At 41.2% G+C, this 288,358-nt stretch overlaps 5 protein-coding genes across 16 annotated transcripts in view; 4 read left to right on the top strand and 1 right to left on the bottom strand.

Annotated features, from left to right (window-relative positions):
- Lgr5 (leucine rich repeat containing G protein-coupled receptor 5) overlaps positions 1–100,740 on the top strand; it is a 148,788-nt gene extending 48,048 nt beyond the window's left edge. The window contains exons 2-18 of one of the 3 annotated variants that reach the window (XM_038314710.1): positions 21,521–21,592; positions 37,256–37,327; positions 46,326–46,397; positions 72,476–72,691; positions 75,404–75,475; positions 78,811–78,879; positions 79,840–79,911; positions 83,939–84,010; positions 84,172–84,240; positions 84,380–84,451; positions 88,923–88,988; positions 90,199–90,270; positions 92,128–92,199; positions 93,209–93,334; positions 94,290–94,435; positions 96,738–96,821; positions 98,199–100,740. In XM_038314710.1, the coding sequence (XP_038170638.1) occupies positions 21,521–21,592; positions 37,256–37,327; positions 46,326–46,397; positions 72,476–72,691; positions 75,404–75,475; positions 78,811–78,879; positions 79,840–79,911; positions 83,939–84,010; positions 84,172–84,240; positions 84,380–84,451; positions 88,923–88,988; positions 90,199–90,270; positions 92,128–92,199; positions 93,209–93,334; positions 94,290–94,435; positions 96,738–96,821; positions 98,199–99,286 (2,512 nt within the window). In that variant the 3' untranslated portion in view covers positions 99,287–100,740. The remainder of the gene's footprint in view (positions 1–21,520; positions 21,593–37,255; positions 37,328–46,325; positions 46,398–72,475; positions 72,692–75,403; positions 75,476–78,810; positions 78,880–79,839; positions 79,912–83,938; positions 84,011–84,171; positions 84,241–84,379; positions 84,452–88,922; positions 88,989–90,198; positions 90,271–92,127; positions 92,200–93,208; positions 93,335–94,289; positions 94,436–96,737; positions 96,822–98,198) is intronic. The other 2 variants (XM_038314711.1, XM_038314712.1) reach the window with 2 other exon arrangements.
- A 22,057-nt stretch (positions 100,741–122,797) lies between these two features.
- On the bottom strand, positions 122,798–178,683 carry Zfc3h1 (zinc finger C3H1-type containing). Of its 2 annotated transcripts, none has more exons than XM_038314406.1 (35): positions 177,809–178,683; positions 171,781–172,197; positions 165,665–165,729; positions 162,666–162,864; positions 161,416–161,639; positions 158,878–158,998; positions 156,933–157,033; positions 154,881–155,090; positions 154,575–154,739; positions 152,131–152,268; positions 151,434–151,555; positions 150,957–151,106; positions 149,266–149,440; positions 148,675–148,806; positions 147,754–148,296; positions 147,545–147,654; positions 146,343–146,474; positions 146,126–146,247; positions 145,548–145,649; positions 145,230–145,349; positions 144,015–144,198; positions 138,603–138,789; positions 136,578–136,766; positions 135,607–135,844; positions 133,482–133,587; positions 133,208–133,406; positions 132,164–132,258; positions 128,011–128,121; positions 127,646–127,750; positions 127,356–127,521; positions 126,328–126,428; positions 124,793–124,894; positions 124,113–124,152; positions 123,800–123,862; positions 122,798–123,671 (listed from the first exon to the last, which is right to left on the bottom strand). In XM_038314406.1, the coding sequence occupies exons 1-35, from the start codon at positions 178,407–178,409 to the stop codon at positions 123,534–123,536; spliced, it is 5,973 nt and encodes a 1,990-aa protein (XP_038170334.1). In that variant the 5' UTR covers positions 178,410–178,683; the 3' UTR covers positions 122,798–123,533. The 2 variants fall into 2 exon arrangements, with proteins under 2 accessions (XP_038170334.1, XP_038170335.1); XM_038314407.1 differs by having other exon boundaries at positions 156,933–157,030.
- A 409-nt stretch (positions 178,684–179,092) lies between these two features.
- On the top strand, positions 179,093–190,507 carry Thap2 (THAP domain containing 2). The gene is made up of 3 exons (XM_038315154.1): positions 179,093–179,357; positions 186,331–186,526; positions 189,707–190,507. Exons 1-3 carry the CDS (start codon positions 179,287–179,289, stop codon positions 190,088–190,090), a joined length of 651 nt encoding a protein of 216 aa, XP_038171082.1. The 5' UTR covers positions 179,093–179,286; the 3' UTR covers positions 190,091–190,507.
- A 9,799-nt stretch (positions 190,508–200,306) lies between these two features.
- Positions 200,307–251,674, top strand: Tmem19 (transmembrane protein 19). 9 transcript variants are annotated; one of them, XR_005283698.1, is made up of 9 exons: positions 200,463–200,788; positions 200,898–201,048; positions 204,944–205,057; positions 214,367–214,504; positions 214,852–215,106; positions 217,162–217,371; positions 218,970–219,164; positions 250,000–250,101; positions 251,481–251,674. XR_005283698.1 is itself a non-coding variant. In XM_038315153.1 (8 exons), exons 2-7 carry the CDS (start codon positions 200,919–200,921, stop codon positions 219,131–219,133), a joined length of 1,011 nt encoding a protein of 336 aa, XP_038171081.1. In that variant the 5' UTR covers positions 200,307–200,456; positions 200,898–200,918; the 3' UTR covers positions 219,134–219,164; positions 219,272–220,417. The 9 variants fall into 9 exon arrangements, 8 of the variants coding, with proteins under 8 accessions (XP_038171081.1, XP_038171080.1, XP_038171079.1 ...); XM_038315153.1 differs by lacking the exons at positions 200,463–200,788; positions 250,000–250,101; positions 251,481–251,674 and adding exons at positions 200,307–200,456; positions 219,272–220,417; XM_038315152.1 differs by lacking the exon at positions 251,481–251,674 and having other exon boundaries at positions 250,000–250,136.
- Positions 251,675–256,296: 4,622 nt separating this feature from the next.
- Positions 256,297–286,274, top strand: Rab21 (RAB21, member RAS oncogene family). Its single transcript, XM_038314901.2, has 7 exons — positions 256,297–256,680; positions 271,523–271,582; positions 272,330–272,437; positions 273,575–273,638; positions 279,737–279,791; positions 280,290–280,378; positions 284,119–286,274. Exons 1-7 carry the CDS (start codon positions 256,534–256,536, stop codon positions 284,259–284,261), a joined length of 666 nt encoding a protein of 221 aa, XP_038170829.1. The 5' UTR covers positions 256,297–256,533; the 3' UTR covers positions 284,262–286,274.
- Positions 286,275–288,358: the final 2,084 nt, after the last annotated feature.

Raw genomic sequence — 288,358 nt, 5'->3', positions numbered from 1 at the left:
GACAAAGAAACCAGATCATCCAGCCATGCCCCAAGTCAGGAACAGATTCAGAAATTAGAGAGAGACGTTTCCCAAAGCCTCCCCTACTTTCACAGAGCTTCTTAGAGTGATGGCAATCAGGCATATATGAAGATCTAAGTTTGAGTTACGGCAAGAAGTAGAAATGAATTCCAGTGCAGAGGGCCAGTTAGCTTAGAAAGCTACTCAAGCTGTACATGTCTGTTTGTTCACCTGTGTAAAGAATCCTTGTCCAGAAAGTGTGTGTGTGTGTGTGTGTGTGTGTGTGTGTGTGTGTGTGTGTGTGTACATGTGTTCATGTGTGTATGTGAAGTGCTTGGCTGTTATTAAATGTTGAATATTATCATTCTGAAAGCATATCAGATACATTCAGTAGAGCTGATGACCATTTAAATGAGAGTGAACGAAGCCTGAAAATACAAGCCTGAGGCTTCTAGATTGGTTGATTGAGAGAATATGGATACATCAGTCGTGCCAAGGAAGCAAAGAGAAACTGGTTTGAAGGAAAAAAGGAAACACTGAGTTCTACTTAAAACTGTTGAGTTTTGGTGGCTGGTTTGTTAACCACACAGAGAGAAATTTAAAAAAAAAGCTACTGGAAGAAAAATCTGCGCATCAGGCAAAAGGCCAAGGCTAACAATTTCTCCCAGTGTTAGTTCCATGTAGCTAGACATGGTGGTTTGAATATGAATGGCTTCCTCGGGCTCATATATTTGAATGCTTAGTCACCGAGAAGTGGAATCATTTGAAAGTCTTAGAAGAATTAGGAGGTGTGGCATTATTGGAGTAGGTGAGATCTTGTGGGAAGAAAGTGTATCACTGTGGATAGGCTATGAGTTTTCAAAAGCCCAAGTCAGGTCCAGTCTCCCTTCTTCTCGGCTTGAAGATCAGGATGTAGCTCTCGGCTGTTGCTCTTGCATAATCTTCCTATGACGATAATGGACTAAGCATCTGGAATTGTAAGCAAGTCCCCAATTATGAGAGTTGCCTTGGTCATGATGTCTCGTCATACCAACAGAACAGTGGCTAAAACACAGGATGAGATTGCTGAAGAAAACTGTAGATGATGAGGAAGGCAAGGAAACGGAGCATCTCTATTCTAGACCAATGGTTCTTAGTCAATGGGTCGTGACCCCCTTGGTGATTCACAGGAATCACCTAAGACCATCATAAAATATCAGATATTTATATTATGGTTCATAATAGTAGAAAAATTACAGTTATAAAGTAGCAGTAAAAATAATTTTCTGGTTGGGAGTCACCACAAAACTGTATTAGAGGTCACGGCATTGGGCAATTGAGAACTGCCCCAGAAGCTTTCATCTTTGTGATATGCTCAGTGGCACAGTAGTTACAGAATTTATCAACACTACACTTGCTTCGGGGAATACACATACACCCTTGAGAAATTTGATTCTCAAAACTTAAGGACACGTGTTCTACAGAACAAACAAGTTGACCATTTGGTAATTACTATGCCAAATGGTCTCCATGTCTATGGAGAATCTCACTACCTGGTCCACAGCGTCCTCAAACTCATGGTGTTCCTGCCTTACCTCAACCTCCTGAGTGCTAGAATGACCACTCAGCTTCATGTTTAATATCATTGCTGTTTTATTGTTTCAGCAATAAAACATTTATTGTTTTGTATGGATTTGTTAGTGCTGCAGAATGTGACCACCACTGGTAATTTGCTGGCATGGATTTGGAGAAACAAAAACGCACGTCACAATTGCCCAAGCAAATATTACCCTTCTAGCTAAGGCCTTCCTCTGTGGAAAGTGTATTTACGCCTGACGGTGGCCTTCTGGTTCTGGATTGAGAAAGGGCTTGTTTTGCTGTTGTTTGTTTGTTTGTATTTTATTTGGTTTGGTCTTATTTTCTGCTTGCTTACTTCCATATTTTGTAGATTCAATCTGAATACATGAGATTTCTAGAAAAAAATTATCTCCCACATGTAATTAGCAGTACCTAATCCTTCTCTCATTATGCATGAGTAAGGCAGATTAGTAATCAGTCACATTAACTATCTCTACCCCTTTTCATTAGAATGATGATATAAAATTTTTCAAGTGTTCTTTGGCTTCAAACTCAGTCTTTTTGAAGTTCCCACTAAAAATAATGTCAAGATCGCCAATTAATAAGATACCAGTAAAGTACAAGGCAAGTGACTCTAAATCTTTGAAAATTACCTCATAATTGTAAAGATACCTCAAGAGAAGTATAAATATTAATGAACTCTTACTGTTTTACCCTTGTTGTATCAGTACAGGCAAAAGACATAATTTTAAAGATCTCTAAGAGATTCCTCTATAAGGGTTGAAGGGATAGCTCACTGGTGAAGACCAAGTATTGCTACAGAGAAGAACCTGAGTCCAGTTCCCAGCCCCTACATCAGGCAATTCACAACCACCTAGAACTCAATCTCTGAAGATCTAATACCTTTGGCCTCCACAGGCAACTTCTCCAGTGCATATACCCACACAAAGACACAAAATACAAAACAAAAAAATGAATCTTACCAAAGAGATCCTGTTTGACAATATGTACAAAATACGTGATGCTCACAATGTGCCAAGCCGTGCTTGAGGTAATTTACATAGGGTGGTACGATCATTTCTCACGACAACTCTGAAATAGCCACTATCATGTTCCTCACTGGTGACCAAGAGGAGAGAACTGGAGTGTGAAGACAGCAAATGCCTTGCTTAGGATTGTTCAGGTCTTCAATAGCCAATGAAGACTCCTCAGCAGCACACTGTCAACTTGAAAACCAAGAGATGGGGCATTGGACAAGAGAGGAGCACTCCCCTCTTTCACAACCCCTTGTGTTCTTACTTGTAACAAGTGTGTTTCGCCTCCAGCTCGAAAGTCGTCAAGTAAGATAAACTATTTCGCTGGAACTTTGAAAACCTAGGATGTTGACAGTCAAATCAAGAAGGACTAAGTCTCCTAGGGAAATGGGAATTAAAATTGCTGTGAGATATTATAGACCTATCTAAATGACAAAAGCAGAAAAGAGAAAGCATATCGATTTTGTGACAGCAGATGGGTGCCATTAGCAGTGAAATACTTGGTGTGGTATGGTGTGTGTGTGTGTGTGTGTGTGTGTGTGTGTGTGTGTGTGTGTGTGCGTGTGTGTGTTTGGTTTCTCAATACTGGGTTTTTCTGTATATCCCTGGCTGTCCTGGAATTCCCTCTGTATTCCAGGGTGGCCTTAAACTCAGAGATCCACCCACTTCTGCTGCTCTAGTGCTGGGACTAAAAGCATGTGCCATCACCACCTGGTTCATAAATATATACATATTAAAAGACAAGTTCAAAATGTTTATAGTATTACTGTTCACAATATCATGGACTAAAAGCAACTCCTGTCTTCAACGGCTGAATAGACAACTATATTGTGGTATAATAACAAAGTGAAATATTACATTGTGTTGAAAATGAATAAGTTATTGCTACATGTAACACAAAGATAAATTTTATTTAAAAAAATATGAGCGGAAAAACTCATGCGCACAAAACTGTGCACTGCAGAATTCCAGAATGGTGAGTGAAGTTGAATGGGGTGGCTCCTGGGACTCTGACCGTGGTCTTTCTTCCTGGTGTGTGTGTACTGTTTATGAGGCTTTGCTAACACTGTGAAAACCCATCCCACTGACTCTTAGGAACTTCTGTGTTTTACTCTATGTGCCACACTTCAATAAGAATACTTTAGGATGCATTCTTTTATAGTTAAAAAATAAACTGTAGGGGCTAGAGAGATGGCTCAGTGGTTAAGAGCATTGCTTGCTCTTCCAAAGGTCCTGAGTTCAATTCCCGGCAACCACATGGTGGCCCACAACCATCTGTAAAGAGGTCTGGTGCCCTCTTCTGGCCTGCAGACATGTACACAGACAGAATATTGTATACATGATAAATAAATAAATATTTTATATATATATATATATATATACACACTGTAGGAAAAGTATCCATAAGTATCACTACTTGGGCTGTTATAAAATGCTATGAAAGCCTACACCTTTATTTTTAATTTCATTGGACAGCGTTTCCCTGGAAGCTTATCTGAAAAAAAGATCCATTAAAAAAGTGCTGGATCAACCCCAGCCTGAATTCATTGTCAACAAAGGTATCTGGCAGACAGCTAAATGATACTGAATCTACAAAGCCAAAATCAAAGTCCATAAGCCAAAGTCATGGAAATCATACTGTATTGCCAAGGAAGAAAACACAAAGATTTAAAAAAAAAAAAAATCCCATCTGTCATTGTTATCCTTGTTGTTTTCTTCATGTGTTTAGCAGTTACGCCGCTAAGACAACTAATGTTGCCAATCAATTGTAAATCTTGAAGGGGAATGAAAATCAATAGCCAAGTTGTTAAAGGACGGAGATGTCTCATATGAGCTCATATGCAATACTAAGAAGTGCAGGTGTTGTTCGTAAAATTTGAAAAGGCCCAGTGAAGAGGTTTAAGCAGAGTGATAATTTGGGTGATTCTGTGCTCACAGATCTGTCCAGGTGTCACGTGGAGGCTGGCCTAAAATGAAGTGACTGACAGCAGACAGTATATACCAGGGAGGGCCAGGCAGAGGGCATATAAATAGAAGAAGGGTTAGATTATAGCTGCATTGGGGGTGTTGTTGACAGGAAGATGCTAAGGACTTGAGTTCAGATCTTCCAGAATCAACTGGAAAGCTGAGTGTATAGAGGCACACACTTTATAATCCAGCACTCAGTGGCAGGGGTGGGGGGGGGGGGGACACAGGAGGACTGGTGGTGCAGTCAATTGTAGCAGGCTTTCTCTTTTATTTGGCGGGGGGAGGTAACAACCAGCTCCCAAATCATGACCCAGAAACTTGTTATTAGTTATGAATGCTCAGCCTAACTTAGGCTCAATTTCTGACTAGCTCTTACAAGTTAACCTGTTCCTCTTCCTCTGCATTTTGCCCTGCGCGGTTTACCTTTCTTTCTTTCTATATATCTTACTTCCACTGCTTTCCATGGTCTGGCTGGCTGGCTGCTGCCTGACTTCTGGCCCCTGGCGTGTTCCTGCCTTTCTCCCTTGTTCTCTCCTCTTCTCTCTTGAGCCTAGAAGAGAGATAGGCAGGGCTAGCAGGCAGACAGAATAAATAATTTCTCCTCCTATTTATTCTATCTGCCTGCTAGCCCTGCCTGTCTTTCTTCTGTGTAGCTATTGGCTGTTCAACTTTTTATTAGACCTCAGGTACCTTAGACAGGCAAGGTGAAATAGAAACACATCTTTACATAATTACACAAATACAATATAAACAAATGCAGCACATCTTTGCATCATTAACAAAGGCAGCATAAAAAAAAGTTAACACATCTTTACACGTTAAATATTCCAGTATAGCCAAATTTGTGAGCTTCTGGTTCAATGAGAGACCTTGTCTCAAAAAAATAATGTGGGAAACAACTGATCTCAGTCTCTGACCTCCATATGCATACACACACACACACACACACACACACACACACACACACACACACACGAACATACACATTCACAGAATGAAAGAGAGGGAGAGGATACTGGGTAGAGTATTCGCTAAGGGTAAAAACTCCAGAGAATAGCGACATTTACACAGTAGGTAGAAGAAAATTTCACAAACGAATTCACAGACACACGGGGAAAATACTAAGAGAATGCTGGCTTCAAAAATAACAGTGCTTCCATTAAGGGCATACCTCGTGCAAGAGATCCAATGAGTCACGTGCTTATGAAATTTGATATGGAGATGGCCAGTCGTTGGCAAGAACAGTTTCACTCACTCCGTGGGAGGGATGGGTGCCTGCAGCCTCTGGACTAGAGATGGAATGAGAAAGTCAGGCTGCAAACACAAACCAGAAACCAAGAGTGGGCCCAAGAGATGACAGGACCCCATTGCTCTTCCATTGTAACAGTGGAAGAGACCTGCCCAGGCCCTCGAGAAAAGATGATGATGCAGACACAAAACTGAAGTGTTCCTGGAGGGTCTTAGCTCCAGCTGCTACACCAATTCATGATAGAAGAGATGGCTTTATTTCTCCCAACTCTAGACGGTAGAAAATCCAAGATCCGGGACTTGTTGATTCAGATTTCCTCAGTTCCGAGATGGTCACCATGTCCTCACATGGTCAGCAACAGAGACCCCTGAGGGATGTTCTCATCGGGACATCAGCCCCATAAGGAGGACACCACCTTCATGCCCTGATTACCTCCAAAATGCCCCATCTATAAGTACTATCCTTGAAGATTAGGGGTTTAACTGCCTTGGGGTGCAGGTTGCAAACCTTCCATTTATAGTGTAGAGTAATGTGCTGCTGTGTGTAGCACACTAAGTATGTGAGACTCCTAAGGAGAGCTAAGCAAGGAGGAAATATGGCGACAGTAAGCAGGAGACAAAGGAGAACTGTAGTGTGAAGCGGCGGGCTGTGTCCCGCCACCCAGCTAGCTTTACCCAAAATAATTACACGGAAACTGTATTCTTTTAAACACTGCCTGGCCCATTATCTGTAGCCTCTTATTGGCTAATTCTCACATCTTTCTTTAACCCATATTTAGTAATCTGTGTAGCACCACGAGGTGTGGCTTACCAGGAGAGACCTTAACCTGCGTCCATCTCGGAGAGGAGCAGCATGGAGACTCACTATCGCGACTGCCTGAAGCGTCTCCCCCACTCTACTTCCTTGTTCCCACAATTCTGTTCTGTCTACTCCACCTACCTAATTTTCTGTTCTTAAAGGGCCAAGGCAGTTTTCTTTATTAATTAACCAATGAAAGAAACATAGATAACTCTCCTCCATCATTTCCCCTTTTTCTGTTTAAACAAAAAAGAAAGGCTTCAACTTTAACATAGCAAAATTACATATAACAAAACAGTTATCAAGCAAGTATTACAGTTACAATATTTAAATCTATTTTATCTTTTATCATAACTAAGGAAATCTATAACTACCTATTTATTCTTCAACTCCATCAAAGACTCCAGAAGGATATAATATTACCTAAGTAAACAAGTCATATGCAACTTTCAAACTGTAGAAATGACAGAGACAACTCGCTGCCTGGACAGTCACCCAAAGTTCCTCTGTACCGTTGGGGCATCTATCTTCGGCCTTCAGGCCCATAGTGTCCAGCAGACTTTTTCATGAAGCAGGAAATTCCAAAGACAGTTCAGTCACTTTCTGCTGTGAGAAGCGGCGGCGGGGCTGTGTCCCACCACCCGCCAGCCGCCGGCTAGCTTTACACCCGAAATAATTACACGGAAACTGTATTCATTTAAACGCTGCCTGGCCCATAGTTTCAGCCTCTTATTGGTTAATTCTCACATCTTCCTTTAACCCATATTTAGTAATCTGGGTAGCACCACGAGGTGTGGCTTACCAGGAGAGATCTTAACCTGCGTCCATCTCGGAGAGGAGCAGCATGGAGACTCACTATGGCGACTGCCTGAAGCGTCTCTCCAACTCTACTTCCTTGTTCCCACAATTCTGTTCTGTCTACTCCACCTACCTAATTTTCTGTTCTCTTAAAGGGCCAAGGCAGTTTTCTTTATTAATTAACCAATGAAAGAAACATAGACAGATAACTCTCCTCCATCATTTCCCCTTTTTCTGTTTAAACAAAAAAGAAAGGCTTCAACTTTAACATAGCAAAATTACATATAACAAAACAGTTATCAAGCAAGTATTACAGTTACAATATTTAAATCTATTTTATCTTTTATCATAACTAAGGAAATCTATAACTATCTATTTATTCTTCAACTCCATCAAAGACTCCAGAAGGATATAATATTACCTAAGTAAACAAGTCATTTGTAACTTTTAACTCTAGAAATGACAGAGACAACTCGCTGCCTAGACAGTCACCCAAAGTTCCTCTGTACCGTTGGGGCATCCATCTTCAGCCTTCAGGCCCATAGTGTCCAGCAGACTTTTTCATGAAGCAGGAAATTCCAAAGACCGTTCAGTCACTTTCTACTGTGTCCTGCAGAACATCTCGCAGACTCTTTCATGAATCAGGAACCCCGAAAGACCATCTCACCTTTAGGCAAGTTCAGCAGTCCTCTCTCTGTGGGTTCTTTGTGTCCAGTTTATGGAACAGTCCAGCCAAGAGCAGTTTCTTGCCCAAATGGCTAACAAACTCCATAAGTAGCCTCTTCGATGCCCATCTTCCTCTTGAAATAGATTGGTGCTGCCAGGAGCAGACGTGTCTCATTGTCATGAAAAACCCTAAGTTATTAAAACATTAAATGCCATATTCTGCAGTCTTTGAAAGATATGAAGAATGTCTATCTAACTGAAATATATCTCTACATATCTAGAAAATCTAATAACATGACTACAAGCTTAACTATTATCAATGATTATCCATTAACAACCTATATTTCCTAATTATACATTACAGTTTTTAAAATGAACTACAATCACAATAGCTTAATCAAGATCAGAAATACATATACATATAACAAAACTGACCTTAAAATCTATACCAATGCAAATTCATATCTATATCATCTCCCCCTTTAAATGTAAAAGAACATTTATAAGCAATATTTGGGAAAATGGGCACAGTTTTTTCTCTCCAAACTGCTTCCTGCTGAATGGGGGCGCTGTTATTTAGGTCTTTCATGGTGTAACCTGTGTGCTAGGTTCCTCTCAGTTGGCAGTTGAGTGAAGTAATTTTTTGAAGATGTTCACAGCAACCTTTCAGGAGGGCGTGGTCTATCATACCATATTGGGATAGAAGCAATCCACAGAGTCTCATCCTCTGTGAAAACAAAAGAAGAAACTCTTTTCCAAAGCATCATGTTCTTAGATCCAAATCCTAAAGTCATACCGTTAAGATGTCCATTCTGGTCTAGCCTGGCAGCCCATATAATGAAATGTCTCTCTGTACTTAGCTCCTTTACAGTCAAAAAAATCAAAGAAAACACAACAAAATACATAATCCAGACTCTCTGTGAATTTTCCATTTTTACGTGGCTTATTTTTACTCTATCACTTTACTTCTTTTAATCTATAACTATCTGTACTCTGTCTCTTTAAAGACTTTACCCTTTTTTAAGACATTAACTTTATTCTCTATATATTTATTTTTTTCTCTCTCTCAAGCCTACGTATATTTATCCAACATTGTGAGCCATTTAAAGGCCTTCTATGTCTGAATCTTTTTTATTGTGAATCTGTAATTTTTTTACTATCTAGGAGCATTTTTTAAAAGGTTAAGCACTTTTTAAAAACTTAAGTTGCGCCAGGTAGAGGTAATACGGTATCACCTGTTTACAGCCAAGTCTAAACCTTAACTGCGCTGTTATTATGGCAATTACGATAGACCTGCCTGAGGTCAGCACAGTTTAGCATGGCGAAGCAGAGCCAGAGCTGCTACTGCCTCAGTCATGGAGGCAGAGCATCAGGAAGCCGCGTTTTAAAATGCCGTGGCGCAATGAAGGTGAAGGGCCCCGTCCGGGGGCCCGAGGTGGGATCCCGAGGCCTCTCCCAGTCCGCCAAGGGTGCACCACCGGCCCGTCTCGCCCGCCGCGCCGGGGAGGTGGAGCACGAGCGCACGCGTTTTAAAATGACTCAGCTTTTTCTCTGCCGCTATTGCCAAAACAGAAAATCTCTCTACGGCACGTCCAGGCAAACAGCAGAAAGCTGTGTTAAACTCTCTCTCCTTTATTTAAAGCCCTCTCAGGTTAAAAACCTGAGTGGATTTAGTCACCACGTTGGAGCGCCAAACTGTAGTGAGGAACGGCGGGGCTGCGTCCCGCCACCCGGCTAGCTTTACCCAAAATAATTAATTACACGGAAACTGTATTCTTTTAAAGCACTGCCTGGCCCATAGTTTCAGCCTCTTATTGGTTAATTCTCACATCTTCCTTTAACCCATATTTAGTAATCTGGGTAGCACCACGAGGTGTGGCTTACCAGGAGAGATCTTAACCTGCGTCCATCTCGGAGAGGAGCAGCATGGAGACTCACTATCGCGACTGCCTGAAGCGTCTCCCCCACTCTACTTCCTTGTTCCCACAATTCTGTTCTGTCTACTCCACCTACCTAATTTTCTGTTCTTAAAGGACCAAGGCAGTTTTCTTTATTAATTAACCAATGAAAGAAACATAGATAACTCTCCTCCATCAGAGAACTGGAATTCGGCCTATTTCATCTTTGGTGGTCCGAAGAATTCTAGTTATTTCCATGAAGTAAGAGGGAAGGTATCCCCAGGGCATGACGCAAGAGGTTGTTGATTAAGAGGTGTGCAGCAACTCGTAAAGTGAGAAACAGTTCCCAGAGGAGCGAGCTGGGCAATAACAAAACACAGGGTTGTGTAGCGCAGTTGGGAACTCCCAAAGACCTGTAGTTTATACACACTGCTCTGTATATTTGTGGGTTTATCTTTCCTCGTAGGGCTCAGTACCTTGGAGTAATCACTGAGAAAACAAATTCTGGTGTTTTTCCAGAGATGGGGTTTTGCTAGGAGACTGAAGAAAAGGATGAGAGATAAGGAATTCAGAGCATCCAGTAGACAGTGAACCAGGTGATGGGAGCCACACGGTTCAGCATGAGCATGGATTTGACCCTTCAAGCATCCAAGAACTGGCCGAGAAATAGAGAATTAACTTGGAAAGATGGAAGTTGGTGTCTGAAATGTGAGGGTCTGTTGAATGGTTTCTCGAGTGGTGAAGAACCGTGTAAGAGAAAACTAATTCAGAAATGGAGACAAGAACATAGGTTAAAGCTGGTCTAAAGAGTCTGAAGCACTTAACCCTCAAAGAGTTCACAAGTTCCCAGAAGCTCTGAGTCGGGAGTCAGCCATCCCACGCATCCTATTTTGCTGTTGATGCAGGCTGGGTCCTGCAAAGAAAGGTTCCTCCTCAGGCCCTCGGCTCTGGGCCAAACCACATTTGCCAAGCCATTCATCCTTCTCCACAGTGACCACAGGGGAAGAGCTCTTGTTTTTTAAGTTAGAATGCAAGGTAACATATTCATTCTGGCGCATTTATACATGCGTGCCATTTTGAATTGCTCCTATTGCTTCCCTCCCCCATCCTCTGCAACCCTCTCTTGAGGACCACCTGCCTCCCCCACATCTGCTTTCAGGTTCCATGTATTCCACTACCCCCACACACCTTAAAATCTCCTCCTCCCCTCTCATGATGACCTTTCTACTTCCATGGCCTATGCTGCATATGTGTGCGCGCACACACATGCATATATGCCTATTTATAAACTTACATCCAATACACATATGAGAGAAACTTGTGGTATTTTTTTTCCTAAACTGGCTATTTTGTTGAACATAACGTTCTCCAGTTGAACGTCTTGATTTCTCTCTTCTCTTCCGCTGAGTAAAATCTCACTGCGTGCATGTGCCACATTTCCCCGGTTCACTCATCTGAGGGGCATCTAAGCTGATTCCGTTTCTTACCGCAAACAGATCTTCAGGGGTCTCTGTGGTTTGTTGATGTGAAGTCCTTTGTGTATATACTTAGAAGTGCCAATGCTGGGTCTTATGGCGAAGAACTTACGTGCTAACTTCCATAATGTCTGCGCCTGTTGACACTGCCATCCACAATACCTAAAGGCCCCTCTTTCTTCATGTGGGCATTTGTTTTCTTGATGCCCATTTTGGCTAGGTGAGGTGGAGTCTTTGATCTGTGTTCTTAATAGGTTATCTTTGATTTACTCATTGACAGTATCATGCATGTGAGCCACACATCTTGAGTCAATCCTCCCCCACCGCCTCGTTCCCATTCTCCAAGGTGCAACCCCTGAAACAGATCCTCCCTCCTCCGTGTTTCGTGTCCTCTCCAGTTTTTTCTTTGAGTTAGTGCTTCCTGCTGGATGTTGCTGATACGGTTGGCCAGATAGTGCTTGAGTCTTGTGTCAATTAGCATCGTTGCAGTGAGTTTATGAGCACAGTGGCCATGTCATGTCCAAAAGACAGCATTTTGTAGCACTCCCCTCTGCCCTCCAGCTCTTGGTTTTCTCTTTTCTCTTCTGCGTTAACATAGTATTAATTTGATTTTCTTTGATAACTAAGGATATTGAACACTTTTTCAAATATTCGTTACTTGCATTTCTTCTTTTGGGAACTGTCCTTTTCAGCTCATTTCCCCAGTTGTCAGTTGATTCAAATTAGTGTTTTAACTTTCACAATTCTTTGTATGCTTTAGACATTAACTTGCACACATGTGCATGCGTGCATGCACACACACAGACACACACACACACAGCAAAGAATTTTTCTCACTCTGTAGGTTCTCTCTTCAACTCTGTTGACTGTTTCCTTCGCTAGACAAGAGCTTTTTAATTTCATGTAATCCCATTGTCAAGTTTTGCTATTAATTCCTGCACCGTTAAGAGTTACTTTAGGGAAAGCCCTTGCCTACGCCTATGTTTTGAAGTGTGTTCTGTGTTTTCCTTCGTCGGTTTCAGAGTTTCGGGTTCTACATTTAAACCTTGAAGACATTCTGAATTGACTTTTATACAGGGCAAGAGACAGAGATCTAGTTTCATTCTTTTCCCAGTGAGGATCTAGTTTTCCCAGCCCATTTGTTCCCAAAACTGTCCCTTTTTCCTCCAAATTTATATTTCCACCTTAGTCAAAATTTAGACGGCTGTCACTGACTGAATTTATTTCTGTGGGCCTTTTTTGTTGTTCTTTGTTTATTGTTTGGCATTATTATAAGTACAGTTGTTTCTTTTCTTCTTTCTTAATAACTTCATTAGTGCTGTGTAAAAGGGCTCTTGGTTTCTGTATGTTGGTTTTGTATCTTATTACACTGTAAAAATTGTTGATAAGATATGAAAGATTTCTGGTGGATTCATGAAGGTCTTTTAGGAACAAGATTATATTATCTGCAAATGGCAATACGTTGATTTCTTTTCCTACTTTTCATGCTTTCCTTTCTTGCTCCTGTGTTGATCTAGACGAGACTTTTAAGCACTGTTGAATATGAGCAGCGAGAGTGAGCACCCTTGTGAATTTGGAGAAATGTTTTCAGGTTCTTCCCACTTAATGTAACACTGCTTTAGGTTAATTGTACATAGACCTTTACAATGCTCAGCTACGTTCCCTCTATTCCGAGATGCTTCAAGGCTTATCAGGAAGAGATGTTGAACATTGTTAAAGATCTTTTTGGCCATGAAATGATCATTTGATTTTGTCCTCAGCCTATGTGCTGAACTAACTTATTGGTTTATATATGGTAAACGAACTTTGTCATAGTGTGGAACCTTATTATATTCTTGAAAACAATTTCATGGTTTTTATTGCTATGTGACACATTTTGAGTCCCCGGTTACTGAATGTCCATTAATCAATAATAAGTCAATCAAACCAAATTAATAAATCCAGGTTTAATGAACAGGGCCAGCACTCCTGGGTAACCCTCAGGAGGGCGGGAGAGGAGTCACACAGCAATATGGCGGCCAGGTCTTAGGTAGCCTATAGGCATGGTCTTGAGCAGCCCCCAGGGGAGGAGCTAACCCTTGGTGGACTTTCTGAGGGGAGGGGCTGCTGCTTGGTGGACATTTTGAGAGGGCAGGGCTTGAAATGGGAGGAGTGAGAGAGACCTGAGCACAGAATGGGGCCCCAAGCTGCAGATCCCCAACATCCCAACATTTGGGGGTATATATGGATGCCGGTAGGGGTTCCACTTAAACACTATACTTTAAATGTATATTCATCAGGGAAATTGGTCTATGGTTTTCTTTTTGTTTCATCCTTATCTGATTTGAGGTCAGGGTAACACAAACTGTCTAGAAAAAGTATTCCACCCATTCCTATTTTATGGAACAGCAGGAGAAGTATTTGATACAATTCAACAGTGAATACATCTCGTCCTAAGTTTTTCTTTGTGAGGATGATTTTTATTATTGACTCAATTCCACTGATTGTTGTAGATCTATTTAAATTATTAATATCTTCTTAATTTGATAAGTCAGATATATCTAGGAATTTACCCATTTTTTTCTAGGTTTCCCAGTTCTTGGGAATATGTTTTCAAAGCATTCCCTAGTGATTCTCTGAATTTCATTGGAATTTTTTTTTTTTTTGCAGTATCCACTCTGATTAGAGTGCTAATTTGTTTCTTCTCTGATTTTCTTTTATTTAGTTTAGCTGAGAATTTGTCACTGATTTGGAAAAAAAACACTTTGATTAATTGGATTGTTCTTTTCATCTCCATTTATTAGTTTCCATTCCAATCTTTACTGTTTCTTGCTACTTATGCATTTGGGTTTAGCTTGTTCTTATTTTTGTAAAAAATCATGAATTTTGCATCATTAGGTTATTTACCTGAGCTCTCACTCTCTCTGTATCTCTGTCTCTGTTTCTTTCTCTGAATTTTATGCTCAGCGGTATATCAAGAAGATATAAAAATTTTAATTATATATGCACCAAATCTTGGAGTTCCCAGTTCCGTTAACAAACACTAATGGATGTAAAGTTGCAATAGTTCTGATATGCTCTTTGAACTGGCCCATCATACTGGCATCTCTGAAACTGCTGGGGCCTCTGCTACAACTGGGCTACACTTTCACCAATAGTCTATCTGAGGCTCTCTTCTTGGTGCCAAGCCTCAACTTCTCCTCATGATCCCTTCATTCCTGGGCCTTCAGCTGCTTCTGACACTGTACCTTCACTAGTGTTCTTTCCTGGACTCTCCCAGTTCCAAGCCTCAGCTGCACCCCATAACCGTTCATGCCTTCAAAATCAGGACCACCTGAGTGACTCTTAACACCTGACCAAGTCCAGCTGCCAGCACAAGGCACAACCTTGGCCACCTCTGGAATCCAGCTTCTAGGTACTGACTCTCAGGAGATGTATCCCAGTAGATTTTATATCTGTGGTACTAATTCTCTTTTTTGTTGTTGTTGTTTTGATTTTTTTGTTTTGTTTAGAAACAAGGTTTCTCAGCATACCATCCTGCTGTCCTAGAACTTGCTATGTAGACCAGGCTGACCTCGAACTCACAGAGATTCACCTACCTGCTTCCCATGTGCTGGGATTAAAGGCATGCCCAGCTTACTGATCCCTCCTTCATCACCTCTAAATTCTCAGCTCCAGATGGCCAGCATCAATTGGCCCAGTAAAGCAAAGGTTGTGCTTTAATAGCTCTGGGATCTTGTTAATCATGGCTGACTCTTCAGCCCCAGCTAGCCAGAACCACAGAAGCTTAAATCAAAATAGAAAATGGTGCTGACAGAGTCTTTAATCTTCCCTCTGAAATTTCACAAGCCAGGCCCCCATCTTCTCTACTGCACTCGACATTCCTATCTTCTAAGCTCCCACAGAACATCCTACTCAATACTCCAATGGCTTTTCTAGCCTAAGGTTCCAAAGTTATTCCACAATCCTTCCAAAACTATGGTCAGGCCTGTCACCACAATACCTCACTCCTGATTTGTCTTAGTAAGGGTTTCTATTGCTGCAACCAAACACCATGACCAAAAAGCTAGTTGAGGAGGAAAGGGTTTATTCAGCTTATACTTCGATGTTGCTGTTCATCACTGAAGGAAATCAGGACAGGACCTCAAACAGGGCAGGTATAAATGGAAGCTTCTTGGCCCGATCACCTGTTTCCTGCCCTGATAGCTGCTTCCAAATTACCATACAGAGTCTTAATATTATTTATAAATTCTTGGCCAATTAGCTCAGGCTTACTACTAAATAGATCTTATATTTTAGCTTAATACATATTCCTTATTTATGCTCTGCTATGTAGGAGTACCTTTATTAGCGTGGCACATTCATCTCCTCCTCCCTCTGCGTCTGGCTGGTGATTCCTGACCCCACCCTTCTCCTTCCCATCATCTTTAGTTTGGTTGCCCCACCTACACTTCCTGCCTGCCTACGGGCCAGTCAGCATTTTATTAAACCAATTCGAGTGGCAAATCTTTATGGTGTACAAGAGAATTATTCCACAGCAGACAGGAGGGTGGAGGCGGGAGCAGATGCAGGGACCATAGAGGGGCACTGCTTACCGGCTTACTTCCCCTGGCTTGCTCAACCTAATTTCTTATAGAACTCAGAGCCACCAGCCCAGGGATGGCACCACCCACAATGGACTGGGCTCTCCCGTACTGATCACTAATTGAGAAAGTGACTTACAGCTAGATCTCATGGAGACATTTCCTCAACTGAGGCTCCTTCCTCTCTGATGACTCTAGCTTGTGTCACAAAGCCAGTCAGTACAGGTACTAAATGCTGCTTAAATTTGGATGTTCACTTCTTTCTTTAGACTTGGAAAATTTATGAAACAATTTTAGGTTTTGTGCCTTAAAATGCAGTCTATTTTTAGGCATAGTTCCCTGTACTTCTGAAAAGAACCTGTATTCAAATTCTTGATGGCATATTAACCACTTCATTATCTACAAGGTCTGTTTGATCTATGGTATAGCCTAAAACTGGCATTTCCTTATTGATTTTTCCATTGGAATTGCCTATCTAGATAAGTGCTGTGGTGTTTGAATGAGAATGGCCCCCTCAGGCTCATGTATTTAAATACTTGGTCTACAGTTGGTAGACGTGTTTGGCAAGGATTAGGAGGTATGGACTTGTTGGGAGAGGTGTGTCACTGGGGGGTGGCCTCTGAGATTTCAAAAGCCCATACTCTTGCCAGTTAGCTCTCTTAAACACATGAACTGCCTGGGGGAGGGGGGGGGGCCGGGTATCACAACATTATAAGAGCAAGTGTTTCTTTATTCTTTCCCTCAGCTCCTTCTATCTTGTGGGTTCTTAGGCTTGGTCTCTGGATTATATTCCAGAGTTTGGAGATATTTGATTTTCTTTCTCTCACTGGTATTTTCATGTCATATTTTTCCTAACCTTTTCCCCATCCCTGATATTGTCTCGCCTGCCGTGTCCAGTCTATTGGTGATATATTCCTTTGTGTGTTTAATTTGGCCTATTGAGTTTTCCATTTCTAACATCTGTGCTTTGTGCTTGAGTTTTTGTCCAAAAAAAAAAAAAAATTCTCAATTTCTGTGATAAATTTTCCTTCCACATCAGTAACTTCATTTTTGTGTTGATGATTTTCTCATCTATTTCCATAGCTTTTTTTTTCCCCCTCTGTGTTTCTGGCTTTACGCTAAAGATCATGAATTGAATTTATCTGCTCGCTCGTATCCTCTTTAAAGCCATTGATCATTTTTACTCGTAAATTTTTAGTCTTCAACGGGAATTCTGCTATTCCAGTGTCCTTTGGAAGAGTCATGCATAGCAGTTGTATTGATTATCAAATTGACAAAATCCAAAATTGCCTAGGAGATAGGCCTCTGATCCTGTTTGTGAGGGATTTTCTTAATTGGGTTCATTGATGCGAGAAACCCTACATGCGACAACAGAATGTGAGTGGCATCATTTTGTGGGCTGGACTGCATGCTGAATGAAATGACATGAATTTCATGACTGAATGAAAAGGACAGAGGTAACTGAGCCACATGTACATCCATGTTCATCTGTCACTCTCTGCTACTTTACTATGGCTATAGTTTGACTAGTTGCCTCAAGCTCCTCCCACGGTGACCTCTGGTGTGGTGGTATGCTATCCCCTCAAACTGTGAAGTAAAACAAACCCTTTCCCGCCTTTTCTAGGTTGCCCTTCTGTTGCTAGGATAAACACTATGGCCAAAAGCAACTTAGGCGAGAAAAACCTTACAGTTGCAGGTTATAGTCTGTCTTTGAGGGAAGTCAGGACAGGAACTAAAACAGAAACCATGAAGGAATTCTGCTTTCTGGTTTTGCTCTCTCACTGGCTTGTGCTCAGCTAGCTTCACTATGCAATAGAAAAACACCAGGCTAGGGGATGTGCTGCCGATGGTAGACTGGGCCCTTATGAATCAATTAACAGTCTAGAAATATGCCTCCACAGACATGTCCAATACAGATCTGTCTGGTAGAGGGGATTGATTCTTAAGTTGAGATTTCCCTTTCCCAGGTGACTTTAGGTTGTGTTAGGTTGTCAAAAAAAAAGTCAATCAATACTTGATACATCCCTCAAATTATTTCTGTCAGAGTACTTTATCACAGTAGGAAAATAAACTAAGATATCTGTTTTTCATATTTCTTGTGTTTCTGTGATTCCATTTGTGTGTCTATTGATCTGGACATTTCTTCTAATTTAGTGTGAGGAACTTGTTGTTATACATTCTATTTTTAAGGGCTCAATCCATAAGTACCACTTGTGGGGAGTCTTCTGCCTCCACTCACCCCACCAGAGTGTAGTGATATTTTGTTTGTGTTTTAACAAATAAAGCTTGCCTGAAGATCAGAGTGCAGAGCTTAGCCACTAGAGGCCAAGGAGTGGTGGTGGCTCACACTTTTAGTCCCAATACTTGGAAGTCCCAGGCCTTTGATCCCAGCACTAGGGAGATGGAGACAGGCAGGGATATGGCTGGATGGAGAGAGGAATATAAGGCGGGAGGAGACCAGAGCTCAGTGAGGTCTGAGGACAGGATCACCCTTGTGGTCTGAGGACTCAGTGGAGGTAAAAGATCTCTCTAGTGGCTGCCTGCACTGCTTCTCTGCTCTCTCAGCTTTCAGTCCCTAGTATCTGACTCCAGGCATTTTATGAGGAACAATTAGAATTCGTGCTACACCATGCTCCTAAATACCTGGAGCTGTGTTCAGCTTGGATTGTCCCCCCATTGTCCGTCATGGTTTTCTCTGAACTTTTTAGGTATCCTATCAAATTTGTGACTTTCTAAAGATCTTTCTTCCTCTTCTTGGAACCAGGATCTACTTTTTCTTACTCTGTTTACCTTCATTGGCTCACACAAAGGCAACTCCCTCTCCTCCATCTTACCTGGAAATGCAGAAAATATTTTTCTGTAGTTCTTCTCCGCCATCAGGAGGGAGTCTCTCTGCTAAGCCATCCATTAGGGAGAAGGATTGTTTTGTAGCCTAGCAGGGTCTGTGGGTGGAGTGGACTGCTGAGCTGCTGAGGCCATAGTATCGAGGATAGCCTAGAACGGGAAGACTAGAAGCATACACAGATAGACGGTGATCAGTATGAAAAGGACCTGACCCACAGAAGCCGAGAACAAGGAAAGCCAGATGCAGACATGAGTTTTAGAATATAATGAACACTAGATGGATCGTAGAAATGGGGGTGATGGGACGGGGAAGAGCAGTTTATTTTTCAATGTATTCTTTGAATAAAGCCTCACCATCTTAATGGCCAATTGTGATTTGTCAAGTGAGAAAAAAAAAGAACAGAGCTATAAGAGAAAAATGAATTTTCTAGGGTAAGACATAGAAGTTATAGAAACTCTTAGAAAAAAATTCTATTTCATTAGTGTGTTATTTGCTTTTCTTGTTGTTGTGAGAAAATGACTAATAAAAGCAATTTAAGGAAGGAAGGAATTATTTTGGTCCACGGTTTGAGGATGCAATTCATGATGGCAGGGATGTTGTTTCCATGGTAGCAAAGGTATAAAGCGGTTAATCACACACCAAGGTATGGCTATCTCTGGGACTGTCGAGTCTTTTTAGAGATTACAGGTTCACTGTGAGGTATCTAGAAACCACAATGATCTGTTTAACACATTACTATTTGGTAAACACACACACACCCAAAAATGAGACTCATTAATTTGGGCTATCGAGACAATTGCAGAAAAAAACTAATTTAAAAAAGAACAGACAAGCCGGGCGGTGGTGACGCACGCCTTTAATCCCAGCACTTGGGAGGCAGAGGCAGGCGGATCTCTGAGTTCGAGGCCAGCCTGGTCTACAAGAGCTAGTTCCAGTTCAGGCTCTAGAAACTACAGGGAAACCCTGTCTCGAAAAACCAAAAAAAAAAAAAAAGAAAGAAAGAAAAAGAAAAAAGGACAGACATAGTTTACTATACATTTTTGTCATTGTTTAGTTTTAAAGTGAAAATGTAGCATGTATTTGGCTATATTGTTGTTCACTAGTAGATATCAGAATTAACAGTAGTTCCAAAGTTTCCACACTCACAGATTTAGCAAAACATTGTATCTCCCTCGAACATATTTGTTACTCCTTTTTTGCATGTATTAGTGTGTGTGCTATACATGCATGTGTATGCATATTTACATGTGGGGCATACGTGTGTGTGTGTACACAAGCAAGTGTGTATACATGTGCACATGTGTGCTCATATGTGTAGAGACCTGATGGATGGCATTGGGCATCTATCTTCCTTGATCACTCTTCCTTCTGCTGAGGCAGGGTATATTGGCAAACCCTGAGATCCCTGATTCCAACTTATCTAGCTAGCCAGTCTACCCCGGGTATCCCTTGTCTCGAAGCCTCCAGAGTTCTAGAAGTGACCGCCATACCTGCCTGGCTTCTACATTTGGGTACCGGGGATTTGAACTCTCGTCCTCATGTTTGCGTGACAAATACTTTGTCCACTGAGCTGTCTCCCCAACCCCATGTAGGCTAATTTAAAAATAACTCTTCACTTTATAACATCGCTGAGTTACTGCTAGCATCTGATGAAACAGCTTCATGATCAATATCTACTCCACCGAGTAATTGCAATGGGTGTGTGCATTTTCACAACAGGAACAATTCAGATTGTAAAGAAATTTAGAGTCTTAAGATGAGCTTTAAGTAGGGAATCCAGATCTGATGTTAAGACAGCATTCGTTCTTAGGATAGGGCAAAGAGTCACTTCCTACCCAAACCTGCAACAACTGTAACAACTATACGAAGTCTAAGGTGGCCTTAGTGAAAGTCTGCCCGCTGTCAGTCTTTGGGTTTCTGCGATACAGATAGATTAAACTAGTGATGCTGTACAACATGCGAGAATCAGTAAAGAAACAGAGAGATAAAAAAAAAACAGAATAAAATCTAATTACACGCACTTTCACTTAACATGAAAATTGATTGAGTTCTGCCCAAAGTGGGGTGTTGTTTCCTGTACCAGGAACTACTGTGCAGCCCAGCAGGAAGTGCGCGACAGAACAGGATCACCTTACACCCTCGTTTTATGGTTCATTTCACTTACTTAATGCAGTCTGAGAAGTTGCAAAAGGAGCAAGTTCGAAGAGGGACTAAGCTTTTTGTCTTGCTTTGTTTTAAGTTCCTTTCAATCCAAACATGTGTTTTTGCAAGGTGCCTAAAATCCCAAGGAAACGGGGCTTCTAGAGTTGCCAGGTGAGGACATTGCTCTTTGTCACACAGCGGAAAGCAAGACGCAAAGTTGAGTTGCGTCTGCTTCCTTTTCTGTCCTACTCGACAGCATTTTAAACGGGAAGAATGACAGCTATGCCCATGAATGGGCTAAGTACTCTTGCGTTCCATGAAAGCACCTCCTAGAGTATTTAATTCGAAACGGAGGCCCTGACGTGGGCGGGTTATAGATTTAAGATGGAAAATGACCATTCATTTGTCAAACAGAGGAACGAGTTCATTTTACTGTCTCGCTTTTAAATGTGTGAACCGAACGGCTGGATCTCCTTGCAGTGGCGTACCCTGCTCCTCACACGCTGTCTGTCTTCCCCCCTCCTCCAGGGACCTCAGTATGAACAACATCAGTCAGCTGCCCCCAAGTCTCCTCCACAGCCTCCGCTTCTTAGAAGAGCTGTAAGTACCACTGCTGTCTGGCTGCATTCTGTCACTGCTGAACGCATTCCCGCATTTGTCTCTCATACTTGCTGTGGGAACCAGATGAAACAAGTTGGGGAAGCTGTCAGCACCAACAAGTGCGGCACATGAGGAAACACTTAGGAGGTGGGGCTGGGGGAAGAACGGCTGTGATTCTGGAAATCAAGTTATAAAAGAGTTTACCATGAGGCTACAACTTTCTAAGGTGAGACTGAGCCAAACAAATTAAAATTTTTAAAGCGAAGGCTTTTATAAAAAAAAAAAAAAAAAAAGAGCTGGATGGCTCTCTGGAAACAGTTAAACAGCAGGGTATTAAAAGTTTGAATACTGGCTCATGTTTATTAAAATAGTGAGTAAAGTTATAATGAAAACCAAAAATTGCTGCTTGGTTCGGCTTGGGACTGGGAGAATTGAGTCCGCATTGCACCGACACTTCTTGTCCTAATCACTTTTAATTACTATTTCCCTCCTTTTAAATTTAGCTGCCCTCAAGGCTTCAGCAGAGAAAACACAAAAGACAGAAAACTTAAGAATGGAGTCCCCTAAACTCGCTATTTAAAAAAAAATCTTTAAGGAGAAAGATAAAATTAGTTAATGATACCCAGAGGAACTTGATTAAGTCCAGCAATCACTTTCCAGAAGATGAAAAAGAGTTGTATAAACCAAAAATCTGCATTTACAAACTCATTTGATCCTCTTTCCCTGTTGAGTGATGGGAGTTCTGTGCCATCGTGTTCCCTGCGAAGGACGCTTGGCACCATCAGTTGGGTAAATCCTCTGACTGTTGATTAAAGGGATTGTTTCGGCAGTGACCCCTTTTGAAAATACGTCCTTTATAAACCCTGAAGTCGGGGTCCAATTTGAGGAGTAATTTGAATCTTTGGTGCCGCACATGATCCACCATGGGAGGTGGAGTGTTCTGTCATAACCAAGTTGCATGACATTGATCATTTCTTCAAGAGGATAGCGTTCATGAATTTTCCATCCTAGAGCTTTATCTACTTCTTTTTGATGGTGCTGTAGTTTAAAGAACAATTGTGTTCTTATTGCTAGAAAGAGTTGAATGTAACCAATTGGTTGTCAAGTGGTGTCAAATATTAATTTATATAGCAAGACTTTTGTCATTTAGAGAATCTATTCAGTCTGTATACAGACTCCTCTTTCGGCCTCTCTGTGCTCTATCAAGTTCACTTCATGGTTGCAGCTTAGCCTTCAAAAAAAAAAAGCTAAGAACATGGCTGTCTTAGTCATGACCTGTACATAATTAATGATAAAGTTTTGAAAAATAACCAAGTGAAACACTTAAGTGGAGCTTCTTATACATAATAGCATTATCTGTTATGGTAGATATACATACCTGTAATGATTACTTTTAGTAAATTTCAAACATCGGAACTGTTTGCTTGACTACAACTGTCTTATTCTCCTTCCTCTGTACAATTAAGTTGCAAAATTTAGCTCTCTGTGTCATCATATTTCTAAGATAAGAATTATGTGTCGTTTCCTCTTTTTAATATCACAAGGCACAGTGCTTCCTTTCTTCCCCAACACATACCTCAATTTTAGAACACAAACTGAATCAATAAATAATTCACCTCCCCGAGGACTTTAATAGAGCTTCCCCACGGGTGACTTAGCTCATTCAAAAGAGCTCCTCTTTCTTCTTGAGGTAAATGTTAATTCTGTTTCAAGGGCAGTTTGTCAAAAGATAATTGATAGGGAGAAAAATCAAACTAAGAAAAGAGGGAGAGAAAAGAACCATTCTAAAATGCTGCTTTTTGTGGATATTTATCTCTCTGCAAGCTCAGTCAAATACCTTGGTCATAGAACCACAGAATTCCACAATTAAAGGTGACTCTTTAAAAAAACTATTCCACCCTCTTTGTCTCTTCTGGAATGTCATCTTCTGAGCTGACTGAATGACAGAATTTAAGGTTAAGATTTGAACCCCATGAGATGGTTCATTGGGGGAAAACATTTGCCACCAATCCAATCCCCAGCCCCCACATGGTGGAAAAACAGAACCAACTCCACCAAAATGTCCTCTGACCTTCACACACAAGCATATGAGTACACACACACACACACACACACACACAAGCATATGAGTACACACACACAAGCATATAAGTACACACACACAAGCATATGAGTACACACACAAGCATATGAGTACACACACAAGCATATGAGTACACACACACAAGCATATGAGTACACACACACAAGCATATGAGTACACACACACAAGCATATGAGTACACACACACGCACACACACACACACAAGCATATGAGTACACACACACAAGCATATAAGTACACACACACAAGCATATGAGTACACACACAAGCATATGAGTACACACACAAACATATGAGTACACACACACAAGCATATGAGTACACACACACAAGCATATGAGTACACACACACAAGCATATGAGTACACACATACACAAGCATATGAGTACACACATACACAAGCATATGCGTACACACACAGAAGCATATAAGTACACAAATACACAAGTGTATGAATACACACACAAGCATATGAGTGCACACGCACACACACATACTCACACACACAAGGACGGGGTATACAAAGATGAGTGGGTAGATGAGAAGAATCTGGGAAAAGTTGGGGGAGGGTTAAACATGATCAAAATATATTGTATGAAACAAATTTCGTTAAATTTTTTAAGATAAAAGAAAGACGCAACAAAGGCTGCAGATAACTCAGGGGTTGAGAACTTATTCTGCTGTTGCTGAAGCCACAAGTTTAGCTCCCAACACCTACATCCGTATCCACCTATAACTCCAGGTCCAGGGGACCCAGTACCTTCCTCTGGCCTCCACAGGCACCTGCATTTACATGCACACGTCCTGACACAGACACATACACACCCATAATTAAAGTAAAAAGTAAAGCCTTTTTAATAATGAAAACTTTTAATAAAAATGTTTAATAGTAAAACATTTAATAAGAAGAATTTTTAATAATAAAATTAAGAATAGAAAAAACAAAAAGGGGAAGGAATGCCACAGCAAATGCTGGTGGGATGCAGACAGAAAGAAACCTTACACACCACTAATGGGCAGGTGGACTGGTCCACTCCATGAACACCAATAAGGATGTTTCTTAAAAAGCAGAACTAGATTTGGCATATGACCCAGTTCTACCATGTCTGGGTATCCGTCCACAGATTCTAGGTCAGTGTAACACAGGGATAGTTGCACATGTGTGTTATTTTGTAATAGACTTTTCACGATTGTCATATAACAGAAGCAATGCAGGTGCCAACAACTGAGAGAGGTGGCTAAAAAAGATGTGGCAAATAGACACAAGGGCATGGTTTTTAGCCACCAAGAAGAAGGAAGTTCTACATTTTGTTTACATTATGGCATTTACAAGAAAATGGATACAACTTTAGATAATCATATTCGGCAAATTAAGCCAGTCTCAGAGAGAGACAAGTATGTTCTCTCATTTGGGGGTCCTAGATTTTAGATAGTCACAAACAACCATGTATGTATACATCGTATGTGTATATAAAATGATGGCAGAAGTAAAATTGTCCACAGGAACAAAAGGGACAAAAGGGAGTGGGGAGGCATGATCAGAGAGAGGGTTTGAGGTGGGAGTATGCGTAACATAAAATGTATGCCTGTATGAAAATAGTAAATTAAATTTAAATTTAAGAATAATAGTCTTAAAGCAAAAACAGTAGCTTTCAACCAGTCAATGCTCTTGTTATAAATGCTCCTACTCCATCCTCTTAACTCGTAAAGGTAGAAAGTATCAATCCTGGCTAGCAGAAGAGAGAAGTTGGTCGATGTCAGAGCTAAGAGCTTGGTTCAGGTCCCAGCTGAGATTTGCAGTGACTTTTCCGAGCTGTGCTTGGAAGGGAAGAGGAGACTCGGGAGCTATGTGCACGGTTCACCTGGGCTCTTCTCATCACGTGAAGTCACCAAGTGCAGGCAGGACTTTGCACGATTGAACACCTTTAACTCAGTGAAGGGGAACGGAGACTATCTATGCTGGGTATGCATCTGTGGGCCATGCCTGTGTCTCTCTGCGTGGGGGAATGAGAAGGAATGCACAAGAAGGCAAGAACTGTAGATCCAGGAGCCGGGTTCCAATAAATGGACTGTTAATCCCCTGTGCATTGCCTCTGAGAAAGGCACCACCACAGCCTGGAAGAGTGACCTCTGACATAGTCCAACAGGCCCAGAACTTTCGCCAATCCTATTATATATGAAAGTACATACTAAACACCATGTTACTAAACTGCCATCCACGCAGGCTGAGGCGGGTGTTCAGAAGTCAGTGTGTACGTAGTTTTATGACAGAGAAGATATCACTGATGAGACAGCTGTCTTCCAGCCAGCTTGCTTAGCTCAGTGTTGTCTCTTTGTAGCCAGACGGATTGCTGTAGATGCATCAACAAGAAAACCCCATCACAAACATCTTTAAAAATCATGCTAATGAAGCTGCGTCGCCATCCTTCCCCTTTACTCTAACCACCCAGCACATCACTTCCCTAGTTGATGTCACTTAAGAGTTATAGACAGTTAGCTATTCAAACAGCTGGGCTTTGCCCCTCATCCATCGCTGAAGCTTAACAAAGCTGCCAAAGTTGACAATGTAGAGATACTTACTTGTGGTGTTAATTTTTTCTTAAGTGTACCTCTAGGTAAAGCGTTTCTTTGGGGCAAATATTTCAGAAAAAATAACAACATGCTACCATGGGAAATGGTATCCTTCTCTCATTCTTTTTTTTTGGGGGGGGGGGGTTCGAGACAGGGTTTCTCTGCAGCTTTAGAGCCTGTCCTGGAGCTAGCTCTTGTAGTCCAGGCTGGTCTTGAACTCACAGAGATCTGCCTGCCTCTGCCTCCCGAGTGCTGGGATTAAAGGCATGCGCCACCACCGCCCGGCTTCCTCTCTCATTCTTGACATGCAGGGACATTGATGATGCCACATGCATTGGCACATCCAGCCTTTCGTTTGTTGATTTATGCTAGTGACTTGGTATGCGCCAGGCCAGTCATACACTCAGAGTGCTGTGCTAAAACTAAAAAGAGTCGGAGGAAATAAAGAGCCTTTTCCTGGATGTACGGAGTCTGTTTCCTGGAGAGAGGTGCACAGTGCCTACGTCCAGAAGCCCAGGACACCCTTGACCTGGCTGTGCTAGTGGCTGGGCCTTAGGTGACAAATGCTGAAACCACTCTACCCATCTTCCAGGATGTTCCTGAGAACCAGAAGACATGATTGAAAGGATTCGGGCAATCCACAGCTTACATTTTGAGTTGTCATGAATGCAAACACCATTTTAGCCCTTTCTTGTTTTATGAGCCCGATTTTGCAGGAAACCCGGGAACCTGGGATCGGTGGAGAAAGGGCTTTGGCTGTTTCCTGCTTTAATAGATAAAGGCAGTGATGGCCGATTGCTCTTGACCGAATTCTAAGAGCCTGAGCCATCGCTGCATTTGGCACCAACACGCCTTCCTCCAGCTCTGCTCCTTCCGTCCTGCTGAGGACTTCATGTTCTTCCTTTGTGGGCAAACAAAAGATTCTGCTGCATTTGGCTCTCAAAGCAGGGCTCAGACCTCAGGAGCTAATGGCAGATGGTGTCTGTCCCTGGCATCCACACGTTAGCGTAAACTTAGATTGGAATTCTGATTATACCGGGCAGTTGTTTCCATTTGAAATATTCTGAACTTAAGTCTTTATTTCCAGCTTGCATCTTAAAATCTTCCCAGATTTTAGTGCTATTGGAATCAAATAGTCGACTCGCAGAGAAACATGAGCGGCTCTGGGGAGGTCTGCTTTTAAGTAACCATTGTTCCTTGGAACCATTTGCTTGTATTATGGTTGGCTTTGAAGACCTCTACATAAATAGTAGATATCTATTATTACAGATGAAATTTGGAATGAGCGATACCACCAAGAATCCTGAAGTGTGATCCATGCTTGCTATTTTTACTCGCTCACCACATAACTGAAAACAGTGAGAACTGTTCTGCCTGTCTTTTGAGATTTTTTTTTAAAGGAAGAACCGTAGTAAACTATGATACTCACAAAGTTTTGCTTGTCAAGTGAAAACGCCACCATAAACAATCATCATGTTCTTCAGCCTTATCCCAGTCCCTTGTACACATGGAGCTGACAATTGTTTTTAAATCCCACATCTAGAACCCAAACCCATCTAGCTGGATATATACAGTTAGATATTTTACATTGTGTGTATATTATTGGCAATTAGAACACTGACTAAAAAGTTTTCCCTCTGCCTCTTCTTCCGTATTGCTGTAACATTCCTTTATCCTCCATCCTCAAATCCCATGATATATATAAATGTCCAAATTTCACTACTTAATTTTATCATTTCTTTTCTTTTTCTTTTTTGTTCCTCTCTCTCTCTCTCTCTCTCTCTCTCTCTCTCTCTCTCTCTCTCTCTCTCTCTCTCTTTCTTGCTTTTGTTTTTGTTTTTGTATTTTCGAGACAGGGTATCTCTGTGTAACAGTCCTAGCTGTACTGGAACTAGCTCTTATAGACCAGGCTGGCCTTGAACTCAGAGAATTCCACCTGCCTTTGCCTCCCGAGTGCTGGGATTAAAGGTGTGCACCACCGCTTCCCAGTTATCTTTTTTTCTTAGTGTTTTTCACATCCACCACTCAACATGTGGAGTATGTGTGTATTGGGGGGAGGTAGCTACTGGGAGCCACAGAAGGAGACATTAGACTTGCTATGAGCTATTCAAGTCTCTACCTTTGAGGAATTTCAGTTAAACAGGGAGGCTGATACCTCACAAATTGTGTCAAGGACAGTGAAGACCACATACATAATTTAGATAAAAAGTAACAAAGGGTGGTAAGGAAAGTCTCTGTAAGGAGATGACCTTTAGAACAGGCAAATGTTCCAGCTATCAAGAGCATTGGCTGCTCTTGCAGGGGACTTGGTTTGATTGACAGCACCCACATGAAGGTTCACATCCACCTGTAACTCCAGTTCCAGGGGATCTGGCACCCTCTTCTGGCCTCCATGGGCTCTGCATACACATGGTACACTTACATACATGCAGGCAAAACACTCACATACAGAAAATAAAAAAAATACATGGAAAGGGAGATCTCATAGGGTCCGACCGCTCGAGAAAACACGCCAGGCAGCTAAAGAATTCTGAGAACAGGAGAATCAGCAACAGGGATGAGCCCATTAGTCATCATCTAATACCAAGTGATAATCCCTGAAGTCATAGACCTACAAACAACACCAAATGGACTCAGCAGGGTATTTATTTATCTCTGTAACTATATGCAGAATAATAACAAAGAAAAACAATCTGAGAGAGAGATGGGGAAATTTGAGAGGGACTGGAAGGAGAAAAGGGACTAGGGGAAACAATGCAATTACAATTTAATTTTAAAAATAAGTAAGTAAATTTAAAACATAAAGGTGGCATCCAAACTAATATCAGACGTTGGGGAGAATTGATCCTACAGCTGAGATAGAGAATTTCAAATTGCGGAGCAGTGACAGCCGAGACGCTGAGAAGTCAAAGGGTGCACCGTGTTTGTGGAAGCAGGACAGAGAGCAGCAATGAGGTGTGGAACAAGAGGAACAAGGGCCAGATCCTGCAGGACCCGTCAGGCCATATGTGGATTCAGTATGAGTAGTGTGAAGCCGTTGGAAGGGGAGATACATGCATGTAGCTAGTGAAGCAATATTATTTTTATTTTAAAAGATGTATCTGATTTCTGCATAGAGACCGGACTGAAGAATTATGGAAGCAGAGAGACTCATTAGGAGACCAATAAAATTGGGGGCAGGAAGGTTCGAGAATAGTTCCTGTGTGTACAGTTATCACCCAAATTACTTGGCCAGATTTTTGTGGTGGTGTTTTTTGATTGACAGATTCTCTGTATGGTTCTCAGAATGCACTCCCTGGACAGCAGCATCTGAGCCATCTTACTCCTCATTTGAATTTATCCTTTGTGCTTTGAGAAATGCAAAATCATGTGCCCTCCCCAACCAGTAACTCAGAAACCCTCGAGACTGAGCTCAGGAAATTGCCTATAATACGCTCTCTCATTGATTCTGATGTCCGGCAAGTTTGAAGACTTCTACTGTATAGGTCAGGGTTTCAGAATTACCCAGAGTTCATCATACACTCTGGGCCCCATCACAGAAGGCCTTCAGATAGACGGTGGGTAGGAGGAGAAAAATCAAGAATGTGTGTATAGGAAATTTTCAGGTAATGAGTATCCTGCTTAATTTAGGTCGCACTGTGATAACCCCAACTAGCACGTGTTTACTGTCCTCCCAATGCAGTGATATGTTCAGAACCAGAAAAATCCACAACCGCATTTCTGGCAAGTTTTCTTCTGCCTTATGTTCTTTTGCCCAGCAGTGGCATTATCTAAACTTCTCTTAGGCTCAGTATACCTTCTCTAAAGGTAGATAAATGGTGTCTTTTGTCTAATTATAACAATTAAATTGCTCCATAAATGTCTACCCTTTGTGAATTGCTTAGTAAAAAAAAAAAATGATAGTATATGTTCACAATGCATTGTATGTAGCTTACTGGAAGGATTCATGATTTTTGAATTTCAATTTGTAATACAAAGGGAATATCCTTCTATTGTTTCTAATCTAGCTACATAATAGCTAACTGTCTCGGAATCATTGTGCCAGATATGAGGTATCTGTAGCCAGCTATCAGTTGTCTTGATTGGTTATTAATAATAAATACCTTTGAGTTCCCAGTTCTGTGTGGGCAATAAGATTCTTGACCTTAAGAGTCTGTCATCTAATCAGATAGACTACACATCAAAGGGCAGAAGATAAAGCTTTCCAGGTAGTGCTGTGTAGAACCTATCTGTGGACCGAAGTGGTTACAGCAGATTTCACAGAGGAGTTGAAACTGAACTTCATGAGTCTGTGGTTGAGAAACCACAGTCCTGTGCATTAAAGATCTCCTAGTCGCCCTGGGAGAGTTTCACCTATCCAGTCCAGAGGTCTTATTAGCCTTCAACAATTCTTTTTGCCGGGGCTGGAGAGATGGCTCAGAGGTTAAGAGCATTGCCTGCTCTTCCAAAGGTCCTGAGTTCAATTCCCAGCAACCACGTGGTGGCTCACAACCATCTGTAATGGAGTCTGGTGCCCTCTTCTGGCCTGCGGACATACACACAGACAGAATATTGTATACATAATAAATAAATAAATAAATAAATAAATAAATAAATAAATATTTTAAAATTCTTTTTGTCCTTGAACCCTGAAATATGAATATTCTTTATCCTTCATAATAATGAAAGTAAGTCCACATTTTGTGAATACATGGTCCTTAGACCTTTAGGGCTGGTTTTGGGAGCCTTTTTGCTGCTTTTGACCAATTGAATGTGCTTAGCTCTCTGAGTTGGGGAAGTGGTAGAGTGGCTATCACAGCTTTTAGGCATCATGATTGTTAAGGCATACTTGGAATACATTTTATTCTTCACTGGCAAGAAAATTGACTGAGACGGTGTTGTCATCTTTATAAGTAATATGACTGAGTTGTCTGCAGCAAATGTGACCAAAGATGCACCCAGAGGCATTGATAGAAACTTCACACCATAATGATACTTTGACAGTGATTATTCAGGTAAGTTACAACCCAGAAGAATAAAAATAAAATCAGAAGTAGTAGGGAACTACTCCCACCAGCTTAGAAAAATCCCAAAGAAGGAAATGGTGGCAGACAACTGGAGGTCATTACAAGTCATCCAGACATTGAGGGTAGGAAATACTTAATCCTGATCACAGCACTCATCAAATTTCTAGAGCAAAGTCACGTTTATCAGATTGTCAGCCCTCTAGGTCTCATATGCTTTTAAAAGTGGAAAATTAATTTCTATGAGCCAGCACAACCTTTCTTAGTTGAAATGTCTTCCTTTTACGTCAGAAGGATTATCATAGCATCCATTCTGCTCTAACTGTGTATGTTGCCTTGCTGGCGTGCATCAGAAAACACCAGAATATAATATGTACGTGAAATGTGAGACAGTCTTTTCTACTTTACATAAAACCCCTCTGGGGTTTAGTTTCCTCATATACAAAATGTGAATTGTAGAACCCTTGCTTACCTGAATTAAAGTATAAGAAAGTGCTGTCTAAAATGTTAAATAGCTAGACGTAATTAAAATACCTTACAATAAACAAGAAGAAGGGAGAAATTAAGTAGGACAAAACCCGCACACGTACTCAAAAACAAATCAAAGGTAGATAAAGCCACTTATCTCCAAGTGTGGTGGCATACACACGTCCTCCCAGCTCTAGGGAGGCAGAGGCAGGAAGGTGATAGCAAGTCTGAGGCCAGCATGGTCTACATGGAAAGTTCCAAGGCAGGAAGGGTTACCAGGGGAGAGCCTCATAGAAGAATCCTATTTTCTTTTCCTCACCCCCTCCCCTTAATGAAGGAAGGGAAGCCAAAGAAGTGAGTGATTCTCAAAGAAAAGTGTTTTCACAGCAAGTTAGTGGGAGGAAAAACAACCAAGTAGGGAAAGGAGAAGAAGCCGAGTAACCCAGAAGTCAGAAGTTCATGTAAGAGCCCGCCAGCCACCTTCCTTGCTTAGCTCTCGAAACACTGTGTGTGGTTCAAAGGGCCCAGCCCTAGCAGTGGTTCCCAGCACAGACATTTCCAGAGGGACCAGGCAGAGAGCAGAGTCAGATGCCCCGTCTACCCTCAGATCTCAGCCTGTGCACTATTCACAACTGTTCCTGTCTCTCGAGGCCAGTGTGCAGGGCAGGGAAAAAAAATCAAACCTCAAAATAAAAACATCCCCTATTACAAAGATCCCAGTTACTTTAAATTTTCAAGCTACAAATATACATTCTCAAAGATGTTTCAGGTTGTTGTTACAATAGCAAATCATCTTTATTTGGCAGAAGAGTAGGGAACCAATAGTCTTTTGCAATTTAATGTTCTTTTTATCTTTCTGTGGAAGTTAAAGAAAACAATGTTGTGATGATGAATTTACACATGGTGCAGCTTCATTCAGGATAATTTGGGGGGGTTGGGATTTTTTTGGCTTTTGGTTTCATTTTGTTTTGTTTTTTGAGACAGGGTTTCTCTCTGTAGCTTTGGCGCCTGTCCTGGAACTCACTCTGTAGACCAGGCTGGCCTCAAACTCACAGAGATTTTCCTGCTTCTGTCTCCCAAGTGTTGGGATTAAAAGCATGTGCCACCACCGCCCGACTTGGGATAATTTTTATATAATATTAAAAAATAAGAAATTTTTCTCTTTAAGTTCTGTCTTATTTTAGAATCTAACCAGGAATGAAGAAAGAGATTTTTTTTTCACAAAATCCTAATCCCAGAGACAGAGTTTTAAAGACCAACTTTCAGCCAAATGGCTTGTGGGTCTCTAGGATTGGAATATTAGTCCAGTCATCACAGGAAAGGAAAGATTTACATTGCGTTAAGACTTTCACTATTCATAGACTGGGTACACACAGTCTGGAGGGGGGTTCCCCTATAGTTTTTAAAGATTTTTTTAAAAGATTTTAAAGTAACTGAAATTATCCCCCCCACACACATACATATACGATAAAAAACAAAAAAAGACATTCCCTTAAATTGTTACATTTTTTGTCAATAGGACAAACCCACCTTCAAGCTAGCCCAAAAAACAGTCGATGGCATGTCATAAATTCTTTTGTTGTAGGGCAAACTGCCCTGAAAACATAGGTCAGCTGCTCACAGATTAGTACCCAATACAGACTCAGAGGTATCTGAAACCTCTATACAGAGGAGAAGAAAAAAAATATGTGATGTTTCAGGAAACACAACCAAAAGAAAATTTACCCTGATAAATGAAGCTGACTAAAATATATCTTTAAATTTTTTTATATGTTATAATCTGATCACAGTTTCCCCTACCTCATCTCTTCCTGTCCTATCCACCAAAATGCTCTCTTTCTCTTTCTCTCTCTCTCCATATATGTATAGATAGATATAAATAAATAGATAGATAGATAGATGATAGATAGATAGATAGATAGATAGATAGATAGATAGATAGATGATAGATAGATAGATAGATAGCCAAAAGAGGGCAAAAAATAAAATGAAGCAAACAAAAAAAGCACCAAGAAACATATGCATACACACACACACATACACACACACACACACACACATACACACACACACACACACACACACACAATTGTCAATTGGAGATAGATTCTGGGTTGGAGGAACTGAGATTCACGTTTGGTTCTCTTCTCAGTTCTGGGACCCCACCTGACTTGGAGCTGCTGTGCAGGCCCTGTGCCTGCTGCCTCAGTGTTCAGACTCAGGTTCATATGTAGCCCCATTCTGCTGTGTTTAGAAGACCTTCTTTCTTTAGTGTCTCCTCCATCCCCTCTGGCTCTTGCAGTCTTTCCACCTCCTCTTCCTCATAGACCTGAGGGGAGAGATTTGTTTGATGAAGACATCTCCTCTGGGACTGCGTGTTGTTCCAGGTCTCTCACTCTCTGCACATGGTCCAATTGTGGGTCTTTGTGTTAGTTCCCATCTACAACAGGAGGAAGCTTCTCTGATGAGTGAGACACTGACCCATGGGTATAGCAGAATGCCATTGGGAGTCATTTTATCGTTGTATTTTGTTTTCCCCTAGGTTCATGGGCTATGCTGTATCAGGTTCCTGGCCACCTGAATGCTGTGAGGCATGAGTTCTATCTCATGGAGTGGGCCTTCAGTACAACCAGATAGTGGTTGGTTACGCCCACAACTTTTGCACCACTATTGCAGAAGCATATCGTGCAGGCAGGTCACCACTGTTGATTAAAGGGTTTGTGGCTAGGTTAGAATACCGCGCTTTACACTTTCTTTTTCATTTCCAAAGTCAATGTCTCAAAAGTCATCAGCCTACCTAACAATACCATAGCACCAGAATTCATAAGCACACAACTGAAAACTGTATTCTAAATTTGTAACTGTACTGAACATGGCTGTGAAGAGAGAGAAGTGCATTCTGACTGAAGGGACAGTTGCTGATCAGTTCAGTCTGGTCCATGAAGTCATCGGTAGTGGCCAACCAGCTCTGGGCACCTTGATTCAATAAACAACTCCTTAGTGCCATATACAACTCATTCTGTATCTGCATACTCTTCCTCAGAATTAATTATACACAGTACTCTGGGTCACTAATCAAGGTCAGGTGGGCAGTGCATAATAACCTCATCACTACACAATGTTGCTTTTCCTGTTTTAACCACATATGTTACACCTTGACTCTACTGGTGAATTCATGGTAACAGTTTAGAGTTTTTTTTTTTCTTCTACACCAAGTCGTGCCTCTTCCACAGTGCCTTGCTCCATTATCCACTACACCACCTCTCCTGTTGGAATAGCCTAATCGCCCCTGTGCTTTCACTCCCTGCCCTTTAAGATAGTCCGCCATCAGAAGGATCCATTCAAAATACAGGCTTGTTCACACCACTCTTCGACTCAGGCCAACCATATGAGGTCCTCTGAAGCCCTGGGCAGCTTCTGGCCCCACTGCATGGCATTCTCTTCGTTGACCATTCTGCAGACTCATCTTTTAGAAGAATCTAGACCACAGCAGGTATACACCATTCTAATCTCCACTTCAAGTATGGCTCAGAGCTCGGTTGAAATGCCCTCCTAAGAAAAAGGCTCTCTGTGCCATTGTATCTAAAATAAGCGCCCTGCACAACCACAGCCTTCAGTTCTCTTTACTGTTGTTATTCTTTCCTCAGAGAATTTTCATGTTTATACTGTTGGTTATTGGGCCCAATGGCTACCCTTTACATTAGAATGTAAACTTGGTGAGTTTGGTCCCTTCTGAGTCTCGTATTCACTATTGCATCCCCAAAGCAGCCCCCGGACGGGACAAACCCTCAGCAAAAAGCTCGTCTGAAGGAGATGATAAAGTGCGTGTTCTTTCCCAACTCCGGATGACTGTTAGGAGCACAGAAGCCCACGGCTCTGTGCTAGCTCAGGTGTGCCAACCGCAAGTTAACAGTGCCGAGATGAAAGGGAGACAAAGCAAAGACAGTGCGTGTTGACGATTGGAACAGCTTTGTAAACACGATTCCCTGAGGCCCGTACTCAGGCAGGTGTGATACTTCCTTGCCAGCTAAATAAGCCTTCAGTCATCTGCTTGTTTGCAGAAGATAACCCAGGTCCATACTGATCCAGTTATTCATCCAAGAGAGACTGCAAGGCTGTGGGACAGTTTGGATTCACAAAGACACAAAGTCATCCAGGGACCAGGTCACCTCCCTCTTTGGGGGGAGAGGGTGCTTTTGAGTGTGTGTGTGTGTGTGTGAGAGAGAGAGAGAGAGAGAGAGAGAGAGAGAGAGAGAGGGAGAGAGAAAGTGGTAAGTACCAGAGGACACCAGGAGAGTGTGTTCATCTCCTGCAGCTATCCGCACTCCACATGGGTGCTGGGTACTGAACTCAGGTCCTAATGATACTTGTAATCCTCATACTATTTATTCTATTCATAAGATAATTGCGTTATTTATTTAAATATGTATGGCCTAATGTCAGCAGTATGGACTAGCAAGTGGATGCATATTTAAAGTCGTATGGTGACTGGCTTATTTCAGTCGGGTCATTAGCTCTCCGTGACTGAATTGTCTCCCTTTGAACACAATATCAAGAGGATGTATTTGAGGTCATCAGACCCTTCAGGAAAAGGGTTCTAGTCAGGTGAACTAACTCTACCCTTGCCCCTAACCTCCATCTTCATCACTGAAGGATGACTCTGTCTTAGCTTAGAGGTGTTCTGGCCCAAGGATGTGATGAAGTCCTCAGGAGATTCAGTGGTCCTCTGACTCACTCTTGTTCTAGGTTCTTCTGCTTGATAGATAGCACCACCATACACCTCAGGCTACGGCTTTGATGTAGCTGCTAAGTTAGTACAGAACCAAATGCTGGGGCTCCATACCTTGTTAACCTATTCGCATATAAAAAATATTGTAAAGATAGAATGTTTCAAATGTTACTAGGAAAAGATGTCAAAAGTTGCGACAAAATCATTTATGTTAACATATTCAACCCTAAGTTCTGTGCTTCAATTTAAGATATTAGTCAATTAGGGTGTGTTAAATTAAGCTTCTCTATCTTTTCTTATGGCTTAGAGGAAAAGTGACTGTGATAATATACATTCTTATTTTACACTAATAAGAAATGAGTATATTCTCGTTTAATTACACTGAAAATATTCTTACCTGATTATTTCATTTTGTAATGATAGTGGTAAAACTTTTGTCACATTTTGACTTCACAAGTCTGTTTCAAATTATTATGTGGTGGTAGTTTTCATTTAAAAAATTAAAGGGCAGGAATAAATACATACGTAGTGGCATCTAGTAAATAATTTATTGTAAAGTAATTTATTTCATTTTTATCTTAAGCACCTCTTCTGCCAACATCTTTTTTGGAAATTTAAATATGTGTTTGCAACATATAAGACAACAAGGTTCCTTAAAGTTGCTCATGTGGTTTGAACATAGTTGTATTGCATGTTTTAACAATGAAATGAATTCCACTTGGAGAAAGTTATGCTGATTCTTTTTCTCTCTCTCTCCCTCTCTCCCCTCTCCACTGAAATCCACAGACGTCTCGCTGGAAATGCTTTGACACACATTCCCAAGGGAGCATTCGCAGGCCTTCACAGTCTTAAAGTCCTGTAAGTAAACCAAGTGCTGTTGGTCTGATTTTCATGCTAAATGACTGCTAATTAATGTGCAAATATCGTGTGCAATTTGGATCTTCGAGGTGACTCAATTTAAGTCCCTCTCTGCCTTCACTGGCATCATAAAACCATGTTATACTTGGCTATAACCTGTGTGTGACAATTCCTCTTTCCTTCTCTAACATTATATCCAAAATTGCCTCTAAATAACCCACTTACCTATTCACACTTGCAAGAATGTTTTCCCCCCTGTGTCATGCAGTTGGGGAGCCTGTCGCTAAAGATTTTGGTCACTGAGTGAATAATTCACTGTGACGCCAGCATAAAGAGATCACAGCTTCAAACTTGCTATAGATTGTGTTTCCTTATGATACACCGGTAAGGACTCTAGTTTGTGTATATGAGTAGGTATACAAAACCTGGTGTACAGCCTAGCAAAGTGGACAGCTGTTCTTTACAAAATGTTGGGTTAGAGATGGAGCTCAATTGTTACAAGGAGCCGCTTATTGGTCCCTGCTGCCCAGAACTGAAATAATCACACAGAAACTATATTAATTAAAACACTGCTTGGCCATTAGCTCTAGCTCCTTATTGGCTAACTCTTACATCTTAATTTAACCCATCTCCATTAATCTGTATATCACCATGAGGTCGTGGCCTACCAACAAAGTTTCAGCATGTCTATCTCTGGTGGTGGATCCATGGCATCCCCTGACTCCACCTTCTTCTTCCCAGCATTCTGTTTTGTTTTCCCCACTTACCTAAGCTCTACCCTATCAACAGGCCGAGGCAGTTTCTTTATTCATTAATAGTAATCACAGCACACAGAGGGGACTCCCACATCACTCAATGGCACATTTGCCAGCTATAACCAATGCCCTAGATTCTACACAGAGGAGAGAGTGGAGGATTTAAATGAGTTATTTATTTAAATAAATAAGTTTTTGAGCATCCATTGTCCAACTTCCATATCTGTTGTCATAAAATTCAGTTCTACTGAATACTGTCTTAGTTAGAGTTACTATTGCTGTACTAAAACACCATGACCAAAAGCAACTTGGAGAGGAAAGGGTTTATTTGCCTTTAATATCCTGAATCACACTTCACTGAGCGAAGCCAAAGGAGAAACTCAAGCAGGTCAGGAACCTGGAGGCAGGAGCTGATACTGAGACCATGGAAGGGTGCTGCTTACTGGCTTGCTCTTTTTTTTTTCTTTCTCTTTTTTTTTTTTTTTTTTTTTTTTTTTTGGTTTTTCGAGACAGGGTCTCTCTGCAGCTTTTTTAGAGCCTGTCCTGGAACTAGCTCTTGTAGACCAGGCTGGCCTCGAACTCACAGAGATCTGCCTGCCTCTGCCTCCCAAGTGCTGGGATTAAAGGCGTGCGCCACCACCGCCCGGCCTGGCTTGCTCTTTATGGCTTGCTCAGCCTGCTTTCTTTAGCACCCAGGACCACCATCCCAGAGTTGGCACCACCCACAATAAGCTAAGCCCTCCCACATCAATCACTGATTAGGAAAATTACTTACAGGCTTGTCTGAAGCCTGATCTTGTGGAGGAATTTTCTTAATTGAAATTTCCTTCTCTCAGTTGACAAAAAACTAGCCAGCACAAACACCTTCATCTTCTAGTACTCACCACCAAGTTTCATTCCTGTGTGTTCTGTCTTGGAGCATCTAGGTAGAGAAAATACTACAAGTTGCAAGCCATTCTAAATTTTATGTACAAAACTATATCTTGATTTTATTTTTTGTCCATTGAGATAAAGTTAACTCAAAAAAACTCAGTCACCTAAGATACATGTAGGTTTTTAAAAGTTTAATTAAATTTAATATTTTATTAAAAATTAAATTCTAGGGAAATGGGGGAGAAGGGTTAGGGGAGGCTGGTGCTGGGATGTAAGATAAATAGAAGAATAAAAATTTAAATTCTATAACAGAACCATTGTTTGGTCTTCTTAGATGACTGGTTTAGTTTGCCTCCTATTTTGGGCCATTTATGCTATTAGCAGAAATATTTTAGTTGGTATTGCCAACCCTAATGCTGACTTATATGCATCGGCACCAGGTACAATTAACTTATATCTCAGCGTACCCAGCAAGATATTTGAACCATTCAAAATGCACCATGAGATTCAAGTTTAAATAAGATGACTAAAATGATTTCCCATGTCGAGTTATGTATGGAAAACATTCAAAGGCTGTTAAGTAAATTATATTGTAGGGCCAAGAGAGATGATCCAGTGGTTAAGAGCACTAGCTGCTCTTAAAGAGAACCTAGAATTTAATCTCAGCACCCACATGGCAGCTCACAACCACCTACAACTCCAGCTGCAAGGGACCCATTGCCCCTTCTTTCATCCACAGTCACCTGTAGACTTAAACATATTGACAGGCATACATTCACATAGAATTAATTAAAAATAAATAAAATTTAAAATAACAAAAAATAAACTATACTATAATCAGCTTCTTCAATTCACTCAGCAAATTGTATATTGATTATATGAGATAAAGTACGTATATGTGTATATAAATATATCTCAAACCATCATGTTTATTTGAAATACAAGTATCTAATATGAATACAAATAAATTATATAATATGAAGTATATATGACTTATTATAATTATATGGGAATTTAATTTCAAATCCTTAAATTTGTAATTAAGTTGGAACTACTCAAGTTGTGTACATGTTTTTTTCCACCACTATCTTCCCATTGAGTGTTTCTCATAATGCACCCCATGTCCAGCAAATCAAAGACAAACTAAGTCTTGGTCATTGACATATCCCAGTCCTTTGAAAAGTACCTGACTATTCAGAGTATATTCTCAGTAAACATTTGTGGAATGATGCTTCTGATCTATGATGCAGAGAAAACCCAGACCCTTTAAACATCGATGTTCAGGTTTGTCCCCGAAGCATTCATGTGCTGGAAATTTGATCTAGCAGGGTAATGGCTGAAATGGTGGAACCTTTAAGAGGTGGGGCCTATCGGAAGGTCACTATGTCATCGGAAGAGCCATTCTCAGAGAATTTTGTTTTCACCTGGTTAATTCCGCAGAATACAAATTGTTATTTAAAAAAAAAAAGAACAAGCTTAGCCCCTGGATCCCTTCAGCTTCCTGTATCACCATATACTGCTTTTCTGCCTGTTCCTTCCATTTGTACCTTTTGGGGTCTAAGTTTTCTAAACCAATATTATAACATAAATAGTTAATAGAATCTCCTCTCTGTATTGTTTCAGGAACAAATTGTAATCCCTAACAAGGCAAAATTTTCTATACTTCTTCAAACATCCTTTCTAAAGTATCATATTTGAATCAGATAGTAAAATGTTGTCCATGTAATTGTAAACTATAAATTTAAGAAATTGCTTATGTATCATTTTCAATGACTAACTTATATAATAGTGGCACAAGGTGGGGCTATTTAACATTCTTGTAGGAGAATCTTCCATTGATATCTCTTAGCAGGCTAAGATTTATTATAAATAGGCACTGTGAAGGCAAACGTTTCTGTCTTTGTTTTTTATTGTCTCTGTCTTTTTCTTGTAAAAATATAGTGAAGAAACAATCTTTTGAATGAATAACTTTAAGAGATCATACTTAAGGCAATAGGGAAGGCAAAGAAATTCCAGATTGTAGAGAGTCCATTGGCTGAATCACCTTATTAACAGCTCTTATATCTGTTACCATTCCTCATTTTCCATATTTCTTTTTTTAATATTTATTTATTTATTATGTATACAATATTCTGTCTATGTATATGCCTGCAAGCCAGAAGAGGGTACCAGACCTCATTACAGATGGTTGTGAGCCACCATGTGGTTGCTGGGAATTGAACTCAGGAAGAGCAGGCAATGCTCTTAACCTCTGAGCCATCTCTCCAGCCCCTCCATATTTCTTTTTAACAACAAATACAGAATTATTCCAAGAGCTGGTTGATTCTTCAATATGCTGGGCATCTAGTTGCTCCTGTACCAGCTGTTTTAAAGCCTGCAGTTTCTCTATTGTTAAATAGAGAAATGGCTATTACTTAACCCATACAGGTTTGTCTGTCAACCATTTTAAAGGTAGGGATGTTGGTGCCTTTGAAATATCAGCAGCTGTTGTGCCCTGTTCTTGTACAACCTGAATGCTTAGTGGCTGTTCTTTATAATACCTTATAATATTTTTCTCAGAAGCATACATTAATTTATGGTTTGTTTCTAAGATTGGGGAAATGTTAATCTGAGTATTCCATTGCTGTAACAAATCACATCACCACAAACTCATTGCTATGTTAGCCACATGTGATTTTAATATTCCTCTCTGTTCTTCTGACCCTAATTATTCGACCCATCTCACACTCTGCTTTACCTGAGATAAAGTTTTGATTCCTAAAAACTGAACATTTACATCCCAAAGAGGCCAATTTGGATGCTAAGATTCTGATTAAATTATTGTTACATCTGTACCTATGTCTACCAGACCTTCAATGAAAACATCATTTATTGGTATTTTTAATTTTGATCTTTGTTCATTTATAGAATTTGCCAAAATATTCGCTTTATGGTTTCTCCTGAATTTTTTTTTTTTTTTTTTTTTTTTTTTTTTTTTTTCGAGACAGGGTTTCTCTGTAGCTTTTGGAGCCTGTCCTGGAACTAGCTCTTGTAGACCAGGCTGGTCTCGAACTCACAGAGATCCGCCTGCCTCTGCCTCCCGAGTGCTGGGATTAAAGGTGTGCGCCACCACCGCCCGGCTTCTCCTGAATTTTTTTGTTTTCTCTTCAATAGCTGTTCTATTATCCAGAGCAAGTATGGTTTCTTACAATAGGCACTAGGTTCTTTAATTGCTCTGGAAAAGTTCCTCTACGATGTCAGGAAACAACTGTACTGGGTTTGGCATAGGGGCCTGCAAGAGGCTCCTCAAGAATTTCCCAACAGCAAAGGGTTACCTTGAATATTCCTCATTGACCTACATTCATTAGTCAAATGCCTGTCTTTGCCACACTGTCTGCATAATCCCGAAGGGAGAGGCATTCTGAATGGATTATTCTTAGGAAAAAAACATTGTTTCTAGGAATGCCCTGTTTGTAGTCCCTTTAAGATGACCTTGTTTGCCACAATTATAACATATGACATTTTGATTTTTCATCAAATCTCTGGAAATCACCTCTCCTATCCATGCATCCTCATGGTCATGAGATTCAATATTAATGGTATCTTGAATCCATTCCTACAGTGGTGCTGACTTTGCCTTTAACATCCTAATTATACTTCTGCATAGATAATTGCATTTCCAAAAGTCAGATATTCAATTGATATTTGTCTAGCTCTGAATTCGATTTTATTCTGTTTACTACTGATGTCAATCTTTGTAAGATATCTGTGAAGATTTTTTGGGCCCTGTATCACTTTAGTAAATGATTCAGTCTTCTTTCCTACTTCTTCAGTTCTGTTCCAAGCATTCAAAACTGCTGTGCAGCATAAAGTCAGGATGTAACCATCATATGGAGATTGCTTTTCTATAGAAGCATAATTTTCTTCTCCAAGAATTTGATCTTGGGGAATTTCCATGCCTCTAGCTTTACTCTCTTGTTCGATAGTCTTGGCCTCTTCTCTGAACCAGGTATCCCATTGTAATTGTGGACCAGGCTTTAAAACAGCTTTAACCAAATCTGTCCAGTTGTTAGGGATAATTCTATTACAAACTGACCACGAGTTTAACATTTGCTTTACAAAAGTCGAATGCATGCCCTATGAGACTACCACTTCCTTGAATCTCCTTACATCTAACATTGGTGCAGGAGTCCATTCACGTCCTACTCTATCATTTGGCAAGTCCTGTATGGTTACTGGATATAGTAAGGTTGGTTATTTGAAAACCTTAGGCTGTTCCTCTTTATTCTTATAATACAATGCTGAAATTAGTTCTCCATTAAATTCCTCTGTCTGGATATGAATCTCTGTGATCTGTTTTATTAAGTTTTTCTAAGGCCTGTATCTTAGCACTCAGATTAACCATTTTTTTAGTGATACAACAAAAATGATAATTCTGATAATGTTTACAATTGAGTTACATAAATCCCATCTAAATTAGGTATTCTCTCATTTAATCATTCCATTTTCAAACTGTCCAATGTATTATCATACAGAGACACAAATCCCTCCTATGTAATGGTATTTCCCATTTTTTAATGTGGGAAAAACTCTTTCATTTAACTAATTCTTCCCTTTAAGAATTCCCAATTGTCTTACCAAATCTACTGCTGATGTTGATAAATATGTGAGGCTTGTTGCTGCTACATAAAACAGTAAAAGCCTGACTGGATTTCAAGGCAGCTACCTAGTTTGGCAGCAATCTGAGAAGGGGGTTCAGAAAGACCCTACAACTCATAGTGGAGGGGGGACTGTCTGAAATGCACAGGGGATTGTTTGGGAAAAGCACCTATGGTGGGGTGGGGGGGACTACCTGAAGGCAGCCAGTCTAGGGCCAGTGAGTCCTGAATCATTGGGAGCCCAAGTACTTCTGAAGTTTGGGTCGCAGTTGAAGACTGCTTCAGAGAGGCTACAGCAGGAAAATCCAAAACTTTCTCAGAGGCTTGGGGGAAAAAAGAAAAGAAAGCCTTGATGGGTGGGGTTGGAGCCCAATGTGCAGCTCCAGCCTGTGCTGGTAGCTAAAAAAGCCACAGGTAAATTACTTTTTTATGAATTTGTACTCCAAACATTGTGCACCAAATGTGGATGTAAAATAAATAATAAAAACCCAGAGACAGATATTGGGGTTCAACCTGAAGATCAGAAAAGCAAAGCTGCCAAGCCACTAGAGAGTTCTTAATTCTATGAAATCTTCAGACTGATAGAGACTGAGTTCATAAATAATTTTACTATAAGTTACTTTTCCATAGTTTTCCTTTATGATTCTATTAGGTAAATATTGATCCAATGAAGTTGAAAAGCCACAGCACAAGCAACAAAACCCTGAGCAGAATATCCTGATTCACTATTCTCATAGGAACTCTCAAATGTTTTATAAAGTTCAAATGTGGCCACAGATATAATATAAAGGTCATGTTTAAAGATAATATAAAAGTCATGATTTGCTTAGGGTGGATGAGTAGAGGTTATGGTAAAACAACAGAAAAGTACTAATGATCCATTTAACTAAGTTAAAGAACAAAGATGACATCAGCGTTTGTTGGCTAGTGCTCTTTTACATATGGAATCTCATTATGATCTCTTACCACTAACATTGAAGATTATTGTCCCTGAACACATTGATCCTAAGATAAATAGGCTGTGTGGTTCTGTACTACAAAATACTTAACCCAATGAAATGCTGCATGAGGCGATACTCAACCAAAATTCATTTTCTGGTATAAGCCCTTCAGTCAAGGAAAGAGGCCATCCTCCTCCCACCTGCCACCAAACCAAAACCGTAAGGTGGCAGGCAAAGGTAAGTATAGGAAAGCCACAGAGAGGCATCATTCCCCTGTCCAACACTGACCTATAATCCAGCATTGGTAGATGACGTAATGTCTATACCTAGGACACTTCAGCAGAAAGAACATCTGAGAATTAGGTCATTAGTTGTCACTTCAACAAATTGAGAGAGTTGTTCTCCTCCCTGCCCTGCCTTACTACGTCCTATCTGTTCTTACTTAGCCTTGCTAACCAAAAAAGTCAAAGAGAAAGAAAAAGAGAATATAAGCAAAGTTGTATACTTAGAGAAGCCTGAAGATGCTGTATGAAATAATGACTATTTTAAATATGCTCAGGAAAGAAACAAAAAATATAAAAACCACACCCTGTCTCTAATAAAAAGCAGTTCGTGTTCTTTGTGTTCCCTTGTGCAAATAATAAAATGCAGTTATGTGTCTACACCCTCTACTTGGGACATGTTCGACTCTATTCATATTCCAAGTATTCAGTAAGAAGGGTTTGCAAAATAAATCAATGGCCATGTGCGAGTTTTTCTTTTTTAGTTGCACTCTGTGGTACAAACCCTTTAGCTGTTTTGTCTCCCATTGAAATATCTCAAACAAAAACAGAAATTTCTAATTAACGACTTAGGAACATAAGATAACCTGCTCGTTCTCTCATTCAAAGGTAACTAAACTTAATTGGTAATTGGGTTTTTAGGATTCATTTTTTTTCTTCATGTTTTTATTTTAAAAATTACTTTTCATTTTACATATGAACCCCAGTTCCCCCTCCCTCCCCTCTTCCTGTCCCCCCCTCCACATCTCCCTTTCCCATCCTCAGAGGGAGTAAGGTCTGGGACACCAACTTGAGGCAGGGCCAAGCCCCTCCCCCAACATATCAAGGCTGAGCAAGGTATTCCACCATAGGGAATGGGTTTTAAAGAGCCGGTTCATGAACCTGGGATAGGTCCTGCAGTGACTGCCAGCCCCACGGCCTGCACTAGATCAAGCCACATTAACTGCCACCCACATTCAGTGAATGTAGTTCAGTCCCATGCAGGTTCCCCAGCTGTCAGTCCATTGTCCATGGACTCCCACTAACTCAAGTCAGCTGTCTCTGTGGTTTTCCCCATCATGCTCTTGATCTGCCTTGTTCATATGATCCCTCCTCCATCTCTTCACCTGATCTCCAGGAACTCAGCCCAGTGCTGGCAGTGGGTCACGAAGTTCTAGCTAGAACAATAAGACAGCTAAAGGAGATCAAGGGAATACAAATTAGAAAGGAAGAAGTCAAACTTTCTCTATTTGCAGATGATATGATAAGTGACCCCAAAAACTCTACCAGGGAACTCCTACAGCTGATAAATACCTTCAGTAATGTGGCAGGATACAAGATTAACTCAAAAACATCAGTAACCCTCCTTATTTATTTCTTATTAGCACTCCCTTGCGAATTTAACCTCCCTAAAACTTTGACTGACGTTCCAATGTTTTGAAGGCACCTGGAACAGTGTTTGATGCTGCTGTGTTCGAGTCGTCTCTTGTTAATTTTCTCTCATGTCTCTCTTCATTTGTTTCAATGGGCAGCATGCTGCAGAACAATCAGCTGAGACAGGTTCCTTCGGAAGCTCTGCAGAACTTGCGAAGTCTCCAATCCCTGTAAGTACAGTTGTAACTACAAACCACGAAATCTCAGTTTGCGAAGGAACACTGAGATGTCCTGTGGACCGCTTTGTTTGGTCCACCAATCGATGACTTGTGTGGGCTCGAGGTCCAAGCCCTAGAGTTAGAGGGTTACAGATAGATGCTTAGTCATACCCACAATCAAAAGTTTCCTATGTGTGTCTCAGGATCAGACATCTACCTCCATAATCTTCTCTACGTTCCCATTAATATTTTTGTTTCTAAGTTCAAGTTGGAAATGATGCCTAGTTTTTCACCTAGAAAACTGGATAAGACCATCAGATACTTTGGCATCCTTAATTTGTTTTATCTTTAAACTGTCAGGGCTTCTTTGTAATCTAATTTTTGCGGAGTCAAATAAAGATGAGTGTTTTGAACTCTGCACGTCTGTCAAGGACCGTCAGATTATCTAATCAAGACCTACCATGTGTACTGAAGCATGGGTACTGCACTAACCACGGGCTACCCACCACTGCCCACACGTAGATAATCACAAACAATCCCACAGTGTCCATATATATCAACTCATGGACCTCACACAGACACACTATCACACACCCACACACATACACACACACACACACACACCAATGCACTATGCAGGAGTGCTGATGTCTTTTGCTCTGAATACACACCTTTCCATCAGGAGTTTCCCCGCCAGCACCCACATAAACAAATAAGTAATTCCTCCCATGAGGCACATTCATGCCAGCTAGATGCTTGGGAACTTGGGTTGGAAGTAATTGTTCTCGATTGCACCTTGGCAAGGCTCTGCCTCAACTGTTGTGTTAGTGAATCACCTTCTCATCAGGACGTATGAGTGACTGCAATACGTTGCATGATTTCCGATATACGTGTGAGTCATGTACTCTAATTATACTTATCCTGGAGGTCCTCGTCTGTCAAACAAAGCACGGCTTTCTAGTCTTGACTGATGCGGGAGACAAATGCATGAGCACAGCAAGAGCATACGGCGGGCTCTAGCCGAAAATCTTCGTAAGGAATCCATCAGTTAATAATTACATACGGTTTGCTTAATTCTTTTGACTGCGGTGACATGAGAGGAGAGGATGTGAGAGCTGAGGATGAGACCTCCGTCCTTTGATCTTGCTTTCTAATGAAAGAAAATCTGTGCTCGAGATCATTCCCGGCTTTTTATTCTAGTCAAACAAAGTAACTTCCTAGGTTTTCAGCAGCCTATAGATAAACAAGCCCACAAGGGCCCCTTTGTGGCTGGGGACACTCCTTAATGACAGGACACTATCGCTCTGCTTTTGTCGAGCTGGCTTTACCTGAAGGGGACAAGCTGGGGGAAGCCAACTGCCTCCAGTGGGGCTGTCAGGGCATGGGGATCTCGTGGCTAAATTGAAACGGAGATAATGCAGTACCCAATAGGAACTTTAAACAGCTGCAAGGCAGGCTGTAGATAGAGGGATAAGGGGCTGTAACCAAAATCCCCTATTGGCTGAGAGATCACAAACAGAAGTGAACTCTTTGAGAAAGAGAAAACCATGAACCTTTTGTTCGCTTGAACTGGGTGGTGACTCTCTGATAAAGGTGTTCAGATTTTGTTTCTGACCGGCTAGGTATTTACTGTTCACCAGGTGTCTCCTGGCTTCTGGTTCACAAAGGAACTACTTTCTGAAGCCTTATACATATATAAAATACGTGCTCCTTGTGAAAAGGTCAAGGGTTAATTTGCCAGGATGACATCACATCCGAAATGAAGTATCTGGACAGGTTCTCAGCCCCTGGCTCACACTGCATTGTGTCAATTGGATTATGTTACGCTGGTCACAAGGTCCCTTTGCCCAGAGCACGGTCAGTGTGAGGTATGGGGCACGAGCAGTTTGTGCTAGTGTGCGTCTTTTTCTTACTGCTCTTGTTTGTTTTGCTTTGGTGCAACAAATAGAGATTGTTCACAAGAGACCCATAAGCACAGTCAACACAAACTCTACAGACCATGTTGGACCAGGTGCCCCCTGCCCTGGTTTGGAGGTCTGGGGAAGAGCGAACCCCATTCTAATTGTATTGTTATCTTATGCTTAAAGCACTAAATTGCCTTTCTCCTACTTGTATTAAGCAGCTCCAGAATGAAAATACTAGAGCAGGACTAGCAGCCGTCACCGTCCTTATCTGTTTCCATGCTGATTCCAGACAGTACATCTGGAACACAAGGTGCTGCTTTGGTATCAATAAGAGCAGAAACAGGGAGCGAGGGGGTCCCCCTCTCTTCCACTGTGCCAATACCAGGAAGTCTCTCTACCAAGTCAGTCTCCTCTTGGGCTTGAGTCAACACTTAGATCGTCGGTTAACCCCATTGATAGATGGTGATTCTTTCATCCTAGTCTTTTAAATCCACCCCATTTCCCCCAACACACACACACACACACCAGGGGTTGACTACACAGAGGGAAAAGGGGAGGGAGAGAGAGAGAGACACTACAGAAAAAGAAAGGGAGGGAGGGAATGAGAGAGAGGGAAAGAGAGATTTTCTTTGCATTGGCACACCGCTGGACCCTACATTGTACATGCCTTTCCACCCATTAGGCTCTTCAGTGTTGGTGATATATAATCATCCAGAGAGTTTCAACACCTTGGCTGCACCCCAAAACAATGCAAACCAAAATCCCTGAGTTTGTTAGTTGCTTTTTTTTTTTTTATTGCTGTGACTAATACCTGACAGGAAGCAACCTAGTGGGAAAAGCATTTATTTTGGGTGACAATTTGAGGGGCTCGAGATACCTACTGTCCATCATGACTAAGAGGGCGTAGTGACATGAATGAGAGGCATCTGGTTGCACTGCCTTCACAGTCAGGATGCAAAGAGCAAACAGGAAGTACTCAAGATTGTACATCCCCAGTCCCACCCCAGTGATCCACTTCCTCTAGCAAGGCTCCACCCCCTAAAGGTTCTGCAACCTTCCCAAGCAGTGCCATATCTAAAGACTCAGTGTTCACACACAAGAACTGGTACCCAACATTCCCCACTCAAACCTCAACCCAGAGGTTGAGAGCTGTTGTGGAATGTTACTTTGACTATGTAAAAGATGTGTTAAATTTGTTTATACGGCAATTTATTACTTAACTATTTAAAGGTACATTACATTCATTTACGCTTTATTTGTCTAATGATGTAATGATGTATTGCTGTTTTACCTTGCCTGTGTAAGGCACCTGATTGGTCTAATGAAAAGCTGAACGGCCAATAGCTAGGCAACAGAAGGCTAGGTGGAGCTGGCAGGCAGAAAGAATAAAGAGGAGGAGGAGGAGGAGGAGGAGGAGGAAGAGGAGGAGAAGGAGGAGGGATCTAGGCTCAAGAGGAGAGGAAGGAGGAGAAGGACAAGAGAATGATGGAGAAAGAGAGGAAGACTGGGGCCAGGCAGGCAGGCAGGCAGCTGCCAGACAGACAGACATGGAGTAGGACATACGGAATGAAAAAAAAAGGTTAAAAAGCCCTTAGGCAAAACATAAATTAAAAGAAATAGGTTAATTTAAGTTATAATAGCTAGTGGGACAAGCATAAGATACGGTCAAGCATTCATAACTCATAATAAATCTCTGTGTCATGATTTGTGAACTGGCTGGTGGCCCAAGAGAAAGCCTAATACAGGGACCCATGAATTGGTGTTTTCCAATAGCTTTCTTGAATATTTTATTTATTAAAATAAATGGAAAATTGCGTGTTCTGCAGGTGATATTTCCTTGGGAGATATGACAAACCATCCTGAATTCTTTTCAAACCTGAAAAAAAAATAAGTCTATACTTTGTATTCTAACTTGAACTAGTGATATAGATAGTCAATAAAAGTGAGGCATTGCTTTGTGTTTTATTGAAAACAGTTCACTTCTGTCTGTTAATTCTACTGGCTAGCTTGAATAGATAAAAGTTTAAAAGGCTACATGTTGCCTGTCCAGATATTCAATTGTGACGTCTGAGTCAGCCCTATTAACAGCACCTGAGCTGTGCAAAACCTTGGGGCCCAGCTCAGTCTGGCTTAATAAGAATCTTTATTTCAACAAAACTCTAGATGATCGGTATAACAAAATACACACGAGGAATGCAAGTGTTCTGTGTTCTACTACGCTACCAAGCGATCAACACATGCTAAGGTTGAGACGGAGCAAGCCAACAGCTCATCGGCTCTGCCCCGCCGTCTACACTTGGCTCCTTGGAGGGAATTTAAGAAACTTGATCTATTGCAACTGGTAACATTGCTGTGAGGACGAGACAAACTGTTCTCAAGTTTCAAGGGTTCGAGTTCTCCACTTGTTCCCCATAAACAAAAACGGCTTTGTTCCTCATGAAACGATATAGACATAGGTACGTTTGTGTTCTTTTAACTGTCTCCTGATGCTTACACATGGCTCAGCTGAAGCAAAGGGGCTAGAGGCCCGCAGCACGGAGCATACTCCTGCGTACCGTGTGCGTTGACTTCTGACATGACCGTGACTGCCCAGACACCGAATGGATTCTTGTAATGTAATCAAACGTAACTTAATTTCCTCTCTGTATTTTTGGAAGGGAATAGAAATGTAATCAGAATTCACAGCGAGTTGTATTCCAATCAGAAACTTTTGGCATTGTAGACATAAGAGGACTAGAGTCGGGTTACCGTCATCGGACGGTAACTCAAAACCTAACTCTCCCATGCCTCTCACCTTTATTAATTAAGAAGTCAGTCTATGAGCAATGACCGCCCCATTTGCGATGGCCAGTAATAGATTTCAAATATCTCAGAGATACACATGAAACTTAAGCTGACCAAGGAAAATCATACATTCATATTTGTCCAAGGAGTCAAAGGATTATTTGAAACGTTGATTTATTTTTCCGTTCCAAATCTTCACTAGCAACGCTAATTATATAAAATATGTATCACAGAAATGATGGGTTGCCAAGTAGAAAATGAAAAAAGAAATCAATTATATCTTTGTTATTGTCTCTATTTTCCAATTAGCTAATATTCATCTGCAAGGTACAGGAGCCTATTTAAAACCCAATCTGAATGTACAATTCCTGCCTGAAGACAACCTGCCTACACATATTATTTCCAGGGCTATAAATTCTACCCCAGGACCATGTGAAACACCTGTCAATAACTTCATCCAGACTCTTCCTTATTTCTGTTTGCAGTTGTTGCGGGGGAAAAAAGGCAGTGATCTAGAAGACCCAGAGAGAGGACAAAGAGGTGGGCCCAGCTATGAGCAGAGTTAGAGCAAGCCTGGGACAGCAGCATTTTCTCCTAGTCACGTCCATGAGCCTATTGGGTTTCAGACCGTGGATGTAGAATGGGAAGGAAGTAACAAAATAACAAAAGACAAGGAAGTGTAAGTCAACAAAGGAAAAGAAGATAAAACCAGTAGGGTAATATACAATGAAAGGAGCTAAAAATAAAGTGGTTTCAGAATTGGGTGTCCCCAATTCTGAAAATTCTATTAGCTAAAATGGGTAGAGAAATCACACGCTTACACAACAACAAAAATACTGTTTCTCCCACTCAAAGGTGCCAGTATCCTGGGATAGAGGTCGACATGGAATCCCTAAAGACAAGAGACTTTGTTGATCTGTTCAGGGAGTCATGAGCGAGCAAATCACCGGATTCTTACAGAAAAGGTGTTTCCCTTCTTTCCCCAGTATAAACATGAAAGGGAAGTCGTTTTTAGCAGAACGGGTCGTTCTACACAACGTTTACAAGAAGAAAAGCTACGATGGGTGGGTGATGAGTGGGTGGGCCCGGTGGGCCCTCGTGTGTGGGAAATAAGGAGAGTAGGCTATTCTTAAAAGGCCATGCATGAACGATACTCAGGCCTGATCATCTGCGATGCTTGGATACCTGCATTCGTGGCTGTCCCATCAGACAGGCAAGGGGAACGTGGGTGTTGGGAAATTAGAAGTCAATAAAACATTTTAAAGCTGGGGAGGGCTCTCTACAAAATCAAACGGGCTAACACTTTGGGGAGGTAACCCGGGAGTGGATCAAAATGTTTTAGGATAGGGGGGAATCTGTGAGGAATGAAAAGTAGCACCCAGGAAAGCAGGAGAAAATGGAGACAGGGAAGAGACAGAAATTAGAGTGCAGAACGCCCCACCGTGGTGGTAGAGGGCAATGTTTATGTAATTGCTTTTGTCCCCTCCCTGCTCATCCTCACCTCAGCCAAATGGGTGAGGTGCTGGGGTTATCCCTTTCTTACTGAGGAGAAAGCAAAACTGTCAGACTGTTGGCCTTCCCAGAGTCAGGATGGAGGTATGTTTGAGAGAAGTCTAGTCTGTCAGAACCCCCAAATCTGCCCATTTCACTACACCCTCGTTTTTTTTTCCTCCCTCTGAGAACAACCTCCCTCTGAGAACGGTGGACACTGGCAAGAGAAAGGGAGGGCTTGATAGAAACACACAGTCCGGCGATGTGGCTGTAAACTTTCACACAGAGAAAGGAAAGTTGTAAAGCTGCCCGGACAGGCATAAGTGAACTGCAGAAGAGGAGACAATATTAAAGTGTGACCTATCAGCCTTTATTAAATATTAAAGTATGACCTATCAGCCTTTATTAGGGTTTCTCTATGCAGTTGGTTATCTGACCCTTTGTGCTTGTGAGGCAGCAATATCTTCTACTCTCCAAAAGAGAAGACTCTGTGTGAGAATCTTGCCTTCATTGCCAGGGTAGGAGTCAAGTAGTCAGAGGCTAGACAAGGAAGTTCCAGATAGCATGAGCTACATAAGAAGCAGCTTATTGGGGGGTGAAGGAAACCTATAAGATCAACAGAACAAAGCAATGGCTGAAGCAAGATCCCTACGGAAGAGCTAAGGCTCAGGACAACCTGGAAAGGTGTGTTGGGGGGCTCAGAATCTATGAAAGTCATGTGGGGTACATGAAGGATAATATCAGGCTTATGGCAGGATGGAAGCCCACAGGTAGGTCTTAGCAGGAAGGAATCTGACAGATCTTCTTTGCTGATGGAGTCAGAGTAGACGAAGGAAACTTTTGTCAGAGTGGGGACTGGAGATTAAAAGAAGGAAGATGGATTTGAGGCACACAGAGGATGAAGTTTCCAGTGCTTGAAGTGTTCAACAAAGAATGAAAGGTGTGGTGGCACATGCCTTTAATCCCAGCACCTGGGAGCAGATCTCTGTGAGTTCAAGGACATCCTGATGTACATAATAAGTTCCAGGACTGCCAAGGACTCATAGTGAGACCCTGTTGAAGAAGGAAGGAGAAAGAGGAGAAGGAGCAGAAGGAGGAGGAGGAGAGGAGGAAGGAGAAGAAGACAGTATCATAAGTTTCTAGCTTGTCTGATGGTGTAGCTGATGAGGCAGTGGCTTGGAGAAGAACCACTGGTAGAGGACCGCATGAAGACAGGAGAGATGAGGATTTCGGTTTGTGCTTTAGGAGAAAGAACTCAATAGGTGTGTCTTGATATTTGAATTCTGTACTTTGAAGGAGTTGGTGCGACACCTAGGTTAGTTAGGACCCACTACCATGCATTTCTTCCCCTAACACTTGACGATAAGAATTTGTCTCACTACCGTTTCTGAAATGTTCCATGAATGTTAAAGCCATGCCTGCCTGGTTTCATGCTGTATTTCCAGCATGAGATACAAAGACAGCTGTCTGGCATTATTTATTGAAATGAACTGAAGATTCAGACTCTAATATGTATTGTAGACATACATATTATGTATGTCTGGGTTTTAGCTACTCTGGATTCCCTATTTTGGCCGTACCTGTATTTACTCGTCTCCTGGCTCCAAGTTCTCATCTGCATGGACCCTGTTTGGGATTCCCTACTTTGTCTGTAACCTGCATTCACTCATCACCCTGACTCCAGGTATAATCCGTGAATGGCTGTTTTCCACATGACTTACCTGGACTAAGTTGAATCCAGTGGTTTCCGCAGAGATATTGGAAGTGACCTATTTACCAGAATTAATTTTCCCATTCAGTTAGTTAAGGACTCCCCACTTTAAGAGAAGGCATGTGGGAAGAGCCTGCTGATCGGGAGCTTTGTAAAATGGGACAGGCATGGAGAAGTTTCTAAACACAAGAGATGGTCATAAACACAAAGCCTAGAATTACTGTGGGAAAGAGGAAGAAAAAATATTTGACTAGATCACAGAAATTGGAGAAAGGTTTGAACAGATACGGTGGATAGAAGGCCTTGAATGGGGGGTTTAGCTTTGAAAAGAATGGTAATTTGGAAGAATATAGATTCCTACCAAGGGAATGGCATAGCGGACGATTTCAGAGAGATTAATCTGGCAGCAGCCTGCAGGATTAATTGAAGAGATAAGAGATCAAAGGCAAAAGGGCCAGCTCAGAAGCTGGGGCAGTAATGCAGGTGTGAAGAGATAAGGGACTTAGCCAGGCAGTCATCTCAGAGATGGAGATAAATGGAGAGAACTCACTGAATAATTGGCTGGAATGGGAGATCCAAAAGTAGACTAGGTTTCAAGTCGCCGTGGTTAGTACCTAGGAGACCGACATGTCCCTGACAAAAAGAGTCTTTGTTTCTCTGTAGAGAAAAAAAAATGAAACAGAAGGTGTGACTGCCCTCGTTATTTTTGCTGTAGCCATCTTCTTGTGACAAAGTTCATTTAGTGACATTTGGTGATGTCTCTAACAATGATCGACATGGTGGACCTTGATCTGAAAAATCTATTCTTCTTTGGGGACAGGGCTCAGCTCAGCATGGAGTCGCAGCCGGTCACCAGGTGGGAGGCTTGAGCTCTGTCTGCGGCAAGGCTGGAAACAGTGCCAGAGAAGTAGAGGCTCAGACCTTCTGGCTACTTTCTATCCAGCTCCTGAGGCAGTTGACACAACACTGAATCATGGCATCTCAGTGAACTTACAGACTCTTTCCCAAGAAAGGCGGGGAAAAAAAGAGTCATCCCTGTTTCAGACAAATTCTAACGTGATGATTCTCTTCCTGGGGTCCACAGTAGTGTTACAAGGTTAGGTGGAGAAGGAAACAGAGCAGAAACTTCCCATCTAAGCGAATGCAGCCTTTCTGTGAACCAGCATGCTTGTCTTCGTAGGATGTAGGAAATGTCCCATCCTTGTGGGACGTAAATTAAAAGATGAAATCTGACATTATGGTCACCTCTTACAGATGTAAAATAGGAGCAACAACAGCAAAAGATAATTCTAATAATATGAAGAACTCGTTTAAATCCACATTGCTCTATTAAAAATCATATAGATAAACTTCTGTCCTGATAGCACTACCATGAGGACCTTGTGTCAGATCCAACAGCAGTCATCCATTGATTCCAGGACAAAAGGTTCAAAACAGTAAAATTTTACTGTAGCAGAGAATGTGTGTATTCTATTGAACTGTATTTTAAAATGAGTTTAGAGCCAGGTGGTTTTTGTTTTATTAGTAAAGTAATAATTGAGAATGCTTTCATTTCTCAGAATTTATCAGTGAATCAGGCAGAGCACTGGGTTCCCAAAATAGTCTCACAAAATGTAAACATGTGCCTACTAGACATATCTTTTAAATTTAAGGTGGGAAAGGGGCTATTCTGCAAAAGCCAATCATGAGAATGCCGTGCTCCATAATTCTGTTGTTATCGAGTCCCCACAAGCTGTATAATACAGCTGCAACTGTCTTCACACGTGGGCCCGTCTTTCCTCTCAGCCATGTTAATAATTGACACCATTATGGTCATCTTGGTGTGGAATTAGCCAAGATCAATGGCTTATCTTTTGACTAACGCTTTCTTCCTTGGAGTTAATGGCTCATCAAAGACATTCTCAAACAAAGATACAAGCTTATATGATATGTTGGCAAGGTGTCATGTGGAAGATAGATAAAGGACCATTTTCAAGAATAACAACAGCAACAGTGATCTCATGGCGTCTCTAATCCCTACCATAATGCTACTTATAAATCAAGGGCTCCTTTCAGAAGAATAGAACAGATTCACAAAATGTTTCTCTTAAAGAGAGGAAATTTGAGCAGTTAAGGCCATATGCATAAAAGCATGAAGATTAAAACTTCACACGGAAAGTTAAAGAGTGTTTTCGCCGTTGCTGGTAAGAAAAGACGAACATTTTGCTTGATACCTTGTAGCCTTGCTACCTAGAACACAAGCTATTCCAGAACTGCACTCACACCGAATTCTATTTTGTATTTATTTTACATAAAACAGAGTGGCATTCACCCATGCTGTCATGTGATGTCTGTCAGCCCAGTTGTCTTGATGAGAAAGCTGAAACGCCGTAACTTTCTTGCTTCCCTTCCTAGCTACACTGATGAATCACCAAGTCCTAGGGCTTAGTTAACAACCTGCTAGTGCTCCCTATTTCTCCTACACATTGCTGTCAGAGTGCACACTCGACAGTACATCCCCATCTAAGGACTGAAGATAGAGAGGATAAGATATTTCTCATAGGCAGATGGTCCAGAAGTCTTCTGAAAGTTAAGCTATCCAGACTCAAAGTGCTTGAAACCCACCAGGGTGAACTGGATGACCATGACCAAGTGGGAGTGAGGAAAAGTACCACAAATCCCACAAGAGGCAGTCACTCTGGCTACCAAGCCTGAGATGCTCAATCTCTTTGGCAACTGTGGAACTCCCCAACCTCCATTCCTTCCTCCAGAAACTGAGTTATTTCAACATATGCCCAAATGTCATGACAAGACCATTTATCTTCATTCAAAGTCACTTCGTTCCAAGTGACTTTGCAGAGAGTCATGTGCAAAAGGATTCTATTCTTGCACTACAAAATACTGTTTTCCTTAGTCAAATTCCATAGTTGCCGCTTAGCATCTCTTGCTCTCTGTGATGGAATAATATGCATGCAGTATAACTACCAAAGGTGTGTGATGAGTAAGAGAGTCTCCAGTTTTGTTCAATCACAGGACAAAAACATGGCGTTCGCCTACAGAGAAGTGTGAAATTACAGTGGATTAAGGAGTTGCAAGAAAAATAGGCTTCAATGGGGAGAAAAATGACACTATTCAAAATCTAAAGATTACCCTTAAATATTAAAGTTTATTGGCTTTTGAAACATTTCCACCTAATTCTCACAGTCATCCTGTGAGATATTGTAATTTTGTCTTATAAATGTGAAAACTTATCCAAAGAGATATTAATCAGTATGTTCCAACATTTCAGAATTGATGAGGGATGGGCTCTTGACTTAAATTTGTGGTTGCTAGCTTGTTTGGTTGACTGTTGGGTAGTTGATTGCTTGGTGGTTAGCGGGTTGACTGGTTAATTAGTTGGTTGGTTGGTGGTTATCTGGTTGATTGGGTGGTGGTTAGCTGGTTGGGTTGGTTTGTCGGTTGGTGGCCTGGTTGACAGGTTTGTTGGTTGGTATCCTGGTTGCTAGGCTGGTTGGTGGGTTGGTGGCCTAGTTGCCTGGTTGTTTGGTTTTTGTGATGCTAGCAATGGACCTCAGGGCCATGTGCAGGCAAGCGCCTTACCACCTTGGCTTTGCTTGTTCTTCTAACTCAGTATGCCTTCCAATTTTCCATATGGCCACTATATACATTGTTGCTGATGATAAAAGAAGTGAGAGTTAAGGAAAATGGAGAGATGAGTCGGCAGTTAAGAGCACTTGACTCTTCCAGTGGGCATGAGTTCAGTTCCAGACATCCACAACAGGCAGCCCCCAACTGCCCGTAACTTCAGCTCCATGAAATACAGCACCCCTTTCTGGCTGTCTTTTGCACTCACATCCATGTGACATTCACGAACACATACATACACACACGTTTTATTATTTTTAAGTAAAATCTACACTTTCATCATAAACAAGACATATAAGGAGCATAAAGTAGAATCCACTTCCTATATGATCACCTTTTAGAGTGTGTTTCAAGACCGTAATGAGGAGGCTTTGTCTGAGGTTGAAGCAAAAGCAAGGCCATTACTACTGCTTTTTTAAATATTTCACTCTGCTGTGCATAACTGCGTGTGAGTTCTGTGCTGCTTCTGATACATTTTGATGGATGCACAGTGCCAAGATCATTACTAAAACTTTCTCAAGAATTTGCCATCTATTACACATCATTTGTCCTATGCCTCTAAAATGAAGATGTTATATTCAGTGATATATCATAAACCCAATGACATAACTGTCTATGTATACACTCATATATATGTATATGTATATGTATATATATATGTGTGTGTATGTATATATGGGTTACATTAATAGAACGATAATGCTAAAGTCTGAAAAACAGGGTCCAACAAGGTGGCTCAGAGAGAAAAGATGCATGCTGCCAAGCGTGATGCCCTGAGTTTGATACCCAGGACCCACGGGGTGTAAAAAAAATAACTGACTCCTACAATATGTCCTCTAATCTATACACACATCATGTAACACATGCTGCACCAACACACATATACACACACAAACACATATACATACACATAAATAAACAAAAAAAATAAATACAGAAGACTGAGAAGTAAGGAAGACTTCCACCAATTATAATTGTGGACCCTCTAGTTATCTCAGATATGAGATGTGAAATTCAGCCTGTGCCTCTCAGGATGAAAATTTCCTGACAGTCTAGTACTCTTTTTAATTGACTTCTTTCGCCGAAACAGAATCTGAGTTTACCTCTTCTTGTCCCCTGAATGTTTTAGTAATGAAAAGACAAAGCCACACTATCCATGTTCAGATAATACGAGTGTTTTAACTTTATCAAGGTGCTCTGTATTTGCAAAGTCCTGTTGTGTTATGTACGTTATCATCACGCAACCCTATGAGAGAAGTTAGTTCCCATTTGACAGATGCTAACGGTGAGGTCTGCTAACTCATCCCTGGCCGCACAGTCACAATCATGGCTTGGATCTCAGCAGGAATTCATGGAGTTTAAGCTGCTCGCACACCATCCACTTCGTGGCTTATGTGAAATAGAAAAACAATGAAAAAAAAACAACGAAGTACTTTGAAGGTGGAGTATTTTTGTTATTCTTCATAGCAAATATATAATGGAGCATATATACATATACATACATACATATGTGTTTTTATAAGGTTTATTTTGTGTGTGAATGTCAGCATGAGTCCATGTGTACATGTCTGCAGGTATGTGTGCCTCTGTGACCACGGAGGGCGTCAGAAGGGGACTTTGGATACGTTGGCCCTGCAGTTATAGACCAGCTCTCTTTGCAGGATGAGCACATTATCAGGTGGATGCTGGGGTCTGGACTCTGGTCCTCATCATGACCTTCCAGCAAGAGTCTTCACCACTGACCTAGCCACCATCCCCCATTTTCTTTCTTGCACGGATCAGTGACATCTTCCTTACACGTCTCTGCTCTAATGTTGCACTTTTCCAGCATCTAGATTTAAAAAAAATATATATCCACTTGCCCCAAGAGACCAGCTTGGCACAGTATGGCCCCACTGCTGACTCACTGAGTAGGCATAACTTGTGCCCCGCCAGTCTTAAACTTGTTCTGTAAGGACCACCTGCGAAGTGAGTCGATAATTAATTCCATACTCTAGTTTAGCCTTGGGGGTAGTTTAAAATTAAATCAGGTAGATTAAAATTAATCAAGAAGGGAGCAAAATGATGGAGGTTCAAAATGGGGGAAAGGCTGGGTAAAAGACAAAGGTCCTTGGCACGAGTAAGTTATGGCGACCAAGTCTACTGCATTGTGACCACAATTAATAATATTAATAATGTATGCTAAGGAATTACATCCTAAATGTGCTTACCCCAAAAGAAAAGGAAGTATGGAAAGAAATACGTTAATAAGTTTTCTTAAATCACTTTACGTTATATACTTGTAATAAAACATTACAATGACCCCTGTAAATATATACAATTTTTATTTGTCTATTATACTTTAATAATGCAAGAGAGGGGAAACTAAGTCAAACAATACCCTGGAGTATAAAACAATAAACTCTTATCTGGATTAAGCTGGAATTACTGAGGCCAGGCAGATACGAATTCTGAAACACTACATTTAGGAACATTGTTTGGGGGTAAATTTCCTTTTCTATATATTTTATTTGTATATATTGATTTATAAAATAATGAGTTTATTGTGACACTTTCGTGAATGCAGAGAAAGTACCTCTGTCATCTCCATGCCACTACCCAATGACACTCTTTTATGGGGAGTTTCTTAGAGGATGGAACAGTTTCATAGAATGGCACCCCAGCACTGTGCTCGGGACACCTAAATTTGGTGTCAAGAGCTAATAGGTCTGGGGGTGTTCATTAATATTGAGAATGTGAAGACACTGAATATTCGGACTTGTTCATTTCAGACAGAAAACTGTGTAATGGTGTGGCCAGATTTTAATCTTCCTGGGAGGGGAAAAATGCTTCTCAGAAGATCTCTGCCCCCCAAGGAATGTATTCATATATACATATATGAATTTTATCCATATACAGTGGGTGTATTCACATAGAGAACTGATATCAGGCCACTCCTTGCTGGTCGCAACTTCAAATATCAAAGAAGAAAAGCCCATGATTCCATTGCTGAAAAATCCTTTCCTACGATTCCCCAACGTTACACTGAACTTTGAGGTTTGGTATTTTCAAGGCTCTTAGGAGCTACATGCAGTGTCAAGGATGATACACTTACCAAGACAGAGAAGCCTACGCTATATGGAGGGGTACAATTGAAAAGCTACAGTTAGGATATTAGTTATACCTGGTATAAACAAGGACTTTACTTCTAGCCAAATAGAGCTGATTACCTCCTCATCCTTGACAAGATCATACCGTACCCTATTGTGGAATATTAGTTTAAGATGTGTTACGCCGTTTATGCTGTGAGACATTTGTTTAACAATGCAAAGAGATGTTGCATTCTTTTATGTTGCATTTGTTTTACTCTGTGAAGCTGGGTTATTTTGCCTGTCTAAAACACCTGATTGGTCCAATAAAGAGCTGAATAGCCAATAGTGAGGTAGGAGAAAGGAGAGGCAGAACTGGTGGGCAGAGAGAATAAATAGAAGACAAAGAGAAAAAGAGAGAGATCAAGAAGCAAGAAGGATAAGGAGAACATGGGGGGGCAGTCATGGAGTAAGGGAAAAGGAAGATATACAGAACAGAGAAAGATAAAAGCCCAGAGGCAAAAGGTAGATGGGGTTTAAAAAAAAAAAAAAAAAGCTGGCTAGAGATAAGCCAAGCTAAGGCCAGGCATTCATGAGTAATAATAAAACTCTGTGTGTGATTTATTTGGGAGCTGGGTTAACCCCGCCGGCAGGGTCAGCTATTCAGGGTCCTCTGAAGGGGCGCTAACCTGCAAGACATGAGCTGTAAAAGAGGAAGGAGACCAAGCAAGATTCTATTGTCAAGGTCTCCGTTTATTGGGGTGAAAGTTACAGCTTATATACCCTTGAATGGGGTGGAGGTAGGTAGGCAGGAACTCTGCCAGGGTAACTGAAGGTCATCAGCCAGCACCTGGTGTAAGCCAAAGCATGTGATTCATTAACATTGGAGTAAGGGGTGGGTTCCGTTAACAGATGTGATCCATTAGCATTGGAGTAAGGGGTGGGTTCCGTTAAGGGATAGCTCTCAAGATAGTGGGATGAGGGGTGGGTTCTCTGTAAACATCCTTAGGACAATGACCTCTGCTATCCCTGTCAGGACGATGTTCCCTGACAAATCTATCCTTAGGAAAATGGTCCCTGACAAATCCCCCTTCCTTTTATTAAGGAAGGCAGCTAATAAGTGGAGAGCACTGGTCAGAATCTAACCACATAGTCAGACCTATAGGAGAAGGGACTGGGGCAAGGAGGACCCTTCTCTCGAGTGGAGTCTCCTATCCTCTCCTGGGAACAGAGGGGTGTCTTATGGGTAGTATTAATTATTTTTTTTTTTTGCCCTTAATGATGGCCTGTGATGAGGGCTCTTGTCTTAGGTCGAGTGGGGACCAGGTTTTTCTCCCCATTACCCGTCATAGGGTTCCCAGGGCCCTGTCTTAGGTTGGGGGCGGTCCCGCCATCAGATGCCCGTCCTTGAAGCTCCTCAAAAAGGTATCTAGCAAGACCAAAGTAAGCAGCTCTTTGACTGCAGGGTCCCTGTCTTAGGCTATGTGGAGGGCAATCCTCATCCCCTGACATCATGCCATGTTGAGCCGGCCTGTACGGCCTCTGTATGATGTGCTGTTCAGGGGAGGGCTCCACAATATTCCCGTCATTGGGCCTCTGCGTGGATATTAATGAAAAGACTGCGAGGAGCTTCTAAAACAAAAGGTATAAAAGATGTAATTTGGACACCAATGACTCCATCTCTGGACAAGAAGAAAGGGTACCTTCCAAACCCAGTATTCACCTTTTAGTCTGACCTATGGTATAAACTCCTTCCTAAGTGCCTACTCCAATATAAGATTACGAGTGCTGCTTGCCAAAAATTTTTTTCCAGGGATTCCAAGGTCTAACGGGTTTGGGGTCTGTAACAAGGGTAGAAAATTGAAGAGCAGCTGCAGGTCGTTCTGTCTCCGAAGTTCTGAGGTCCTCCGTGGAGCCACGAGTATTTAGGCGATGATAATGAACAGCAACGGAATCTTTTGTTATTTCGTCAACCTGGGTCTTAATAAAGCGGGTTAGTTTTGAAAAGGCCCATGGGCCAAAGGATAAAAGCAATAATAGTCCCAAAAGAGGGCCCAACAAACTGGGCAAGAGTGTGGATAACCAGGGGGAGGTAGAAAACCAGTTTTGATACCAAGATTCCTGTTTTTCTCTGTTTCTTTTTCTTTCTTCTAAACTGTTTTTTACCTTTTGTATGCTATCCTGTACTAGGCCTGTTTTATCTGAATAAAAGCAACATTCTTCTTTAAGGGCGACACAAAGTCCCCCTTCTTTAAGAAAAACAAGATCAAGGCCTCGTCTATTCTGCAGAACCACCTCTGACAGAGAGACAAATGAGTCCTTTAGGTTCTCCAGGCCCTTTTGTAATTCCTGGATGTCTCTGTCCACCGCCAAACTGAGTTGGGCATATTGCTGTTGGGAGGTGATAAGAGAGGCTATCCCTGTTCCTGCACCTGTGGCTCCTAATCCCAAAATAATAGCTAAAGTGATGGCTGTAATAGGTTCTCTCTTGTTTCGGGGCATAGTAGTGCCCTGTTCCCAAAAGTGGAGGAGATCCTCTGACTCATGTATCGTCAGACGAGGCACCAGCCGCACAAGCACACAATAATCTCTATTGATCAAAAAGTTATTGGTAATTATATAAGTGGTGAGGCCCGAGGCACAAGCAAAATAAAATTCTTCAGGTGCAGAAATATAAGAAAAAGAGATATTAACAATAAATGTCTGATTGCAGGTATACTGCAATGGTTGGGGAAAGCGTAAAGCTGGTCCCCTAAGGCATAGTCCTATGCCAGAGACCTGGCCTATCGTAATACCTTCACCGTCGACAGGATGCCACCTTAAATGCTTTGTATCATTAGTTAGATGGGGGGAGCCAAAGGCAGCCACACCTTCATAAAAGGGGGGCTTCGGTGAAAAGCAAACCCAGCATTCCTCATATAGGGAATTATTAATGGCATGTAAAGCAGTTATAGAAGCATTGACCATAGATAGAATAAGATCAGCAGAAGAGGGAAGTCCTTGGGGTAAGGTGGGTTGAAAAGGAGGGGCTGTTACAGAGGAACCATTGGTTGGGGGTTGTTTGTGAGATGGACGACTAGGTTGCCCACTAGCCAGAGAATGTAATGCCTTATTGGGGCCTACTGCGGTAACGGAGGATTGGGGGACTGTTCTTAGTAACTTTATTTTAAAAGTCACCCCAAAATCCCTTCCGGCCTTATAGAGACGGAGCCCCCATTCTACCCCTCTAGAGCTGGCCCAGTCAAATTTTTTTCCTGCTTCTGTAAAGGAAATTACCAAGGGGTTACACCAGCCCCTAGATTGGCTGTCAGATACACATTGAGCAGATAGTTTTTGGGCTGGATCTTTTCTCTTTACTTGAATATAATCCCAGGAAGAAGAGGGATTCCAATATGTATCCCCAGTAGTTTCACAGCCCCATGAGGCACAGAAATAATCAGAGCTATATCCACATTTGGAGGCCAGGGAGCGATTTCTGTGGGAGGCCCCAGGGCAAACATATATTGGTGTAAGGGCAAGGGAGGTCCTACTAAGTTTGTTGGCACAGCCAGGCTCCGTGGTATGACATGAATCTTCTGGAGCCTGAGTTAAAGGGAGAAACTTATCGGCCACTCCCCAATCTGTATGGCCTCCCAGAGCCAGTTTGCAGAGATCTACCTCTAGAGGGCCCCAATCAGGAGTTGCGGCTACGGTGGAGGAGGAGTTAGCAGTGTCACCTGCTTCATTTATGACCTGCCAGGTAAAATTGAAAAGTTGATACAGGGGTGTCGTCACTCCGATATGGTTGGTCCAAATTAGAAGGAGCCATAGCCAAGGTGGTTTCAAGATTTCTGCCAGCATCTGAAAGAAAAAACAAGAGGAAATTTTCTCAGGGTTTACTTTCCCTGGTTGGATTATACAATTTTATCAAACGCTCAGGGAGCCACCTGGCATTTTGAGCCTTGGTATCATAAATACATGCATGGCCTTTTCCCCAAATAAGCACAGGGTCAGGGCCAGCCCAGACTCCCAACAGGGGGTCCTTCCATAGGGCTTGTGCATAAGTAGATTGGGTAGAAGGGTGCCACAATCTGTCCGCAGCAGACTGCCCTTGATTGTCCAAAGTTAGAAAATTGAGCACAAAGAGAGCATGAGCCAATATTGTCTTGGCATTGCCTTTTATGGGGTAAAGAGTCTCTTGTGTCATTAACTTAGAGATGGTATGCTTAAGAGTCTGATTGGCACGTTCAACAATGCCCTGGCCTTGTGGATTGTAGGGAATACCAGTACGATGTTTTATATTTAACTGGGCACAGAACTGTTTAAATTTTTGGCTAGTATAGCCAGGTCCATTGTCAGTCTTAAGCATTTGGGGATGTCCCATAGCAGAAAATGCAAGAAATAAGTGAGCAATGACCTGTTTAGTTGCTTCCCCCGTCTGAGCAGATGCATACAGGAAGCCACTATAAGTATCAATAGTAACATGAACATATTTAAGTTTACCAAAGGAGGGGACATGAGTAACATCCATTTGCCATAGTTCCCCTGGGATCAGGCCCCGAGGGTTGACTCCCAGATGAGGTTCAGGTAAAAAGGTCACACAATTCTTGCAATTTTTAACAATTTGTCTGGCTTGTTCTCTAGTTATACCAAATCTAAGACGCAAGGTTGAGGCATTAAGATGATGGAGTAAGTGAGCAGCCTGAGCCTCCTGTACAGGATCCTGTACAGAGACCGAGGCAACTAAACGAGTGCTCTTGTCCGCCAATTCATTTCCTCGTGTCAAAGGTCCAGGCAAACCAGAATGTGCTCGAATATGGCCCACAAAAAACAAATATGAACGGTCTCTAATTAATCTTTGAATTTTGGAGAACAATTGAAACGTAGGTGTTGAAGGCTGAATGGTAGGAACCATTTCTAGAACCTGAATAGCCCTCACAACATATTGGCTATCAGAGAACAAATTAAATTCTTGGTGGCGGATCAATTGGAATATGGTTAAAGCTGCATATAATTCTACCATCTGGGCAGATCTGTATGGGGTATCAATAGAGTAGGCCTTATCATTAATAACATATGAAGCTTTCCCATTTTTTGAGCCATCTATAAACACAAGTAAGGCATTTGGAATGGGCTGCAAGCGTGTATTCTTTAAAAATGTAAAAGGTGTAATATTAAGAAATTGGATAAGCCTGTTTCCTGGCATGTGGGTATCAAACTTTCCCCGAAACCCAGCAAGTAGCACAGCCCATTCATCATGTCTTTGTTGTAGCCAGGCTATCTGATCTCCCGAATATGGGGTAACAATAACATCTGGGTCACGGCCAAAGTATCGAACCGCAGTCTTGATACCTGAGAACAGAACCTGATTCACTAAAAAAGGATAGGAGGGCAAAACCTTGGATGAGGTAGCAGGCGCATGTATCCAAAGAAGCGGCTGCTCCTCTTGCCACAGGAGCCCTGATGGCATATAATCAGTGGCAAATGTCAATAGATAAAGGATTTTTTCAGGATCAAAATATCCTGAGCCTTGCTGGGAGATAGCTTCTTCTACCCTTATAAGTGCGGCTTCTGCCTCTAATGTAAGGCTCCTAGGGGAACTAGGGTCAGGATCTCCTTGTAATATATTAAATAAAGGTTTTAAATCTCCTGTTGTGAGTCGCAAATAAGGGCGTAACCAATTAATATCACCTAAAAGTTTCTGAAAATCATTCAGGCAACGTAAACTCGTTTTTCTTATATGGATTTTTGAGGTGCGAATTAAGGTTGGTTCCAATTGAAACCCCAAAAACAAAAAGGGATAGCAAGTCTGAGTTTTTTCTGGGGATATAATAAAGCCCCTATATTGTAAAGCCAAGACTAAATCCTGAGCTATTTTTTGTGCCATATCAGCCTTGTCTGCAGCTATTAACAAGTCATCCATGTAGTGGATGAGGTACGCAGAGGGGTAAAGTAACCTTATGGGATCCACAGATTGTGTCACAAAACGCTGGCATAGGGTGGGCGAGTTGGCCATGCCCTGTGGTAAGACTCGCCACTGAAACCGAGGGTTTGGGCCAACATGATTAGTAATTGGGATGGAAAACGCAAATCGCTTACAATCTGCCGGGTGAAGGGGTATAGAAAAAAAGCAGTTTTTTATGTCAATAACAATCTTGTGAAAATCTTTGGGAATAGCAACTGGTGATGGCAGGCCAGGCTGTAAAGCTCCCATGGGTAGCATGGTCTTATTAACTTCCCTTAAGTCCTGTAACAGTCTCCAGTCCCCATTTTTCTTTTTAATGACAAATATAGGGGTGTTCCATGGGGATGTGGAGGGCTCAAGATGTCCCTGCTCTAATTGTTCCTGCACCAACTGCAGGGCAGCCTGAACCTTTTCCTGAGGCATGGACCACTGGTCTATCCAGACTGGGTCATTAGACCTCCAAGATATCTTATCAGCCTGGAGTGCAGGAGGATCAGTGGCCCTTAGGAAAAAAGGTCCACGCCTAAGCCTAACCTACCTTGGTGTTGGCCAGTAGCAATAGGGTCTGTAAATCCTTGTTCTTTCTTTCCTAATCCTTTACCAGGGAGGAATCCCATTTTAAGCATCTGTTTAGTGACAATTTCATTAGGACTAAGCATAATAACTCCCATTTGTTTTAAGATGTCCCTTCCCCAGAGGTTAACTGGGAGGCCTGGGACTATAAAAGGCTGAATGGTGCCTGAATTACCCTCTTTGTCTTTCCAGGTTAATAACTTAGAACTTTTTAAAGTATTCTGGGTTTGTCCTATACCTTGTAAGTGGGTGGCAGTGGAATCTACAGGCCATGCTTTAGGCCAGTACCTGGATGATAGTACAGTGGCATCCGCACCTGTGTCTAAAAGACCCTGGAATTGTTTATTATCTAGCCATAAAGTCATCATAGGTCGGGTATCAGAAAGCTGTTGTACCCAATATATGTCAGAAGAGCCGGGGCTCGAGGCACCACGTTTGTTTCCTTGGCAGGGGAATTGTCCCATCATAGGTAATGGCAGGGCTTGTGCTATGCGATGTCCAGCTCTAAGAGTTAAGGGGCCTTCAGTAGCAGTGGCAAGCAATTTAATTTCTCCTTCATAATCAGCATCAACCACAGAGGGAGTAACAGAAAGCCCCTTTAGGGAGCATGAAGCTCACCCTATAATAAGATAGAACATGCCAGGAGGAGGAGGGCCATACAGCCTAGTCTCTACAATCGTGGTCCCATCCTCAGGGGTTATAATCCGGGTGGAGGAGGGGCACAAGTCCAATCCTGCGCTCCCTGGGGTGGCCCTGTAAAGGGGTTTTGACGTTGGGTCGTTCCCCTTGCATGAGCTGGCTGGTACAGAATTGGTGAGTAAGGGCCCCCGATCGGGGCCCCTCTCCCATTTCCCTGAACCGCAGTAGCTGAGACAGGGGTTAGGGAGTTGCCCATATTATCAGTCTTGGATTTGCAATACCTTGCCCAATGTTTGCCCCGCCTACATCGGGGGCAGGGTCCTGGAGGGCCACCCCCTCTATCCTCAGGACAATTTTGGTTATTCTCAACTATTGATCGAGAGGGGCATTCTCTCGCAAAGTGTCCCAGTTGACCACAGGTGAAACATGTCTTCCCTCCGGGGCGAGAGTGTCCCCTTTGTCCCTGAAATACTGCGCCGATGGCCAGGCTGATTGACTTTGATAGCTGGTGACCAAAATTGTCTACCTCATTGCACACCTTAATCATACCAGAAACATCAATGTTCCTCATTTTTCCCCTTAATGCAGCTTTACATGCAGTATTGGCATTCTCAAAGGCCAGCTGTTTGACCAAGGTCCCTTCCATTTCCTCTGGCCCCAAGATTCTTTCTGCTGTTTCTTGGAGCCGACCCATAAACTGAGCATATGGTTCCTGAGGTCCCTGGATGATTTTAGTGAGCGGGGTGGTAGTGGCGCCAGTGGAGGGAACTGCCCTCCAAGCTGCCAAAGCAGCCTGTGCCGTCTGGGAAAGTATCCCAGTGGACAGTCCTTTTTGCTTGTCTTCATCTGCAAACTTGCCTTTACCAGCAATTTTATCAACTGTCCAGGAGGCAGTCTGACTTAATGGGTTCCTTCTATTTTCGTTTGCAAGGGCTTCAGCCCTATCGAGAAACTCAGACTTCCAAGTCAGGTATTGTCCTCTATTCAATACTGACTAGACCACCCTGCTCCATTCTATGGGCAGCATAAATCCTTCTCCTGCCAATCCCTCCAATATAGAAAAAGTAAAAGGTGCATTCATCCCATAATTTTTAACAGCAGAGTGAAGATCTTTAATATGTTTAATTTTTAATTTTTTATATATGGGCCAGAAAGTTTCATATTCATTTTGTTCAGGCTCTTCCTCCGAATCAGAGGCCATCTGATCTTGCTCATAATTGCCCTCTTGCCTTGGCTCTAGTCCTGGGGGGGTTTCTGTGGTATCAGGCTGAGACTCAGCAGCCTCTTCCACTTGTCTGGCTCGTGACCGGGTCAGGACTGGATAAGCCATTTTACGATTAAGTTTAGAGTTTGCCCGTTTGTCTAAAGTCGTGCCCTTTCCCATAGTAAACTGTAAATCCTGAATCTGAACAGAAAGGTCTGAGAGCTCATGTTGTAATGCAAGCACTTGTTTGAGACCTCCTATTTGCGCCTTAAGGGCAGCTTTTGTATTAAGTAATTCCTGAATCAAGGGAGTGGGCAAAGGCATGCTATCGGGGGCAGTCAGAACATAAGGCGGTGGCCGCGGAGTCCTTTTTGGATGACTAAGAAAGACGCGGGGGGCTTTATCCCCTCTACCATACCTTCCTTTCTCATAACTAGCCGCTTCTACCTCTAACTCATTTTCGGACCCTGAATCCAAAGGCTCCTCTGGACTTTGAATCCAGCGATCCGAGTCCTGCAGGCCGGGTTTGATTTCATTTTTAAAAGCGACCAGCGATGGATAAATGCTTTTAGGCGGCTTTTGGATCTCATCTTCAGCGGGCACGGTCTCTTTTTGGGGAGCTGTTATAGATTTAATAGGTCCTGGGGAGGGGTCCTCGGGGATACTAATAACAACCGAAGGACAGGGGGAAGAACACCCACCCTCTTCATTTTTACAAGATGACGGGCGGGATGCCTCTAAGAATTCAGTGACTATCGTTAGGAGATGGGAACCATCCCCTCCTTTTTCTGGACTATTTATGACGTCCCTGATCAGGGACCAGTAACTAAAAACAATTTCTGGCACAGAATCACCTCCTTTAATCATCTTACTAAGATCTTTGCCCACCTTGTCCCAAATTTTGGGATGTATCTCTGGGCCTGTTAAAACTAACCAAGGGCATTTTTCATCTATAAAACAAAAGAATTCAGCTAAATCTCTCTTTTTAACTCTTACTCCTCTTTCCCTAAGTGACTGTTGAAATTCCCATATGAATTTCTCTTCCTTTGAAAGCGATTGTCCCATGTCCTATAGACGACAACGAACCTGCGCCTACCTCCGTCCTGCAGACCTGTCCGAGTATCACAGCTGGTCAGGACCTTATTTTCCTTCGTCCCGGGACTGCGCCTCGTCGTCCGATTAGTTGGCCGTACTTCAGGGTCCCTGTTCAGGCGCCACTGTAACCCCGCCGGCAGGGTCAGCTATTCAGGGTCCTCTGAAGGGGCGCTAACCTGCAAGACATGAGCTGTAAAAGAGGAAGGAGACCAAGCAAGATTCTATTGTCAAGGTCTCCGTTTATTGGGGTGAAAGTTACAGCTTATATACCCTTGAATGGGGTGGAGGTAGGTAGGCAGGAACTCTGCCAGGGTAACTGAAGGTCATCAGCCAGCACCTGGTGTAAGCCAAAGCATGTGATTCATTAACATTGGAGTAAGGGGTGGGTTCCGTTAACAGATGTGATCCATTAGCATTGGAGTAAGGGGTGGGTTCCGTTAAGGGATAGCTCTCAAGATAGTGGGATGAGGGGTGGGTTCTCTGTAAACATCCTTAGGACAATGACCTCTGCTATCCCTGTCAGGACGATGTTCCCTGACAAATCTATCCTTAGGAAAATGGTCCCTGACACTGGGTGGCGGACCCCCAAGGAGTAAAAACGCCAAAACAGAACCCTATGATGGGCACATCGCCGAGGAAAGACGGTGATGACTTCTCAAGCATTTCCGGTTCATTTGTGGACAGAACCCTGCCGTGTTGGGAGACCTTGCTTCCTCCCTTACAATCATGGCTAGTCTACTAGAAAAGCAAGGGAGTGTTAGCACAGACAGCCAACTGGTACATTTGTTCCAAGTGACCTTACCTCAATTATTACTGCAACTTGGCTCGAGGCCCATCGGGGGTCACTTGCTCCCATTCATGGGATAGAAGTAGGAACTGGGGGATGACTGGAATGATAAATGTGGCCAAAGGTGAGGAAGCCGCCTTCCAGAGAGATTAGCTTTCTACCGCAGAGGGCTTTCTCTATTTCTGAACTCTTTAAATTTGGTTTGCAGGGAATTATTTTTTTTTCTTTTTTTACAATTCTCGTGTTCTTCCTGCATCTGTTTAGTCTTAAATGCTTCCAAAACATTTTTTAATCCTATCACGATTCTCTAATCCTTCCTAAAATGCTAGTCTTCAGGTTTTGTATTGTTTTGTTAATTCTAGTTTTGAAACTGCAAGCAAATGCAAGTCTTTGCAAAATGAGTGAAGGCTGTTTTGGAAGCATAACCGACTGATAGTAGTTCCACTGTTCATGGACCTCACCAAAAAAAAAAAAAAAAAAAAAAAAAAAAAAAAAAAAAAAGGAAAATACCTCAAAACACTAGGCCACTTTAATTACAGCTACCGTTTATCTTGAATTATGACAAAATAATTGTGCTGTGCTCCTGCTGGCTCAGAAGCGACAGCAGCTTATTAATCTGACCTATTTTTAGAACTGTTTCCCCATTAAAAAAAAAAAAGAAAGAAAGAAAAGAAAGTGGAAAAAGGAAACAAGAGTTAGGCAGCTGCTAATTTTATTATTCGTCTTAAAATGTCGGAAAAACAAGTATCTGCCCAAGGCAAGTGGTTAGGTTAAGCCAGCCAGCCGGCAGTTTTGACGCTCTTCCCAGCGGCATAGCTAACAGTCTTTCAAACTGAACTGATTCTCTTCAAACACTGAAGCAATCTTTTCCTAGCATTTAGGATCAAACTAGGCGATTACTGCATAGTATGTTCCAAACAGTCTGAGATCACAGAGTCCTTCATTTGGCTTGGGGTGGGAACGAGGTGAGAGAATGTCTGCTTCCGTAAGTGTCAACCGGATGAAATTTTACACCTCAGAGAGGCCCTTCCATGCGTGAAAGCAGGCTGCCCGCAGGCTGGATGAGGGTGAGAACACCTTAAGGAGGGCTTAAGGTTCTAACCAGAATGAAGAGGACTGATCAAAAGAGGGAACCGGTCCAGTTTGTCTGGGGTCTGGAGCTCCCCCAGTCGGCTTCGCTGTCGCTGAGTGCTCCCAAGGTCTTCCGGTGAAGGCCATTGCTCGGCCTGGCTTCGCTGTTTCCCATTCTGGCTTGCTTTCTTCCAGACGTCTGGATGCCAACCACATCAGCTACGTGCCACCCAACTGTTTCAGCGGCCTGCACTCCCTGAGGCACCTGTGGCTCGACGACAACGCTCTGACGGAAGTCCCCGTCCAGGCTTTCAGAAGTTTGTCGGCGCTGCAAGCCATGACCTTGGCCCTGAACAAAATACACCACATACCAGACCTGGCCTTTGGAAACCTCTCCAGTCTGGTAGTGCTGTGAGTTTTCATTGATTTTGCTCTCTGTTTTGACGGTTTCTAAATTCCCTCTGAGATCTTAAAGTATTGGACCTCAGAGTTTGAATGAAGGCGTTTTAAGGTGGGAAAAAAACTGAGACCCTCTCTTTGAGACCCTGTCTAAAATGACTTACGAATTTTCCGTGTGAATGACTTACAACATTTATCAAATACCCAACTAATGATAAACATTGCTGGGTGTGTAGAGATCAAATAGCTCCTCTGCCTTAGTGGAATTCATTGTACATTTTCAAAGAAATCATCACAAAGATAATGAAAACTTTATTGAAAGATAATTTGATTATTAACAATGTGTATTAATAAGATTTTCTTTTGCAACTCTAGGGGTGGAACTAGGCACCACAAATGCTACCTAAACAAGTATTCATACTTGATCAGTGAACAACACTTGCTGTCTTGACAAGTACTTTTTTTTTTCCTTTTTTAGTTAAAAAACGATCATTCTCCAACTGGGTATATTATCCCAGTGGCAGGGTGTCTAGCATCAACCAGTACCCGGGTTGAGGCCTAATACTGATGGAAAAAAGGCAGAAAAAGACAGGAGAAGAAAAGAAAGGGAGAGGAGAGAGAGAGAAACATTGCCTCTTGACAGCAAGGCTGCACTTCTGTAGCTTTTTTCTCTCTTTGAGATCTAGATTTCTTTGGGTTTGGTTTTGATTTTTGAAACCTGACTTCAGGAAGACTGGCCTTGAACTTCTTGTGCTGTGGAGGATGACGGAACAGTCCCGATCCTCCCGCCTTCACACACAGCCCGCCCCCACGTGTTAGGCTCCTAGGCGTGTACCACTGTGGCTGCCTCCCTCCCATCTCATCCTTTAGGCAAATCAAAGTGATTCTCACGGAGCGGTTTCTTTGACAGTAAAGCAGTATGCCCCCATGTGTGTCGTAGAATAACCAACGTTTATCCAAGGCTGACAGTCGAAGGCACTTGTTGCTTGAAGGATTGCAAGAGCATCTTGCTTGATGTGATCAGGGTTCTGTCCCCAGGACAGATGCTGGAGATAAAGTTGGGCCTGGGGACTCACCCCTGTATTCCTAGGGTTTAGAAAGCTGAGAGGCAAGAAGGAGGCAGTGAGTTTGAAAGCCAACCAAAGCTGTATAGTTCAAGCTGTGTGGCCTACTAAGTAAGATCCTGTTAAGGGAAGAAAGGACAGGAGGGAAGGGAGAACAGAGGGAGAGGAGGGAGGAAAGAAGAAAGGAAGAAAAAGATTAGCTACTTGAAGGAAAGGCACTTTGAACTTAGAGTTTCAGCGATTTCAGTCCCCAGTCCCCTTGCTTTGGGCCTGCAGTGAAGCAGATCATTGTGACTGTTTATACACGGTAGACCAAAGTTGCTCAGTTCATAGCAGCTAGGAAGCATACAATGAGACAGGAAGTGCTGGGGACCTAATAGCTCCTTCGAGGACAAGGTTCAGTGACCGAGCTTCCTTCCATTAGGCCCCACCTCTCATAGGTCCCACCACCATCCGCTGTAACACCACAGGATGGGCAGTCATTTATGACACAAACCTTACTGGGGAGCACAGAAAGGAGCTTCTTTTGCACGCGCACATGCACATGCACGCACACGCACACACGTGCGCGCATGCACGCACACACACACGCCACCCACTGACTCTCTTCTGCCTTCACCAGCCCACTTCATTACTGTGGTTGATTACCTGTCTCTTCTTTTATAGCATGTATTGCTATGAGGACTCTTATTTATCTTTTTATTTTTAAATTCTCCCCATCCCCTCTCTCGTCTGCTGTATATAAAAGACCCTGAAACGACGTCACAGATATCTCACCTGAAACCCAAATTGTATTTATTATAAGTAAGACCTTTGTCTGGGGAGAAAAGAAATTTAACAGGATATCAACAAATTTCCTACCTGAATTCCTTACATAAATATGATGTCGCTGATCCTGAAGAAGCTGGCTATGGACTTTCTTTTTTGTTTGCTTGGTTTTTTTTTTTTCCCCTCCACTATTTTTTTTAAACTTTGTCTCTCTTAAACCCATTTTCCAAAACCTCTTTGGGAGTTAGTCTGCTTTTCAGTGGCGTACACAGGTGCTCTCATTGACTCTGGCAGACCTGCTTCATCAATTGAGCCCAAGATGATCATTGCACACACTGATAGTTTGTCAAAATTACTAATCTTGGGCAGCAGTAAAAGTCCAGTCACTAGTCCCTTTCTTCACAAGCCTGTGGCCCAATCCTGGGAATGGAGTCATCACAGAACATGCTCAGTCCACGTGTGACCCCTCGCTCCACCCCATCACCTCCCTCAGTGATGCTCGGTAACTCTATTGAGCACGCCACATCCCCTAAGTCACAACGAGCAAACCACGCTGGAAAACAGAACAACAACAAAGCCAATCACACTTGCCATCTCACACACACACACACACGCACGCACGCACGCACACACGCACACACACACGTACACACACGCACACACACGCACACACACGGAAGTTAATCTTACACTCTATGCCATAGAAGCATTTACAGAATGAGTGAAGGCAGCAGAGGGGCTTTCTAAAAAAAAAAAAAATGTTCATTTCTTATCACTAGTGCATTTCTTCGCCTTTCTTAGGATTTAAACATCCTGAATGTTCTTCCTGGATTTTTCTCTGTGCAGTCCGCCTTCGGGACTGTTCCTGACTGCGGGTAATGCTCTCTTGCAGGCATCTCCATAACAATAGAATCCACTCCCTGGGAAAGAAATGCTTTGCCGGACTCCACAGCCTGGAGACTCTGTGAGTTGACCTTTCATTTGCTTCCCTTTTTCCAGCGTTTTCATGAATATTCTGAAGGAATCAAAACAGCCTTAAAGGCAAACTTGATGTTTGGTTTGGTTAATTGCCCGAGCTTTAAGCAGATATTTACAGAGGTTTTATTTTACACACACACACACACACACACACACACACACACACACACACACACCCCACAGAGCTAAACAATAAAACTGAGATTCTATTTTAGTCTCTTGAGAGAGGCAAATTAGTGAAAATAATTAAAGCTAAACGAGTTCTTCTTAGGAGCAGTGACTGTTTGCTTAGGAACGTGTTTTCTCCACCCATGGAGCAATCCCTCTTGTCAGACGCACTAATCATGACTTGTGTGTGAGTTTGGTCCTCTTCAGAAAGAGAAAACAAAGAAGCTGAGATCCAGGCCCTTCATAAGGAATGTGGTTCCTACTGAAGCAACGCAAGGGATGACATCACTTATAGACCTTGTTCAAATAATTTTTACAAATATCCTATTGAGCAGCTAACTTCTCTTAGGCTCCACTGGGTTACTTTACCAAGGCTATGTATTTAGCCTATTTGGGGATTCCTTCTTTCTCTAGTCTGATTCTGAAATCTATGATTATCTCCAGATACTGCTTTCCAGGAATGGGTCAGAGGTTCCCCTGGACACAGTGACAGGCACCTGTGGTCTCTCTATTTGTAAGAATGTGATAGAGCACCACTCCAGCCCAGGAGTCTGAGACTAACCTGGGACAGCATAGCAAGACTCCATCTCAAAAAAAAAAAAAAAAAAAAAAAAAAACAGCTCAGGTTTTTTTGTTGGTACTTTTGATAAAATGAGTCCAGTCAACTGACCGTGTCCTAGTGTCCTAGATCCCGGAGCCAAGACAGAGGATCTTACCATCCACCTAGGCACAAGCCTCCTCCTGGTGGAGAACAAACTCTTCAAAGCCCTGCTGAGTCACTGAAGTCCTATATGGATGGATAGCAGACAGCAAAAGTTCTGAGTGTCGGAAGTGGAGCAGGGGGACAACTGAGGGAATATCCTCAGGCCACGTGACATAGTTAGTACTGGAATCCAGTAAACTACACAAGGCTTGTGATGGCAAAAGCAAGTCTTCTAGGGCCTTAGGGAGCATTGTCCGTTTGCAAGCAGACCAACACTTTACCCATAGTCAATTTAGTTTCTAACCAGGTTCACTTCCTGAGAGACCATGTATTCTGGGTCTTCTCCTAACCAAAGAACACCCCTGACTCTCCTCGCAGAAGACTGTCACCCCACTTCTCCATGGATGTCAAAGAGGAACTCATTCAGGCAGATCCTTGACGCCGTGGGAAAACAGTTTCTATCAGCCACTAGGAGAAAGTTAGAACGTCTCTCTCATGAAGTGACACTCTCTCATCCCTTTTGACAGAACAATTGGAGAAAAAAAAATCAGCTTGACTGGGTGTTTCCATAAATGCTTTTCCTGTCGTTGTCCTGGGTAAGGAACCAGACTTACAGAAAAATACATACAAATACCACAAAGTAAAACATTTCAGGACAAAAATCTGTGAATCTTATTGTCTGGCCCCACTTTGCCCAGGGCTACAGAGGATCAGTAAATTGGTTGTTTCCAGCCTCTTCCTTTCCCTGACTAGAAAACCAAGTAATTTATAAGGGTCCAGTCCTCGTTTAATCAAAACAGAGCATCTGGAGAGATTTACACACAGGAAGAAAATCTATGTCCACAAAAGACATGAGTTTCCTGCCTGCAGAACAGCTTAAGGGTGGCTGTGCCAGACAAGTAGGAATCTTGATTCATGTCTAACTCGGTCAAATTATCTTTCTCTTAAAATTAAATGGCCATTCTTTTCTACTGAGGAGGATCTAACCACATCTGATTGCCTTACCAAAAGAGTTTTCTGTGTCATTTGGGAAATCTACCATTCCCGGGGACCAGACAGCAATTCTTTTTCATCTGAAGCTGTAGGTATAAGGAGTAAGCCTGTAAAACATCTGTGAGTAATGGCATTGAAAAGCCATTTGTGTCATTACAAATAGAGAAATTAATGATTTGAGTTTCTCTGACCCTTCCATCTCTCTGTATGAGGGATAACACAGAGCTTTGCCTCTCAGACCAAAACAAATGCAGGACTTGAGTTGATCATGTACGACCTTGGGGAAGCTCAAGACTACATGTCCTTGCTAAGAGAACTGTGTATCACATAAACCTTTCCAAACACATTTTGCCCTGGACTTCTGTAATAGGAGCGTGGGGCCCCTTTTGTTCCATCCCTCCTGGCTAGCTTACCCGAAATAATCACACAGAAATTGTATTAATTAAATTACTGCCTGGCCTATTAGCTCTAGCCTCTTATTGGCTAACTCTCACATCTTGATTAACCCATTTCTATTAAATCTGTGTATCACCACGTGATTGTGGCTTACCGGCAAGAGTCTAACCTATGTCCGTCTCAGGCAGGAGATTCATGGTGTCTGCCACACTTCCCTTCTTCCCAGAATTCTGTTCTGTCTACTCCGCCCACCTAAGGGCTGCCCTATCAAAAGGCCAAGACAGTCTATTCAACCAATGAAAGCAATACAAATACAGAAGGCCCTCCTACACCAGACTTCAGGCTGGGTGAGACACAGGCTCTCTGCAGGAGCCAGGAACAGGGCAGTTTTCATGTCCCACGTCCTAAATAGGACCGAGGAAACAAGAAAGGGGATGTGTCCCAGGACTGAAGAGTGGAAACTCCAGCTGGCAATTCTATGAACCAGGATCCAGGGAAGAACTCCATCAGGGAGTAGTCAGAACCCACCAAGCAAGCATCACCCCTCCTTGGAAGTTAAAGCGGATACAGGTCCCTCCCTGTTTTAAATGACCCGCCACCCTTGATCCTTAGCTTGAAATTTCTGTTAGTTGGTGTCATGATTATTGTAAATCAGACGTTTTCAGGCTATTGGTGGTCAAAGCTCTAGAGATGGTTCAGCAGGTTAAAGCACTTGTAGCTCAGCCTGGTTAGCTGAGTTTTATCGCTGGAACCTACCAATGAAAGGAGAAAACTAGGTCTCCAAAATTGTTCTCTTACTTCTGCAAGCCTGCTTGGTGCTCATACATACAAACACACATACATGCAAATGCATGTGTGCTCCACACATGCACACATGCTAAAATACAGTAAATTGTTTTTAAAGTATTAGCTGGCAGCCAGCCAATAAACCATGTCTTGAAAGAGAAAGCAAAGGAGCTTCCATCTATGACATGGGTGCATTGGAATACTTAACTTGTATGAACACTGAGGAAATAGAAGTTTTAGATGAAATGCTGAAAACACCATTTATTCATTTCTAGAGACTTAAATTATAATAACCTCGATGAATTCCCCACTGCAATCAAGACACTCTCCAACCTTAAAGAACTGTAAGTATTAAAGCAAGTTTAATGAATGAACTTTTACTCTTTGTAAATTTATTTTAAAATTGACATAATTATTCACATAATGGCTGAAATTTTTGTTTATACAAGTAATGGCTTGGCACACTTGAAGTATATTTTAATTGATTTCCAGAACCAAAAAAAAATCATACTTTTTAATTTATAAATTGCCTCTCTTGTTTATATATAAAAACGCATCATTTATATCTATATAACCCATATGCTTTCATTTTTCCTAAGTGATATATATTCTAGTACCACTTTTATTCTTTGTATAATTGTAATACAACTATAATAGAATTTAGCTATTTGTTAATTCTATGAATCTAGAAATTTCTGAGCTGCATAAATATAGAATCGTATGAATAAAATTTTGTCCCTTTATAGCAATAGATGTCATTCCTAACTTCCATACAGCCACAGTCATACAAAACCCAAAGATCCTTGACTCTGCCTCTCTGCCATTCAGATTTTATTGGTCCTGACAGGGGCAATCAATTTATTATCACGACCCACTAAACATTTCCCTTGTAAGGAGCTTCCTTAAATCTCTGCCTCATGGCAGCTTAACTCAGTTTTCCTCTCTCTGGCTTCAAACAGAGTCATCTTAATCTTCTCTCCAAAGATAGCTCGCACTCAAGCTGTTGTGCCACAATCCTCTACTGGATAGCAACAAAAGGATTTTCCTTTCATAATGTAACATCCTGTTTCCATAAAGCACCGTTAGGAGATGAGAGTGTGTGATTTTCTTTGCTCCTCTGTAGTAAATGAGGACACACACACACACACACACACACACACACATTCCACCATGCAGGGAGGTGTTAACATGTACTCTGGTTACTAGAGATGTTGATTATAGTTACTGGTAGGGCAAAGGGAGCTATTAAGTAATCCTCCCACACACACACGTGACTTTCTATAATTATTCTTCTCTTCTTCTAGAGGATTCCACAGCAACAACATCAGGTCAATACCTGAGAAAGCATTCGTAGGCAACCCTTCTCTTATCACAATGTAAGTGGCCATTGTACTCCTTTTCCTTCTTGCTGACATTTAACAGTTTTAAATGTGTTGCGTATTTAAATATAATGCAAATTAACGCTAATTTGCCTTGGTTTTGTCTCAGTCAGTGCAAAAATCTGTACAGAAGTGCTTTATTTCACCAGATTTTATTGATACAGTTCATCAGGTTTCAAGTAAACACTGAAATATGCTAAATATTCGTCTTTCACGATCTGAGGTGTCTGTTGGCTTGCAGTCTCCATCTTCAGCTGCCAAGACACACAGCTGGTCCTCTAAGTGTTTTTGATTACCCATATTTTGCAAGGAATAAACCTGATTTTAGAGCATCAATGGCAGGCCACTTAGTCATTCAGGAATTCAACCCCCGGATTCTAGAAAAAAAATAGCATATTATATACAAAAGGGGGGATCTTTGCAACCAATTTACCTCTAGTTTAAATTGCTGGATGTGAGCGTTTAATGGAAGGAATTTATGTTCTCTGTCTATTTGTGAACAAGCCCCAGTCTTGAGTCACATTTAGACTAAACTGGAATGTAATTCTAGAAAGGTGCATGTATTCTAGAATGGGAACTACAAGGACTTCATGTATTATAAAAAAATAAAACAGGGCTGGAGAGATGGCTCAGTGGTTAAGAGCATTGCCTGCTCTTCCAAAGGTCCTGAGTTCAATTCCCAGCAACCACATGGTGGCTCACAACCACCTGTAATGAGGTCTGGTGCCCTCTTCTGGCCTTCAGGTATACACAGAGACAGAATATTGAATACATAATAAATAAATATTTAAAAAAATAAAACAAATTTATAATCGCAAAGTACCAATAATTTTATTTCACACTTAATACAACATTAATAAAACTTTATTATGTGTCAACATTAAGAAAATGAAAATGTGTAATTACTAGGTTGGGGTTTTTTTTTAGGTAATAGATACCTGTCCAGGTAAGCTTAGAGAATTAAATTGACCTTAGTGATGGGTCTCAGATCTCTCATAGAGAGGGTGAGCAAAGGCAACCATTGAGTCTGGCCCTAAGGCGTTCCTCCTGTGCTAACTTAAAGAGAGACTTTCTGAAACCGTGTGGCAGTTTGTCGCAACTGAGCTAGAGCCCCAATTAGCCTGGACAGCTGGGGGTGGGGAGCAGCTAAAACTCGTACAAACAAAACCATTCATCACTTCTGAAATGTCCTGGCAATATTTTGGCAAACTAAAGGCTTTGAATTCTATTGCCGGATAAACATTAGTCCTCATTAGAGCGCATTTACATATTAAAAGATTAGTGAATTGCCTTGGCTTTGAGACTCTTGCAGCCCTCGGACTGGTTCTTAATCGCTCTTTTGGCATGTTAATGCACTTGAGTGACAGCCCGTGCGGTCTTTGGAGACCTCTCCTCTTTGCACGGTGCCGCCAACTTTCTCTTCACCCTCCTGCTTTCCCCACGCACGGGTTTCCGGGTTCCGTCTCTCATCACCACCAGCCTTTCCAACACAGTAATCTCTACGTACGTTTTGCTCCAAGCCCCATTAGCTGATGACCCAACCCTCATTTCTACCTCTGCAATCTCCAACCCCGTACCCTCTTTTGATCCCCACTTCCCCAGCTCCTCTGTTAGCCATTACTTCTCTTCTGTTAGCCATTAGTCATTTACTAGTGCAGATGAGGCAGGTCTCCCTGTCTCTCCATGGTGACAGGGATGGAAGCAGACATCAATTTGGGTTGAATACAAGCTCCTTACCTGACTTTCACAGTCTTCCACAGCCAACTTCCTATTTCCCAAAAACTCTTTGCAACAATGCCATAACCCAGCTACCTAAGCTGTGTTTGTAAAGCACAAAGATTCCATCCCTGCACTACAATGATTGGAATCCTTTCATATGTATTTCTAACGACACTTCATAGTTTTTTTTTTACCCTTCCCCCCAATAAATGAGAGGACTGCCCCCAGAGAACCCCAGAGTCTTGTGTTTGCAGTTGGGATATTTCTCCCTTCACATGCAAGCACATACATTCATCCCTGCCCAGTGTATGTATCTTTGCACATGTGTTTGAATGTCATCATGTGCCGATAAGTATATGATAGAGTCAAGGAAGGCGTGCCGTGAGGAAAGCTCCGTTTTAAGCCATGTATTTCTGTTGTCACTTTTTAAATTCTTTCACCGGGGGGCTGGAGAGATGGCTCAGTGGTTAAGAGCATTGCCTGCTCTTCCAAAGGTCCTGAGTTCAATTCCCAGCAACCACATGATGGCTCACAACCATCTGTGATGAGGTCTGGTGCCCTCCTCTGGCCTGCAGACATACACACAGACAGAATATTGTATACATAATAAATAAATATTAAAAATAAATAAATTCTTTCACCGATTCTTTCAAAAAAAAATCCATGCACATATGTAATGTATTTTGATCATGTTCAACCAAGATTTCCCCCACCCCCATTGCAGTTCTTTTAATGATTGTCTAATCCTAAGGGGAAAGAGGGGATAGGATCCCAAAGCATGGAGGTGTGCTAGGTCACCAACTATGTGAGATATTGCGCTGCATTAGCATTTACGGTTGTAGCCCAAGCCCTACAGCCAAACTCATTATTGTCTTAGCTTAAATGGAGGATCTGGGTGATAACAAGCTTTCCTGGGTATCTGAGCCTCCATTTTCTCACCTGAGCACGAAGAAAATAGTACCTCCACCCTAGATCCGAGTTGTGCAGGTCAGTTGCTTTGTCAAATAGAAGGCCATGTGCTGCCTCTTGCCTTATGCCCACCAGATTCTAAGCTCCTCTAGGCGGGAATACTTTGCCATTCCGTTCCTCTTTAACCTCAAGCATTTAGAATCATTTCCAGTGGCAGCTTCTCTAACGAGCAAATCTTTAAATTTCTGCAATATCTACTTCGCAGTTTTTTTAGCATAGTAGACACTGGTTAAGGATTTATTGTATTTACCTGAACTATCCCAATGCCTCAGCTAAGAAATATGCGTTGGGCTTCATTAATAAAGCAGTTCAAATACATTCTGATTGCATTAGAAGGTTTATAATACAAAATATTCTTTCAGTTTTAATAATGCCTCACATTTTAGAGCCATGATGAATTCAAGAAATTTCTTACATTAGATAAACTCCAGAGTATATCACTTCTTCTCAACAATGTGAAAAGTCCTTTGTAGATGTTATGGTTATTATATTCAACCAGCAGATAGAACCTTCCATAAACATAGATAGGTAGATAGATAGATAGATAGATAGATAGATAGATAGATAGATGATAGATAGATAGATAGATAGATAGATAGATAGATAGATAGATAGATGATAGATAAATGGATGGGTGGATGGACGGACGGACGGACGGACAGACAGACGGACAGATGGATGGACAGACAGATAGATGACTGAATTGCAACTTGAGTTATGCCTTGTTACTGAGTGAGTATTCAGTGATGCAGGCAAACAAAATCTGTAAGTACAGTTAGTCAGTTCATGTGCTTTCCTACTTAGTAACTATCATTCATACCAGCTCTGATGTCCAAACTTTAATTTTTTTTCTTTTTGATTAATCTTGTAGGTTAGCATACACAGGATGGGTTTTGCCACGGCATCTTCACACATTGTCGTTCTGTTTTATTCTCAATCCTCCTCTACCCCCCCCCAAGTCTCTTCCCTTTAAATTGTATGGATCCCTTACCCCAGATCTCCTAAAGCTAGTTAATGAGATGGTCCAGAGGGTTCAGGCTAACAACTTGAGTTTGATGTTGGGAATTCACACCCACAGCTTATCCTCTAACCCCCACGTAAGAACGCACTTCCAGGGGTTGTCCTCCTACCCCCACACAGACACCATAGCATGCACATCAAATAAGCAAAGAAACCAGTAAATATATCAACAATCTTAAAATGGGAGATGTTCACTTGAAACTGAGAGGGATGTTAAGTAATTAGTAAAAGCAATGGATGCACTTAGAATATTTGTTGAAACATATTCTCTTGGCCATCAGCTTTATTATAACACATTGGTGTTTGGATTTTTCAGACATTTCTATGACAATCCCATCCAATTTGTTGGAATATCTGCTTTTCAACATTTACCTGAACTAAGAACACTGTAAGTGTCTACTTCTCTTAAATGTCGCCACCACCCAACCTGTAGTATTGCTGCAAAGACCAAATGAATGGTAGAACTTAAGATACTTTGGGGAAAAAATGATAGTCAAAATAATCCCTTTCTAGAACCGTCTCCAAATAACACTCATGTATTTCTCCTAGGACTCTGAATGGAGCCTCGCAAATTACTGAATTTCCTGACTTAACCGGAACTGGCAACCTGGAGAGTCTGTAAGTATCTGAGCAGACCCTAACTTCGCCCGGAACACGCATTCACTTTGGGACTGATCAACCTCAACATCCGTGAATCAAAACATGTCACTGCATGATGTGGGAACGAAAGAATTGTGTCTGGCTTGTGTTTTAACAGGACTTTAACTGGAGCAAAGATCTCATCTCTTCCTCAGACCGTCTGTGATCAGTTACCGAATCTCCAAGTGCTGTGCGTATCAGTAAGACAATAATGTTGTATAAACAGGCAACTTTCATTTAGGGGGAAAATGGCAGACAGTATCTCAACAGTCTTTGGAAATGGGAGTTCTTTGCTTGCAGGTCTCCAGGAGGTCATAGCTCCTCCTTTGCCTCCTTTGGGCCAGGCTCTCAGCCATAACCCTGGTACTGTGATAGCGTATCTTTGTTTTCCAATGCTAACAGCTGCCTGTTAGTGTTGTAGCTGGCTTGCATTTCCCTTCAGAAAATGAATGTAAACACGCCAAAAGAAAAAAAAACTGCATTTCCTCTTCTAAAGGGTTTTGTAGGGTAGAACAAGATAGCATAATGGATCAACAGCCCAATATTAATGTAAACCCTGTCTCGAAAAACCAAAAAAAAATAAAAAAATAAAAAAAAAATAAAAAAATAAAATTATCAAACAGGCACTGACCCTGATAGGAAGACTAAACATTCTTTGGTGCAGCTATGGATAGTGTGTTCTAATGTTCCATCCGGTAGTCAATCAGCTTGAATGCTGTTTCTGTTGACTCAGATCTCATCTTGCTTCTGCCTTTCCCATGTTTCATAAAAATTAGTTTATAGAGATCTGAATAGCCTTGTGTTAGCATTCTGCTTTCGTGTTTCTGGTTACTCCACTCAACCCTCTAGTACTCTTTAGCATCGTTGGGACTGTTATTAAAAAGAGCCTCACTCCCTTATAAAACTGTTCTCCTCTTGTGGAATGGACACCCGTCACAGTCAGCTGCCTGCCGTTTCAGCATAGGCTCCTCTTAGCAGCAGAACCAGCATACAATGCCGATGCTGTGTAGTATGGGATTCTCTGCTGAATGACTCATCGTCCCCAGGCTACCCTGTCCTGGAAGATGCCCAGCGCCATGGTGTGCACACAGAAGGTTCTGTCACTCGCACATGTCTGAAGGAGGGCACACAAAACAAGCCTCGTCCTTATACCCACGTTTCCCTATAAAGTGTAGCTACAGACAAAGGAATTGGGAATCAAGGACATTTTATTTATTAAAGTCTCACTGCAAGAAAGCATCACAATTTTTTGTTTACTTTTATCTTTTATGAGCATATTCACATGAATAAGTGTTGGCAGACTAATGTCCTAGCACATGTATGATGGGGTCAGATGACAGCCTCAGGTATTGGTCCTCACCAAGAGCAGCAGGTACTCTTAACCCCTGAATCATCTCTCCAGGCCTATATTTCCATTTTTTAATGAAACTCGTAGAGGGTACACGAAAACATCTATTGTCTTCTGCTTACTGATTTTCATGGCTAACATGGATCAATACCGTGAGAGGGATTTCACATACTGTAGGGGGTCGGTAGGGGAGCCAGGGTTTAAATCAGGTCCATCTTTTCTGGGCTACATAGGGAACGGACAGTAAACAGCCAGGTCCAGAACTTCGTAGATGAATAAAAGCCGCTTGGAAAAACAGTTAGGAGCAAAGGCTCCAGAGCATGGTTTCCTGGTTCAACTCCAAGTTCCCAAGAAAGTAGTACATTATCTCCAGCTAGTTTTTTTTTCCTTTTGGGGTTCAGTTTCCCCGTCTATAAAACGAGTGAGCCACTTCCTTTGGACAGTAATCCTAAGGATTAAATGACTACATATCAAGCCCTTAGAACAGAGTTTAGGATGTGGTAGGTGCTTGCTTGGTCAGTATTAACTTTTCCATACTTTTCTCATTACTCTTTCTGAAAACTTTTGTTTCTTTGGGGGGTGTGGTGGTTGCAGGTGTACATGCGTGTACACACACACGAACATGCATAGAGATGCCAGAGGTCAACACCAGGTGCTCCCCCTCAGTCACTCCCCATCTTATATTTTTAAATTATTTATATTTATGTATGTGTGTAGGCTTGTGTGCACACACATGTGTGCCACCGAGTATGTATATATGAAGATGAAGGGACAACTTATGACAGGCAAGTCTCTCTAATGTGCATTCAGAGGACAACTACCTTTCCCCGCTGAGACACCTAGCCAACCCTTCCATCTTACTTTATTGAGACAAGGTCTCCTCACTAAACGAGACTCATTGGCTAGCAAAGCCCAGGAATTCTCCTGCTTTGCTTCTGTGTCACGATCACGTTAATGAACCATCTTTCTAGCCCCCAGATAAAACTTTTAAGCCAGCCATGGTAGCACATGCCTATAGCCCCAGTGTTAAGGAAAGACATTTAAAAAGACCACCAGTTGGAGGCGAATTGGGGCTGCAGAGAAGTTCCAAAGCAATCCTATGTAATAAGTTTGTCTCAAGCAAGTAAACAAGCAGAAAAGACACTATTCCTTCTTGTTGGGACTTGAATTGTGTGTGCATACATAAATGAATTAATTATAGTATCGTGCCATTTTCAATGATCCACCTATAATATTTATTTGTTCTTCATGACATTTTTGAAAAATAGATAAGGCAGGTAACTTCTAAGAAGAAAACCAAAAAGAAAAAGAAAATCAGTCAGTGCTCAGGCCACCATATTAACCAAGAGAAACTCATTAAGTTTGGTACTAGAACCCAGGACCTTGATCTCTACTGTGGGGTCTTTTGGAAGCATTGTTGTGAGAGCTACCATCCTGGGGTTTGTTCCATTAGCATATGAGATTTCATTGTGAATGTTTATTGCCACTACCTTACGTCACAGAAATAGCCTAGTCCACTATTTAGGCTAAATGTGTGGTCTCCACTTCCTAGCTGTAGGTCATTCCTTTCTGTATGAGGACACCCACAGTGTCACTGGTATAAGGTTGTCACAGGATAAAGTTTAAGTAAAGCTATAAACACGGGGCCGGGCGGTGGTGGCGCACGCCCTTAATCCCAGCACTCGGGAGGCAGAGGCAGGCGGATCTCTGTGAGTTCGAGACCAGCCTGGTCTACAAGAGCTAGTTCCAGGACAGGCTCCAAAGCTACAGGGAAACCCTGTCTCGAAAAACCAAAAAAAAAAAAAAGCTATAAACACAGTACCTCTGCACATGAAATGCTTGGTCCAGAGCCACCCTGAAATCGTTCAGTAAAAGTTGGATGAAATGTAATACTATGTTCTTGTGTAGAAGGTTTTATATACTCCGTACTCAAATGTATGTGAGAATGAGAAGCAGCTGGGGGATGCTGATAGTTCAGCCTGTAATCCCAGTGCCTAGGGAGGCTGAGGAAGGAAGAACCCAAGTTCAACGCCTGCCTGGGATGCACAATATAAACCTAAGAAATAACAAGTGCTGGGCGGTGGTGGCGCACACCTTTAATCCCAGCACCCAGGAAGCAGAGGCAGGCGGATTTTTGTGAGCTCAAAACCAGCCTGGTCTACAAGAGCTAGTTCCAGGATAGGCTCCAAAGCTTCAGAGAAACCCTGTCTTAAATTTAAAAAAAAAAAAAAAATTGACAGGCTCCCTGAGCAGCCTGGAGCAATGAATGGATCAAAGCATTATCATCTTTGATAATAATATATATGTCCGTTTTCATATAGTCACTACTTTTCAAAACTACATGGCATATTGTTAAACAGGCATATTTTGCATAAAGGTACAGGTTTTTCCATTGTTCACTTTAGTGAGTTTATTTCTTGTTTGTTTAGTGGAAAGGGTGTTTAGTCCTGGCACTCAGAGACAGCTTCATTTGAATCATTTATATGTCATAATGGAACACTTCCTATCTAAAACCCATTCATTCAAGAAATGAAGGATAAATTGGTCAATTATAAGGATAGAATAATTGAAAAGCCTCTTAGGAAATACTACCGGTTTTTTTCCCAGTTGTTTTGATGGTTTTAAGAATTAGAATCAAGCATGAAAATGGTTAGTTGATTAGTTGATAACTTTTAAAACATGAGACAAGATTTTTTTTACCTTTCTGTTACTCTATCTACCAGTTTTCTTTCTTTCTTTTTTTAAAAACTTTCTGCAAATTACCATGGCTTGTTTTAGATTAGTTATATTATAGTATAAATATGTCCAGATGTTTTTGTTATTCTGTAATTTGTTGAGTTTTGGCTGAAACCTCTCTTAGATTTCCCCCCTCGTGGTGATTGATTTCAAAGTTAGTGCTATGTTTTGAATGGTTTGGTTTGGTTTTTAAGTTGATTAGGAAAGAACCAGCAATGACTTGTGTTAGGCGTAGAGAAATAGCAGCTTCCAGAGACGGGGTACAGTTATTTAATTTAATCTGTACTCATTTCAGTAAAATAGGAGCTGGAACACTGCAGCTCGTCACTAACAAAATAAATAAATTCATTAAGTAAATTATTTAAATCAATTAAAGAAGTAGACCAGTTACATTTCAGTGAATATTTGAACCTTTTGCCTAATCCAATAATGCTTGTGTCTACCTGCCGCATGTCAGGGCTGTGGAGTTGTCCAGAGTCTACCTTTGAGGGGCATATCATCCTGAGGGGAAAGGAGAGGAAGATGTGTTTCCTTAAGATTGGTGCGTAACAGATTTTTCTCTTTCTCGCCTTTTCAGAGATTTGTCTTACAACCTGCTTGAAGACTTACCCAGTTTGTCCGGCTGCCAAAAACTTCAGAAAATGTACGTCTTTGAAAGTCTCTAAGTCACCCAACAAAATCAAAAGCCCAAACTCGCATTTTTCAGGGTCCTGGGTTACTCGCTGGCAACACGTTGGCATTTCTCCTTCTTACGCGCACACACAGTGTGAGGGGTGGAGAGTACCCAGAAAGGTGGGAAATAGTGCTTTGCTCATCCAAGGATGAACAAAGGGGTCGCTAGACATCTGCTCTTCTCCTTTGTTTTTCCCAGCTCAAGTGTAATGGGGAAATGGGTGAGTTTGAGCCCATGTTTCCTCTTTCGTGCAGACAAGGTCTCACGTAGCCCAGGCTGGCCTGATGGCCTCCAGTGCCTTTCTATCTCTGCCTCCCAAGGACTGGGGTTACAGGTGTGTGCCATACGGGTTAAATTCTCTTCCTTTACACACACCACAAAACTCATCCTTCCAATGAGCGGTGCTACTTTTGAATACGGCAGGACTTGGGTTTGTTTCATGATGACAGGTTTGTCACTTGAGGTGCCGTGGACACTTCTTATGCCCTTTGGAATCCCTCTTTTAAAACTACTTCCTCCACAAAACATTAGCCACATTGCTTTGTGGCCACACTTTGCTTATCAACCACCCTTCATTTCACACTTAGTTTTTCTCTCACTGCCTTTGGTTGATGAAGGAAGAAAACATACATCCCTTTCCTAACATGTAAAGTTTTGAGGGGCTGGAGAGATGACTCTGCAGGTAAGAGCACCTAGTACTCTTTCAGGGAAGCAGAGTTTGGTCTCCAGCACCCACATTGGGCAGCTCTCAACCACTTGCAATACCGGCCCGAGGAGTCAGCAACACTCAGATGCACATACCCATACACAGATACATAATTAAAAATAAATTTGACACTTCTCAAGACCTTTAGTGAACACAACAAGGGCTCCGGGAGAGAAAGTGTCCTCAAAAGTTTCTTTGTATTGTTGGTTTGGGGTTTTGTTTGGGGTGTGTGTGTGTGTGTGTGTGTGTGTGTGTGTAAGAGAGAGACAGAGAGAGACAGAGACAGAGAGACAGAGAGAATGTAAAATATTGCAGTGTTATTTAGTAAACAAAAAAAATGATGTTGTGTTTGAGAGCTAGACACACTTCCTCCGCTCCTTTGATTAAGGGCACGCAATCCTAGGGTAAAAAGTTCTCTGAAGTTTATTGGAAGCATTAACGCTGATGTCAGTCTTTGGAACGCTCTCTTTTCAGTGACCTGCGACATAACGAAATATATGAAGTTAAAGGTGGCACTTTTGAGCAGCTATTTAACCTTCGATCTCTGTGAGTACCCCCTCCCATACCCCACAGCGCTGAAGATTTCTCTCTGTTGAACCTCCATGATTTTTATTTCACTGGGTGCTCTTACTGTTGGGCCACTGTAGGTTTGTTTTCTATTTTTAAATAGTAAAAGGATTTTGCTTCTCATAATTTCCAGAAAAATAGTTAGAAGTAGTAAAGTTGTGTCCAGCCATAGTGTGAACATCTTTAATCAAAGTATGTGTAAGATGGGCAAGTAGATCTTTGTAAGTTTGAGACTAGTCTGGTCTGCAACCAGTTCCAGACTAGCCAGGGCTATGTAATAAGACCCTCTCAGAATATAAGTTTAAAACAATTAAAAGTCAAAGTAATAAATTTGTGATTATGCTCTCAACCAGTCCTCTACAATGTACTCTTGATGCAAAAGAAAAGAGGCTAACCTGCTCAAAGACTGGGTAATGCCCCTGTCTGCAGCCTGAGAGTTACACACACACACACACACACACACACACACGTTATCCCAGTGTGGAGGATAGGGCAGGTGGAGCCTGGGGCTCGCTCATCAGCAAACTTAGCCTAGTGAAATAAGGCCAATTAGAGACCCTGTCTCAAAAAATGTGGTGGACAGCGTTTGTGGAAAGATACCTGAGATCCTGCTCTGACCTCCACGTTCGTGTAAAAGGAGGAAGATTCCCTTTCAAAAACCTTTCCAACGAGAACGTAACTGTTCTATGAATTCAGTTCACTTGAATAGCTCAGGGCACATGTTGTACACTTATCTGAACCTGGGAAACATCGACTCGTATCAGTTTCAATTTTCTCAGATGCCCACTTCTTACTTACCTTAATGTCTTAGGCATTTTAAAAAAAAAATAAGATGTCAGGGCTGGAGAGATGGCTCAGCGGTTAAGAGCACTGGCTGCTCTTCTCAAGGACCCGGTTCAATTCCCAGCACCCACGTGGCAGCTCACAACTGTCTGAAAATCCAGTTCCAGGGGATCTGACACCTTCACACCAATGCACATAAAATAAAGTTAAATAAACCATAAAGAATTTTTAAAAAACATCAGTAGAAGAATCCTTTCAAACATTTACAAGGCTCTTGCTTTGGTCCCCAGTAGCAAGGAAGGAAGAAAGGGAGAGAGGAAGTGGCAGGGGGAGTCTTAAATTCATTGTTCATTTTTAAAAATGAACTTGTCTCAGATAATTCATCAGTTCTTGTCTCTGGTGAATTATCTGGAGAAGTTCCTGCTAGTGATTTTATTCCTTCTAAATTATTTTCACTTTGTCAGTTATGTATGGCAGTAGATTTCATTCTCTATAAAATATTTTCCCCTGCTTTTTTCTAACGTTTTCTCCTATTTTACTTAGATCCCAGTCAGCTGTTTACTTGTTGCCGTCTTATACTGGGAATTTTCTTGAAATCACCTCTGTCTATTCCAGGATTTGCCATATATAATAGGTGACATGCACAGATTGTCGGTTGAGTTGCACTGTGTGTCCGGGATCATTTCATAATTCACAATACTCTTTCCAGTCAGAGGAACAGACTCTGATGTCTGCCTCTTCCTGGTCCTCCATCTTCATTCGTTTTAGAAAATCCATAATAAATTTTTACATCCGTGATAAAGTCAACCTTGTTAGCAAGAAGAAAATGGAAACTAAAATATCTACCTGATTACTTCAAATAGGATCGATTGAAAGCTCTATCTTTTGTCGTTTTATGCCCACTACATCTTTATCTGAAGGAGAATTTGATGAGCTATCTATTCCTCATTGGAATAGAATGGTAATTAAATTTGTGTAGAGACTGGATACATACAATAAGATGTCATGTGTTCTTTTAAACATAATCTTCTCTTTTTTTAAAAAAAAAAACAGGAACTTGGCTTGGAATAAAATTGCCGTTATCCACCCCAGCGCATTCTCTACATTGCCGTCTCTAATAAAGCTGTGAGTACTGCATTTCTCGTCTACGCGATGTCTTTCAGTGATCAGTGACCGTCTATCTGTTAGTGAAGATGTCGGTTTTTTGAAGTCACTCCCAATGCACACGCAGCCAGCGCTGTGTTCTCCACTGCTAGACTTACGCCCTGGCCAGGGAAGATGCCTATCTTCTCCAGGGCCGTGTGAGCCCTTATGTGGATGACTGGAGACCCGAGTTATAGCCGGGGCTGCTTGTTCAAATGGAATTGTTCGTTTCTGCCGAGAAATCAGACAGAATGGAATAAGTTGACAAAGCATTTATTCTGACAGAAGAGGGGAGAAGGAAGGAAACCCCTAAACTTTTCACTGGTCATTCCTATCACTTTTCAAATAAATGCATTTTCCCCCTTGATTTTAGTTGTTCCCACTGGGCAAAATGAGGCAAAATATAGAACAATTTTTTTTTTCAGGACAAGATTTCTTTGTGTAGCCCTGGCTGTACTAGAACTCACCCCATAAACCAGGTTAGCCTCAAACACACAGAGATCTGTCTGCCTCTGCCTCACAAGTGCTAGGATTAAAGGTGTGAGCCACCACTGCCCAGCCGAATACAGAACAATTTTAATGCCTTTAAAATGTGTCATCTTGGGGCTGGAGAAATGGCTCAGGGGTTAAGAGCACTGACTGCTCTTCCAGAGGATCTGGGTTCAATTCCCAGCACCCACATGGCAGCTCACAACTGCCATGAAAATCCAGTTCCAGAGGATCTGACACCTTCACACCAGTGCACACAAAATAAAGATAAATAAATCATAAAAAATTTAAAATAAAATGTGTCATCTTCCAGCTGTGATTATAAATAGAAAAGCCATCCGAAGCTGAAATCCAAACGGCGAGTTTTACCATTAAGAGTAAGAACTCTGCTCAGAAGTTTTTGTTGAGAAGTTTCAGTTTAAGCATCCTTAGACTGCTTTTGTAAACAGAGACATTTTATGCTAATGTAGGCACTAAAAGCCGATTGTTTGATGTTTTCCAGGGACCTCTCCTCCAACCTCCTGACGTCTTTCCCTGTAACTGGGTTACATGGTTTAACTCACTTAAAATTAACAGGAAATCGTGCCTTACAGAGCCTGATACCATCTGCAAACTTCCCAGAGCTCAAGTGAGTTTGTCATTGAAACTAATGAGATACATTTGTGGTCATGCAGAATAATAGACATGTTATAGTGGTTGCTAAATTTATGAGGTCATGAGACCCTTTTGAATTGCATTTCATGCCCTGCGTCCCCACCCCTGGAACACTGTTAGGACAAGCCGGAAGTGGGAGCCTGTCTTCCTGCGCCCATTTCCTTTCAGAGATGCCTCCTGGAATCAGAGTTCATGGAAAGAACTTGAAAAGCATTGATCCACAGGATATACACTAGGCCGTGTAATTAAATAACCTTGTAACATTATTGCACTCCTGTTTACAATTTTTAATTCATCTAGCATGCATATGTTGCAATAAAATGTACTGAATTAATGCCCATTTGAGGAAACCTGCTATATGCTTACTAGCAATAAAGGAGTGCTTTAAAGATTCTGTGTATACATATATATGTCTTAAGCCACAATACTGTCTGCATGGTTTTAAAGCCAAAAAAGTAATAAAGCCCCAAAAGATAGTATGAAAGAGAGAAAAGTACATTTCAAAATGCCACCTTACATAGCATCTTCGTGTTGTTTGTTTCTAGACTATGTTTCACATCACCTAAGTTATTAGAATCTATATATGCATAAAAATTTACGATATATTTTGGTTACTTGACATAACGTTGCCTTCATTTCCCTCCCATTCATTTTAAAACCATTTCATTATGGAAATTTTCCATCATTTAAATCACATCACTCAACTTCCACAATTATAAACATCTCATGACGGTAAATTTTAATGACTGCGGTAACAAGTATCACTGGAATGAACACCTTTATTCAAATAGCACATATTTTGGATTATTTATTTAGGCTAAACTCCAAAAGGAGAATCACCGCATGAAAAGATAAACATTATATTTCATGACCCATCTTTTTTAAGTAGATGGTTGTTTTTTTTCTTGTTTTGCCTCCTTTCTTTAAAGGATTATTGAAATGCCTTACGCTTACCAGTGTTGTGCGTTTGGAGCGTGTGAGAATGTCTATAAAGGTTCTAATCAGTGGAGTAAAGGTGGTAACAGCAGTGTGGATGACCTTCCTAAGAAAGATGCTGGGCTGTTGCAAGTTCCAGGTAAGAGCTGCGGTGGTAAGGGAATTGCAAGCAGAAAGGTCTCGAAGTTATTAAACAGACCATCGAAAGTTCAGGAGTCTCCGTGTGAGCGCCCAGCAAATGCAGAGTTCGTGCTACTTTGTAAAGACTCAAAAAGACAGAAAGACTTGCCGTCTATTCTGTGGACGAATTCCTGGCCTTTTTATTTATAAGTAGATCTTCCTTAGCATACACAGCCCTCAAAGGTGATTACTATATCAGTATTTCCATACTTTTTTTTAGAGGATCTTATCCTTTTTCAAATATCCTTCTGCACTTCTTTCTCTAAAAGAGAAAAAATCCACGCTTATTTTCCTGACCTGGAGAGAGTAGGGGGCGGGGTGGGGTGGGTAGACAGACATTTTTAATTCCTCCATATTCGAACAGAAGGACCTAAGAATTCAGCTTCTCAACCAACTAATTCTAATTCGTGTTCTCCTAGTCCCCCACAGGGGTATCTGTCAGGAGGGTGAGGTGAGATCATGTCTGTAAAGCTTCGGCTTTCCTCGCAGGAAGACGTTACTTAAACAGAAAGCAATCTCTCTCCTCCACACCTGTGGGGATGAAGCGGCGCCTTGGGCAGCACCCCCTCCGTTCCCTGCCAACCTTGCGAGTTTGCACAAGGTCTAACAGAATAGCTTCTCGTTCTTAGGGCCTTAGTGATTTGTTGATTCCAACGTGTAATCCAACCTGTCTGCAAGTTCCCTTAACTTTTCCCCTTGCCTATCAGTTGAGGAGCTATAGCCTTGTTTGTTGGTTTGCTTTAGATCACCCAGCATGCATCTTGCTCTTCTTCTTCTTTTAGTTTTGGCTCTTCCTGACCCATCAACTCTAATCTCTCCTATGCTTCTTCATTAAAAATTAAACATTTAAAAATATAGAGTCCATTATGTTCCAGACACTACATCAGCCCCTGGGACTACATAATAGCGCTAATGTCCTTCGTGGAATTTGTTTTCAAGATCAGTGATTCTCAACCATGAGCCGTGTATTGGAATAACAGCAAAGGGTTTGAAAACATAGTGATGTTTTCAAACTGGGGGGGGGGGGGGGTTGCTGAGTGAGTAAAGGGTTCGGTGCACAAGTATGAGGATCTGAGTTCATATTCTCCAACGCCCACATTTTCAAGAGTGGGACGTGTCAGCAAGCACATGTAATCTTAATACTGTGAGGTGCAGGAAGCAATGAGAGCTTAACAATCAGCCAGCCCAGCCGAATGGGTGAGCGCCAGTCAGTGAGAGACCATGTCTCAGAAGGTAACAAAAGGAAGGTATTGAGCATCGCAACACCTACCAACAACATCCATATGTGTCCCTTTGAGTGATTACATGCTCACGCATGCACACACACACACACACACTCATGCCCAAGTCGCACACAAAACCAAGAAAATGTGCATCTTTAGGAAAAGCGTTTAAATCATAAAACTTTTTTAAAAGATAGTTTTCTAAACCAAGCATCTCATTATTACTTTGTCTCTTGTTATACAGAATTCCCCCAAAGAACACAGAAACTGGTTTTCCATCTTGTGGTCAGAGGAAGCAGCCTGGGACGTTTGTACTGTAGTTATATTAGTGTTAGAGATCTGCTCTCTCTTCTCTTCTGCCTTAAAGGAAGTTTCTGAGGGTGCTGGAGAGCGAACCTCCATCCTCGAGCATGCAAAGAAAACATTCTACCTCTGAGCAACATCCCCAATCCTTAGAAAACTGGATAAAATGTGGTTCCTATCCTGGATTTAGGTCTGGAAAACTTAGAACCATCACAGACTCCAGGGAACAGCGGACTCGGGGGACTTGGGTCTTTTACCCTGAGTATGGGTCCATTGTTCCTCACCCTCAGTTGTGCAGGAATACTGCCAGAGTAGGTGGAATAGAATGTCAACAAGGGACTTTCTAAGGGACCTCCAGCAAAGTCTTGCTCTCATTTCTCTGTGTGACAGTTCGTGCCTTGCGGGCAACCGAAGTCTCTCCTCATGAGAGAACCGAAGTCTCTCCTCATGAGAGAGAGAACCGAAGTCTCTCCTCATGAGAGAGAGAACCGAAGTCTCTCCTCATGAGAGAACCGAAGTCTCTCCTCGTGAGAGAACCGAAGTCTCTCCTCGTGAGAGAACCGAAGTCTCTCCTCGTGAGAGAACCGAAGTCTCTCCTCGTGAGAGAACCGAAGTCTCTCCTCGTGAGAGAACCGAAGTCTCTCCTCGTGAGAGAACCGAAGTCTCTCCTCATGAGAGAACCGAAGTCTCTCCTCGTGAGAGAACTAACCACTCCAGGTCTTCTCATCCCTGCAGATGAGCGGGACCTTGAAGATTTCCTCCTTGACTTCGAAGAAGACCTGAAAGCTCTTCCTTCCGTGCAGTGTTCCCCTTCTCCAGGTGAGAGAGACATCAACACTGCATTGGTATCAAGGGCCACGTGGACTCTGAGGCTTTAGACAACTATGGCTACACTTCAGAAGCCAAATCTCTGCCACGGGGGGGGGGGGGGGGGGGGGGTTTACACTGTCCCTGACAACCGGAACTTCATTCACTAGAGTCACGTTCCATTCACAAGTAGAACTTTGTGGGGAACGTGATTCAGGTTAATACAAACTAAAGCGTTGGCGCATACTCAAAAGCATATATGATTTAGAAGGCAATATGGCTGTTTAACAAGGAATAGTACCCCATAGTCTTGCTTTATATAATCTATAAATTATTTCTTTAATAATTTAGATCTTTTCTCTAAATAATCATGGGTCTGGGAATTTAGCCCAACAATAAAAGGTTTATTTAACATGTTCAAGCCTCTGGCCTTGCCGGGTATGGTGGCACACACTTTTAGTCCCTACCGGTAGTACACTTGGGAGGCAGAGGCAGGTGGGTATCATTGAGTTCAAGGTCAGCCTAGTCAACACAGTTCCCAGGCAGCCAGGGCTATGGGCAGGCGGATCTCTGTGAGTTCGAGGCCAGCCTGGTCTACAAGAGCTAGTTCCAGGACAGGCTCTAAAAAATCTGCAGAGAAACCCTGTCTCGAAAAACCAAAAAAAAAAAAAAAAAAAAAAAAAATGATAAAAGCCGGGCAGTGGTGGCTCATGCCTTAAATCCCAGCACTCGAGAGGCAGAGGCAGGAGGATCTCTGTGAGTTCAAGGCCAACCTGGTCTACAAGAGCTAGTTCCAGGACAGGCTCCAAAGGTGCAGAGAAACCCTGTCTCAAAAAACAAAACCCCAGAACAAGCAAAAAAATGATAACAAATAGTAAGATGAGTTTTAAAAATATTGAATTCATTAAATTGTCCTATTCCTTTTTTTTTTTTTTAAAAAAAAAAAGGTGGATAATTTAGTGGGGGAAAGGCAATGAATGATGTTTTATTTCCAGTCAACAAGCATTCCTCCCCACACTGTGTCTCACATGAACTATTTCCCTAGGAGTCTCTTTCTTGGACTCTGCAGCCCTAGAAACTCTGAAGGTCTTAGCGAGACATCCAGGTGGTCTGGCTTTTCACATTGTCCATACTGCCTTGCCTTAGGACTGAAGTTTTCCATTTTTATTTCTCTATATCTCCTCTGGGAACACAAAAACCTCAGGCATCAATGGGTCAGTGCTGTGGAAACTCCGGGGGGGAGGGGTCCCCTCACACTAGTCTGAGAAATAGGAGCAAGCCATGTGGGCACCATAGTTATAGCGGCTGTTACTGACCTCCGTTTCTTGGCAAGTTTGCTCCGTCTGTCGGCCCAGTCTGATACATTCTCTCTCTTCCTCCCACACTCAGGTCCCTTCAAGCCCTGTGACCATCTGTTTGGGAGCTGGCTGATCAGAATCGGAGTGTGGACCATAGCAGTGCTGGCGCTTTCCTGTAATGCCTTGGTGACGTCAGCAGTGTTCAGAACCACTCTGTACATCTCCTCCATAAAACTGTTAATCGGGGTGATTGCGGTGGTGAACATGCTCATGGGGGTCTCCAGTGCTGTACTGGCTGTGGTGGATACGTTCACTTTTGGTAGTTTTGCCCAACACGGCGCGTGGTGGGAAGATGGAATTGGTTGCCAAATCGTTGGCTTCTTATCCATTTTTGCTTCAGAATCGTCCGTTTTCCTGCTCACTCTGGCAGCCCTGGAACGTGGTTTTTCTGTCAAATGTGCTTCAAAGTTTGAAATGAAAACACCCCTGTCTAGCCTAAAGGTGATCATTTTACTGTGTGTCCTGTTGGCCCTGACCATCGCCACCGTCCCCTTGCTGGGTGGCAGTACGTACAATGCCTCGCCGCTCTGCCTGCCCTTGCCGTTCGGGGAGCCCAGCACCACGGGCTACATGGTGGCTCTCGTCTTGCTCAACTCCCTCTGTTTCCTCATAATGACCATTGCCTATACCAAGCTCTACTGCAATTTGGAGAAAGGAGACCTGGAGAATCTCTGGGACTGTTCTATGGTAAAACACATTGCCCTGCTGCTCTTCACCGACTGTGTCCTTTACTGCCCCGTGGCTTTCTTATCCTTCTCCTCTTTGCTAAACCTCACATTTATCAGTCCGGAGGTAATTAAGTTTATCCTTCTAGTGATCATCCCGCTTCCTGCCTGCCTCAATCCCCTTCTCTACATCGTCTTCAACCCCCATTTTAAGGAGGATATGGGCAGCCTAGGAAAGCAAACCCATTTCTGGACGAGATCAAAGCACCCAAGTCTGCTGTCCATTAACTCCGACGACGTTGAAAAACGGTCATGTGACTCAACCCAAGCCTTGGTAGCCTTTACGCATGCCAGCATAGCCTATGACTTGCCTTCCGATTCTGGGTCGTCGCCAGCTTACCCAATGACGGAAAGCTGTCATCTTTCCTCAGTAGCCTTTGTCCCGTGCCTCTAGGTAATATGGGAGAGGATTGTTTTCCAGAGTGGCAAAGCTGCAAGAAGATTTATATCAGAACACTAGCTAAGAAGAGTTGAGCTGAAACCCGGCTTACAACACAAGTAGACGTCTATAAGTTAGTATGGAAAAGCTAATCACCTTAACTGATACTGGAGAGTGAGGTATAAGTCTAAACACTGCTTGTATAATTTGTTCAGCTATTCGTCACGTTACTTAGATGAGCCTAGATCTGAAAAGCAGACGAAATGCTCTTCAAAGAAACAAAGTCTCTAGTTGCCATTGCATTCTCTCCACACCCACCAGCATAAACCACTGGGGGTGGGGCCACTGGTAGTGGGGGGATTCGTGGAGTGATGTAATGGGTATGTTTAAATTGACAAATTCCTTAGGAGAAGGTTAACATTATAAGGCAATATATGGATTTTTTTTTAAATGGGCTACATTGTCCACAGGGTTTTATTTTAATGACCACGTGAAGATGTGTTTGTCCTTTGGTCAGAAAAGGTCCTTCCTAGACACCAGTCTCCTGGATGAATAATGTGAGACATTTTTAATTCATTCATACATCAATTTAAGATACTGGGTTTTATAAGTAAGCACACAGTGCATCTTCCCCTGATAAAACTGGTGACAAGTATTTTGAAAGGAAAATTAAATTTTTCCTAAAGCAGTTATGTATAGGTAGAAATTTGACTTATCTGATTCATTTTTAAATCTCCAGTATCCAAAGCTCAGAAAGTTCATTGCCCACAGTGGGCCTACCTAGTAAGCGATTGTGGGATTTGTCTTTGTTTCTGAGTGGGAGCATGCTTTGGGGAAGATGTTTTATCATTGCCTCAGATAGTTGTGCATTGTAAGACACTCAGAGGCAGGCAGGACATATGTCCATAAGGCCACTGAGTAGTAGCTCAGGCAACAGTGCCTCCTGACTCTTGGGACTCAACAGAAACTGGGCAAGGTATTTCTCTTTCTACTTAGTTTGGTTTAATCTGTCCTTTTTGGATCAACCATCGGATATAAAGAACATGACTCCTCTGTTTCTTCCATATTAACATGGGTGTTAGATGTTTTAATCCAAATTATTAAATTCGAAAAGTGGAAGGGTTTATTCTTAACTTCTGTGATCCTACATTTCGCTTCATTGCACCCAAACCAAAAGGCTGTTAGGTAGATTTATTTTTATATAAGCATGTTTTATTTTGATCAGATGTTTTAATGTGGAATTTTTAAAAAAATACATTTATGAGATGTTTTATGAGATGTGTACATATAGAATTGTATTTATTACTACAGCAAAGATGCAGTGACATTGAAGAACATGATAATAAACCATGTACAGTGACATATTCTTCCAAATATATTGTTTCTCTGCCCATTTCCTTTAAAGGCATTAATTGTATATAATATGTGTAAATACATATTGCTTGTAAATAGACTCAAAATTTGCTTTTCTACTGGGCAAAAAATAAATTTTTAATAAAATTTGCAACTTGCAAAACAAAAATATCTTCAAGTCTGTTGATTGATAGTACAGACACATGCAAGATCTCCTAATGTTTTCCATTTTAGTGTATATTTTTTATATATTTGTGCTCTAATTCTTTAGCTATATTGGACTCATCTTAAATAAATCTTTCTTGAGAATAAATCAAAAGGTTTTTTTTAGCTTCTAAATTATCTTCCCTGTAGCTGATAGGTCATGGCTTTGATGTAATTTATTGTCTTGGGTTTTACAGCCTACACTAGTTCCAGATTTCTTAATAATATAAGAAAAAAATTGTATATCCAATTAGAAAAAAAGTGTGAAAACAAACCAATCTTAATTTTTTAAAAAAATCTTAAATTATTGAGGATGGACTTGAGTGTTCTATAAAATTAACTTATTAGCCGGGCGGTGGTGGCACACGCCTTTAATCCCAGCACTTGGGAGGCAGAGGCAGGTGGAACTTTGTGAGTTTAAGGCCAGCCTGGTCTACAAGGGCTAGTTCTAGGACAGGCTCCAAAGCCACAGAGAAACCCTGTCTCGAAAAACAAAAAAGAGAAAAAAAACTTATGCTTTTTGGGGGCTAGAGAGATGGCTCAGTGGTTAAGAGCACTGACTGCTCTTCCAGAGGACCCGGGTTCAATACCCAGCACTCACATGGCAGCTCACAACTGTCTAAAGATCCAGTTGCAGGGGATCTGACACCTTCATACCAATGGAGTCCCACATCATGTAGTGGCTTCAGCAGAAGCTTTGGACCCAGGGCAGGGATGGGATCTAATGACGGGAAAAGCCCACAGCTGTGTGCAGAGTTCCACAGCGAAAGGTGTAGATCCAGGAGGAGGCCCAAGCTAACACAGGACGGCACCCAACCCTCATAAGACATGAGCTAGAGCCCCCATCCTGAACTACCAGCCCCACAGATGGAAATAACATCCCAAGGCTACTATGACTTAGTCCTCCACTTCATTCCAAATGCCACCATAGAGAGAAAACCAAGGACTTGAATTTTAAAAATAAAAAAGTGCAAAAGAAAGAAAGAAAAGCTCTACCAACAAACTAACAACAGTTAGGACCATAAGCCCTATTGCAGAAACAGAAACAGAAGTTCCTAGAATTAAATGAGAATGAAAACACAGCTACCAAAACCTGCGGGCCATAATGAAAATGGTCTTAAAGAAAATTTACAGTGCTGGGTGGTGGTTTTGCACACTTTTAATCCCAGCACTCAGGAGGCAGAGGCAGGTGGATCTATGTGAGTTCGAGGCCAAGCTGGTCTACAAAGTGAGTTTCAGGACAGTCAGGGACTGTTATACACACACAAAAACCTGTCTTGAAAAAGAAAGAAAGGCCGGGCGGTGGTGGCGCACGCCTTTAATCCCAGCACTCGGGAGGCAGAGGCAGGTGGATCTCTGAGTTCGAGGCCAGCCTGGTCTACAAGAGCTAGTTCCAGGACAGGCTCTAGAAACTACAGGGAAACCCTGTCTCGAAAAACCAAAAAAAAAAAAAAGAAAAAGAAAAAGAAAGAAAGAAAGAAAGAAAGAAGAGAGAGAGAGAGAGAGAGAGAGAAAGGAGGAAGAAAGAAAAGTCTTGAACTGAGGCCAGCTGGACTGAAACTGAATGAGCATATGATCAGACCGGACTCTCTGAATGTGGCTGACAATGAGGGCTGACTGGGAAGCCAATGATAATGACACCGTTTTTTTACTCTACTGCATGTACTGGCTTTTTGAGAGCCTAGTCTGTTTGGATGCACACCTTCCTAGACCTGGATGGAAGGGGGAGGGCCTTGGACTTCCCACAGGGCAGGGCACCCTGACTTCTCTTAGGACTGGAGGGGGGGGGTGTAGGAGGGAAAGGGGAGGAGGGGAGGAGGTAGAAATTTTTAAGAAAGAAAGAAAGAAAGAAAAAAAGAAAGAAAGAAAGAAGAGGAGGAGGGAGGGAGGGAGGGAGGGAGAGAGGGAGGGAGGGAGGGAGGGAGGGAGGGAGGGAGGGAGGGAGGGAGGGAGGGAGGGAGGGAGGGAGGGAAGAATAAAGAAAAGAAAGAAAGAGAAAGAAAAAAAGAAAGTTTAAAATTAAAAAAAAACTGAAATATCTAAAATTGATAATGAATGTTTAATGATGCATGTGACAGCCTGGAAAAATAAGAACAAATAACACCCAACAAAGCAGATTGAAAGAAATAACCAAAATCGGGGAGGAAATTAAAAAATATTTTGCAAAGAATCAATGGAACAAAGAGCTGGTTCTTTGTAAAGATTTAAATGATTGACAAACATTAGCCAAATTAACCAAAAGAAAGAAAGAGAAGATCCAAATTAACAAAATTAGAGATGAAAAATGGATATATTACAAAAGACACTTGAAAAATTCAGAAAATCATAAGAGCATATTTTCACTAAACTGGAAAATCAAAAACAAATGGATGAATTCCTAGAGACATATGGACTAATAAAGTCAAATCAAGATGAAGTGAATAATTTAAACAAACCCATAACAACTAATAAGATACAAATAAGTAAAAATCTCCCAACTACAAAAATCCCAGGGCCAGATGGATTCAGCACAGAATTCTATCAGACCTTCAAAAGAGAATTAACACCAGTATTTCTCAAACTTTTCCATGAAATAGAAAAGGAACACTTTCAAATTACTTTTATGAAGTTAGTGTTACCTAGATATCAAAACCAAAGGCCCAACCAAAAAAATAAATGAATTCTAGGTTAATCTCTCTAAACATGGACAAAAAAATAGAATAGAATATTTGCAAACTGAATTCAAGAACACATCAAGAAGGTCATCCACTATAATGAGTTCATCCACCATGACAAGGTCAGCTTCATCCCAGAGTTGAAAGGGATGGTTCAAAAAAACATGCAAATCAGCAAATATGATATGATCATCTTATGTGTAGAAAGGTCTGAAAAATCCAACATCCTTTCATGATAAGAGGTCTAGTGAATCTAGGAATACAGGCAACATATCACAACATAATAAAGGCAATATACAACAAGTGGCAACCCAAATCAATGCTAAATGGAAGAAAGACCCAACATTTCCACTAAAATTGGGAACAAGATAAGGATGTCCATTTGCTCCTGTTCAATATAGTACTTGAAGTCTTAGCTAGAGCAACAATAGAAGGAAATAAAGAATACAAATAGGAAAAGAAGACATCAAAGTATTGTTATTTGCCAATGATATGACTATGTACATAAAAGAGCCTAGAGACTACACTAAAACATTATATAGCTGATAAACACTTTGAACTAAATAGTAGAATAAAAAAATTATCACACAAAAAAAACAGTAGATTCCTTTACCCAACAACAAACATTTAGAGAAAAAGGTCAGACAAACAATACCATTCATAATAACCTCAAAAAATAATAAATAGCTGGGCATGGTGGTGCACACCTTTAATCTCAGCACTAAGAAAGCAGAAGTGTCACATCTCTATGATTTGGGGCTAGCCTGGTCTACATAGTAGGCTCCAGAACAATCACGGTTAAACAGTGAGACCCTGACTCAGGATATAAACTGGAATAAATCTAATCAAGAAAGTGAAAGATTTGTACAATAACAACTTTAAGACACTGAAGAAATAAAATGAAGAAGATACCAGAAGATGGAAAGACCTCCATGCTCATGGATATTGTAAAAATGCTCATCCTACCAAAAAACAACCTATAAATTCAATGCAATCCCCATCAAAATCACAAGACAATTCTCATGTGAATTAAAAAAATCTTAAAATTTATATGGAAACATAAAAGATCTAGGGCAAACAAAACAGAAATAAAAAAAAAAAACACTGCTGGAAGTATCACCATCCCTAATTTCAAGTTACACTGTAGAGCTACAGTAACAAAAACACTATGGCACCCTCAGTGACCAATGGGATAGAACTGAGGACCCATATAAAAACCCATGCTCCTATAGCCACTTGATTTTCTTTTTAGAAAGAAGCTAAAAATACACATTGAAGAAAAGGCAACCTCCTCAATGAAGACTCTAGTCAAACTGGAGAGCTACATGTAGAAGGATGAAGCTAGATCTTTATCTTACACCCTGAACAAAACTCCAAATGAAGCAAGGACCTCAACATAAAACCTCGCACCTTGAATCTGATAGAACAGTGATTCTCAGCCTTCCTAACGCAGCCACATTTAATACAGTTCTTCATGTTATGAGGTCCAACCATACAATTATTTCTGTTGTTACTTCATAACTGTAATATTGCTGCTGTTATAAATTGCCATGTAAATACTCGTGTTTTCAGATGGTCTTAGGTAAACCCTGTGAAAGAGTCATTTGACCCTGAAGGGGTCATGACCCGCAGGTTGAGAACCATTGTGTTAGAAGGTAGGAAATAAATGCACTTCAATTTGTGAACACGGGAAAGGAATTTTGGAACAGGAACACAGTAGAACATATAGGCATTGAGACCAATGATTGACAAATAGACCCTCACCAACCAAAAAGGCTCCTGTATAGCAAGGAAGACATTATCTAAGTGAATGACAGCCTATAGGATAAGGAAAAAACTTCACCATCTCCACATCTGCCAGGATTAGCATCTATAATATACAATGAAGAAAAAACTAAACACCAAGAAAAGAAATAACTCAATTTTTTAAATCTATTAACTCTGATTTTATTTAGTTTTTTCCTTTTTTATTACTTAAAAAAATACCAATCCAGGGCTGGAGAGATGGCTCAGAGGTTAAGAGCATTGCCTGCTCTTCCAGAGGTCCTGAGTTCAATTCCCGGCAACCACATGGTGGCTCACAACCATCTGTAATGAGGTCTGGTGCCCTCTTCTGCCCTGCAGGCATACACGCAGAGAGAATATTGTATACATAATAAATAATTAAATAAATATTAAAAAAAAATACCAATCCAAATTCCCACTCTCTCCCCTCCTTCCAGTCCCCTCCTTCTCCCTCCACAGACTCTCCCCCACTCCTCCAACCCTAAGGAAGTGCCAAGGCCCTCCGTACTACGTCTAGGTTGAACAAGGTTTACATCCAAAGAGAATAGGATCCCATGAAGCTGGTATATGCAGTAGAGACAAATCCCAGTGTTACTATCAGTGTACCCTCAGTCTGCCCCAGCTGTAAACCACCTTCAGAGGGGCTTGGTTGTTCCCATGCTTGTTCACTCCCAGTTCAGTTGGAGTTGGTGAGCTACCATTAGCTCAAGCAAACTATCTCAGTGGGTGACCCCCTCGTGGTCTTGAATTCCTTGCTCATAGTCTCACTCCCTCCACTCTTCAACTGGATCTTGTGAGTTCAGTTCAGTGCTCCGATGTGGGTCATTTCCTCTGTTCCCATCTGTTGTTGGAGGAAGATTCTATGGTGATATTTAAGATAATCAGAAATAACCCAATTTTTAAGAGAGTTTTTAAAATTTATTAGTTTTTTAAAAAATACCAATCCAAATTCCCACTCCCTCCCCTCCTCCTATTCCCTCCACAAACCCTCCCACCCCACTTCCATCTAATCCTCATAGAGAGTAAGGCACATTGCCTTGTGGAAGGTCCAAGGCCCTCCCTACTATATCTAGGCTGAGCAAGGTATCCATCTAAAGAGAATAGATTCCTAAAAAAGTCAGTACAAGCAGTAGGGATAAGTCCTGGTGCCACTGCCATTGGCCCATCAGTCTGCCCCAGCCATACAACTGTCAACCACATTCAGAGGGACTAATTTGGTCCTATGCTTGTTCCTTCCCAGTCCAGTTGAAGTTGGTGAGCTAAAACCCTAAGCAATAGAGGAGAGGGGGCCTGATCTTGACTTGCACTGTAGTCAGACTGATGATTATCTTAAGTATCACCATAGAACCTTCATCCAGCAACTGATGGAAATAGAGGCAGAGACCCACATCAGAACACTGAACTGAGCTCCCAAGGTCCAGTTGAAAAGTGGGAGGAGTGAGAATATGAGCAGAGGTCAAGACCATGATGGGTTCACCCACTGAAACAGTCTACCTAAGAGAGTTTTTAAAAGAAGAAAGAAAATGGATTTAAAATGTTTTTTTTTTTAGAATGTTCAGTGTTCTTAGTTATCAATGCAAATTAAAACTACTTTGAGCTTTCATCTTCCCTGGTCAGAAAATTTAAAAAATGGCAATAATTGCTGGTATGGATATGGGGAAAGGAAACTACTTTGCATCTTCACTGCTGGGGGAGGTGTGACAGTGCAGCCACCGTGGAAGCCATGCGGGAGTTCCTCCCTAAGCTAGGAACAGATCTATTATAGACCTAGCTATACCACCTGGAACGTATTCCCAAAGGACTCAATAGCCTACCACACACACTTGCTCATTTACGTCCACTGCTGGCTTATTCACAACAGCAAGAAAACGCAACAGCCTGGATATCCATCAACAGCCGAGTAGATTTAAAACTATGTGAAACACGTACATCGTAAAATGCTATCCGGCTGAAGAAATCATAAACTTGTTAGGTACTAAATGGAGCTGGACACAGTCGTTCTGAGTGAGGTAACCAAGACCCGGAAAGACAAACACTGCGTGCCTTCTCTTGTGTGTGGATGCCAGATTTGAAGCCTTGGATGTCTGTATTTAGAGTACTCACAGAAATCAGGAAATTAGAGAGGGGCCATGTTGGGGAGGGGGAGATCCCAGGGGGGAGGAGTAGAGCACAAGCAGTACAAGTGGGGGAGGGAGAAAGACACTTGCTTCTCTTGCAGAGGACTAGCATTTGGAGGAAACCAGCTTATTTATTTAAAGAACAAGAAACCAGTCAGGTGGTGGCGGCGCACACCTTTAATCCCAGTATTTGGGAGGCAGAAGCAAGCAGATCTCTGCGAGTTCGAGGCCAGCCTGGTCTACAGAGTGAGCTCCAGGACAGGCTCCAAAGCTACACGGAGAAACCGTGTCTCGAAAACAAGCAAAGAATCCATCAGTGAATACCCCACATAAGCCAAAATAAGCTCCCTGGAACTTCCAATCACAAAACCCATGTCCTGCAGATGGAGGAGACAGTTCTGAGTGACAAGCAGTGAAAAGTCGGTCTACTCAGCGTGGAGAAGAATAAACTTAATTCAAGGTGTCCGGGACCTGCTATAGAGTTCAAGGTCTGTCCTGTAATCTCCCAGTCTTTGACAGACTCTGATCTTTCCCCTCAGACTCCTGATTGAAATAATGGGTCTCTTACTGCAGGACGCTGCGGAGTTAAAGTCTTTGTTCTCCACGTTGCTGTCTCTCTCCAGGAGTGAAAAGGGCAAATGAAAGTCAAGAAACCCCGAGTCATGGCTCAAAAAGCAGAAATAGCAGCAATAAAAGTAACATAGCAAAGCCAAGAGGCTACAAAATATTTCCTCTGCAGCTGCTTGAAGTCCTCGTCTCTTACCACTTTCTGCCCCCTTCTTCCAATTTTTTTTTTCTTATTTCTTTTTTTGGTTTTTCGAGACAGGGTTTCTCTGCAGCTTTTTTAGAGCCTGTCCTGGAACTAGCTCTTGTAGACCAGGCTGGCCTCGAACTCACAGAGATCCGCCTGCCTCTGCCTCCCGAGTGCTGGGATTAAAGGCGTGCGCCACCACCGCCCGGCTCCCTTCTTCCAATTTTTAAGGTGTTCTTTTGCTTTTATTTGGTACCTGGAGGGACAGCCGTGGGTGCTGGGAACCGAAGTCTTATATTTTTGGTTGTGAGCTTAGCCTTTAATGGCTGAGCCATCCCTACAGGCCTTTAAGTTTTGGTTTTTTTATGTGTGTGTGTGTGCACATGCCATACTGCACACATGAGGTATAAAGCCAGCTTTCCACAACAGCTCTCCCCACCGCCTTAAGACAGGACGTCTCTTATGGGAGATGCGCTGTGGACTCCAGGCTAGCTTTTCTGAGAGGCGCTTCCAGGCTTTTCTCCTATCTCTACATCTTGCCATCGGAATGTTGGGATTGCAGATGCACACCCTGCATTAGGTAGGTTCTTCATGTGGGGTCTCAGAACCGAACTTAGACTCACTTTTACCAACTGAACCATCTTACTGAGCCACTCCGCCCCCGCCATTCCTTGTGACTGGTGCGTACACGTGCTGTCCACTGTTTTCCAAGTTTTTATTTTATTTATTCATGTACTGCCACAGTGCACATGTCGAGGTGAGAGGACTTGTGTAAGTCACGTCTGTCTTTTCACCGTGTGGGTTCCCGGATGGAACTCTTTGATCAGGCTCTGGTACCCATGTGCCTTTACCGGCTGGAGCATCTCTAGGGCCTTTTGTTTTTCCGCTTAGTTGAGGTCTTTCACCAGTCCAGAACCTACGGTGCACACAGCGCTGAGTGGCCAGCGAGCCCCAGTGATCTGCTTGTCTCTCTCCTCCCAGCACAGGCCTTCCTTCCCCAGACAGCAAATCTTTGATTTCAAGTCGGTTTTCAACTTTCAGCCGAGGAAAGTACGTTCTCGTTCTGTTTTGTTTCTCGCCTCCTATCAATGGCATTGCTTTATCGGGTCAAACCCTCTAATCCAGGGGGTCTCACCCTTCCTAATGCTGCGACCTTTTTTTTTGTTTTGTTTGTTTGTTTGTTTGTTTTTCGAGACAGGGTTTCTCTGTAGCTTTGGAGCCTGCCCTGGAACTAGCTCTTGTAGACCAGGCTGGCCTCGAACTCACAAAGATCCACCTGCCCCTGCCTCCTGAGTGCTGGGATTAAAGGTGTGCGCCACCACCGCCCGGCCTGCGACCTTCTAATACAGCTCCTCATGCTGTGGTGACCTCCAAACATAGAATTACTTTCGTTGCTACTTCATAACTGTAATTTTGCTAGTTATGAATCATAATGTAAATATCTGGTATTTCCAGCAGTCTTAGGCGAACCCTGTAAAAGCGTTATTTGCCCACAGGTTAAGAACCCCTGCTCTCAGACCATTCTTTCTCCCAACTAAGGGAGGCAGCTTGGAAGCACTGTCTACCTCACGGCTCCATATTTTTTTTTATTTATTATGTATACAATATTCTGTCTGTGTGTATGCCTGTAGGCCAGAAGAGGGAACCGGACCCCATTACAGATGGTTGTGAGCCACCATGTGGTTGCTGGGAATTGAACTCAGGACCTTTGGAAGAGCAGGCAATGCTCTTAACCTCTGAGCCATCTCTCCAGCCCCACGGCTCCATATTTTGCAGGTATTTTTCTGTCACAGACCGTCCTGTCACCTGCGCACTTGACTTAACCAGAACTGTTAGATTCGTTTCCCCAAAATTCAAAATCAAAGAGACTCACCTAGAATGGACTTGATAGACTCACTAATATGATGAGGAGAGACTTGAAGTGAAAAGAGTCTAACTGAATTTTGACCATCCCTGACAGTGCAAGAAGCAAAAAAAAAAAAAAGTGTCTTACCAAGTTTTGGGGAAGGAACCAAAATGTGAGCTGCTAAGAAAAATGAAAGACTAACATGGCAGGAAAAAAAAGGCAGAAAGAAACATCTATAAAGTCAGTGCTGAGGAGGCTGAGGCAGGAGGATTGCTGAGTTAGAGGCCAGCTTGATCTTCACAGTGAGAACCTGTTGCAGACAAGTGAAATCAAAACCTAAGGTGTAGCTGAGGCTAAAAGGTTTTACGAACAAGAGAGTTTCTTACAGACCCATCCCCTCAATGTCTGGTTATTCTTTTCGGCTTGTATGATGTCTGAAGTAGTGTTTCTGAGGATGATACACAAGACTGTCCTCTGGCCTCCCCACGGATGCACATACCTTTAAATATACACACATATGCCTAAAAAATAAATTTAAATGCTCAAGAGAGGCGTATCTTAGCCAATACAGGCCAAAGGTCTGTCGCTGAGTGTCTGTCCATTTCACCCTGGAGAAGCTCCCCTAGGACAACCACCACGAGAAGCCAGGATTGTGACACAAACATAGCTCCATCTAATGAGAAGTGTGGAGAATGAAGAATAGCTTTCTATTGTGAACAGCTATTTAATTAAATAGACTTCAGGTGTGTTTGGCTAGGATCGGCAGCCCATCTTAATGATTATTATGAGTTTGATCTTGTGGGTTGGCTTCTTTATGCATATTGCGTCATTTAATTAAAACACCCCATGAGCTAGATCTCATTATCGTGTTTATTTTGGAGGAGACAAGAAAGAGAGGTTGAACTTGCGTGGGAACGGGTGGTGAGGAGTCCTGGACACATTTCTGCTAACTGCTACACCAGTACTTTTCAAAGAACAGTCTCTGAGAGTTGGCTGCCGGGCCTCACTTAGTCTGGCAAGTCTGAAGTTTAAGAAGTAGCTTCTGGCAATCTGGGTTTCGTTGTACTATGCAGGAGATTCTGATATAGGCTAACATTTGAGAGCCAGTGCAGCCCACCAGGTGCAGGACCTGGGCTGTCATTCTTAGGACAACAGAGAACAGGAAAAGAAAAGGGATCACTTAGTAAAGAAAAAAAAAGGAGTAATGGGAGAAACAGAAGAAACTGTGATTTACAAAAAGAAAGCCGGTAGGGAATGATGGCAGATGCACTGACTACAGGATTTCCAGAGCACACTAACTCTGCCCATGCTATACTTGACTACAAAGAATTGATGGCAGCACACATTTAGAGTAATGAACACTGAAGGGCAATATGACATAGTAAACATTCAGATTGTGAAGCCAGGGACCTAGGTTCAAATCCCACCTCCAGCCCTTGGCAGTTGTGTGCTTGGGCGATTCTTATTTACCTTTCTTTGGGGTGTAAAATAGGTCACAAGCTCTACAACATGGTACCGATGGACTATCCATTTTATACCACATGGACCAATGAAGCTATTTCTGCATGCTTGTGCTGCTTCAGAAATCATGTGTGCCAATAGTGTTAGGTGTTGGCAGTTTTGGGAGGCTCTGCACTCATGACTGGGATTAGTGCCCTGATAAACAGAGAACCCAGAAGGCTTGTCAGTTCTCCACAGCATGAGGGCACAGCGAGAAGGCACTGTCTGTGAAGAATGGGCTCACAGCAGACACCAATTTGCTGCTTTCTTTTCTTTTTTTAAAAAAAGATTTATTTATTTATTATTATGAATACAATACTCTGCCTGCATGTGTACCTGCACCCCTGAAGAGGGCACCAGATCTCATTATAGATGGTTGTGAGCCACCATGTGGTTGCTGGGAATTGAACTCAGGACCTCTGGAAGAAGAGTCAGTCCTCTTAACTGCTGAGCCATCTCTCCAGCCCCCAACTTGCTGCTTTCTTAACTGTAGCATTTCTTGCGATGCCATAGACTTCCTGGGCTGTAAGAGAGACTGTCTATAAGCCACCTGGTTTGCTTGATCTAGCAACCCCAAAAGGATTATCTGTATTTTAAAAAAAATATATCTAAAATAAGTAAAATATGTAATTGCAGAAGGTTACACTGGGAGGGGGAGGGGTAGCTGTTTATGTCTGATTTTTATGCAATGAACAGAAATTTCTACTTAACAAACTAACGTGAATGATATTTTACTCAAAACTTGTTTAGAAAGGTTTATCTGAAGCAAAAACAAGGAAATGGCCTGTAAAAAAGAAGAAATGAAAATCAAAAACTTGTACTTTCTCCTCAAGGCTTTTGTTTTAACGGGGTAGACATGGTCCTCTAGGACACGGAGAGGCCTTTGATCTAAACTAGAACAATTGTCGCTGTCTATTCGTGCATACTTTTAATTCACAAAGGAAAAATAAGAATTCACTTGTTGCTTTGTCCCACTAATTAGAAGAAGATTGTGTAGTTGATTTTTGCCCATTTAAATCTCTGGAATAGTCAGTTTCCCTTGAATTCACTGATAGTATAAAATAATTTAAGTTTTCTTCATATGTAACTAGAAGTATCTATGCCTGCCGAAATCCAATAGAGATGAACAACTCCACATAACTGTCATAAAAGGGTCATGATATGCACAGTTGATGATATGCTTAGTTTAGTGTGGCAGACTGCACAAGGTAGAGATAGACCAAGATGATTAAGAAATAAGTATCAACTAAGGCCAAAAGGTGCAGCCCCATTTCAAAGGGAAATGGTACCTAAGAACAGATGCCTTTTTCCCTATCTGCAGGCCTAATGTCAGCAGCCACAGAAGAGCTCTCCACATTTGGCTATACTCACTTATTTCTTTGGCTCTGGATTTCTTTCTGTCAAGCTTTGGTACAAGATCAGAATGTCCAGCAGATACAGCCTCTTTAGAAGAATGATCACCCAAGTACACAAGCTTTCCCATTTTCAGATACAGTCATGAATTACAGGAAAGCTGGGACAGAACACAAAGGCAGCCTTGACTAAATAGGTGTTCCCACACTCCATCACCCACACCCAGCTAAAATGAGAATCCACTCCTGCTTTCACCAATAGCTAATTTGAAGAGGGATGTGTGACCTGCACGTCTTTGTTAGTTCTCTGCTCTCCACACATGTAACGCTCCCTCCCCGTCCACTGTCATAGCCAGGGACCAAGATGGGCTCACTCTTCTCTACTTGCTGGTTTGCTCACATCTGGGTGATCTCTTTTCATATTGTACAAGGCCCCACGGCCAGTGAGGGATCGAATATATGATGGTAGGGCATTCCCAGGGCTAGATGCCATGGCATTCTCAACTTCAGGTGTTAAAAATTAAGCCTCCTCATTGGCTGCTTCCAGTCCACTCCTTTGGAGAGATGGGCTACCCTGTCACTAAGCCATTTAGCCTACAGGAAGAAAAACTGGGGCCTGGAGACGCCTAGACAAGCAAGCGGGAAGTAAATGGATTTTAAAAGAACACACTGCAAGCCCTGGCTAACTTCATGAAAACCTCAACCTCACCACCCAGAGAAGACACTCCAGAATTTCTGACCCACTGTCTGGAGTGTTTGTTGCTTTAAGCTTCAAATTTGGGGGGATAGTTACTGGTTGCACTGCCGGAAGCGAACTTTTCCTAAGAATGAACACATCGTGGCTTGAGTTTCAAGATCATCACTTGTTTAAAACTTGGGAAGCCACACTGGTGATGCATAATATTGGAGTTTATGTTCCTGATAATTGGCAGGGGCACAGCTCATATGGCTGTTCCTCGGTATCCACAAGGCATTAGTTGTTTCTATATAATGGAAATGATGACAAGAAACATAAAGTCTGTGCTTTACATTTTTGTTTTTGGCTTTTTACAGTAGGGAAATTCACGACATAGCCCAGGTTGGCCTTTAACTTACAGCAATCCTCCTGCCTCCACCTCCTGCTGGGACTACAGGTGTGTAGCACTATTCCCGGCTTGATGCATTTTCTAAAAGTATTCTCAGTCACTGGAATCCATAGGGGCTGAGAACATACAGCAGTGGTTAATGGGATAGTATGCCTAAAGGACTACGAGCTGTGCCTGCTTAAATTCAGGTTATCATTTTTATTTACTTCTAAGTGCAGGCGTGAGAATGCCGTGGTCGGGGGGGGGGGGACGACAGAACAACTTCCAAGCATCAGGCATCAGTTTATTCCTCCCATGTGGGTCCCAAGGATTGAATTTAGGTCTCCAGGCTTGGTGGCCGGAGGCTTTTCACCTGCTGAATCATCTTCAAGTCTGTATTTCTACCATCCTGATGTCGTAGGTCCAAACCACACGAGCAATGTTCTAATCATTAGCACATTCCATTCCCTATGCTGGAAAATGTCCAACAGAATCCTGTTTTCATGCCTTTGCGGGTTACCTCATTCATCACCATTTTGTTTTCAAGCCTTCATTAGCACTTCCTTTTGACAAATTAAAAGAAAAAATTTGAGACAGGATCTTACTATGTAGCCCTGGCTGGCCTACAACTCTCCATGTAGGCCAGTTTGCCTTGAACTTAAAAGCTCTGCTTGCCTAGGTCCTGGGATTAAGTGTGCACCATCATGCCAAGCCCAGCCTAGCCCAGCCCACTAAATCAATTCACTTTCTACTTGGTCTTTAGGTCTTCCTGGAGACTCCTGTAGAAGTTTGTTTTTGTTTTGTTGTTTGTTTGGGGTTTGGGCAATAGGTTTTGATTGTCTCTGCAACAACCATGGCTGTCCTCGAACTCACTCTGTAGACCAAAGTGGCCTCAAACTCAAGGAAATCCATTTGTCTCTGCCTCCCGAGTGCTGGGATTGAAGGCCACCAGCTGGCCGTCTGTAGAAGCAGGAAAAGCTCTGCGCCTTTTTTTTTTTTTTTTTGGTTTTTCGAGACAGGGTTTCTCTGTGGCTTTGGAGCCTGTCCTGGAACTAGCTCTTGTAGACCAGGCTGGTCTCGAACTCACAGAGATCTGCCTGCCTCTGCCTCCCGAGTGCTGGGATTAAAGGCAGCTCTGCGCCTTTTCAGTGCTGTCTCACACATCTGAGTATGCACTTCTGTTTCCCATCCTTGCACACTTCTCAAGCTCAAACACTTAGTGTGACTGTGACAATGACATCGTCTGTCCTCAGTCTGTTACATTCTTTAGGCAGCCCCATAATTGCTGAGCTACACGGAGTTAACCCACTGTGCTTGCAGAGGACAGAAGCAACATCGAATCTCAGAAACTCTGTGAAAGGAATGCTGTGTGAAGAGAAACATCAAACTCTAGGGGGTGTGTTTCAGGTTGAGAAGTCGTGTCACCACGACTTGTCTCCGTTCAGTTCTGCCTCTTCTCCCGAAGGCTCTAACAGTGTTGTGTTGAGGCAGCTACCAGAGTTCTAGATGGTCAACTAGCTTGCTAAGAATGCACAGGTCTGTTTCACTGATTCCTTCATGGGTCTCAGGACCACTTCCCAGTGCACCGAGGTCACTAAATCACCTTCTTACACTCCTTATTTACTACTTTTATAGTTTGAATTATTTACAATTTTTGTTACTCAATTTGCATGTGTAAAATGGAGATTACAATATTTATATGGTTATGAGATTTTTACCCTTAGCAAATAAAACAGGGTAAAACCACGTGTTCTTTTATTTATTTAGAGACAGGGTTTCTCTGTAGCTTTGGGGCCTGTTCTGGAACTAGCTCTTGTATGTCAGGCTGGCCTCGAACTCACTGAGATCTGCCTGCCTCTGCCTCCCAAGCGCTGGGATGAAAACCGCCTGATAACCACAAGTGTTTTGATTAAATGCCCTGTGACCATCTAAGTTTGAAACTCGTGTTTTTACCTTTCTTGTTCCAAACTAAAGAGTTCAGAAAACTGTAAAGGAAGGAATTCTATTGGCCCACTGTTTTTATTTTTTTATTTTATTTTATTATTTTTTTTTTTTTTTGGTTTTTCGAGACAGGGTTTCTCTGTAGCTTTGGAGCCTGTCCTGGAACTAGCTCTTGTAGACCAGGCTGGCCTCGAACTCACAGAGATCCGCCTGCCTCTGCCTCCCGAGTGCTGGGATTAAAGGCGTGCGCCACCACCGCCCGGCTTGGCCCACTGTTTTTAGAACTAGTGACACTAACTTCACTACAGTCTTAATGTTCATGGTGATATGGTGACGGTGGTATCGCAGAGGTGCTCCAAACATGTACTATTCATACTTGGGCTTTTGTCTTCAAAGCACCTAAAAAAAAATATGTGCAGCTCACACAGAGTGGCCAAGGGTTTTTCTGAATAACAGGGAAAAAAGCAGAAGTTGCGATGAACTTCTGTGTAATGCTCGAGACAGGGTTTGTCGTTTTTCTTACCTGCTAAACCAAATGTTAAGGAAAGGACGGCTTGGGGAAGCAGTTTAGAATCATCAGGATCAACAACTCCCAGTGATGTACAGTTCAGCAGAGCCACCTTGGTCAAAGGTTCTCTTCAAGACCTGGAAGGTCCCCAGCTTCCATGTTGACTGAACTAGTAGGGCCCCATGGTGCTTGAAAGGATGTTTAATCCCAGTCCCCATCTCAGCCTTCCTGCCATGTATCCACGTGTAAGACTATAGCAACCATATTTGGTAGCTCTTTGGGAACAGAATTTATACAGGATCAAACATATCAGAACTGTCTTGCTCTCTGATTACGACATCTTTCCTTGCCACATAGCCGTGTGTCAACCATATTTGGTGGGTCTTTGGGAATAGTTTCAGTCAGGCTTGGCATAATTCATACCTGGCCGGGGGGGGGGGGGGGGGGGGGCGTGGTATTGTTTTTTTTTTTTTTTAAAGGATATCCAGGTTTAATGGGATTCATGCGCAGTATTTATTATTTTTTAAAAGATTTATTTATTATGTATTCAACATTCTGCCTCGATGTATGCCCACATGCCGGAGGAGGGCGTCAGATCTCAGTACAGATGGCTGTGAGCCACCATGTTGTAGTTGCTGGGAATTGAACTCAGGACCTCTGGAAGAACAGCCAGTGCGCTTAACCTCTGAGCCATCTCTCCAGCCCCCCGTGGTATTGTTCTTAAATGTGTTCTTAAAAGTTTCTTGCCTGATGAGGTCATTTTTATGATTTCTACTTGTAAGCTTAAATTGAACAATCCTGCCATGCTTTTCAAAGGCAATGCCAATAAAAGTATAAAGTTTGACTGGCTACTCTTAATTCATTATTGGCTATTAAATTAAGATGTCTTAGTCCTCTATTATACCACAAAAACCAGTCTAGTCATCACACTGGTAATTTAGATGGTAAGAGAGGATTTTTTTTTTAAATCAACCCTCTTTGACTTAAAAACCCAAGGTCAAAAGCAACTTTAATAGAGGTTTGCATGTTAGAAAGAAGCCATGGAACACATACAGGTTTCTAGGTGCTCTTTTGCAATGCTGGAGGTAAAACCCAGGGCTTCAAGTAAGTTAGGCAAGTGTTCGGTACTGAGCTGTATCCCATACCCCAAGGCCTCCAATGTATTTATTTCTCAGAGCCACTAAATCACACCTAAGCCTTATGTTTGAGATTGAGAGAGTACTAAAATTAGGACCATGGAGTGCAAGCTGTTACTTTATGGTGTTCCTGCTCATTCAAAATGCTATTTGTGGCTTGGGGTTTTTTTTTTTTTAATTTATTGTGTATACAATATTCTGTCTGTGTGTATGCCTGAAGGCCAGAAGAGGGCACCAGATCTCATTACAGATGGTTGTGAGCCATCATGTGGTTGCTGGGAATTGAACTCAGGACCTTTGGAAGAGCAGGCAATGCTCTTAACCGCTGAGCCATCTCTCCAGCCCCATGGCTTGGGTTTTTTAAAGATAATTTCTATGATATGACCTTTTAACACTCCTAATGTACGTACACGAATTTTAAATTTATGCCCTGGCAATGCCGAAGCATGCATGAGTAGCCCGTATATTGGGTTGCATGGCCTAACTTGATGAGGATGACTGACCAGGTCTCTTCCTCAATGTAAGTACATGTTTTCCTATTCTACAGATATGGTGTGGAAAAAGAAACAAGAGCAATGAAGTAGGCTGTCATTACAGAGCTGGCCGAGGGCAGTTTTACTTACTACCTAGATCTTCCTAGACAGGTGCTTCCCCCATCTCATTGCTTTATACACACCCATTCTTTCCCTGGAGCTTTCTCTGAAGCTCCACCTAAGCCAGCATGACATGCCGACTCCATCCTCAGGCAGTCTCTTGACTGATTATTTGCCAAGTTGAGTGCTTTAGCCTTAGCAGAGATGCTCTGATTATCTCCACTAATACAAACAGACAACAGCCATCTATCACTCGGCATCTTCATAAGACTGACTCCACTAAGTAAGAATATGTACATGACTCAGCTTGTTTAATTGACCAAACAACAATGTAAAGCCACCTTTGTTCAGCTGACTTGATAATCAGCCTGAAGGGTTCAGATTACCAACTTAAAAGGGAGCCTGAAGTATAAACTCTTTAAAGTTGGCTTTTTAAATTTGGATTTAGGCTTTTACTTAACTCACTGAAGATGGGCCTTGCAGATATGTATTTTTATATACTTAGGATGTATAGCTTTTACTATTTACCAAGTGGTACACAAACTTTAAAATATAACCGACTCATATATTTTACTTGTTCTATTTAGTAAATTTTGTTTTTGAAAAGGAGGAAAATATCTGACCCACCAGCACTCATGACATTCACATAACTGAGGGCCAGTTACATCGACCTCAGACAGTCCAGAACCTGTTTTGCTGGTGAAACCATTATAGCACATAGTCCAAGCTTGTGCCATTTTGTTCAACAGAATTACTTTATTTCTGGACTTTAGTTTCCAATTGATTGAAGGCATTTCTGATACTAAGCTAAAATGTCATTTGGAAAACTCATTTAAAAGTAATGAAAACAAATCTGGGTAGTTCATTTATATAGATAATCATGGCTCTTAAGGCTTACTGGAAAACAACTATGTAGCTTCCAATGGACTGAAATAGTTCTTTGCATGTTGTATGTACTAAGAAATGCTGGCGGTAGCATTTATTCAGGCATTATGTAACAAACTGGGGGTGGGAGGAACAAAGCAAGTATGAGCGTTTTCGTTTTAACCATACTTTCCCTGCCAAGGTTCCAGTCAGTTTTGTGTGGACTTCCTAAGCGCAAGGTACCTACCACAAGAGGACACCTTTCTGTGGCATTCCCACACCCTCCTTCCATGTGATGTGTAACAAGTTGAAAAAGAACCTAAACAAAATCAAAGAAGCTCTTCTAAGATGCTGCTTCTTTTTTAGATAGGTCTACGTACCCCAGGAAGGCCAGGAGCTCACAACCCTCCTGCCTCGTCCTCCTGATTGTGGTGTGGCACTAGATGGTCCCCAGGTAATTTTTTCTTTTTCACTTGTTTAACGTACATGTTTCTAAAGACATGCAAAGCCTCATACAACTCAGGTTTTAATGGCACAGTATATCCCGAAGTAACAATGGCTTTCATTATTCCTCCTTCATGAGATGTAATAAATGACTTCCACCCAGAAAGCCTCTCCCAAGTAAAGTTCAGAGCTGCTCTGGGATGTTTCCTTGGTATATTCTTTTCTGCTTTTGTTCAACTCTAAGTACAGCAACATCTGTATTCACTTCTGAATTTAGCCCATAGCATAAACAGATTCTGGAAAGAAAATATGCCCAACTTTGTTCTGAAAAGACTCTGTGCCATCCTTCTTGTGCGGGTCATGAAATGAAAGTATAGACATATCTATTTTCCTATCCAAGAAAGACAGAGGCTGCACTTAAAAGCACTGCATCCAGCTCAAAGGGGTCATAAAGGCGAAAGTCTCTCCACACTCACCGCAGACCCCTTAGCGGAGCAGTGCACAAAGGCACTAACCATGGCTACGGAGAGTTGTGTGTGCGAGGGGAAAGAGGGCAAGGTGAGCTGCCAACCCTCGGCTGCTCAGGGCCCCTCTCCATAGTGAAATGCACAACTGAAGGCATGCAGAAAGGAGAGGGGAGGGAAGGAAAAAAGTTAGCAAAGGAAAGCGAGGGAGAGAGAGACAAAGAGAGAAAGAGAGGAAAGGGAATTTAGTTATTCATAGGCATAACTCTCAAACAGTAAAGGTGACTAAACGCATAGCTTGCCATTCCCCCCCCCCCACACTCCTGTTAACACAGAAATATGGCCCTGCTTTGTATTCCACCTACATGTTCCTACCTTTTCAAAGCCCTAAATAAATATTTGAACTCTAATCTCCATATTATAAAGCCCCTCTGTATGTGCTGTCAGTCTCAGTCACCTCTGCTTGTCTGCAGAGCCTCTAACTCTTAGATGTTGCACCTGGAGATTCTTGCTTACTTTATGATGTGGGTTTATATGCCCTTTCATTGAAAGCAAACCGCCCTAGATAATCCAGTGAGAAAAATGTTACAAGGTCCACTTTCCGTTAAAAGACAAATAAAAATATTAAGCTGTTCTCTAAAATGAGGAAAAACATAAAAATTCAAGGTAATCTACTACTGCCTTTCTTGGATCACAGATAAGTCCCACAACACAAAATGCCCCTTTGTGTCTTTCTCCAGACAACGCAGAGGATGCAGGAGAATGCAGTTCTTGCTGATTCTCCCTGTCTAATGATTTGATCACAGAACATGTTATCTATTTCAATCTTAACCTCAAATTTTATTTAGCTATTGCTGAAAGCATTTCATTTTTAAAAAAGTAACTGAATATTGAAAGAATAGGAATCTTATCCTTAAAGAGTGTTTGCTATTTTTGCTAAAGTGAGTCTGTAGATGGCAGGAAAAGGCCAACATAAGAGATGGTGTCATTAGTAGGGGAAGGGAGCACACATCTGCAACCACAGCACTTGGAAGCAGAGATGGGAAAACCGCCACAAGTGTGCGGCTAGCCTAGTTGTATATAGTGACTTCCAGGCCAGCCTGGGCCACACAGTGACACTATGTCTTTAAAAGCTGGGAGGAAAAGAAGCAATATTAGATACCTTTATGATTTAGCAATTTGGCAACTGATTTAAAAAAAAAAAACAACAAATATTCCTATATGGCATTTGAATGGTAAACCCTGGGAGGTTGCTACAATGTACATACATGTACATCCTAAATAGATGGTATCCAGAATTTCATGCATAGCATAAGTAGAGTTCTGCATGCAACAATTCAAAAAGACATGAATATGTGTGTATGCAGAAAATATGTATTGTGGACAGAACCACTAACACACATACAACCAAAATTAAAAACAAACAAACCACAAAAGCCACAAAAATATGGGAGCAGGAAAGACTGATTAGCAGTTAAAAGCCCTGGCTGCTCTTAACAGGTACCCGAATTTGGTTCCATTCATAACCATCCCTATCTCCAGTTCCATATCCTCTTCTAGACTCTGAGGGCACTGCATGCGCACTGTGCACAGACATATGTGTGGGCAAACACATAAAATAAAACTAAGAAAAAAATATAGCTTAAAACTTGGCCCTTCTAAAAACTTGAGATGGTTCAATTACAACCGTTAAATTATTAAGAAAACAGATGGGAAAAAACTGTGTATGACGGTGGAGAAAGGTGCACACTTCCTCATGTATGTACAACAAAACTGTGTATGATGGTGGAGAAAGGTGCACACTTCCTCATGTATGTACAACAAAACTGTGTATGATGGTGGAGAAAGGTGCACACTTCCTCATGTATGTACAACAAAAGACAATTCGTGTACTTGTGTGCTTGACTCTCTCCTTCCACCTTAACATGGCTTCTGGGGATTAAACTCAGGTTGTTAGCTTTGCTCAGGCTCCAATTTACATGAAGAAATTCTGATGAAAAATAATTTGTGCCGGGCGGTGGTGGCGCACGCCTTTAATCCCAGCACTCGGGAGGCAGAGGCAGGCGGATCTCTGTGAGTACGAGACCAGCCTGGTCTACAAGAGCTAGTTCCAGGATAGGCTTCAAAGCTACAGAGAAACCCTGTCTCGAAAAACCAAAAAAAAAAATAATAATAATAATAATAATAATAATAATTTGCTAAGCATGTAACTACAATTTTCAAATAACCAGGGCAATAAATATTTAAATACATACAGTAGAAGGGTACTCCTTTAGGATTTCTATCTTCCAACCAAATTTCTTCAGTTTTAGAAACAAAAACAAAAGCTGCTGTTTTGCTTTTTGGTTAAATGAAAGACACTAGACAAATGGGTTCCAGTCCTGACCTAGCCAAACAGCATTAGCTAGCAAATTATGTGTCATCTTGTAGGCACACAGTGATTCTTCAAAATACAGGTTTTATTCTGAGTAACCATGACACAAACATAAGGCTGTGTCACTCTGCCTGTCATGTAGGAAGTTCCACTGTCTCCCACAGTGGGCTGCACACAGCTGGCTCGGAGGCCACATTTAAAGTGCTGTGCTGGTCAGAGCTATTCTGGCAAAGCACAAACAACTCAGAAAGCCAAACCAAAAGTGAGTTCTCTTTACAATGGCATATTTAACAGAAGCAAGCAGCTTTCTAGGTAGCTAACACAAACTACAACTAAGTTTTTGAGAACACAGAGATTAATGGTAGTACAAACCTATCTGTTCCCTGCTCTCAAGACAGGAGAGGAAGAAAGTGATGTCATGGGAAACAACCCTATCTTCTACTTCAACCTTGTCCCACCAGAGTGAGAAGTGAATAAGACAGCGACAGGTTTAAAGAGTTAACTTATATTAAAATAGTTTGTATGTAAACAATTTAATACTACAGAGTAGTATTTCAATACAAAGCAGTTCAAATATTAACTTCTTTAAACTGTTAAACTTTATTATAAATTAATTTCTTTACAAAAAATTGCACATAATATTTGACCACTCTTAGGTTCTGATGCATGGCATTTGCAATCGTTTCTTTAAATCTTCAAGTTAAACAGTCTCGGCAAGGAGTCCAGAGCGTAGGAAGGGCAATGAACAACCCTGCTAGAACACTCAAGTGCAGCTAGCAGACTTGGGGCCATGGCAGTACACTTTCCTTAAGATAGACTGCTTACGTTTGAAACCCTGAAATGAAGAATCTCAGAGATTTTAAGAGGAGGAACTAAAAGGGACTGCCTGCTTCTTTACTGTAAACACGGCCCTGGAAACTAAATCCCAAACAAGAATCTCTCAGGCATCAGAGAGTGTCAAGTGGACCAGGAATAGCACAACACAAAGGTAGGGAAAGTAAAAAACAAAACCAAAAACAAAGTAAAATAAAAATAAACGTCAGTCGTTTTGAGGAGCTATACTTACGTACATGATGTTAGAGAATCTGGCAGGGCCCAGAAGCAGGCCAAACAGGAAGTTCATTTATCCATTCCAAGAGTGTCATTCATGTTCATTGCTTCCGGTTTTAAGGATATTGTAGGGAACTTGATATGATCAAGAATGCTTGTCTGCCTTACACAGACCTTAGCCAGGGATCAGCCTAATCTTGAAGAATCATTCGAATAATTTTGGCAATTATTATAAGGGCTTAGAACTGACTGCACCCAGTGTTCAGTGATTCTTGCTTTCTGTTTTGTTACTGTTTAAATTTAAGAGCTCATTTAGGCTGACTCCAATCTCTTGGCACTTGGAAACTAGTTTTCTCAGGTTATCAGTTTTACCTCCTTCTGATGCTTCAAACAAGAGTTGCTGTAAAAGACAGGGAAGCGGAGAAGTAAGAGACAGCTAGGGTTGAGCATTTACCACATCAATGGATATGGCACATGCAGAAAATTTATAGGAAAACGTCAAGATAAAATAAAAGATAAAAGCATTACATCTTTCCACAGTGACGCACAAAGAGGTAACTTCTGCAAGGCTCTCTGATATAAACGGTGGACCTGTAAGATAGAGACACACTGTCATCAGAAACACGTAGACAGCACCTTCACAATCCTGTCCACCTCACGGCAGAACTTTACAGCATACTAACACTCAGTCAAATTACTTGTCTTGGGCTTTAGAGATTCCAAGTAGAGGTCCTAGAATGCTAACTTCTATCCTTAATCCTAAAGCGAAAGGCCGAAAAGGGGCAGAATAGCTAAATGGAAAAACGTGGTCCGTCTGATAACTGAATAACAGATGGCTTACCTCTCTTTGTCCCTTTAGAACAATCTCAGCAGCAATGGCTCTAGGGGAAAAGGAATATAGAAAAGGGGAAAATTTATATATCTTCAAACAAAAGGAAACACCACCACTGGCAGAACGCTGACTGTGGTGACCTGAGCACAAAACCTCCTGAAAGGAACAGGCTAAACTGCCAAGGAGTGTAACCTATAGTGAAAAGAAAAATTCAACAGTTTTTATCAACTTTACAAGAATAAAACAGACCAGTGTTTTTGAACATGAATAAGATTCATGGGAGGGGGGGAAAGAAATAAACACAACTCAAACTAGTTAAGATTAAAACAAAACAAAAAAAAAACCTGGCACTAACACCTTTAAAATAAGAAAGGAACCAGACTATAACAGGGGAAACCCTACAATTTAAAGATGTTCTAAAGTGTAATAACAATACTGTATTATTAGATATCTAAATGTTCTCCCTCATTGAAATGATGTCCCTATTATTACTTCTTTTAAGATTGTAGAGGCAGCTATTAATAAGAATTTTACTCACTTAGGTAGAGTGAGTAAAGTGCCCCAAACAACTCTATATTAGGCCTGCCTACGGGATAGGGGAAAAGATGCTATTTCAGATTTACCTGTCTGGAGCAACCCTTACAAATAAAAACATAGCTATAAAAACATGTACATGATTGTTGCATTACATTTTCCAGGTGGCCAGGCATGTTGGGATATTATATGTAAACATCTTGGCTTGAAGTTTCAGAATCTGAACATTGCTTTCTTCCCATTCGTGCTGGAGTAGCCTGTAAAGTACATTCAGGAGAATGAACAAAGCATTCAAAGTACAGGGCACCCCAAATACGCTCTAGACAGAATATAAGACAGGTACAAACACTGATCAATGAAATCCTATTAGACATTCAGCAAATATTTATAGAATGTCTCTTATGACAACTGTCCCAGGATCAGAATGTGCTAACTATTGTTACGGTTATCTTCAATAACAAAAGGCTCATGTACTCCTGCAGAAAACAAAAGCAATCTCATTACATAACCTTCAACTCAATAACTAATGCAATTTTTAAAAATATTTTTCCTTCATAGAGCAAATAGCATATTTAATATTGAATATTTCTGGGACTAAAATGGAAATATAATGCCTAAGAGTTAAGTTCTTATTCTCATGGCGGGGGGAGTAACAGAGATAACCACAGGAAGAATGCACCAAAACAAAGACTGTGGTTTACCCGCAACTAAACTACCTATGTTCTAAAATGCTTATCACAATAGACACTAGATACAAACAGAAACAAAAATACAAACATATTTTCTACTTCACATGCTTATCAAAGATAATTTTCCTTATTTAAATTTCTACAATTGACTTCTGAAGATTAACATGGATGGCATGAAATTTAATTATTAGCCATGAACAATACGGCTAATTTTCTTAAAAACTTAATTCTTTGGATTATTTTTCAGAGTTCTAATATCTATATCTATATCTGTAGATAGATAGATAGATAGATAAATAGATATAGATGCGTGTGTATGTATATACATATACATATACATATACATATACATATACATATATATATATATATATGTATCACAGTATGGAGAACATACTTTAAAACACAAGAGAATACCCAAACAACACTTTAGGTATCTTAAAAAACTGTAGAAGCAGCTATATGGTAAGTCACAGTCAAGCAGAGATGACGGCATCAGTGGATGCCTACACATGGACAGGTTAAGTACTCCATAAAAATCACAAGCTTGTTTTTGAAAGTAAACTCAAGGTTTACCCTGACAGAGCAGAGCAACCACAAGGTGTTCTGAAATTCTCTGACTCTAACAGAGAGTAGGAAAACCCAGGGCTGTGCTTAAAGACACTTTGAAAGCTTAAGTTTAGGAATCTTGATTTTATGTCACCAATCTATGAGATTCCATTACCTGGTAAGTATTTGAATAACTGCCATGAAAATCTCTTCATATTCCTCTACCACGTAAAACAGGCCTACTGCTTTAAAAATGCATATTCTAATGCTATAGTTCTCTGAAATGACCAGATTTTCACATTGGGTTTTGTATGAATAACTAAATATGATTTAACAATTCTGAGATAAAGCAGTATATATCCACGAGGAAAGGGGAGAACCACATAGTCTTATCAAGAATAATTTCCTATGAAGGCCTATACTACTGAGCCGAGAACCAAAATTCTTCTTACCTCAGTGCAAGTTGAGAATTAGTTGGCATAACAGAGCAGAAGCGTTCCAAGGTTTTGGAATGCTGAGTCTTTGGAACACAGCTCAAATAAAAGAAAATAACCTGTGAAGGTTGAGGGAGGGCATGAGTATGCAACTGCAAAGCAGAATCTAGCTACTGTATGTATTTTAATGAAAAAGTCATTAAGACACAAATGTACAAATTATAATGTGTGATTAATTACCATAATTATGCTAGCCACTTTCTAACTACAAATTAGAGACTTTGGTCCTATGAGCGCAACAGACAAAGCACTGACAGGAAGCCAGGAGTTTTCTGTCCTGAGTCTACCTGTGCCTGCTGGACTGCTGGGCAAGTGAAGAGGGCTAATTGTACTTGCCACGTGTTGCTCCTGGAATCCCTGAGAGAAAGCATGTCTTAATGTCCATGTACTGCTTATAGTCTCTGGGATAAAGAACGGCAAAGAAGCACAACACAGTAACTGGTTATCCTGATTAGCGCAGAACCATCCTATGGGGTGAGAGTATCTAAGTCTACCATGACCCTCGGTAAGTGGGAGCTTTGGAGTGCATTATACTGACTGAGATGAGACTGAACGAGAAAAAAGCACTGCTTCATCACCTACACCATACCACTGTGAGTGCATCAGCAATCAGGTTCTACTATTATAAATGTAAACAACACCTCGTTCCTATAAAAGACGCTTTGTGAATATATCGTTAATCAGACTTTACTATTATAAATGTAAACAGCTCCTCGTTTTCAGCTTTGTTATGCCCTGTAGCTGCATTTGCTTGACAGAACTTAGCAAATAGATCAGCTACAATGGATACACTGATCTATGGGGCCTAACAGGGCACCTTTTCCTGGACTTGGAAGCATGAAGAACTGATGACAGGAATGACAGCGAATGTTAGGACAGTGGTCCCAGGAAAAGCTCTTGAAATAAAGCAGCAGTTCTGCTTTGCTGTTATTGCTCAGTTTTCTTTGTTATATACAAACATCTAAAAGAAAAAATTAAATTCTTACCCGATTATGAAATTCATAGTTGGACCAGTAATCAGCACTGCTAAAAGGGATGGGGTATCGGGCAGGGACAGTAACCAAACATCTATTCACTAAGTCAGTAAAAAATTTGAATTCTTGGACTTTGTTTCTGGATCCAGCAGCTCTATTATTGGCAAAGACAAGATAACTGCCAAAAGAAAAACATTTTACTTTAGAATAATTAAGCCAGTAACTCACCAAAAAGCTGATCACCCTTTTCCCCACCATAGGATTATTCTAAAAATCCCATCCATAAAAGGAAGTAAACTTACTCCATCCAAATCTTCTGCACTATATCAGACCTCATGGCCACCCCCAAAGCTGCCTCATATGCTTCTACTGTCTCTTTAAGACTTGACTGAAGAGGATGACACAGGCTGTTTAAGGAATGAAGAAAAATGTTTACAGTTTGATTTTGTTAGGTTACAGAATGACAATATACACTTAAACACCACAGATAATATTACAGTAAAGTCTACTTGCTTTTGTCTTGTAAATAACCAGCTTTGGCATCTCTTTAAATTTGCTTCAGTGAGGCTTTTTAATGCACAATAACTCAGTAATCAACATCAGCTACAAATACAAGATAGGCTTAACATGTAATGTTTGTTCCTCTCCACAGTGGGTAATGTCTCACCAGTAAATCAGCCACAAATAAGGAACTTGGTTGTTAAATATATCATCATCAAAATTCCCTTTACATAAACAGGCTGGAATGTCAAGTGGTCCTGGGATATTTAAGAGATATCTGAAAGAAGAAAATCCCAACACATGGGTTAAACTACTAACACAGATAATCTTTAATCTCAACTTAATTGAAATATTTCTACAAAATATGAACTTTTCTAAAATTATACTTACTGAAAATTTTACTTTTATACCAATATGAACTAACTTCCCCAAATAAATTTCTAATTCTATCCCCAAAATTTAAAAGAAATCATCTAATTAAACCAAATTAAAAATAAAGACCAAATCAGGTTACTAAGTATCTGAAATCTCCATAAAATCTGTACATTCTTCTAGGGGGAAAAAGTGCTTACAAAACCTGGTATCTCAATTTCCGTGCATGCATGCGCATGCGCGCACACACACACACACACACACACACACACACTCGTGCGCGCGCAAGCACACAACACGTAAGTTTAGTTCAGATATAACAAATAAAAGAAAAAGACTACTAAAAGGTTCTTAGACACTTGAATAAGAAGTCTATTTATTTGACTTCCACTACTTCAGTTTCCCTTCCGATGAATCTGAACCTCTTTATGTGTAACTCCGGAGTCTCAGAGTCATCTAATCTTGAAATGGCAATCTAGTATATCATTGACATTAGATTAGAAAAGGACTGCACAGGGAAGTATTAAAGGGCTAGCCCCCCCTGCGGGAAGGCAGCAACACAGGACATCTGAAGCGGGGGCATCCCAACTATCACAGCTAGCTGTATTACCCTGAGTTACCCACTAGATTTCCAAGATTTTTGGAATCCTCCATTGACTTCAAATCTAAAAGACATAAAACTGTATAATCTCTAGGGTAACTTCATCAAAGTGAATGAAAACACCAAGTTAACTTTCTAAATTTATTTGAAACAATGAAATACTTCTTACTGCTTGTCATCTTTATACTAAATGTTACAAAGAAAAAGTTGATCAGGGCTGGAGAGATGGCTCAGTGGTTAAGAGCACTGGCTGCTCTTCTAGAGGTCCTGAGTTCAATTCCCAGCAACCACATGGTGGCTCACAACCATCTGTAATGATGAGATCTGGCGCCCTCCTCTGGCGTGTGGGCATACATGGAGGGAGAATGTTGTATACATAATAAATAAATCTTTAAAAAAAAGAAAGAAAAAGTTGACCAAATTTACTTTCAGGTACATATTACAGCACATATTTTACTTTATAATTTCTGCCATAAAATTATATCTTGAAGCCAGGTGGTGGCACATGCCTTTATTCCTAGCACTTTGGAGGAAGAGGCCTGTGGATTTCTGTGAGTTCAAGGCCAGCCTGGTCTACAGACTGAGTTCCAGGACAGCCACGGATACACAGAGAAACCCTATCTCGAAAAACAACGGCAACAAAAAAAGGGGGCAGGAGATATCATGAACACTGATTTCTACTAATTAAATGATTATAATGTAAGCTTAAAATCATATATAAAAATAAAGTTTATATACATAAAAATAGCAGTGCCAAACATTACATCATTTATTGACATTCTTCTACTATTTAACTCAAAAAACATTTTCTTTTCTCACTATGTAGCCCAGGCTGGTTTTAAACTCACATCCTCCACCTCACAGAAGTGTGCCAACATGCCTGGCTAACAAGAACTTTGAAAAATGCAGGTGTCTTTTCTTAATTCTTGGTGATATACAATTATTACACAAAATAATTTAATAAAGCAAAATGTCTCAGTCAGAAACAGTAAGATGATTTAGAGGCAATCTAGTTCCAAATTTTCATTGCTACTGTTCTTTTATTGTGCTCAATTAAGCTAGCCTCAAGTAGATCTAAAGACCTTTGATTAGTTACCAAGGCAAAATCTGGCATCATCCCCTTTTAAGCTAAACTAATTAATTACCTCCATGCCCAAGGGAAAGCCAGAACACAAGTCTGTAAAGGATTTTGTTTGGCCTTGAATTAGTCTTGCCAAAGTTCAAAAACAAACCAATTTAATTAAAAAAAAAAAAAAAAAAACTGGGTATGGAGGAGGGAACCAACTGAATTCTTTATATTTTTCTTTTGTTAATTCACATTTAAAACTGTTTTGCTGTAACTATATTTAAAATATTAATGTGTATATAACAAAGAATTTATTTTGTTTTCATTGTTGCTTTTGTTTTTTGAGACAGGGTTTCTCAATGTAGTCTTGGCTGTTCTGGAACTCACTCACTCTGTAGACCAGTGTAGGCAGTTATAGTTCTTCCGAATCTCGATGCAAGGCATATTAGGTTCAAAACTTTAAACTCTTCAGGAGAGGACAGCTAATTGAGTAATCTCTATAAATTTGCTAATTATTTATGGACTTGACATTGAAAACAGATTTACTTGGTAATTGTTCTTGTATGTAGTTTCATTTTTGTTAAGGTTATTGCCTTTCCTTTCTATTTGGACAATACTTGATAATAATGCTACAGTTAGAACGTTTCCTTCTTAAAGAAAAAAGGGAATTCTGTTACCTGTCCACTATCCAATTAAAAAGAGCGCGTTAGTCTAAGAGGCAGGTTTTACACTGAGGACAGATGTGACAGAGAGAAAGGATATCTCTTTCGATTGAGGTGTGAGCGACCATGGGTGTTAGCAGTGGCTTGTGATTCAGCTCAGCTTCCCCTTTTGTTCTTTGGTATTTGTGTATGGATTTTGTTTGTTAACAAGCGGTAAAGAAACTCTTTATAGACCAGGCTGGCCTCAAACTCAGAGATCTACCTGCCTCTGCCTCTGAAGTGCTGGAATTAAAAAGTGTGTGCTATTACTACCCAGCAAAAGAATTTTTTAGAAGATGCCAAAATTAGGAAAATTAACTGACAAGATGTAAAGGTTCAAATTTACAAAGAAAAAAATCTGAGGTAAACAGACTAATTTTTTTTTTTTTTTTTTATCTGAGTCATTGGGAGATAGTTGGACAGAGAACTTAGGTTTTAAAATCACTGGCTGTTCTCCCAAAGAACTTGGGAGAACAATTCCCAATATCCAGTGCTCTGGATTTTATTAGCCAATTTGGCAACTCACAACCACCTGGAATTATAGTTCCAGAGCATCCAAAGCCCTCTTTCTGGCCTCCTCAAGTTCTAGGCACACACCTGGTATATATGCATATAAAGAGGCAAAACACAAAAAGCCTGGGTTAGTTAAGATCAAATGTGACTGATATTACAGGCTGTTTATTATAACTGGTAGACTGGGGAAGGAAGGTAACATCTAAAAAGGAATCTGCACATATTATTTGACTTACTAACACAAAAACAAGGTTTGATTTCTGCTCATCAGTATTTTCTATAAGGATTCTTGTAGGGGCTGGAGAGATGGCTCAGTGTTAAGAGTGAGTGCTGGCTGCTCTTACAGCTCTGGGGGGATCCAATACCTCCTTTTTGACACCTTGAGTATTGCATTTACACACACACACACACACACACACACACACACACACACACACACACACACACACAATTTATAACTTTTTAAATCTTAAAAGAAAAAAATTGAAGGCTATATTATATATAGGTCTTCCTTGCAGTCAAACGCAATAACAGAATATCATAAATAGTTTCTTTTTGATTATGTTTTTCCTCACAGTCAGCAAACTATATTTTTATAAATAAAGCTTTACTGGAACATGGCCACACCCACTCATTTACATATTGTTTGAGGGCTCTTTGTTTTTTCTTTTTTCTTTTTTACTACAACATTACAGATGCATTTGAAGTAATAAAATGTCCTGCAAACCTGAAGTATTTTCTGGCTCAAAGAAACAAAACACTACTGATCCCCTACAGAGAAATGAGGAGGAAGAAAAGCTTAAAATCTTCCACAAGATCATTTTTTATGACCTGATATATCTTTTAATGTTGGGACAGTGCTCTCAGCACAGCAAGGGTAGTAGATACAGAGCTACTGAGAAACCCACGGGTAAGAAAGAAAATCCTCTAAGGCTGTTCACAAAACATTTCAGAGGCTGGAGTAGGTAATGTGTTAAACTAAGAGTTTTGTTGTTTGTTTTTCGAGACAGGGTTTCTCATTGACCTATAGTCTCTCACTTAACAAATCAAAATTTACACAACTCACCGGAATAAGTCCACGTTATTATACTTCTCAAACCCAGGTTTAAAGAAGGATGCAATAAATTGTCGCAAAAATGGAAGAAGATTATCACCTTGGTTCTATTTTAAAAAAAAAAAAGAGTGACACATATCACACTTATAATAATCAATAAAAATGTTTGAAAGTCTTTTTTTTTCTAAAAAAAATCATGATGAGACTATATTTCTTGGGCAGATGGGGACAAAATGAGTAAGTTTAGCACACATCCTCACTTGAGATGATTGATTCTAAATGTCAGCTTGAGACAAGCTAAAACCCCCTGGGAAGAGAGTCTAAGTGGGACCGTCTAGATGGCTGATCTGAAGGGAGGAGTCTCTCAGGGGGACTGTCTAGATGGCTGACCTGTGGGGAAGAGTCTCTCAGGGGGACAATCTGTGGGGAAGAGAGTCTCACGGAAACCGTTTAGATTGGCTGACCTGTGGGAATTCACTGTGGATGGTACCATTCCCAAGCAGAGGACCAGAACTAGCAAGTGTGCACAACAAGTGAGTGCTAACAAGCACACATGCGCACACCCCTCTCTGCTCCTGACTGTGACTGGATGACTGTGTCTGGCTGCTTGACACTCCGGGTACTGAAGTAACCCCTGGAACCATGAGCTAAAGTAAGCCCTGTCTTCCCCTAAGCTGCTTGTCAGGTTGTTTTTTGTTTTTCTTTTTCTTTTCTTTTCTTTTCTTTTTTTTTTTTAACTCACAGCAACAGAAATGAACTTGAAACAACTGTGAATTAAAATCAACTAATCATTAAACAGTGTGTCTATAGTATTATCCCCAGGTCCCATTCACCTGCTAAGATCTTAAGCAGCTATCACATATCCCACTGGCACGGACACTTGGGTGTAAACATGAGTAACAGTTTGTACCAAACACAATGGTAAAACTGCAGCAAAACCAGGAAAATCTAGCTTAACCTACAGAGGGCAGAAGGACCAGAAGGATATACTTCCAAGAGAAGTCAGTGATAAAGGAATACAAATGAAGAAACATCACATTTAAGAATTATTTTTACCTGCAAAATGAAAAATTTGCACAGATGATAAAAAATTTCTGCATTCTGAGAATTACTTTCAAATGCGGTGAGCCATACCATCCTGGCTTTGTCACACTCATCTGTTTTCAAATACAAAGCAGCAAGGGTCTCCAGTAACTGGCAGTTTGTGGGACACAACTCCAGTAAGCTTTGGCACAGCTCTGCTGCCGCCTCATACCTTAAGAAAAGAAAGATGGCTGAACACCTGGGCAAAGATGACCTTCAATAGAGTTGTTTATTAATGCAGCCTTACCTCTCCAGGAGCTGGTGCAGAGCAATCATGTTTGTGTACAGTGGAAGGCAGACCTCTACTCTTTCCCCACTGGTAAGGCTCTCATCTGTACAAGCTTTCACCGCATCTACAACAAAACATCACAACGTGAACCAAACAACCAGTCATTGACTATGCTGTAATAACTCTAAGAGTTTAAGAAAAAGGAAAACCCTAGCCTTTACTAGCCCATCATCCTTTTCATCTTCACTTAACCCTGATATTTACCCAAATGAGGCGCTTCAGGTATCACCAAACTTCTAACCTTTTATATATCACCTTACTTTCTGTTAAGAGTAAAACTGTCTCATATGAGAGCCCTATTTTTACTTAAATTAGTGTCTGCAATTATCTTAAATTCCTCAAAACCTATTCCAAAAATAAAACCACAATATTCTCTCTCTCTCCTCCTCTCTCTTTCTCTGGTTTTCGGTTTTCTGAGACAGGGTTTCTCTGTAGCTTTGGAGCCTGTCCTGGAACTAGCTCTTGTAGACTCAGGCTGGCCTCAAACTCACAGAGATCCGTCTGCCTCTGCCTCCAATCTTTCTCTGATCACTTGACTGGCGACTTCCTTTGCTGTTTCATAGCTACTTCAATGTCTTCCCTAAATTAGATCTTTCCCTTACTTTTTAATGTTCCTTTGCATAACACAAGCACAGGGCAAAGCACTCCTGTGGAGGTCAGAGGACTAGCTGCAGGAATTCAGTCTCTCCTCCCATCATGTGTGCCCTGGGGATGGACTATCAGCATCAGTCTTAGACACAAGTGCCTTTATCCATAGCTATCTCACTGGCTTTTTCTTTTTTCTTTTTTTTTTTTTTAATTTATTTATTTAGTATACAATATTCTGTGTGTATGCCTGCTGGCCAGAAGAGGGCACCAGACCTCATTACAGATGGTTGTGAGCCACCATGTGGTTGCTGGGAATTGAACTCAGGACCTTTGGAAGAGCAGGCAATGCTCTTAACCTCTGAGCCATCTCTCCAGCCCCCTGGCTTTTTCTTATACCTCAGTCACAGAAATCTCATTCTGGTTTGTTTTCCTATATATAGTAAAACTTCAACCATTCTCTCCTTAAGGAGTCTCTTATCAGTCAATTCTATAACCCTTTAAAAGGTCTTAAAATCTTTTTGTTGTCCAGCAAAATTCTTTTATAAGGACTCTCTTTCAAATTTATCTTTAAATTCACTACACAAACTCTTATTAGCTTGCCTTTCATTTCCCTAGTTCCTCTAACAGGAATGACCTCGTCTTTCCTTTCTCCACTGGGTTATTCAACAAGGATTTACTAAGCACTTAGTAAATTATAAGAATCCATCCAAAGAGCTCAAGAAATACAGAGAAACAAGCACAGGTTGAGTTTCTGAGACGGACCCATCGGGCACATCACAGTCCTGCTTCAAAGCTCAGTTCCAAGTCTCAGATACTTTCCTTGAGCATGTGAGCCTACACTTTTGAGTGCAGGACTTGCACCAAATAATTCTTTCTTCTGTAGCATACAATTTACACTACAATGCTAACACATTACATATGGTCTTATATACTTAATAATTACATCAATGCATAGATATGACAAGGATTATATACACTTTATACTTATTTTTAGGGAGGAACAGGTTTTAAACTTTAATATATGTTCAATGGCAGATTCATGTTGAGAATATAATAGTCATAAGATTCATTGATGGAGAAAATATTAACTAGATTAAAAAAACAAAACATATTCTTTAAGCTTCCACCTTAAAGGACTGCCAAAACAAAAATGAAATAAACAAGAAAATCTAGTTCTCCAAACCAATTCTATAACTCCTCTATGCCAGTTATATTACCAGGAAGTGTCTACATTTAGATGCACTTGTATTTATTAACAACACATTTATCTGATATTCTTTGCCATAATTAAATAAAACCGTAACGTAACTTTTTATTTTCATAGAATAATGACTATCTTAATTTAGTAATATTAAAAATATTCAGATAATAAACTGTAACTACTATTTAAGTTATTCTGTTTTATGTAGAATCATAATGAATAAATGACAGATGTGCTAAACATTGGCTTTGTAACTTGTAATGGTTGGTGTTATAATTTATAAATATCACTTACCTTCAAAAACTGCTAATAATAAGTCAGGATTAGTCTTTACATCTTGAACCCCTTGCCATGGCATTACAAATGGCTCTGTGTTAACAATTCTTGAAGGATTGTCATTGGATGGATCATAAAGTTTTGAAGGGAGACTATTAAATTCAATAAGATGTATGTAGGCCAGCCACGCCAGACAGCGATCATCTGTCTTAAGGTACTCAGCTACAATTGCATCATTAGCCAATTTTAATGCATTCTAGGGAAAATAAAAATAATTTGAAAGTGATTTTAAAAATATATTCCTATCCACAATAAGCTTCAAATCTAAAGAATAAAACTGTTATATTTTAAGTGATTCTTAAATATATAAGTTAAAAAAAATTCTTTTTCTTTTTCTTGGTTACCTTTTGTCCCCCTGCAGCAGGGTTTCTCTGGGTAACTCTGGCTGTCCTAGAACTCTGTAGATCAGACTGGCTTCAAACTCACAGAGATCCCCCTGCCTCTGTCTCCTGAGCGCTGGGATTAAAGGTGTGTGCTAGCACCGCCCAGATTGTAAATGAAAATTCTTATAGAGATTAATACAGATTATACTTCCTTAGTTTATGAAGTACTAGTGAAATAAGATGAAAAGTATTGTTTCCTTACACTTAAAATCTAATAAGTAAAAGACAAAACAAACAAAACAAAACACAGTGAAAAAACACACACCCAAGTCCAAATCAATACAGGTGATTTTCTTTATCCCTTAAGATTGTATTTTAAGGTTTAGTTATTGAGTACCTAAAACAATCTTTCCATGTTTCCTTGTAAGAACTTTAAAAAAAGACAGTGTGCCAAACAAACAAAAGTAGAATGCCATTACAACTTACGTGCACCTAACAAAACAGGGATTCAAATCCGAAGCCTGGGCCTTACAATCCAAAAATGCTTCTCGTGTCTTAGACCAGTACACACTTTCCACACAGCTAAACACTAACATACATGTTTACCTGTAAGATTGCAAGTGCGCTTTGGCACCTCCCAGTGAATATGTGCAGCTGAACTCTAAACAAAAGAGCCTCTAAGAGCTGAAACGACAGAATATCTGATATTTCCTGCTTGGCCGCTCCCATCAGAAATTGCACCATCCTCTCACATACGTAATCCTTTTCTTCAAAGGTGCTTTCTAGGTGTAGAAACTGATTGAAAGAGTTTCAAATAATTAATCTTGCTATACAGAATAGACACGCTAATTTTTGTCTTTCAGTTAAGACACTGACTGCTTCAACAGATGTACAATTTATAAAAAGAGTATAAGAATGTATAAATCTACTTTCCAGTGTAATATCATAACCTGTCTGTCTTTCAAAAAAAATCGTACATATAAACTAAAACAATAAGATGCACTGTCCAGATCATCCCTGAGAGGAATCCACGTCATGTCTCTGAACCGACACACAGTGACAAGACCACGATACACATACAAAGCTGACATTATGACCACAGACAGTCTGTGTTACATAGGAACGTGACTATTTAAAATTAGAAGAATAGCATCTGTGGGCTGGAGAGATAGCTCAGCAGTTAAGAGCTGCTCCAGAGGTCTGAGGTTCAATTCCCACCACCCGCATAATGGCTCATGATGATTTGTAATAGACCCAGGGGTTCCACATCCTCTGGCACCCAAGTCAACAGATACACAAGTGGTACACAGACACACATGCAGACAAAACACTAATACACACAAAATATAAAAAAATTTCAAAAGAGCATCTGTATTAGAAATGCACAGCACATTAAAGATCAAGCAAATTTAAAGAAAATACATGTATCTTTTTAATATTCTTTCCTTGGAAAAACTTGTGATTATCAACAGCAACAACTTCAGTATAAGCCTCCAGATCCTAAACAAATAAAGCCTTTGCTATTTAAGTCTACTCAGCATCTCAACTCAAAAAGGACAAGTTATAGTAATCAGTTCATTTATTAAGAGGTATTATGCTATCCAAATTCATGTTCACAAAGTAAATGATAAACATGAGGCTTATTGGCACAGAATTGCCACAAAGCTGAGGAAGGAGCACTATTTTAACTCAAGAGTTTGAGCTAACCAACATAGGAAATCCAATTTCAAAGGAAAAAACAAAGTAACGTTGATAAATTTGTCTCCGGCACTGGAATGTGACTCGGGGGTGATATGGGTGCTTACCATTTACAAGGGTCTGGTCTAAGTCTCAGCTGACTTAGAAACAAAGAAGGACATCTGATAACACATTCATCTAGAAATTGATCAAATTTAATGGCTCCTGAGTTCAGTGGACAGAAGTTATTCCTGAGTTCAGATATTAACAAACATGAATCCTTTTCACAAATAGATCAATTATTATTTTAGGTTTAGATAAGAAAAAAATCTCTCAAAGAAAGATACAGTACTAGCAGAAATTACATGTAAGACTACATAAACAGTGAAGAAAAATAAAAAAAAATAATCTCAGGAATCATAATTTTATACAACAGAAGAAATTTTTTTTTTTTTTTTGGTTTTTCGAGACAGGGTTTCTCTGCAGCTTTAGAGCCTGTCCTGGAGCTAGCTCTTGTAGACCAGGCTGGTCTCGAACTCACAGAGATCTGCCTGCCTCTGCCTCCCGAGTGCTGGGATTAAAGGCGTGCGCCACTACCACCCGGCACAACAGAAGAAATTTTAAAAAATAAAATTTTTTCATGTTTTGTGAAACTCCCTTAACTTTGTCCAATGAAAACTACATAATAATTTATCTAATCATCTCATTATTTTTCTCTTTAACCAATAAATCTGTCTTCTTTAAATATTCCTCATGTTTCATTAAAAATAGAAGTGACTGGGAATCTGAGAATCTGGTAAGCAAATCCACATACTGATAAAGTATAATCTATTAAGATACATACCAACAATGAAGATGTTCCAAGGAATTATGAGCACAGCATACACATCAAACACAAGGAATTATGAGCACAGCATACATATCAAACACAAACCTGCTAGCTTTTCTACTTACAGTCCAAAAGGTTTGATAGTCAGGAGCATATTCCACAGCTGTCTCACACATTTCCTGCACCTCCTCCTTGGTCCCTCTTTTTGAGAACAATCTGAGGTAATGGCACCAAATTTCTGGATTGTCTTTATTGTTTTCCAGTGCTCGAGCCAGTACATTCAAAGCAGAATCCAAAGATTCTGAACACAGTCTGTACATTTAAAAAAAGGGCAAGTGTTCAATCATAAGAGCAGGTAAGGCTGAAGCTTGCACGTGCCTAGCAAGCACGTGGCACCAGGTTCAAGCACCAGCAGTGCAGAAACTAACTAAATAAAATATATCACAACATTTAACATCTAAGTAGAGTTAATCAAATGAACCAAACTAAAACTCTACTTTCTATTAAGAACCTACAAGAACCCAGGACCACAATGATAAAAAGTAATAAAAAGCAGAAACTCAGTAAGCATTTACCACAGATAAAACATAATGTAATAAATGCACTAAGATTATCAACTTCAAATGTAATCTATGTACACATTCAGTAATACTTTTTATGATTTATACTGTTTGAAAACAGGAAAAGTTAAACAACTCTCTCAAGACCAGCTACTGCTGGCACAAAATATCAAAGCTTTCAATATAATAGTTCTTTTCACCTCAAAGGCTTTCTATCTTCTTAAAGAAGATAATTCTCTCATGATCCTATTCATAGAGTAATGTACAGTTCTTTTGTCCTTTACTCAATAACGAGTAAGACAAGAAAGCACTGTAACTTACCCCATTCTTGTGGAAATCACACACAGGCAACTTATCTTATGTTCAGGTATGTGTGGTTTATCACAGCCTTCTTTAACAGTTTATACTAAGTTTTAAGATAAGTCTTTCCCAGTAGACTATTTCTCATTACACTTTAAAATTACACTGTAAACATTATTCCAGACTTGCTGTCCACTATTAAAAAGTCCAGTATAAAATTTGTAACAGAAACTACTAGCTGTTAAATATATTATTTATCATAACTTGAAAATAACCACATACAGAAAAAAAGACCAATTCCATCAGAATTTGAAGGTGTTTAAGTAAACTTTAATCTCCATTGCAAATTAACCAAACATTTAAATCTTTCCTATTCTCATCAAAATTTTACTAAAAGACTTTTGTTTTTGTTTTTCGAGACATGGTTCTCTGTAGCTTCAGAGCCCGTCTTAGAACTCACTCTTTAGACCTAGCTGGCCTCAACCTCACAGAGATCTGCCTGTCTCTGCCTCCTGACTGCTGGGATTAAAGACGCGTGTCACCACTGCCTGGTTCATTTTTGGTTTTTAAGACAAGCTATCACTATGTAGCCTTGGCTGGCCTGGAACTCACTATGTAGACTAGGCTGGCCTCAAACTTACATAGAGCCACCTGCTAAGATTAAAGATCCATGTGCAACAAACTTCAGTAGAACTTACCATCTAGTATCCATTAAATAATTAACAGTTTTACCCACTGAGCCATGAACACAAAATGAAGCTTTATTCTTAAACTTTTCTACTAGGTTTAGAGGAACAACAGAACAGTTTTGATGGAGGAGAGTTATCTGTCTATGTTACTTTCATTGGTTAATTAATAAAGAAAACTGCCTTGGCCCTTTAAGAGACAGAAAATTAGGTAGGCGGAGTAGACAGAACAGAATTGTGGGAAAAGGGGTAGCAGGCAGAGGGGAGACACTTCAGGCAGTCGCCATAGTGTGTCTCCATGCTTCTCCTCTCCGAGATGGATGCAGGTTAAGATCTCTCCTGGTAAGCCACACCTCGTGGTACTACACAGATTACTAAATATGGGTTAAAGGAAGATGTGAGAATTAGCCAATAAGAGGCTGAAACTATGGGCCAGGCAGTGTTTTAAAAGAATACAGTTTCCATGTAATTATTTCGGGTGTAAAGCTAGCCAGCGGCCGGGTGGCGGGACACAGCCCCGCCGCTTCCTTCTACAGATTGGCGCTCCAAAGTGGTGACTAAATCCACTTAAAAACCTGAGAGGGCTTTAAATAAAGGAGAGAGAGAGTTTAACACAGCTTTTTGCTGTTTGCCTGGACGTGCCATAGAGAGATTTCCTGTTTCGGCAATAGCGGCAGAGAAAAAGCTGAGTCGTTTTAAAACGTGGCTTCCTGGTGCTGTGCCGCCAGTGCAAACTCTGGCTATAAAGCATTTCAGTGGCTTTTATGGGCCTGGATATTTGTGTTCCCGCTTGGGATAGGAAGGAGAGTGCACTGAGACCGGGCCAATGGCTCCCTGCTCCCTGCCTGCACCTGGGCAGATGGCGGAATCAGGCTTAGGCAAGCGGGAGAACATGGCGGATTTCTGCCGTCACAGAGAGATATTTCCAGGCTGCGCGGTGTTCTGCGTGTCAGATTTGGCTGTAACTTGGATGAAAAGAGTTTCTGTGCTGCACGCTCAGTCTCAGAATTAAACTGCTGAGTGCGGCTCCAATGTGGACTGCTGTGTGCCTGGAACTGTGTGCAGCTCAGGGGCACCAAATGACTGAGGCAGGAGCAGCTCTGGCTCTGCTCTGCCATGCTGAACTGTGCTGATCTCAGGCAGGAACTATCTATTGTAATTACCATGATAACAGCGCAGTTAAGGTTTAGACTTGGCTGGAAACAGGCGGTACCGTATTACCTCTACGTGGCACAACTTAAGTTTTTAAGAAGTGCTTAACCTTTTAAGAAGTGCTCCTGGATAGCAAAAAAATTACAGATTCACAATAGGAAAGATTCAGACATAGAAGGCCTTTAAATGGCTCACAATGTTGGATAAATATATGTAGGCTTGAGAGAGGAAAAAATAAATAGAGAATAAAGTTAATGCCTTAAAAAAGGGGTAAAGTCTTTAAAGAGACAGAATAAAGTAAGTGATAGAGTAAAAATAAGCCACATAAAAATGGAAAATTCACAGAGAGTCTGGATGATGTATTTTATTGTGTTTTCTTTGAAATTTTTGACTGTAAAGGAGCTAAGTACAGAGAGACATTTCATAATATGGGCTGCCAGGCTAGACCAGAATGGACATCATAGTGGTATGACTTCAGAATTTGGATCTAAGAACATGAAGCTTTGGAAAAGAGTTTCTTCTTTTGTTTTCACAGAGGATGAGACTCTGTGGATTGCTTCTATTCCAATATGGTATGATAGACCACGCCCTCCTGAAAGGTTGCTGTGAACACCCTCAAAAAATTACTTCGCTCAACTGCCGACTGAGATGAACCTGGTAGACAGGTTATACCATGAAAGACCTAAATAACAACGCCCCCATTCAGCAAGAAGCAGTTTGGAGAGAAATAACTGCGCCCATTTTCCCAAATATTGTTTATAAATGTTCTTTTACATTTAAAGGGGGATATGATATAGATATGAATAAATTGCATTGGTATGGATTTTAAGGTCAATTTTGTTATATGTATATGTATTTCTGATCTTCATTAAGCTATTGTGATTGTGTAGTTCATTTTAAAATGTAATGTATAATTAGGAAATATAGGTTGTTAATGGATAATCATTGATAATAGTTAAGCTTGTAGTCATGTTATTAGATTTTCTAGATATGTAGAGATATATTTCAGTTAGATAGACATTCTTCATATCTTTCAAAGACTGCAGAATATGGCATTTAATGTTTTAATAACTTAGGGTTTTCATGACAATGAGACACATCTGCTCCTGGCAATACCAATCTACTTTGAGAGGAAGATGGGCATCGAAGAGGCTCCTTATGGAGTTTGTTAGCCATTTGGGCAAGAAACTGCTCTTGGCTGGACTGTTACATAAACTGGACACAAAGAACCCACAGAGAGAGGACTGCTGAACTTGCCTAAAGGTGAGATGGTCTTTTGGGGTTCCTGACTCATGAAAGAGTCTGCGAGACATTCTGCAGGACACAGCAGAAAGTGACTGAACTGTCTTTGGAATTTCCTGCTTCATGGAAATGTCTACTGGACACTATGGGCCTGAACAGTACAGAGGAACTTTGGGTGACTGTCCAGGCAGCGAGTTGTCTCTGTCATTTCTAGAGTTTGAAAGTTGCATATGACTTGTTTACTTTCTGGAGTCTTTGATGGAGTTGAAGAATAAATAGATAGTTATAGCTTTCCTTAGTTATGATAAAAGATAAAATAGATCTAAATATTGTAACTGTAATACTTGCTTGATAACTGTTTTGTTATATGTAATTTTGCTATGTTAAAGTTAAAGCCTTTCTTTTTTGTTTAAACAGAAAAAGGGGAAATGATGGAGGAGAGTTATCTGTCTATGTTACTTTCATTGGTTAATTAATAAAGAAAACTGCCTTGGCCCTTTAAGAGACAGAAAATTAGGTAGGCGGAATAGACAGAACAGAATTGTGGGAAAAGGGGTAGCAGGCAGAGAGGAGACACTTCAGGCAGTCGCCATGCTTCTCCTCTCCGAGATGGACGCAGGTGCAGGTTAAGATCTCTCCTGGTAAGCCACACCTCGTGGTGCTACATGGATTACTAAATATGGGTTAAAGGAAGATGTGAGAATTAGTCAATAAGAGGCTAAAACTATGGGCCAGGCAGTGTTTAAATGAATACAGTTTCCATGTAATTATTTTGGGTAAAGCTAGCCACATGGCGGGACACAGTCCCGCCGTTCCTTCTACACAGTTTTGGTTTTGTCAAAAAACAAAACAAAGATTCAAAGCCAGGAATGATGGAATGTCCCTGTAATTTCAGTACTTTGGAAAAAGAGGAAAGCGTTAATTCAAGGTCATCTTCACTTACACAGCAAATTCTAGACCAATCAAGGTTACATGAAAAGATCCTGTTTCAAAAACTAAAATACTCAAACCAGGTGCGATAGCTTACATTTGCAACGTCAGCACTCAGACTGCCTGGGCCATGAAGCAAACTGCAGACCAGTCACGGTCAGAGTGAAATCCTGTCTCAAACAAAAGACTCCACTGATAAGAAGGAAACCTGATGAGCACAGGTGAAATAAAATAAAAAAATAAAGGCGCTGTGGACAATGGTCTTATACACTCTGTCACTTATAATGTATTGTTTCATAAAATGCTGATTGGTCAGTAGCTATGCAGGAAGTAGAAGCGGGGCGACAAGAACAGGAGAATTCTGGGAAGAGAAAATGGTAAGTCTGCAGATGTTAGTTGCAAGGAAGGTGAGAATGCCTCGCTGATAAAAGGAACCAAGCCATGTGGCTAACACAGACAAGAATTATGGGCTAATTTAAGATGTAAGAAAGAGTTAATAAAAAGCCTGAGCAAATAGGCAGCCAGTTTATGATTAATGTAGACCTCTGTGTGTTTCTTTGGGACTGAACAGCTGTGGGATCGGGTTGGACAGAAACATCTGGCAATATATTTATATAATTATTATATAAAGGTATAAATATTTCAAAACAATGTGAAGTTGACTTACCCCTCATTTTGATTCAAACACTTGTATGCGAGTTTTAGCCAAAGCTGTACATGAGAAGGATTCTCGAGTACACTTGCTTCTAGATTAGCAATGTCGTCAGTGTCACTGGTAAAATACCTAACATCGTCTGGAGTGACAACAGCGTCCAAAGCTGGAACATTGATTTGGTTCTCTGGTCGGAAGGCTGTAAGAACAAGTTCATTAGCTTTATTTATATCTTCTTTAACAACCCAAGGGCGGGAAATTTTCTCATCGCTGAAGATTCTAGTGAAAGGTAGTTAAATGATTTCCAGGTGTAAAGTTGAACTATCAGAAAATTAACCATTCAAACCTCGACACTTCTGGAAGTACGAATGTTGCTGTTTCAAGCACCAGGGAAATAAGCCTATAAAACTAGAGGTATGGTCTGCTGGTAAATTATATTAAACATGTTAATTATTTTAAGGGTAAGTGATATCAATAATAATTGTGAATTATAACTTTAAAACTAAACTAAAAGTTAAAATGCAGCCATGATGGTGCACACCTATAAATCCAGCACTCCACAGGTGGAGGCAGGAGGATTAGGAGTTCAAGGCCAGCCTTGGCTACTTGAGACCTTGACCTGTGCATCTATGTGTGTGAGGGGGAGCTCTAAGTTAAAAGTTACAAAGGGTTTCTTCTACATCTCAACTACAGAATTACACATTACGTAAACACAAATAAGCACTTGAATGTACCTGGACCTCATTATTAATCCACAAATTATGCAAACTAAAAAGAATGCAGGATGTACTCTACAATGAGTTTCACATACACATATGCACGCACACACACTAGTTCACTGCCATGTCAGAAAACACAGGCTCCAAAATAAAGCAAAAAAGAACATGTCCTTTCAAGACTCTGACAAGGCAGTGCTTTTCAAATGAAGCTATGGTCACCCCACTAAAGCATGTTTGCAAATACATGAGACACCATATATATTAGAGTTTGTTCATCCTATTTCTTGAGCAGAGAGAATGAATAAAAACGTTCTGCAATGTTAGGATGAATTCTGCATAATGAGTAACTATATTGCAATTGCAGTTAAGCCAATGAAAAACACCAATTGTACAAGCTTAAGAAAATACATTTTATAGACTAGGTTAGTAGATACACTGAAAGAATTGTTACTATTTTGACAAAGGGAACACCACTTAATAATTCTAGAGCTCAAATGAAGTAACTTCTTACCATACTGAATTGGTCCTGCAGACTGCTCATCGTCACTACTAAAGTTATTCTCTGATACAGGTTTTCTACAAAACTTTGGCTTCCATTTTCTTTTATCTTTGTAAGTTGTAAATGGAGGTGCTAACACAGATAGGAGAAGATTGTTAACCAATGTAACTAAGTATTTTCTTTATTATATCAAAGACTTTAAAAAAAGCTACATTTATTTGATCATGGTAGTAAAGGACAACATTCACTTAAGAACGTAATGCCAGACAGTTTGCAATCACACAGAAATAAGAAACACACATGCATACATGCACACACATACATACTTACTATGACCTTTACTTTCATTAACATTGCTAACAAGGAGAACAGCCATCTGGTCCATTGACATTCGGTCTTTGTTTACTCCAAAAAGTTTTTCAACATACTTTTCTGAAAATAAAAATGATACTATATTTAATAGAAAAATGTGACTGCAATAACTATACTAATTAAAGATTATGAAGCAAATAACTTAAGATTTAAGCTATATATGGTACTAGTCAGTAAACACCTATGACTTACAAAAGGGCAAGGATTATGGTTAGTTTAATTACTATGACAAATCCTTCCCACCATACCACAATATTTATTAGGGTTAGCAGTCCATGAACTAAAATGAACTACATTATTAAATAAAAGTAGAAGGCCCAAATGAGGAATGATAAAGTTTGGTGACTTTACAATAACTCTGGATAATGATAATAAACATATCTATAAATATTGATTACTTTAAGCCAAAAGACATTATATGGCACCAAAATCTGGGGAGAAATTCGACAATACTATATCACAAGTGTTTGCTAGTAATCTATTATAACCATAAAGTACTTTCTACTTCACTATAAGATTTAGAAATCATTACAAACCTGTTGCAGAAGCAACTTCCTCATCAGTACTTGTCTCTGAACAGCCAATCAATGACAGGTTATATGATAGAATGTCCTGGAACAACTGTTTTCGGCTAAGTGTATAGTCTTGCACGTGCTGCCTAAAATAAAACAGCATAAGAGATAACCATGTACTTATCTGAGTCACGGAACCGTAGCTGTCTCTACACGTTTCTTCCAAATGAGAACTACTCACCACTGACAGTCATCGTCATTACATGTTCCCGTTAAATCAAAACGGCAGAAACACTGATCTGGCTCAATCATGTTACTGTATGATACTGAACTCAGGGGAAGCTTTTCCTTGGTTCGATAATAAGGACTAAATCTAGAAAGAAAATGAACAGACAACTTATAGGCCATACACACTTCTCTAAGAGCTAGACATTTTCTTAAGTTTTCCTTTCTCAGTTATTAAAATGCTAACCTAATCAAATCAACACTCAAAAGTAATACAAATAGCAAGAATATAAATAATAATAAGCTACTTATATAATGAGAACATGAGAGACATCAAGTAGAAAACTGAGGGAGGTGGTGCACAACTCTTTCTCAGCATTTGGAGGCTGAGTTCAAAGAAAGCCAAGCTGATAGAAAAAAAAAAGCCTGGGAAGCATTCAGTAACAGAGCATGTATGAGGCCCTAAGTTCGATTCCCAGCACAAATAAACAACAATCACTGAAAAAAATATAATAAAAAAATATTTATTTTAGAGAAAAAATATAAATAATGCTCTATTCTACAAGTATTTCTTGTATACATTAGCAGCCAATACAAATGCCAGGATCTGACCTGACACCACCTATTAAATGCTGTACCATTCTATCATAGCACCACACTCATTACCGGTCCAAACCTTCTAGCACTCCGAAAATGTGGGCCAACACTGGCCATCCAAGAATGTCTAAGTCAGTATTCTAACGGCTGGTCAATGACAACTGAAGAGTGTTAATATTATAAACTCAAAATTGAACATCTTCACTGTCCCAGAAAATGGTAACACACAGCTATAAGATGCTATAGCACTTGGGAGGCAAAGGCAAAAGGATTAGTTCAAGTGTGAGGCTATAAAGCAAGTTCCAGTACAGTCACAGCTATGTAGTGAGAGTCGATCTTTAAAAAGAAAAAAAAAAGTAGTATTAAATTAATAAATAAATGAATAAATTTTTCACAAGACTCTAGGTTCTAAAATACTTAACAGAATTTGAACCCAAATAACACGCTAAACTGTACTTTCTGAAATGATTTGAGAATAGCAATATACATTTTTGACTTCCATAAAAAGATTTGTTTTCCAGTTGACTGTAATTTAAATGCTTCTATTAGTAACATATATTTAACGTAAAGCATTAAGAGCCAGAGTAACGCTGAAACTCGAGCCATCAGCTCTCTTTATACCTGTAGGACTTAAAGACTAGAAGAGGGCTCTGGTAGGGTCTGAAAGGACACGGCTTCACTTCTGCTACTTTACTCTGTGCTGTGACAAAATCCACGTCCACAGAGATCTCCTGCAACAACAACAACACCCAACATCACAATAATTCTACATGACAAGTGAGGCACTGAGTAAACTCGAGATTTTATACAGAATATGAAATCCCACTTACCTGACCATGCAAAATCTTTTCTGTAATGCCTGTGGTAGTTTTTAAAATCAATTGTTTTAAGCTGTCGGCTTTTGAATATAATTTTTGTAATTCACCAATCTTTAACCCTAGAAAAAGTTCTGGCTTTTCTACAGTACTTTTACTGAGTTTGTTGATGCACTCTTTGTTAGGGGTATCAGTGTGCTTAAGGTTGGGCTTAGTAAAAGCATTAGACTCTAGGAAGGATCTTCTTCGCTCTCTATTTGAACCTGACAAAACTTCATCATCAACATCATTTTCTTCTGAGTCCAAGGTTAATTTATCTTGTGTCAGATCATGAAGTGAGGGTTGTGGTAGAGAAAACTCAGGTTCCTCTTCCACAACTGGAACAAGATTGTGCTGTTCCTTTGCTTTGAGGGCGCGGGCTTCTTTTAACTTTTGAATTTTCAAGGCATATTCATATTCTAGCTTTTGTAATCGTCTTTTTTCCATAGCAATTAATTCTGCTGAATGTTTTCTTGGACTTGATATTGGAGAATTATCCAATCTCATCATTTTGTTTGGCTGGGGGAGAGAAGTAAATATTTTACAGCACTTTATGCAATCACACACAATCCTCACCATATATATAATACCAGAATATAATACCAGCATAATAAAACTAAACAGAAAAGGAGCACCAAATAATTTAAAAGTCAATATACTTTTGCTAGTTAACCTGTGACCGACAAAAACTAAAGCCAATGCAAAATAAATTTTAAAAGTACTCAAACATGTATCATTTAAAAATATCCTCTTCTAGATCATATAGAGAATATTAATATAATCTGTTCTCTCTGAATTTGCAAAGTTGGAGTTACTCTATACATCTCTTAGTTTAGAAGTATTAAAAAAAGGAACAAAAAAACCTGCTTTCCAAAAATAGCCCTACAAGCAACTTACTCCAAGACGATCTTGTTCCAGTTTGCGTTTCCCCAGTTCTTTACTGGCCACTGCTTTTGCCCGAGCAAATTCTTCGCCATACTTCAGAGTCAAAGCTTTCTTAATGGTAATACGCTGCTGAACTCTGTGAATCTGAAAACAGAAAACATAAAAGAAAATCTTAGGAAATACCCTCACAATAGCTTTAGAGGTAATCAATGCAAAAATACTCAATTACTATGTCTCACTCAGTAAGAAACTGCAGGTTACATATATATTGATGGTGTATGTTCAATTTCTTCCCCTTTGCTTTAGAGAGAAAACACACACACAGAGGGAGTCTCTTAAAAATACGCAGTACTAGGACCGGAGAGATGGCTCAGCAGTTAACTGCTTCTCCAGAGGACTGGAGCTCAGCTCCTAGCACCCATGTCCAGCAGCTCACAACCTTCTTGTAACTCCAGTGCCAGGGAATACAGTGCCATCTGACTCCAGTGAACGCCAGCACATGTGGCAGACACCAGACACATACACATGAATAAAAATAAAATTCTTTTTAAAAATGCAGTAAACAAAAGACTATGACATTTAATGTTTTATAAAGAGCATTACTTGTTCTTGGAGCTTCTTCAAAAACATCCTGTTAACACTGAGGATTTTCTCAGCTGCTTGAAGTTGTTCTGTAAGTTTAGTAATTTTTGCTTCAGCATTTCGAACAGACTCTTTCTTCTTGGCTTCTTGTAGTACTAGATTCTTTAAAACTGATTCATCTTTTATCAAGAGAATCCTAAGTAGTGAATAACAAAACTCTTATTGTTTTCTAAACTAGCAGACTGATACCATCACAAAAGAGAAATTTCAAAGTAGTAATATAATAATGCATTTAAGGAATTTTTCTTATATATGCAAGTAAGAATTTGAAAGAAACAACTCTGTTCATAAAATGAAGATGAGACACAGTTTAGCACAAGACAAATACCAACACCAATACATTTAAACACGTTCAGAATAAATTAAGCTCAGAATACTTAAAATACCAGTAGTCTAAAATTTTAGAAATGAGGCCATGAACTCCTAACTCCTTTACCTGAATGACATACAGATAAACACTTAAAAGCTTGTCTTTAAGAAGTCATTGGGCAGAGACTGGAAATATGATTCACCAGTAAAGACCACTGACTATTCTCCCAATGGACCCAGGTTCAATTCCTAGAGCCCACATGACAGCTCACAACTGTCTGTAACTCTAAGATCTGACATCCTTACATAGACATACATGCTGCCAAAACACCAATGCCCTAAAAATAAATTATTAAATGGGTGGAGAGGCAAAAAGATGGCTCAGTGGTTAAGAGCACTGACTGTTCTTCTAAAGGCCCTGGGTTCAATTCACAGCACCACATGGCAGCTCACAACTGTCTGTAACTCCAGTTCCAGGGGACCTGACACCCATGCTAAAACACCAATGCACATAAAATTTTAAAAAATGAAATAAAAAAAATTTAAAAAGTCATTGGGCTATTTAAATATAAATTAATTATGAGTTAATTTAGGAGCCAGACACTACAAGCATTATTCCTTAGACGAGACAACTACTCCCAACAATCAGTTCACCTTTAATAATATAACACATGCCTCTAATCCCAGCATTCAGGAAGCGGAGGCACTGAAGACTGCCACAGATTTGAGGCCAGCCTTATCTACACACCAAATTCCAGACCAGCGAGAGCTACACTTCAAAAATACACACACACATACAGGCGTGCACGCACACATGTGCATCCCACAGTAAGTTATATGAATGTGTTTTCTCAAAAAAAAAAAAAAAAAAAAAGCATGTTTCCAATGAAGATGTTCTAAAAGATTCTAAAATGAGGATATTTACAAGTAATTTTAGCTATGTCTCAACCTTCTTTCAAGGTCTTGGTAACTCTAATCAAAATACTGATTAAATTATTTACATAAATGTATGAGCCAATACATGAGTACTGCTTTAGTTCTACCACGTGCCACGTGTTAAGAATTCATGACCCAGGGGTGGCCCAGCAAACTTCCCCTTGCACATCCAAGCTCCAGACAGGTACCCAAAGCATCCCTGAATGGAGTTTCCAGACCTTGGTGGAGAGGGAGTGTAACGTGTCATACCCTGAAAGGGGGGTGAGGGTGGGGGCGCCAAAGGTGGTCACAATCCTAGAGTAGCTAATAATGACATATACAGATATAAATATAGATAGATACAGATCCTCGAATTCAGGCACATCCAGATACATGACATATTTAATCAGGCACCGAGTGAAACTCACTTGTGTTTTTTAAGCTTTGCTTCTGCATCTGCAACTTGCTTAGTGACCATTGCTATTCTACCAATCCCATCCATTTCCACGTCTGAGTTCACTGGGGATGATGAGCTTGTCTTCAGCTGATCTGATTTAATCAAACGTTGTTTCTCACGGCTAAAATTGAGAGAGATGGATTAGTCCAAGAGTAAACGAAAACCATGTTCTTTGAAATATATTGTTTTATAGAATATAGATGACACTGACTGCTTAACCAGTATAGAGACTCAGGCTGGCATTCAGAGCTAACAGTGCAGTTCTGCGTTTTCCTCACTGTACTTATGTTGATAGATGGTAACCAACCTCTCCATGTGGTAATAATAGCACTGACTCCCTAACTAGGAAAAAAATCACCACCACTCATTTTCCTGAGTCATAGTTTATAGACAAAAGAGACTTCAGCAAACACATACCCTAAACTGAATCACATAAAATCTCACTTACTTGGCAATCTCTTCCTTTAGCAATCGATATTCAATCTTCTTTTCCTCAGGCAAAGCTTCAGGTGTGCGCAGAGGGTCATTTTCTTTTTCAGATTTTGGAGGTACTTTGGGTTTTGAAGCTTGCTAAAAAATATTTAAACCAGATCGCTTTTAAAAATTCTACACTGATGTCTGTTATTTTATGTCATACCCCAGTATATACTAATATATTTAAAAATATATTAATATCTTCATTCTTCTTTTGAAAAAATAAAGAGGTTAGCTGTCAACTACTCAATTATATAATTTACCTAGTCAAAACCTCCTTTGAAAACACTGAGCTGAATCATATCTGACCAACTACTGGGACAGAAAAAACCCTGAAATGGCTTAAACTATAGATTTTATTAGTTGAAAACTGGTGTTTTGGTTAATGTAATAATACTGGAGAACAGCACATTTCCCTTGTACACAGAAAAATGAACCCACTTCACTATTTTAAAAAGAGAGTAATTAGAAACAAGGGGGATTTTCAAACCCGTAAAATTTATATAATCAACAGATGCTTCATTATTTAAGTACTAAAAGCACAAATACCTTTTCCACAGATCATTGTACTAAAAATGCCTTAACTCTAAGATGTAATTTTTCAGGAACAAAATTAACTGTAATGATTGCTAATAAATCAACTCTCTTTCACCATTAATTACAGCACATACCTCAGCAGTTCGTCTTGCTTCTTTGATCATGGACTCTAATCCACCAAAAACACTATTGGTTGCCTTGGAAGCCTCCCCTTCGGACTCACTGTCATCTGAATCATTCAGTGTTACAACCACTGATTTATGTTTTGGAAGCTACAAAACAATGTTATTGTTACTCATAGTAGTAAAAGTTCTGCTTCTTTTTCATTTTTAAAAAAATAAGTGTCTGTTTGTCTATGTATCTGTATGTACGTCACATGTGTATGCAGGTGGCCTCAGAGGCCACAAAAAGGGCATTCAATTTCCTGGAGCTGGAGTTACAGGTGGTTTTGAGCCACATAACATGGGCCCTCAAATTAAACTCTAGTCTCATACAGAAGCTGCAAGTGCTCTTAACCACTGAGCAGTCTCTCCAATCCCCAGGAAAAGCATTTCTATTCTTTTCATTACTCTGTGACATTTAATTGTATAGCACTGGATAAGGTTTTTAAACTATTTGTATATCACCACACAAAAATAACTACATATAGTACATAGTGGCATCTTTTAGTTACATCCTATGATTATAGCCCAAGCACAAAAGGCAGTCTACATTTTTGTTTTTCCAGACATTACTATGATAACCTTCTTCAATAACTTTTTTATTTCTATAAAAAGATACTACCATTTAAATAACTCTTAAAAAGCAAAGAAATTATTCATAAAACTTTGTAGACTTTGTGTCTACAAATATAGGGTGACTGACCAAAGTTAGTTTACTTAACAGGCAAAATTCCAACTTGACTTTGTTCTATTTATTTTCTTTTAAAGCCATTAGGAAATAAGATTTTAAAAACTGTCATTGTAACTTTTACCTCTAGTACTGGGGTCTGTACCCAGAGCTTTGTACATACTAGGGAAATCACTCTACCAATGAACCACATGCCTAGCTCTTGCTTTTTGGGCCAGTCATACTATGCAAACTCAAGCTCCCAGCACCTGCAGGCTGGGACTACATGTTACCACTAGACTCAATTCAGTTTTCTTAATAAGAATCATAAACAAATTCTTCCATTATAGCATGATCTCTGGTTGAAAATGGGAACACGTTATAAAAAGATGCAGCAGCTTGAACTGGTGGCACAGGCCTGCAATTCTGACTCGTCTGGAGGCTAAGGCAGAATACTAAGTTCAAGGCCTGCCTGTGCAATTTAGTGAGATACTGTCTCCAAACTTAAAAAGTCTGAGGATAAAGTTCTGTGGAAGTATGCTTGCTTGCTTGCTATGGTTGAGGGTCTTGGTTCAACTTCCAATTGGGGCGTGGGCTTTTTAAAGTGCCCAATTTTTTTTTTAGGAGATCCTTATGTTAAAATAACAGCAGAAAAGACTCCAACGGGCCAATTTATAATCTCTAGGAAGAGCAGAGGAGAGCTATCTGTGACACTCTGAAAAGAATACACCCCAAACACACCGTCACCAAATCCTACCCATCTTATATCAAACCTCTTTAAATTTTAAAATCTGTATTTATACAAGAATTTTTTATATATAAATGAGCTAGACAAGTGGGGACAGAACACTAAAAAATATTTTTAAAAAAATTCTCATAAGCTGAATGGGAGAGTTGGGATGGAGGAGGAATGGATATGGGAGCAGGGAAGTAGATATCTTAATTAAGGGAGCCATTTGAGGGTTGGCAAGAGACCGGACTCTAGAGGGGTTCCCAGGTGTCCAAGGAGATGTCCCCAGCTTGCTCCTTGACCAGCTGAGGAGAGGGCATCTGAACTGGCCCTATACTATAGCCACTCTGATGAATATCTTGTATACCACCATAGAACCTTCATCTGGCGATGGATGGAGATAGAGACAGAGACCCACACTGGAGCACTGGACTGAGCTCCCAAAGTCCAAATGAGGAGCAGAAGGAGAGAGAACATGAGCAAGGAAGTCAGGACCACAAGGGGTGCGCCCACCCACTGTGACGGTGGGGCCAATCTAATGGGAATTCACCAAGGCCAGCTGGACTGGGTCTGATGGAGCATGTGATCAAACCGGACTCTCTGAACGTGGCTTACATGGAGGACTGACTGAGAAGCCAAGGACAATGGCACTGGGTTTTGATTCTACTCCATGTACTGGCTTTGTGGGAACCTAGTCTGTTTGGATGCTCCCCTTCCTAGACCTGGATGGAGGGGGGAGGACCTTGGACTTCCCACAGGGCAGGGAACCCTGACTGCTCTTTGGACTGGAGAGGGAGGGAAGAGTGGGGGAAAGGGGAGGGAAATGGGAGGAGGTGAAAATTTGTAAGAAGAGGAGGAGGAGGAGGAGGAAGAGAAGGAGGAGGAGAAGAAGGAGAAGGAGAAGGAGAAGAAGAAGAAGAAGAAGAAGAAGAAGAAGAAGAAGAAGAAGAAGAAGAAGAAGAAGAATTAAAAAAATTCTCATAAGCTGTTTGAATAGTGTTATCTTAAGTTTGTTTTTACCGAGATCACAGTTCGTGGAAGACGAGGTCCTCTGTGAAACTTTGGATTCTGTATCCTAGGCTGAGACACTGTATTAATACTGACTATTGAGAGATTGCTTCTTGCCAAAGGCTGAGAATTGTTCAGAACTGGAGGTGAAGGAGGATCACTATTACTGGATGCCTCCTAATAAGAAAAAGAGAAACATTTTCAAATAAAAGACGTGCCTTTGCTGAAAAACCTTCTAAACCCTCATTCAGGCAGACAAAAGTAGAACCATTCTAACAGGCCCGAGAGCTCCACCTAGAGGGTCAGACACTCAATTACCTCTGGTTTAAAAGCTCTCTTATTTGCTAGAGACTTAAGCAATTCTTCTCGAAGGAGCATTTCTTCTTCCTCCTCTTCATCTGCAAAAGGTGGTTTTGGAGGTTGTTCTGGATCTTCAGGTGGAAGAGGTGGCAAAGGTGGTGGAGGAGGTAGAGGTTCAAGAGAAACACACAAGCCTTCTCCATAAGGCTGGCTCAAAGATGGCACAGACTGTGTTTTTAAAGAATTAATTTAAATGCAAAATTTATTAACATCAAACATCTCTGAAGCAATATTAATTCAGAAAAAGCACATATTCTTATTTTTAATTTTTCTATGTATAATGATGTAAATATGCATATCTCAAAGCTAACCCAGAATTTAATCTTCAACCATGAAAATGTTTCTTTTGTAATTAATGATGGAAACATTTATGAACATCATAGTAATTATAAACACCTCTGTTCCTGTCCTTATCTACATTTAAAATTCTAGAAGGTATAAGAATCAAATTAGATAAGATCATTCACTTCATATCAAATCAAGCAAACAACAACACTAAAACTAAAATCATATATTTAAGTTAAAGCATTTATGTATTTGTGGACAGGATCTCATTATGCAGCCCTGACTGCCCTGGAACTCGCTATGTAGAACAGGCTGGCCTCCAACTCAGAGAGCTGTCTGCATGTTCCTCAAAAGCACTGGGATTAAAGGCATGTACTACCATGCCTAGTGCCAAATTAAGGAGATTAACAAATTAAAAAATGTAGTAACAAAAAAATTAAATAGTAAAATTCAATTACAAATCAAAGGGATTATAAGAATAAGAGCCCAGAGTACCTGTTCAGCATCCCTTAAAAACCTTGTAAATATGGCGTCTTAGAGATTATATAGGAATCTTATTTCCTATAAACCCTTTGGTCTTGATGCTTTTGCTTCAAAGACTTTCCAGTAGTTCTCCTCACATTTTAGCGCATTCATTCCTTCTTCTCAAAACAAAGCATTTCACCTCCCCTCCCCATAAACTCTACTGGAAGACACCACACATTCACAGAAAAATGTTCGATGGAAAGTTCTTACCTAGTAGGAGATACTGTTCAATATCTAGATGCTCTCAATCTAGGAATCACTACAGAACCTTTCTTTATTTTGTGGTTCTTCACATTTTCTTTATTTTCTTTTTTTTTTTTAAGCTGGGTAAAAACTGCCCAGAGTATGGCAGGCACCATAATCCCAGCCCAGTGCTCAGAGGTGGAGGCAGGCTGATCTCTCTGAGGCCAATCTTGCCTAAATATAGAATTACAGGCCAGCCAACGATATAGAGTGAGACCCTGCCTCAAACAGTGACTGATAGCTCTTTAAATGTCAGTGCTGGCAAGATGGATCAATAGGTTAAAGCAGGTACCCAGAACCCAAGTGGTGGAAGGAGCCAAACACAGTTGTACTCTGACATCCACATGTGTGGATGTGTGGATGCCACATGCACGCACACACACCACAACTAAATGGATTTTTAAAAGAAAATAAAAAAGGATTTAATTTCTATAAATATGTTTCTTTTGTCTGATTTTCAAGGTAAAAGTAACTATGGTTATCCAAAGAGGAATGAGCATCCTATTTAAATCTTCCTAGCACTTGGAAGACAGAAGCAGAGGCTCTGTGAGTCTGAGGACCGCCTTATCTATGCAGCAAGTCCTACAGCACCCAGGGCTACAGAGAACCTGCCTTAAAAACAAACAAACAAATGAACAAAAAGACTAATAAAATCCACAGAAGCAGACAGTTTTTATTCTGCTTTGGAATACATTTCCTGAGTAGCAATTATTTGAGAAGCAAAGAAAAGGAAAAACTGAATTCAGTATGAAATTAAAGAGCTATACTTAAAAAAAAAAAATCTAACAAGTGGATAGCTAAACAATCAACTGCTTAAATCTGCGTATTTCTAGCTTTTAATTCTAGTTAGTGATTATGATTTTTTAAGCACTCTTCAAAGTAAGCAATTCAATTTTTCAGAAAAAATTAGAAGATACACAGTAATTTTCTTTGAAATCACACTCAGTTTTTACTTACTGAAACCTGAGCTGGTGGAGGCAAAGAAACAGACGGTGCTGAAGAAAAATACCCCAACGAACATTCAGAGAAAAATGGTGGTTGTACTGGCGAAGGAGCTGCTTAGAAGAAAAAAAAATTCAACACAAGTTTTAATCAACTATTTCAGCAGGAACATATAAAAAGTATATATAAACTTGAGGAAACATATTACTGAGGCAGAGTGCAAATCAGACCTTCTAAGCTCCACTAAGTTCAGTGTTATCATTAAGATGGCATTTAATTCCTCAAAATTCATTTTTTGTTAGGGATTGTAACACACACACACATATCATATATATATATATGAAATTAAACAATATAATCCCAGGGCTCAGAAGGCCAAGGCAAGAGGATGCCTGGTCTGAGGCAGTTGGGCTACAGAGGGAAACAAACCAGAGACCCCTTCCCTCTATCTCACTATGAGGTGGAAAGCCTAATAGTATTAACAGAGGCTAGAGCACTTTTTTCTTAACATAATTTTTACAAAATGATGAAATAAATTCTCTTGATTCCTGCCAAAGGGTCCTAAGGAAGAAAAGAAAACAACATGACTTCATTCCTCCTTTTATATGGTGCTAAGGAAGACAAGGACATGATTTCAAGTTGAAATAGAACTAAGAGTGAGGACTATGTACTACTATATGTAACCAATAGAACTTTTCCCAGTTGTCTCACAAGTCAATACAGAGACATCATCTGCCTTTCAAACAGTTGATTCACAGCCTAAATCTGAGACTATGTTAATCTTCATTACACTACCCTTCTGAAAGATCTAAGTATCAGCCAGATGTGATGCATGTAGCTGCAGTCTCAGTGCTTAGGAAACAGAGGAGAATCAGATTCAAGGTCAGCCTAGGGTGCCCAAGAAATGTAAGAAAAACCTGAGCAATATAATAAGACCCTATCTCAGAAAACTAAGAGGACGGAGAAGAAAAGTAGGGAGAAAGGGGGATGGAGGAAGACAGAACAAGACATGATACATACCTAATTCTATAAGAAGTTAAAATCCTACCAAGTTGAAAGTATGTTTTCTCTGTAAGAAGTTATATAAAATTATTTAAACACATACATTGTTATTTTACAGACTGTGGTAAGTTAACAGTGTTGTTAGTATTTCAAATGGTGATGAATCACCTCCATGAACTTGAAAATAAAAGACCACCGTTTCCTTTGTCAAACTATAATGTAAGGTTACCAGGCTGAGCTATGGTGGAACACGCCTTTAATCACAGCATTCGGGAGGCAGAACCAGGCAGATCTCTGTGAGTTTGAGTCCAACCTGGTCTACAAGAGCCAGTTCTAGGACAGCTAGGGCCATTACACAGAGAAACCCTGTCTCAAAAAAGAACAAAAACAAAACAAAAAAAAGGATCATCAAACATCAGCTAAAACAATGTCCTTAAAATGAATACTTTTGGCAAAAATTCCACAAATCATGTATTTCTGTTTTTTCTTTAGTCTAGATATATGAACTGGTTCTAGTTTTGATTTGGTCTCAGAACATGACCATATGGGAGAGGGTATCAATCTTCTGAACATCCCAACTTCTCACTATGTTCCTGTCTCGGTTGTAGGTTTTGAGCACCAGTAAGAAAATAGTTTTCTCATGGTCAATCACATCTGAGTAGCAAGAAAAACTGTCTGAGCTGGGCATAGTGGTTCATGGCTTTAATTCCATTATTCATAAAATCATTCCACAATCTTCCTGTTTCAGATCAATTGCTCATCAGAGTGGGAACAAAACCTCTTAACTTAAAGCCTCTCTAGAAAAACAGACTTGAAAATAAAGATGAAAACTATCCATCCACAGCTTATCCCAAGTACTTACGGTTTCACAGAAAATCATCACTAAGTACACATGGCTTTCAAGGTTTTGAGTAGCTTAATCATGATTATCAAAATGTTTCAAAGTTTTTGCTCCTACCTGGAGAACTGGTTTCACTATCTGTATCCATAGCAACTTCTTCATAGTTATCATATTGATAAATGCCTCCTCCACTATCAGGTTGCTTATCTAAGGATCGCCTCAGGTCAGGATCTGAAGACTAAGTATACAATATTTTTCTTAGTTACAACACAGGCTATTATTGGGCTAGTTATCACAAAAGAGTTGATAATTATATTTTAGGGAGAAATACCCAAAATTATTATGACTCTATGAGACCTGCCTATGGCATCAATCTGGAAAGGGTCTATGACAGCCAAGTACAGGTCAATTTCCCCCATCATCTAAGCCACTACGTAAATGGGATCCCTCTTTTAAAAAAAAATTTACCAAGTTCTTCCAACAGTTATGCAGTCATGGTTTAGGCATGAAACTAGAAGGAAATGGTCATTTTTTGCATTACAATTATAACATCAGACTATTATTTTTAAAGTCAAGAATAGGAGCTAGAGAAATGGCTCAGCAGTTAAGAGACCAAGCCAATTCCCAGCACCCACAGGGTAGCTCACAATGGTCTGTAACTCCAGTTCTAGAGGATCCAATGTCCTCTTCTAACCTCCACAGGCGTCAGGCACGCAAGTGGTACAAGGCATGCACACAGGTAAACACTCATACGCAGACACAGACAAGTCAAGAACATTTCACTTACAAATGAATCAATAGTATCTGAAAATTAAACGTGGATTGGCATGTTTATGTGCTATGATTTTTAATTCTTGTTTTACTCAGTTTATGACAAAAAAACAGAAAAAAGAAAACACAAACCTATGCAGAGATACCACATAAATAATACTTATCTCTAGACAAAGATTCTATTTATAAAAGTCTTAACTATGAATAATTATAACCCTTGCATAAAGAAAACTTCCTCTTGACTCCTTAGCTCTTACTTTTAAATCTCTCTACATTTAGTATACTTTTTTTTTTTTTCTTTTTTCTTTTTCTGGTTTTTCGAGACAGGGTTTCTCTGCAGCTTTTTTAGAGCCTGTCCTGGAACTAGCTCTTGTAGACCAGGCTGGCCTCGAACTCACAGAGATCCGCCTGCCTCTGCCTCCCGAGTGCTGGGATTAAAGGCGTGCGCCACCATTGCCCGGCTCATTTAGTATACTTTTGAGTGTATTCTTAATTCAGAAGTCCAAAGCCATCGTCACTGGTAGTCCTTGTCATGTTAACCCTCCCATTCTCCTGACAGCGCCCATGAAGGTAACGGCTGACTCAGTTATCGTCAATACATATAATAATAATGCTCAACACATCCTAAGGACTAAAAACAAAATAGCTAGGCAATAGTTATTACTATAGGAAGAAGTAAACTTTAAATTAGTATATACTAATTATTCTCCTCATCTCTCACTCTACATAGTTAACAATAAACAACTAATCCAATACTGCCCCCGTAAGAAACAGGCATTTTGGGGCTGGAGAGATGGTTCAGTGGTTAAGAGCATTGCCTGCTCTTCCAAAGGTCCTGAGTTCAATTCCCAGCAACTATATGGTGGTTCACAACCATCTGTAATGAGGTCTGGTGCCCTCTTCAGGCATGCACGCAGACAGAATATTGTATACATAATAAATAAATGTTAAAAAAAAAAAAAGAAACAGGCATTTTCCTATCAGGACCTATAATTTAATAACCCTTTTTATAAATAGAAGATGAACAAAATGCTAAAAGCAGATTGGGGTTGCAGGCTTGTTTGTAACTTTTTAGACAGTGTCTCACTAAATTACTCAAGAAAGCCTGAATATGTGATCATCCTGCCTTAGCCTCCCAGGTAACTGAGATTATAGGAGTTTAGCACCAGGCCCAGCTGAAAGACAGGCTTTTGTTAATCAAAATTCCTACCTGTTCAATTCTTATAACTGTGAGATTTATCCTTAATTATACCTAACTTTCTCCCAAAAGATTATAGATAGGGCTGATGGAAGAACCTGGTGGTTATGTAAAAGGTGTCCTATGCAAGGATTCTGAGTTTAGATCCACAGAACCCAGGTACAAAGCCAGACATGGCAATACACGCTAGCCCACCGCGAGAGAACAGACAGATCCCAAGAGCTTGACAGCCAGCAAACTCTAGATTAAACAGTAAGCTCCAGGTTCAGTAAAACCCCGTCTCAAAAAAAGAAGGTAGAGAAGTGACTGAAGAAAACACACTAGCGTGTGGCTTCTACATGCACCTGCAAGGCAAGCATGTGTACACTCGTGCACACAATATACATTCTCTCACATTCAGAGAAAAAAAAAGATAAGCTCTATCAAACATAAAATATTTGCAATTTTCCTAAGCTGACTGGATCTTTGAAATGATATTAACCAAACACTTAAATATGAACATTCTGGGCCAACAAAATGGCTCAGTAGATAAAGGCACATGCTGCCTAGCACAAGACCAGAGTTCAAGCTCCAGGACCCACTGGTCTCCACATGCACTCTGTGGTACATGTGTACTAAACCTCAATGAATGACTGAGGACATTTTTAAGGTTCTGAAAATTTTGGTGATAGTTCTCTAATCCTTACTTTGCTTCTTGATCTCCTCTTGCCACCAACTAATTTCATGAAGCGATTATACTGCTCCTCCTGGTTGGAAAGGTCTCTAATTTTTCTAATTTCTTCTTCTCTTTTCCTCCTCTCTTCTTCCTCAGCTTGTTTCCGCTGCTCTTCTTCCTTCTGCCTCTCCTGTTCCTTTTGCTGCTGGAGTTTCTTCCATGCCTTGGTTTGCTGTTTCCTCAATGCTTGTTTAGCTACCCGGAAAAAAAAAAAAACAGAAATGTCAGTATAAATATATCTATATTTATATATTTATTATACACACATACACACACAGCTAAGTAACAGGATTATCATCCAATTTAGGACTCTATATTTTCCCAAACTCAAAACTCCCTAAATTATAGAGCTAGAGAGATGACTTGGTGATTAGGAACAAGAAGACCCAGACTCAATTCCCAGCTCACAACCATCCGTGACTCCAATTCCTGGGGATTTCATGTCTTTGTCTGCCTCTGCAGGCACCAAATATGCACGTAGTTCAGACACACATGGATAAAATACCCATACACATAAAATAAAATGTTTTTAATTAAACTTTTTCATACATTTTCATATTCTTTCCCTTCTTTGATCCTACTCATCTCCCTACACAACTTCAAGTCTTCAACCCCAACCCTCATTGCCCAGCTCTAGACCCAAGAGTCACTGGCCAGTACAGAACCGGACTCCATGTGGTGATGGAGGATTCTCATTGGCTAATAAACAAACTGCCTTGGCCAGCCCTTAGGTGGATGGAGTAGACAGAACAGAAAAAAGGAAGTGAGGTAGATGGCTCAGACAATTGCCCTGCCTCTTCTCTCTGAGCCAGTGCCATGAAGCCAGCCACCAGGACAGACATGCTGAATCTTTCCTGGTAAGACACCACTTTGTGGTGTTACACAGATTATTCGATATGGGTTAGTCAAGATGTGAGTAAGAGGCTGAAAATAATGGGCCAGGCAGAGTTTAAAAGAATACAGTTTCCATGTAATTATTTTGGGCATAAGCTAGCCGGTGGCCGGGAGCCGGGCGGCGGGAAGCTGGCCCACAGCTCCACACTACAATGTGGCTGTGTTCAATTTTTGTTTTAGGGGATGGGAGGAGGGGTTTAAAATTGTATCTTATTAATTCTCAATTTTTTTTGAGAAGTAAATTAATTTTTTAGAAATCTCTTAATTAAAAACTAGATACGATAAGATATATTAGTTCAACTGAAATAATTTACGAGAAATAATCACCTGTAGTGCTAACTTTTTTAGCTGAATGTACTTTTGTGCTGGTTTTAACCTTCTGTTGTACAGTTTTTGTCTTGGTCAGTTTTTCTTTGCTCTCTTTCATCACCTGTTGTTCTTTTTGTTGCCATTTCTTACTGGCTGACTGAAGAGCCAAAAGACGAAGCTGTAATTCAGATAATTCCTCTTCATCTTCACCAAGTTTCTTTAAAATAGAAAAAAAAGTTACAATTTTTAAATACTGTTACTTAACATTAAGCATTTTGCCAAGTTGAATCTTTCACCAAGTTAACTGAAATTTAAAGTCAGTATTAAAACAAGTATTTAATGGAAAATACAGATAAAATATAAACTCATTTACTATCTATAATCCAAGACTAATTTAATCCTTATAACACAAACAGAAGAAGATCACTTGGTAGAAATTATTGATTTGTGTAGAAGTATGCGAAGGTAAAGCAAAAGATGAAAGGTAAGAGCTGGGCATCATTTAAGGGCCACACAAACTTGAGAGTGTAGGCAACAATAAGAAGCCAGGTCCTGAAGAATGAAGTACTTAGCAGACTGCACCGCAAAAAAAGAATACTAAGGATCATGTTAGAATACCAAGGATAATGCTAATTTTTTAACATCATTACAGGTGGAAAAAGATGTACCCAATAATTTGCATTTGAATGCTTATGTTCTAAGTATGTTCCCTGAATTAAAATATTTGAATACTCATTTTTCATCTAAGAAACTAAAACAGGTTATCTTTAAAGCACAGGTTTAAAAGTCTTTTCCTGCTACAGTAACTTACAAATTAGTTTTCACTCTCCTTTCACAGTTTGACCTGCTGCATAAACACTGCACAGACTGACGGGCACTGGCGCTGTTTCAGTGTGTGCATACACTACAGCACTGAAGTCAGAGCCAAGCAACAGTTTCTTCTTTACGGGGAAAAGACTGAAAAGCTTGTCCCTCTGGTCATTCTAGAACAGCCACCAGAACTTATTACTAATTAAATCCTGAAATGGCTTCAGAAAATTAGCCTGCTCTACACACTTTCACTGAAATGTAACTGAGAATACCAAGCTACTCTAAGCAGAAGCTCTTAAGTATGCATGGATTAGAGAGGTCTGGAGAATCCTTTTAAAGATATGAAACAGTAGAAGAAATAAATATATCCCAATACATTAAGACCCACTTAACTTTTTCTAAATGGTATTATGTAATTATATTTTTTCTTAAACTCCAATTATTTTTATTTGTTAAGTATAAGGAGAACAGTGAATGCTGGTTAGAGACTTGGCCTTCCCACTGTGGAAAACTACAAGTCAATACCACATCTGCCTGTTTGTCTCAGTTTACTACGTAGAACAAATTAGCCACAACTGTTTGTTTGTCTGAGCTCACTATACAACTCTGGCTAGCCTTAAATTCACAATCCTTCCAGATTCAATGTCTTGAATGTACAAACTTACACTACCACAATGGATTCTAATAATATATACAGATGCCTCCAAGAGCCAGAAAGAGGGTTTCACATCCCCTGAAGCTGAAGTTACAGGTGGTTGTGAGGTGCCCATTATAGATGTTGGGAAACAAACTAGGGTCTTAGAAGAGCCCCAAGAACTTTTGATTGCTGAGCCACCTCTCTGGCCCCACATTTCAAATTAGGTTCTGAAAAATCATTTGTGCTGTTATTCATGGCTATCATACTGCCTAGTGCAACTATAAAATATTTCCATTTTTTATAGAAAATTCTACTGGAAAATACAGATTTAGATTTTACCAAAAAAGTTATCATCATTTTTCACTGAGATTACTTTATGCAACTACTTCCCTTGGAATGAAATAAAACTATCATTGATTCTGTCATATAACTCTATTTGGTATTTGAAGTAGAGACTCAAAAACCAAGATCACGGAAATGGGGCCAGAGGACCTCAGTCAGTTTCCTATGTAAGCAAGTCATTTAACCTGCCCAAACATATCTTACTTCATCTATGAAACATACATAATGTCAACTTACTTCATATGGTTACTGTGAGGATATTAAAAAACAAATATTTATGAGTGTCACATTATCCTTCCTAAATTCAGGACCATCTTTCCTAGACTCTGAATCATTTCAGTTTACTCATAACAACAAACTGAAATCAAATAGAAGAAACTGCAAATATTTCAGATCTATAATAAAGAAAAGGCTTGAGTTACTCAATGAGTATTATATTTTAAACAATGTTTGATACTTTTGTACTTTATTCTATTAAAGCCTCACAACAACCCAGAGAATGCAGGATATTAAACTCATTGTATAGAAAATAGAGGAACAGCCAGGCAGTGGTGGCATATGCCTTTAGTCCCAGCACTCGGAAGGCAGAGGCAGGCGGATCTCTGTGAGTTCTAGGCCAGCCTGGTCTACAAGATCTAGTTCCTAGTTCCAGGACAGGCACCAAAGCTACAGAGAAACCCTGTCTTAAAAAAGCAAAAGAAAAGAAAGAAAGAAAATAAAGGAGCCAAAAAAACCTCCCTCAGCTAGTATTTCTTTCATTTAGTAAGAAAAGGAGCTAAAATGTGATTCCAGGTCAAGATCTAAATAATTCCAAAACATCTCACAGAAGATGAAGCACACACGTGCACATGTGTTCTTGCACGTGCATGCAAACACACACACACACATATCTGGAAGATAAACTCAGAATCAAAATTAAATGTTTCAAAAATGATAAATATGAACTGCACATCAAGTTAATAGTTTACAGACTTTAGTGGAAAGAACCTCTAAGGCAATTCTCTAAAATGTCCAAATAATTTCATATAAATTCAAAATAGTAGACAAGTTGAGCGTGGTAGCACACACTAGCATTCCCAGCCAACAGGACATAAAGGTGCGTTAGAGACCAGCCAGAGCTACATAATGAGATCAAGTCTCTAAACAAATCAGAACAAAAGAACAGACTACAGCAATGCAAGCAAGAATAGGTCGTATGGATTTTCAGTCCCACAAAGTAGCATCTTACCTTTTCAGGTAGAATATCTGAGGTACTAATTCTTCGTGTTAAATTTTGTTCTTTATCTTCTAATCCTTTAAAATAAAATAACATCTTTTGAATACTCTAAAATATAGCCACAATTAGTAAAAATGGAAATAACACTATATAATAATCAGGAATTATTTTTGAAGGTTTCATTATTATGGTCTTACTTTTAGGACTCTCGAAAATAAGGAAAGAATGCTATCAAAGCAAATGAAGGACTGAAGATATATCTTAGTCCATAAAATGAGAGGCACATAAGTATGAGAAGCCAAGCTAGATTCCTGAAACCACAAGAAAAGTCAAGGGTGACTTGTGCATTTGTAATCTCAGCACTGAGAAGATGGAGACAGGATGCCAGCTGGTGCTCCCCAGTCAACCAGCCAGGAAATGTTTGAGCTCCAGGTCCCAGTGAAACCAGTTAGGTGATCATCCTAAGGAACACCCAAGATTGACCTCTTGGTCTCACACACACACACAATTGAAGGCACACAGAGAGAGAGAATGAGATTAAGAATCTGATTTAGCTTGTAACATCAATCTAACTCTGAAAGTTATAAGGCTAGTGACTCAAGTATTAAATAAGATATTTTGATAAAATAGAAATAAATAGGAACAGAACTTATGGAGTAGATAAAGCAATGCTTCATTACCGAACAGAAACCACAATGACAAACTATTATAATAAAAATAAAAAATGAACTCAATATTTAGACTATAGACTTATGTATTATAAAGCTGACCATTTATTTAGAAGCACACAAGCAAGACCCAGACTTCTAGAGTATTGTCCCAAACTGTCTACATTATTCAATCTGCAACCGTTTCAGAGCACACAGCAGCACACATAGCTACAGCAGTACTGAGATAAAGGCTTCAGTTAACAAAGTTAAAACCCGGAGTTGCAGGGTTAAGTTTCAAGTCTAGTATTTTATGGGTTTTTTTTTTTTGTTTTTCCCCCCATAATGCCAAACCTGTTAGTGTTCTACACATCCTACTTTGGTCGCTTAAGTGAAAACCTGATGAAAAAAATATGCAACTTATTCAATAAACAGAGAGTAATTAATCAAGCACCCTGGACAAAGCAAACAGGAGGTAATCACCAAATCTGAGGCAGAGTCCCTTTCCTCTAAGACTTAAATAAATAAAAATTCAGAAATAATAGAAAATTTATTCTAGTCAGGCCAGGTGGCCCAGACCTGAAATCAAGCCACTTAGAAAGTTGTGACAAGAAGGATCATATATGTAAAGCCTGCCTGGACTACAAAGAGAGTTCAAAGACAACCTGGATGACTCAGGGAGATTCTATTTCAAAATACACAGTATAAAGAGACTGGGAGTAGAGTGCAGTGACAGAGCTGACTCAGCATGTGTTAGGCCCTGAGCTCAATCCTGGTACAGAGAAGGGGAAAAGGAAAAAACCGTATTCATTACAAAATGAATGGTGTATTAGAATACTTTGAAAGTTGGGAGTTTTAAGTGTTTTACAATATTTGCCTAACTTGTGTGAGGTTCACGGTACTATTCTCAGTAGAGGAGGAGGAAGAGAAGGAAAAAGAGAAGAGGAAGAGAAAGAGAAAAGGAGGAGGAAGAGAAGAGGAGGAGGAGGAAGAGGAGGAGAAAGAGAAGAGGAGGAGGAGGAAGAGAAGAGGAGAAAAGAGTGGAGAGGGAAAGGAAGGGAAAGAAAAAGGGAAGAAAAATTTTAGTCCAACATAAATTTCATTTACCTGTGCATGATTTTCATCTAAAGATACAGTAAGAGAATATATAAAAACAGAAAATATATAAAACTGTGCCCAAATGATCTGAGTCATATAGGAATACAACCACACCCTCCTAACATACAACTGGTGCCATAGCTCACCACCATCTGATTTCAGTAACACTCCTTGCTCTCCTTCATAGTAAGCACACTTCCAGCCCTTTTCAAAGTTAAATGATATATTTATTACAGCAGGGCATCTTTAAAAATTCATTTAGTATATATAAAGAATGCATTACCATTTTCTGAGATCACTATCTTTTATTCATGTACCACTAATAAAAGTAGTTCTGTATGGTCACTGTTTTTCAAAAGGCATGTGTATTTAATCCCAGCACTTGGGAGCCAGAAGCTGGCAAACTGAGGTCAGCCTAGTATATATATAGCAAGTCCCCAGAGCTACTTGATGACACTCATGTACCATTCTAAGCAAACCAATCACATGTCAAAGAACAACTATTAGACAAAACTAAACAGGCTGAATAATGAAGACACAGCCTTCCAGTAAGTATAGAAAGCACCAAATTTTTCTCCTATGAGAATCCTGAGTTCCATGCGGCCAGGAAACACCTAAGAGTTATTACTATCATTACTATCTCATGCTTCTGTGGAGAGCTGGAGAACCTTTGCAGCATAGGAGCAAATATATATTAGAATGTACCCACTAAGCACAATGGTAAACAATTAACCAGGAGATCCAGACATAGTATTTTCCATCCCCATTTTAAATACAGATCATTTCTTGAACTGACCTTGTGATTAGTCGTGCACTATCCTGACATGTCGAGCCCCCATCACTATTCCAATTGTTTTGAGGGATGGGAAAATGTCTCACTATGTGACCAAAACTGTCCCTAAACTTTAAAGTCCTGCCTCCAACATCCAAGTGCTAGAATCATAGCTATGCACCATCATACCTGCTGTTATCTAGAACCTCCAATATGAAAACTGGTCTTACACAGTTACCAAGTAGTTAAACCTTACTCCTGGGATTCCATGTAAGCCGGAATCAACATACAGATGGTAGTTAAAAACCATAACAATGACAATATTTTCCCAGGAAAAAGGAAAATCAAGCACATAAAAATAAAGGTTTTTCAAGGGAAAAAGTTTTATTTGTTTGTTTGGTTTTGCTTTTCAAGACGGGCTTCTCTGTGCAGCCCTGGCTGTCCTGGAACTCACTCTGTAGGCCAGGCTGGCCTCAAACTCTGAGATCCCCTGCCTCTGTGTCCCTAGTGCTGGGACGAGAGCACTGGGATAAGAGGTGTGCGCTATGAACACTAAGGGAAAAAGGATTCTTTAAAAACCAAGAAAAAAAAGCCAGGTGTATATATGTATGTACTTTTTAATCCCAGAACTCTGAAGGCAGAGGATGAACGATCTGTCAGTTCAAGATCAGCCTGAGCTACACAGTGGCTTTCAAACCAGCCAGGGCTACTTGTTGAGATCCTATCTCAAACAACAACAACAAAGTGTGTGTGTGTTGGGGGGGGGGGGGAGTTAGAAATATATAGTATAGAAACCCCCAAATTATAAAAGAAACATCACCTAATGCAGTAGAGACTTGCCTTTACTACAGACTATTCTCAACAGTGCAGCCGGAGAGAGCTCTTGAGAAGTTCTGGTGGACTTTCACTCCCAACCATTTCACTAAGAACTTCAAAGCAAAGCTGCTGCAAGATTCTACAGGACGTGCCTCCACACACCATCTCTAATCTCTCCAATGCTCATAGACCTCATTCTTCTTTAGGTTATTCTCAAGAATGCCAGGAAACTATGTGCAGTAGGTCGTACATTCAGTGCAGAGATTCTCCATCTTTAGGACAGATAAGAAACCAAGAGAGGATAGAACTACATACAGGCCAAGGAGTCCTACTACCAGAGCTCACAAGGCACACCTGGAGTAAGGCCCAAGACTTTGCATTTCTGACAAGTTGACTATCTTTGAAAATCAATGTTCCTTCCACTGCCCAGAAATCTCTTCTTCCAATTATCAATTTGTCCTTTCTCTTAGTCTTCACATCTTTGTTTAAATCGCACCTTCAAACTGAACGATATCCTGAATAGCTTACAAACCTTCAGCTAGTTACCTTGCTCCCACACTACTTACCCTGCTAATACTTCTTCTATGACAGTTTACTGCTCATCATGTTTGCTGTTTCCTTCTAAGATGCAAGCTTATGATGTCATAGTGACCATTAAGGGTACAGAAGTGAACATCTGTAGATCCAGATTCTCAAGTGGGAAGACTGTTTGAGCCTAGGAATTAGAGATGAGCCTAGGCAGCACAATAAAACACTGCACTAAAAATATAAGTAAAAATAAATGTGAACCTGAGGCATAAGCAATTATTTTGTTCATTAATGCTTTCAAGAACCTGGAAGCCGGGTGGTGGTGGCGCACGCCTTTAATCCCAGCACTCGGGAGGCAGAGGCAGACGGATCTCTGTGAGTTTGAGGCCAGCCTGGTCTACAAGAGCTAGTTCCAGGGCAGGCTCCAAAGCCACAGAGAAACCCTGTCTCGAAAAACAAAAAACAAAAAACAAAAAAAAAACCAAAAACCAAAAAACAAACAAAAAAAAAAGAACCTGGAATAAAGTACTCAGCTAATTCAGCTAATTTATAATAAAAGAAAGGTGAAAAAAACCCAGACTTTTGCAACTGGGTTGTGTATAACCTATCCCAGTGTAGTTTTAACACTGCAATGTTTCTGTTCTGTGCTCAAAACTAAAAAAAATTGTATTGGGTTAATGAAGAAATTAAAATACAGAACAGATCCAACCTAGCCTTTTCTGATACCTCACTGAAGAAAAAAAAAAATGCTTGAGAGAAATTAATAGTAATGGTTAAAGACGAGATTAAATCTTAAGATTTAAAAAAAAAAAATCTCAAATATTTTCCAAGTAACTCCGTAAGTGAAAGGGGTTAAAAATAAAGCAAGATATAGTAAAGAAGAGGCAGGCATATAAAACATGGTCATAAACAAGAAGAGGGTTTTTGTATCCTCTGAGTAGAAGAATTTAAGTGAAAAATTAATATAGTATGTTTATGATACAGAAGTAAAAAGATGGAATTGAGTTCAATCATCTCAAAAAGAGCAAGTTCACATGTAATAAGAAAACTATGAAACTTTAAAAGAACCATTGAGAACAATGGGGGAAAGTGCTGGAGCAGGGTGTGCCTGCAGAAACATCTATGGATGTGCCTCATCGGCTAAGATGAGCGTTAGGTGGTTTTTGGGTTCCTTCAATTCTTCTTCCACAGATGTCAGCTTGTCATATTTAATTTTTCATCTGAATTACTGCAAGCATTCACATATAACTTTACAAAAGTCATTTGTATATATTTTCTCTATCCTGCTATGTTATACTTCACAGGAATTATATTTATAATATAATTCACTGAAACATCTAACTTATTAGAAGGGAAGAGAACAACTCTGAGAATATGTAATCAAACGCAGTCACCACTCTGATTTACAAATTTGTGTCAGTGAATGGTCTTGAAAATTTCAAATATAAAAACTGATCCTAGAAACTGGGTCTGGTATGGGGGATGTCTGTATGTACGGGAGACAGATACAGGAGGATCAACTGTCAATATCAGTCAAAATTTAGAGAAACTATATACTAAAAGTATATTTTGCTGCACATAAATTATGTTAGTCAAGAAAATACTAAGGAATTTTTTAAACAACATATATAAACTAATCCAGGTATAGAAAGGCACTGACACACTACAAAAATCAATTAATATAATTTTTTATACTAAGAAAAATTAAAAACTTATTAATAATGACAAAAAAGATGTCCCTTCTTCAAAATGTATTCACAATTTAAAGAATTTCACACTAGCAATTTTTCTTTACCCAGTAAACCTTAAAAATTTAGAAATCTACAAAGCACTGCAGCATCATGCTCAATGGTCAACTTCCCTTCAGGAGGAAGAAAGGTGCCCCACTATTTTCACCCATGCTTCCAACACATCAGCAGAGAACAGAGCAGACCAAAAAGAAAACAGAGATTAGCAGAAGTCATTCTGGCACATATTTGCAATCCCAACACTCAGGAAGCTGAGGCAGATTGATTACAAGTTTTAGGCAAGCACAGAACACTACAGGGCAAGTTTCAGGGCAGCCTGGACTACAGAGTAAAGCCCTGCCTCAACCAAAACATTTAGTAAACAAAACTTATGAAGTTATTACTTATAAGACCTATAACAAAAGAATTTATAGAAAATTGGGATCCTTTTAAGTACTGATGTACACTTAAAACTTTTCAAGGAAACACTCTTTAACAAAATGTATGTAGCAGAGCTAACTTCAATCTCTACTGAATTACCTTGGCTAGCATCTGTGGAGCTGGACTTCGCAGAAAGCTGCTTTGTTCCATCTTTCACTCTTTTCACCCGGTTCTTATCCCCTGGTAAAGTCAGTTTTTGCCTGAGTGGTTTTAATTCAAATGCCTGAAAAGTTTTGACCTGCGCCTTCTCCTCAGGAGCGACCTCTCTACTTGCATCCTCTGTAATACTGGCATTATCAGTGCTTGTTTGGTCCTCAGAATGCAGTGCTTTAGGATCGTCCTGCACAGGCTCGTCTTTGCTACTCAGAGCAAGTTTTTCATCCTTGTTGATGCACTCCAGTTCCAGCTGTATCTGCTTATACTTTAAAAGTAAATCTTCAAAAGTTTCTTCCCCACAGTTCTCACTTTTGGATGAATGATTCTGTTTTCTTGACGGGGATCTTCCAAAACTTTTGGCTGAACAGCATATTAAGGAAACCAGTTTCCAAAAATTTTTCCAGTTAAATTTAACAAAAATACTTAAGGTATAGATGAATTTTTCTCCCTTAATGTTTCAAGATGAACGGATATTTTTAATTTCTAAATTCCATTTAATATATGTGCTGCTAATGCCTGCATATGTGCCCATATTGCAATTTAACAAGCATCCATACAAACAGTCCACTTACAAAATCACTAGTGTCAGAAATTACCAGTTGACTCCACGGTAGTCCACCCAGTTAGGCTGTAGCATCCTTCTTTCTGTAAGGACGAGGAAAACCCAAAGCGAACGGATGCTAAAGATGCTTTCTGAAGGGAGGGGAGGAACTGTTTTGTCACAGATGACAATTTACACTTCTGATAATCAGGAGGGAATCTTCTCTCATTAGTTTCTTCTCATTTCAAATTAAAAAGTAAATAAGAGAATGAACACTGATGATTAGTAATTTATGAAAGAGACATTTCTTAAAAAACTAATACATAATAGAGGATGCATCATGTGCTACATCTGACTCATGCACAATTAACATGAAAGCCATGTAACAAAAAATAAAAATTTTAGATGTTACTCAAAATGTATTTTCTAATTTCAAACAATTCATAAATATGGTATGAATTTCATTGTGCAAGTTAAGAAATGAAAACCCAGGTAATAGGTGTAGTTCCAATAAACGAACTATATTTTCCTTTCTTTCTTTTCTTTCTTTCTTTTCTTTCTTTCTTTCTTTCTCTTTCTTTCTTTCTCTCTTTCTCTCTCTCTCTCTCTCTCTCTCTCTCTCTCTCTCTCTCTCTCTCTCTCTCTCTCTCTCTCTCTCTCTCTCTTTCTTTCTTTCGTGGCAGTGGGGGAGGGAATTCAAGACAGGGTTTCTCTGTAGCTTTTGAAGTCTGTCCTGGAACTCACTCTATAGATCAGGCTGGCCTTGAACTCACAGAGATCCACCTGCCTCTAAGGCCCAAGTGCTGGGAGTAATGGTGTTTGCCCCACTGCCCAGAAACCACTTGTGTTTTCATTGGTTGTAACCTAACACAGACCTTCTCTGCTTAATAACAGGGCAAACACCCAACAAAGATTTCAAGTTCCTGACCACCAATTCAAAGAGGAGAATTATGACCACATATTTGAGAAACTAAATAATCTTCAACTTCAAATCAATAGTTCTGCTGTTAAAATTGTTCTAATAAATCTCTACTTCTCTCATGTTGCCAATCAAATTTCTTAAAAGAAGTTTTTCTTCCCCGAGACAGGGTTTCTCTGTGTAATAGCCCTGGCTGTCCTGGAACTCACTTTCAGGACCAGGCTGGCCTTGAACTAACAGATCTAACAGCCTCTGCCTCCCAAGTGCAAGTGCAGAGATTAAAGGTGTGTGCCAAAAGTTTTTCCAATACATTTCTTTCTTACAATCCTGCCAAATGGAATCTAGCTGTTTTATTAGTTCAACAGAAACTGATCTAAGTTTATATTCTATTATTTTCAAACTTCATTTTACCCGATTTCTCTGCAGCCACTTTCCACCGTTGTCTCTGCTCCTGTGACTCTCGTGTCTCCTCATTTTTCTACATTTTTAAGTCCTTCCTAACTCCTTTTTTTCGAAGCTTGTAATGGTGTTCTGTATTGTCAGAACTCAGTCCCTGTTTTCATCTGAAAACATTCTAAAGCACTCCCACTGCTTTACCTACCACATAAGAGGAATATGAACTGATAAGGTATTTGGGATTCTCTACTGCCCACAACCCATGAATATACTGCTGTCAAAGCAATCTTCTGTTTGTTTTCTTCCAAGACAGGGTTTCTCTGTGTAACAGTCCTGGAACTCTCTTTGTAGATCAGGCTGGCCTCAAACTCACTGAGATCCATCTGCCTCTGTCTCCCAAGTACTGGGATTAAAGGTATACACTGCCACTGCCTTGCTGTCAAAGTAATCTTTACAGATTATAAAACTTCAGACATTCCCTTTCATTTTCATTAGAGCCCAAAGTCCTTCTTCCTAAGAATGCATGCATTTATTATCTGGCCTGTGCTTACCTTTCCAACCTTACCTTTTCTGGGCTTATCACAATTTACGAAGCTTTGTGTCCAGGCCTCTGTTCTTCAACTTGACACCAATTCAAGACACCTCCTAGATGAAGCCAGAATTATTTATTCTACCTGACTATGTATGCATTCTTTGTGCATAAAAACGACAATTATCTGTATTCCAGCTAAGCCATCTAAAAGTAAAACCACAGCAATAAAAAACCAAATAAATACTAAAGACACTGAAGACATTGGCAAAGGGAATAGATTCAATATACCAACAAAAAGTACCAACTGAAAAATGCGTAAAGGCAATTGAGTTAGAGCCATTAACTTACCTGAGACAAAATTCTTCCCACCTCTACAGCATAATAAGGATCAAATCAGTACTTGCTCTTTTGTCAAGATGTTATTTTTTACTTGTATTTTTATGAACTACTTGCTGAGTCTATACTTCAGTGGTAGGAGGAAAACTAAAAAGAACTACTTGGACTGGAGAGGATAGCACAGATGTTGTGTGTACTGCTCTTGCTAAGGACCTGAGTTCAGTTCCCAGCACCCACATCAGGGGGCTTACAACTGCCCAGTTCGGGGCAATATGACACCCCTGGGCTGCTGAGGCACTCATGTAGGAGGATGTACACACATATACATTTAAAATTGTAAAAATAAATTTTTTAAAAAGGGAAGAGCTGCTTACATGTGGAGTTTGGTGGCAAATGCTTATAATGCCAACTACCATGTAAGATGAAACAGGGCTGGGAGCTACTTCACAAGATCCTCTCTTCAAGCAAAATTGTAATAAGAACCAGTGATGTAGTTTCTATGGTAGAGCCTTAGGCTCAATCCTCAGTACCAAAAAAGAAAGAGGAAGCGAGAGACTTTAAAATGACTTTTAAACCTGCTGTTTTCATGGTAGAACCACTTTTCAATATTAGCTGAAATCAAAAGGGAAGATAGGATAACTTTACTGACCTAATTATGTTAACTCTCTCCTGATTTCCAAGTTTAAAATGGTAGTTATACAAGGGAGACTTAACACTGACAAAATGTCTATGCTAACTCTGAGGAGGTTAAGACAGATCAGGAATCCTGAGGTAGTCTATGGTACAAGAAACCCTATCTCACAAAACAAAGCAAACAACAAAAACAAAAAAATTTACAAGAAAAACGAACAGCAATGAAGAGCTGCAGAAAGACTGGTGCAAGCCAACTGCCATAACTCTGGGGGAAGCTGGGCAACACAGGGAATTCCAAAGACGCTATAATGTCTACATCTCCAAACAACAGCAATAAAAACAGACAGACAGACAGACAGCTGAAAGAGGTCGGAGAGTGGTTTCGATTGCCTTTAATCCCAGCACTTGGGAGGCAGAGGCAGGGGGATCTCTATGATTTTGAGGCCAGACTGGTCTGTAGGTCAGCCTCCAAAGAGAATTCCAGAACAGCCAGAGCTATGTTAAACAGCGAAAGCCTGTCTAGAAAAAAACCATTTTAAAAGAAGAAGAAAAAGGAGATGAACTGAAACAGATTCTGGTCTTTTCCGTTTTCTTTAAAGTTGCAAGTAATATATCCCTAATTATGTTTAAAAAATGACAGAAAAAAAATTATACTCAAGCTATTGCACTGCTAAACCACTTAAGCTGAGTCAGAATTGCCCTCATTCTTTTTTAGGTACTATTTGCAAAGTTACCATTTTTATAATCACAGTGGACACATGACAAGCTGAGTCTGATACTGACATTAAAGCAATATGGATAGGGCTTTGTACTGCAAGTTTTATTAGCTCACATTACATTTTTCCTTCTCAAATTTTTATTAAGAACACCTCTAGGGTGGTTTGCTGGTATTTCATGAGAACAATTATGCAGACAACCTGAGCATCTTGTTCTTAAAAGTATAGTATCTGAAAAGCAATCAGCAATCTGAAAAGAAATCCACGGCTGATTTCTGACAAGCTGTCAGAGAAATCAAGAATCACATAAGCACATTGGATATTTATTTATCTACAGTCTTTTTGCAGTAAGTACATAAAAATATTAGTATATAAGCATAACCCCAAACAGTAGCAAATCACCAGACGAAAAGGTGGAGGAAGGAGGCAGGCGAGCCTAGTCGTCACCACCACCACTGTAATGCAGAGGAAACTAAGGAAACCTTTAAACTGCCAACAGTACTCTTGTCCTCAATTTGATGTTTTACTAAACTATTTTCATTTCTCCAACACCAACTAGATGTTTCATCTACATAACCCTAAAAACATGTCTATGTATTTAAACATCCTTTGTTTTTTAATTCAGAAAGCAAAACAACAACAACAACAAAAAACCAGTCATGGCTCATGTGTGCATATAATCACGGACGAAGGTTTTCTAATCTTCATGGAAGAACATTCACTGTGTTTTAAAAGGTTACCTACCTGTGATTTTTCTCCAAAACAATCTTGAGATGCTTCTAAACCAATGTTAGGTGAGAGAAGTAACAGCTTTTTCAGGACACAGGAACCAAAACCTGTTGTTTCTTTATCCCTCACCCATTACCATCATGACATCTAGGAAAAGTCCATATAGCCTGAAGTGCTCCATAAAAATAACTCTGAGTATCTTCCAATTAAGTGTCGTATGTAAATTTTATAGAAAACATATTAAACAATCATTACAGCATGGAAATTATAGCTAGTAGTAAAAGTGCTTAGTAATCTATCTTAAACAATTAGTAAAAGTTGGGATATATAAACCCATCATAAAACACGAACGCTTTGGATTAATTTCTTAACATAAACCCCGAGTAAATTTGGTAAAGTTAAAGATAACCAATAATAAGGTTAGAGGGGGCAAAAATTAGGAAATTGGCCGTTTTTCTTCCTCACGTGTCCATACTCTACACACATTCCTCCCTAACACACTAAGTGTTGCTGAGTTTTTCTCTGACCTACGTGTAGGCAGCACACAGAGTTAAAAAGCCCAAAAGTGAATATAGGAAAGTGAGCTCAATGCATACAGCTTTCCAAACTATGTATGAATTCAAAAGATCTGAATTACTAAAAGTGGTAGAAGATGAAGATGAAGAAGTCTACACACACACACACACACGCAAACACACTTTAAAAGGAGAACTCTAGAAGAGTAAAAAAAATTCACAAGAACGGTAAAATTTAAAATTACTGAGGAAAGTTAACGAATTCTAAAGTCAGGATGTAATATAAGTAACTGGATTCTTCAAGTTGTGGGTATTTCTTTTCTCTAATAATCTAAGTGAATTTCCCATCAAATACGAAATTCCGGTGCTAGCAAAACAGCAAATACCAATGCAATCTGGGCTACTGGTGTACCGTTAAAAACCTGGACTGTATTTCATCTCCCTAGCTGACCCGAATCCATGACACATTCCTGTTCGAAAGCAGTCCAGTCCAATAAAACAATCAAAGAAAATAGCGGCGGAGTGTGGCACATGACAACGGCCGACGAACAGAAACAAGTAAGTGGCTCCGAAAAGTTAAACTCAGGGACCTAGTCGTGACGCTCAAGGGAGCTCCAGCGACACACCCAGGGCAGACCGCCACGTTAAGGATACAGCTCTTGCGAGGTGGAGAGGGTTCTCGCCAACTCTGACTGCTGCCGAATCCGGATCCCGCTCCTCCTCCCAGAGGAGGTCTGCACCCCGGCTTGCCTCCTCGCTCACCCACTCCTCGCCCCCGACTCCACCGACTCCCACCCCGGTACGGCCTGCCTCGAAAGCGGAAACGGTCCAGAGCGATGTGGCTCCGCTCCCAGAACGACGGTCGGGGGCTGCTTTCCGACAGGGAGCCCGAAGGCATCCGCACCGGGGGCGGGTGAGTCCGGAACGGTTCTTTGGGTCGGTAGCTGCTGTGTCCCCTGAGGTGGCCCCGCTCCGACGGGTGCCGCGAGCGTGAGAAATTCCTCAGCTGCTGCTGGGACGAGGACGACGACGACGACGAGCCGCCGCCTCCCCCGGATCCGCCGCCCCGGGGCGGGTGAGGAGGCCTCCGGCGCGGGTACGGTAACAGCCCGCCGCCGCTACTGCTGGTGCTGCTGCTCCGGCTCCGGATCTGGCTGTTGTTGTCGTCGTCGCTGATCTCCCCATCTTCAAGCTCCCCTTCTTCCTTCGGGGAGAGGCCGCTAGAGGCCGGGGTCGAAGTCTCAGCGGTCGCCATCCGGGGAGCAGCGCCGTTCACACCACCTTAGCCCTCCGTCCGGGGACCCGCCCGCCCGCTGCCTTCCCCTTCCTCCTATCCCCGCTGTCCTAACGGGCCCAGCAGGCGCGGCCTCCCTGAGCTCGGACGCCTCGCAGCTTCTGCTCCCCAACTTCCCCGCACCCCAGATCTCTCTCGCCGGACCGTCGCTTAACCAGTACCCTCTCCTAGCGCCCCCTTGCTGCTCTTCCGCCTCGCGAGAAAGGAGCCGTGGAGGAGGTGGTGGAGGAGTAGGAGGAGGAGGCCGTGTCCCGATCGTCATTTCCGGCGGCACTCCGGAAAGGGGCGCTGCCAAGTCTCGCGATAAGGAGACGCGTGACGGGCGCGGTGCTCTCTGGGATCTGTAGTCTCTTCTCTTGCGCAAGGCTTCGCCCTTGGTCCCTCGCGGACGCCTCTGTCCCTGGCATCCTGGCTGAAGTGGCGGGGTCTGAGCTGTCCGGGTAGCGGGCCTGCTCTTGAGTCGCAGACCTGAGTTTCAGAGTCACTCGTTGGTGGGGAAGACACCTGCCGTCTTCCCGTTGCTCGGGCGCCCCTCCCTGAGACACAGTCTACCCACTCTCTTTGGGACCCTGGGGGGCGGGGTGGGGGGGGGGGCGGGTGTGGCCGCCATGTTGGTGAAGGCGGCCGTCCGCGCCGGGAGCTCCAGGACCGTTGGCTCTGCGGGCCTGAACCGCCATATTAATAAAGAGAAAGGGGAGTGGGCCCTCCCTCCCTCCCAGCCCTGTAGTGTGCACGCCCCTCTTCCCGCCCGGCTGGCAGCGCCTGGTCGCCGGCCTCGTTCGCCTTTGCGCGGTGACAACGGCTTTTGCGGGCTGCGCCGAATGAGGGGCCGGGGGAAATGCCGACCAATTGCGCCGCGGCGGGCTGTGCTGCCACCTACAACAAGCACATTAACATCAGCTTCCACAGGTAAAACCCGGGCGAGGGAGTGGGGGTGACGGCCACGGGCGCTAGACGGGTCTGAGTGTCACAGGGCGCGTCAGAAGGACGCGGGGACTTGCGTTCCTCGCCTGGTGACTGCTAAGAATAGCCGGAGTGGGGGAATATCATTTTTGTCCTTTGTGTGCGGTTTCGCGCAGCCCGAGACCTTTTTCTCCGTTCCCGAGGAAAGTTTACCCAATTTGCGGATTCTTGTGAATGACACCCCCCCCCCTCACATTAAAAAGTATGCGCATACCTTTATTTTTCTCCTCTTTTATTTTGGTATCTTAGACCATGCCTTGAGACGAATGACGCCATAAGGGACCGATCCCCCCCCCCCCCTCAAGTCAACACATCCCTTTAAAAGCCTGCTGGGTTGGAGTTAAAATTAGGAAATTTTTCGCTAGCTGAGTTGACGTGGGAAACCTTTCTGATAGGCACACACAGTAACCGCCGAGGAACTGAGTCATCACCGACGGCCATGTAATTAAGCAGTGTGTACCAAAGCGCCAACAGAAGCTTTCTCTTGAACACGAGCATAAAATGAACCTAGGTTCCGTTTTCCTTTCGCTGAGAACGCAGTCATGGCCTTGGTAATGCTAAGACAAACTCTGCCAAGCATTTGGACATAATCGGTACTTGAATGTAATAGGTGCTCAGTAAATGTTCGCCTTTCTGTCAAGAACTGCCACCTGTCCGAAGGGGGGAAAAATACTAAAAACCTAAGTGAAAACAGTTCTGACTTTATATACCCCGCCATATACAGTGTGATCTTAGGATATAGAAAATAGCTTTGATCTATTTTCTACCTCACTAAGGGCATCCCCTGACTAAAAGCTGCTACTTAAAAAAAAAAGAAAGAAAGAAAGAAAACCCTTCTGCTGTTTGTTTTAAAACTACTTCCTGCAAACGTAAGGCTTTGTTCATTCTCACAGCTGCCGGTACACCAGGTCCCTAATTGCCTGACATTATGCTAATGATGGAGAAAGTTCTTACCCTCGGGGACTTTAGAATTCAATAGAGGAGGAAGGCATAATTACAGTTGAGTGCCGCAGAAAAGACATTCAAAGAGACCTAATTAGCCTTGGGAAGTCAAAGGACACCTCACAAAAGGCCAAGTGTCAACTGAGACCACAGGCTGAAGTCCGGTTTGGTCCTCTCTACTAAAGCCTTTTCCGTTTTGTTCCAAGAGTACTTGAGAAGCCCTGAAGAATGCAAAAAGAGTAGCATGATTAGATTTACATAATAAAAAGCCTTCTGGCTGCTGTGTGGAGTTAAGAGTGACAGGTAGCGTGTGAGGCCAGCGTCACCAGAGATGAGTTTGATAAGCAAGGAGCCTATTACAAAATGTTAACTTATCTGCTATTTCCTTTACAGGGAAAGCATGTTAGGTGTCAGCTGGACTGAATACTGCTGCTCAGTTGTGGGGACAGGAGCACAGAATTAGAGGAGGTGAGAGTTGAGTGAGAAGAAAATTAGGAAGCTGTGACAAAGGGGAGCCCAAGCCTGCTGTGGTAATACATCTCTGTAGTCTCGGGAATGAGAAGAAAGAGACCGGGTGTCATTAGTTCGAGGCCAGCTGAGCTACATAGACCCTGACTCAAAATAAAAAAGGAACATGGGGAATCCATTCAGTGGCCTCGAACAGGATGTTGTTGGCAGTAAGGGTGGAGAGAAGTAGACAGATTTTGAGAAGTGTTTTAGGAGAAATTACTGGACTTGGTAATCTGATGTGGAAGATGAATGGGAGGAGTCTAGCCACTACAAGCAGTGCTTAAGAGATGGACAGTGGAGAGCTGGGTGTGGTGGTCACAGTGACAACCTTAGAATGTAGGAGGCTGAGCCAGGAGGATCCACCCCAAGTCTTAGGCCTGTCTGGACTACAGAATAAAACTCTTGTCTCGAGGGGGTGGGAGGATGCGCACTGTGCAATACTATTCATCTAATGTGAAATTAGCACTTTTATGGTAGCCTTAGAAATTTAGGTCTTTATAATTGCTAGGCAGACATATTCCCATATTCCATTTACATGGTAGAAGGATCACCATAAATTCAAAGCCAGCCTGAGTTACAGAATGAACTTGAGGCCTAGCTACAAAATATGATCCTGTCTTCAAACACAACAAGCAAAACCAAACCAACAAGAAAAATGGGTTTTAAAATAGCATTATGGTAAAAATATATTCCTGTTTTTATAAATGCAAATAGTATTTAACTTTTCTTGTAGGAAATAGTCTGTGTGTGTGTGTGTGTGTGTGTCTGTCTGTGTGTGTGTGTGTGTGTCGGGGTTTCACTATGTAGCCCTGGCTACCTCATACTTGATATATAGACCAGATTGGCCTTAAACTCAGAGAGCTCTCTCTGCCCCTGCCTCCCAAGTGTTTCCATTAAAGACATCTACCACCATGCCTGGCCAGCCTAGACTTCATCCACCTGCACAAACTGTTGCCTAGGGGCTAGAGAGATGGCTCGTGGATTAATAGTACTCAGTGTTCTTACTGAGGCCCTGGATTTGGATCCGGGCACACACATGCATGGGAGCTCACAAACCAGACCAAGGGGATCCAACTCCTCTTGGGACTTCCTTGGGCTCTTGCACACATAGATATGTTCAGGTATGTACATGTACAAAATAAAAATCATTTTTAAAATTATGTTGCCTAAACTTATTTTCAGTTTTTTATCCTTCTAAACCTATTCCAGTCTACATCTCTGTAACATGTACATCATTCATAACCTCCTAAAATTGCCTCTGTGAACATGACCTGTGTGTCTCATTTCTAATGATATAGTCTTTTTTACTCAGTGAAATAATCTCCACTTTGTCACTATTTTATGAATTATGTCCTTTGGGTTTCTTTCCTTTGTTTTACTGTCTTCTACTAACCCTTCTTAAAGTCTTAGCGAAATGACTCACCTGTGCCCAACAGTGGGCGTCCTCATCTCCAAGGAATACAAGAGTGTTTGTGGGCAGAATGTGTGCTCTTTCCTGGTCCTCTGCCAGGCCCGTAGATTACCGGTAGTGAGATGCCATCCAGCAAATATACTGATTCTATTTTCTCCTTTTCAATAAGAGAAATGCCATCCCCTCAACAAGGTGGAAGCAATCCAACATAATGGACCACTATTCCCTTTTGACTGGCTATTTGACCAGCATCTTAACTGGTTTACTGGCTTACTCATGTGCTTTTAACCAGCCTTGTATAATCAATGCTCTAAAGCTCTGTGTTGTTAATAATTGTCTTTCCGGGGGAAAGCCCCAATTTACAGTGTTTGCCCAGTTTCTGAGATGCATTTACTCTCACCAAGCGTGGTTTCAAGCCACCAGTATGACATGACTGATTGTGGAGCTAAGAAGAGATGTACAATATCACACTAATCTATTGTGGTTCTGTCATATAGATGCAGTAATCATAAATAACTTTAAAAAGTAGAAATTGGGGCTGGAAAGATGGCTTAGCAGCTAAGAATAAGTACTGTTCTTCCAGAGAACCCAGGTTCAGTTCCCAGAACCCTAATCAGGCAGTTCAATCTGTAACTCTGGCTCTAAGAGATCTAACTTCGGGCCTCCTTGGTTCCCTGGGTTTGTGTGTATGTATCCACACAAACACATGATTAGAAATGAACCCCAAAAAAAAGTTATTAGTAAAATGTTACGAAGTTAGCCTTTAACAGTGGTTGAATTTATCAGCTCATTCGGTGATCCCTCAGTTCGGCCCTTTGGGCTTGTCAATGGCACGTTGAATGTATTTTGATATTTTTGACATAAAAGGCCCTCCATGTTTGTTTCCTGTCCTGCTCCTGAAATAGCCCTATGACATCACTCCTCCCACTTAAGGTCCTTTCTTAGGGCCTTCTGGATAAATCAGCAAGTCCTATTCCATGTAGATCCATACTTACTTCTTTACAAGAGACCCATAAGCTAGGTATTTCCATGGTCTAATCTTTTTTTTTAATATTTATTTATTTATTATGTATATAATATTCTGTATGTGTGTATGTGTGCAGGCCAGAAGAGGGCACCAGACCTCATTACAGATGGTTGTGAGCCACCATGTGGTTGCTGGGAATTGAACTCAGGACCTTTGGAAGAGCAGGCAATGCTCTTAACCACTGAGCCATCCCTCCAGCCCCCATGGTCTAATCTTTAAAAGGCATATATGTGTGCATGCGAATTTGCAGTCGTGCACATGGCGGCCAGGACAACCTCCACCGTTGTTCTTCAGGCACTGTGTTGTCCCTTCTCTCTGAGACGGGAAACTTGCCACACTTGGTCACTGACACAGGGATCCACTAGAGCTATCTTCTTAGCCCCTTAGAAGCATTTCTACCTTTCCTTATACATAATAGAAATAAAATCCCTGGGGCTGGGAAAGTACTTCAATAGTAAATAAGTAAATTTGCCTGTTGTGTCAAGATATTGTGCAAAGGAACTAGCTGGGTTGTCCAATAATATTCTCAGCCACTTTGCTAGTATGTTAGGATTACTTGATTCTTTACCTTCTCAGTTACTGTATATACTCAAAGGGAGGCATTTTTTTAATTACCACCATATCTACAGTGCTTAAAAATGTAAGAGGTATTCAGCCATTTATTTAAAATACAAGTAAAATAGCATTGCTCAAACACATAAGTGTATAAAACCTGGGGTGTGTTGTGTGGACAAGAATATTTCCATCCGTTGACACCATGTAAGTCTTTCAATATAAGATTTTTTTTTTTTAAATTTAGTCCGTGAGCTACATCTACCCCTAAAATGTACTGTAAAAATCCAAGAAACATATTCAAAGACCAGGCAGAGTTGCCTAGGCCATCACAAAAGGTCAAGGTTTTCCTCAGCTGCAATAGTAAGCCTGTTGTCGGCCTGAGTGACGTTAGAGTCTCAAAAACAAAACATAACACCTAATCAAAACATAATTAAAGATAATGTTTCAAAGCCCGCTGTGGTGGTAGAGGTCCACATTCCAACACTGAAGGTGGAAGCCAATGGACTGCAAATGATACTTACTGCTTATTTTACTGATTCCCTGGTAAAATTAAATACACTTAACTCCATTTGACACACCACTAGGTGAAATAAGAGTTCTTTGGCCGAGAACAGGTTAGGAGGTAAGTGCTAAGCCAAATGCAACTACTCGCTTGTGTAATCCACCACGTGAAAGTCTGAGCAGATGTAGTGCAGAGTTTAGCTTGGCCCTGGACTGCACAGCATGCTGCAGTCCAGCCTGGGTTAGATTGGTAGGCCCTGTCTCAGAACTCAGAGGGCAGTGGAGACTGAGTACTAAGCAAGGTGGGTCGATTTATCAGAAAATATCCTCTAATGAAATATTAAGTACTGTGGAGTGACAGCAAATCTTCAGGGCATGTCTGTTGTGAGAAAGGATATTAAGAGTAAACTTGGGCCTTCATTGCTATGCTTCTCATCACTGGCAATGTGGAAATTAATTCTGACCCACATGATCTCACATGGACTTTATGGTTCTTTTTTATACAAATGAGTACTGATTAGAGGATATAGTACACAAAGAAGTAATCTAAAGAAGACTTAGAAGCTGGCGGAATGGCTTATTGAACAAAGACACTTGCCATGAAAATCAGTCTGAATTTGACCCCCAGAACCCATGCAGAGGTTGAAGGAAAAAACCAACTCCACCAACTTGGCCTCAAACCTCCATTTGCAAACTGACACACATGCTCACACACACATGCTCACACACACATGCTCATACACATTTGGTACCAAAGGGATCTTTATTCACACACATAATTGTGCATCTTTGAGAGAGAAAGACTGTATGTGTGTGCCACAGCCTGTGAGGACAGGACCACTTGTGGGAGCTGGTTTTTTTCTCCTTCCTCCATGTGAGTCCAGGAAATCAAACTCAGGTTCTGAGGTTCAGCGGTAAGTGCTCTCCTTCCCTAATGAGTCATCTCACTGGCCCTAAATGAAAAAAAAAAAAAAAGAATTGTAATTGAAATTTAACTATATGTGAATGTTTATTGTTACATTTCCAAGTCACTTAACAAAGCTAGAATTATTAGAATTTTTTAAAAAATAGTCATTGGTATTTGTGTCCTTCTTAAACAGTATATGTTGGATGGATGTATCTTTTTATTTGAAATGAATATGAAAGGAAAGAGATAGCTCACGTATCATTTATCCTTTTATAATTATGTTTCCTGCTAAGCTCCATAGCTCCAGAATTTTTTAAATGCAGCTTAACTACATAGAATTTAGCGAATTGTTTGTATATTCTGTATTTGTATTATATCAAGTTGTGTTGTTATTGTTTATAAGGGCATGATCAAAGATAAGCAGATAAATAATAATAATCGCTTTCCTCAAGAAACTTTGGGACCAGCAAGATGGCTCAGCAGGCAAGCACTGTTATTGCCACACAAGTCTTAGAACCCATGGTGGAAGGAAAGAACCAAATCAGTTCCCAAAAGTTGTTTTCTGACCTCCACATGTTTGCTTGCACATGTGTGCACACACACGCACACACCACATAATGCACGCATGCACGCAATAAGTTTTCTCTGAAAATATGTAATTTGTACTGTTGGAAATTTGAATGGAGAAAGTATAAAATTGTGATGTACTGTAGGAAAGAGGGAAAGGAGTGTATTTGCCCAGACTTTCCTTGTAAAAATGTTGTCTTTAACATACCTGATGTATGTGCTGCAGCAGCAGATAAGAGCATTGTGAAATTACTCCTGCTTGTGATCATTCTACAGAAGAGTGTTATTTAAACTTTAGCTATTGCCGTTTCTAAGGCTTAGGTTAGGAGGAATATCTTTTTTTAAATGTCTTGAAAATTAAAGCTAATAAAATTAATTTTTCAATAAATTTTTATAAATAAAAGTTATAACTTGGCATCTGGAGATTTTTTTACATAAATTGAGTACAAAAAAATAGGACAGTTGGAATTTGAGTTGCTTTTTGTTTGCTTGTTTTAAGGTTTCCTTTGGATCCTAAAAGAAGAAAAGAATGGGTTCGCCTGGTTAGGCGCAAAAATTTTGTGCCAGGAAAACACACTTTTCTTTGTTCAAAGCACTTTGAAGCCTCCTGTTTTGATCTAACAGGACAAACTCGACGACTTAAAATGGATGCTGTTCCAACCATTTTTGATTTTTGTACCCATATAAAGTCTATGGTAGGTGATACCACTCTCCTTTCTTAAAACATGTCTTAGAGCCTGTTACTTCTTGTTTGTGCAAGTGAGCAATTCACATTGTGCTAAAATGAGTGTGTAATGACATGCCCCCAAAAAGCTGTAAAACATCCGCTTATGTAATAAAGGTACAGGCTAGAATTAGAATTTAGGTCTCCTGACTCCAGTTTCGTTTCCTCTGTGAAGTCCAAATGAATACCAGATTTTGGACTTCTGTATGTCCACAATTAAGGATGCTCAGCAGGTAAAAGTCTATGCAAATCCTCAAAGGATGAAACACTTGTGGTCCCAAGCATTTTGCATATAGGGTACTTGGCCAGAAATGCAGCCTTACATAACTAAAATTATTCACAATTATCAGTAAGTGTACAATTGGCATAAACAAAAAGATTAGCAATGACACCTTCAGAATCACTCTATTCTGATTCTAAGATAAACAAGTGATGTGCTAGCAAGTACTTTAAGAACACATTCAGTTATGCCAAGAGATGGTGGTTCCAGTTGAGGCTTTATAAGAAATAATGGAGTTATTCAGTTTAGGGATGAAACCTTGGGAGTTTGGGACACTAGAGGAGGTTTTTGGCCATGCATAGGGCAATTTAATTAGATAGTAAATTGAGAGATGAATGAGAAGTTATCAAATGTTGGTTTATTTGAAAGAAAAGAGAAAATCAGATACCGGGTGAATAAATTCAAATGAGTTTAAGCCAGGCTGGTGGTGCATACCCTTAATCCCAGCACTCAAAGGCAGGAACATTTGGAGCTCTAGGAGTTAGAGGCCAACCCAGTCTACTTATTGAGGTCTATTTATTGAGCTGCATATTATGACTGTCTCAAAAACAAAACAAACAAACAAAACCACTTGGCTTATGGCTGCAAGTACAGCCCTGTAGTGGAATGTGTCCAGAGATTGATGACCAGCACCAGAGGAGAAAGAAGGAAACGTTGATCCGACTAGGTCAGAGCTGATTAGAGAAGCAAAACTGAGAAAAAGCCTCCTAAAGAAAAGCTAGAACAATAGAGGGTTTTGGAAAAGGGCATCTTCATACTGAAAAAGAAAAGGCTATTGGTTAACTGTGGCATTTGAATTTGGAAGTGGACATGAGTTAATGTTTTAATTGGTGGGAAGGTTGTGGATTGCTGCTGCCGCTGCTGCTTAAGATGTTGGAAAAGCTATAGAACAACAAGGGCTTTCTTATTCCTAAATCTTTCAAATTTGAGCACCTTAAAGCATACCTGACTCCGAGTATGCACTCAAATATTGAAATTGAAATGTACCATCAGCCGGCACGGGGAATGCACATTTGTAATTCCGGTACTCAGGAGGTAGAGGCAGACGGAGCAGTTCATCTGCTCCATAGAAAGGGCAGCACTGACCAGGGCTATGTGAGCCATTATCTCAAAGAAAGGAAAGATGGAACTTTATTTCTGACATTTGATCATTTATTTACCCAATAACTATTTTTTTAATTTTTTACTTTATGTGCATTGGTATTTTGTCTGCATATATGTCTGTGTGAGGGTGTCAGATTCCCTGGAGGTAGAGTTATGAGCAGTTGTGAGCTGCCATGTGGGTGCTGAGTATTGAACCTAGGTCCTCTGGAAGAACCACCAGTGCTCTTATCCATTGAGCCATCTCTCCAGCCCCACCCAATAACTATTAAACTTTTATTATGACAAAATCTGTTACGTGCTGAGAAAGTGAAGAGCAAAGGGAGACAGTGCCATTTCTCTGTGAAGAAAGGCCAGCTGTAGTTTTTATGATCGTAGGAACTATAATTTATTCAGCATTGTTTCCCCAGGAAATAATTATTGAAAAGCGGTGTGGTTGGGTTTTTTATTTGTTTGTTTTTTGTTTTGTTTAGAGAGACAATCTTGTTATTAAGGTAACTCAAGCTATCTTCAAACTCTAGCCTGAGCTAGTTTTTTTTTTTTAAAAAAAAAAAAAGATTTATCTTATTTTATATGTATTGGTGTTTTTGCTTGAGTGCATGTCTGCACTACAAATATGCTGGTGCCTGTGGAGACCAGAAGAGGACATTGGATCTACTGGAAAAATGAAGTCACAAACAGTTAGCCACCATATAGGTGATGAAAATTGAATCTGGGTTCTTTGGAAGAGCAACCAGTGCTCTCAACTACTGAGCTATCCTCCAGCCTACAAGCTTCTCTTGAACTAGCTGTCCTCCTGCCTCTGCCTCCAAAAGGCAAAAATGTTTGTTTTTTTTTTTATTTTTATGTTTTGGCTTTTTTTGAGACAGTTTCACTGTGTAACTCTAGGCTAGCCTCAAGTTTATGGCACTCCTGCCTCAGCCTCCTGAATGCAGGGATCACAGTGTGTACCATCATATCTTGAAGGAATGTTTGTTTAATAAAGGAAAGACACAATTATAAGAAGATGTGATACCATAGGAAAACAAAACGTGGTTTAATATTTCTGGAGTATAGTGAACAAAAGAATCCTTAGCTTTCTGGTTCGGACAAAGCAATTCTTATCGAGATTTTAAATCTTTGAAGATTTAGTGCGAAGAATTAATAAGTAAACCTGTTTGGGAACTTGGTACCTGAGAACATACCTCTATAGACACGTGAGTTTTTGTTTATGTAGATTCCAGGTCTGAACTATTCATCAAATTGAGAGACTAACACTTAACAAAAAAGAGATCAGATCAATACCATAGATAAGGAAAATTTCTAAACAAATTCTAGTTTGGTCTTAGTAAAAAGAGTTGAAAAAGATTTTTTAAACCCCCAAAGAATAATATTGAATAATGTGGAAGAAACCTTGAAAGATCCACTGCTTATTTCTAAATCAAGGTTTGAACATCTCTATAGATAAAGACGAAAGTAACTAGTGAGGCCTGGCGGCACAGGCACACCTTCAATCCCAGCACTTGGGAGGTGAGAGCGAGCAGGTGGATCTCTGTGAGTTCAAGGCCACTCTGGTCTGTGTCCAGTTCCAGGACTCCAGTACAGGGTGGCTAGAGTTCATTCAGCCTGCTGAGACGCTCTAGCGATGATCACATGAGATGGTGTGCTGTTGTTGCCCATTATACTTAGCAGTTCTCAAAAGAGCAGTTTAAATAATGTGTGCTCAAAACTGGACACTGTTTACTTATTTGTGATATCCGTAATTTATATTAAACTCTCTGTTCGGCTCAGAAACTCAAGTCAAGGAGTCTTTTGAAGAAAAACGACAGTTTTCCTCCAACCGGACCGTGGAATTTACAGTCGAACAGTCAGCAAGTACTACTCGAACACAGTTATGCCTTTAGGAACCCCATGGAGGCGAAAAGAAGGATAATAAAACTAGAAAGAGAAATAGCAAGCTTAAGAAGAAAAATGAAAACTTGCCTACAAAGAGAACGCAGAGCAACTCAAAGATGGATCAAAGCCACGTGCTTCGTGAAGAATTTAGAAGCAAAAAACATGCTACCCAAGGGCCTCTCAGAACACATTTTACCAACGGCCTTAAACAATCTTCCTTTGGAAGACTTCAAACTTCTCGAGCAAGATCAACAAGGTAAACCATTACCAGTTCTCTAAATGTAAACTAGACAAGATCTGCACTCAAGCTTTCCTTCCACAGAACCCGATGCCCTTCTTCCACTCTTCCCATCATCGAAGAGACAGGGCAGTTGTACTAAAATCAAGTTCTTAAAGTTTTACTTGAAGTAACAATCACTGTATAACTTGCAGAGACTTGAGTCTAAGAAAAATGGGGAAATGTAATGACAGCTTTGAGAACGCATAGAAGTGCCTTACATGAGGACTATGTACTTAGACATTGTCTAGGAAACACTGTTTGTGGAGTGTTTCTGCTTGTGTTTTCTAAACTGCTGTCAAATAGGAATGACGAATGAGACGTTCCTATGAGGAAAAAATTCTACACCAAAGTTGGGATATTACATTCGAAAGAATATGCGAGGTGGGAGCTAATCATTAAATGTGAACTTAAAACTACTGGATTTTGTATTAATTAAATTATTGGGATTGTGGTCGAACATTTTTAGAATAAGACCTCTGGGGTACAGGGCAAGTTTTTTTTTTTTCTTTTTTAACTTTTGTATTTTTTTTAAACCAGTCAAAATAAGCTTATCATGGTTTCCTTATAGGAACATTGAACTTAAAAGTAGGTTGTAAAATAATTTGAAAATAATATTTTGAATGTGAAATGCCTTTGAAACTCCAAGCTAGGTGAGGCCTCAAGTACCTCAGACTGGGAAAAACTGGTGAGTTATACTCAGCTTCTAAGAAAATAATGCAGAATTCAAGATCTAGCTTTTCCTTTACCAAATTAATAGATAAGTGCAGATGATCCTTTTTATAATAAAAATACTGAATTTCCATCTTCATAACTGATAAATGAATAAACAAGTTAGACCTGTACCCATTTGTTCCTTGTAACAAAATTCTTAAGCTGTTACTTCTTTTTTTAAACTAGTTACTAATTGCCTTTTCTATGTCAAAAGTAGCTTTTGATCCCCACTTGGTATATCACAGTATAATTTAGTCACAAGAAAGTACTTTAACTATGTTGTGTTAACTTAAAACAAAATAACAAAATCAATTTATCCTTCCCATCAACCTTTTTTTCTTTTTTCTTTATTTCTAAGACAGAGTTTTTCTGTAGCTTTGAGACCTGTCCTGGAACTCGTTCTGTAGACCAGGCTGGCCTCAAACTTGCAGAGATCCACCTGCCTCTGGCGCCTCCCGAATGCTGGGATTAAAATCGTGTGCCACCACCTGGCTTTTTTTTTTTTTTTTTTTTTTTTTTTAGAAAATCAGCCTTAATTCATAATGGAAATAAAATGCAGTTCTCTAAAACAATGTGTATTTCTGTGATGAAGCTATGCAAATGCTGATTATTTATAAAATAGATGTATCGCGTTTGTTCCTCTGGCTGCCACTTGCACCTTGGAAGGCCTGCCTTATGTCACTAACTGCTCAACAAGAGCTCTTCCTTCAAAAGCTTTGGCTCAGTAATGTAAAGTGGGCTCAGAGAAGTGAGTTCATTTAGTTCTGCTTCAACTTGATGAGATTACCATATGACAGTAACATGCCCGATCTTAAAGCAGTATACATCTTTCCTACAAAGAAAATGGAAGTTTGATTTTTTTTTTTTTTTTTGCCAACTTTTGGGTCGTCTCTTTTTCTCCCCCAGTTGTCAAGCACTCTTGAGTAAATAATGTCCTCCCTGCAAATGCAATGGTAGGAAGTGTCTCTTTAAGATTTTTTTATGATACTTATAACAAATATGCTTTACAATCCTTTTGCAGATGTGATAAGCCTTGTTATCTTAAGTAGTAGGTGTAGTCCCTTGGCTCTGTCATTTGTGTGTTTTTAAATCATAAGTGCACAATATTATAAAAATCAACGAGCTTTTAGCAAAGTTACTCAGTCTTCATTCTTATATATGTTACATTTTAGTTTCTTTGGGGGTTTTGTGAACTGGGAGTTCACCCTAGGGCTTCGTGCATGCGTACGCTACCACTGAACCACATCCCCAGTCTTTTTCACTCACTGTTATTTGACACCGTTGAATAAACTGTCCTCGGCAATTGTAATTTTCTGTCTATCTTCTCCATGTTATTTTCCCAATGACGTGCTTCAAATGCTTCCTACGTGCATTTATTAATAATACATCTGTCTGTCTTTGAAACAGCTTTATGTCTGAACATGGTAACACACATCTGTAATCTTAGCCGCGAGAGAGAAGGAAGTGGAGGCAGGAGAAATGCAAGTTCCAGGTCGGGCTTTTAAAAACATACAAGGGAACTTAAAATCCTTAGTTGACATTATATCATAAAACCTAATGGAATGAGGCACAAGGAGGCATGGGGACAAATGTCTCTAATGCCTGTGCTTCGGAGGAGCGGGCAGGAGAATTGGAAACTCAGGGCAGCCTATGCTATCTGAGACCTTGTTTCAAAAATAAACTAATCAAGATTGCAACAGCTTTTTCTCAGTTTTATCTCACAGATCCGGTGTGTCTACAGGCTACCAGCCTCTACAAGAGGGAAGAAAACACAGCTGAAGGTTAGGAGCCTGATAGGAAGGTGAACACTGGGCTAGGAGACTGGGAGGTGTGGGTTACCTTTAGCGTGCCTGCAGCCCAGGGTTGAAACCCCAACACCAGAAAAGAGGGCAAATACAATATTGTCTGCCCTTAAGTTGCTGCCAACTTCCTAAAAGAAAACAGTATTTAAAACATAAGATAAATTCTATAAAAGAAATAGGTGTGAAATGCTTTGGTAGGAACTGTTGAGTTGAAACTCAGTAGAAAGCATAGGAACTTTAGACCTTTTTATAACCAAGTGCTTTTCTTTTTAAGTAAAACAGGTTTCTTCTTAGACTGACTTATCAAAGGAGGGCAGAACACTATAGAGTTTGATCTGAGCCCAGTGTTACTTAGGTTGTAAGACATTATGCCCCTTTTAAAAACTGAACAACATTGTAATGGTCATTTTGCTGAAAGAAAAACACAGTTGTAAGTAGGTCAAAGCTAAGTACTGGAGTATTTGAAATGATATTTTGGGGGAAAAATAACCCTATTGATGGGTTTCTGGGGAAAAAAAATCTTTTAAAAAGTTATTCATTCTTCCTCTTTTTCCTTACAAGCTGTATCCACACAAGAAGGTATCTTTGTTTACGCACTAAAACATTACTCCGTCCTGCTTGCACAGGAAAGGGCAATGCCTGTGGTCTACACAGTTCTAAAATGAATGCGTCTTTGGCCTCCCAGTTCACTCTACCCTTGTGTTTTGATCCTTCACTGTATGCTGTTAAAATAGGAAACATCATGTGTTTCCGAAAAGCAAAAGATAAACTTTAAATGTATTCAAGGTGTTTATGAGATCCTTGCTGATGGTGTCTAGATAGACTTTATTACGTTGTTATTTCTCAGTGTTAGATTACGGGTACATTTTAATTTTGATATAATAGAGAAATTAGTCTTCATATCAGGAGTGGGATTCTTTTGATATTTAGACAGTTGTATGCTTTATAAAGTTAAGGATTTTGTAGTGTATATTAAACAATAACATTGTACTCACAAAATGTATTTGGCATTTGTTAATATTAAAATTTTTCCCAAGGAATTACTGTCATTCCCTATTATTTCTAGAAGGTAAATATTTCTGGAAATAGTCCTACTCTACTTTGAAACCATAAAAATTCCACAGGCTTCCTTCTCTGCAAATTGAAGCAAATTGTACAACAGGTAAAAATAAGTGATATTTCAATGGCAAACTCGTTTCACATTGTTGCTAAATATACATTATTACACCACCTGAAATGTTTATGCATTCTCAGCTACATACATGAAGGACTGTAAAAAAAATCCCTGTGGTTTGGATACGACTGGGTGGCACCTGCTCTGTACAAGGCTCTGAGTTTGATCACCAGCTCGGAAACAAAAATAAATACATTATTGTCTTGATAGTTCTCTGACAATAGCTTGAGGCGTGCACAGAGACCTAGTGATAGTGGTAGATACAATAATCGAAGCATTGTTTTAATAGTATTCTTTAGTCCTTTAATTACAGAAATAGTATCTTAACGTTTGCTAAGAGATACTTAGCACGTAGGATGAACGAAGGAGATGCCTTGTCTCAAACCTATAGTAGGAAAATATTTCTCTCCACGTTTCTCACCCTCGCTGCTCTCCACTCTCAGGAATGAAATGGAATTCAACAAGTTCGTGTTCAGGCTGCCTATCTTCTTAAAATTTGTTCTCCCAAAGTTAAAAATAATGAAATTTCATGTCACTAAATGATATATGCATCTGAGATAAGCTTTCAGTTTACCAGATTCTGCAGCAAACCTTCTAAATCACCTTTATTGACTCCTCTTCATCCTGTTAGACTTCCTGCTTTAGCCTCTTCTTAACTCCCAAACTTTTACAGAGGTCCTTTCTCAGATAGTAGTCACTTGGCTTTTGGGGTTTTGCTTGTTTTGGCAGTCCTGCAGCCTGAACAGAGGCCTCCTACCTGTAAGACCAAGGCTTTCCCACTGAGGGCCTGCCACTACCAGATCTCCTTGCTACCACCTTCCAAGTTAGAGCTCAGTGTGCCTGTCTCTTCCTCTCTTCTCCCCGTTCCTCCTCCTCTCTCCCTGTCCCTCTTCCCTCCCCTAAACATGACGAGGTGATAGTGCTTTTCTCCTGAAGTCCTGCTTTATATATGTATGTATGCATGCATCCATGTGTAACTTACTCTTCCTGTGTTTCTGTGTTGCCTTCAATCCATGTGCCTTTAAGGCATAATGGTGGGGTTAATTTTGCTGTTGACTTTTGGTTCTTAAAGGTCCTATATGTGTTAGAGACACAAATATTAGCAGTTTTCAGAAAATCTAGGTCACTTTCATGACTCATATTCAAGGAATTGTACTTAGATGGAACGGTAGCGCCTTTAATCGCAGCCTGCGGGAGGCAGTGGCTGGTGGATCTCCCAGTCGGGTCACATGGAGCGTTAAAGAGTAAGCAGGTCTACATAGTGAGACCCTGTCTCAAATGATGGTGATGATGATGGTGATGACTGGTGGTGATAACTTGATATCCATTGTTATTTCCCAGCAATCAGTGCGTTTCACTCTGAGGATGACTTTTGTAATTGTTATGTTTGTCCTACAAAAATACCAGCTATGAAAACTTACATAGTCCTTTATATTGTGAAGCTTAAGGCAACAATGACCTTTCGGTATGTTCTATGGTTGTGAAGCCCAAATGTCATACTTCCTGTGGAAAAATGTAACCGTCAGGACAATTTGAATAACCATTCAATTTCTTAACTTCACAGAGCATTTAATAATGCCCTTTGCTACTGACATGTGGATTCCAAATTTCTCACCTTTAAATTTAATTGAAGGTGTGTGGGCAGGCTTGAGGAGGAAGCTTAACTAGAGATTCTGTTGCTTGGGAGGCTGCAGAGTTTTCCTCAGTAGCTGAGAGCCCTTACTGCTCTTGCAGAAGACCTGAGCTTAGTTCCCAGCACCCGTATAATAGCTCACAATTGGGTGCCTACTAACCCAGTTCCAAGAGATGCAATATCCTTTTCTGACCTCTGAGAGTTCCTGCACATACATCACACATTTACATATATTCAAACTCACATGCACACACAAAAAAAAAACATTTAAAGAAATTCTGCTGCTTGAAAATAGGTTTTTTTTTTGCTCTCCTCCCTACCTCTCTCCTCCCCCTTCAACCCTCCCCCAAGGTCCTCATGTTCCCAATTTACTCTTGGGAGTTCTTGTCTTTTTTTACTTTCTAATTCCCATGTAGATTAGATCTATATAAATCTCTCTTAGTGTCTGCATTGTTGTCTAGTTCTCTGGGATTGTGGTTTGTAGGCTGGCTTTCTTTACTTTATGTTTAAAAACCACCTATGAGTGAGTACATGTGATAATTGTCTTCGTGTGTCTGGGTTACCTCACTCAAAATAATGTTTTCTAGCTCCACCCATTTTCCTGCAAAATTAAAGCTGTCGTTTTGGGGTTTTTTTTCTGCTGTGTAGTACTCTATTGTGTAAATGTACCACATTTTCCTTATCCATTCTTCGATCGAGAAAAATAGGTTTTAAAGTAAACAGGCAAAAATTTTGTTGACATTTTTAAACTTTTATTATTGTATTTTTAGTCTTTTAGAATAAACTATCTTTTTTCATTATACATACCAATCCAAGTTCCCCCTCTCTCTCCTCCTCCCATTCCTTCCACATACCCTCCCACCCCATCCAATCCTCAGAGAGGGTAAGGCACATTGCTTTGAGGAAGGTCCAAGGCCCTCCCTACTATATATAGGCTGGGCAAGGTCTCTGCCTCTGTTTCTTGTTGACATTTTTAGATTGGTAAAGTCTGTAAAAACTTTTAATTAGGGTTAGAGAGAAAGCTCAGGGGTTAGATGATGGCTAGACTTGGTACAAACCTTTAATTCCAACACTTGAGAGACAGAGAAGGTGAATATGAATTCAAGGCAAGCTTGGACTCCATAGTTCTAGGCCAGCCAAGGTCATATAGTAGACCCTATCTTTTCAAAAAAAGGGACACTTTGCAGAGAACCAGTGTCCAAGTCCCAGCATTCACATGGTACAGCTCTCAACTAAAGATACAGGGAATCCAATGCCATCTTCTGACCTCTGAGGGTGCCTAAACACATATGCATATACACTCACACATATACAGAGACAAACATACATACACATAAATAAAAATAAATCTTAAAATTTTCCTGAGATTTTTTTTTTTGTTTTCTGTTGTTGTTTTATTTTTCAAGACAGGGTTTATCTGTGTAGCCTTGGAGCCTGTCCTGAATCTTGCTCTGCAGACCAGGTTGGTATTGAACTCACAGAGATCCTACCTGCCTCTGCCTCCCAAGTGCTGGAATTAAAGGCATGCACTACCATCGTCCATAAATCTTAAAATCTTAAAACACTTAGAATTAATACATAAGAGAAGGGCTGGAGTGATGGTTTAGCAGTTAAAAATACTTGCTGCTCTTGTAGAAGACCCAAGTGCAGTTCCCAGAAGCCACATGCTATATCACAATAGTGCATAAATCCAGATACAGGGAATCCAACACTCTCTTCTGACCCCCACATGCACCACACATGCACATGATGCACATACATACATGCAGGCAAAATACTCCTATACCTAAAATAAAAAATAAATTCTAAACATATTAAGAATACTTTCAGTATGTTTTGAGAAATAGCCTCAACAAGCAATCCAAACAGAAGTAGTTTCAAACTGAACTCCCCCATTTTCTTCCTTAGCCTTCATGTTGCTGCAATTCCAGCTACACAATACCTGCTAAGGATCTTTTTTCCCCCTACATTAGGGTGATTTGAATAAAAATTCCCCCCCCATAGGCTCATATATTTGCATACTTAATGCCCAGTTGATAAACTGTTTGGAAAGTCTAGGAGGTAGGTAGTTTTGTTGGAAGAGGTTTTGCTGGGGGTGCGCTTTGAAGTTTCAAAAGCCAGCCCAGCCCAGTATCTCTGCCTGCCAGCCTGCAGATCAATGCGTAGCTCCCAGCTACCTCTCCAGCACCATGTCTCCCATTTGTGCCATCATGCTCCCCACTGTAGTGCTAACAGACTAGCCCTCTGAAACTGGAGGCAAGCCGCCAGTTAAATGCTTTAAAAATAGATGATAGGGCCGGGCGGTGGTGGCGCACGCCTTTAATCCCAGCACTCGGGAGGCAGAGGCAGGCGGATCTCTGAGTTCGAGGCCAGCCTGGTCTACAAGAGCTAGCTCCAGGACAGGCTCTAGAAACTACAGGGAAACCCTGTCTTGAAAAACCAAAAAAAAAAAAAAACAAACAATAGATGATAGGTAGATGATAGATAGATAAGATAACAAATAAGGGTTGCTGTGGTGATGGTGTCTCTCCACAGCAAGAGAACTGTGACTAAGACAATTTCCCCAAATTCAGTCTCAAGAAAGGATAGTTTGTTTTATTGCCTATCAGGAAAAGGGCAGGGTCAGAGAGGAGAGAAGTTTGCTTGGTTTAACACAAACCACGAAAAGACAAAATGCAGGTACTTTTTCCGAAATGGGGGAGGGGAGTATTCATTTGAAGAGCTATTTCCGTGTGCCAGCTCTTCCCGGATTCTTTTACTACACAGAGACCCTGAACTGTAGGGCCCAGCCATGACAGGCACAACAGAGACCACCAAGTCCCCACCCAGGAATGGACCTTCCGAGGGAAAAGCATCAACTGTTCCAACCATTGTAGATAGGATCACCTGATGTCCCTTAGCCCAGCACACTCACTAGAACACCCCTAGACAAATGTCATCCTATCAGGGGTCCTGAACCTTGGAAATCCCTCACCCCAATCTCTGCTATGATAAAAACACCCCAACTGAACTCAGGACTCTCAGATCACACCAGCACACAGAGAGTCCGAGTTCAAACTTGAATAAAGATTCTTTGCTTTTACATACAGGACTCGGTCTCCTTGGTGATTTTTGCGGGGACTCTGCAATCTGGGCATAACAGTAACACCATGTACATGACACTTTAACATGGTTTGTGCTTGAACACAAAGGGGAGAGAAGGCCTTCTGATGAAGAAATCTTGAATGCACAGAAAGACAGGTTGATACAGGCCCACAGTCAGCTGCTGCACAGTGCCAGGATTTCTGCATACATATCTCTTTGCTGTCAGTCCAATCGTCTACTCATGTGCTCTGCACTTATTTGTGAAGTCCCTGAACGTTGATGGGTGTCAGCAACTCCAGAGTCTGAGTCATGGATGGGAGTATTATTTTAAAAAGCTGGTCAGGCAGGAAACTTGCTTGAGGGAACTGAGATCCTCCCTACTTTGCCTCCGTTGTGTGGGAAACACCCTTAATTGGATGTTGGGGTGGGGTGGGGGAGAAATACTCATTTGAAAGCACATTTCACTAGCACCATGATTTCAGGTGTAATTTTAGCTAGACCTATACTGAGAAATAACATCCCTGGCATCCATACTGACTTTAGCCTGGGGATACAGCGCTTTATATTGTAACTGTCGAGCAGTTACCTAGCAAGCATGAAGCCTGGGGTTGACACTCCAGTGCAAAAAAAGCAAGCAAAAGAACTGACTTGACACAGGCTTTAATGTCGTTAGACGACTCAAAAATGACAGTGAGGCCACTGTTTTCTTTTAGAACAACAAGTGACCAAAAAATGTCATCCTGTAGACTGATGAAGGAAAAATAAAAACAAGTCCAGTTTATAACTTTTCTAAGCAATGCAAAAAAAATTAATTAAAAAATGTCCCTGTTGTTAGTAACTTATAACTCAGTAGTCTAGCAATACAAATGGCAGTCGGGTAGCATGGTGGAGTAATACAAGTATTTTACCTTTGCAGAACAGGTAACAGAGGGTATGTAATGAATTTTGGTAGAAGCCACTATTTGTGTTCTACCAAACGAAAAACAGTATGTTGTATATTCTGGAATTTAAAATAGCATGATTTTAAAAAGAAAAAAAAATGCCCTCCGGCAGTGGAAATGTGCGCTTTCAAAGAATGACTGGGTAATGTCACCATTGTGTACCACACCTAAACAGTCCTGTCACCTCTCTGCCACTGTCAATAACGAACTGGAAACACCTCAGAACCATACGATTGCCATCTAGCTACTATTTCACTCAGACAAAATAACTCACAATCCTCTTCAGCCTCCCATGTTCTGGGATCACAAGCCCGGGCCACCACATCGAACGAGATCTTTGTTTAGAAACCGGGGCTGGGGAGATGACACTGTGGGTAAAGCACTTGAGCGGGCCCGAGTTCGAATCCCCAGAACCACAAGAGGCTGAAGCAATTAGTTCCTCTCTATAAAAGGTGCAACCGGCCACGAGACTCAGGTTGCTCATGAATAGGATGCTCTGCCGTGTAAATGAATTGGTAGGATAGGATACGCATACTTGATGCAGCGTATCGGGACAGCCAGACACATCCACAATGTGTTAGAACAATTACTACGCGAAAGCTCACCAGCAGGAGCCATGCTTGTATTTCCATATCCCGTCACGAGTTGACTGGCCCAAGCTATGGGCCAAGCTGTTGTTTTAAACTGCTCTAAGTAATTCTGCTCCTACGAGATAAATTCCTTGGTCTTTCACATGACAACGTATTACCCGGTATGAGCTCTTCATAAATTCACTCGCATCCCGTTATTCCATCAATGGGGTTTCTGTACCCCACGCCACACTTGCTGATGACATTTTTTTTTTCGGTCTAGGACGTCCACAAATCCTAAGATCTAGTTGTCCTGTCTATCACCGAGGAACATTACAAACGCGGCCCTAAAGTGCCCAAGACACTAGAGGGACTCTAGCCCGACTTCCGCCTTAAAGGGTCACGTGAACGGAGCCGGGTTGCTGCGCCTGCGCGCACGGAGCATGTCACGGTGAGGCTGGAGCTGCAGGGTCTTGGCCCCGGCCGGCTGGAACCGGACCCCAAGGCAGCAAGCACTGCACCGACTCAGGCGCTCGCCCGAGCTGCTGCGGGTCCAGACTCGGTTGCAGAAGCGGCGGACCGTGGAGGCGGAGCCGCCGCGGGCGGGGGGCGGAGCTCGGCGGGGCGAGCCGCCCATTGGCTGCCGGGCTTCCGGGTGCGAGCGGTCAGCCGCCCCGCTGGTCCCCGGTTCCCCGAGCGCTTTTTCCCAGGGAGGCGTTAACCTAGCCCGGACGAGCCGCAGTGTCTAGAAGTTTTGGATTGACGATTATACTCTGTCATTCGGTTGGTGGAAGATGTTGGCATTTCCTTTTGCCTCTAAAGGAGTATTGTTGCAAGAAAGTTAAATGACTTTGTTCATCTGAAATGCTATCTTTTTTATTTCTGTCCCCAGGTACCCGTAGCTTTATTTTCCATGACAGATCTTGACGACAGTACATGCAAAAAATATATAAAGATGATTACTAATATCGTAATATTGAGCCTGATCATTTGCATCTCCCTAGCATTCTGGATTATGTCAATGACCGCTAGCACCTATTATGGTAAGTAGACGCGTACTAAGTTTTTCTAGAAGTTTATGGGTGGAATTTAAAGGTACCACTTCAAAACCCAAGCAGTACCTCCTGCAAATGGTTAAGAATGAATTTGTGTGCCACCACAACCTGAATCCACTTTGCTACAGCGACGTGGTAATGACTTGAGTATTTTACAACCTTTCATGATCTCCGTTGTGATAATATTATTTGTACTTATCTCAAAATGCATGCATCTAGTTATTATTTTGTTTACCCTAGTGAAAAAAAAGACGTAAAATGTAGTTTTGTGGAAAAACTTTTGGTGATGCTTTTTTATCTTCGTTAGATTAGTAAATATGGCTAATTAGTGATATAGCAGTTTCATACTCCTGTGTAAATAAAGAGTGAAGACAGCAGGATATTTACATTTGGAGATTTGAAGAATTTGTCAATTCGAAAGAATAGACTTCTAGTGCTGCAACTGGGGCTGTCACGGTGCTTGTCCAAGTTTGAGCCTCAGTATACCTTACTTGGCAGAAATGAAGCACCTTGTTTTTGCTTTGGATCATTGGTGTGTCTTTGGTTTTATAAAGGTGAATCTTGCTTTGTAGCCCCCGTTGGTGTGGAACCTCAATCACTCTCTTGTCTCAGCCTCCTGAGTGCCAGAATTACAGGGGTAAACCACTGTGTTTGACTTTACACATGGTTCTTTAGCTTTGACCTTTCAGAACTTTTTTTCCTTAGCGTATAATTAATTATATAAGATAATGTATTTTATTTTGGCATTCATACATTTAGATCACATATCTTGGTACTATGATGTTTTCTTTTTAATCTCATAGCTTTTAAAGATGATTTATTTTTATTTTATGTGCGTTGGTGTTTTGCCGGCATATGTGTCTGTATGAGGGTGTTAGATCCCCTGTAACTGGAGTTACAGACAGTTGTAAGCTGCCATGTGGGTGCTGGGAATTGAACCTGGGTCCTCTGGATGATCAGTCAGTGAGCAGCCTTAATCACTGAGCTGTCTCTCCAGCCCCCTTTTTTGTGTTTTTTGTTTTGTTTTGTTGTTGAGACAAGGCCCCAGGTCTTGGCCTTGGTTGACCTCAAACTCAACTTCTACCCCATCTCTATTGTTCTGGAATTATTCGGGGCAGCCCTACAGTTTCAAAACAGGCACTGAGGGAATGACTGGGTAAAGCACTGGCCGTGCAAGCCTGAGGACCTGAGTTCAAATCCCCAGAACCCACATGAGGCTCGGCACAGCAGTATCCATCTGTAATTCCGTGTAATTCCAGGGTTCCCAGGAGGTGGGAGCCAGAGGAAAAGTCCCAGGAGCTTTTGGGCCAACTATCTTATACACACACACACACACACACACACACACACACACACACACACACACTCCACAGCACAAATAAACAAGAACTTTTTTTTTTTTTTGAGAAAGACTCTCTATTTAGACTAGGCAAGTCTGAACCTTAAAGAGATCCACCTGCCTCTGCCTCCCAGATGCTGGGTTTAAAAGCATGCACTATAATGCCTGACCCACACAGACAAAACTTGTTTTTAAGTTTTGAAGCTGGCTTAAAACACACCTGTACAAACTTACTTTTAAAAGGGGCTTAGTTATCTTAAGGCTTATTTATTTATTTATACGAGTGTTTGCCTGCGTGTTATATACATGCACCATATGCTTGCCTGATGCCCAAGGGGCTCAGAAAAGAGCATCGGATCCCCTGGAACTTGAGTTACAGATAGACTGAGAGCCAAACCTGGGTCCTCCATAAGAACAATAGCTCTTAACCATTGAGCCAGTTCTCCAGCCCACAAACTTTCTATTTATTCCTATAGAACCAGGATCCTGGTCAGTTCACAGCTCAGGAACCACTGGAAAGGAGGGTGAGAATGTGAGCCCATAGAAGTGGTTGTGTCACCTGGTGGCAGTGGCGCACACTTTAATCCGAGCACTCGGGAAGCAGAGGCAGACGGATCTCTGTGAGTTCGAGACCAGCCTGGTCTACAAGAGCTAGGTCCAGGACAGACTCCAAAGCTACAGAGAAACCCTGTCTCGAAAAAGAAAAGAAAAAAGTGGTAGTGTCTTAAGTAATTGCCAGTTCAGGACACGGTCCTGTTGCAGAGAGAGACTGTTCATTCATAAAGATGCACAGTGGAGCTGTTCATTCATAAAGATGCACAGTGGAGCTGTTCATTCATAAAGATGCACAGTGGAGCAGGCCTGGAGGGGAAGGGAACAAGAACATTCTACATTCTTATATAAATGAGTAGAAGAAGCTAGGGGCTGGAGAGATGGCGCAGCAGTTGAGATCACTGACTGCTCTTCCAGAGGACCAGGGTTCAATTCCCAGCACCCACATGACAGCTCACATCTGTCTGTAATTTCAATCCCAGGGGACTTGATACCCATGTCAAAACACCAATGTAGATAAAATACTTAAAAGAAAGAAAGAAAGTAAAACAAGCTACGATTCTAAACTGGATTCTTCACTAGGGCCAAACCCCTGATGCAAATGAATGAAGCTATATCTTCACTTCCTGTGATAAGATTTTTTCCTATGTTTTGTTGATCAGTTGGCCCTCTTGGTTTTTTACGTTCCTATTTCCTGGTTTTGGCATTTCTTATTTGACTTTTGAGATGGGGCTTCATTCGACATAGCCCTGGCTGGCCTGGAACTCATTATGAAGACCTGGCCTTGAATTTCTGAATCTCCTGTGTCTGCCTCCTAAGTTCTGGGTTTACAGGCCCCAGCCTGTACACTTAGCCCTTTCCTCATATTTTGCCAGAAATTTGACGGTAAGCAACAGTTCTATGTTTTTCCTTAGGATAAAAGTCCCTCAGCCATAGTGCCTATCAGAAGGTGATCAGGCATGGTGGGAATTCATGGCCTGTGTGACCACTGTTTCTTGGCCTTCAGTTAATTCTGCCGTGTAGGCCAGAGTATGTAGCTTGCACAAAATGAAGAATCAGAACTTTTATATCAAATCTTATAACTTTTAATATTAACTCAAAAGATTTAATGATACAGCGTTAGCCAAACAAAACAGCTTTGGGTTTTTCAGTTGTTGGGTAAATCGACTTCTAACTGTTGAATCAGATTTGTTGCCTGTCATAATATTAATTTTTGAGATAGTCTCTTTGAAGGAGAGAAATAATTAGATGCTGATAAACCTGTCTGAAATTTAATATATGACTCCTTTTTTAAAAGATTAAGGAACCAGTAATTAATTCCATATCTCCAAATGCTCATGTGTGCTATATTATCATAAGCAGCTGTAAATGATTTTCAACACTGGAACATAGCATAGTGGGAAGATTGTTCCTCTGACAGTATTCAAGTCTGAACGTGAATATTTTCCTTGGGCGACTTCATCTCTTTCTCTACTTAGAATAGTATTTTAATCCAGAACTCACTTTATTAGAGCTTAACATTAATAGTAACCCATGCAAGAGTCAAGCCACCCATTGTCCCAGCTCCGAGAAGAGGGGGTGAACACAGGATCCCATCACTAGCTAAGAATCTGCTAGCACTTTGGTACCAGCTAGCAAAGGGAAAACCAGTTTTCTCCAGTGGAGTTTTGCTGGTTCTGTCCTCCACACCCCAGGAGTTGCTGGCTAACAAAATGAATTCCATGGTATTCTTGTGGACCTTTTGTTTCATGTTGACATTCTTTTGTCTCATTTGCCTTTTGTTTTGATTTTCATTTGTGCGTTTTGTTTGTTTTTAGAGAGTGACTGAATATAATGAGAGATGGAAAGATCAGCGTCTATTGTATAAAATTTTCTTAAAGATTTAATTAGTAAGCTTTTTAGAAAACTAATTTGTGCAGATGTCACACTGCTTTCTGTGTTTATAATTCTTCAGGTAATTTAGAGCTCATTGTTCTGCCTCTATCTTTCTAGGTAACTTGCGCCCTGTTTCCCCTTGGCGTTGGCTGTTCTCCATTGTTGTTCCCGTTATGATTGCCTGTAATGGCTTTAAAAAGAAAAGTCTAGATCACAGTGGGGCTTTAGGAGGTAGGTTTTAATACTGAATGTTTAAAATAATTATATCACAAATATGTTCTTTTATTGAATCTCATGTTTTCTGAATTCTGATTATGACTGAATTGATATATTTATTTTTAAAAACTTTCCTAAAGATAGGGTCTCACTATGTCGTTCTGGCTGTCTTGGAACTATGTAGACCATACTGGCCTTGAACTCATAGAGATCTGCCTGCCTGTGCCTCTCTAGTACTGGGATTTTAGTCGTGCTGCATCACCAGGGCTGGCTGTGGACGGACTGACTGAATTTCAATATTGTGTGTCTTGGTGATTCAGCCTTTCCGCCCTATAGGAATGCAGAAGCAGATACCTTTAGAGGAGCATGCACCTCCCACTTGGTAATCGATGTGGTTGCCCTCTGTGGACCTTGACCTTGGCTCTTCTGCACTCGGTGTGGTCTCCTGCTGGTAGAATTGCTGGAACACTCCTTCTGGTGTAAAATGGAAGAGTAGGAAAAACAACTCTTGGAAATTGCTACCAGGGATCTCAAACAGCTCGGATCAAACCTATTGTTCTAGGGCGCTCTTTAGAACTGAATCAGGCACAGGCTTTTCTGTTACTTTTTATTGATTGAGCTCTGACTACTCTGCACCGCTGCTCCAGAACCAGGGAATGAAACTGTGGCCAAACACAAGGCCTCCGTTCTCGTGGGCTGTTCATTTTACTTTACTTTTTTATTTACTTCATTTTGGTTTTGAAACATGGTCTTCACCGAGCAGCCTGCATTGGTCTCAGACATGGAGTCTTTCTGCTTCCACCTCCCAGGAACTTTTGCTGTTTGGGGCTGAGGGCTAAGATAATGTGGAAGTTTATGAGGAAAGAAATGAAAATATAATAAAGCATGTATGTTAGAAGATACAGGGCAATTTCCCCCCCAGATATGGTCCTATGGCTTGCTCTAAGAAGGCAATTTGGAGCTATGACCCGGAGAAGCCAGCAGCGAGAATGGCTGAAAAGCAAGTTTGGGCTGACAGAATCACAAGTGCATAAGCCCTAACCTGTGGCTCCGTCTTGTTCAAGAGTAAGAAGATAGATTGGTCAGGCGTGTGGTAGTGGGGACAGGAAAGCGGTGAGAGAGAAAGTTGGAGAAATAGGTCAGGGCTCACCAGGCGCCTTCAGGCTGCTGTCCTCCAGGAGGGTTTTTATCTCAAAGCAGGGGGGATTGCTAGCCTCAGATCAGAAGACCAACATGATCTGCGTTGGCAAGAGAATGTTTATAACCAAGCGTTCCAGACATCAAGGCGTGTGGTCTCCCCTTAATACCTCCCGTAGGATGAAGATTATTCACACAAGCCTTTCTGGAAGTCACCTACCCAGCCTTCAGAATGCTGCTGATCACTAGCCCCTACGGCACTGTCTATGCTCTGGCCCATCTGTTTATACAGAAGTTAGTGTCTGTGAAGGTCTGTAAACTAGCTTAGACCCTCAGAGAGGTGAGGTAGTGTGGTTGGTAAAAGAACAACCTGTAAAAGCAGGCAAGGTCAACTTGAGTAAAAACCATGCCTTCTCCCTGTCTCCTATGAGGGTTTCTAGTGTCTATCCTGGAGGATATATCACAATATTAAAGAAACATAAACACCAGGCAGACTCACCGGCCTCATACCTTCCCAAGGCCATGGGAAGAGCCCTAGCATGTGCTATCATTGGGCTATAGTTTTGTAAAAGTAAAGGGGTTTTGTTTTTTGTTGTGGTTTTATCCACTACCACCCCCAGGTCCGACCTTGAACTTTGAATTTGCGGAGAAGCCTCAGCTTCTCCAGTACTGGGATTACTGGCGTGAGCTACCACACTTGGACTATTTTTAAGGTTTATTTTTATTATTTTTTAATTATGTGTAGGTGTGTTTGTGTCTCCATGTGGGTGCGTGTCCTTGCTGAGGCCAAGGATGTAGAGATATTGGATCCCTTGAATCTGCGGTTACAGATGGTTGGAAACTGCCTGATGTGGGTGCTAGGGACCGAACTCTGGTTCTCTGGAGAGCAGGACAGCAGCGGTTTACTTCTGAACCGTCTCTTCAGCCCCCTGAACGTTTTATTTTTATTTTTATTGAGGCAGGTCCTCACGTAGTTGATGCTGGTCTTAATAAACTCTGCAGAGCTGAGGATAACAAGATCCTCCTGAAAAAAAACAAAAAAACAAAAAAACAAAAACAAAAAAAACAACAACAACAACAAAAAAAAACAAGATCCTCCTGCTTCCACATCACAGCTGCTGGGATACAAGTGTATGCCATCACCAGTTTATGTGATGCTGGGACTCGAACCCAGGGCCTTGTCGGTTTGTTTATTTATCATTATGGTGGGAAGCGTAGAGGCATGAAGGCAGACATGGTGCTGGAGAGGTAGCTGAGAGCTTTCCATCTGGACCCACAGATAGCAGGACGTGACAGTGATGTACAATCCAGGCCTGACTTGTCAGACCTCAACGCCCACCCCCTAGTGATGCACTTTCTCCGACAAAGCCACACCTCCTAATAGTGCTATTCCGTATGGGCTTGCGGGCGCCATTTCTTCATCTCCACACTTTCTCATGGACCCTCGCTTTGGTGTTTATTATTCTTGACTGACAGCAATGCCTTGAAATCCTTTTCTCTCCCATCCTTTTGCTTGTTTATTTATTAGTGGAGAGGGTAGCGAGTACACAGACATGGAGTTCAGAGGACCACCGTTAGGAGACAGTTCTCTTCCCACCAAGCTTGCCAGCTCCCAGGGGTCGTGAGTGACTCCACCCACTGAACCATCTCACCAGTCCTCGAGTTCTAAAGTACTTAAAAGTCTTTTTGATTTGCTCCAGCAGAAGCCTCCCTGGGTCCAGTATGTCTTCCTCAGGGATCCCTCTGAGGGTCTGCCACCTGGTCTGGCACCCCACTGCTGGGCATCAAGGGGTGCTCACCTCACTCTGCAACTCTGGGAGAGGAGGCACCCACTGGGGCACAGGCTGGAGTGAATACTCTCCCCTCCTTGCCATGAGGGAATTTTGAAGCTCTGAACTGTTGTTCACCTAAGAATTGTTGTTCCCCTAAGAATTCTGATGAATCACTGATTGACTGGCACCATTCGAAAGGAGTTGCCAGCAATATCCGAGATGGAACACATGGATGAGATTCCAGCCTGATTACTTCTTCGAGACAACACATTCTGAGAAACATCCCAAAGTACCATCCTCCAGGAAAGAGAAAAGGAGGCAGGAGCCTCTAGAGGTTTAGTGGAGAGAAAGTAAAGAAAAAGAAACTGAAAACCAAAGGGAAAAATGACAGAGATGGAGAAAAAGACACCAGGGCTGGCCAACCAGGGCACCAAGTGGCCAAGTCCAGCACTGGAGACTTGGAAAAAAGCCAAGGTATTTGGGGAGCTTAACAAATGCTGGGAGGAGAATCCAAGAGATCTATACCTGTCCTGCTACTGCCCGTCAAGGAGCCATCTTAGCTAACAAAGTTTTCATATGGTATCAAATTGTAATACCTCCATCCGTTCATCCGTCTACCCTTCCCCCCCCACACCCCCCGCAGCCTAGCAGAGCTGGGCTATCTAATAAATCTTATGATGCAGATTTACTAGAAAATTCACGACCAGTTTACTTGATGAGGTGGCGGATACTTGATTTATGGCTAATAAACCGAGAGAAATGCCTTCGGTGACGTATCGGCTAGACCCTCCCCTTCCCTGCATTTTAATCATGTAATGACTGTAGGAAAGGACATAAAAAACCTGCTTAGACTCCATACACTCAGCAGTGGAGAGAACAACATCAAACAACTCTCTGAAACTGACGAATTATGTAACCTCGGTACAGATCTGGGTGTAGCTTACAATCAGTGTTAACACCTCCCACCGGAGATTGGAAACTGCACACAGATAAACAACCTTGACTCGCGGCACAGTGAGCCTCCCAGATGCAATAGGAAACCAGTCCAGTTTCAGTTTCCTTGGCCTGAGACTCCATAGGTTGTCAGCGATATCCCGATCTTCAGCGAATGCAGTGGCTTGGGGCATTAAATGGAGAAAATAGTCAAGTTTCTACTCTACCAGAGGAGAGAACTGGGAGAGTGTAATGACGCTTCCTGTGGTTTGCTGAAACTAGGTTGAGATCACTGGATAAAGACTCCATCATGATTATTCTAAATTATCACTACCACAGGACAAAACCCAGACATTCTGGCACTTGGGGCTGGATCTGATATCTGTGGGTTTGGGGGTATTGAGACCTTTCCTCGAATAAATAGATTTTCTTAACTTTGAGGAAACAGAAACATGGTGAAAGGGGTTTTTTTTGTTTTATTTTTTTTCTCATTTCTGAAAGTTATAGATCTATGAAAATTTAATAGAAACTATGGCAAATAAATTACACAAAAGACACACTCTATATATGCTATATGTATTCATTATATTGTTAACTACAATAATCTTAAAGACTTCTCCCTTGTGCAGTGAGATGCATGTCTCTCTGAGACTGCAGTATGTGTGTGTCTGAAGGTCTATGGTTCTATATCTTGTGCATCCTTCTCTTCTGGGGGACTGGGGTCTTCACACTGTGGTACATTGCTGCTGAACTAAACTCACTTGCCCCGTATATGGGTCAGTGGCCTCGAACAATTCAGTTCAGTGCCGTTACCTACCTACCAGCAAAGGAAGGGTGGGGTTAAAGGTAACGATTCTGGAGAACCGACACATTGGTAGACGCCATTGGTAGCTTGTAGAAGTTACGTAGGACGCGCATATACTATTGGATGATACTTTCTTTTGCTTTGCGGCCTTTACGAATAGCAGGATGGTGAGTGTGCACCTCTTCTGTACTCCTCTGAGTTTGGTAATGCTGCTCTAGGTCCATTCATTATTGAGACCTCCAGAGCAAGTACATCCTAGAAACCATCCCTAAACACATTTCCCGTATACTGAGTAACTGCCTATTACTGTGATGACATATTGCTGCTTGGTTTTTTGTTTTGCCATTGCCCTTACATAGTTTGTTAGGTAATTTGTTCTAAACAACATTCTTTTGAAAAGATTAAAACTGGAATATCAAGATAAAAATTTGGACTTTTGCTCTTCCTGGCACTCACTCAGACAGGTAAAAATCTGTGCTCATAACTGACAAATTTGTAAAGAGCAACTAAGGAATGAAGACAGGTGAAGATTAAAAAAAAAAAAAAGCCGGGCGGTGGTGGCGCACGCCTTTAATCCCAGCACTCGGGAAGCAGAGGCAGGCGGATCTCTGTGAGTTCGAGGCCAGCATGGTCTACAAGAGCTAGTTCCAGGACAGGCTCCAAAGCTACAGAGAAACCCTGTCTCGAAAAAACAATAACAAAAAAGAAAAACAAAAAACCAAAAAACCCCAGAATGCGTAGATGTGCTGAAGAACTGCTGGAGACCTCATTGCATTTTCACCAAGTACAAACCCGCTTCTTTTCCTTCTGTGTGTCTTTCAGCTACATTGTTTGTAAAAAGAATTGTTACAGTTCTACCTAGAACTTGCGTGTGAGTCTTTTTTTTTCTTTAGTAAATCTCATAGCCAAATATATTTCTATATTAAGATTGTAGAACTTAGCCGGGCGGTGGTGGCGCACGCCTTTAATCCCAGCACTCGGGAGGCAGAGGCAGGCGGATCTCTGTGAGTTCGAGACCAGCCTGGTCTACAAGAGCTAGTTCCAGGACAGGCTCCAAAGCTACAGAGAAACCCTGTCTCGAAAAACAAAAACAAAAACAAAAACAAAAAAAAAAAAAAAAAAGATTGTAGAACTTGAGAGGTAATAGCCTATTGCCTTTTCTTGAGAATATATAAAAGTTCTAAACAGCCGTGCGGTGATGGCGCACGCCTTTAATCCCAGCACTCGGGAGGCAGAGGCAGGCAAATCTCTGTGAGTTCGAGGCCAGCCTGCTCTACAGAATGAGTTCTAGGACGGCCAGGGCTGTTACATAGAGAAACCCTGTCCAAAACAAACAAACAGTCCTGGCTCTTTTCCTAATCATTTCACCCTGTGAGATGTTTCTGTTTGGAGCTTTCCTTTCTTAAAGGGTTAAATGTAACATTGATGTGGGGTGTAGAAGAATTGGGAAGACTTTTCTAGTGTATGACTGTCGGTCACTTAAACTTGCCGGTACAGTTTTCCTTTCTGTAGAATAATAACATCCATAGCACTTGGTCATGAGATGTTTAAATGCTTTGTATAGTGTCCGCCACATACTGTTTCCCTTCCGTTGTCACTATTTGCGGACCTGTGGAGGTTTATTAAGGTATGTCATATCATGTTTTAGTGCCCTTGTGATTAAGAAGTAAGGTACAGAAGACCCAGATATTTCGAGCCAGCCCTTCATGACACAAATACTTCAGCTTGTGGAGATGACACAGAGCATAAGGTGTACACTGAAAAAGAAGCCTCAGGATGGTGTTGGGGGAGGAATAGAACCCTGTACAGGGTTCTCACTCTGAGGTAGTACTGTCCAGTCATTGTTAGCATAGCTCTGTCTCGCTATGGGCAGCTTATCCAGCCTTTGACGTGGCAAGTTTTAATTTAATTTCATCCGCCTAGAAATTTAACTCAATAAGTGACTGTTTCTCCCTTCATGTTCAGTAAATACCCAGTGAGGGGACCAGGTAAAACAGGCACAGTTCTAGGCACTGGGGATGTTGTGATATTGTTAGAGGTAAAGGCAATGGACTCAAATGCTCTCTCAGAACGCCCACTTCTCAGCATGAAAGATAGATAGCAAAGATAGATGTCATCACATCAGAGCCCTGCTATCAGGAGATGCTGTGAGCAGAAGACGGGTAGAGGCAGGGTGAGGGGTCAGGAGCGGCCAGAGGCAGTCTAACCATCCCTGCGAGTGTGGTCTTACCCCTTCCACCACTGTGGTCAGCTCTGGCTCCTCTTCCTGAAGGAGAAGCCTCACTTGACAAAACAAAACAAAACCTAAAACAAGAAAACAAAGTATCTTTTTCTCATTTTACATACCAATCCTTATTCCCACTCCCCTCCTCCCATTTCCTCCACGTACCCCTCACCCCACCCCACCCTCCACTCCTCAAGAAACTTGGCATGAGAGAAATTCCTAGGGATCTATAAGGATGATCCCAGCTAAGACCCTAAGCAATAGAGGACAGGATACCTGAACAGACCTGGCTTATAGGGTGCCCTATAATCAGACTGATGATTATCTTAAATTTCACCATAGAACCTTCATCCAGCAACTAATGGAAACAGAGGCAGAGACCTGCTTCGGAGGACTGGACTAAAACTCCCAAAGTTCAGTTGAACAGTGGGAGGAGTAAGAATATAAGCAAAGAGGTCAGGACCATGGATGGGTTCACTCACTGAAACAGTCTACCTGAGCTAATGGGAGCTCAGCAACTCCAGCTGGACCAGGAAGGAAACAGCATAGGTCCAAACTAGTCCCTCTAAATGTGGGTGACGGTTGTATGGCTGGGGCAGACTGCAGGGCCAATAGCAGTGGCACCAGGATTTATCCCTACTGCTTGTACTGGCTTTTGGGAACTCAATCTCTTTGGATGGATACCTTGCTCAGCCTAGATATAGTAGGGAGGGCCTTGGACCTTCCCCAAAGCAATGAGGCCTCACTTTTTGAGTGGAAGAGAGCAGAGAAAAGAAGCTGCATGTTATCATTTGTCGTACAGATTAATTACTGCCTTGTTAGTCATCTAAGATGTAGAACTACCAGGTGGACAGGAATATAAAACATATGTCCAGGCATGCCCTGTTCTTGTAGTTAGTTATGTGAGAAGTCACGTTATCTTTAGAAGCTGTTTGGATGGACACAAGCCCCAAGGAACAATTTCTGTCAGAGGGTCTGCTCCTTTGGGCCAGGGCTCAGCAAGTGTGACAACCTCGCTAGCAAAACCATAGTAATATCGGTGTCACCAGTGAGGAGAGGGTGGCCATCAGACACTTTCAGATGTGACGCTGGAGGACACACATCACCCATATGGCATATGAACCAACAGGAGTATGCAATCCCAGAGTATGCATCCTGAAACATCAGGCTCCTCAAGGTGCTGGGAACCTCTCCAAACATGTTTGCTTGTTTGTTTACATGAGATCCTGTGTTGCACAGACTCCAGACATCCTCCTGCCTCAGTCCTCAAGACAGCTGGGAGTATGGGCACGGGTTTTGTATGCTCCATTGAAACCACCACCATCTGAAAACTGAAGAGCTGCCCGAAACCAGAGAAAAGTATAAAATCTAAAATCACGGTCATAAAAGTTCTTGTAAGGCTTGAAAAGTGTATCTACTTTTGACCTTTAATTTTAAAAGAAAATCCAGCCGGGCGGTGGTGGCACACACCTTTAACCCCAGCACTCGGGAGGCAGAGGCAGGCGGATCTCTGTGAGTTGGAGGCCAGCCTGGTCTACAAGAGCTAGTTCCAGGACAGGCTCGAAAGCTACAGAGAAACCCTGTCTCTAAAAACTAAAAAAACAAAAAAGAAAAAATCCAAAGATATAAGAGAGGAAATGTAAAAGATAGAAACTTATAAAATGAGAATCATGTCTCCTGAGAGAGCCACAGGCAGTGATTTATCTTCTGCTCTGACCGCTGTGTAATGTTTATGACCTAATAATTAAATCCTTCTCATCTTCAAATTGAGTATAAAAAGTTTGCTTTAAAATGATCTTATAGGGCTGGAGAGATGGCTCAGAGGTTAAGAGCATTGCCTGCTCTTCCAAAGGTCCTGAGTTCAATTCCCAGCAACCACATGGTGGCTCACAACCATCTGAAATAAGGTCTGGTGCCCTCTTCTGGCCTGCAGGCATACACACAGAATATTGTATACATAATAAATAAATAAAAAATAAATAAATGTTTAAAAAAATGATCTTATATAATTGTCTGAAAGCAGATCAAAATACAGTTGAAAATTATCCATTGAGATGGCCTTCAGTTTGCTGGTTGGTAGTAACTGAGTTGGAATCATGAGGATGTGTTAGAAATATATGACAGGGCTGGAGAGATGGCTCAGAGGTTAAGAGAACTGCCTTCTCTTCCAAAGGTCCTGAGTTCAATTCCCAGCAACCACATCAATTCCCAACAACCACATCAATTCCCAACAACACACATGGTGGCTCACAACCATCTGTAATGGGGTCTAGTGCCCTCTTCTGGCCTGAAGGCATACACACAGACAGAGTATTGTATACATAATAAATAATATTAAAAAAAAGAAATATATGTCAGATTTTGATTTGAAAATAAATGAAAAGATCCGTTTCTTTTCAAAACATCAGTTTCTGGAGTTAGTCTAACTCTGTGCTTCTGTGTGTTTCTCCCAGGGCTAGTGGTTGGATTTATCTTAACCATTGCAAATTTCAGCTTCTTTACGTCTTTGCTGATGTTTTTCCTGTCATCTTCAAAGCTCACTAAATGGAAAGGAGAAGTGAAGAAGCGTCTAGATTCAGAATATAAGGAAGGTAAGATTATTACCTCTGACATTACTGAAAACTGAGTGGCTGCTTCCCCCTAATAACCCTTTGACCAGAACATGTCAGGTTGTGAGGACAGATGAGTTTTATTTGAGGATTGCTTCTGTATCCTAAGTCCATTCATTATTTCTTTTGCCACAGTAACAAGTAACTGCAGAATTTTAATGCGAGTCTGCTGTTATTTATTCTGGGCAGTATAGAATTTAGAAAAAGACACCCTTCCACCTTTGTTTTTTTATGCTACTATACTTTTCTGAAACTCTAAAATATATATTCCTATAACTGAATGTTTTTTTTTTTCTTATCTGCTTTTTTTTTTTTTAATCTGTCTCCAGGAGGCCAGAGGAACTGGATTCAGGTATTCTGTAATGGAGCCGTGCCCACGGAGCTGGCCCTGCTATACATGATAGAAAATGGCCCCGGGGAAATACCCATAGATTTTGCCAAGCAGCCTACTGCTTCCTGGATGTGCTTGTCTCTCCTGGCTGCACTGGCCTGCTCCGCTGGAGATACCTGGGCTTCAGAGGTTGGCCCCGTTCTGAGCAAAAGCTCGCCTCGGCTGATAACCACCTGGGAGAAAGTTCCAGTTGGTGAGTGTGTGTGTGTGTGTGTGTGTGTGTGTGTGTGTGTGTGTGTGGCTGTGCCGGCCTGTATACACATTTGGGAGCCAAAGGCCAGGCTTGGGTGTAATTCTTAGGAAGCTATCCACTCTGTTTTTGAGACGACAGTGTCTCTCGTTGGCCTCGTCCTCTCCAAGTAGGCTGTGCTGGCTGGACAACAAACCAAAGGGACACAGTTGCCTCACAGGTGCTGGGTTACAAGCACATGTTATTACACCCAGCTTTTTACTGGGGTTCTGGGAATCGAACCCAGGTCACCACCTTCCTGACAGGGCCATCTCCCCAAACCGGACTGGTGAGTCTTGATTTGAGTTTGCTTAATACAAACGAAAAGCAAAACCTCTTGAGTTAATGTTTTCCTTAAGAGACTTTTAAAATTTATATTTGGTCTTCTTAATTATAAAGTGTTCTAGGGCCGGGCGGTGGTGGCGCACGCCTTTAATCCCAGCACTCGGGAGGCAGAGGCAGGTGGATCTCTGAGTTCGAGGCCAGCCTGGTCTACAAGAGCTAGTTCCAGGACAGGCTCTAGAAACTACAGGGAAACCCTGTCTCGAAAAACCAAAAAAAAAAAATAAATAAATAAATAAAGTGTTCTAGGCTATTGAATTGGTGATATCTGTAGAAAATGTCAATGAGACTTAGATACATAATAAAGGAACATAAGAGATTGACCCACACAGCAATGGAAAAGGAAAACAATAAAATATTGATGACAATTATATATGTATGTATGTATATATGTATGTATATACATACATATATATGTTGTTGTTTTGAGACAGGATTTCTTTGTATAGCCCTGGCTGTCCTCGAACCACAGAGATCCACCTGTCTCTGCCTCCCAAGTGCTGGGATTAAAGGCATGCGCCACCATGCCTGGTGAGTAAATGTATGTAGAGAGGAGGCTGTTAGTAGGTTATTTGCAAATAGAATTATCTTCTTATTTTATTCCTGTGATACTAGGCATGAAAATTTTGTATACGTTAGTGTCTCAGTTTCCCTTCCCGTCGCCATGATAAAATACCATGACAAAAGAAACATAAGAGACAAGGGTCGGTTTGTCTCACACTTCCAGGTTACAGTCCCTCATCACAGGGAAGCCAGGTGGTGACGTCACAGCCACAGTCCAGCACGGAGAACCACACGTTAATGCATGTCCTTGGTGTTCAGCTGGCTTCTTCTTCTCTTGTACAATCCAGGATCCCTGCCCAGGAATGATTCAGGTCCTCCTACCTCAATTACTGTAACAGAGATAATTCTGACAGGTGTGCCCGCAGGCCAGCCTGATCTAGACAGTCCTTCCCTGAGGACTCCCCAGGCGATTCTAAACTCAGTTGACACTTACAACCGATCTCCATGTTCGCCAAGTGCTTCACCACTGAACTAGCTCCCCAGCCTAGAGGACTCTTAACAAGTACAGCATGGGTTCCCTGTGTCTAACCTGGTAAAACAGTTGATTTCACAGAAGTCGGGGATAGAATGGTGGTTGCCAGAGGAAAGAGATGAGGATAGGTCGATGGGGGGGAACGACTCCATGGACAAGAGCGAGATTCTGGTGTTGTGGTCTAGAGTAAGTGACTAGAGACAGCTTAGGATAGTTCATCCTTTTTAAAAGCAGAAAATGGGATTTTTAATGTTTTCACCATAAAGAATGACGAGTATTTGAGGAGATAGCTGTGGGTCCCATGATCTAAATATTAAACAGTGTATGTATGTATTCAAATAGCAGTGTCTCGTAAGTGTGTGTAACTTTCACCTATCAGGTTTTTGATTTTTGTTTCTTCGGGGTGGAGGTGGGTTCTGGGGATTGAACCTGGGATCTCATGCCTCATAGGCAAGCACTGTATATATACCCAAGCCATATCTCCAGTCCCTAGGTATTAGTTTTGTTGTTTTAAGAGAGAGAGTGCACTTTTCTTTAAACTCATTAGGTGTGTGCCAGTGTGGGGTTTTTTGTTTTGCTTAGCTTTCCTTGGCGTCCCTCATTTGCTGATGACTAACCAGACGGTTTGGTGTGTTTCTCAGGAACCAATGGAGGAGTCACACCGGTGGGACTCGCCTCCAGTCTCCTCGGCGGGACCTTTGTGGGCCTGGTGTACTTCCTCACGCAGTTGGTGTTTGTCAATGACCTAGACATCTCCGCTCCCCAGTGGCCCATTATTGTATTTGGAGCTCTGGCTGGGTTACTAGGATCAGTTGTGGACTCATACTTAGGGGCAACAATGCAGTTTTCTGGTAAGACAGCACCCTACTGAAAGTTTCGTTTTGTTTTAAGAAATAGGAAAGAAATATGAAAAACTTTAACACTTGGGGGAAAAAATGTATCAATGAACCAATCCAAAGGCTAGAAGTGACAGGGAAAATCTCTACAATTTTGGTTTTCTTATTCTTTTGTGTTAAACTAGTTCAGAGGGATTTCTAGATTCCGTAGAATTTCTGAAACGGTGATGGCAGTGTAAGAAACAGGCTTTGATTTTGAGCTGTCACCTCATCCTAGGAACACAGGACACTTGGATCAGATCATTTTAATGTACCTCCTCCGATTGGTTTTAGCCAAGTGTGTCTGATGGTAATATTAGTCTGGCTACATGAGTGGCCTGCTTCCCCGTGGTGATTAGCCCCACCTTGACTTTCTGTCCTCACCCTTGGATTTTTTTTAGTCTTGGTTGACTCATTTTTAAAATAAGCCCTTGTCATATTGTTCAGAATGGCCTTGAACTCAACCTTTCTTCCTACCTCAGCCTTCCTAATGGCTGGAACTTCCCTTTGCGGTCACCGTGAAGTGTTTCTTCATGCTTTGTGCAAACTGGGGATTGGCTCAGTAGGTAAGAACGTTTGCTGCTCTGTCATGAGGACCAAAGTCCAGATCGCAGCATCCACATCCAGCTCTGGATAGCTCTAACTCTAGTTCCCAGGGACCTGACTTCCTCTTGTGGCCTCTGTGTGCACCCACACATGTGCTTATACAGACAGACAGACCCATGCACAAGCACAATTTTTTTTTGAGTTTTTCAAGATAGGGTTTCTCTGTTGTTTTGCAACCTGTCCTGGAACTAGCTCTTGTACATCAGGCTGGCCTTGAACTCACAGAGTTTTCCTGCTTTTGTCTCCCAAGTGCTGGGATTAAAGGCATGCACTACCTCTGCCCAGCTAAGCACACACAATCTTAAAAAGAAAACATATATGTAAGTTTTAATGTGCCTGTATTTTATTCTGTTTGTGCTATTTTTTAAAGTTCTGGGAGTAGGTGCTTTGTTAAGGGCAGAAACTGTGATCAAACCCTCAAGAGATGCAGGATCCAGTGATGGCTCATTGTTTGCATGCAAACTAGTTGTTGCTGTGCTGAGCCAAGGGCCCAGCAGCTCCCTCTTTTTTGAGGTCATCAACCCTATTCATGGACATACAACTCTCAGGCTTGATCACTTCCGCTGACTGCAGCTCTCTATACTGATACACTGAGTCTTCACAGCCTTCTTTGCAGTACCATACTGGTCCCTAAGGTCTAGCTCTGAAGCCAGATGTGTTTCCAGCTGTCAGATCTCCCAGGTTTGTCTCAGAGAGGCCACTGGGAAGCCAGCCCTTCCATTTCTAACAGAACTCCAGAAAGACCACTATTGAGGTGTCAAAAAGTCCCCCTGTGCATGAAGGTCTTTTATAATCAAATATTTTAAATATAACACCCTATCAGTTATCCCCCCACACACATCATTATTCAAGACACTGAGGATCTTGCAAAGATGTCCCTGTAGAGAAAAGTGCTCGTTTGTTCTTTCGGACCATCACTTGGATCTTTTGCTTCCTTTTGCTCATCATTTGCTTCCTTTCCGTTTCAGGTCTGGATGAAAGCACTGGCCTGGTGGTCAGCAGCCCATCTCAGGAGACCAAGCACATAGCAGGAAAGCCCATCCTAGATAACAATGCCGTGAACCTGTTCTCCTCGGTTTTGGTGGCGCTCTTGCTCCCTACAGCCGCTTCGGGGTTTTGGCCCAGAGAGTGAACTTTCTTTCCCTCCCAGCTGGTTGATACTGGTGAGTCCAGCCAAAGTCGCAATGTGAAGGGTTTTTTGTTTTGTTTTTTGGTTTTTTGTTTGTTTGTTTGTTTTTGTTTTTTGGGTTTTTTTTTTTTTTTTTACTAGTTAATAATAATTTTGCCGACCTTGGGAACATCGTCTCCTCCCGTGTTCCGCTGTGGTGGGATTCCACATCGCCCTCTCAGCTCCGTCTTGGCTGACGTCAGTTCCGTCACAGCTGACACCTTCCCCGTGAAAGGCGAAAGCAGATAATGTTGTATACATTCTTCTTCTGCCGCATGAAGCTTCTTGAACAATGGAGCTCTTACTGCCCTCTGTGGTTGTCTGTTGAGCCGCAAGTCTTTGATCTCTGTAAAATGTTATTTGTTCAGCTTCTAAAGACCAAGGAAGGTTGTTGACAATTTGAAATGGTTCCCACTTGAACTTGTGTCTCTCTAGTCCCAACTGTGAAAAATGCAGGTGTTGATACTCCACGCTTGCCTTCCTTTCTCCCAGCTAACAGTGTAACTGTGTGGGCAAATCGCTTTTTCATCACATTACAAAATGTGAAGAAAATTAATTTTTATGAAAAGAAATCACTTAAAGTTGCTCTTTTCGGATGAAGGTGTAGCTTGGTGGTAGCACTTGCCTCTGCACATAGAACCCTGGTTTAGATGCCCAGGGCAGAAAGAAAGTTACAACGTGCACATTCAGGTCTTTGAAATACACATAAGAATCTGGGTTCCAGGGCTAGAGAGATGGCTCAGTGGTTAAGAGCATTGCCTGTTCTTCCAAAGGTCCTGAGTTCAATTCCCAGCAACCACATGGTGGCTCACAACCATCTGTAATGAGGTCTGGTGCCCTCTTCTGGCCTGCAGGCATACACATAGATAGAATACTGTATACATAATAAATAAATAAATATTTTTTAAAAAGAATCTGGGTTCCATACTATCACGTGGAACACTTAATGAGTCACTGGGAAAATACTGTAATTTTTTAAAAATTTCCTTTCATTTGAACTCTGAAGTTCATGTTGTTAGTCCCTGGAAATGCCGTTAACTTGCCACCATGAACCTTCTCAGTCCTGCATCCCTGTTCTTTGTGACTGTGTTCCTCACTGTGTCTTCCCTTGTACAAAAGAGGTCTCGAAGGAGCAGTTCATTTTATTAAATATGAACTAGTCTGAGTTCCTTACCTTTCCTCCCCTCCTGTTTCCATTCTTGAAGAAATCAAGGGAGACCTCCCTAAATAAACTGCTACCAGAGTGAATACTGCTTACTGTTTCTAGTAGCGTCTTGTAGGTTATTGAATTAAAACTTGATTGAATCAGGAAAGAAAATGAAACCATTGGCACCCTTAGTCCTGAAATCCTCAACCCAGCCGGTCGCAAGCTCTGGTTTTTAGCTTTGGGTATACCTTGGAAGCGCCTGGAGATGGTGTGGAAAAGTGCTGATGCCTTGGGTGCTATTCTGGGACTGAATCTGAAAGCTTTGCACTGGAGCACAGTATTCAGATTTCAGACATCGCTGCTGAGGTCCCTTCTAGTCCGGGCAGGTCAGACAGCCCTGAGCTCTTCTCGTGTGTGGCCTACTCCATGTGAGTCTCTTTTGACGGCTCTGTCACACATGAAATGGCAACCCCACCTCAGTCACATTCCAGCCTACTAAAGTGAAGTCACGTGCAATGCGGTGGCTGAACCTTTGTCACGTGACTGCAATCGGAACAGCTGCTGCCTTCTCACCGCGCAGACTGTCCTCTGCCCTCCTTGTGCTTTAGCTGCTGTTCGGTGTCACCACAATGAGAATGACTCTTCCCAGCTACCACATCCCTGACACAATTCAGCAGGGCATAAAAACAAGACACAATGGGCAGCTTAGTCATTCAATCTGCTGCCAGGGCGTCTGTTGCCTTAACTCCAGGAGGTCCTGAATATTTTAATAATACAGAATAATTCACTAAGTGTCTGTTGAATTAATTTGATTAGCTTGGGATATACTCCTGGGATGGGCGTGAGGTAGATAAGAAATACCAGTTTGGCTCCCTGAAGTTTTTGAGGACTCCTACATGATTCCCCCCCCATTTCTCAATTGTGTGAAGCAATATTAATGAGCGTGAACTAATGAGTCAGGAACTTGCTGTAGGAGGAGAGACAGACGGGCAGGGCAGGGCTTCTGGGCCTGTTTTCCTGCCAACACAGAATGTCCATTCTCTTCTGCTGTTCATAGTTGCTCTCTAAAATTTTATAAATGTGGGCACTCTTAAAAAAAAGATTTGTTTTGTTTTTACTGTGTATCAGTGTGTCTTTCTGTACACCTGGGTACAAAGGACAAAAGAGGGTGTCTGAGCCCCCGGAGCTAGAGTTACAGGCAGGATGAGAAGCCCTCTGTGACTTCTGGGAACTGAACTCGAGTCCTCTGGAACACCAGCAGATGCTCTTAGCTGCTGAGCCATCTCTCAGCCCCCTGATGTATTCTTTGAAATGTTTTAAAAACATTGGTGATAAACCAAAAGGCTGGGTGGTGGTGCACACGTTTCCTCCAGCACGCTGGAGGCAGAGGCAGGCAGATCTCTAAGTGCTACATGTGTGGTGAGACCCTGATTCAACACAACAGCAACAAAACCCTGAAAGATTCTTTTTAAAGTGTCATATTGCTTTAGGGTGTTGTGCACACTGTGTGTGCAGTATATGTACTTAACTTGGAATTTTATATTCAAACACCTCGCTATATGTCAGCATTCTCAATTTATTGTCATGCCATTCTGGAACCCAGAATTTGAAGGAAGCTCATATGCCCATTGCCCAGGAATTAGCGAAAAATGTGCCATTCATGAATGAGTCTAATCTTTCCTCATGCGTTTGTGCTCCTTTTCCTTTGTGTGCTCTGCTCGTTATTCTGGAACTCTTCCTTTCTCTTTGTTATCGTAAAGAAATCATCTCAAAGATTCTTCTGTAAGAAGCATCCTCAGGTTCTCCCATGCAGAATTACTGTCTCACACATTCTGTGCTTTAACTGTAGAAGCTGAGACACACACTCAGCATCATCTCCCTGTGTCTGGGGTGGATGCAACAATGAGCCCCAGCTCATTCAAGGCTCAGCTGCCATGCCTTTCCCACCATGGTGGACTGTACCCTCAAACAACCAGGGTAGAAGGAGAGAACAGACCCCCTCATGAACTGACCTCCATGTTCACACGCACACACACACGCACACACTCACACACACATATCCACACAGAATAAATGTAAAAACAATATTTGGAAGACTACAGAAACAACTAAATGACAGTACTTCCCTACCAATTCTTGCCTTAAATGTAAATTATTAAAATTTACAATCAAAAGACCTGTTGACTTAATAGTTTATTTTTTAAGTTCTAACCATGTTTTCCTTGAGATACTTAGTTTTTCTATTACTCTCCCAGCACTGGAGTTACAGATGGTTGTGAGCTGCCATGTGGGTGCTGGGAATTGAACTCGCGTCCCCTGGAAGAGCAGCCAGTGCTCTTAACCTCTGGGCCACCTCTCCAGCCTCCAAGATGCTTAATGAGCTGAAAGCGAAAAGGCGGAAGGAGACAATCTATATAGTAACTAAAGAGAAAAGTAACTGCTAGACAAAATAGAATTTAACCACGTGTCTGTGTGTGAATTCCCCAGAAAAGGGACATCATGTATGTACAGTGAGCTTGAGAAATACATGAAGAAAATGCCCACAGAATTGCAGGTAGAAACAGATAACAAGTAGATCTCACACCCACTTTCAATACAACGGGAACTCAGGAAGTGGAACACCACTAGGGACTAGTAGAACCTAGCAGGCACGCTGAATACTCCACCCCAGCAAAGAGCAGAATATACCTTTCTCTAATGTTGTCCCAGTGAGGAGCCATGGTAGGCCACAAAACAAGTCTTGACAATTGTACAAAGTTGAAATAAAATGTTGGGAAATGCTGCAGACAAGCGAAAATGGAAAGAGCACAGCGGAATTCGTGAACTGCAACAAATGTTAACACTGAAGAACCACACGACTGCCAAATGGAAACTTTGAAACCAGAGACTACGGAAATCAAGTTAATAAGCTTTCTAGAAACTAGGAAAAACAAAAAACAAACCCAAAGTGAAAGAAAGCAACAGAAGGACTAGTCTTCGAAGATATCAGCAAAACTGACAAAGCCTCTAGCTAAAGAAAAAAGGAAGAAAATACAAAACTAAGAGCCGAGTGACAACCAGTGATAAAGAAATAGACAGAGGAAGGAGCTGGAGAGATGGCTCAGAGGTCAAGAGCTCCAGCCCACTTTCCAGAGGTCCTGAGTTCAATTCCCAGCCAACCCACATGGTGGCTCACAGCCATCTGAATGATTATGGTGCCTCTTCTGGCCTGCAGATGTACTTGCAAATAGAACACTGTATACATAATAAATATTTTTTTAAAGGGAAAATAGAGGGGTTGGAGAGATGGTTCAAGTGGTTACGGAAGGAAATACTGTTCTTTCAAAGGACCCATGTTCAGTTTTCCAGCATCCACACTGGGTGGCCCACAGCCATGTGTAACTCCAGCTTCAGGGGATTCGACACCCTCTGGTTTCCCACAGGCACGTACACCTCATGTTACACAGACTGCACAAATTAAAAATGAAATATCTAAATTCTATAACAATAAAATAAATAAAACAATTGAAAGATTGCTAGGAACAGACAACAGACCAAGATGGAATTTTTTTTTTTTGTTTTGTTTTGTTTTTCGAGACAGGGTTTCCCTGTAGTTTCTAGAGCCTGTCCTGGAACTAGCTCTTGTAGACCAGGCTGGCCTCGAACTCAGAGATCCGCCTGCCTCTGCCTCCCGAGTGCTGGGATTAAAGGCGTGCGCCACCACCGCCCGGCCCAAGATGGAATTATGAAGAAACAGAAAACCTAAACATCGATAGTAAGAAGATTGAATCACTAATCACTTCCCCAAAGCCCAAGATCAGATGACTTCACTAAAGTGTTCTGTCAGATGCCTAAAGAAAAGTTCTATCTGAAAACCAAGAGGCAGCAACTCTTCCAAGCTCAGTCTCTTAATGTCATCAACCTGACAGCAAATAAGAAAGATACTGCAAGAAAACAATATATCCATATTTCTGATGAATATTTTTAATTACATTTATTTATTTTGTGTACAGTGTTCTGTCTGCATGTTTGCCTGCATGCCAGAAGAGGGTACCAGCTCTCACTACAGAGTATATGTGAGCCTTCATGTGGTTGCTGGAAATTCAACTCAGGATATCTGGAAGAGCAGCCAGTGCTCTTAACCTCTGAGCCATCTCTCAAGCCCCCTGATGAATATTGATGCAAAAAGAAAGCTCTCAAAAATATTAGCAAACAAAATTTGACAGTACCTTAAAAGGAATATTCACCACCATGCTCAATTGGAATTTATTCTTGGAATGCAAAGATGAGTTAATACATGAAAATCTGTCAGTGTAGTACATCATGTTAATAATAAAGGGGAAACACCCACATGATGATCTCAAATGGTTCAGATAAAGCATTGGATATCTAGCCCTTTGATCATATGGCACTCAACAAATCAGAAATAGGATTAACCCAAGGCAGTGAGTGAGATGACTCAGTAGGTGAAGGACCTTGCCACCAAGCCTGATGACTTGAGCTTTGTCCCATGGACCCAGATGGTGGAAGGAGAAGAACAAGTCCTTCAGGTTGTCCTCTGACCTATGCATACGCACGCACACAAATGTAAATATATGTATATTTAATATATAAATATATATGTACATATAATATAATTTAAGGAAGATGAAACTTCTTATACTCATGGATTAAAAAATTAATATAGCTAAAAGATATCTTGCTTACATTTTTTGATGGGCAGTGAGCTGGCTCAACAGATAAACGTGCTTGCTTTATACACGGTTACTTGGGTTTGAGTCCTGCAACCACTGTAAAGGTGGGAGGAGAGAGCCAACTCCAAAAGTTGTTCTCTGACCTCACACGTGCTGTGGCAGAAGCTATCTCTCTCTCCCTGTCTCTCCCTCCCCCGCTCCACACACACACACACACACAAACACACACATGCACACACTCTCACAAATAGTGCACACACAGTAATAATGCCATTTAACAACTTTAAATCTCAACGGCAGGTTTTACCAGAACAGTAACATTGCATGGGATCTCTATGGACTTCAAACAGTCAGATTCTTTAAATGACCAAACTCAGAGAACTTTTGAAACATATTGCAAAGCTAAGTAATCGAGCCAGAGTTTCACTGGCATAAAGAGAAGTCAGTCACTCTGAGAACTAGAACAGTGCCCAGAAATAAACTCTCTCACATGTCAGATGCAGCCACAAGAAGACTGTCGAGAGTAGGCGATCCACAAGATAGTTTCTTCAGCAAACGGTGTTAGGAAAAAATGGGTGCCGGCCAAGAAAACAATGAAATTGGACCCTAAGACTTAACCTCGTTTACAAAAATTAAGAGAAATTAGTTTTAAAGTCTTAGTTTTAATGGAAATTAAAACAAACATAAAATGATAAATGTCTAGGATGAAACAATCGGGAGGGGGAGGGGGAAGAAGTCTCACAGTATGTGATCTTCAATGGTTCCTTGAATGACACTATAACCAAAGGCAACTTCCACAAACAGAAAGTTTTCTTTCTGTTTCTATGTCAACACCGTGACCAAAAAGCAACATGGGGGAGGAAAAGGTTTATTTGGTTTCCACTTCCACATCCCTGTCCATCACTGAGGGAAGCCAAAGCAGGAACCTGGAAGCAGGAACCGAAACAGAGGCTGTGGAAGGATGCTACTATGTAGCAAAAGCCTGTCTCATTTGTCTCAAAATAACTAAAATGGGGTCTGGGAATGTAATTCAGTCTGCAGAGTGCTTGCCTAGTGTGTGTGGAGCGCTAGAGTTGATCCCAGCACCATATAAGCCAGGCGTGGTGGCATGTGCCTGTAACCCTAGAACTCAGGAGACTAAAGCAAAGGAATCACAAGTTCAAAGTCATTGTAGGCTGCTTAGCAAGTTTGAAGCCAACTTGGGCTACATGAGATTCTATATTATTATAGAATTATTATACTACTACTAATAATAATAACTGAAATAAAGTTCACAGAAACAGGAAACAAATGGCAGATGGCAGAGAGCTACAGGGATGGGTCAGTTGTTAAAACTACTTACTGCCCTTGCAGAGGACCCGGTACCCATATGGAAGCTCACAACTGTAGCAGGCCTTCTTGAACCACCATCCTCAAATCATGCCATAGAGACTTACTAATTATGAATGCTCGGCTTTAGTTTAGGCTTGTTTCCAGCTAGCTTTTTTTATTTTAACTTAACCCATTCCTATTCATCTATGTGCTGCCCCAAGGCTGGTTTACCGCATCTACATGCTGTCCATCTGCTTCCGTGCTTCCTCCGTGGCAGGCTGGCCCCTGGCTGACTGTCTGGCTCCCCTTTTCTTTCTGCCCACCAGACCTGCCTATAAGCGGTGACTATGCTTTCATTTCCCGGCCACACAGACCCGAGTAATATGCAGAAACTATATTAATTACAACACTGTTTGGCTGATGGCTCAGGCGCTATGTCTAGCTAGCTCTTACATCTTAAATTTACCCATGTCTATTAGTCTATGTAATACCACAACATGGCTGTGGTATTACCTCATTTTCTGTCTTGTCTCCTCAGTGGCTGGCTGTTGTCTGCCTGACTCCACCTTCTTTTTCTCTGTATCTCTGCTCAGATTTCCTGCCTGGCTTTACTCTGCTAAGCCATTGGCTGAAACAGCTTTATTCATTAGCCAATAAAAGCAACCCATATAGAGAAGGACATCCCACATCACCCACCTATCTCTCCTCTCCCTAACTACTGGCCATTCAGCTTTTTATTAAACCAATCAGGAGCCTCTTAGGCAGGCAAGGTAAAACAGCAACCCATCTTTATATAGTAAAACAAATATTCTATTCCACAATACACAATTGCCTATAACTCCAGTTCCAGAAGATCTGACATCCTGTTTATGGTGCACATATGTGCAGGTAAAACACTCATACACATAAAATAAAAAATAGACAGCATCTGTTTGATAATGAAATAGTTGATACCAGTGGGGAGGACTTGTTTAATGGGTGTAGACTTCAGATCGCCAAGGTGACAAAAGTCCTACAGACTTGCCCCCTGAAAACTGTGAACATGTCAAACACTGAGAAAATATACATCCCAAAGAGGCTAAATGGTAAAAATCTATGTTTTTCTAACCAAAATTCAGATTAGGGAATGAATCAGTGAACTTAGCCCTTGGTATGGTCAAAGAAATGCAACAAAAAAAAAAAAAAAAAACAAAAAAAAGAAATGCAACAACGAAAGAGTCAGCAAGATGCTGACTTTGGAGCTGAAGGGGGAGGGTGGCCTCTAGAAGCTGGAGAGGCAAACAGACTCTTCTCTGTAGGCCCTAGAAATAGAGGAACATGGCCACACTGACACACTGATTTTAGGATTTTCATGGCTTATAGAATGGTACGAGACTCAGTTAGTTTTGCTCTGAGCCACTTGAGTTTGTGTTAATTTGTTACAGTGGCAGCTGAAAGCTAATACACCATGCCACTTTTGAGACGTGGTGTCTTCCTAGACAACAGCATTCCTAGCCCTGCCACTCTGGCTTCCTGACCCTGTTCACTTAGCCTTTCCATGGCTCAGGCTGTCCATCCATCAAGTAGGGCTTTGGATAACACCCATCCTTTGAGGGATCAAAGGTGTTGATAGTGTCATCTCTGGTTGAAGCAGCCAGTAAGTTAGCATTTGGTAGCAGATGGCAGCTAAGTCTATGGGAATGCAAGAACCTTCTACTTCTTTTGTATTTATTATTGTTGTTCTACGAAAGGAGGGCAACCTAGTCACTTTGGTCTTTGTTTGGCTTCCCCCTGATAGAGGAGGAAAGGCATCTGGCTCACTCTGCAAGGGAGCATTGTGAACGAGTGTGTGTGTGTGTGTGTGTGTGTGTGTGTGTGTGTGAAAGAGAGAGAGAGAGAGAAAGAGAGAGAGAGAGAGAGAGAGAGAGAGAGAGAGAGAGACGGCCAAACCTTCATTTCATAATAAGAACAAGACTGAGAACAGCGGAGGCAATGAAGTTGATTTAACAACCTTGCAAAGTCCGGCGTCAGCCTAGAATGGCAGGCATCCCGACTGAGGACAGTTTGTCAACCCTAACTCTAGCCCCTTGCTCGCTTGCTTTTCTCCTTGGCTGCGTTGTCAGGGGAGGACCATTTTACCTGTCTGCTGTCACTCACGCTTGCCTTCATCCACTGAGCCCCCACCTCTTATTTTCTTACCCCCAAGTCCAGTTAGTGCTGACCATATGTGCATGGGTATGAGGCCACACACTGGAACACGGGGATCCTCACCAAAGAACGACTCACCCTCCCCCAGCCACCGAGCCATCTCGATGGCCCCGTACACCCTGTTAATGGGTCGCTTATTCTGAGTCAGCTCTCCAGCCCACTGCCTGGAGGAGCAGTGTTAGGTCAATCCCAGCAGACAACAGTTAGACTCAGTGTTCCGAGTAAATGCCTGAGCTCAGGCGCGCGGAGATGAAAAGAAAGGCAGGAGGGACAACAGGAGGGGCACAGACGTGGCGACTCTGCGCCCTAGAGTGATTACCTGCCTTTGTTTCCCCTCCTTGCCTCGTGGCTGCAGGGTGACCAGCTTTCTCCGAACAGCACTCTTTAAAGAAAGTGTATCTTAGGGACTCTTTTCCTGCCTCTGCTCATATGAGCTGACAGACACTGTCAACCCCAGTGTTCCAGCTACAGTAATTCCAGAATCTCTACTGTACAGCCAGGTCTGACTAAATATCCTTGGTTTTCTATGGTTTGGGGTTTCGTTTGGGATTTGGGTGTAGTATATGTGGGTTGGGGGAGCACAGACCCTTGCCACATTGTCTACATTGCTACAGGTCCCCTACAGGCTGATCTGGACCTCTTCCATCATCCTGCCAAAACTTCCCAAGTCGCTAGGACTGCCAGTATTGCCACCATGCCAAACCGTCTCTAAGTCTTGTTTTGTTAATTTTTTTTTAAATCTCATCAGACTGGTTTTTTCCCTGGCAGCTGTTGTTGAAAGGCAGACTCCAAGTATCAGGTCACTGGGACCTGAGATAGATAAACCTTTATGCTTTATGCTTGTCTAACTAAGACTTAGTAAACTGTTTACTTCTTTGCTTTGTGGTTACATCAGAGGCTGAGATTCTCCCCGGGGTGCCTGCCTCTATCTTCCCAGCCACATTGCCTTTTGCTGCAGTAGGAACTCAAGAACTGGGCCCGAGAGCTGCGGTCTTTTGGGCCGTCGTCCTCTGTCGTTAGGCAGGTGCCTGGTGGTTACACACTATGGGAGAGGCGTTCTGTAAGTCTATAATTAGGTCTCAGTATCGGAGTAAAACTCAGTTGGGTATTTCCACACCGAACGGTCTAGAGCCTAGCCGCCACTAGGTATTTCCCTCCCCACCGGCCAGGTATGCTTTGGTAAAACCCCAAGTGCTTAGGCCTTAGGAAAATGATTCCTTTTGAGGGAAAAGCCATGTTGAGGAAAATCAAAGTTTCAGCGTCTGTTTCAAAGAAGTCCCGTAGAGGGACTTTTCTCTGACCTCGTGGGGAGTACCTGCTATGGCTCCTGGAGGTGAATTTTGGGGAAATGTAGGTGTTTCCCTAATCATCGGCCCCCTCAGGAGGCTGTAATTTGCAAGCTAGTCTACACTGAGCTTCTAATAATGCGTGAGTTACACTGGCTTCTGCTCCAGTATTTGTCCACGAAGACTGTGATTCTGTCTGTCACTTGTCAATTTGCTCCATGACAAATATAAAAAGTGGAGGGGGGAAGAAAGGGAAGAAGGGGGAACTGTGGTTGGTATGTAAAATGAAAAAACCAAAACTTTTAAATAAATAAAAAAAATTAAAAAGAGCTATCAACTCAAAAAGTTTTCACTTTGTTTGGTGGTGGTGGTCGGGGGGGTCGGTTATGAGACAGGACTTCATGTAAGGCAGCCTGATCTCAGACTACCTATATAGCAAATCATGACCTCGAACTTGGATCCAATTCCCAAGTTCTGGGATTACAGGCATGTGCCACAGGCTCAGAATTTTTAATTTTAAATTTTTAGTTTGCTTAGCTTTTTTTTTTTCTTGTTTCGAGGATGGAAGGAATGACTTCCAACTCATATGTCAGACAGGGAGTCACCAGGGCCGTTTCAGTCCTAGTGAACTTTGTGGTAATGAGCCTCGGGGTTTATGGGAGTCAGTCTTTTAGCATGATGCATTCCGGTGAGTGGAGGTGGCTGATGTTTTTGGTGAAGAGCTGGGCATGCTCCAAACTGTAGTGTAATCTAGAGCAAAGGTGAGTGACACTTGACAAAAGTTAGCCCACACCTGTCTCTTCACTTCGCCTGTCCCCTGGAAGCTAACTCACCTCAGTTTCTAATTCCTTCTGCACTCAGCCAGTGCCTGTTCCTGATAACACCACATCACGTGGCCTAAATTCTAAACCAGAGAGGCTTATTCGGGTCCTTCGTTCTGCAGGCTCATTGTTGAGCAATCACGCCTAGTGACAGCCTTCTTGCTGGCGGAGTCCTCAGGGAACCTCACTGACGTGGAGTCAGTCAGGGCACACCTGTGCGTGCGCGTCTCTTCCCGCCTCCTCTGTTTCCTCAGCAGCCAGGATCCATTTGTGCTTTCTCCACCTTCCTCACCTCCCAAAGGCCCATCTTTCTAAACAGTGGAGTCGGATTAAGTTTCCAGCCTCTCAGTACTTCACAGTGGGGATTAAGCTTTGACAGGTAAAGTCGGGGGGTGGGGGGGTGACAAACTCAAATTCTAGCCCCAGCTTACAGTTTCTTTCTTTCTTTTTTGTATTTATTTATTTTTTCTGTTTTGTTTTTACATCCCTCTTTTTCTCCCAACCCCCTCACCTCACTCCTCTTCATTTCTCTTCAGAAAACGGCAGGCCTCCCCTGGATATCAGGCAACCAAGGTGAGGTTAGGCATCTCCTCTTTTATTAAGGCTGGAAGAGGCAACCCACTATGGGGAATAAGGTCCCAAAAGCAAGTAACAGAGTCAGAGACAGCTCCTGCTCCCACTGTTAGGAGTTCCACGAGAAGACCAAGATACACAACTGTAACATATTTGCAAAATGTCTATGTCAGTCCCATGCAGGCACCTTGGTTGTGGGTTCAGTCTCTGTGAGCCCCTGTGAGCCCTGGATAGTTGAGTCTGTGAGTTTTCTTGTGGTTTTCTTGACCCCTCTGGCTCCTATAATTTTTCCTTTGTCCACAAGATTCCCCAAGTTCCACCCAAGGTTTGGCTGTGGGCATCTTCCCATCAGTTGAGTGAAGCCTCTCCAATGACAACTGGGCCAGGCTCCAGTCTATGAGTATAGCAGCATATCATTAGGAATCATTTTATTGACTTTTTTTCCTTTATGCCAGTCATATTTGGTTGTATCCTGGGTCTCTGGGCTAGCTTATAGCTTCTAGTATTCATCTTAGATTACTATGTAGTAAAGTCATTGGTCTCAGTGATAATTGTTTTAAACCTTTTTTACATATTTGTTACTTTTTGACCTTCTTGTTTTATGTCTGTAGTAGCAAACAATTTATTAATAGAAAGTTCACTGGGCTGAGAAATAGAGAACTTAGCTTAAGTGCTCTCATACGCTGTTATTAATTAGCAGAATAATCTCAACCTCCCGCGGCACTCAGCAACCATTTCCTCGTCAATACCACAAGCAATCTGGACCAGACATCAAAAACTCTTTTTAATGCTCAGTTTCTATGATGCTCAATTTAGCGCTCAGTTTCTCTATGCTGCCCAGGCTGTACTAGAACTCACAGAGATCCGCCTCCCTCTGCCTCCTGAGTGCTGGGGCTAAAGGTGTGTGCTGCCATGCCCAGCTACATTTTGATCTTTCAATCACTAATCAAAACTAATACTTTACAACTCTCATAAGCATGGGCATAAGAAGGCATTGAGAAAAGGAAGAGGAGAAAAATAAATGACATTTGTAGATTACTTTGAGTTATCCCACCATTAAATAGCTATGTATTGTGATAGAAACCACATGGTTGGTTGTGATGGTTACAGTGGGAATGCCCCCTCCATAGGCTTCAGTATTCGCACACCCTGTCCCCAGGTGGTGGTGCTGTTGGGGAGGTTTAGGAGGTACGGGCGTGACCTCCAGCAAGGTCAAGTATGTCACTGTAGGTGGGTGGGCTCTGAGAATGCTCTTTCTGCTTCATGTTCATGGTTCCAGATGTGAACCAGTTCTTGCAGAAATGCCTGCTGCTTGCTGCCATGCCCCTTCCCCCATGACTGATTCCTATCCCTCAGGAACCCTAAGCCCAATCAGCTCTTCCTTCCATGAGTTGCCTTGATCCCTGGTACAGTAGTATCACAGCAACAGAAAAGTTACCCTTTGGTGGGAGGTTATAGCAGAGCCACCAAGAGGGGCCTGGTTCTATTCGAAGGCTATGAATAGTTTTCTGGGAGAGTAAGCAATGGCCAAGTGGAGGTTTGGGAACAGAGAGAAACAGGCAACTGAAAAACTTCAAAGCCAAGTTCCCTGTCCTGTTCAGGAAACAGAGAGCCTAGGGAGCAGGAGGGAAGGTGGGGAACTGAGCCAGGAGTTCCAGGAGACAAGGGCTAGGTCCCCAACATCCTTGCTTGACTGTCAGAGCCCCCAGGTCTATCTACCAAGCAAGGGGGACTTTCAGGAAGCTTTTAACCATTTCCTAGGATCTGAGATGCAGCTCTCTGCTCTGAAGTATTCCGTTTAGAACCTGCTCTGGGGAGGAGCTGCTGGCCTGACGAAGTAAAAGAGTGGTGGCTAATACACTAGACCAACCTGCAAACACAAAATCATATTTGAATGGGATTGAAACAGTGAGGTCATCGGGGTTAGCTGCCAAGTGGGACTGCCAAGGGAGTTTTGAACTCCTAGCACCTTCTCTCTCCTTTAAGAGGTTTGATCTCGCCGGGCGGTGGTGGCGCACGCCTTTAATCCCAGCACTCGGGAGGCAGAGGCAGGCGGATCTCTGAGTTCGAGGCCAGCCTGGTCTACAAGAGCTAGTTCCAGGACAGGCTCTAGAAACTACAGGGAAACCCTGTCTCGAAAAACCAAAAAAAAAAAAAAAAAAAAAAAAAAAAGAGGTTTGATCTCAGCAGTCAAATATAAGGAGGCAGGAGGTCCTTGTGAAGACAGATTCAGATGGACAGCTGAGGTGGCCAATCACAGCTCAAGGTCTAACAGATGAGATCCTCCTACCTAGACTTCCATTTTTAAGAAGGAATTTTAAGAAGTGATGCCAGGCAGTGGTGGCACACACCCTTATATGCCAGCGCTCGGGAGGCAGAGGCAGGTGGATCTCTGTGAGTTCGAGGTCAACCTGGTCTACAGAGCGAGTCCAGGACAGCTCTGTTACACAGAGAAACCCTGTCTTGAAAACCCCAACCCCCCAACCCGCCCGCCACCATAAAAAGAAAAAAAAAGTATAAACAAAATACCCCTTCCCCAATGAGAATAACTTGAATATCTTTCATTAAAATTTTAATAAAATTCAAGCCCCACAAAGATAAATTACTAGAAATGTAAAAACACTAGGCCTCAGCGAAAAGTAGTAACAGCCAAATTGAGAACTGTTGCTCACTGTAGTGGCTTCTGAGGACCTTTCCAGAACAGCCTGTTATTGTTTCTCCTTTCTCTGAAAACATCATGTCCCTCAGAATGTTACCCAATGAGTCATGTTGCCCAGAGATGTGTACCACACAGCTGGCTTCTTTCCAGGGTTCCCTAGTGGTTACCCAGCTGAGATCCACAGAAGTCAGACTCTGCCCGCCCCAGGGCAACTTTCTGAGCAGCAGAGAATCTTTTCGCGGAACATCCTCGGTTTTCATCCCGGCCGCCCATCTGTAAACAGTAAATCTGCTTCCTTATAACTCATCACGTTAATGTGTTCCCTGCCTGGCTAAGGTCATTGATAAAGCTACAGCCAACGGTGCAGAGGTCAGAGGTTGTCTGAGTGCAGATGGAAGGGGTTATCTGATTGTTAGCTCTGTTACCCTCAGCCTGTGGGAGCCCCCCCGTTTGGATCAGTGGATTCACTAATCAGTGAATTCGCTTCATAAAACTTGTTCAAAAAGCAGGGTGTGATCTGAAAAAGCCCTGGCGCCTGAGTGAAGCAGAAAGGTAAGGTTATTGCAGGGTGGAGACCATCAGGACGCGAGGCCGGGGATTGTTTGATGGAGGAGGAGAGCGATGAGCGGACTCCAGTCACAACACCCATGCCTCTGCAGATTCACGTTTTCTGCTTACGTGAACTGGGCTGCAGCAAAGAAGGAAACCGCAGGGCAGGGGTGAACATCCTCTTTGCGGGGAATGTACACGGTCGACTCCTCTTCCATGGGTGAGAGCTCAAGAAGGGGGGCACTCACACGGAACATAAGGCATAGCTGAAAGAAGGTGAGACAGAAGCAGTGGCGTGACCTGAGCCTGCACGGAATGGGAGATCTAGGGACAGATCGGGGCAAATACCAGGAAAGAGAATCTTATCTTGGCCATCTCTGAAGTTCCTAATGAGGACAGAACATTTGGCTGTCCGGAAAGGAATGGTGCAAAAATAAGGGCTGGGGCCAATATCTAAATCTCCACAGAAAGCCACAGCTTCGTTCCTCTGGCAAGAGGAAGACAAATAAAACCAAAGGTCTTAGGAATTTTAGGAATTTTTGGAGAATTTTTGGAGAACATGATGACCCTTAGTGTTTATGAGGCTTACCAGCCTGTTGGTGGCGGGGGTGTGGCTTCGAGCCCTTTCTGCAGCTGCTGACTGTGGTTCCCACCACTAAGTGTATTATAGGCATTGAGCTCTTGGCTACCCTGCCACAACATCACTTTACCATATAATTTTTTTTTCTAAATTTATTATGTTAGATTTATTTTTATGTTTGTGCATATTTCGTACATACATATTTGCATGCCTGGCACCAGCAGAGGTTAGAACAGTGGTTCTCAATCTGTGGGTCACGACCCCTTTGGTGGGAGTCAAACGACCCTTAGGTGACTGGGGTCACCTAAGACCATAGGAAAACACAGAGATTTGCATTATAATTTATATAAAAGTAGCAAAATTATTTTTTTATGAAGTGGCAATGAAAATAATTTTGTAGTTGGGGCTCACCACAACATGAGGAACCCTGCTAAGAGGTCACAGCATCAGGAAGGTTGAGAACCACCGGATTAGAAAGTGTCAGATCCACGAGAATTGGATGATTGTGAGCCACCATGTTGGTGCTGGGAATCCAAATCCTCTGCAAGACCAATAAATGCTCTACCTCTCAGCCATCTCTCCAGCCCTAAATTTATTTCTGTTTTTATTATTTGCGAGTGTGGCGGGGGGTAGAGGGAGAGGGAGCAGGGAGAGACATATGCCACTGCATGTGTGTGGAGGTCAGAGACAACTTTCCTGAGTCAGTTCTTTCCACTGTGGGTCCCAGGGATAGAATTCAGGTCATCAGGCTTGTGTGGCATGTGCGTTTACACACGGAGTCATCTGGTGGTTTGAAAGAAAATGGACCCCAAAGGGAGTGGCACTATTAGGAGGTGTGGCGTTGTTGGAGTAGGTGTGGTCTTCTTGGAGGAAGTGTGTCACTGTGGGGGCGGGCTTTAAGCTCTCTTTTCTCAAGCTTCACTCCTGTGACTATCAGTCAACTTCCTGTTGCCTCTGAGTCAAGATGTAGGACTCTCAGCTCCAGCACTGTATCTACTTGCACACTACTGTGCTCCTTGCCTTGATGATGATGGACTGAACCTCTGAAACTGTAGCAAGCCACCCCCAATTAAATGTTTTCATTTATGAGTTGCCATGGTCACCAGGCGGTGGTGGCGCACACCTTTAATCCCAGCACTCGGGAGGCAGAGGCAGGCGGATCTCTGTGAGTTCGAGACCAGCCTGGTCTACAGGAGCTAGTTCCAGGACAGGCTCCAAAGCCACAGAGAAACCCTGTCTCTAAAAAAAAAAAAAAAAAAAAAAACAAAAAAAAAACGAGTTGTCGCGGTGTCTCTTCACAGCAATAAAACCCAAATTAAGATGAGCCATCTCTCCAGTTCCATTTCTGATCTTTTAAAGGGGTTTTGTGTTGACTCTTATTTCCGTGTGTCTGTATTCATGTGGCCATCAGAGGACAGCTATCAGGAGGTGGCTCCCTCCTTCCACTGTCATGGGGCATCAGAGTTTGTGGCAAGTACCTTTACCCACAGAGCCATCTCACTATCCCCAAAATAAATATTCTTCCTCTCCTTTTCCTCTTTTTATAAATCAGTATTGTTAAAGCTAGGCACAGTGGTACACACCATTAATCCCAGCACTTGGGAAGCAGAGGTAGGTAGGCAGATCTCTGAGTTCGAGGCCACCCTGGTCTACAGAGTGAGTTGCAGGACAGGCAGGGCTACACAGAGAAACCGTATCTTGGTAAAATAAACAAACAAATAAATGAAAAAAAACTGACAAGACCAAAGTCAGTATTGTTGAGTTTTTACTGTTTGGGTTGGCTTTGTTGTTAGAGGCAGGCTTTCACTCCGTATATCTGGCCCGTCGGGAACTGGCTATATAAACCAAGGTGGCCTCACACTCACAGAGGTCTGCCTGCCTCTGCCTCCTGAGTTCTGAGATTAACTTTTTTAAAATTACATTTATTTGGTGATGCTGGTGGTGGTATGTGAACTGCATTCATGCATGGAGTTCAGAGGAAAATTCATAAAAGATAAGCCATCTTGCTGGCCCTTAATTCTGATCTTGGAAAGAAAAAATATTTACTTATCCATGATTATGTTATCTTAAACTCCCCCCCCCTTTTCTTTATAAAATAATCAGATTTCACCATGTAGCTCTGGGATAGCCTGGAACATGGAATCCTTGATCCTCTTCCACCGAGTCTGACAAGTTGCTACCACGGCTGTACAACCACCACACCTGACCTACCTCGAGCTTGTCTTCCACAGGCTGAACAAGTCGCCTTTTGCTCATAGTTTGATTAGAATTTTAATCCTGAACGTGTGTTGAGTCTTAAGTTTGCCTTTCTTCTGAATCCACTGAAATTCTATTGATTTCCCCCATTATTAAAGTATAATAAATGTTTTTATAGCATACCTACTTTAGGGGTGGAAATGTAGCTTAGTGATAAGGTTCTTGCCAAGCAAAGGCCCTGGGTTGGATGGGCAGAAGTCCACTTTGCAGTAATGAAATAAAGTCCCCTTAGTTATGACATACCATCATTTTCATATATTACTTCATTTCATTTGCCAATGTGAAAATCATTTTTGTCTGCTATTCTGAGTGATGTGTACTTGACTTTCCTTGGTCCACCAACTCCCAAATGATGACACAGAGATTCTTATTATGACTACTTAGCCTTGTCTTAGCCTTGATCCCAACTAGCTCTTAAAACTTAAATTACCGGGGGCTGGAGAGATGGCTCAGAGGGTGAGAGCATTGCCTGTTCTTCCAAAGGTCCTGAGTTCAATTCCCAGCAACGACATGGTGGCTCACAACCATCTGTAATGAGGTCTGGTGCCCTCTTCTGGCCTGCGGGCACACACACAGACAGAATGTTGTATACATAATAAATAAATAAATATTTTAAAAAAAAACTTAAATTACCCCATTTAGGTTAGTCTGTATTCTGCAATGTAACTTGTTACCTCTCCTGCAACTTCCTCTGCATCTCGCTGGCAAATTCCCTTCTCTGATAACTGCAACCCCCAATTCCTCTTTCTCCCCAGAAATCCCACCTATCCTCTCCTGGCTAGCTTTTAACCATTCAGCTTTTTATTAAACCAATCAGAAGGTGCCTTTGGCTGGCAAGAAAGGACACAGACATATCTTCACAAGTGTATTGAATATTCTGCTATATTGTTGAACTGTATGTCTTGTCTCTCATATATCTGCTAGTGCAGGTATCACAGATATCATAGAGTGTAAGAAACGATTCCTTTTCCTTAATTTTCCTAAAAGACTGTGTGAAATTGGTATTACTTGTTCTTTAAATTTTTGATAAAATTTTACCAAATTTAAAATTTTTTTTAACAATCTATGCCTTAAAGTTTCTTTGCTTAAAGTTTACAAATTTAATTTGTAATTAATTTAAGTTAATTTCACTCATCTGCTCTAAGGCTATTCATACATATTTTCTTTCTGATTTAGTTCTAATTTGTACCAGAAATGGCTCAGCAGTTTGGAGTGTGTTCTGCTCGTGGGAATTCAGTTCTCAGCACCAGGTCAGGGGGCTCTCAACCATCTGTAACTCCAACTCCAGCATTTCTGATATCCTCATTTGTACCCAAACTCAGACTTATAATTAAAAATAAAATAAATCTCAGAAAAAAAAATTTTTAAAGTTTTCCATTTTTCCTGCCTGAAGCAACCCTCCTCATAGGGGCAACTCTGCTTGCCAGGAAACTTATCTGCTTTTGTGGCGTGAGAAGTGTGGACGTCTCCCTGTCAGTCAGTCAGTCTGTCTGTCTGTCTGTCCATCTCTCTGTGTGTCTCTCTCTCTCCTTTTTCCATTCTTCTATTTTCTCTTTTACAGTGGCTGAGTTTTGCTGTGCAGCCCAAGCTGGTCTGCATCCTAAGGACCGGGATTAGAGGCACACACCTAACTTGAATTTCTGAACGACATCTTTCCACAGTTGAGAACGGTCTTCTTGGTTTCTTTTCCTGTTTCCATGAGAAAATACTCTGGCAAACTCAACCGAAGAAAGGGCGTATTCTGGCTCACAGTTCAAGGTGCGACCTACAGGGTGGAGAAGCACCTGAGGCCGCTGGTCACTTGACACTCACAACTGGGAAACACAGAACATGCTAGTGCCTTGCTGGCTCCCGCTGTCTCAAGCACTTCCAGATCTCCAGTTCATGGAATGTTCCTGAGCAACATAATGATAGGCATGCTTTGAAGCCTGACTCCCTCATGATTTTAGATTCTATCAAGCCAATGGCACCGACTTTATCACAAGATCTACAAACCGAATAGCTTTGCTTTCAGCACTTTAAATATATGTCCTTCCGTTGTTTTATGGCCTGCGTGGTTTCTCATAAGAAAACTGTCACCAGGGGCTGGAGAGATGGCTCAGTGGTTAAGAGCACTGACTGCTCTTCCAGAGGTCATGAGTTCAGTTCCCAGCAACCACATGGTGGCTCACAACCATCTGTAATGAGATCTGGTGTCCTCTTCTGGCTTGCGGGCATACATGGAGGCAGAATGTTGTATACATAATAAATAAATAAAAATCTTTAAAAAAAAAAAAAGAAAACTGTCACCAAAACAAAAACAAATAAACAAAAAAAACTTAGGCCAGGAAGATGGCTTTGTGGGTAAAGTTGTCCTTCTCCAAACCTCATGACCTGAGTTAATGCCCCTAAACCCACGTGGTTAAAGGCAGACCTGACTCCCTCAAGCTGTTCTCTGACCGCCACGTGTCCACTGTGGCATGTGCACACATGGACTGGTGCACACATGGCCTGGTTCACGCACACAAGCACACACACAAATGCAGTTTTAACATTAAATAAAACGTTATTTCCTCTGGCTGCTTTCTCTTATCCTTTTGTTTTCAAACAGTCTGAAACCAGTCTTCATAGAGCTTTGTTCATGTAGCTTCGCCTTTCAGTTTGAGGGTTTTGTTTGTTTCGGTTTCATTTTTCAATTTCCTTCTTCCCCTCTCAATTTTTTTTTTATTACTCCTTTGGGAATTTTGTACAATATATTTTGAACATATTAAATCCCCCACATTAAACTTTGGATCGATAGACTGATCATTTTATGAACTGTAGAATAAGCTGAGCCATTTTTCTAACACTTTTATTCCTCTGCTGTCTGAGAGCCTGTTTGCTTATTGGTTTGCTTGTTAGGTTTTTTATGCTGGGTGTCTTGATGTAGCCCAGCCTGGATGAACCCGAGATCTGTCTGTATCCTTGGTCCTAGTAATATGTCTTAATATCTTCTTATTTTTCTCCTTTTATTCATATTTTTCTTTAATTCTGTGAGCACAATTTTTAAAAATCATAATATATGCTTTAACGCCTTTGCCCACCAATTCCATCTTCTTTATTATCTATTACCCACTTTTTTTCCCAGTTACAGTTTACGATTTTTTTGTTCTGGACATGGCTGGCTTCACGTTGGAGAGGACTGAATCTCTTAGAGAATGTTGAATCTTGTTCTGACACTCAGTTCAATACTCTTTTGGGTCAGCCCAGTCCACGTGAGCCTTGTTATAGTGGATACAGAAAAGGCTCGGGTCTGGGCTCTCGGTCTCCAGTTCCTCCCAGGGCTGTGGCCAGGTCCTGGTGCCTTGTGCATGAGAAGGCCTGACAAGTGGGAACACAAGCTGTTCCCTGTTAGGAATTGTTCCTGTTTACAGTGTGGATGTCCAAGATTCCAGGGCAAAGCACACTTATGTCATACGTTTGAAAGGGCCCCAATACAGGTCTCCAGAGGTCTCTATGCCATGCCCCGCTCTCCAGTTCTGCCTCACTATTTCTAGCAGCCTCTGCCTCCCCCAACTCTGATTTTTCTGCCTTTCCAGCACACACACACACTCGCACAAATTTTTGGTTATTTTATTTTATTTTATTTATTTTTGGTTTTTCGAGATAGGGTTTCTCTGTAGCTTTGGAGCCTGTCCTGGAACTAGCTCTTACAGACCAGGCTGGCCTCCAACTCACAGAGATCCGCCTGCCTCTGCCTCCCGAGTGCTGGGATTAAAGGCGTGCGCCACCACTGCCTGGCTGTTTTGTTTTATTAAGACACATTTTCTCTGTGTAGTCCTGGCTGCCCCGGAACTCACTCTGCAGATTAGTCTGGCTTCAAAATCAAAGATCTGCCTTCCTCTGCCTGCCTCAGCATCCCGAGTGAGGGGATTAAAGGCATGCATTACCACCACCACCCGGCTACACACATATTTTATCTGTTCATTTTTTTCTATCATATATATATATTAATATATATAATATATATTAATATATATATTAATATATAATATATATTAAGCAAATGCTTTATCACTGAGTTATACCCTCAACTCTAAAGTATATTTTTAATATTTTATTTTTGTGTGTGCACATATGCATGCAGACTGTGACATACTACATAGAGAAACAAGGACAATTTGCTGCAGCCATTTCTCTCCATCCACCATGTGAGGCCGGAAGGTCAGGCTTAGGCCACAAGGCTTGGCAGCAAATACTTCCACCTCCTGGTCCATTTCACAGGTCAAAAGCTTTTTGGCTTTGGTTTTTTTAAAGTGTTTCTAAAGAGTTACACTTTGTTCTTACAGGTAGTTAAGTACTAGGTGGATGCACTTCCTATTTTCAAAGTTTGGTTTTAAGTGTTGAAGGTGAAGTTAGGTGTTCTGCTCCAGAGCAGCAATCTAGTTAAAGCACGTTTTTAACTAGACTTTTACTGGCTGACCCTTTTACTCAGCGAGCTCTCTCCATGCTGTCTCGCGGGATTAAAGTGGTGCCGTAGCTTTCTGAGATAACTCCACTATGAACATTCCTGACTCAGCAAGGTGGTCTTTGCTTGGCTTTACAGAGTTTCACCCTCCTCAGAAACAGATTGGAATTTAGATAAGAAAGACAGGGAGAGAAAGAGAGAAAGAGAGAGACACTGTCTGCGACTCTGTTCCCCACAGATTGTTACACCCTTCACAGAAAGTTTGCCTTTATTGAACTTGATTTAAAGCCCTTCGGAGGCAGGGTTGTTTCCTAGTGTTTGTAGCTGGGGCTGAGGCTGGGGGGTGGTTAGAGAGTGGGAGCGGGGGTTTAATGTTCAGGTGTACTTTGTGTCCTTCATGCGTAGAAGCAGGAGCCCCAGTCTCATTTACAGAGGTCTGAGAACGGGTGGTGAAAGCGCCCTCCAGGAGAGCTTGGGAACACGAAGGCGGCCACATTCCTCCTAATGTTGTAGGGCCCACAGTTCTTTGAAAGATGCTTTTTAAATGAAAACCACACGGGGGATATTTTTATAGGACCGTAAAGATGACAAATTAGCTGATTTCCCCCCCCCCCCAACACAGTGCACCCCAAGGGCTTCCAGTGGAGAAGAGAGAAATGGCTGAGTTTTAGCCAAGCTTAATTTCTTTTTCTACTCAGACATAATGAATAACATAGCACATAAAATCTGTGTTTTTAGGAGTGTTTGTCTTTGGAAATATCGACCAATAATATATCCGCTACCAATACACGACTTTCAGTTATTTACTAGTTTAACAAACGATTCTGATGCCTTTGATACTCAAAAGGTACTACAGTAGATACGGGCTAACAAAACTAAAGAGGAATCAGTTTCTGGTGTGAGCATTTAGGATGCAACACGCAGACAAACCTCTTACCTTGGTTCATTTCTGCTCCAGTAATGAATAACTTTATTTTCATGGCCTAAAACACAGATGTGCTGACTTACAATTCTGTAAGCATCAGCGTGAGTCTGTCTGGCTAGAGCTGAGGTAAAACCCAGAGGACCCACAGCACCATCCTTGTCTGCCTCCGAGGGGATACCCACATGTTTTGTCCCATGGCTTCTTTCCTGTATCTTCTGTGCTGGCAGCCATAGAACACACTGTTCTCTCTGCCTGGCTTTTATCCGCTGATATCTCTAGCTCTTACCCCTTCCCCCCTCCCCTAGCAATCCTCCTGCTTTGATCGTACCCTCCTGGATGCTATCTCCCTGTTAAGGTCCAATTATCAATTCCATCTGCAGCTTTTTTTTTTTTTTTTTTTTTTTTTTTTGGTTTTTCGAGACAGGGTTTCTCTGTGGCTTTGGAGCCTGTCCTGGAACTAGCTCTTGTAGACCAGGCTGGCCTCGAACTCACAGAGATTCGTCTGCCTCTGCCTCCCGAGTGCTGGGATTAAAGGCGTGCGCCACCACCGCCCGGCCCATCTGCAGCTTTAATTCCCCTCTATGATGTCAGAATTCACGGTTTTCTGGAATTCAGATGCAAACCTTTGGGAACAGAAAAGCAGTTGTGCTAATGCAGTTTTCTATCACTTGCAGGTCAACAACAAAGTCTCAGGGGAAATGTAAAATATATCACAAACTGAACTAAAATGAAATTACAGGATGCCAAAATAATGAATTCTTAGTGGGAAATATGTAACAGTAAATACATTTAACAAACAAACAAAAAATGAAGAACTTAAATCAGCTATCTGGGCTTGTTCTGTAAGAAATTGGAGAAAGAAGAGGTAATGGGACCCCAAACAAGCCAAAGACAAGAGAAAAAAAAAATCAATGAAAAACAAAACAATTCCTAGAAAAATATCTGACTAGACTCTTCAGCGAACCAAAATCAAGAGAATGTGAAAAATAAACTATCAGCACAAAGAGATAAGAAATCACTATAGACATTAAAGACTAATAAAGGAATGCTGTAAACAAGTTTAATCAGGACCAAAAATGTACTGAGAAAAGCTTATAATACTGAGAAAGGAAACAGGTGAAGTTTGGGCCAGAAGAATAAAAGCAGGGACAGGTGGCCCTGTCTCTTTGCCTGCCCTTGTTTGCAACACAATATGTGAGGGGACAGCTTAGCTGAGGGACTCACTCCGTCTTAAGCTGGAGGGGAAGTCCTCGCGGCTGGAGGTCTCGCAGCAGGAGCGTGAGGCGAGTGGCAGCTGCTCACGGGGAATCTGCCAGCCGGCAGCGTAGAGAGATTAACACACTCTCCCGGTGCCTTTTCTCTTAGTCATTCCCGTTAGGACCCCAGTCCTGGAATGGTGCCCCCCCACAGTCAAGACGCAGCTAACTGCCTAAGCTAACCTAGACAAAGTCTAGACATTTGTTTCGTGGTGACTTCAAACCCGACAAAGTAGAAGGTAGAGACCAACGCTTTGAGAAGTTGATGGCCATGAGTTTTAACTGTTGCGTAAAATCCAGGTGGTTCAGAGACGTTTTCTAAAACTTCACCTGAAGGTTGGTATTTTATGATGATAACAGCAGAAATACTATATATATATATATATATATATATATATGTATGTATGTATGTATGTATGAATATATGCATATGCATACACACGTGTGTGTGGTACACACACACATCACATGAAGCTAAGAAGATGAGTCAAGAGTTAAATGCTTGCCACCAAGTATGAGAGCCTGAATTCAATCCCCAGCTTCTACATTAAAAACCAGGAGTGGTAGCATTGTACCCAGCACAGGGAAGGCAGGGACAGGAGGATCCCTGGGGCTTCTAAGGAACTCCAGGGTCAGAGACCCCCATCTCACAATAAAGTGGTTGAGGAAGACGCTCTGTGTCAACCGCTGGCCTCCACATGGATAAACATACACGTGCACACACAAGTGTGCACACAAACGAAGCAAATACACAGATGCATACAGAGATGCTGGGAGGAGAGGTTAGGGTGTTCAATAGCATCTTCAGCTATTGGTAGAGAAGTGTGGGAACACAAGAGAACAGGAAGGAGGAGAAACAGAGCCCGGGAGACGTGATAGATGGACTGAGGACAGTCATTCATGCTCAAGGTTTAAGGGACCGAAAAGTTTGTAGAAGCTAGGTGGTGGTGGCGCCCGCCTTCAATCCCAGCACTTGGGAAGCAGAGATGAGCGGATCTTTGGAAGTTTAAGGCCAGCCTGGTCTATAAAGTGAGTTCTAGGACAGCCAGGACTGTTAAACTGAGAAACCCTGTTTTGAAACAAAACAAAACAAACAAAAAAAGAAAATTAAGTCATGAGAAAGCTGGTCCTTAGAAAGTTTGGTCATTTATTTTTGTATCTCTAATATTCCAGTCATTCTGTATGGAGGCTGTGAAGATGAGCAAGCATAAAGTGTGTAGCTTTAGTACTGGCATACTGGTCATCAGAACAGGTAGGAAGTACGTCACCTCAGCACGGAAGAATGGTTAGCTATCAACAGACCTTTGCCAAGTAGGAACGAGTAACCCACACAAGGAAACACTTCTGCTGTACTGGAGATAATATATCATTGGTACCTAGCTGTACTTAGTAATTTTCCATTGGATTGTAGCCACAGAAAAAACACTCGACGTCATCATCACAACCGGGCCAGCGAGATGGTTCAGTGGGTAAGAGCACTTGTGGCCAAACCTGCGACCTCAGCTTGATCTGGAGAGCCCACATGGCAGAAGGTGAGAACTGACTCCCACCAATTGACCCCTGGTCTACACACACACACACACACACACACACACTGTACCTGTACAAACACACTATTTTATTACTATTCACAAAGTAAAAGAACTCTCAACCAAATTGTTTCGCCAAGCTGAAGTATTTCTCTGTCAAGCGTCTACATTCTCTGCACTGATTTATTTCTAAAGAAAAGGGAAGGCTGGAGAGGTGGCTCATTGGTTAAGAGCACCTCCTGCTCTTTCAGAGGTCCTGAGTTCAATTCCCAGCAAGCACATGGTGACTCACTGTTGGAAGGAAAAGGCCGCTAGTTAGTTCCCAGCTGCTTAGCCCCAAAATAATCACACAGAAACTGTATTAATTAGAACACTGCTTGGCCCATTAGCTCTAGCTTCTTATTGGCTAACTCTTACATATTATTTTAAGCCATTTCTATTAATCTGTGTATTGCCACGTGGCTGTGGCCTACCGGCTAAAGTTCCAGCATCTGTCTCTGATGGGGCTACATGGCTTCTCTTCTAACTCTGCCCTTCTTTCTCCCTTCATTCAGTTTGTTTTCCCTGCCTACCTCTATTCCCTGCACAGGCCCAAGACAGTTTCTTTATTCACCAATGGTATTCACAGCATACAGAGGGGAATCCCACCTCAGCTCACAACCATCCGTAATGAGATCTGATACCTACTTCGGGCCTGCGGACATTCATGCAGGCAGAACCTTGAGAAGAAAAGAAAAGAAAATGGAAAATTGGATCCAGGTTGATGGCTCAGAGTTAAAAGTACTTGTTTATTTTTGCAGAGGGCCTGGTTGTGGTTCCCAGTACCTATGCGGTGGTGGCTCACTACCTTCCGTAACTCTGATGCTTAGGTATTGATGCTGCTTCCTGGTCTCTGCAGGTACTAGACATGCATGTGGCACACTTTCATAATATAGGCAAAGCATACAAATGAAAAAACCTTGTTTTAAGAAATGGAAGGTTGGAGCTGGAGAGATGGCTCAGTGGTTAAGAGCATTGCCTGCCCTTCCAAAGGTCCTGAGTTCAATTCCTGACAACCACAAGGTGGCTTACAACCATCTGTAATGAGGTCTGGTGCCCTCTTCTGGTCTTCAGGCATACACACAGATAGAATATTGTATACATAATAAATAAATACATATTAAAAAAAAGAAATGGAAGGTTGATTAGCTCTTTTTCTCATTGCTACGATAATAGCAACTTAAGGAAGTGCTGGGGCTGGAGAGATGGCTCAGAGGTTAAGAGCATTGCCTGCTCTTCCAAAGGTCCTGAGTTCAATTCCCAGCAACCACATGGTGGCTCACAACCATCTATAATGGGGTCTGGTGCCCTCTTCTGGCCTTCAGGCATACACACAGACAGAATATTGTATACATAATAAATAAATAAATAAATAAAAAAAAAAAAAAAAAAAAAAAGGAAGTGCTGGCTTATTTTAGTCACTAGAGAATACAGTCCTTCATGGTGGAGTGACAGTGGCAGAGCACTGGGTGGCTGGTCACAGTGTGCACTGTCAGGAAGCAGAGAGAGACGAAAATTATCACTCACTCGGCTCCTTTCTCGTTTTTAGCCAGTCTGGCCCCTAGCACGTGGAATGGTACCACCCACATTTAGGGTGGGTCTTCCCGCCCTTGTAAATCCCTAGGACTCCCTCCCCCCCCATAGGCATGACCAGAGATTTGTCTCCTAGCCAGTCAATACTAACCGTCACAATCGTCAGTCGGGCCTGGTTTACACTGATAATCTAGAATTGCTAGAGTCACAGAGCTACCGGAAATGGCCATGCTGTGGACTACAGACTGACTCAGGGAGACCGAGTTCTTTAGAAACTGCCAGTGTGCAACATTGTTGCCAATAATTTGACAGTATTTTGAATGGGCAATACAATGTTTCCATCTCTTACACCCGGACAAGTTTAATTTCAAAGTAGATTTAAATTATTTTATGTGTGTGTGTGTGTGTGTGTGTGTGTGTGTGTGTGTGTACTTGTGTGCAGGTATCGAAGGAAGCCAGGGCCGTTGGATGCCTTGGAGCTGGAGTTACAGGCAGTAGTGAGCTACGTAGTGTGGGTCAAAGGATCCAACTTCCAGCCCTTATCCACCCCAAGCGTCACTCTAAGTCTAAAATAAATTTTAAAAGAGGAACATTTAAAACAAACATTTTGATATATTTTTTGCCCTCTCTTTATAGTAGCTGACATACTTTTAGTATAACAAAATGGTAAGGTCTGAGAATTTTAATGTTAAGTTCCTTCTTTGAGAAGAATACTTTTAATATTTCTTGGACCATTTGTAGTGAACATTTTAGTGGTAAAGGGCTTAGGAGCTGTACTTCTTTCCCTATGTCTCTTAGAATATTCTTGTTTTCTAAAACTCAGAGGAAAATCTCTGATGATTTCCTTGTTTTTACTGCTGAAGAAGGCAGCAGTGAGAACACAGTCTGAAAAGGGTGGCCCTTCCCTGGCAAATTTCACTGAGCTGCTGGTGCCCTCTCGTGGTCAGTCCTCACAGTTGCAGCTTTGTTTGCCAGTGAGCCACACTTGTAAAGGCTTCAGGTGGAGGAATTGCGGCTTCGAAAGGAAGACCCCCGCAGGGAAGTAAGATTCAAAAAGACTAGAAGCTGCAGTTTCCCAAGCTGCTCCCTAACGGGAAAATACAGACAAGTTCTTGAAAGAAAGGATGTTGTCTTAGGGTTTCCATTGCTGTGAAGAGACACCATGAGCACATTGGGGCTGGCTCACAGGTACAGAGGTTTAGGTTGGAAACATGGTGGCATGCAGACATGGTGCGAGAGAAGTAGCTGAGAGTTCTACATCTGGATCCGCAGACAACAGGAAATGAACTATCTCCCTGGGTGTAGCTTGAGAGACCTCAAAGGCCATCCCCACAGTGACACACTTTCTCTAACAAGGCCGCACTATTCCAACAAAGCCACACCTCCTAAAAGCACCACTCCCTTCGTGCTAATGGAGGCCAATTACACTCAAACTCCCACAGGTGTGTATTCTGGGTTCCCTAATTAGTCACCTCCACCACACCTTATCCTAATTCTTTGCCTGTTGTCATCCACACCAGAGTACGCGCTTATGAAGGAAGAGATCTCAGGCCCGGGCGGTGGTGGCGCACGCCTTTAATCCCAGCACTTGGGAGGCAGAGTCAGACGGATCTCTGTGAGTTCGAGGCCAGCCTGGTCTACAAGAGCTAGTTCCAGGACAGGCTCCAAAGTCATAGAAAAACAAAACAAACCAACCCCCCCCCAAAAAAATACCCAAAATAACAAAAAAGAGAGATCTCAATCTTGCAATCAATGAAGTTGCTGAGTAGCTGCACAGCTGCACAAGTAAAGGAAAATATTGATTCCCATGTTCACATTCGTCCACAACTATTATTGTCTATTGTTACTCTTAACAGGTGCTTCTAATGAAAAATGCTTTGACAAAATTTTATGTCAAAACCCCACATTTATGACGTTTCATGTCCAATATAGTCTTTTATAGACTGAGCCTTCATCCATTTGCTTCTATTAATCCACGCTAATAGAGCCCTACTTTGCAGAACTCAAGGATGCAAATATTTGATAGACACAGTGCTATCACTGATATGTCGCTATTTCCTCCAAATTAAAAATTCCCCACTGGGTGTGGTGGCGCATGCTTTTCACCCCAGCACTCAGAAGGCAGAGGCAGGTGGGTCTCTGGGAGTTTGAAGCCAGCGAAGTAGACAAGCGAGTTCCAGACCAGTCAAGACTACACACTGAGAGCCTGCAGGGGACTACACAAAGATAGAAAGGAAACTCCTTTTTGGAGATAGGTCTCATGAGACTCGGGCAGCTAATAAAAGTTACGAAGTTTAGGAAATTTACGGGACACAGACTATTCAGAAAGTAACAAGAGCCACGAATCTTCTCCCTTCTCCCGGGGTTATATAAGCAGGAGTTATACAAGTTGGAGTACATTTCATGGAGCTGCCTTCAAGTGGGGAGAAAGCTCCCCGAATGTGGCTTTCACAAGTTGACCCATGCCGGGATCCATCTGTCTGTGAAATCACCACCCTCCTGCAAGGAACCCTCATCCACGCTGCTTTAGCCCCAGTAAACTTGTTGACTTACCAAGCTAGACCTTGTTAGAAACATTTTTTAGACTGGAATTAGTGCCCTATATGGGGTGAAAAAACGTTGTTCGCGGCTCCCCAGAAGTTATACAAGTTCCTAAAGGAAAATGCATTGGCTTATGCCTTTCTGGTAACCGCTGAACTTCAGCGCCCCCTTACGGCAGCTGTAGGAATTATGTTTGGCTTGTTTTTTTTCAGGTTCCTAAATAGGAACCTATTATATTATTATATTATAGGTTCCTAAATAGGAACCTATTATATTATTATATTATATTATTATATTATATATTACATATATAATATATTATATTATTATATTATTTTATTTTATTATACTCATGCTTTCAATTCCACCGTATCCCCTAATATTCAGTTTATTATTTCCCAAATGACCGAGTAGCACAGTTTGCTAGCCAAAATTTCTTGCATTTGTAGAAAACCTCCACAGAAACGGGACATCTGTAAGTACTCTCTCTCTCTCTAAGGAATTACAGAGATATTTTGAATTCTCCTGTTCTCCCTTAGGAAAAAGCCTAATAAGGATAAAAATGTATTTCCTGTAACACTTGCTGAAAGGAACCAGCGTTCACTGGAGGATTAAAAATGCCATGAGAGGAGACCGAGACGGTAAGCACTTCTCTGTGTGTATGTTGTTCAGACTTGATATGAGGGCTTTTGCTTTGTCTTTTTAAAAAAAGATTTATTTTATATTATGTATACAGTGTGTGCCTGCATGCCAAAAGAGGGCACCAGATCTCATTACAGATGGCTGTGAGCCACCATGTGATTGCTGGAATTGAACTCAGGACCTCTAGAAGAGCAGCCAGTGCTCTTAACCGCTGAGCCATCTCTCCAGCTCCACTGTGTCTAATTGTATCTTATTTTGTTCTGTTTGGCTGTCTCTTGGCCTACTCTGCTCTGAAGAGGAAATGGAGGGGGGGTGCATCTGGGGGAGAGAGGAGGCAGAGTGTGGAGCTAGGAGGAGGAGAGGGGAGACTGTAGTAAAGATGTATAATATGAGAGAAAAAATTGTCTTTTTAATTAAAAAAAGTGCCTTGAGAGTAGAGGATGGTTCTGCACAGAGAAAGAGCTGATTCCCTCCTAAGCTGAACTTAACTGAAGCAATGATTTTATATACAAAAATAGTGTTGGTTTAAATAGAATTTTGATGATTGAGGGTTTTTAATAAATATAGTAAAGGATTCTCATAGAGGTTAATTTAATGGAATTTTAACCTAGGTAAAGGTAGGATAAAATGTTGCTCCTGCTTCTGCTATATTTATAAAAAATAAAACAAGAAGCTGTCATGCAGCTAGTACACATGAATTTCTATCGAGGATCCGTTTGGACTGTGGTTTAGATAATGATTAAGGGAAACAGTTGAGTCCCAGAAGCTAAGTTAGCTCAAGTTCCTTTAGCCTTAATGTTAGGAGATGTGGTCACAGGCTTTGGTGTGCATCATCGCTAAACAAAGCTTTGAAAATGTCTTAAGGTTAGGTTAAGATGTTTTTGCTAAGTAGCTTTGAGGTATAAAATTCAAGAGGACAAGCTAAAGTTTTAGAAGGCACAGAGTTGAATGAGGGACTTGTTAAGGTCAAGGAACAAGAACAAAGCAGCCCAATTATTACTGACTGACACACCTTTCTTGCTAGAACTGGTTGATGATCAAAGATGATGATTAATTCCTTGTACTCATTTCTGCCCTCAGCTTCCTGGTATTAAAAAATAAAAATAAACACAGATTAAATGGAGATTGGTTCAATTAAGATGTAAGATTTAGCCAATAAGAAGCTAGAGCTAATGGGCCAAGCAGTGATTTAATACAAAAAAAAATAAGTAAAAATAAAGAAAAAAACTGTTGATGAGTGGGAATACACCTGAGGATTTAAAATAAAGCTGTCTAGTTCTCTTTCATCTATAAAAGTTTAGGTTTGTGATTCTTCTAAGATTTCTTATTATTTATTTTGATATAAATAGCAAAATGATTGTTCCTTTCTTTGTAACAGCAAAATGCAGCCTGCCAGTAAAAGACCTGACTGAGAGGAATACCTTGTTTGCTTACACTCTGTTAATCTCTAACAAGGTGCTAGGATATGGATTTACATGGATTCTTAGGAATCATTTGCTTTTCGCTTGTAATATGTAAAATGCTTAATCATGTAAAGGACTTATTCACGTATTAAAAACATGCTGGTTTTTTTTTTTTACTTGTATTCATTGTAATCATTCACTGGAAAAGTAGAATGTAATCACACTGTAATTTTTATATTGCTTGAAAGATTCTACTGGGATATATAAGCTATATGGGAAAAATAAAAGCATGAGGGAAGGAAAACACCAGGGAAGACGGGAGGCATAGAGATAGAGGGATACATCTGGATAGAGGTAAGAAAAGAAATAAAGAAAGCAGAGGAAGAGAAAGAGAGAGAGGGAGAGGGAGAGGGAGAGGGAGAGGGAGAGAGAGAGAGAGAGAGAGAGAGAGAGAGAGAGAGAGAGAGAGAGAGAGAGAGAGAGGAGCATTTTCTCTTTTTCACTGGCCCCAGAGAATTAAGTTTTACTCATTCGGATAGAAAGATCAAGTGAATTGATAGTCCATCAACTCTGTAGGCTCCTCCCCCAATCATGGGCTGCTGGAGGCTGGTCCTCATGGCAGAGATAACTAACTTTTAGCTTTCCTTTGGTCATTATTGGACCCTTCTTCACAGCTCCTCATCCTCTGCCTATTTCTAAAAAGTCAATGTTTTCAAGGGCTCCATCCTAGGCCTTCCGAACCCCTCGCTTACATACCATCCTTGTGTGACCTCTCCTTTCTCTTTTTCCATGTTCCTGTGTGTTGTTCACGAATGCCAGGAACCATCCTCCATTGCTTCTCTACTTTCTTCATTGAGGCAGGGTCTCTCAATCATCTCCGGAGCTCACAGATATGGCTAGTTTTGCAAGCCGGCTTGTTCTGGGGAATCTTGTCTTTACCTTCCTATGCTGGAATTAGAGGCAGGTCACTATCCCCAACAAGCCATTACAAGGGATTCTGGGATCCTAAACCCTGGTCCTCACACTTGGGAAACATGCACTTACGCTATTGACCCATGTCTAGGCATACCTCATATGTTTTTTCTCTCTCTCTGAATTACAAATTACTTCTGTAATCCTAAGAATATGAATTCAAGTGTTTCTTGTTTCATATGTAACAGAGAAAGGTAAAGCAGGAGAAGTTGACATGTTTGGGCAACATATAGTATTTGCCATAGGGGTTGGCACTTAAGCGCAGTCATATAGAAGTTTCTTAGCATCTGCAAACCTTGGTTTGATCTCACAAACAGAAGACATTGGCTGCATTTTATCTGTAGTAAATGCACTTACAATGGAACTACTACTACTACTACTACTACTACTACTACTAAGACAAGAAAAAACCTGGGAGGAACTGTAGTGGATATTCAGTCTGCCCATGACCTTGGGCTATCTGGCCCTATAGCGGTGATGCTTTTTTCTTCCTATGTGACCTCCTATAAGGAAGGAGGGAAGGTGGTTGTGCTCTCATGGGTCGTGAAGACCAGTCTTCATATGCTTGATCCCCAGCTTTCCAAAGACTCTGCAAGTAGATTTGCCATATCTTGGATGTGTGAGTGTATTTTTCCCTTCATATATTAATAAATCCTTGATAAGCCTTAAATAGATGCAGGTGGATTTCTCTTAATAAGGAACAGCACTTAGAAATCTGGGGGTGCATTTAAAACATATGTTTGAAATGTCTCCTCAATATCTGGCCAGTGGCTGACATCCATCTGGTGCTTAGGAGAGACTTCAGGGGTAAAACATAAATGCAGATGTTATTAACCTGCAGAGAATATAGTAAGCCATGGGAGTGAATTGAATCACCACGGAAAGCCACTTAGTGAAGACCTGAAACCCAACTCTCAACATTTAGAGGTTGAACGTGAAGCAGAAGGGTTGAAGAGGAAGCAGCTGAGGAAGCAGGAGAACAGAACAAGGTATTGATGACTCTGAAGTTGGTAGATCATGTGAGGAGCGAGCCCATGCTACTGAAATGGTAAGAAAATTGAGGATAAAGAGGTGTGTTCATTTATCTGATATATGTTTGCCTGGAATGCTACTATGATACTTTAGACTTACATGTATATGAGCTATAGCCTCATTTACTGCACTTTATTGTAGCTATTTAATCATCCGTGGCTCCCACTTATTGATCTCCATGACGACAGAGACCATATCTACTCGAGTCACACTCATAATATAGTCATTGGCAGATAGTAACATCCAGATAAATATGTTTTCAATGGTGAATGAATGAACCAAAGTTGTACAAAAGTCATTGACAATTCTCCTTCCCCAAAGAAGAAACAATAGTTACCTGACTTCTCATCAAATTTCAACAATCAAGGTCCTTAGACAGTCATGCTAGAGAAAAGTTTGGTCTTAATACATGAGGATAATGTATGTATAAGCAATAATGCATGTGCATATTATGAGGAATAATTGAGAATGGACTGCAGAGTCTCTTCCAAAGAAAGTTATTGTTTTCCTTTATAATTCTGGATATGATTGCGTGAAGAGCTTGTGGGTGGCAGTAAAGGAGTGTCTTAGGGTTTCAGTTGCCGCAATGAAACACTACGACCTGAAAGCAAGTTGGGGAAGAAAGGGTTTATTTGGCTTACATTTTCTTATCAGTATTCATCACCAAGGGAAGTCAGGACAGGAACTCAAACATGGTAGGAGCCTAGGGGCAGGAGCTGATGCAGAGGCCATGGAAGGGTGCTGCTTACTGGCTTGCTCAACATGACTTCCTTAGCCTACTTTCTTTTTTTTAAAATTTTTTTCTTTTTAATTTATTTATTGTGCACCAGTTCTCATTATAGATGGGTGTGAGCCATTATGTGGTTGCTGGGAATTCAACTCAGGACCTCTGAAACAGCAGTCAGTTCTCTTAACCTCTGAGCCATCTCTCTAGCCCAACCTGCTTTCTTATAAAGCAGGACCACTTACTCAGGGATGGCACCACCCACTGTGAGCTGAGCCCTCCCCCATCAATCACATGCTCTATAGCCAGATCTTATGGAGGCCTTTTCTCAAGTAAAGTTTGCTCTTTTCAGATAACTCTAGTGTGTGTCAAGCTGATAGAGCCAGCACAAGGAGCAAGGTAGATAATAATATAATCTCAGGTACATTTATGAAAATAATTCTTAAGACAATCTTGTAAATAGTTGATTTTAGACAGATATAAGTGATTTTTATCCTTCTCCAATTTTCTAATTATAGCCAGAGTAATTTTGTAAGAGGAAAGACCTGATAACATTTTGTACCCGATGAAAGGCTGTTTTTGAATTGTCCCTTCAATTTCTTACAAGTCTCATCATAAGTTCTCTTCCTGTCTAATTATTATTATTAAACAGAATCTTGCTATGTAACTCCAACTAGCTTGGAACTCACAGTACAAAACAGACTGGCTTGAACTTCAGATGTTCTTGACTCGGGTTTCTTGTCACACTTCAGGTGTTAACATTAGGTCTTTCTTCCGCTTCTTCCTTCTTTCTGCCTCTCTCTCTTTTGCCTAAGATACTCCTAGCAAAGGCCAACTTGCTCCAAGAAGCTTTTCTAGCATGCTAACTCACATAACTTCCCATGTATGTTTGCAAAATGTTCCGAACTGCTTCGAGCTAACAGTATTCACTGTATAATTGTCCATGTCTTATCTCATTTCCTTAGAAAAAAGCCTAGGACAGAAACATACTTGTATCTCATGCAATGCAGAGAAAGGCAAATAAGAGCTGTGTTCACATAGCCCTCGAATGAAAGAATAGTTGCCATTTATTTATTTATTTATTTACTTACTTATGTTTTGTTTTTTGAGACAGGATTTCATTGTGTAACAGCCTTGACTGTCGTGGAACTAGTTCAGTAGACCAGGCTGGCCTCGAACTCACAGAGATCTGCCTGCCTCTGCCTCTCTGGAATGCTGAGATTAAAGACGTGAGCCACTACTGCCCGGCCTACCTTTTATTTTTTTTAAGTTGAAGTGTAAAATAAGTCTGATGAAGTCAAACAAAAGTTTGTCTTATATGACACCAAATTGCAAAGTTTCGGGTTGCTTTCTTAGGAAAATATACTTCATGCAATAAAGTGGAGGCACATGAAATAAAATAAGCAATCATCAAATAAACCAGACCCATCAGAATGGACTCAGCATAGAAGACAGAAATACTGGGGAAGCAGGGCTTATTGACTTACGAAATATCATTCATTCGTTAGCCTGGCTTTTAGGGCTGGGAACTGAGGTAGGTTAAGTCTTGCCCTTAAGCCTACAGGCTAATCGGAATTCCAGCGAGCGTGGCAAGCATTGATAAAGACGGCACACCATTGTTAGGAAATATCTTAGTGGGGAAGTAAGTAGGAGGGATGGAAGGACGTGGGAAGGCCTGGGTGGTCAGGGAAGCCTTTCCGGTTTAAGCTGAGACCTGGAAGATGAGCACTGGTCCCGGCCTTGTGGACAATTGACTCGTTCAATAGCCCGGATTTGAGATCCCAAAGAAAGAGACCCAAGGGCACCTTGGCCGGACCTGGCTTGTGATGACCCCTGCTGGGAAGGTTGTCCGTTTTGTGACCATTCCTGGGGCCAGGCGACTACGTCCAGCATCCTATCCCACCGGAGCGGGATCTGCTTCCAAGAGCTCAGCTCCTTCCCACCGCCGGCTGCCCGGAGCACCGAGCCCATCGCGGCGGACACCGGAACAGGCCTGGCTCGCCCGCCGCCGACTCCGCCCACCGCGGTCACGTGACGCGGAGTGTGACGTAGGAGGAAGGAGACGCCATTAGAGGGAGGAGAGGCTGCGCTCTCCTAGCCTCGGGTGCCTGACGTGGTGGCCGGGGCCCTTCATTCTGGGACTTTCTCTCGGGCCTCTCGGGTCTCGGCCGCGGAAGACGCGGCGGGCACCGGGCTCGGCGGGCGCGTGAAGAGCCGGGCCCCGGGCGGAGCGGGCGCCGCGGCGGAGGCGGTGCGGGGCTCGGCGCGGCGCTGGGCTCGGGCGGCGGGGCAGCGGCGGGATGGCTGCGGCCGGCGGCGGGGCGGCGGCGGGCCGAGCCTACTCCTTCAAGGTGGTGCTGCTCGGGGAAGGCTGCGTGGGGAAGACGTCGCTGGTGCTGCGCTACTGCGAGAACAAGTTCAACGACAAGCACATCACCACCCTGCAGGTGCAGACCCCGGGGAGCCGGGCTGGGGACCTGCGCCCGCCGCTCTCCTCTGCCTCTGGCCTGTCACCCCGCCTTCCCATTGCCTCTCCCGATGGCCTTGGGGACACGCGGGGTCCGGGCAGCCTGTAGATGTCAAGACCGACCGAGGGAAGGAGAAGGGAGGGGAAGGACCCGGAAAAGTCCCCAGTTCCCGGCGGAGGCTATGCAGGTCGGGGAGTCCCCGTCTGTGGGCTCGTTTTCCCCTCCGAGGCGCTTCCTCTGGGGCACCAGGTGTTTTCACTCTCCGGTCTTGAGTGTCAGCCCTTTTCCTTTCCCTGAGAAGTAGGAACTTAGCTGCCGATTCGAATTTGCGAACGAGGTGGTTTGTAACTTCAACGCGTCCTGATGACTAAGTGTTTATGCAAGTTCCATTTTGTCCTGTTTTCAAGTAAATGGAGTGGTTTTTTTTTTTTTTAAAGCAAAAAACAACAAAAAAAACCCACCCTTCCCTGAAAGAGTATTTTGAAACGACCACTTGCTGGTGCCGGTTACGCAGTTTCATTGCAGCCTTCTTGAGTCTGGCCTGTGGGTCACTTGTTCTGGGAGGTTTCATCTCCGCACCTTGAAACATCATGTTGTGTATTGGCCAGCGATTGGTCTTCAAACTAAAACCCAAAGCACTGACCTACAAGGCTGGCTTTCTTCTACAGTTACATTGGAAGAGTGTTACAATGTAATTGAGAGTGAAACCAGGCCATAGACGGAGCGAGGGTCTCCCGTTTCTCTTTAAAAAAAAAATCAGTTAGCACGTACTAGAAGGAATTTATTTATTAGTCTGTTCTGATCAGATGTCCAGAGGCTGATAAGGCTAGTGGACTTGAGTTTGATTCTCTGGATTCGCATCTCACCTCCATTTATCTCTATAGCCATACTCTCTCTCATCGTGGGTAAGTTGCCTAACCTGTGTATCCCTAGGTTTCTCCTGCTATAATAGCCATAATGATCATTTAGAGCACACGGGGTTGCCAGGGTAGAATGGACAAGTACCTAGAACCTGAGATGGGGTAAAGACTCGGTTCTTACTGCTCCAGCTGATACAATAGATCTTAGTCACTGTGAAGTGTGCTGGAACGCGAATGCATAGTCTGATGGGTGTGACGTTTGCTGTTGGCGGCTATTATTAAACTACTGAGCGCAGAGTTTACAAAGATGCCCTGGTTCTGAGTCCATGTTTTATTTTTACTCCTCTGTTTTCAATTCTATATAGAGCGTAACTTCTGGAGAAGGGAATGTCAGGTGATAATGCCCACGTTAGTGATACCGTGGAGCCCATGCTCAGGCCTGGCTTTAGATTTTGAGCAGTTGTGGTGCCCTGCCTGCCTGTGGAGATTAATAAAGACTTCATTTTAGACTTTCTTTTTTCTCAGTGTAGGAGAAAAGAGAAAACTATTACAGTTGAAATCTTAAATTGAAAGAGCAATTTAAGCTCTTTAAGCTAAAAATTGCTCTTTGGAGTCCAGTGTTGTGATACACATCTTTAATCCCAGCACTCAGGTGGCAGAGCAAGCAAATCTCCGTGAGGGTCTGTGTAATAAGTTCCAGGCCAGTTAGAGTTCTCCAGTGAGTCCCTGTCACAAAGATAAACAAAAAATTGTATTTCCATTATATATTTCTAAGACAGCCTCAGAGCTAAAAGTGACGGAAGATTTTGAACTATGAAAGAGGCCAGTGTGAACGAAGGACACCGGAAAGGTGAAGCTGTGGTATGTCTCTGTGCCAATGGCATCATAGCTCAGATTTTTATATAATGTATCGGGAACAGATTCTGGACTTCATTACAGAGTTGAAGGTTTTGTTGTTTGCTAACGCAAGGGAACAACACTCTCATCCCTTCCTCGTGGGTAGCAATTCAGCTCATCTTTCCCAACATTTGTCTGACTTGTGCTATCTATAAGATGTGTTGTTTTAATTTCAGAAGGAGGAGCTTGTGCATCAAAAGGTAGGCGAGGAATAACGTCACAAACCACTTGTCTTTCAAGTACTCTGTGTCTAAAGAACAGCGGTTAAAGTACCCTTTAAAGTACTTGGTTTACAAAACACTAAAGCGTTTTGAAAAGTGTACAAGAAACATTAAAAACAAAAAACCTTTGCAGCACTGGCAGGAGCCACAGACAGTTAGTGGTTCACTGTTCTGTCCTGTGTTGCTCCACGCCTCCATCCCCCTTTTACACATCTTGAAGGTCCCAGGCTGGGCACACTACTAAGCGTAGATGTTTGCCTAACATGCCCAAGGCACTGGGTTCATTTGGAGGTAAAATGGAACTGATACCATTGAAAACTTACTATGCCTGGAGGTGTTCATGTCCTTTTATATCTCGTGCCAAACAAGTTTTTCTCTCAGTAGAGCCAGAATCTGTTTTAGTCTTAACTTCTGCCCTCTGAATCTTGGTCTCATATAACATTCCTTGAGGTAGTTAGAGATGGATATCATGACCTCTCGAGTCTTGCCTTCTCTTAGGTAAACAGCTCTAGTCCTGTAATTGGATCTCTAGTGGTATTTAAAATCCATCCTCTTCACTGTTCCTTTTCCTTTCCTTCCTTTCTTTCTGACACATCTTCCATTGTTTCTTAAACTGACCTGAAATTCCCGATCCTCCTGCCTCAGTCTCCAGAGTGGCTGAGATTACAGGTGTCCACCCTGGTGACTGTTGATGGCCTCCTTTTCTTTGAGATGCTTTGAGCTGGAGAAATGGCTGTGATTCTAGGCTGGCTTGGACTGAACAGAAAGGAGGGGACAGGTTGTCACTTCCCCTTCCTCTGAACCTTTAGGGGTAGTTCTGACATTGATCAATACTGGGTTTGCCATCAGCTCAGTATCTTTATCTTCATTGCCTGGAAAAAAAAGCCTGTGTCCTTCAGATTCTCTGTTTGTTGACTTTGTAATAAAGCTTTTCCCCACAATGTGCTTGACCTGATAAAAGTTGGCTTTAATTTGCACAGTCCTTAAAGCTTGTCCATTTTTATTTTACTGTTTTTTAAGGATGGGAAAGTTTTAGTTCAGAGTTTAATGGTACAGTCATGGCAGGGGACATGGTGACAGGATGTGAGGAAGCAGCTGGTCACATTGCATCTATGGTCAGGAATGCTTTACGTCTTGATTTAATTCCCACCTCACCCCAGCTCATAGTTTTGCTCCTTTCAGGCCAGTGTTCTGTATTGGTTTCTATGAAGAAGAATAAGATGTGGAACCTACTGTCTAGATTACCTGCTTTTTACATTTTTTCACCTGAGGATTTGGTAAGAATACCTTCAGTGAGCTGGGTACTGGTGGTGCACTTGGGAGGCAAAGGCAGATGGATCTCTGTGAGTTTGAGGCCAGCCTTGTCTACAGAGAGAGTTCCAGGACAGCCAGGGCAACACAGAGAAACCCTGTCTCAAAACCACAAAAACAAACAAAAAGAATACCTTTACTGTTCTCTTCAGTTCATAAAGACTTAGAAAAGGAGGGGGGGGGGGCATATACAGAGCTTGGTAGCTAGTCCCGAGCTGTCACCCCATGTGGTGATGCATGGCCAGAGGAGGTTTCTTTAGCCATGCACTGTCTTAGGACTGGATTTTTTTCATAGCATCCATGATCCCCCTGCTCTTCTCCATGAGTGGGAATCAGCTGGTAATGGAGTTTTCCCTTTATGGGCTACTACACATGGTACACACAAGTCCTTTAGTGAAGTCTCAACAGTTATTTCAGCTCCAGTGCTCTCCTAACTTTCCCTCAGAATGTTAGTTTTGCCCACAAGACTTGTCATGAGATCCTTGTCAGATGTAGATAATACATTGTGTTTGAGCTGCACCCAGTTCTATCGGGAAGTCCTGTGATACGGTGGAAAGAATAGTAGGACTTTGAAGTTAGAGTGAGTTATAGGACGGTTGGGCACTAAACTGCCCCACCTATGAAGTGGGAATGCTTCCTTCATAGGTCTCTTCCCATGGATGACATGACAGATAGCCATCCCATGTAAAGTTCCTAATAGTGTCTTAAACACTGTTTGGTTCTGGAATCAAACCAGGGCTGTGCTAGGCAAATACTAAGTTATAGCCCCATGTACATGTTTGTTAAATAAATGTTGAATGTTACATGCTATTGAGTGAATACCACAGTACTTAATCTATGTTGCTTTAATGATAACTCGGTCAGAAAAAGTCATGGGATTAATTTGACTTGGCTTATGTAATGTTGAGAACCCATATTGTCTTTGAGCAATCACTACATTATTTGGGTCTGGGAAGGGGGCTTTAGTCACACAGGAGTTCCTGAGTTCCTAACACCCCACATGGCTCATACCTATAAACCCAGTGCTGGGGCCCAGACACAGAGGCTATCTAGGGCTTTCTTTTTATTATGTATACAGTGTTCTGTCTGCATGTATGCTACCAGACCAGAGGAGGGCACCAGATCTCATTACAGATGGTTGTGAGCCACCATGTGGTTGCTGGGAATTGAACTCAGGACCTCTGGAAGAGCAGGCAGTGCTCTTAACCTCTGAGCCATCTCTCCAGCCCCTTTCTAGGGCTTTCTTGACAGCTAGTCTAGCTAAATTGGTAGTCTCTAGACTCAGTGAGAGAGCCTGCCTCAAAGAGTAAGGTAGAGGATAAAGAGATAGCTCAGGTGATAAGAACACTTCCTGGCCTTGTAGAGGGTGGGAGCACCCATGTCAGGTATCTCACAAATGCCTGTAACCCCAGCTCCATGAGACCTGATATTCTTTCTTTTCTGACCTCCATGGGCACCTTCACAATACACACACATCTTTTAAAAGGTAGAGATAAAGAAAGACACACAAAATTAATCTCTGGCCTCTACAGCATGCACAAACATGCACGCTGTGCCCCCAGAATGAAAGTACAAACACACACACAGCGTGCTGAAAGCTGATTGTGGTGGCACACATGTGCATCTCATCATTCTACAGGCTGAGGCAGGAAGATTATGAGTTCAAAGCCAGCCTCGGTTCAGAATGAGTCTCTCTCTCTCTTTCTCTCACATACATAGACAGAGGCTAGGTTTATAGCTCAGTTGGTATAAACTAATTGCTTTGTGTGCATGCATGAGTCTTGGGCTTCATCCCCCACATAAACCAGATGTGTGCTACAGGGCTGTAATCCCAGCACTGGGAAGGGTGGAGATCAGAAATTCAAGGCCATCCTCAACTATGTGGAGAGATTGTAGGCTGTTTCTCAACAATAACAATAGGTTAATTAGAAAGTGATATGTGTATTTAATTATAAAATCATACCCATTCTAGAATTTGGACTGGGGTTGACATTGTAATCATGGTATCTGCAGTGCTTTAGTGTTTTAATGCTTCTATTTCCAGAGCTTCTCCAGGTCATTTGCATTTGTAGAGCAATTGTATAGGCAAGTTCTCTGAACTAGCACTTGAATTTGTGGACTGTGTGTGTGTGTGTTCTAATTGATTTGAATCAGACAAGAAAAACTGGTGGAAAAGTTATAATTTTTTCCTATGGAACATACTAAGATAATGCTATTGATTCTAAGGACTCAAATTCAAGCATTTAAAGGTGTGTGCATGCTTGCACATGTGTGTGGACATGCCTGTGCCCTTTCCAACTTTCAGGACTTGGTTTTCTCCTTCCACAGTGGGCCCTGGGCACCACTCAGGTTGTCAGACTCTGTAGCACGTGCCTTTACAACCTGAGCCATCTTGTCAGCTCAGGAGATGTTGTTATTTTTACCTACTCTGCGTTAAACATTGTACTAGCTGGAGATCAAAAGATGAGAATGTACTGCATCATCAGGCAGCTTTCTCTCCTTCTGAAAGGATTTCACCATTTCCGAGGTAATTACCCATTTCCGTGCATTTAGTTCTGTCTTGTGTGTGTGGTCTTTAGATCTGCACTCCTAGGTGACCATTTCCTTTTCTTCAGTTGTACCCTGTATGTCCTCACTGAAGGTCCTTATCAAAGATTGCACATTCTAGTGTAGGTGACTTCTGTAATGTTTAACTAATCTCTGTAAAAAGGAGCAGTGTTTATATTTAAAATCAGAACCATCTTCTTCCCTCTTGGGGTGTAACTAAGGAATTCCACCTGTCTACCCCAGAAGTTTGAGTCAGGTCCTCTTCTTGGGTTGTAACTGTGGAATTCCACCTGTCTACCCCAGAAGTCAGGATTTGGTTCCCTCTTTTGGGGTGTAGCTGTGAAATTCCGTCTGTCTACTCCAGAAGTCTGGATTTGGGTCTTCCTCTTGTGGTGTAGCTGTGGAATTGGCCTGTCTACCCCAGAAGTCTGAACTAGGTTCCTGGCTTGACTAGTAAAACAGTGCTGGTAGCCTGCCTGATGAAGACTGCTGGTGACATTTCAGGACTGAGACAACCAGGACTTGAACTAGGCTCCAGCGTGCCACAGAGAAATGCTGTGCCACTTTCGTTCTGTCAAGGCTGGTTTCTTGATCATACTTCACCTCTTCAGTAAGCATGGCATTCAGGTTCTGCAGTTGTATGCCTTGTATCATAGTTTCTCATCCAAGAGTCTTGCTTTTCTTGTTTCTGAGATTGTTTAGAATGTGTGTGAAGGTTTTTAAGTAGCTCTGAATCCCATGTGGCTGTTTTTAGCCAATCCACTGTATTTACACTATAGCTGCAAGGTTTGTAGTCATTACCTCCGTCCTACTAGCTCCATGAAGGCCGTAGAAGGTTGGTCAGTTATGCATTCATGCATTCATTCATTCGTGAGGCAGTATCACAGATAGTAGCCCATACTGGCCTCTAACTCGTGGTTGTCTTGGTTCAGCTTCCTGAATGTGGGGATTAGTAAAGGTGTGCCACCCTTTGGCCCAGGTCAAATTTTGTTTCTCTGTTTTGTTTGTAAAGAGAATAATTTCTGAAGTTAGAGAGATATGAGCACTGACTACTCTTCAGAGTACCCTGCTTCGCTTCCCAGCACCCACATAACATCCACATCTCACATCCAAGGGCACCACACATGTGGAGTATGTGCATGTATGCAGGCAAAACTCTCAGACACATACAATAAAATATCTATCTTTTAAAAGTTTCTTCTGACCTGTGGGTAGAAATTCAAAGCATGAAAGGGTTTCATATCTGCCATTTTCTGCTTTTTACGCCTATCTACTTCTGAGACATTTGCAGCAAGAATAATAAAAACCCAGAGACAGATATTGGGGTTCAACCTGAAAATCAGAAAAGCAAAGCAGCTAAGCCACTAGAGAGCTCTTACCTCTATGAAATCTTCAGATTGAGAGTGAGTTCCTGTCTTATCCCACTTTTTATTAATATTTATTGATCTCTTCATTTTTCTCTGCTCCCCTCCCTGCCTCTCCCCTCCCTCTTCAATCCTCCCCCAATTTACTCAGGAGATCTTGTCTTTTTCTACTTTCTACTTCCCATGTAGATTAGATCTATTTGAGTTTCTCTTAGTGTCCTCAGTGTTGTCTAAGTTCTCTGGGATTGTGGTTTGTAGGCCGGTTTTCTTTGCTTTATGTTTAAAAAACACCTATGAATGAGTACATAGGATAATTGTCTTTCTGTGTCTGGGTTACCTCACTCAAAATAATGTTTTCTAGCTCCATCCATTTTCCTGCAAAATTCAAGATCTCATTATTTTTTTCTGCTGTGTAGTACTCCATTGTGTAAATGTACCACATTTCCGTATCTATTCTTTGATCGAGGGGCATTTAGGTTGTTTCCAGATTCTGGCTAGGACAAACAAAGCTGCTATGAACATAGTTAAGCACATACCCTTGTGGCACTGTTGAAAATCCTTGATATATACCCAAAAGTGGTATTACTGGGTCTTGAGGAAGATTGTTTACTAATTTTCTGAGAAATTGCCACACTAACATCCAAAGGGGTTGTACCAGCTTGCATTCCTACCAGCAATGCAGAAGTGTTCCCTTTTCCCCACAACCTCTCCAGCATAAGCTGTTATCAGTGTTTTTGATCTTGGCCATTCTTACAGGTGTAAGATGGAATCTCAGAGTTGTCTCGATTTGCATTTCTCTGATGACTAAGGATGTTGAACATTTCCTTAAGTGTCTTTCAGCCATTTTAGATTCCTCTGTTGAGAGTTCTCTGTTTAGGTCTGTAATCCATTTTTTTTTATTGGATTATGTGTTCTTTTGGTGTCCAATTTCTTGAGTTCTTTGTATATTTTGGAGATCAGAGCTCTGTCTGATGTGGGGCTAGTGAAGATTTTTTTCCATTCTGTATGCTGTTGTTTTGTCTTGTTGACTGTATTCTTTATTTTATAGAAGCTTTTCAGTTTCAGGAGGTCTCATTTATTAATTGTTTCTCTCAGTGTGTTGAAGTGTACTTCCCACTTTCTCTTCTATAAGGTTCAGTGTGACTGGCTTTATGTTAAGGTCTTCGATCCATTTGGACTTGAGTTTTGTGCATGGTGTTAGGTATGGGTCTATTTTCATTCTTCTACATGTTGATATCCAGTTATGCCAGCACCACTTGTTAAATATGCTTTCCTTTTTTTCCATTTGATATTTTTGCTTCCTTGTCAAAAATCAGGTGTTCGAAGATGTGTGCATTGACATCTGGGTCTTCTATTCGGTTTCATTGGTCCTTCGGTCTGTTCTTACGCCAATACCAGGCTGTTTTCAGTACTGTAGTTTTGTAGTAGAGTTTGAAGTCAGGGATTGTGATGCCTCCAGAAGCTCTTTTATTGTTCAGGATTGTTTTGGCTATCCTGGGTTTTTTGCTTTTCCATATGAAGTTAAGTACCGTTCTTTCGAGGTCTTTGAACAATTTTTCTGGGATTTTGATGGGCATTGTGATGAATCTGTAGATTGCTTTTGGTCTCATCCCACTTTATATTCCTCTCCAGTGCTGGGATTGAAGGCGTGCACCACCACTGCCTGACCTCTATGGCTAACTAGTGTGACTGCTGGAATCAAAGTTGTGTGCCACCACTGCCTGGCCTATATGGCTGACTAGTGTGGCTGTTTTTCATTCTGGTCTTCAAGCAAGCTTATTTATTAAAACACAAATAATATACCACTATATTTCCCCTTTTTGTCTAAAAAAGTTATAATAATAAAAGAAAACTTTATACATTAACAATAATAACTATGTATAATATATACAGGCAACAAATACATCAACAATGTCTAGTTTATTTGGGTTAATTGTTAAGTCCGGGGAAAGGTAGCTATATCATTTGTTGTTCAGTCTCTGTGTAATGGGAAATTGCAGGACTTGATTCCTGGCTAGAGTAATCTGTTAGGCTGGATCATCTCAGCTAGTTACTTCAAAATTGTTCTGAACAGTTTGTAGTCCAAAGCTGATCTTTAGGTGTGTTTTTCAGCTTAGTGGTATTATCATAGTCCTGGAGGAATTGTCCTATTGGAGACATGTTCATGGTTCACTGCAGAAAACTGATAGAGACTCAAACCTGAAATCATGTACAGGAAGGTAGATGAAACCTTTTTCCAGAATTAGTATTCTATATGACTATTAATATCAGAACAAAAAAATTTTAAATGTATATATATATATATATATATATATATCAATCTTATAAATCTTTACCTTAAGAAAAGTTGTTAAAGAGTCAATATAAGGCTGGCAGTGGTGGCACATGCCTTTAATCCCAGCACTCGGGAGGCAGAGGCAGGCGGATCTCTGTGAGTTCGAGGCCAGCCCGGTCTACAAGAGCTAGTTCCAGGACAGGCTCCAAAGCTACAGAGAAACCCTGTCTCAAAAAACAAAAACAAACAAACAAAAAACAAAAAAGAGTCAATATAAAACCAAAGTATTATGAGATTAGTGGCAATAAAGTAGTCCTTAAATATTTGTTTTTCTTCTGTCCATATTAGGTGGCTTTTCTGACATGAGATAGATATTATGCATTTTATTTTAATAAGTATGCTTGGATTTAGAGAAAGAGAGCCACACTCCCAACTTCAAAGCTATCTTTAATCTTTAATTGGACTGGGACTACAAAAAAGACCATTTGTATTATATGTCTGTAGAGAATGGCAGAAACAAACATTTGATAAGAATTAGGAAATTTTATTCTGTAGGAAGAGTTATATACCAATTGGCCAGTTTACTCTTTTTCTTGGGACTTTTTTTCCCTGGATGATTTGTCCTTTTTTCTTCAGATGTCTCATTTGTCCAGTGGTCTTTAGATTCCTTAGCTGGATATCTTTATTCTCTAGAAAAGATAGAAACAAAGCCCTACCCCAGTCCAAATTTGGGGGATTCTCTTTTGGCAAGTTATATCTCATCAAATGAAAAGCATTTGTTAATTTTATAGGTTACTTTAGATTAAACAGCCATGCTGTTTGATGAACTATCATCTCTTCTAATTAAGAGGTATCTCATGTTCAAATCGAATGTTTATCAATTTTGATGGTATCCGTAGCTTTTCTTCTCCTGTGCAAACAAAATTAAAACCCCTTCCCCAATGTTAACACATGTCCTGGTTTCCATTCTGAGGTCAGCACATCTTTAAAATATATCAGTTGATTTAATTCTGTAGTTTTTTTGTCCATTATCCAGTGTCTCTCTGCAGCTGTTGTTCCTTTCTCATTAGCATTTAAAGAATTCAAAGTTAATAAAGCATTATGATATCTATTTCTGGAGGTATTTATCACTCTTTCTGTTTATTAAACATATCCTTTAGAGTTTGATTTGGTCTTTTTGTAACTACCTAGCCTGTACGATTATGTGGTATACCTGTAATATGCTTTATAGTATAATAAGCAAAAAATTGTTTAAATTTGTCTGTCTTTATTTTAAAGGTATACTCATGATGGCCATACCAAATATGTGATTGCTAAATCAGCCTTTTCCAAACTCAAAACAGTTGCACATTGAAAATCTGCATAGATATCAATGGTGTAGTGTACATATTTTAGTTTTCCAAATTTTACAAAATGGAATACATCCATCTGCCAGTTTTTATTCTAATGAGTACCCTTTGGGTTACTTTTTGCAGGTAGGACATTTCCTTATAATTTCCTTGGCTTGTTGACATGTGATGCAAAAGTCTTTTTTTTTTAATCTTTGCTATTTACATGATTTTTTAAATGAAATTCTGAGGCCTTTAACACATTTCCAATCAATAATTGATTGATTTCTGTATTACGTTGTGATAGAGGACCTGGCAAACACATATGGAATCATATGTGTGTCCACCTTTGCCACATCTGCTGCGTAATCCAGAAGGGAGGGGCTTTCTGAATGGGCATTCTTAGAAAAAACATTGTTCCTAGGAGTGCCCTGTCCACAATCCTTTTTTTTTTAAATAAAGTGAATATTTTTTAATATTTTTTATTTATTATGTATACAGTATTCTATCTGTGTGTATGCCTGCAGGCCATAAGAGGGCACCAGACCCCATTACAGATGGTTGTGAGCTGGGAATTGAACTCAGGACCTTTGGAAGAGCAGGCAATGCTCTTAACCGCTGAGCCATCTCTCCAGCCCCCACAATCCTTTTTTTAAAAGTGACCTTGTTTGCCACAATTATAACATTTGACATTTTGATTTTTCCTCAAACCTTTGGAAATCACCACTCCATCCATGCATCATCATGGTCATGAGATTCAATATTAATGGTATCTAAATCCATTCTTCCAGAGCTGCTGACCTTGCCTTTAATGGCCTAGTTATCATTTTGCATAGAAAATTGGCATTTTCAAAAGCCAGAGATTCAATTATTTTTTATCTAGCTTCTGAATTTGGTGTCTAGCTTCTGAATTTGGTATCATTCTGTTTAGTGCTGAAGTCAGTCTTTGTAAGAAATCCATAAAGGCTTCCTTTGGGTCCTGTATAATTTTAGTAAATGACTCAGTTTTCTTTCCTGTTTCTTCAGTTCTGTCAAAACTGCCGTGTGGCATAAATCCATAGTAGCGTCATCTCCTGCTCCAAGAATTTGATCTAGGGAGATTTTTCTACCTCTAGCTTTAGTCCATTGTTAGTGATTGTAGCCTCTTCTCTGAACCACGTACTCCATTGTAATTGTGGACTAGGCTATAAAACACGTTTAACCAATTCTATCCAGTCTTTTGGGATAATTCTATTACAAATTGACCACAAATTTAACATTTGCTTTGCAAAAGGTGAATGCATGCCATATGAGACTATTGCTTCCCTGAATCTCCTTAAATCTAACATTGGCACAGGAGTCCAGTTAGCTGTGACAGAACCTCTGCCGTTTGACAGCTCTTGTAATGTTATGGGACATATTAAGGTTGGTTGTTTGAAAACCTCAGGCTGCTCCTCTCTATTTTTAAAATGCAATGCAGAAATTGGTTCTCCATTAACTTTATCTGCCTGGATTTGAATATCTCTGTGATCTGTTTTATTGGGTTTTTCTAAGGCCTATATCTAGGCTGAGATTAACCAATTCTTTTTAGTGATATGACAGAAATGATAAAGCTAATATTCTTTACAATTAACATTACATAAATCCCATCTAAATTAGATATCCTCATTTATTCATTCTATTTTCAAACTGTCTAGCATATTATCATACAGAGACCCAAATCTCTCCATTATAATGGCTTTTCCCATTTTTTAAGGTAGAAAAACTCTTTTAAGAAAAATTCCTCGGGGGCTGGAGAGATGGCTCAGAGGTTAAGCGCACTGACTGCTTTTCCAAAGGTCCTGAGTTCAGTTCCCAGCACCCATATGGTGGCTCACAACCATCTGTAATAAGATTTGGTGTCCTCTTGTGGCCTGCAGGCAGATATGCAGGCAAAACACTGTATACATAATAAATCTAAAAAAAAAGAAAAGAAAAAAATTCCTCCCTTAAAGAATTCCTGATTTTCTTACCATACCTACTGACAGTGCTGATGAAGATGTGAGGCTGATTGCTGCTGTGTAGAACAGTAAAAGCCTGGCTGGATTTCAAGGCATGTACACATGCATACACGGGTTGGAAAGTTGGAAAGCAAATTTGCAGGGAAGATCAATCAATTCATTTAGTTTTATAGATATATTTGATAAAGAACCATAGAATTTGGCTAGGATTCAGAGTTTACATTTCTTCTACAAGGCACTGATATTTAAAAACCATATTGGGAAGGGTTGAAATCAAGTAAATTATATAGCTGGTAAGAAGCAAAGTGAGATTCAAATTAAAAATCATTTTCTTAGCTTCTGTGCTGCCAAGTGGGAGAAATCTTTTATTAATTTGTCTTATTTTAATTTGTGGCCTTATTTTCCAAGGTTTGCTATTTTGTCATTTAAGTTATTTTATTTTATTTTTGGTCCTATTCAATATAATCTATTTTTTACTTACTATCTGCAGTACTATAGCTTGTCTCTTGGAAGCAACTATTCCTATGTTTATCTCAGCTCTGCCATTTATCCTACCTATGGACACCTCAGTCACTGAATTCAAAGGCGGTTCTGGGTTCTGATCTTCCCTGGTGTGCCACAGCACACTTGGAGCACACGCTTCTTCTCCTTGTCAGAAATTTGCCATGCTCACCTCTTTTGCCTTCTGCATTTTCCTCTCTGTAGATAAACTTGCATGCATGTGACTGCTTTGCCGCAGCTCTGAACTCTGGTCTCTTCCTTTTAAAAACATGCTAACTAATTCTGGACTCTGGGTCTATTTCCTGTTTGATAAGTTGCTCTATTTGAGACAGGTTCTCACTGTGTAACCAGGCTAACTTTGAATTTATCCTCCCGCCTCAGCCTTCTCAAGAACCAAGATTATAGGCATGTGCTCCCATACCCTGCTGGTCTTCATTTACTCTTCATCCTGTCCTCTGTCTTCGTCGTTTGAGTTCTGTTTGGTTTTGTCTTTAACTTTGTAGTAGAGTTCTGTTTTCCAGTCTGGTCTCATCCTTAATCCAACCTCTAATCCCACAGTCATTCTCTAGTAGACTAAGCTCCCCTGCAGAGCTTGGGGCCATATCCTTTCATTTCTGTGGCAGAGATATGTGTTGAATTGTAGACACAGAACAGTTTTGAGCAATGTTAGATATCTTAGGAATCTTCTAGATATTCTTTTTAATCAGTAAATAAGTAAATGCTTTAGGGAAAAATTGTTGCCTATACAGAAAGGAAAAATAAACATAAAAAGCAGGCACCATTTTCTTTGTGTGTTTATGGGTGTTTTATTTTTTTAAAATGGGGGGGTTGATATGTTGGCAGACTCCTTAAATTTGGGAGGCAGAGGCAGGAGAATCTTTATGAGTTCTAGGTCATGGTGATTTCTAGGTCAGCTAGGAATACCCAGAGAGACTCTGTTTCAAAATTTTTTTACAGTATGTGTTTGTGTATGTTGTGTGCATGTGTGCATGTGTGTGTAGCACAATGTTTGTGTGGGAGTCAGAAGGCAAATTTGGTTGTCAGTCCTTGACTTCACCTCATTTTGAGATGATTCTTTTGTTGGTATTTATTGTGTAGGCCAGGCCAGCTCCACAGAGAGGCTGGGATTTTCCTGTTGCATCCCATCTTACTTTAGGTGTGCCTTGACTGTAGACATGTATATGTTTAAGTAGATTCTGGGAATGAGAATTCAGGTCATGGTGCCGGGTTCTCGCATTGAGAAGTGCTAACCCACTGAGCATCTCCCAGGGATGTTTACTGCATCCTCAACTTTTCTTTTATTCCTTTAGAGTTTTGGTAACTTGTGTTCATAAAACAAGATACATTTCCTTAGAATATGCATAATATTTTGTCTTTAATGAAAATAATAGTTGGCCGTAAATTAAAAATTCAATGATTGCCTATTCTGTCAAACAATCTAAGGTTGATATGAAGATGATTCATTCATTAATGTATAGTTAGGGTGAAGGACATTATTTTATATGAAACTTTTTTAACATATATTTCTCTTATTTTAGGCATCTTTCTTGACAAAGAAGTTAAATATTGGTGGGAAAAGAGTAAACCTTGCCATATGGGTAAGTATTCAGAAATACTCTTTTTGTTTGTTTTGAGACAGGGTCTCACTATGCCATTCTAGTTGTCCTAAATTCACTCTATAGTCCATGCTGACCCCAAATTCACAGAGATCCACCTACCCCCACCTCTTGAATGCTGAATTAAAGGTGCATCACTATGCCTGGCTTCAGAAATACTCTTAACTGACTGGAGGAACAGGAATTTGGACTTCAGAGTTTGTTTTTTAAAAGTAAATAAATGAGCTAGTTAGCCAAAGCCATTTCCTTAATTAAAAAGTTCCTAAAATCTAGTTAAGAATTATATTTGGAATGCAGCTTTCTATCTACATATTGCTGTTATAATTTTTTCATTTGCAGCAAGGATAGAGTTGATGGGGCAGCCTGCCTGCAGTCTCTTTTCTGCATGTGCCAGGAGTAGCTAGTGTCCTGATGTGTGCCCTCTTCTGCAGTACAGAGATCCTCAGTGTAGGGCAGGGACTGTTCCTGCTGCTTTAATCATGTAGCAACTGAGCTGCTGTTTTAGTGGGGACAGGAGATCTCAGGAGGAAGAGTGTAACAGTAAAGCATCACACGACATTCAGACATTGGATTTTCTTTAACTGGTTTTGCTTCTTTTAGTACTTTTTTTTTTTTTGGTGTTATCTGTGACTTTATGACCTCCATTCCAATAATTAAAAGTTTACTGTAGTTAAAATAGCAGCCATACGCTTTTTTCTTTTGCTCTAATAAGCATTTATTTTTTATTAGGATACAGCAGGTCAAGAGAGATTCCATGCATTGGGTCCAATTTACTACCGCGATTCGAACGGAGCTATTTTAGTTTATGACATAACGGACGAAGATTCTTTTCAGAAGGTATTCTTTCGTAGATGAACCACACTGGTTTTACGTTTGTTTGTTTGTTATCTCTATTAATATGTCTGTGTCCACCAATGACTAGTTTTTAAACAGTAAAGCATACATAAATAAGCATAATTGGTGACCATTATTTATCAAAATATTTAGTTCATATTGAAGATATACATTTACCATTCTATCATATATTTCTCATGTGAAATCAACTAAATTGAGCTGTACTGAGAGAACTGTGGTTTATTATAAGATTAAAATAATTACTTTTGCTTTTATAATATTTAATAGTTCTTCTGCATTCTTGTAGAGAATAACAGTTTAGAACACTCATTTTATAGATCCAGATGCACAGTAAATGCTCACCCCAAAATAATGGAATTTTTCTAACTTACAAATGTGTACTTTTTTATGGAGGGTATATATGTTTCATGAGACTTGATTACATATAAATTAAATTTTACTGTAAAAATTGAAAGCAGGTGTCCTGGTTTGTTCCTTATCATGCTGTCTGAGTATAATCCCTTTATTGTATTATAATATCTAAAAGATTAGTATCAGTAATTCCAGTTTCTGTTCAGCTGTGTCCAGGGCTGAGCTTCTTCCTTAGTGGGCAATTATCCTATACTACACAGTTGCACCGTGGGATGACAAAAGTCTCGAGACTGTGGGAGAATGATGCTGCCTTCCCTTGGTAGAGGCCAGGAATCTCACTAACAGTCACATGATTAGACACAGCCAGCCTCGTAACAAAGGGTATTTCAGCCACAATATCAGTGCCAACTGAAAACTTTTATTAGATAATAGTGTACATTTATTTTGCCATGCACACTTTTTTAGTACCCTTACACTTATTTTTCTCGTTAAGTCTTTAACAAAAAGGTGTCTAATAGGAATCAATTGGGGCTTGATCAAAAATCCTATGGTCATACCTTCCTAAATCCAAAGTGACTCTGTTACAAGTATCTTAATACCAGATCTATACTTGACAAAGTTTTGTTCTAGCAAATAGCTTTGCTTGGATGTGTGAAAAATATGTAAAAGTTTGTAGTCGGAGGTGTGTTTTGTATACCCATGGGCTTTAGTGTCGTGGAACCAACTCCAGCCGGGTTTGTTGACATGTTTACTCTTTTGTGTACACAGGTAAAAAACTGGGTCAAAGAGCTAAGGAAAATGTTGGGAAATGAAATCTGTTTGTGTATAGTTGGTAAGTATTGGTCCTTTCTCTCCTGTCTAAAGACAAAATAAACAAATAATTGTTTGTTTGTTTGTTTTTTAAAGAGATAGCAGGACCAAAGAATTATGACATTTTAGTGTTTCTCTTTTAGACTTGGGGTTGACTTTTCCAGCAGACCCAAGCCCTACATTTCAAGGGACACCTCTAGGACCTAGTGAGGGTCCCAGGCTTGCTTCATCCTTTACCTTTTCACCAGAAGCGTTAGCTCTTTAAAAAAAGAAAAGGCCGGGCGGTGGTGGCGCACGCCTTTAATCCCAGCACTCGGGAGGCAGAGGCAGGCGGATCTCTGTGAGTTCGAGACCAGCCTGGTCTACAAGAGCTAGTTCCAGGACAGGCTCCAAAGCCACAGAGAAACCCTGTCTCGAAAAACAAAAAAACAAAAAAGAAAAGAAAAGAAAAGGAAGAGTATAAGAACTGCTTTAAGTGAGCCACTGTTCTTATGTGTCCACTTAATTGTACACTTTTTAAATTGAGAACAACTGACTTCAAGAACATAGGTAGTTCATGATTCCAGAGTAGTAAAATAAAAGACCTCTAAGACCAGTCTTAGACTTTAGACTTTCTCTTCGGGTCCCTTTTAAAAAAATATTTCTCTAACGGTTACTGAGTGGGGAGCATATATTAGAAATAGTATGCGTATGTAGTAGGCACCATTATAAAATCCTTATAACCCCGAGGGCTTTACAGTGAAGCAGGGTCCTAGACATTACAGGAGAATCCCAGGGAAGTGAGGTCCTGGACATTACAGGAGAATCCCAGGGAAGTGAGGTCCTGGACATTACAGGAGAATCCCAGGGAAGTGGGGTCCTAGACATTACAGGAGAATCCCAGGGAAGTGGGGTCCTGGACATTACAGGAGAATCCCAGGGAAGTGGGGTCTTGGACATTACAGGAGAATCCCAGGGAAGTGGGGTCCTGGACACTACAGAAGAATCCCATAGAAGCGGGGTCCTGGACATTATAGGGGAATTGCAGGGAAGTGGGGTCCTGGACATTACAGGGGAATTGCAGGGAAGTGGGGTCCTGGATATGTACTTACCTGGCATCAAACAGCTGCCAAAGATGATGCTGGCTTTTGCTTTTGTGGCTGATAATAATAAGACCGAGCTTGGAGAAACCAGAATAGTTTGTTTTTCTTACTTTGTGTGTGTGTGTGTGTGTGTGTGTGTGTGTGTGTGTAAGTGGCCAGACCAGGGATGGTGGCAAAAACCTTTTTTTCTTAACTTTTTATTTTTAAAAATGTCTGTCGATGGGCATTTGGCTGCATGTATGTCTGTGCACCATATGCTTCCTAGCATCCATGAAGTGAAAACATGTCTTCAGATCCCATAGAACTAAGTTACAGGGTTACAGGTGGTTGTAAGCCACCACGTGGTTGTTGGAAAGTGAACACAAGTTCTCTGGAAGAATAGCAAGTGCTCTTAACCACTGAGTCATTTCTCCAACTCTGAAGCCAGGATAATTTAGTGGAAGATAAAAGCGGTGGTTATTTTAGAAATTGAAGCAATGGAATGATCTGCATGGGAAAATACTGCTCTTAGCCCTAGGAATTTATTCTTAACTGGAATTTACCATTCATACATATTATTACCTTTAGATGGGTAACTGTGTGGTCTCCTACCAAAGTATGAGTTCTAGGGAAGAGAGTAGAGAAATGATTTGCTCCTTTTTATTTTACATATAAGGAATTAGTCAAACAGGGATCCCTGATACAGGAATACTAGAGTAATAGATCACATAGGAATTTGAGGACAAAGTTTTAGCTAGTTGTTAATGAGATTTGTATAGCTTTGTGTAGCACAGGGTCCTACCATGTTTAGAGTGATCACAGTAGGTAAATAACTGAAGATTAATTTTTTTATGATATTTTGTTATATCTCTGAAGAGCAGAATTATTTACATATATATGTAAAGTTAAAGAAGTTGAATAATAAAATAATAACATAGTTTATTAATGGGGAGCATGAAATACACGTTTTTCTATCTCCTGGCAAATTTGACATGAAATTTAGAACAATTTTAAGAACTCATTTACCTTATTCCTGCATTTCTTGTCCTTAGGATGACCTGGAGAGCACGAAAGGGTTAGGAAGGGGTCAGGCGGGTACTTCCTCCAGTGTATTAGACCAGGTGTTCTTGGACTCCATCCACCCTAGGACACACTGTCCTTGCGGCACTGTGTCTGACCTGACACTGTGGCAGAATCCCACCTGCACCATCCCATTACTCTTCATGAAGACTTCGCTGTGTTCTTCCAGTTTGATTTCTTCTTCCTGTTTGCCTCCTCTTATGCCTGTAACCTATGCTTACTGTTTAGGCTTTTTGAGACTAAGTCTAGCTGTATAGCCCAGGCTTGCCTTGAACTTAGCATGATCCTTCTGCCTTGGCCTCCTGATGGCCAGCATTGCAGGTGTGCACCTCCACTTTTTTAAGAGAACTCTTTGTTTTCAAGTTTGTGTCTGCTTTAAAGGCTAGCATATCCTGTAGTGAGGTTCACTGTGGTGCTCTCCTGTGTGCATGCTATTGTTCTATTTATCCTATTTATCCCTCTCCTTTATGGCCTCACCCACCCTGCCCTGGTGGTCATGTCCTTGCTGCTCTCCCACATGCAGGTAGTTCCTACTGCACTTTTATGTCATATGTAGTTACTTTCTCATTTCTCTCCTTAGCCTCTAACTTGAGATCTTTCTCGTTCATTGTCTTTTAATCTATTTTATTGCCCTGTCTATTTGGGGTTCTAAATACTAATTGAATTTGAAAGTCCATTTCATAAGATTTTTGAAATTTTCTTCTGTAATGTTATTGATGAGTTCCTCCATTCTGCTAAAAGTATAGTAGAGAGGAAGTGTGTTGGGGAGAGTGGAGGATATGAAGCAGACAGTGGTGGGGCAGTATTGCCAATAATGCTAAATGAATGAGCCGAAATAGATGACTTGTACAGAAGGGAGTAGAAAAGCGTCTAGAAGTATAGCAAAAGTACTGCTTATGATGTAATAAGGAGAGGACCTGGAGAGATGGTTAAGAGTACTTAACGGCTCTTGCTAAAGGCCTCTGACCTGTGGGCACCTGCCACCTGCACACACACACACTGTACATAAACTGATACAGGCACACATATAATAAATAATAAAAAATTAAATCTTTTTAAAAGATGTAATAAAGCCAGGCAGTATTGGTGCAGCACTCGGGAGGCAGAGGCAGGTGAATCTCTGTGAGTTTGAGGCCAGCCTGGTCTGCAGAGCAAGTGCCAGGATAAAGTTCCAAAGCTACAGAGAAACCTGTCTCAAAAAAAACAACAACAAAAAAATAATAAAAGAGAAAGGTATGAACAGATAAATGTTGGAACAGCTTCTTTCTTGATTTTTAAAAAGTAAAGAATTCCACTTATGTAGGGAGGAGGGGCTTGAGCTTGTGGGCTCTCGCCTCTCCTCTGTCTGTGCTGCTATTGAGCCTGTATGTTACAAGTGTCTGACATTCACTGGTGCCGATGACAACCAGCCTAGTCTCTGTGTATAATGGCCCTCAGCTAACAACACTTAGCTTTGCATTCTCAGTGTTGGTCAGGAACTCTTGGCTCTCTAGCACATAGTTCCCAGGGCGGCTCTCTTAGCTAAGGGTTATCCCCCAAGTATGTAGAGATCATAGGAAGCAACTACATCACTCAGATGTGCAAAGTCTGAGGACCTGTGCATCCATTCTTAAGTACCACTGCCCTGCTGGCAGGATGCAGCTGTGGGTGTCACCCAGCCCAGTAGAGCTTCAGTTCTCAGAGTATAGCAGTAGCTGAGGATGGGTGATTCCGGAGGCTGCTCTACTTACCACCCTTAGGCTAGGGCCTGTGATACTGCCAGGTTATTCTCGGTACATGAGATGGATTCTGTGAAGTTTTCTTCCTGGCATGAGCCTCCTGCCTTGGGTACTGGTCAGCATCTGACCCTTTTTTCTGCATTGCCTTCTAGGGCTCCCTTGCTGTGGGATCATTGCAGATTAAATTAGCTCCTCCATCTTGTATCTTGTGGTTATTGCCCATTCTCAGGGGACCTCAGTATCAGACAGGTTCTCTCAAAATGATGTCTGACCCTTGCCCTCTGAGTCATGCGTTGTGACAATGAGGTACTTCTCCACTGCTGTTTGCTTTTCCCAAGGAATCACGGGCTCACTGTACTCCACAACTGTTCTTGAGGTGTTCAAGGGCTGCTGGCTCATCATGAGGTACAATGCTAGATTCCCAGGAGTGCAGGAGTTACAGGGATTATAGTCCTAAACGTGCCCAGCTCAGGCTTCCATATTTTAACAGTCATGTCAACTCATGGCTTCTTTTATACAGATTATAGCTAACAAAACCTTTATCTCCTTTTTAGAAGTATTGTTCAGTCATGTTTTCCCAAGTTTTTCTAATATAATGAAGTTATTTAAATATGTGTATATATGTATGTATGTATGTATATATATCATAAAACATACACATGTAGAGAGAGACAGAAAGACAAAGACACTCATTATGTAGCTCTGTCTCCCTCTGCCTTCTGAGTTCTGGGATTAAAGGTATATGCCACTACATCTGGCTAGATTTATTTTTATTATTTTTAATTCTGTGTGTGTTGGGGGCAGGTATTATGTACATGTGAGTGCAAGTACCCATGAAGGCCCCAGGCTTTTCCCTTCCTTGAGGTAGAATTACAGTTAGTTGTGAACCTACGTGGGGGCAAGAAGTGAACTCAGGTCCTCTGGAAGAGCAGTGTGTCCTCTTAACCACTGAACCATCTCTCCACTGTAATGAAGTGTTATAGGAGACACCTGACACCAGGTGGTGCTGCTTGTATTTGTAGGATAAATGGCTTGATGTATCTGATTACTGTTCAGTAAACTGGCTATAATATTTGATTGAATTTTATTGGCAGACCACAATGTAGAAAGTGAAATGTAGTACTTGCAGCTGAGTATATCTGTTCAGAGAGTAGGACTCAAAGCAGAGTCAGTTGGAGCTCACTGACTTTAATATTTACCCTCTCACACTCTCATCCATGGGCAGTGTAGGCAAATAGTTTGTCGCAGCTACCAGCAATTAAGAGCTCAGGTTATTTGAGGTCTTCAGTATATAGCACCTCTTGACTTGCATTTCTTTTTGATGAACGTTTCATCTTTCATTGGGTGCTTTGCTCATTACTTTATAAGGTTTATTTATTCTGTCTGAAAGTTAAAATGGAGAAATGAAACCATTTGATTCAAGTGAGCTTCCTTCGGCTGCCCCCCTCCCCTGGCCTTTACTCTGTGTCCACCCAGGTCGTCTTAACTTCCGTCCCGTACTCAATAAGGGGTCTGCTTTGTGCAGTATCTTGGTTCTGCTTGCTTCTCAGAAAAATCTTAGCGTAGCTCCATTGTTTAAGAAAGACTAAACTTAGTTTCAGTAATTTCAAATCTATGTGACATGTATATATTAAGTTCTGAAAGGTCACTAAAATTGTTTCATAAACAATGTATTTAGTCTCTGGTGGAGGAATACTTAAAAATTCATACATTAAAATTTTTCCTTTAACTAGTTCAGGTCATCAAGGAAGAGTTCTTTTTTAGTGCCCAAGATGCAAACTTGATATATTTTAGTAAACCAAGAGTTATACTTAATTAATGATTGGTTTAAAGTTGATTGGGGAATAAAGAATTTTAAATTGGGAGTATGGGGGAAAGAGGGGAAAATGGAAGGGGGGAAGGGAAGTGGAGAAAATGTACAGCTCAATTAAAAACAATAAAGTATATAAAAAAGGGAAAATGTCTCTATACCTTAATAAAACATCATTGTACTTCCTAATGAATCTTAGCCCCTGCTGTCCCTGTATCCAAGAGCAGTGCCCTTCTCCTTGGAAGAGAGCAGGCTGACCTGCTGCAGGCGGTGAGACACAGGCCTGATGGTCATGAACAGCTCTCGCATCTTTGTGATTAAGACATTTAGAAATCTGAGGGGGATTCTTGTCATTTTTTCAAATAATTAGTTACAATTATATATTTATTATTGTCTAATTGTATTAAAAATAAATCATTATTAAGATCAGTATTTCCTTTCTTCACATTAGGTAATAAAATAGACTTGGAAAAGGAGAGACATGTTTCCATCCAAGAAGCAGAGTCGTAAGTGTCATGCTCCTCAGTTCCCATTGCTCCCCAGCAACGCCACCTGCTTCCTGTGGGCTTTGACAGTTAGCTTTGACCCCTCAGGGTGTGCACCAAACTCTCACAGTCTGCCTTGATGGATTGAACCCTTGTTCTCAGGAAGTGTATTTGAACTGTGAGATGCTGAACATCTGGCAAGAGCAGATATTCCTCTCTCCATTTCTCTTTTGATTTTACTGAAATCGAAAGACTGGTGTGAGAACAGGCTATCAAGATTAAAAGGTTGGAGGTCACAAAAACCAATCAGTTCCAGATTACTGTATCAAAATTTTTTATGTTCTGTTTTTCCCCCAATTTGTTTCAATATATAGAGAAATTAAATACCTAAATAATCTTAACGTAACAAAAATTGGTTAAGTTAGTAAATCAATAAAGGTAAACTTAGTCACTAAAATTGCAATTGTAGAAAGCTTCAAGGGCTTTATGTCAGTGATTGATATTTTTTTCTTTTTTAAGGTATGCAGATTCTGTGGGAGCAAAACATTATCATACTTCCGCTAAACAAAACAAAGGAATCGAGGAGCTCTTCCTTGACCTCTGTAAAAGTACGTATGCTGTCTTCAGTATGTTTACAAGTGGCTTTTACAAACAGCTATTAATGTTTCTAGCCAGGAGTTGTGGCACACACCTTTAATCCCAGCACTCTAAAGGCCAGGGCAGGTGGATCTGAGTTTGAGGTTAGCCTGGTCCAGACCCTGATTCAAAAAAAAAAAATTGTTAATTTTTCTGGAATGATATTTTGCCCATTTCAGCAATGAAAGCAGGAAATTTTTTAGATCTATCTGTACTATTTTTCCTTGGTATTTGTGTGGTTCATGTTTTAAAATCTTAGGTATTTTTATCTGTTTTAATCAATAAACTAATGGTTTTGAAATCATTTTTTGATGTCTACTAACTATTTAAAATGTGTGTGTGATTAGTTTTTAAAAAGGAGCAGACTATGTGTACTAAAACACATTGAAGCGGCCGAGGCAATAGTTAGCTGTGACAACCTGAGTTTGATTCCCAACACCCACAGCCGTGGTAGCATGCGTTTATGAACCTGCCCCCACCCCCAAACTGTGCAGTTGGATCCCTGGGGCTCATTGACCAGTTAGCTTAAGCAAATCAGCAAGCTTAAAACCTGGTGAAAAGCTTTCTCAAAGGATAAGGTGGCCGGGCGGTGGTGGCGCACGCCTTTAATCCCAGCACTCGGGAGGCAGAGGCAGGCGGATCTCTGAGTTCGAGGCCAGCCTGGTTTACAAGAGCTAGTTCCAGGACAGGCTCTAGAAACTACAGGGAAACCCTGTCTCGAAAAACCAAAAAAGAAAAAAAAAAAAAAAGGATAAGGTGGGTGACATCTAAGGTGGATCTCTGTTCTACATATCCATTTTTTTAAATGAAAAAAGGAACTCACATTTAACAGCCATAACACTTTGTTGGAGTGGGTGGACTGTATTTGGATCTTGATTGACAGATTCGTGAATAAAAACATTTTTGAAGACAATCAATACATGAATGTGCACTGAATTTTGTTATTAAAACATAAAGGTTAGTCTTTTTAGGTGTCATTATAAATGGTTAAGCATTAAAAAATTCTATTTTAGATGTGCATATTACAGTAATCCATGAATAAAATGTGTCTGGAGCTTGATTCAAAACAGCGGTAGAGACAATTGGAATGTGGGTAAAATGAGGGGGTGAGTTTTTACTAGGCTCCTTTTCACTATTTTTATATGTTTGAAGGTTTCATGTTAAAAGGTTTTCTTAGAAAAGAAAAACAAGTTTCTGTATAAGTGCAGCCTGACGTTTGTTTCTCATGTTGCCACTACAATGCTTACATTTAGGAGATTGTTAATCTATGGAATAATAGGGAGTGATTGTCAAACTGCAGTCTTTAAATTTGTGGACCTCATTTTCTTGACGATTTGATGAAACTGGTTTTGTGCTCTAGGAAAAAAAATACGTGTACACAAACTTTGGGGTAAATTTTACTTAAGACTCTGAAGTCATTCATAATTCCTCTAGAATAACAAGGTCTCTACTAGTCAGCAGCTTTAGCGTCGCCTGAGATTACCAGAAATGCAGCTTCCAGTCCCAAACCTATGTCTGGAGGGGGCACAGTCTGTGTAAGAAGCCTTCTGTATGATTCTGATGCATACTAGGTCTGAGAGCCAGTGAACTGTATAACCATTGCTGTGTACAGCCGTGTGAGGGTCTGCATAAAACACATTTTGGTGTAGGTTGGCTATGGCCTGAAGTTCATGTTTCTACAAGCACCCAAGGGGTGATGCTTTCAGTTCTCAGCTCATACTTCAATTAAAAAGTTTCAGATAAGTCTCATGCCTTAAGATATTTATTCTCCATATATTCATTTAAAAGTCCCATAACATAGATACTAATATAAATCCATTTTATACATTCTATTTTTTTAAAAATATTTATTTATTATGTATACAATATTCTGTCTGTGTGTATGTCTGCAGGCCAGAAGAGGGCACCAGACCTCATTACAGATGGTTGTGAGCCACCATGTGGTTGCTGGGAATTGAACTCAGGACCTTTGGAAGAGCAGGCAATGCTCTTAACCGCTGAGCCATCTCTCCAGCCCCATTTCATACATTCAAAAACATACCTAGAAATGGAAAACTTGAAAGGCTGAATAATTAAGGAGAAGCAGGGTTCTGTACTGTGTCACTTCCTCTCTCTACAGTGTCTGGCACACCCCAGCTTGAGAGTGTTCTTCATGACCCGTGCCCTGGGCAGACTTTTGGACACTTCTGTTTTAAAGACTTGCCCTCTCTTCTTCCTTCTTCTTGTTGATTAAGTATTCTGCAGAAGTTTCCTCTGTGTCAGTGTCTTGAATTTTCATTCTTGTAAACTTTTTCTCAAAAAGGAGGCATTTTCCTTTTCAATAAGGTTCCATTTGTCAGCTTTGTCTTTGTTTCTTAGAAATGTGAGTTTTCTTTTATAAGAAATCTCTGTCTAAGCCAAAAAATCACAAAAATTCCTCCCCCTCTGTCCCCTTCTGTGAGACAGAGCTTCATGTAATGAGCTCTATGTAACAGAGACTGTCTTTGAACTCCTCATCCTCCTGTCGGCAGCCCCCAAATAATAGGATTACAGGCAACTGCTCCCAGCATCCAGCTGTTCACTGTCAGGACTCATGTGAGTTTTGATGTGTTATGTTGTTCTCTTTTGTTTCTTGCCATGTAACTCTGACTGGCCTGGGACACACAGAAATCTACCTACCTTTGTCTCCTGAGTGCTGGAATTGAAGGCATTTACCACTACACCTAATTCGTGTAGTTTTATACTATGTACCACACACATGAATGTCTCGCGCTCTCTCTTGCATATATACATATGTGTATATAAGTTACTTCAGCTGTGAAGCTCCTGCATCTTTTTATTTAAGATTCATTTTTGTGTGTTTCTGTGTGTCCCAGAGGAGACCAGAAGAGGGCAGTGGATGTCCTCTCTCCTGCCGTTCTCCACCCTTGTCTTTGTAGTTAGGAGTTTCTCTCTGAACCTAAAACTACATTTTCTTGGCTAGGGTAGAAACCAGCTAAGAAACAGTAAGTCCCAGCTGTCCTCCTGTCTCTGTCCCCATGAAAGTCAGTAGACTTCTTTTGGAAAACTGAACTCCTTATGCGGGAGCTGGGATTCAAGTCAAGTGCCATGTCTTTATGCTTTTGGAACACTCTTAACTGCTGAACCCTTCTCCACCCCTTATGTTCTTTGTACTCTTTCAAATACCATTTGGTTTAGTATATATATTATTTTTAATTAAACACGTGTTTAAGTGTATGTCTCTGTGTGGATAGTGCACATGGGTTTTGGAGGAAACCAGAGGAGTATTAGCTTCCAGATGTAGGACCTGGTTCTTCTACAAGTGCGGTGTGCTCTGTTAACCACTGAGCCATCTCTCCATCCCCTCAAATACCGTTTTCTTAAAGAAGTCCTGTGCCCCAAATTTAATCTCTTGTGCTAAGAATAACTTGAACTTTAACCTGTTTCTGTTATGTTTGAAAAATCTTGAGATTATACGTAGAGTACACAGTGTGTTATGCAAACCGTAAAACGGTGTTATGTTTCCTCTATTGCTTGCTTTGTGGCCGTTATAGCACCAGGTGTTATACCTTCTGCATTCTAGGTTTTAAAGCTTGTCTTGAGTTGACCCAGTACTCATTATTTACCATGTCTGTTGACTGAAACTCAGGACTAGTATCGCAGCAGAGTAATGACCTTGCAGAGAGGGACAACTCTGAAGACTGGTGTACTCATGTTTGCTTTCTGTTTTCAGGAATGATAGAAACGGCGCAAGTGGACGAGAGAGCTAAAGGCAACGGCGCTAGTCAAGGGGGGGCTGCTAGGCGAGGCGTGCAGATCATCGACGATGAACCTCAAGCGCAGAGCGGTAGTGGAGGGTGCTGTTCTTCTGGATAACTGCTCATGCCTGTGAAACTCAGAACAAAACGGAACTGTGGATCGTTGCCCTGAACATGAAGACTGCCATATTCCAAGTCACATCATTTTACCAATGGAGTTAGAGAATTAACAGTATTTTAAATTACGTTTATAACACTGCAGAGACCTTAAGTGCTAAACTTAGTGGAGTTTGTGACCAGAGAATTGGCATTTTCTACAAATGTTAACAAAGCAATTACCAATGGCCTTTTTACATATTTTTTCTTTAATGAGGAATAATATGCATGTAGAAAAGACCTACTTAAAGGCTTCATTTATATTCTTTTAAATCAGATCTTTATTTAATAACTTATATATGATGTTGGAATGGTATACATTTTTGCAGTCCTTTGTATTTTGTGGTAGTTTGAATTGTATCACTTCTAAACAGCATACTGTTTTTGTTTTTGTTTTTGATTAGCAGATACCTGAAGTTCTATTTTTGCAGGGTTTGCACAGGCCCCTAACTGTCTACTACTTTGATATAATCTATAAACATCCTGTATGCTGAGCTGGTAAAATACATTGTAAATTACATATTAAATATTTTATCTGCTTTTACAAGCGCAAGGTGCAAAAGTATATACAGTTGTCTTATTGGAGACTGTAAAGTGAATTACCCGCTGGTGATAATACCTAAGCTTTTTGGCGCTGTTATCACGATCATAGCCCTCCTTCCCTTGTCTTAATGTGAAGGTGGCGTGTCTAAATGTGTACAGACTCTACTTGAATTATTACTGTTGTCACTTTTCCCTTTTCCTTTTTTTTTTTTTTTTTTTTTTTTTTGGCCTCTCTACATCCCAGTGATCAAAAAGCAGCATTTGCCTTTTTAGTATTATTATTATTAAACAAGATTTCTCCTGCCAATTTTGTTTTAGAACAGTTACCTTAGAAGGATTTGAGTGAAGCTTGCCAAGTTTCACTTCTGTGACAACATGAGTTTTTATAGGGCTTTCCCTGAGATGGGTTCACTGGCCTGAGCAGAGGGGGTCCCATTTGGTAGCACTGACCAAGGCTTATTTATATAGCATGTTGAGTGGTGATTGATGCTCTCAAGGCAGCACTTCTGGATCCCTTAGGATGTTTTATTGGTCATTGCCTGTCAGAAATGAATATAGAAAGCTGTATTTCATTTTATAAGAATTATTTGAATTTTTATGGGAAGAAGCATTTTATAGTACAGTTACAGCAACACTGGTAAGATTTATTATAAAATCATATTCTTGTTTATTTTATAATTAGTCCTACATTGGATTTTTATTTTTTTAATTTCTTTTTTTAAGTATTGGACTGAAATTTGTTCATTTAAAAAAATCAGGCACTGCTCACAGGAGAAACAGATTGTGGACATTAACATAAATTGTTCTTGTTCTAATATATCTATTTTCCCATTTCTGTCTTGCTTGGAAAACTAGTAAATGTTGTGTGTAAGATAAGATGGAATGGTCCCTGGATTTTACTTTTTCTAGGATTAGAATATAGTAACACAGTAAGCATTTCTGAAAATACAAGGAGGTGATGGTCACTAAGTGAATACTACCATATTCTTAGGACTAGCTTAAACCTAGACTGAAAGTTGAATGACTTGACACCTTACCATCTAGATAATAGGAATTTAACTTAGCATTGTGTTCTCTGAGCCCTCTGTTCAGATTATTTACTTATCCACCTTGCCAGATTTCAATCACTGACTCTGCTATGTGCCTGAAGACGGTTAGAATGGAAAGAGTCAAGAGAGTGAGCTGCAGCTATGTCCCATTGCAGGCTGGTTGGGCTGTGCTATTCCTGGGTTCCTGTGGAGTTGTGTTTATGCAGGGGCAGAAGGGGCAGCAGACACCATGAGTCATTGGAGGATTTGTCCCTATGCGCTGGCTTTTTCAAGAGTAAAGACTGCTGCCAATCCTACTGTTGTAGATAGGAAATATACTTTCCTCATTGGAATAGAATACTGTTTTTTAAACTAGAGATGGAATTAAACTAAGTTAAACTTGATCGTTGGAGACCTGTGCTTGAGTTTTTCCCTCTTAATTCCATACAGGAGCCTCCGCTCTGGAGTTGCAGAACTATCCTCTGGGGTAGAAACTATCCTCTGTATTGTCCTTTGCCACCTAACATGCTACATTGTCTCTTTAAGCCTATGATCCACACTGATTCAGTAACAAAGACAGGTAACACAGTGTACCTGCTGTGCTCTGAAGCATGCCAGAGCCTAAGTGGAATGAGCGTAAAGAAGAGTGTGCGCACAAGGGAAAGAGAGCAATGGCGCGCTGAGACTAGCGAGGATTTCCTGGCGCTGTCTTCCTCCCATTCTGTCTGTGTGCTACTAGGAAAAGGCACAAGGCACTGTGTGATATGTACTGAAAGTAGATGCTAGATGGGATTCTCCACAAGTGGATACATGTCACATAACCTAAAGTTAGTTTAAGACAGTCATTAATTTCATTAAGTATACAGTCACCATTTCTGTAATGAGTAGCTTGCTGCTTGTTTTGCTTTATGATTATGGAAGGCTGTTTTTAAAAATGTATTCTGTAATAGTTGGGGGTAAGCAGTAATCTGAAAAGAAACGAGTATCATCTTGTTATATGAAATATACGTGCTTGTTGTGTTTCATGTGTCTCCTAAGAATACCTTAAGATTATGATTGTTACTGTATCGAAATCTTTTTTATATTAGCTCTGAATTATTAGTTTTCCCCCCTTGGTGTTAGAGAGCAATGATGTTTCTTTTTTTTTCTTTTTTTCTTTTTTGGTTTCTGAAATGAAAGGTAAAGTTGAGGAACTAGAAGGAGATAGGATAGAAGTCAAATACACATAAAACTATCTGACCCAACAATGTTTATCATCACTTTAACAAATACATTGCTTTTGTCATCAAATACTTTCTAGATAAAGCAAGATACACATTATGTGCCAAATAATTAGAACATTTAAAAGAGTGTGATGCTATTTATTTCTTTTAGCATATAGTTTATACTTTTCTGTTTTATAAATGCTAATAGACTTCTACACCATGAACCCTCAATAATTATTGGAAGATAATTGGAGGTAGCATGTGCAAAGGTAAATTATATTATCCCTTGATATAGTTTGATTTGTTCCTTTAACTCCCAAATTATCTTTTGATGTCCTTGTGACCATTTTGAATCTTGAGACTCTCCAGGAAAAGGTGTAGATAGTAGTGACTAATAGGAAGCTCACAATTATGTATAAAGAGACTTTATGTACTTTCCTAAAATACAAAATGCATTGCCCAGGTTTTCGTAATTAAAGCTGCTACTCACTGAGTTACATGTGCTTGGCTTCATCACAGGCTACTATGATGCTATAGTTCATTAACATCTGTTACAGAGTAATACATTTGTGGCAACTCATCATAGGCTACTGTGTTGCTATAGTTCATTAGCATCTGTTACAGAGTAATACATTTGTGGCAACTCATCATAGGCTACTGTGTTGCTATAGTTCATTAGCATCTGTTACAGAGTAATACATTTGTGGCAACTCATAGGCTACTGTGTTACTATAGTTCATTAACATCTGTTACAGAGTAATACATTTATGGCAACTCATCATAGGCTACTATGTTGCTATTGTCTAACACTTGTTACAGTATTAGGACCACTCATCCTAGGCTACTGTGTTGCTATTGTCTTTAACACCTGTAACAGAGTAATACATTTTGTAGTATGAACCATAGTTCATGCTACATTTATGTCTTGCTTTGATGGCCTTCCTCTTTTCAAAACAACTAGTTTCAGTTTTGAGCACAGTTTTTCTAATTGCATTTTAGCACTATAATACTGAAGAAAAAAGGCTGGCTGTAAACTTGCTATGTAGCTGAAGATGACCTTGAATTCCTCCTGATCCTCCTGCCTCAACCTCTTGAGTGCTGTGCATCACACAGTCTATGTGGTGCTGGGGAATCAAACCTGGAGCTCTGTGTGTGCTAGGCCAACACTTCAACTGAGCTTCATCCCGAGCCCCCAAATTATGAGTTCTTTAAAGAGCTTCCTGTCTCAAGCAGAAATGCTTCTCATCTAAACAGATACCCTTACATTCAATAGACCCTGAGCA

This window comes from Arvicola amphibius, chromosome 17, assembly GCF_903992535.2.
Source record: "Arvicola amphibius chromosome 17, mArvAmp1.2, whole genome shotgun sequence".
Taxonomy (NCBI): Eukaryota; Metazoa; Chordata; class Mammalia; order Rodentia; family Cricetidae; genus Arvicola; species Arvicola amphibius.
The sequence above is the reverse complement of the archived record's forward strand: the minus strand, read 5'-3'. Positions and strand labels throughout refer to the sequence as shown.

Coding starts and splice junctions, on each gene's coding strand:
- Zfc3h1 (XM_038314406.1), bottom strand. CDS start 178,409: ATGGCGACCGCTGAGACTTCGACCCCGGCCTCTAGCGGCCTCTCCCCG. Junction 165,730..171,780: donor CTCCACAGATGCTAGCCAAG/GTAATTCAGTAG, acceptor TTTATTTTAAAG/GATTAGAAGATAAAGAACAA. Junction 136,767..138,602: donor ACTATCAAACCTTTTGGACT/GTAAGTAGAAAA, acceptor TCTTTCAATCAG/TTTCTACACCTAGAAAGCAC.
- Thap2 (XM_038315154.1), top strand. CDS start 179,287: ATGCCGACCAATTGCGCCGCGGCGGGCTGTGCTGCCACCTACAACAAG. Junction 179,358..186,330: donor ATTAACATCAGCTTCCACAG/GTAAAACCCGGG, acceptor GCTTGTTTTAAG/GTTTCCTTTGGATCCTAAAA. Junction 186,527..189,706: donor GTACCCATATAAAGTCTATG/GTAGGTGATACC, acceptor TGTTCGGCTCAG/AAACTCAAGTCAAGGAGTCT.
- Tmem19 (XM_038315152.1), top strand. CDS start 200,919: ATGACAGATCTTGACGACAGTACATGCAAAAAATATATAAAGATGATT. Junction 214,505..214,851: donor AGATTCAGAATATAAGGAAG/GTAAGATTATTA, acceptor ATCTGTCTCCAG/GAGGCCAGAGGAACTGGATT. Junction 215,107..217,161: donor CTGGGAGAAAGTTCCAGTTG/GTGAGTGTGTGT, acceptor TGTGTTTCTCAG/GAACCAATGGAGGAGTCACA.
- Rab21 (XM_038314901.2), top strand. CDS start 256,534: ATGGCTGCGGCCGGCGGCGGGGCGGCGGCGGGCCGAGCCTACTCCTTC. Junction 256,681..271,522: donor AGCACATCACCACCCTGCAG/GTGCAGACCCCG, acceptor CTCTTATTTTAG/GCATCTTTCTTGACAAAGAA. Junction 273,639..279,736: donor AATCTGTTTGTGTATAGTTG/GTAAGTATTGGT, acceptor TCTTCACATTAG/GTAATAAAATAGACTTGGAA.